Source organism: Centruroides vittatus, unplaced genomic scaffold, assembly GCF_030686945.1.
Source record: "Centruroides vittatus isolate TY-2023 unplaced genomic scaffold, ASM3068694v2 contig_862, whole genome shotgun sequence".
Classification (NCBI taxonomy): Eukaryota; Metazoa; Arthropoda; class Arachnida; order Scorpiones; family Buthidae; genus Centruroides; species Centruroides vittatus.
This window is the reverse complement of record NW_027122562.1, coordinates 589,242-833,034: the sequence shown is the minus strand read 5'-3', so window position 1 is coordinate 833,034 and position 243,793 is coordinate 589,242. Positions and strand designations below refer to the sequence as shown.

General features: G+C 31.7%; 5 protein-coding genes, 2 long non-coding RNA genes and 4 other non-coding genes across 14 annotated transcripts; 7 read left to right on the top strand and 4 right to left on the bottom strand.

The window, feature by feature from the left end:
* Positions 1-826: 826 nt before the first annotated feature.
* On the top strand, positions 827-56,001 carry LOC136982665 (sterile alpha motif domain-containing protein 1-like). The gene is made up of 9 exons (XM_067279228.1): positions 827-1,691; positions 21,717-21,876; positions 22,097-22,207; positions 32,401-32,513; positions 49,622-49,703; positions 49,841-49,951; positions 50,103-50,214; positions 53,817-53,934; positions 54,009-56,001. Exons 1-9 carry the CDS (start codon positions 1,257-1,259, stop codon positions 54,150-54,152), a joined length of 1,386 nt encoding a protein of 461 aa, XP_067135329.1. The 5' UTR covers positions 827-1,256; the 3' UTR covers positions 54,153-56,001.
* Positions 21,668-45,894, bottom strand: LOC136982676 (uncharacterized). Its single transcript, XR_010881919.1, has 2 exons — positions 45,617-45,894; positions 21,668-21,862 (listed from the first exon to the last, which is right to left on the bottom strand). It is a non-coding gene; the product is annotated as an uncharacterized lncRNA (long non-coding RNA).
* Positions 56,002-56,197: 196 nt separating the features above from the next.
* On the bottom strand, positions 56,198-87,570 carry LOC136982666 (HMG box-containing protein 4-like). 2 transcript variants are annotated; one of them, XM_067279229.1, is made up of 8 exons: positions 87,240-87,570; positions 79,737-80,118; positions 75,000-75,184; positions 67,271-67,540; positions 63,895-63,979; positions 58,736-58,800; positions 56,720-56,968; positions 56,198-56,644 (listed from the first exon to the last, which is right to left on the bottom strand). In XM_067279229.1, exons 2-8 carry the CDS (start codon positions 80,095-80,097, stop codon positions 56,477-56,479), a joined length of 1,383 nt encoding a protein of 460 aa, XP_067135330.1. In that variant the 5' UTR covers positions 80,098-80,118; positions 87,240-87,570; the 3' UTR covers positions 56,198-56,476. The 2 variants fall into 2 exon arrangements, with proteins under 2 accessions (XP_067135330.1, XP_067135331.1); XM_067279230.1 differs by lacking the exon at positions 87,240-87,570 and adding an exon at positions 87,031-87,108.
* Positions 87,571-89,015: 1,445 nt separating this feature from the next.
* Positions 89,016-89,097, top strand: TRNAL-UAG (transfer RNA leucine (anticodon UAG)). Its single transcript has one exon. It is a non-coding gene; the product is annotated as a tRNA-Leu (tRNA).
* Positions 89,098-92,199: 3,102 nt separating this feature from the next.
* LOC136982705 (zinc finger MYM-type protein 1-like) lies at positions 92,200-98,875 on the top strand. Its single transcript, XM_067279278.1, has 2 exons — positions 92,200-92,913; positions 98,831-98,875. The coding sequence occupies exons 1-2, from the start codon at positions 92,200-92,202 to the stop codon at positions 98,873-98,875; spliced, it is 759 nt and encodes a 252-aa protein (XP_067135379.1).
* TRNAP-CGG (transfer RNA proline (anticodon CGG)) lies at positions 94,158-94,229 on the top strand. The gene has a single exon. It is a non-coding gene; the product is annotated as a tRNA-Pro (tRNA).
* Positions 98,876-99,049: 174 nt separating the features above from the next.
* Positions 99,050-109,606, top strand: scu (scully). 2 transcript variants are annotated; one of them, XM_067279233.1, is made up of 5 exons: positions 99,050-99,123; positions 102,298-102,462; positions 102,536-102,700; positions 107,451-107,688; positions 109,243-109,606. In XM_067279233.1, exons 1-5 carry the CDS (start codon positions 99,100-99,102, stop codon positions 109,428-109,430), a joined length of 780 nt encoding a protein of 259 aa, XP_067135334.1. In that variant the 5' UTR covers positions 99,050-99,099; the 3' UTR covers positions 109,431-109,606. The 2 variants fall into 2 exon arrangements, with proteins under 2 accessions (XP_067135334.1, XP_067135335.1); XM_067279234.1 differs by lacking the exon at positions 99,050-99,123 and adding an exon at positions 99,894-99,919.
* Positions 109,607-111,027: 1,421 nt separating this feature from the next.
* Positions 111,028-111,109, top strand: TRNAL-AAG (transfer RNA leucine (anticodon AAG)). The gene has a single exon. It is a non-coding gene; the product is annotated as a tRNA-Leu (tRNA).
* A 335-nt stretch (positions 111,110-111,444) lies between these two features.
* Positions 111,445-111,526, bottom strand: TRNAL-AAG (transfer RNA leucine (anticodon AAG)). The gene has a single exon. It is a non-coding gene; the product is annotated as a tRNA-Leu (tRNA).
* Positions 111,527-113,928: 2,402 nt separating this feature from the next.
* On the top strand, positions 113,929-143,826 carry LOC136982672 (transcription factor BTF3 homolog 4-like). 2 transcript variants are annotated; one of them, XM_067279239.1, is made up of 7 exons: positions 113,929-113,947; positions 121,245-121,315; positions 126,462-126,575; positions 134,264-134,372; positions 136,316-136,408; positions 140,574-140,630; positions 143,137-143,826. In XM_067279239.1, exons 2-7 carry the CDS (start codon positions 121,262-121,264, stop codon positions 143,181-143,183), a joined length of 474 nt encoding a protein of 157 aa, XP_067135340.1. In that variant the 5' UTR covers positions 113,929-113,947; positions 121,245-121,261; the 3' UTR covers positions 143,184-143,826. The 2 variants fall into 2 exon arrangements, with proteins under 2 accessions (XP_067135340.1, XP_067135339.1); XM_067279238.1 differs by lacking the exon at positions 113,929-113,947 and adding an exon at positions 115,386-115,522.
* An 18,707-nt stretch (positions 143,827-162,533) lies between these two features.
* Positions 162,534-167,145, bottom strand: LOC136982677 (uncharacterized). Its single transcript, XR_010881920.1, has 3 exons — positions 167,128-167,145; positions 165,769-165,786; positions 162,534-162,711 (listed from the first exon to the last, which is right to left on the bottom strand). It is a non-coding gene; the product is annotated as an uncharacterized lncRNA (long non-coding RNA).
* Between the last annotated feature and the right edge of the window lie 76,648 nt (positions 167,146-243,793).

Sequence of the window (243,793 nt, the reverse complement as noted above, 5' to 3'; positions counted from 1 at the left end):
ATTAGCTCGCTAACGAATAATCTTAAAATCTCGAGAGAAAACGCTGTAACTAATACACATATACGTAGAGCGCAATTAGAGAAAATTTGAATTTCTCAATTCCGATAAAATATGTAAAAATGGCAAAAGTTAAAAAGACATAAAATATGCATAAACGTTTAAATCTTACACGTACGGTAGTAATTATTTTGTTAATAAAATCAATAATAAGCAAATAAATAAACAATGGTAGAATTATTTTGAAATTTAAAATGTCTATCATGTGACGCAATTCCGTTACATGTAAATCTGCCCCTGGTGATAATAGCTCGAACTAAAATGTTGATTGCTTTTAAGTTTACAAAATTGGTTACATTTTTTTGTAATTTTTTATTATAGAAAATTAAAATAAATCTATGAATTTTCTACGTTTGACATTAAAACGGATTAATTGAATCAATTTATAGAGATTAAACTCTATTCGTTTAATTTAATGACTTTTAAATAATAAACGCGCCATTGCTTATTTGGTATTTTAAATTAAGCAGCGCGCTGCCGTTAATAAAACATGAAGCGCTTTAGCGAATCGCTTAAAAAACCTCGCGTTTTAAATCAGTTACTAACGGATGCAACGTCACCGGCGTGTGACGTCACATCCTGCAGCTGTAACATCTTCGACAAAATGCTTGTTCTTTCGGCGTAATACGTGCAAATTGAATCGGTATCGGACGCCGGCGACGACACCTTCCGACGAATTTGTAATTCTCGCTCGGAACAATGGCGATAAAAAGAATAGGGAAGGTGAAACGAGAAGATTACAGTCACCATTAAAGCGATTTTCATCAGCGAATTGCGGCGCTTTTCCACAGAAACGTGTGATCTCTCGTTACCATAGAAACACACCCTCTATAAAAAAAAAGCATAACAGACGAGAGCGCACTTTGTCGGACGGAACTCGCCCGACCGGGATGAAAGCGAACGAAAGGTGGCGCTGCCGTTAACAGATAAGATTTTTAGGTTAAATAGTGTCGGACAAAGCGCGCATCCCTCTACAAATTATCTACAAAGTTAAAAAAATCGAGTATAAACTCGCGGAACGGAGCTCCTTTCCGGGACGACCTTCGTCTTTGTGGTGTGGCCGTCCTCTCCGCCGTTCGTCTCCCTCCCATTAGTACGCATGCTCCGTGGCGAATAGCCTTTGCGAACTGACGAAACTCGGTTGCTGTCGGCCAGCGTTGGTGTTAAGAAGGACCGAAAATAAGCGTTTTCGACTGACTATGGCAGATTCCAAATACAAGACTGCAATATTGGACGCTATCGACCAGTTGAGACAGCGCAAAGCACGTCCTGACCTGGAAAGGATATGTCACATGTTACAGCGTCGCCACGGTCTGAATTCATCAATCGTCCAGACCGAACTGGAAAAGTTAATCGATGCAGATATCGTGATCAAAGTTGACTATAAAGGCAACACTAGTTACAGGAACGCAGCGAAATGGACTAAAGGAAGAAATAAAGAAGCGGCGCTCAAGTCGGAAGCCAAGACTTGTCTTCTTTCCACCAAATACTGCACGTTACCTTATCAACAACAGCAGACGACGGTGTTACTAAAACAGCGCATTCGTGCTGGTCCGGGTCGGCCACCGAGGACGGCAATTTCGTCGTTGAAACAGGCGCAGAGTAAAAGAGGGAGGCCTCCCAGCAAGCGAAAGGTGGGTTGTCTTCTACCCAAATTCGAATTAAAAAAACGTGCGCCACATTGCCCACCCGACGTTTTTTTCCCCTCCATTCACTTGGCGCAGGTTCGCGCGTCGCCTTTTTTTTTTCTTTTTTTTTTGCGTTTGTCGGAACAACGGCACGGTGACGTCGATAACTCTCTCGGCATCCATTTCCGAATCTTAACGCCGCGGAAAAAGCGCGCTCTGCCCTTTTCCGACGATGTTAAGAACCGTCAATGTGACCATCGCCGTTGCCGTTTTCGGATGGATTTATTATTTTTTTTTCTCGTTGCCAACTTTATTAAAGGTCAATGGATGGAACGCGTGCCCAATCTCTCTATCTCGACCAATTGCTTTGATCGAAACAAAGGAAGCGGCCGTGGATTGCGCGTCTAGCTTCCGGTTGTCGATATTTGTCTGGTGGCGCCCCTTAATGAATAGAAAGTGAAACCGAGAATCGGCTTTGCTCCCGACATTTTAAACCGAGAACGGCAAAACACACCATTTCCGCTTCGTCCCGAACCTATGTAGCGTATAATGTACTTCTGGCGTCCTGTACAGGAAACGCTTCTGGGCTCGTAGCGATTATAATAAACTTTGAAACTCCGAAAAAATCTTCCGAAAATAATTGATTAAATGTCAATCCGTATTAAAGATAATCCCTCGACTGTTACATTTAACAGCGTCGGAAAACGAGCGGGACCGTAAAGCGCAGGGCGCCTTCCCTTTTGTGAACTTCTACCGCTCAAGGCCGGTCCAGCCGATGGCTATTCTTCCTCTCGCTTGATTCAAATACTAAAAATAGTACGGAAATATGATTTAAATCCCACTAAACGCTTTTTTTTTCCTCCCGTTTTCTCCTATTGGCCAATCGGGATAAGATGTCGATGCGCTTTTTAAACCGTTTAATTTCTGTAATAGATTACCGCTGTTTACTTTACTGTAATTACATTTCCGATACGAAAAAAAAAAAAAAAAATTCAAATTCAAATACGAGCCGCGTGAAGTCACTATTAAAATCTCGACGATGTAACACATCGTATTAAGCGGCTATCGCATAATTCGTTTCGAAAGAACGACTCGGAAAATAAAATTTAAAAGGATTTTCTGAAGTAAAAATCCGAGAAAAGTTAAAACCGATATATCAGAATAAATCGATCTTATTTAGAATTAAAAATTTCATGGAAATTAGCCGAATTTTTGTTATTTTTGCAATTAATTAAATATCTATAGTATAACTTTTAAGAAACTTGTGTTTATTTTATTATTTTTATCGGAATTTTCATTAAAGACGAATAATTTGCGCTCTGTCGAAAAAATCAATGTTGTATTACGCATTTATACTCCCGCCGCATGACGTCATTGCTATGGAGGGAAAATCGTCTGCGTACGTAATTTAGAAATTTAATTGATCAATCCAGAATTTTCTTAAATTGTTTTTAAGACAAATAATAATAAAAATATTATCGTGATATTTGAGGATTACTAAATACATTCTCGACACGTAAAGGTGCGAGTTTTTGTGATCACGTGACGACTTATTCGAAAATTTAAATTTGTAAGACAATCGTCGCGGACGGACGTTTTAATCGCTAATTAAATTATTTGTATCAGTATGGAAATATTTTAAGCTCAATTAGAGAAGTGGATTTTTTCCGATCAATGATTTTAAGCATAGGCCTATAAGTAATAGTTTATGCCCCGTTTATGTCCAATAATCGATACTGTTTAGTGAAAACGGATTTAGGACCATTTTCTGTTTGTGAACTTTCAGTTTTTCACCTAGTTTTTTCGAATAAAAATTAATAAGTTCGCTTACATATCGAATATGAATAATATTTCTCTTCCGCAATATCAATCTTTTTGATATTCCAATGAAATAAATTAAAATTTTCTAATACAACGTCACAGTTGGATTTCTAAATAGGGTTATGCTAAAACTTAATTTTCAATAAAAATATTGCGAGAAATTCCGTTAAAGTTTTTTTTTAATGTTAAATAGTTCAACATTGTGGGTGCAACCTAACACAAATTTTTCTTGAGAAAAATATTTCTATGCTAGCAATAATTAGTCTTTTTAATCCACAATTTATTGCATTTCTAGAAATCAGTTATAAATTAAACTAATTATTAAAATTTTTTGACATTTGTGTCTCATTGAAAATAAAACCGTTTGACTCCAGGCAATCAAATCTTTAGATGCGGCTTTATTTCGCATCAACTATATGGCATATTTAGAACGATATTTTAATTTTAGTGACCAAAGCTTAATTATTATCAATGATAACCAGTCTTAGAGTTGATATAAGATTTCTCTATTTGCAAATTATTATTATAATTTCTAAAATGCATGCTTTTACGCATCCCGCTCCAGGTATAATGAACTGCTATTTACTTTTTCATTTTCTTTTTAGATATTAAGGCATTTCCAAAGACTGTTTTTGATTTTTCCTTTAATTTTTAATATGTTATAAATTATATTCTCGCCTTATAAAGAATATTCGTTTTTGGTTAATAAGTAACTTTTAAAATTATATACAAAATGTCCTGTAAACCTTAAGTGATGATTTATATTAAATCCTATAATTTAGTTACACTTTTTCATTAAGAAAAATTCAGAAATCTCGATATAAATCATTTTAGATTTATTAATTTTACATCTTATTTATTTCTTCAGAAAAGGATTTAAATTTTTATTTTCTATTTCCCTGTTTTCATTTCTTAATGTATTCAAAGGAAAAAAAAAATTATTTTAATAGGATTATCAATCTTGGTATTTTTGATAGAAAATATAATTCGAAAATGTACGATACAAATCTTACGCAAAATAGTTAGAACGAACTTAAACGTTTTCTATGAATAATAAATGTTTAATGTTCAGGATGAGCTTGTTAATGTAAGCTTGAAGATTTGGCTTTATTATATATTACTTTCTATCCCCATAACTAACTTATAGTGACAATGTTCAGGAATTAAGTTCGTATCCATTTGCAATCCTCTGAAACTCAGAGCAATTATAAAATAGTTGATGAATTTTAATTAAAAAAAAAGTAAGAAAAATGATCGTAAAATAAAATAGGAGCATTTCCAGTAGGTTAATGGATTCTAAATATTTAACGTTTACTTTAAGTGTCACTGTTTCTAGCAAAGAATAATTAGCTTACAGTATTAATATAAAATTCTGGCTTCTCAAAAAATAAACTTATAAGTGTTTGTACAGTTTAAATTCTTATTGTAAAAATGCCTCTTTTTTTGCATCGGTTGCGTCTAAATTATTTAAGCAATATTTATATTTTTTCAGCTAATGTAAATGTAGTTAAACTTCGATATAGAGCCTTCAAAAATAGCACCAATGAATACTTGTAAACAGATTTTTCCCATAAATATTAGAGATTCGTTCAGTATCTGTGAAGTGCTAAATGCATGATTTTTGCATTGCAAACGACATTTTTATTATCGGATAACGCGGCTTTCAAACTCCTAAACTAAACTTGTGTGTCGCTCTTATATAATTCTTATTATTTAATGTACCGGTACTTCTGTTTAGCGCCACAGTCGTTTAGTGCCAGTTTCGGACGCAAACAAATGGTGGCGCTAAATCAAAGTTTGACTGTAGTTTAAAAAAAAATAATAATTTACGTCCGAAATATAAAAAGTTTAAAAGTTTTATATTTTTTTAAATGTATTAATGAATTATTAACATGCTCATTTTTAAATTAAAGCAAATAATATAAATTAATTTGAATTTGAGAAAAGCGATAAATACTAGTTTTCCATTGATTTATGGAGGATGATCTTTCTGCTCTTTCTGATACTGCCATCTATCGGTCGCAAAATAGACTAATTGGATGTTTTTTGAATTTTGTTTACTATATTAAAATTTTTATTTCAAAAAATACTTCGCAATAAAAGAATTAATATTTTAAAGTGGAAAATAAAATAAAATATACAATAAATAGAGAATGTGAAATCCTTTAATAGAATTGATAAAATTTTATTTTAAAGCGTTTGTTTACGGTATAAAGTTTTAAAATAATTTGAATATTTAATTGAATGATACATACACACACAAAAAAACCAGTTTTGCTTAATAAGCGTTACTTGACGTTAAATTATAATCTGTTTATACTAGTGACAGTATTTGATCTTGTAGGAGACAATTTTATATCCCATGGGAAGTCTTCTACATCACCATTCTGTAATTTTATTGAATTCTTTCACATCAGTATAATACTTAGAATAATTTTTCGCCAGTTATCTCGTAATGAATGTTTTAGATAATTAAGTGAAGTCTTATAATTGTGATTTAAAAGTTTTCGGTATAAATTACAAAGATATCGATACAAATATACAATTGTTAGAAATTACAGATACAAAGATACAAACGTTACAAATTAATACTATCTGAATTAGAATTATATAATTTTCTGGCTACTTATTCAATTTTTTAAATTATTTTTACGAAAATAAAAAATAAATCACGTAAATAACAGCTTTAGGTAAATATCCGAGGAATGTAAATTGTAATTTTCACAGTAATAGAATTTAAATGTACCAACAGTATCCATTATAAGTGCCGTTTTATAAACATTTCAAATAAAAACAAGAACTTTGAAGTTCTTATATGAAATTTTTTTTAAGTTGGATTTTCATATAATTTCTATAAAAAAGTTGTAATATCATAACTTTAAGTTAAAATTGACACAGAAGACTAATTTGTATTAAAGAAATCAAATTATATCTACAGTCTTCAATGGCTTTCGCTCATCGTTCATAAAAAGTTGTGAAAATATTTTTTAATATCGTATATTTTGTTGAAATTAAAAGTTCAGTTTAATATTTTGAGGGCTAAACCAATGCTTTTATTAGTGTATTAAGTAATTTTTAAGACAAAAGACCATTGCTGTGTTCCGCGTATCCAACGATTATCGCAGAGATTCGGTGATGGGCATGAGTAGAAATTCTATTAAAATATTCGGATGTGTAACAGTCGCACTATTATATTGTAATGAAATAAAAGATAGAAACGCACATTTTGTGTGGCATTTGCCCATAAATAACGTAAAGTATTACAAAAAAAAAAAAAAAAAAATCATTTTCTGAAAGGAAAAATTAAAATTAGATACTAGAATAAGCTTATCTCACTTAGAGCGCAAGTTTACTGAATGGTAATCATGGTAAAAGTTTAAATAATTAGCTAAACATCATTAATGATTGATGACATTTAGATTACGGATATAATAACAAAACCGTATCCATTATAATTCTTTATCATTTCTGTTTATAAACTTTTATAAACTTCTACATTTGTTTATATTAGAAATCGATCTTGATTAGTGGAAACGAAAAAGATGGTATTTATGAGCTAGGTAGTAAATTTGATAATGGAGAATTTTTTCAAGTTAGTTTTATATATAAACAAACTATCAATTTGTAGTTTTTCTATGAAAAATACAAAATAGATAGAGCATAACTGACTTCACTACAAAAATTATATAACTTAATTACTGAGTCATTGAATATTTGTTTTTGTATCTAACAGTTTCATTCAATGTTATCCAATTATATATCCATGTTATTCACTGCATTGCTATCAGGGCGTGTTTTTTACACAATGACATTAATTGGTGGTGTACTTATTAATAAGTCCCTTATGTTCTCCCATTAACTGCCTATTTTATCGTAACAATACACAATCATGCGGATTTAATCTTTCAGTAGAATGAAGCCAATTCCCCTACTACTGCCGACGAATAGCCGGATGAATGGCATTTTACGTGCCATCGAAGATTTTAGTCCAAATTACGACAATAATTTTTGAAATTATCCACAGAATCATCCAAGATACATTTGTTTCCTGTATTCTATGGTATGATATAAAAGATAAGTTGTAGATTTGATTCTCTTACCACATCTACATTTTAAAAAAGAAAAAGATAAGATCACTTAATTTAGCAGCGTTCTAATCATTATTTTGCTTAAATTGAATTATTTCTATTGTATTGAATTATATAATATTTAAAATATTCGTATTGAGGATTTATAAGAGCATAAAATATTAGATAGTTATATTATGTCCAAAGATTATTTAATTTTAATATAAATAACTTCGTGCATGAATGTCGCTATATTTATTTTATTAACGTTAAAAAATGTAGCGTTTAATTTTTAAGGATAAACTGTTTAAAAGATTTCTTATGTTTGTATTTGTTCACAATGGATAGTGTGGCCGGCTTTTTGTTTGCATTACGACAGAAGAAAAGATAACGAAGCTATGGTCCAAATTATTCGTAAAAAAAAAAAAAAAAAACGAAAGTTTTAATACTAATGCCGGTCGGTTAGATGCAATAAATGATCTTCCTATCATAATAAATGCCATTACGCCCATTCTAATTTTTCACTAATTCTGTGGTTCTATTCAATGAGAAACGTCGTCCCCGTATGTTTTATCTGTTTGCCATTGTTGGTCAGATTTGCTCGTAATAAGCAAAATTGAATTTGTCATACAGCCAATTATGAATTGGAAGTTTTGCATAAAGTCAATCCAATCCACTTCAGTCCAATTGAATAGCTTACGAAGATTAAATGATTACGTTTTTGCGACAATCTAATTTGCTAAAATATAAACAAAGTATAATTATTATAAATTTTTCATTAACTCTTCTTATGAAAAAATCACCAGAAGGAACAAAGGCTGAACGATCCAGACAGGAAATCGAATCCTGGATCATCCATCTGATGGATATACCTGGTAAGTTACTTCTACTTACGTGTAGCACGTAAGACTGTTTCGAATAATTCTTGCACCTGAGGCAAGCCCGAAAACAGCGCTAATATAATTTTATTTCTTATAAACCGCAATGCTTATTTAGTATCCCTTTCAATTTGGCGCCTGAATCGGTTGTCTTTTCCGCCTCATCCATACGTTTGGCCCTGTAGTTTATGTTGTTACAGTGAAAGCGGACAGTAAGCGAATCTCTACTACAGCGTACACAAGATCTCAATTTTCGGCTTGCCCCGAAAATTTATCGCTAAACGATAAATAAAACTTATTTTAATTACGCATGATTTCATCTTCCCATCCTTAAAGGTTGTATATATATCCTTTAAGGCTAAATAACTTAAAAATGTTTTTTTTTTTTTTGGGTCGTCTATTTTGATCTCGATAAATATTCGTTATAAAAGATGCGTTTTTACTTCCAGAGGCGTAACAAGAATATCAGTAAAAAATTATTTTCGTATTAAAGAACTTACGAAATCGACAAAAGAAAATTGCATTGTTTAAAACGTTGAAGTATTTAAGTAGTTATCTTCATAGAAAAGTTGGTTAATGTTACCCCTGGTGCCAATATGGCGGCTCGTCTCTGATTCCAGCAAAGAAACAGTGGAACGCACGTTCTAACCTAACCTAACCTATTCGAATAAATTACCATAATTATTAGCAACCAAATTATTAGAATAGGTTAGAACGTGCGTTCCACTGTTTCTTTGCTGGAATCAGAGACGAGCCGCCATCTTGGCACCAAGGGTAACATTAACCGAAAAGGTTTCATTTTTAAATATGAATCGTGGATTCATTTCTTATCCTTTGTGTTAGCTAACTGTAATGTGGATCATATTCCTTTAATATGAAAAACAGGATTTTTCGTAAAGTCCGTCAAGCGCTATAGTATTTGGCAAAGCAAACCAGTATTGATGCCACAATGGTTAAAATAATAAATTTCGGATTTTAAATAATATAATGTTTGAGTTTAACAAGTATATTATAAATTCGTAATATATGAAAAAAAATAGTGAACATTAGTTTACAGTATTGTAATTACATTAATTAATTGATTTTTATAATAGTGTCATCCTTTACTTCAAATGAGCTATTTTAAAAATCATTTATATGAAATCGTTTATTTTCATTTATAATATTTGCTATGTCTCTTCTGTTCTACCTTGTATTTAAAAATATATATTGCAATGTAAGTAATATAACATTTAAGTGTTTTAATACGAATCAATCTCTCTCAATTTTCAACTTTTAGATATGATGCTGGATATATTAATAAAATCCAAAGTTGAAGTTTTATATGCAAGATAAATTCTTTCTAAAATGGATATGTAGAATTGCACTTGTACATGTGAATGTCTATCTTCTACAAGCAGATTAAATTTCAAAACTCTGTAAATTCCAAATTTTCATCAAGATTTTTTACAGTAATGGCAAATTTAAATGATATACACCATTATGGATACATCAAATATCCTATTGACATGTGCCTATAAAGTGCCTAATTTCATAATGTGAAATAGAAAAAAAACCTGAATTAAATACTTGGCATATGATTTTAGTGTTCAAAAATGGTAGCTTTAGTTAGTATCATTTCAAAAAAATTGCTTTGTTTGGTCCCATATGTGCATCAAATTTTATCTTTCTTTACTACAAGATAAGTCTGAGATTAAATTCCCAAAACCATTTCTGAAAAACAACAATTTCTTAAAATTTTTATAGTCTCAACAATATTGTCGTACAGCTGTTTGTCAAATACATATGGTATTTCTTTTCCAATTCAATTTTCAATCACTTTATTAAAATATAAAATTAATTATTAATGATAACATGTTATTTCATAAATTCCTAATTAAGGTAATGTTTATAATAATATATGATTAAATATAATGTAACTTTTTATAAGAAGTTTTAACTATTAAATAACTTTGTTGCCCAAGTTTCTTCAGATCATAAAAATTGTTTCTATTGAATAATTTGAAGTAAGATACAATAGAGAATTAACACAAACAAGCTTCAATATGTTTTCTTCTGTTTAATAATTATCTGACTCAGCTGATTCCAATTCAGATAAGCATAGAATATAGTGTCAAACAAAGCAGTTGATGATAAAATTTCCATTAAATCAAAATGACAAATATGAAGATGAATGGTTAGAATATTAAGGTAGGTAATGGATAACAATTAAGTTGTGCATTGACAACTGATTAAGAATGAATAGTAGTAAAGATAGTAGAAGTTTTGGAACTTCAATGGATGGGTTGCTTATAAGATGCTGTAGAAGATATGCTTCTACAGATTTTGTAAGCAGCATGTAATTTAGAATAATTAACTAGTAGGAAGGCTGATTGATTGATTGGCTATATTGAAGAAAAGATTTATAAGTACAGCTTGAATACTAGACACTAAATGAAAAGAGAGAGGGGGAAAAACATTGGCAATTAGGCTAATATAGGATTCATTGGATAAGTTGATGTAGGGAAAAAATTTATAGATGATGTATATTCCAAAACTGTCTTTCAGAGTTAAGAGATTTTAAACACAAGAAAAATAAAATAAATTTTTTTCAAGTACTTTTGATACATTAAAATTATCATCTTCAGACATTTACAATAGAAAAATGAAATAAAAACATTTAACATTTAAATATTCTTATTATTTTTAAATATGTTGTACTAATTACATAAAAATTATTAAGAAAGTTAATATTTTTGATTAAAAAAATATCCAGTAAACACCTGAAAATAATAATTGTAATGTTATTAAAAGTACTTAAGAAAAATATACCATTTATTTAATAAATTAATGCCATTTTTCTTTTGTTTATAAACAAAAGACAGTTTAGAAATAATGTCAGTTAATAATTTTGTATGTTTTTATTTTTTAACGAGTACCATATTTTACGGACTATAAGACGCACTTTTTTTCTTCGAAAAATTGCATCCAAAATTCAGGTGCATCTTATAGGTATTTTTTTAAAAAACTGCTTAAAAATTAAGGTGCGTCTTATAGTCCATAGCGTCTTATAGTCCGTAAAATACGGTATATGTTATAATAGTCTTCAAAGTCATTTAGAATAGATATTTTAAATGAATCATTCTACATTGCAAGATGCCAGTGAACCTTTCTGTCAGAATAGTTAAGATTTCCAATGGGAATGGGCTAGGCAGCCTATCAATCCATCTTAAGTTTACATCAAAGACATTGTAATTGATGACAGAAAAAAGAAAGAAGCATAAGATTGAAATAAAAATGTAACAGGACAATGGCAATTGTATAATAATGGAGTATGAATTAATAAAAATCCAGGATGGTAAATATTAAAATCCGTTAATTTAGAAAACCATTCAAATATAAAAGTGTCTTCATATCTCATCCACTTCTACATTCCTCAGAAACTAGAGTTGCCAACTGTCAAAATTTCAATTTTTTAAAGACTGTTTGAAAAATGAAAACTGTTCAGAAATTTCCTGAAAAATGAATCAGGAGCTATGTTTTTTATGTTTTTAGCTTGTCCCTTTTCCTCATGAAAAGTTGATATTCCTTATTGTAATGTGAATTATTCCCAGTAGTTTGCATTTTTTTTTTGTCTCATCTGCTCTATGAACACTAAGAGAGCCTGTTTTCATCATTCCCATTATGAATTCAGCCATGCCCACAATGGGAATGACAGAGTGGTGAAGAATGTGCCTGATGTATCTGAAACAGACAACCCATGAAAAATTCCTGAAGTTGCTTGCCTGGATTTGATCCTGCGTCCCAGAACACTAGGCTGATACTTTAACTGCCTCAGCCATCTGAATGTCTCAACAGCAACATCGTCATCATCATCATCAAGGAAGAAAAAGAATGTTCCCAAGTTTGTTTGTATTGATAGGTTTTCTTTTGAGTTGTCACTTTTGAAGTTGGTTATTTTTGCACTGTGTTCAAAATTTGTTACTCTGAAAGTTGGCAACCCTATCATGTGGCAGAATCATTCTTTATTTTGAAATTCTCCTCTGCCTCAAATCTCGTTAAAAACAGGCTCCTCTAGTGGTTACGTAGTGTGAAAATATATAATTGATAAAAATCCAAGACTATAAATGTTAAAATTCACAAATTGAAATTGAGTATGATTTTAAATATGTATGTATTACAGACAAATTTGGGAAATCTAGCTCAGTAGTTTTTAATGAATGTTCCATGGAATACAGGTGTTCTGCAAACCTGCCTCAAGTGTTCCACAAAAAAACAATTTTAAAGCTTTTATTACACTATTTGGATCAGAAGCAAATTTAATACTTCATCAAAAATTTTATAAATCTTTGATAGTGAAGATTTAGAGCAACTTAAGAAAAGCTGCTTAGAACAAGTGCTACTAATTAAATAAAAATCAGATAGAAAATTTTAAAAAAGAGACTTATTCTGTTTGTGTATGCAATCTGAATGAATCACATACAATATTATTTTCATCATGTGCAATGAGGGTTCATAATTATGCTCTGAGCATTGGAAAGCCCTCTAAAGGAATTAGTGGTTTATATTTTCTTGTCTTTTGCAAAAGACAACAAAATATTGCAGAGGAACATTAACAATCACACAGAAGCCAGAAAAGAGTAGCAGAAAAAAGGGTTAAAATTACTGCAAAAAAACTAAAGCCTGTTGAAGTTAGGGACTTTATTTTATTGAACATTCCAAAAGTTAGACTGTTAGACTGCCAAAATATAATAGGAAAAATTCTTTGACACAAAAAATAGTATTTATTAAATTGCAACAACAAATAGCATAATTAAGACCTGGTTCAATAGAAGTGACTTACAGATTTCTGATATGCAAATTCTTGAAGACACCATAGAAAAATATGTATCTCGAGGTGAAGCTATGACAATAGAATCAAGGTTTGGAGTACCAGGATTTACCAGTTGCAAGTGTATAATGTCAAAAAAAAAGAAAAATTGTCAAACAAAAAGTGAACATGTAAGAAGGTAAACCAACTGTGCATATCAAAATGTCACAGCAATTTATTGTATGCCAGTAGTACACTCAGGATTTTCTTTGGGGGTTAAACAGATAAAAAAAAGTTTTTAATGCAAATTCAATAAAATTGCCACCATATGTGACTGCTAATTCATAAGTAGTATAGAAGTAAAAGACACCGAGAATATATAAAAAATTAAAATGAATTTTAATTAGGAAAAGTGTTTTGGAAAATTTTCTACTGTTTGTTTTCCATTTTCCTTTGGAGGTCGGGGCTCTTGGCCTCCACTGTCATATGCAATAGATAAATGGAACATTTGTGTTTCAAGTGAAAATTTAAGTCAATATTTTTCATTTCTCCTAATTATCATACCATTTTTTTCAACAACTAACTTTGAACAAAAAAAGTCTTCTAGCAATTAATATCATTTTCATAAAAATTCAGTATTATTAATTTTCAAATAATACTATGACTTTATAGCAGGGGTCGTAAACTGGAGGCCTGCAGGCCTGATATGGCCCATTAAGGTTTCCTATCTGGCCCACGGCCTTGGTGATTTCTTTTCTAAAAATCAGTGTTTCTAACATCTTGCAGAAATTAAACAGAAACAAGTCAAACTTGTAACTGTTTACATAAGTTGTGAAGGCCTAACAACAAAAGAACCTTTGTTAGAGCCTTTTTTTTAGTTTATAGTATGTTTTGGTTTACTGAATAATAATAATAAATACAGCTTATGTCTAATATATTTGTATTTGAATGTCCTTTGCTGCATTTGAATCTGAGACACCTGCTCTATAGTATTCATTGCTGTAACACAGTTATGCTACAAATTAATCATTATTTTCTAACTGAAATTATTATTGATTATTAATTTATATTATTCATTTTTGTATCACTGTTATGCTGAATTACATTAATTTTTTTAAGGTTCTTTACAATAATAATCTTTCTTAAAAATGAAAAAATTGTCTCTGAATTATGTCCATAATAATCTTCCTTAGAAATCTGTCATCAGTTTGTCTAATAAGCCTTCCATGTCTTTGGTGTATTACAATAAGTCTGGATGAAATTAGGTGGACTGAGTATACAGAAGAATTTTGTTTTAACAGATTGCTCGGGCCACTGAAAATCATCCATTGTTCTGAGAATCTGTTATATCACAAACAACAGATTCCTGGAAAATATCTATTGTTCAAAAAAATTTCAGTTTTTTTAACCTCTATACAAGAAATACCAGTACCTGAAATTATTCAGTCTCTTTAGATCCTATTCTTTATCCTATAGAAACACTGTCTGTGTGTACAACAAAGCTGATGAAAACTGTATATATGGCGAGCATAAAAGGAGGCAAATTAAATATGCTCATTAGCACTTTGCTTGACTTCACGATTTGTTAAAAAACTCATCCATCTTGGTTTCTTTCTATGCCACTTTTCTATCTATTGAATACAATACAGTGGGTGATTGGTTAATAAACATAATCCGTTCCAAGACTTTGTTCACTATCCGAATTGTTTAACTGATTTTCGATTTACCATAGGTTTTTATGGGAATTTGATTAATTCATTCTGGAGACCACCAAAAGTAAAAAAATATATACTTTCTTACTACATTTATTTATATGTAATAGTAAAAATACATGTACACACAGTCTTGCATTTTTACTAGTCATGTTTTTCCGTTTGTGGGGGTTAAATAATCTGTCCAGTGTCGATTGCTTTTCTCTCTTATTCAGGATTTTTCAGAATTAATTAATAGCATTGTAATTGCAGAGATCCCTAAGCCTATTAACTTCAACCTGGTTTGGATGCCATTCTAAAACGTTGTTCTGACATATTCCCACTTCTTCAAAAGATGTTTAATAGTAGATATTGGCATTAATTCTCTTTTTCAGAAGAAAACATATCTCGTTGAGTTTCTTGGTGTTCTTCATTGAAGAGTTCTTGGTGTTCTTCTGTCATCAGATCAGTTTCAGGTTTAGTTATGAGCTCTTCAATGTTCTTTATTTCTCAGATGTAATTTTTGTTACTTCTTTAGCTGCTTGAATCATCTTGATTATACTATATTTTTCTTAGATAAGATTGAACTGTGGCCTACTGTAAACTTGTTCAAGCCATACTGCCCAGCAACATCAGACATCTTCTGCACACACTATACCTTTGGTATTATATTCTCATCTTTCAGAAATAAAAACCCATGTAATACTTAATGAGCGCCTGCCTGACAGTCTCACGAATACTATAAAAAAAATTGTTTCTGTCAGAAAAATAAAAGGCTGGAATTACAAGGGAGAGTTTCAAAATTTGGAGGAATACTATCTGATCAGTATATACCAAGTTGAGTGTTGATGTTGACATCTCTTGTGCTCCGAAAAGTTTTGATTTGTTGCCTGAAGACAAGGGAAGACCAATCAGTATTCATTATTACATTGCTTCTTCTTGTGTTTGTTCTGTGAGATGTTCATTGTCCAAACATAACAAACACTTTTGAAAAAGATTTTTATCTGATTTGTTCGTTAACCAATCACCCACTGTACCACTTGATATTAGCAGTCATCTGTTTCAGCATAAATGAATAGGCTGTACATTCACTGTACAGCATAAACGAATGCTATACAGTGAATGTACAGCATTTGTTATTCCGAGGATCTGCTATTCCAAGGATCCACTGAAAGGAGGTAAAATTACATTGATTTGGTGGGATCTGGAAAGAAATCTGTTATTTCGAGAAATCCATTGTTTCATGATCTGTTAAAATGAGATTCTACTGTAATTTCTTAATTGCTTAAAACCATATGGGCCAATTGGAAAATGCCTGAGAAATGTCAGGCAGAATACCATATGCACATAATTTTTCAATTTGCCAGATTCATTGTAAAATGACACCACCCTTTATGCAAATGAGCCAGATTTTCTAATTTATCTATGACATATGCATCACAATCCAAGCAGAATCAGAGCACAGATAGAAAAAGTCTTTACTAAATTGTTTAGCTTGTTACAATAATTAAAGGACCAAACAGATAATTTACTGGACTATTTCCTAAAGAAGACTACAAATCATTAGAGTATCTAAAGGGACATTAAAATTATACATTCTCTTGCATCATTTCCTATCAATAATCATGGCATAGAGGGTGAAATAAAATAGGAAAAGTTAAAAATATGAGTTAACAGTGTCATATATCTTGTGATCAATGTTCCCTCTAATTTTTTTTGTAGATGAGCAGAACATACACTTCTCTGAGCAAAAAACATTTTTGCTGAGCAGATTCCAAGCAAAAAGTTTTTCTGAGCATATATATATAAAATCTTTCCTATAAAAATTAAAATAATAATAAAGTAGAGATTAAAATTCATTTTACAACATACTTCCATACAAAATGTTATCTTTTGTCAATGATTTAATGTATTTAATCGAAATATACGTAGCAATAATCATGTTGCAGACAGAGTGAGAAATAAGTAAACAACAGTTCAAATCAGTGTGCATGTTCTCCTGCGCGGCACATAAATTCTCGTGCACGGCAACAATTTGAGCAGTGTGCAGCTGCGCAGCTTAGAGGGAACATTGCTTGTGATGCATATATTTCTTTTCTTTTTTCTTATAGAAATTGTGTGACATTTTATAAGTAGAGTAATTAAAATTAACAAGTAGAAATTAGCATTTAATTATCTGCAAAATCAGCTGTTACAGTTGAGCATCTTTAATCTGGCACAATTGGAATGTGAGATATTTTGAATTAGATTTTTTCTAGACAATTGGTGTTGTGCAATAAACATTTTTTTAATTCAATGATTTAGTAGTATTTTCATCACATTTTAACAACTAATTTTATTACTTTTTATTCAATTATTGATTTATTCTACAAAAGTAAAAGAAATAGTGTTAAATATTACATTAGAAATTTGCAAACAAAATTTGACATAAGCATCACAAATACCAAACTTTAAGTGATATGAACTTATAAAAACACACATAAATTTAATGAATATGAAATAAAATGGAAAAATCCACTTCATTAGTTTGAATCATAAGTTTGTACAAATTTTATAGATTTTTCAAAATTGTAATTTTCACAAATAGTGCTGGAATCAGGTGGTGGGTGAAATGAGTAAATTTGCAAGAGATAAAAGTATGTCCAAAGAGGCATAAATGGATTATGTATAAGAATGTTGTGATTCCTATGATCATGTATGGTAATCAAACTTAGGTATGGCAGAAGAATCACAGGAGTTGCATTACTGCATGTGAGATGAGGTATTTGAGAGGAATGTGTGGCATAACAAGAAGAGAGACTGTGAGAAATGAACAAGTGTTGGAATGTGAAGTAAAAGAGGATGTAGTAGAAAAAGTAGGAAAATAGGCCTTACAATGGTTCAGCCATTGTAAGGCCTATTGAAAGGATAAAAGGGGAATGAAAGGAGAAGAACTGTGGAAGAGATTACATGGGAAAAGTATCCACCTTTCCCAGAGAAGTGCAGTAGGGGAAGGCTGAAAAAGTCTTGATTGGAACAAATGGATGAGTATCTGAAATTACATACAGTGTTGAATCAGAATGTGAGAAAATGTGCTAAAAGAGGCATGAGTGTGTCTGAAGCAAAAGTGATATGTCTGGACAGGAAGGTGTGGAAAGTTGCTGAATGGATAGTTTGTAAGATTGTAGTCTCCTTTTGCCTGCTGCTCACCCTTTTTGGATTGAGTGTGAGGATATACATGTATGTATATACAAATAATGTTGGATTATTGGTGTTCCTAGATTAAAAATGTCTGGACTGTAGATGTTCAACTGTTTTTGTATAAATAAAATCTTTATAATAAATTGCTTTATAACAAAACATAAAATTCACTACGATCTTAAAAATATAAGATTATGCTGTTTAAAGAAAAATAAAATAGAAAAAATAAGGAGAATTGGTGAAATATTGTTATCAATGAGTGATAAACACAGATGGAAAAATATATTACCAGTATCACATAATAGAGGTACAGATGATTAATAACTTACTCAAATAGAAAATATGGAAGTAGAGAATAGTCCCAAAATATAGAATTAAATAAAGAAAAAACTAAGTTTAGGAAATGGCTTGCTTAAATTCTTTGTATTCTAACAGTGTACAATGTTTTTCTGATTTTTCTTTTCACTTTAATAAACTTTCTTTTTAGTTTCTTATTAAAATTCAAGTCACTACAATATGATCTAACTCTATATTCATTTCTATGGGAAAATTATATTATCAACTTATAACAATCACTATGGCAAAAGATTTGGGAACTGCTCTTTGAGCAATAAGAGAATTTAATGACTTGATCCTTAAGCAGGGTAATAAAGCAAAGTTTATACAAAAATGTATCAGATCTGGTTTCTAGATATTGCAGTTATTTGTCACTATTTATATATATTATATATGTTGTCGTAAATGATTGTACTCCGTTGTCCGATATGTTGTCGTAAATGATTGCAAACAAAATTTGACATAAGCATCACAAATACCAAACTTTAAGTGATATGAACTTATAAAAACACACATAAATTTAATGAATATGAAATGAAATGGAAAAATCCACTTCATTAGTTTGAATCATAAGTTTGTACAAATTTTATAGATTTTTCAAAATTGTAATTTTCACAAATAGTGCTGGAATCAGGTGGTGGGTGAAATGAGTAAATTTGCAAGAGATAAAAGTATCGGGTTTTACTGTAAAATTATTTTGCTGATGAGTATCGTATCTTGTAAGGTGTCTGTACCAGTCGGTAATTGGTCTGTTACTGTTCACATGTGATTAGCACGTGGTCTGGGTTGCGGGGTGTATAAACTGTATAAATGTAAGGGACACCACATGAGAGTACCTTTTCTCTTGCCTTTGCCGGCACCTGAGGAAGTCTTGTAGTTTTGCCAATGAAGAATAGGAGAGAAAAAAAAAAGGAACTCCCATTCCGTGTTCTGGAGTGTAGGTAAGGCTTAACGGATTAGACGAAGAAGGGAATCCAACTGCATCGTTATGAGGACAGTATTAAGTGTAACAGTAGTGTTGAATCTGGAAGAGTATTAAGGATTATAATCGGTGGGCATGATCATTTCCCCGGTTGACGTTAGATACATTTATCAAAACCAAATTAAGGGGTACAACCAGAAGGTTCAACAAGGTTATGTGGAAACGAGTTGTGTACCATGTGGTGAAGAGGAAGCCCATAGGAATCAGCTATTGTCAGCCTTGTAATTGATTGTATTAGTCCTAATTAAGTGCATTTTTTTGTGTGTTTTAATTTTTAGTACCAATTGTTACATGGAGGTTGTTTGTAGTCCGTGCAGCTTTTTTTTTGTATTGTGTGAAGGGGCGACGAAATACCCCATCGATCGGATAGCTGTTATAATTGAACCTCAGAATATATATTGTTGTGTTTACCAACCATTATTCTGTGTCCAGATTTATTAGTATACGACCCTTCATCGTCTTGCCCCACATCAATCTATGTACTCCAGTAATACCACAGAGCTACAATATCTTCTTTGCATTGTCAGATTGTTAAGGAATATGCCAATACATTGTTTGATTTCTGTTCATTATGAGTTATGAAAATGACTTGTTAGGTTAAATTTAGATAAAGCATCTCCACTTTGACAATTTAGATTTCAAAGTCTACGCTGACAAACCAATGATATAGTTCTTCAGGAATTCAAAGTTCTCTAAAGAAATTATGAAATTATATTGATTGAGAATGAGAATCATATTACACTAATATAGAATATCATATATTAGCTGGAGCAGAAAAGTAGTTATTGGAAGCAAGATGTTGATCATTAGATTTTTTTGTTCAAGCATAGATGATGATTGTGAACCAGATAGTGATTGTTGAACATTTTCATTGTGATCTTGTAACCATAAATTCAATATTGGAAACATTTTATCCCTAAAAGCACAATTATTTTTATTTATTTATTAGCCATCAGGACACATACTGCCAATTCTCCTGGATTTGCTGGGAGATTTCTGAAATTTGGCAAAAGTTTTTAAATTCTTGGTCTCCTAAATTGAGACCTAGAGTCTTTTGCCTTTGGGCAAAAGACTCTAGGTCTCAATTTGGGAGTACAATATCTCCATAAAAATTGACAAGTTTTCAATTTGATTTTCATCATACTTAATTATTACATTTATAATTATTACAGAACATTTTTCACAATAGATATTGGGCAGTATCAATGAAGGAAACTAATTAGGTATGGTGACATGTTTGCAACTTGATTTTCAATTTTTATGGAGCGAGTTTTTTGTCTTTGGGTGGTACTCTTCTACCCATAGTTACTCAGCATGGTGATCAAATTTTGAGTTATATATTAAAACAGACTAAAAAAAAGGCAACAGATTTTTAATATTGTCAAATCTTCCAGAATCAACTCTTAGGGAGTTAGCACGCTTAGATGGGAAGTTTATACTAATTTTAAATTTGATGACAATTATGCTAATATAATAATCATAGCATTTATTTGTTGGTATCAGTTTGTCTAAAAATATGCTGTACTGTAGGGAGAGAAGCAATTTTTGAGTGAGTAAATTACTATAAGTTAACATGTATACTATAAGCAATTTAAAACAAGTGAAACAAATGCATTTGAGACATAATACGTTATACAACTTACAGAAATAAAAAAAAAAACATAATACAATGGAAAAATTTTGTAACAATATATGAGTTTTTTTTAATTGATCTATCATAATTATTTATAATAATTTTATAAATATTTCAGAATCACTTTAAATATAGAGATAACATATGTATTATAGTCAAGATAATTTTCATAAATAATAATACTGATTTCTAAAATTAAAATTTGGGTACTGTTTACATAATTTTACAAGATTTAAGTAAAATTTAAATCAGATAGTCCAGTCCTTCAATGCAATATAATTCTATATGGATTATGATATATGAATAATTAGTGAATATAAAATTTGATCTTTAATTTAAAATATTTTGGACATTCTTGTTCTTCATTTAATGAAAGAGTTATGAAATAAAATAATTTTCTTTACACAAATCTTAGACATATTAAAATTATATAAAATTGCTGTACAGTTCATAATTTTTGTATAATGCTTTCAAATAGTACAGAAAATGTGATTAAATAATATATTTTAAATGAATTATGTTTTAATAGATGTATCCTGGAATTTTAAAATTTACTTTATAAACAGCTGTAACAAATTGAAATTTCAATGAATTAGAACATTAGAAAAGTTGTAGAAACCAAAATTTATTAAATTTATTTATCTTTAAATACAGCGCATTAAGAAAACTCATGGTCCGGATTTTTTGGAAACATCAAGTCTTCCCTCATCTGATTCAGAGGATCCTCGTTGTGATTATTGTTTCCTCAGTGCTTCCTCTAATCGAAATGGAATGGCTGAAGATCTTCTGTTTTGTAAAGACTGTAATGCAAAAGGTAACTAAATTCAGAAACTTAGTAAATTTTACCAAATCTAGAAAGATTTAGTAAAATTGGTTTGATATTTGATTTTCCAAGATTAAACATAATTTCATGGATATTGAATATTTTTACAAAAAAGTCAATTGTTTTAGAGTTTTATTGTTATGAACATTTATACTAAGGTGTTCCAAAAAACTATTTTCTTTTGTTTCCTTATTTTATTGAATATTTCTAGATATAAAATTTAAAGACAAGACCAACACAGTCCAGTGCAGAGATGGTGATAAAATAAGACAAGTATTGAGGCACAAGAAGCAACGATTGGGGCATGACGGCACAGAAGGAAGTACATATTTTTAATGAAATTTAATGAAAAAAACCTAATGATTATAATCTATATATAAGTAGATATATATATCTAGTTATATGAAATCTAACAATTTATTCTACATTAGATTTGTGAAATAAGTACAAAATATAGTATTTTAATCTCCTAAAAATGTGTTTTCTTTTTTCTGCAGTTTGACAAAATAATCTTTCTTTAAACTAATTTTATTTAGTAATGCTTTCGGTTTTTTTATAAGAACATTCTCAGCTGCAGTCTGAAATGTGAATATATACTGTTTATCAAGTGTATCAGATTGAATACATTTGAGGGAACTTTAATTTGTAATCGTTCAAACTAACAGATATTAATTTCAAATAAGAAATTACCATCACACAGAAAAATATAATAAAGTACAAAATTATATAATACAGCAGTTGCCAAACTTTCTGACCTCACAGACTACTAAACTCACAATTTTGAATCCCACAGACCATTATCATAAATTTTTTTAAATGATACAAACATTTATAGAATAATGATCATAAAGTTTTATTTTACTTTATTAATATGAAATTCAATTGCTTAATTTATAATAAATTAATATGAAGTTTGTTGCTGCTTGTTTGAAATAAATTTATGGATTCTTGGCTCTTTTCCATGAAGGATGACAATCAGACTCACATTATTTATTGATACCAATCATTTCGTGTTTGGTTTTAGATTTGAATAGAAAACCCCAATGAGTGAGAAAAAGAACTAATCATTTTGCATTTCTTTCATAATACCTTGCATAACTTTGAGTTGATCAATGTCAAATTTCTCCACAGACCACCAAAATTTTCTTTCAGACCATCAATAATGGTCCACAGACCATTGGTTGGCAACCACTGATATAATATATTATGATGGTACGTTAAAACTTTATCAGGAAATGCATAATTTTCTTTGATAAGTAACCTTCAAGTAAAATTCTTGCATTCTCAAGTAAAATTCTTGCAATTCTTTAGCTTTTAGACAAACTGGAATGGGCTTTCTAGATAAGAAAGGTAGATTATTTAGACCCTAGATAGGAGAGTCTAAGTCAATTGGAATAGCCCTTTAATGATCAAACATTGGGCAGATAAGTGGTCTGTTAGATTAATCGAGCAGTGCTATTTATTTCTTTGTGCTTGTTTGGAAGATACTGTTGTCAGAGATAAAACAAATTTTATTGAGCTGTTCATAAAGGGAAGTTCATGTGAAAAGAAAGCTCATGGCAAGACTAATCAGAGATAAATGGAGAAACAATCACTGGTTTTGAGCAAAATATACATCTTGCACACTTAGCCTTTGTTAAAGTTGGTGTTCCAATATCCTTTACGAACATCTTTGCACTTGCAAGCTTAGGACGATTAATACCCATGACTCTTTAGTGCTAGACAGCAATAGATGGGCAGCAATTTTGAATTTCTTATTCTTTCTTATCCTTTGTCTAAAAGCAGTCAGAATGTGAGGATTTTACTTCAAAGACAGATACACATTTCTTAAAGCATCATCATAATATGTTGTTATAATTTTGCTTTTTTATTATAATTTGTGTGTGATGGTAATTTCCTTATTGTAATTTGAAATTTTTCAAACCTAGAATAGTTCTCTCTTTTAAATGCACTTGATAATGGTATACTGTATATTCATGTTCCAAAATGCAGCTGAAGTCTTACAAAAAACAAAAACATTACTGAATAAAATTAGTTTGGTATCCTGAATTAAGTATTTATTTCTTCTACTTAAATATGGTGCCAAGTTCAAGTACTGTTTGCCATAATTTATCATTTTTCATTAAATCTAATATATTTTTCTGATGGATATTGTAGTAAGAGATATTCACTCATTTAAGAGTATTCCACATTCACTAACTTTTAAACCAAAATTTCATCATCATCACCATTATTAAACGTTAATATTCATTGTGGCAGCTCACGGACATAGAAGGTGGTGAGACTAGGTTAAAAAAAAATAATTTATGTTAATAACAGAAAATCAGAATTTTATCTTAAATAATAAAACAACAAATATTCCTATTTTTTGCATGGTTTATTTATTTGTTTATATACATTCACAGTATTAATCATCAAAGTTATGAAAAAGACCATGATGATATATTCAAAACATGTAATTACAACAAGCATTAGCATTAATAATTTAACAGTAATGAACAATTATGAAAACTAATGAAAATTTTTCAGATATAATTAAAATTGAAACAAACACAATAAAAAAATTTTCAATAAGTAAAAGTCACATAAACAAATTAATATGTACGGTACCATATTTCTGGGTGTATAACTTATGAGCATGCTCCTATAGAAGGGACAAAATCAGCATTGTATTGCACAATGTATCTAAAAACAACCTCATTATTTTAAAATGATTTTTATAGTATCAGAAGCATTTTTTTTATTTTAGTTTTTTATTTTTAATAATGTATCACAGAGATATTATTGAGTAGTTACTTAGCAGTACATTTACATTTAATTTACATTGACACAGCAGTATAAGCTGAAAGAAGCTGGCACACATAACAGCATGCTCTTATTAAGTGAAGCAGGATATGTGAAAACAAGCAATTTTCACCCAGCTGCTTCATTGTAGGCCTGGCTGAACCCATAATAGACCTGAAAAAAAAGCTGACTTAATGCCCATAGTGCAGAAAGAGTTAATATATATATATATATATATATATATATATTTTAACTTTTCACAGAATCAAAATTAAGTTCACAGAAATAGGAAATATTATATATATGTGGTGCCTGTCCCCCATGCTGACTTGACTTGGTCGAGTCTGATGTCGTGTGCAGGCATCCTGTGCATGCAGGAAAAAAAGATGGCCTGTTAGAGTTAGAAAAAGAAGAAGCAACGATGTAGCACAAATGACGTGTCCGCTTCAAGACGATTAATATGCGTTTAATAATTAGTATCAAGATGATTTGTTTAGTGTTTTTTGTTTTGTAAGGTAGAAAACCTTACAAAATTGTATTGTATTAAAATATATGTCATTATATGTCATAAGAAGCTCTTCATATTCTTTCTTAAACTGTGTTCTGCATACACTTCTTAATGCCCAGCCTAGCCATCTATAGACACCACACACACACACACACACACACACACACACACACACATATATATATATATATATAATTTCATATTTCTGTTAACTTATTGTGCTAAACCTGTCAATGAGGAAGAATGGCTATTTTCTTTGTTTATTAAAAAAAGATTTTTACCATAAAATTATTTTTTATTTGAATCTTCCTCATAATTAAATTAAACAGTTAAATTGTGCTGTAAATTCACACCATAAGCAACTGATTAAAAGTGATTAATATAAGAAAATACAAGAAAAGAATTCCTATACTTTTAAACAATAGTATCAGACTTATGAATTTCTTTTCAACTTTATATAGAAAGAACTGATAACAGAAACACATAGTTGCCAAATTATTGAGCAATGCTACAGTTTCTTTGCTCAAAAAGAAAAACATCTGATTCATCACTTAAGAACATACAGGTTGTATGGTATGATCTTTCTCAAGAAAATAATCATCAACCTTACTATTTTACAAAGATTTGCAATCTTTATAAAATAGTAAGGCTCAGGATGGTTTTATCACACAGCATTGCAGGACCTCCCCTCTGCATTGATATGCAGCAAAAGGAAAAGATATTTGGTATGGTAAGAAAAAGACAGATAGAAAATAAATAACCAGAAAAAATCATTGTCCTTAATAATTGCAGTGAAAGTCAATAAAACTGATCGATAGCAACTGTCATGAGTACATTGCACAATAACCAAAGAAATTACAGTATTAACAAAGCAAAACATTGCACAAAGGCATATAACAGGAAACACTCATCATGCAATATTAAAATTCATGACACATCATCATGGAACACATCATAAATCTAGGTGTAGATTTGTGATATGTCCTGTAAAATATTTGACCTTTTTTAAATTGTGATGTTAGAGAGTATAAAGCTATTGCCATACTCTTGACAGTGTTTATGGCAATAGTTTTATAAGATAGCATATGCAGAGATAACATTAAATTTTGTTTATTAAAGGTATTTAATATAAGCAATCTGCAATATCAGTGTTAATAAAGAATTTCTTTGCTTTTCATGCTATCACTGTTTTTATTCAAAAATCTGCATTTTTCTACCAATGTCCCAACTATTCCTCTTTTTAAAGGTTAGCAAGTACAAAAACATTATTCAGAAATGAAAGTAATATATTATAACAAATGATATAAAATAATAGCAACAAAAATTAAGTAATGAGTATTTATTTATTTATTTTCAAAGGAAAAAAGGCGATATCTCGTAGGCAATAAGTGCCACCCCAGTACGACAATTAGGTAACATACCCAGTAAAATCAAACAAAATTTAAAAAATACAAATGCATAAACAAACATTAAAAGTAAAGTTAGATCATAAAATAAAACTAATCTCTGCACACAAAGCTAGAACTAATTTAAAATCGTAGGCACAAAAAACCTTACACACGCTGTTTCTAGCAATCAAATTAATAAGCACAAACGTTTTCCGCCGTTTTGAAAGGCCTTCTTCAGGTGCACTCTGAAGTGCACCTGAAGAAGGCCTTTCAAAACGGCGGAAAACGTTTGTGCTTATTAATTTGATTGCTAGAAACAGCGTGTGTAAGGTTTTTTGTGCCTACGATAAAATAAAACGTTCATTATAAAGCTCCTGGTCAGAGCAAGATGATAAGCTTTTAGGTTGGATAATGTAAATTGTAAATATTGCTTATAAAAAAATTATAAATGTTTACAAAAATATAAAATATATTGACAAACAATATGCATTTTTTTCCCAGAACAGAATTATGTAGAATCTTAAAATGTCATTAGAAATGACACCATCTTATAAGATTCATAACTGAAAAATTTTTTCAATTTATTTAAACTAAAATAATTAAAAATTTTCTAACATTTCTACTATAATAGCAAATTTTCAGGGATGAATTTTAATTATCTGTATTTATAGTTGCTATTTATTACTTAAATGTTTACCCAGAAATATATCACAAATCATAATTTTTAATGATTTATGTAATAAAAAATACTTCTTCTCAATGACTGGAACTAAATACTAAGCAAAATCAACTAATTCTTTAACTTTCAGTAACAAAAATTTTAATGTCTAATTGACGAATGTTTTCGATCTTAACCAAGATCTGCTTCAGGTCTTCCAAATTGGAATACACAGAACAACTTTTCAAAAAGATTTTTAAATACAGGTATACCTCGAGTTACGTCATTCCCGATTATACGTCATTTGTCAAAAAAAGTATATGGAAAAATAAAAATCAAGTTTAAGTCAATTTATTCGACTTTAAATCTGTCCACCATAAACATTGAAGTCATAATATCACTAGAAAAGTGTTGAAAGCACATAAAATCATATTAAAATATGTACATTTACAGTAAATGTTAATATAATCATCATAAATCCTAGGGAACGAACCATGAAAACATCTGTGTTCCTGTGTTGTCGTCTTATTTAGCGGTCTTTAAGTGCTCATTATTGGCGTTTCCTCCATTATTGGCATTTAGTTACGACGTAAGTCGAAACTACGACTTAAGTCGAATTTACTTGTGTAGTTACGACGTACATCGTTTTTCGACTTATGTCGCCTCTCCTGGAACCAATTACCGACGACGTATGACGAGGTATACCTGTAATTGGAACAAAAGCAATAATCGGTAGTAATTTTAAGAAGTATAAAATTATAACAAATATAAAAATAAGACATAAAATCTTACAAAATAATAATAATTAGTTTATTTTGGTAATTCGTGATTTTCTTAAAAGCATTGCCATGTATATGAGATGCTTTTTCCATCTTTAAAGTTAATACAATTGCCAGTCAAGTCGGCCTTGTATATTTCCAAGGATTCTAGAGCCCTGATGTGGTCAGTTTGAAATAATTGCTTACTTTGAAATCTTTTTAAAAAGTTGTGTTCTGTACATTCGAATTTGCAATATTGTTGGTGACCTGATGCAGATCTTGGTTAAGATTGAAAATGTTTGTCAATTTGACATAAAAATTTCCATTACTGGAAGTTAAAGGTTTAGTTGATTGTTAAATTACATAAATCTAAGCACAAATATTATTTTATTAATTTTTAATTTGACTTTTGAATTTTTTTCTTGTTGGCATTTCATTTTTAAATCTAAGCATTCAAACAGCACTTGATGGTCTAACATTTTGCATTTACCATAAATCTAACTTAATTCCTTCTATCATCCTTGCTACATCCTTTCAGCTGTTAAGCTATATAAATACAGCCATATCTACTCATATATGGTGTTCATACTTGTATCCTACTTCACAGTGCTTAGTACATAAGGAGTTGTGATGTGTTTTTACTTCTGGATATTTGTGTGCAAAATTCTGTCATCTTAATGCCAAAGTGTTGAGATTACTACACTATCTACATTTTATGTCAAAAATACTAGTATTTGCACAACCTTCCATTCCATATTTAGGGCCAGTTTCTTTGTATATTGTTTGCCTTTCCAAAAAATATGGCTTTATCTTAATCATCAAGCCACAATTATCCTTGTACAGAATACTGTGTAAATGATTGAGATTGTTTTTCAAGCTTTGAAAGATCAAGTGTGTATATAGTCCCACTACATCATTCACAAATGAGGTTCTATTTTATGTTACACAACCACCACCAATATAGAACTTGAAAACTATTTAGTGCAATACTAAGATGACAATTTGTATAATAGGTGTTCTACTAAACTTACCAGGAGAATTTTAGAGTGAGGTTATGAACCCTTATGGTTAGAGTTGGAGAGAACCCTTTCTTTACTGTGACAGTATAATGATCAGACAGTCTCGTTTATCTGGAAAACATTACATATTTTACCACAGAAACCTGTAATAAGCCTGCACTTGACCTCCTAGAATTTGATGTCCCTCTTTAACATGCTTAAAAAGTAATATATTACTATATACAGTGGTTTAAAAAGCCCTATTATTAATTTCTGTTTGCTCTGCACATATTTAAAATTTGTTCAAAGAAGTTTGATGCTTTAATGTGTTCTACTGGAGCACACTATAATTTAAATAGTTCTTAAAAAAGAGCATTAAGTTTTGTGTATAATTGAGATTTTATAATAAGTTCTCTTCAAATTGTTTATTCAACAAAATTTTGTAAATTTATATTCCATTTCGAATAATGCCTGAAGAAGATGATCATGTACCATCAGATATGCTTGCTTGCTTTTATATACTTTTGTGGTAAATAAAATGAAATTTTAATGCTGAAAGACAGTTTTACTTCTCAGTATTGTGATTAATGGCATCAAGTGTGATTTTATTTTGTCATGGAAACTACAAATTAGCACTTCACAATTTATCAGGAGAAGAATACATTGGCTTAAAGAATGTCTCCAGCTTGATTTATTATTATGGGCAAAGATTAATATTCAAATGTATCTCTCTCAAATATGGATCTTTTCTGGATGTGTATGACCAATACTGCCCAATGTAAAATGCAAGTTATTGGCAAGGTTCATCAGAGCAAACAGGAATATTTTCACTTTTTCAGAACAAGAACTTTATTTGGCCTATTTAAAATTCACTAAATATTGAATTATTTAATTCTTAAATTAAGAAATGTAGAAATAATAATATTACATTGAATGCTGATATTGTTGTAATAAAGTTAAATATAGAAAAGCATATTGTATGGTAAACCTCCACTAACTTGGACCTCATCAACATGGACTTTACATAATTCAGACAAATTTTCCAAAAATTACACAGTAATTTAAAATTTCTTGAGAATAAAAAAATTATAATTAATGAGTGTTTATGACATCCAGAAGTTTTTATGATACTGTGCATTATATATTACTGTAGTCAATAAGTTACTAAAGACTGTACATTGCTGTACTTTGTACTGTCATGAAATTTTTTGAGCTCATTTCCTGTAATAATAAATTCAGCAGTATAATCTACTAAACTGCAATAAAATCTATATATAAGATGAACATAATGAATTAACGCACTGTATTCACCTTCTTGTTTTCCACACCAAAGAAAAAATCCTGCTAACTCAGATTTTTGTAAACTCAGACAATCTTCACTCATTATTAGTCTGAGTCAGAATGAGTTTACTGTATTATAATAAAAATTCTTAAGTATGTGATAATAACATCGAATAATATGTTGAACTGTGTTGGACAATACTAAATAATTTATAAAATTGCTTTCAAATGAATTTAAAATCATAAGGCACATTTTAATAACTAGGAGAGACCATTTATTATGCAGTTGAAACTTGTGAATGATTCAATCCAGTGCAGTTCCTTATATGCGAGATTGAAAATTTAAATTCCATGTCTTATGCATAAATGCTTACAAATGTTAATTTGTAATAATAATAATATATTTTTAAGAGAAGATACATAATTGTCAGCTGTAATTGTTTTCATTTTAATATTTTAATTTCTTATAACAAATTTCAATATTTTGATAAACTGATTTTAATTTTGAATTTTGAATATTGGATAAAATAAATAATAAAACTCTAAAACAATTGGATTTTTTTGCAGTAATGTTCAGTTTGAATTTCTGCAATATTTATATAAATAGAACATAAAAGAAATTACTCATATAGTTTGAAAATATTTACAATATTCTTGAATGTTATAGAAAAAGAACTCTCAGAAATCTAGTTTTTTTGTTTTTATTCAAATAACTTTTATTCAACAACAATAATAAAAGATTAAACATGATCCTGTAAACAATAATAAAAACAATTATAAATTGTTTAAAAAATAATTTGAGAGAAAAACCTTATTTACATGTAAATTATCATAAAATCAAACACATTACAAAATTAAAACAAAATTATTGTTATTTTTAACATTTAGTATTACAAAGTATCAAATTTAAATATATATATATATAACATAGTAATTGAATATTTGTAAATTAATGAAAATAAATGTAGAAATATTCAACAAAATATTAAATACTAGCTAACTACAGTACCTGGCAAAACTCAGGTTACCTTAAGAAAACATTGAAAAAGTTCATGATTTTGTTAAATATTGGTACGTGTGGTGGTCAGTGACTATACAGTTGTTTCTATCATAGTTTTAAGAATCATTTACTTCAAAAACCAGTTGTATGAAGTGAAAACAAATATACCCAAAACTACTAAAAGAAATAAAAATATTTACTGATAGAGCATTTCTGATGTTCATTATCAGAAACCTGATGATGTTCATTAGAAATAGACAAAAATGTTTGTATGTTTGTTAGATGATGATAATTAGTTTAGTGCTTTTGGATATATTTGTGTGTGTTTTCAGTTTTAGGAATTTCATAATTTTTCTTTTGATTCTCTCTTAATATAATAAATATTGTGTTTATGCATTTTTGTATAGACTCATTCCATCATATTGTTTAGAAATATTTATGAAGGTTAAAATATTTCTCTCAAATGATGAAGAGAGTAAATCTCAGTAGAATAATTGGCAGCAAAACAATTTCAAATAATATATTTTGAAAGACAACAATTATATTTTAAAGAAACATTGAAAGTAGATGGAAAATAATAATAAGAATTTTTAAGTAAATAGTTTTGAAATATTCACTTATGTTTTCAATATCAAATATCGAAAACATCAACACATGATTGATTTTGATTTAAAAATTTGCTAGATCAAATTTTTCTATAAAATATGATGGTTTGTAGGAGAGTATATAAATGAAAAGAAAGATAAATTTCCTAAAAATGTTGAGAGAGAGGACAATGAAATTCAATAACACTACCAGTCCAATCACAAATGTTTCTACAAAGGCCTTGCACAGATAGAATGATGCCACAAACACTAATAAAATTGTATTAGATACATAATGGAAATACCAAATGATATCAATAGAAATATTTATATTCTTTAACTACATATTTTTGAAAAGATTCTTTCATTAATTTTCTATTATACATTTATAATTTTTTAATTTGAAAATTAAAATGTTAGTTATAGCTATATTAATATTTTTGATGCATAAATAAGCAATTCCTTTAATTTATCCTTTTAATAAAAATTTTTAAAACAAAATTTTAGTTGATTATGTTTAATTTCTGAAACTTAATTTTTCTTAATTCCTTAATAGCTCACCCAAGCTGCATGGAATACAGTGCAGAATTGGCTGAACGCTCAAAAATGGGCCCATGGCAGTGCATTGATTGCAAAACTTGTATACTGTGTGATGATTCCAAGGATGGTGTAAGTATAAATTTTATATATTTTTTGTTGATTTACGTAAATAATTTTAAGTTAGCATAAACATTAAACAATGAAAATATGTACGGTACATACAGAAATATTGGACTTCATCATTATATACTTTTTCCATCCATTTGAAATTAGCTTTTTGAATTCACTCCTTTCATTTCGTACGTCATTTCTATTGTAACTGTATTCTCCATGTTTTGCTTTCTGTTTTATGCCAATTATTTTTAGTCTTATTCTTTTCTGGAATTTTCCATCATTTGATTATTTTATTTGTCTTCATTATATTGTTATTATATGTCTAAGTTGTCTGTCTTGCATTTTCTTTTCAATATTGCCCACTTTTAAACACACTGATCTTTACTGATAATTTTCTAAATTTAAAGTAAACAGTTAAACTTTGTGGAAAAAAAGAAAAATTTTTTGATGTTTTTAATTAATTTTTTCTTCAGTATAATGTCCATTACAATACTAAACTTATTATAATAAACTTGAAAGGAAATATTCAAAATAATACCATAACAATTGCTATTAAGTTTACAAATATATTAATAACAAATGTTAGAATATTTAATATAAATTAAAAGATATTCAATATTTTCAGTTCAATTTTTGTGAAATATGATCATTATATTTAAATTGGGTTTAAATATATAGTTTAAAAAATATATGTGTATATACTATGCATACAGATGCATATACAGTCAAACCTGTTTTTATGCGCTCTTTTTATGTGCGATTTTTTTAATGCGAATTTTTAATTTATGCGGTTTTTTTTGTGCAATTTTTTTTATTTGTGCGGTATAGTTGGCGACTAGTCTCGTGCGATTCGTCATGTCTTACGTTGACTTATTATAGCTAAATAAACTTATTATAGCATAAATGCACTTATTATAGTAATATTATTGCATGAATATGCGAAAAATGAAATAATTTACTTTTTAAGTCAACAAAACACCACCTGGACAAAAATATGTAAAACAGACGATAGACCAGACGATGCAGTCAAGTGCTGACATCTGTTGTCAATAAATTCTATTTCGTACGGTTTTGAGTTATTTTCTATGTGAGACTTTTTTTATGCGGTCCCTGTTGACCGCATAAAAAAAATATTTTTTAATTGTGTTGCGAAAACTATTTTTTACAGCCATTCGTAAAGTTTTGTGCGATTTTTTTTTTAATGCGTCTTTTTTAATGCGGTCCCTATCCCCCGCATAAAAACAGGTTTGACTGTATATATTTATATTAGTTTATCTGTTGTGATGAAAAAGTATCTTTTATACAGAGTTTTTAATTTTTAAAGTTCATTGATAATTTATTTCTATTATCTGTTTAGTCTAAACAATTAATAATTTTACTATAAAAACTCTCAAAACATTCAAATATAAAAAAATATATTGTATGAACTGTTGAATTGTGAATATGTTTTATTCAGAAAAACTTCTTATTCTTAATTTCATTACATGTATATAGAATAAATGTGCAAATTTAAAATATCTTTTGTAAGGAAGAGACAATTCAGATTCCTAATTTATTATATAGAAGAATAAAAGCAAACATCCCTCTTAAATCAGCAAATAACAACTTTAAACAAAACATGACAGGTTAAAGTATAGATGTCATTTACTTTTATTTCACTAGTAACATTTTCAAGCCTTTTATTTTGGCATTAACTACATTATAACAATTTGTGTATTTCAGTCTGTTTTGTTTTCAAATGTTTTTTTACATAACTTTTTTATTAGAAAAAAAATAATCATTTACATAATAGATGATATATCTTCATTGGTTTAATTATGCATTATTGTTTAAAATAAATACAGCAATAAATTTTATGTATTCATAAATATACACACAAAAATTACTTACTCCATGTCAACTTATGTATGACTAAAGACTTTCAAATAACAAAATATGTTTTGTGATAAAATTATGCATGCTTTATTTTTTCATATTAGTACTTTGGTTTTAGCAATTTAAATACTTTATTATTAAAAAAATTAACATATAATTGTATATTCTTGTAAAGAAATAAGAAAATTGTACATTATATCTTGTATCAAACAATATAGTTTATATACTTTAAAGTGAAAAAATAAAGACCAACTATTAAATTAATGACAATATATAATTAATTATTTAAATGGACATTTTATTAAAAAACAAACAGTAGGGAAGAAGAATTGTCTTAAATATGTAAATCATCATTGTAATAGATTCAGTTAGAAGGAAAAGCTATAACCTTGTCCAAATTTTTGGCTCAAAAAATAAGTTTTTAGTTTATGTAGGGTCATTCCATGTCAAGTGATTGAATCACTCTCCTGACCATCTCAGATTTTGCTCAAATTTAGTGTGCAGCTTCCTAAACTAACCAAAAGAAATTTTACAAAATCATAAAACTCAATATGCAATGCTTCAGTTGTGGGAGCCCCTTAAGTAGAAGTTGTCAAAATATCTTATAAGCAATTCAAAATGTTTTTTCATTTTTGATATGCTACCATTCAAAAAACTGTCAATCTTAGTTGATAGTTTCTTGAAAATTGCTGCAGCACTTCACAGTTTTGTATGGCTTAACTGCACAAATTTGAAGGGTCAAGCTTGATCACTTTTTTTACTAGTTGTGAGTTTTTTTCCAACTTTGACTACAACAAAAAATTTTCAATTTTTAGAGCTATATTTTCTGATCAAATCATCTCAGAGAAATCTTTTTGTGAGATTGTTGAATTTAGATATTTTAAGGTTAATATGCATCTGAAAAATTTGGTAGTAAATTTTGCTCATTTTTGAAGCCTATTATCTTAAAAGGCCCCAATTTCTTTGCTTTGATCACCACTTGAAAGAGCTCACTTTTCTCCACAAGAACATTATATTTGTTTTTTGGGATCTTTTAGTTCACAATATGTAAAAAGTAAGTATTTGTTCATATGACTCAAAATTTGACTATCTTCAAAGATGCCTCAAATTTCGAGGCATTCCATTTGAGATAATGGGCTGCATAAATGAACAAAATTTACTACCAAATTTTTCAGAAGCATGCTTGAAATATTTCCAAAACTAGATGACTGCAAAACAAAACTTGCAGTCATGTAGATTTATTAACAGCCATCTACTCAACAATGTTACAAAAGAAGACTTTCCTGAGATGATTTGTTCAGAAAATATAGCTCTAAAAATTGAAAACTTTTTGTTGTGAGTTTTCTTTCCAACTTCGACTACAACTGGTAAGAAAAGTGATCAAGCAAGCTTGACCATTCAAATTCGTGCAGTTTAGACCATACAAAGATGTGAAGTGTTGCAGAAATTTCCAAGAAACTACCAACTAAGATTGACAATATTTTGAATGGCAGCATGTCAAAAATAAAAAACGTTTTGAATTACTTTTAAGATATTTTGACCACTCCCATTTAAGGGGTTCTCACAACTGAAGCATTACATATTGAGTCCTATGATTTTGTAGAATTTCCTTAGGTTAGTTTAGGAAGCTGCACACCAAATTTGAGCAAAATCTGAGATGGTCATGCGAGTGATTTGATCACTTGACATGGAATGGCACTATAATAAAAATAATTCTGAGTTAAACAAGTATTGGAAATAACTCTTATTTAACAGTAAAAATAACAGTAATTTATCAACAATAAAATGCAAAAATGAAAACACAAACCTGTTTAGTAATTCAACTTTTTCAATGCTAGAACAAATTAAATATACAAGGTGTTCCATGAGGTAGTGACAATATTTTTACAGCATGTTCTAGAAGTCTAGATGATCCAAAAATGTCCTATAATCATAGCTCTTCAAATGTATTGTTTCAGTGCTAAAAGGGATTAAAGATCAAACTAGCTACCTCTTAAGATGCTGGTCTTCAGCACTTCTAAGCACTGCAGAAAAGTTCCAATCTTGTTGTCCTTCAGTTTTTATGCTATACTAAAGAGCTAAGAAATGTAAGGAAACCTTAAATTTTTGAAAAAATGTAATATTCTGACAGTAAGAAGCTGAAGGGCAGCAAGATTGAGGCTTTTCTGCAATGATTTGCTATGCTACAGACCAGAATCTTAAGTGGTAGCTAGTCTGCACTTTAATCCCTTCTAGTACTGAAACAATTCATTTGAAGGGCTATGTTTACAGAACATTTCTGGATCACCTAGGCCTCTATAATATGCTGTAAAAAAATTGTCACTAACTAGTGGAACACCATATATTTAGTTATACTAATATGTTACATATTGTTTGTTTATTACAGTTTTGTTCTTAGTTTGTTTTCAATTTATGTTTTGTTTTTACTCTGTATTATTTGTTTTATGAAATTAGAAAGTCCAATCTAAAAAGATTTTAAACCCATATTACTCCTTTTTTTCAAATTATTCAAATCTTATGCAATTCTCTCTTTTATAACTAAGATAACTGAAAATGTAATCAAAATAATTGAATCTAAATTGTTTCTTTATATATATTGCATTTACTAACTTTAGAAGATTGTTAGTTTTTGAATTTTAAAAGAGACAATAATTAAACTTCAAAGAAACATCAAAAGTAGATGGCAAATAATATCATTATTAGGATTTTTTAAATACTTTCAAAATATTCATGCATATGTTGGAAGAAAAATAAATTTAATTACCAATATTTGGGTGAAGAGAGACCTATCAAATGGTAACAGCCAATTTTAGCTAGTTGTACATCATTATTTAGATCTTGTGTTCTTAATAATTAAATTGTGTTATTAATTTTCTATTTCCAAAATGGATGTAACTGAATGTGAAATTTAATGTATAATAGTGTTTTTAGTGGTAGATTGGTTTATATATTCTTCAGTGAAATCAGACTTACCAATAACTAGTAAAATTTTCATTATTTACAATTTTTTAAAAAATTCATCCAACTGCAAAAATAAGGTTTTAGTGTTTTGTATTAATTAATTTTATTAAAAAATGATTTTTTATATTATCTCATAACAGATGATACCATACAATTTTAACTTTGAGCCATACTCCTCTCTATAATAATCCATTTTTAAATTTGAAATACTTTTTGAAAAATAGCGAGATTTCTCATAATTCAATGAAATTACTTTTTAAGCTTTTATTATTATTTAAACTGGTTATCAGCAACTTGCAGTCTGCAACTGTCCCCCAGGGTAATTTTATATTCTGTTTTCTGTCTCTTGCCATTATGAAATCCTAATTAAACTGACATTCATGAAGAAGAATATTCAAACTAAATTGGACCAGTGAAAAGATGCAAATGAACTGTTTGATGGGAATAAATATTACTATTTGCATATTGTTATCATATATCATTTTAGTACTAGTGTACCGAAGATTATGGAGTATGTATGGAGTATTCAGAAGGCTTAAAGCTTGCATCTCTGTAAAAAAAAATGTATATGCTCTGCTGGAAGCCTACAAAGTTTCATTGCAGCCTATATCCAGAAAAAGATTGCTCATCACTGATTTAAATTTTATATTGTAGTGTAAATGAAATCTATTGAACTACCTTCCTGGTCCCATTAACCTCCTGCTAGAGTACCAGTTAAGTCATACAAAAGGGAGTCCTTCCCAGGAAGTTTTTTTTATGGGAAACTGGCCCCTGTTTAGGTATTAGACACATGAATAAAACCCAGAAAACTCCATGCAGTCAACCATTTTTCAGGTGTCAACATAGCACCAATTTCCAGTATTCAGTCGTTTTCCACTTGCACTTATAGGTTTAAAATTCTGAGAAGAACTTTATTAAAATTACAATTATTTAAAAGAACCTAACATATACATCAATAATAATGTTAACTGTTACTTATTACTACTTTGTATTTTTTTTATCAAAACAGGAAAATTTTGGATGAATTGTTTTTTGCTTGTTAACTTCTAATTGAATTAAAATCAATCAAGTTAATTTTTTAAGTGGACAAAAATTAGGAAATCAAAATTAAAATGTTAAAAAGAGTTAAAATATCTTTGCTTTATCTAACTTGATTTCTTAATTCAAACAAATAAGTATTAAAAAAATTGGTCTTAAATGGCACACACTATAAATATTACTTCTGATATACATATATAGAGACTAAAAATAGTTTTGTTTTAGGAAAAATGTACCAATAATTAAAAACAATGTTTCATACTATTCATTATTTATTTTTTTTCTTTCTAAATGTACACATTTATATTGTAGCATTTATAGTATTTTCCAAATTTTTTGTTTATCTCTATCTGCACTTTCTTCCCTATTTCTTGTTTTGGATTTAATGTCAATTGCTAAATGGTGTTGTTCTTTTAGTTTCTTGACAAGAATGTAGTGGGGATAGATAATTACCAGACAGTATTGTCTCTCCATCAAAGGATAGCTTCTGAGGGGAGTCCTTGCTTCATTTGCTTTTTATGTCAACTTCAATCAGTTCATGACATTTATTATGGCTGATAGAATGGCCCAGTTAATTATTATTATCACCAGATTTCTCACTTGAATATACAGAATTTGTTTCTTACTGAGCAACTGTCAATACTATATATTAATACTTTTTCTTTTATCTTTGTATATGGTATATAAACTGAAAAAACAGCATTGGTCTTAAATCTATCTAATTGATATTTAGATTAAAATGTTATTTGAAAATATTAAGGAACGTTCACAAAGCACATAACCCAATATTTTGCAAATTTTGATCTCCTCTCCTGTCCTAGTGAATCTTTGTGGTCAGATAAGTGGTCCTATCCTAAAACCACATAGTCTAAAGAAGTCACATCCCAAATACATGTTCTATAAGTTCTGAGACTGATTTCTTTTATGGGTATATTGGTGGCACTATTTAGTCATTTCCATCCAAAGTATGTTCCAGTTATGATGACTCCATTTAAGATAAGGAGAAAAACAAAAATGGTAAAATTACATATGTCAGTTTTTATTGGTAAAACATCTTTCAGGACTTCTGACTTGTTTTGTTGTCTGAAAATGGAAAGATGTTCAAATGTAGTTCTGTTGAGCATTTTGGAATATTAATTCATATTTGAAAACAATGTATTAGATGACAGCTAAAGCCTGTTAGTATCAATATCTCCTTCATTTTCTATTGATGTATTTTTATTTATTCATCTATTTTCCCAATTTCTAAGCTCATTTTTTATAATTAATTATAACTGTTGAATTACATAGATTTGTACTGCTGTTGCATCACCAATTCTCAATCAGTATTGCTGATTTATTATCCTTTCTTCTCAACATTGCTTCTGCTAATAGTTTTCCTGATACTGTGATCCTTCATATTCATGATGTCATGTCTGTAACACTTTTTCAACAGATAATAGACTGTGTTGCAACACTGAACAATTTTTTTTAAAAGAAGCTAGGTTATATGACCACACTCAGACCTTTCTCCCTGTTGTAGTGGCCCATGGTACCACTGACTTACTTCCTTCTTCCCTTCAACTGTGCTATTTGATTTGGGAATGTTTCCTAATGGGAGAGAATTTTCTTATTTTGATTCTAGTTTCAATGATTTATGACATAATTTTCATACTAAGTATTATAAATGAGTTCTAAGTAATTGCCATTTACTACTGTTATATAACAGAATAAAGTTCTAGAAAATTACAATATTTTAGTATAATTGTAATTCTCTAGAACTATATTCTAAACTAGCTCAATAATGGTCCTCATTAGTGCCATCCTCTGTGGTACAGATTGGTAAAAGATGTAGTGAAATATTTCCATATCTATGCAGCATAATTTTCTTTGAGGCAAAAATTGCATAATACTTATTAAAACAAACTATTGCTTAATGTTTACCCAGCAGGTGGTCCCACGGAGGTTGATGCTAATGAGAATCTACTAAGATGTTCTTATGTTTGTATCCTGGAACTCAAATTAAGAGATTAAATAGCATGTCTTTCTTGTGCAGCACATGTAATCATTTGTCCCACTATTTTTACTAAGGGTATTTATATGAATTTAATACAATAGATTCTGATTAATTGGACCATATTGGGAAAAAATCATTTGGCTTAATTAGATAGCTGCTTAATTATGCAGACATTATTCCAATAACCTGAAAAAAACACACTTTCTATGGTAGTCTAATGAACAGGCATTATGTATAAAATAGAGACATTTACTGAAAAATAAAGAATGTTTATTTTTATTACAGTTTTTGAAAAAATTTATCAAGTGAACTCTGATGTCTTTTTATCAACTGCAAATGAAACAAAATCAGAACATATGTCTAAAGGCCTGTCTACAATGTTTATCATCAGTCTTGCATGAACAAGTAAAACTGATATGTAGGACTAATGTAAAACACATTATTCAGGCTTTCACTGAGTCTTTTCCAGAACTACCATGGATGAAAAACTGTTAACAATTATTTCATTGTGTGAGATGAAACTGAAAAAGTTGTCCATCACTCAAGGTGGTCTGAAGAATGGTTACTCAAAAGTGAAAGATTTTTCTCATGAGAATTTGCTATTTGAAATCAGGTTTATGACAGAAATCATAAGACTATCATAATTATTTATATTTGGACATAGGCACATACTGGAAATTATTAACACTAGTAATCTCAGAAAGAGCAAAACAAGACACTCCCATGAGGATTATCACTCCCCATGAAACAATGCAACTTTAACAATGCAACTTTAACAATGCACTGACTTTTTTACTCTAGACAACTCATTATGATAAACTGTTCAAAAAGAGTTGGTATCTTTAGTATCCTTATAGGATCATAAGAATACTTCTCTAATTTTATTAATCAAAGCAGCATGAGCTTGAGTTTTGGTCTATATCACTGTAATCATTTGATTTACTTTCTATAGACAAGCAAAAGTAACTTATATAATTCTGCAAATTTGGTAAAAAAAGTTATGAGACTAATGTCTGAAATCTGAAATCTTCCAGTATTAGGTGGAAAAAAAATACAAGATAGGTATTCATCTGACACTGCCAAGAGGTAAAACAGTACTGAAGGAAAATTAACAGATTACAGAGGAGCATCTATATGCAACAACTTGTCTACTGTCTTGTTTGAAAACAATGTTCTAGCTCATGAATATTTTGAGGTTGTCAAACCTTATTCAGTTCATGCAAGACATCGAACTTACTGTTCATATGCAATGACTTGTCTGATCCATCTGGTAAGATCAATGATCATGCAAGACAGATGATAAAATGTTACATGTTGACTGGCTGTACAGCAGATAAAGGACTATTTTCATTCCCTTCCTACACAAAATATATCTCAACTCAGCAATATGTTTTCTAGCAACTATTATGATCATCACTGTCCCAAATAAATGGTACAAATTTACATTAAATACATTTAATACAAATTTAATTTGTTTCTGTTCTCTGCATTTGGGCTAAAATAAATGGTAGCCCCAATTAAGCAGAATCTACTGTAGTTAATTAATTTATTATTTATATTATTAGAGTAATTCAAATCAAAATGAGCCAAAGGGTGTATTAGTAAATTATTTTTATTGAATCTTAAAAATAATCATTGATGCAGGTGTTAGGCATTTTTTTTCTGCTATAACATAGACACAATTCCTTGTGTGCAGAATTTTCAGGGTTACTGTTGGAACCATTCATGAACAGTATCCTACACATCTTAATCTGAGCAGAATCTGGTACCCTGCAACTGCTTCTTGAGCTCCTGAAAATGTGAAAGTCAGAAGAGGACAAGTCTGGGCTATATGCCAGATGCTGAATGTTTCCCACTTAAATTTGCCAGGACAGTCTTTAACAATATTTGCAGTGTGGGGTGCTCCTTATTGTGGAGAAGAATCACACTGGCTATGAACAACACAGGTTGTTTGACTTGACTGAAGACTTTGACTGAAACTCTGAAATCTCCAAAGATTTCAGAGTTTCCATATACTAGGTACCTTTCTTCCATGATTGCTGTTTGGATGAAAAGCTATCATGATGCCATGACAAAAGGCAGACTGCCACTCTTGGTAAATGAACTCAGTACCACCTGTTTCTGCATAATCACATATCATCAATGTTTCCTGCCAAAAATGTCACAATTTAACAATTCTTCAATTTCCTATGTCCTTCGATTCATTTTCATTTGAATTACCCTAATATTTAGTAAAGCATATTTTATCTAACAAACATTTACCTTTATAAATAATTTTTCCTATAAAAATGTAAACTAAATGTTTGTTTATATATGATTTAAAATCAGCAACCACAGAACAAAAATATGATACTAATCCACAGGGCTGCCCAGGGACCTCAGCAAAATACATATTGGGGACCATACAGCAAATTAAATTATTATATTAAAGTAAAGGAAGTTAACCGTTCTGCAGTGGGTTAGTCAAGTATGGTACTATCCCTATGTAGTGGAGAATAAACATGGGAAATTTTTTCCCACGTGTTTTTTTCTCATTACCGTTTTGGAAAAAGTTTTTGTAAACAGTTATATCTAGTAAAGTAAAGTCTTTTTTTTTATTGTCATATAATTCCTTTTTTTACGTGAATTTTTTTTTCGTGGTAGTTTTTGGCTGTATATGCAAAATTCTTTTGTGGATATAGCCGTCGTTCACAACTGCCACACAATCACCCTTGATGGGTATATCTGTCAGTCACTGCAGAGTGATTAATGAAAAAACAAATATTGTTTAGAAGCTCTATTTCCTCAGGGCCATTTTGTCCCCTCTGGCATCCCTGCTGGTCTCTCAGTTAGTTTGAGAGATATTGTTCTAGACTTTATTATATCACAACTCATTTTTCAATGAATTAAACCATATAAAATGAATTAAACCAACTGTTATAATAAAATGACTGAATTTTTATGATGATAATATGTAGATTTTATTACATAAGTTTTGATTGTAAGTTTTGATTTATTACATATTGTTTTGATTTAAAGAACATTACTTAGGGTATTTAATATATTATTTCACTGATATCTTATCTGGATGACAAAAAAATTTAAAAACTTATCTTGTTAAACTTATCAACATTTTTAATGTTGCATAAACAAAGACCTTAGTTAAAAAGTCGTTTAAAATAATATATTGTCAAAATTATTCATTAATTAATTATAAAAATGCACAATTTTCATATTATAATATTTATGTAAAGTCATGACAAAATATCATCAATAGCAAAATTTCAAAACAAAGAAGCATTTAAGATGTTTCCCAAAGACTAATTTAATAAACAAACCTCTTTCAAATAATAAATATAAATCAAATTATAAATAAATATAATAAATTCATTTATTCATTATGAAGAGAAGCACAATAAAACTGAAAGGAAAAATAGTAGCATGCTTTTTTGCATTGATATAGAATATGAACTAAAAAATTGTTCTGCTGAATTCATTAAAATAAAGAAAAAATTTATGATTTAGCTTTACTCTTATTTCAGTTGCATGGATGATAGCACCTTACTTCAACAGGAGGCTTAGGCAGCCATTATACTGTTTTTTTTTTTTTTTTTTTTTTTTAACAATTCAATGATTATTGTTGTTTAAGTACAGAAAAGAAATGATACAAAAAGAAACAATAAAACTGCATTATTACTACGATTACCATATTGTGAAATCCCAAAATGTGCACATATTCTCGAAACTTTGCTCAGTTATATTTTTAAACAATTATATTTCTTTATGTTATATTGTAACGAAAAAAATTTTATTTTTACTTATATGGTAAGCTGATTGAAGGAAGTAATTGCTTAGATTTGATAAACTGTAGACTGTGGTAAACAGTAAACACACGACAAAAGTTAATACTATATGCCGTCCACACGTAACCGAAAAGCAAGCCAGCTGCTAATAGAAACCGAAAATGCAAAGCGAAAAATGATGCTAAAAATGCAATATTGGAAATGGAAACACTACTCGATTGCCAATGTAAATTGGTGGATTAGCCAGCTTCCCAATTCTAAATTTAACACTACATTGTTACCAATATGGAAAAATCTCTCGGTTTTTTTATGTGGGGAATTGCCAAGGTAAAGAAGAAATTTTCAAAACACACAAGAAGCTCAAAGATTTGTGCCGACAGTAATTTTTACCCACAAGACGTATTCACATAAATAAGAGCACACATAACCTAATTGTTACAATATCTTTGCACAAATTACATATATTTAGCCTACAGTTATTTAATACAATTAATTTGAATATGCAGATTCAAGTAGGCCTACTATATATAATAATTTGTAGGAAGAAAGTTGAAAACTCAGTTATGTTTAAGTTTCCTTTTTTATTATTTAAAAATTTAATGTTTTAGATGTATTTGAAATCATCTATTCTATCTAGATTTTAATATTTAGAACAAAAAAGAATCTTTGTTTTAGTCATATTCAAAAATTGATTAAAAGGATATAAATATTAATTAAGTAAAGATATATGAACATCAATTTTCGAAATAGCTGCTAAATTTCCACCCATTAAGTAGAAAATTTGCTATATCACACAATGTTATTAAACAAAAATATTTACTAATATAGGAAGAATAAGGAAATTAAAATTATAAAATAGAAAGATTAATACATTCATTTTCAAACAATTTTTTTCATCATCAAATGATTAATTTTAAGTTGTTCCAACAATTAAATGTGTTAATTTTGTTTTTGTTTTGTTTTTTTTTTTTTAATTTTGCAACTCAACAAATTCAGTAATTTTTTTTGAAAAAAACTAAAATTTAAATATAAAACTTCTTCTTTAAATAACATCTGTTATCGAATTACATTTCTAAATATAAAATACAATATTTGAGCTTGAAAGGCTTCAAAACTGAAGATGAAATTTTCCTTCTTAACCATCATTCCAATTATAAAATAGATATTAATATTCAAATATATTTAATTACAAAGCAGAATAAATTTAATTCGAACCGAATTATTCAAAAAATAGTTTTTTCCCCCCCAATAAATCACATGTAATTGGAAAAACAATTTGATTTTCATTATGACCTGTGACGTCACCCATAGCAACCATACCCCTAGCGACGGCTTCTAAAAGTAAATAGATGCTTATGCTTACGAAGTTGGCTGTTGAAAACAATGCATTAATATAGAACGGAAACGAAATGCCGAAGAAAAGCAGATGCATGTTTACAAAGTCGAGGAAATTAAGAAAAACTTACTTTAATAAAAAGGTAATTTCGTAATATTATTACAGTTGTTGTTGTTGTTTTTTTCGTCGTGGAATAATACGACGTTGGTGATTGATTATGGAAAAAGTTTTTTGCGAACTTCGTCGAAACTAACGGAACGATTTCACTAATTACAATATCACAAGACCGAAAAATGATTCTTTCAGCGAATTAGTTTAAAATATATTTTATAATTTAAGGCTAAAATAATGAATAACAAACATTTTCAACGATGACATTTAACTGCGTTTGACATTATGGATGTCATCTAGAACTCCTAGTGGCCAAAAATAAAACTATTTCGCTACGATAAAAGTTAACATAAAACGTAATAATTATCTAATGTATGTTTTTTTTAAAAAAATATGATTTTGTATACGTTCAGAATTGTATTTAATAAATTCTTTTGCTATTTTCCACGATGTTTTCGAGTTACATTCGCTAGATTAAAGTAATTACGGCTTTTTACGTCACAGGATGCATATTATGACGTAACGTAATTAATTTCTTTGACAAAAAAAATGGCAAAGAAATTGATTAATTTCAACTTGACCGTGCTGTAAACGTATTAAAGAAGTTCTGAAAATTTCGTTATAATAATTACTTACAAAATAAATATTGAAAAGTCAGAAAGATGCAGATCTCTGCTTATAAATATTAAAAGATGTGTTTGTTTATAGAATTCGTCGTTGTATATTAATTTATAATTCAACAGATACTTCTAAGTAACTGAATTAATATTTTAAAATAATAACTTTCTTTTTGAAAATGTATATTACATACTAAATAAATATGTTCTTTACATTTTGTATTGCTATTGATTAATATTCTTATCTCATATTATTAAATTATATCATGCAAACGTTTTCAATTTGATTAAGATATATTAACCGAATAAATCCTTTTTCTGAATCATATTTATTGTTTTAATCGTATAAAGTTATCACATTCACAATTTAATTTTTTTATGTTGAGAATATTCTATTTAATATATCAAATTCTGATTAATGGTTAAATTTGATATAGAAATTTTTCTTTTCTTGCTTCCTTCTTCGAGTTGTAAAGAAGAATTTTCAATAGTTTATTTGAATATGAGAAAATACAAACATACAATTTGTATTGAATTTTTTCTGAATAAATAAAAAGGTTATTTGATATTCTACAGTATGCTACATTTTAATAATAGAGAAAACAATACTTAAAATTTAATAATAATAAAAAAAACTAATAATACAAAAATGCTTTCTTGTATGGAAAGTACTTTGTTTTAATCCTATTAAATTGCAAGTTCCTATTCAATGTAATTGGTTTTTAGATGATGTTTTTCTCACTTCTGTTGTGATTTATTCATTGCTTTTTGAAACTGATTTTATATAAATGTAAAACACAAAATATTGAGGTGCAGTAGTGTTCGCCAATACGTTAGAGAAATCTATAATTTGGACGGCGTTGCTCGGATTATTGAGTATATTCATTTTTGCTATAGAAAGTAATTTTGTCTGTTTATATAAAGAATATAAATATTAAATGAAACAAAATATAACACTGTAATGAGGAAACATTATTTTCCTTCCTTAATTCATTATTATTTTATTTATTTATTTTATATGTAATATTGTGTTAATAATGTAAATAAGAATTTCAGTTTTTATCATTTAATAATTTATATATAGTATACAGTTTGTATACAGATAATGTAGTTGCACATAATATATATTAAATATGAAATTAAAACTTATTGAATGATAGATTTAATTGAATCTTGTTTTAGTTTCATTAAAGAAGTTTTGAATTATTAAACAGATATTTATATTAATGGCAAAATAATGCTGTTTTTATTCTATAAATATTTTAACGTAATTGATTTATTCAGTAATTTAATTTATTATTGCTATTTTCTTTTCTTTTTATTTTGCTTTTAGAAGGTTGAAATGTTACATAGCAGATTTTTATTTTTTAAATTGTTATTTAATTGAAAATTATGTTTTCATTTCATATGAATTTTTAAAATTTTATTAGGTCATTATAATTAATTTTCAAAATAATCATCTTTGTTATGAAACTATTTGTTTAGTGATTTTTATGAAATGTAATAATTTTGTAATACAGACAATTATTTATAAATAACTTCAAATTTTACAGAAAGAACGAATACAAATTCACATTAAATCGATGTAAATGCATTAGTTGCGAAGATAGAATTGACATTTATTTAGTGCAATCTTTTGAAAGTTTTTTTATCTTTTTCATTTGCATCTAAAATATTATATTGAAATTAATTTATAAATTTATTTGAAAGGAAGAAATTTAAAATTTATAAAGCACTAATTTAAGATGAAAAAATATTTCCTTTGCAAAATTTTTTTTACAAATAATACAAATGTAAGCAAACAAATTAATTTACTTGATCATATCAGATTTTAATAACAAATTGATAACTTAATGTTTACATTTGATAACTTAATGTTTACATTTAAACAGTTTCTTTCAAATATTATTTATACTTGATAAATATGGATGTTATATGTACTTCAATTTAAGCAGTAGATTAACTCAAATAGTTCCGAAAAAGATTTTTTACCGGATTAAATATCATTCCTGCCATGTACAAAAGAATAGGAACGATTCTTTCTCCTCTACTCAAATAATGATAAATTTTATTATTTGTTAATCATATTTATCTTACTTCCATTGCACAAATTCAATTAACTTTTTGAAAATCTGAAATTAAAAAATTATTTTCAAATGTGTTCAGATAATGATAATAATTGTATTTTAAAAATTATTAGGATAAATTCAATAGATTTTAAATAATTTATTTATGAAAATATTAAATTAGGAGTATAAAAATGTTTATTTTTTATTGTTTATTTAATCTGTGTCAGGTGTAAAGATATAAAAAAATTAGAAAATATTGGTTTAATTTCAAAGACAAATTCAATTGTTGTTACAATTGAATTTGTCTTTGAAAATGTTTAGAAATAAAAATGATAATCATTGTAGTGATAGCTTTTATTCATTTTTATTCACAGAGTAATGAATATACATAAAGGGTAGTTATAACTATTTAAATGAGAATCTATAAATCATATTATTAATTTTTATTTTATAATAATTGCAATTTGTATTTATGTTGGCTTAACTTTACCACGCATTTTTATCATTAAAATTTAAAAACAGAAGTAAATCAGAAAACATTAAATTGCATAAATTATTTTTTTGTTTTCAATTTATAGTCTTAAGGCAAATGAAGAAAGATTTTTAAAAAGTCTCAATCTGTTAGTCATCTATTGGTTCTGCCAATGTGATCTTTGGTTCTAGTAATATAATTGAAACTTATAGTATATTTACAATTATCTAATAATAATTGATTTTCAAAGGATTAAATATTTTAAAATCATTTTCCCTGTAATTTATACTTATTTTATTTTGAATTATGTGTGTTTGTGTTTGGGCATTTGTATTATAAAGTTTATACATACCCAGTCATATATAGTATATACACTTCATGTGGATTACAATGTGAAATATGAAATAAGTTATAATAAAAATTAATAAGTTGAAGTAGGAAAAACCTTTTAAATTATAATGATATAGTCCAGTTGATAATTATATTTATTAACTGATTATATATTTATTGATTGATAAAGATGAAGAAATTGCAGTTTTTTACAGTGGGGTTATTATATTCTATTAATAATCAATGAGATCATTAGGGTCAAATTAATTTGCTGTAAATAGAGTATATACAAAATTCAAAATGTAAAATATGTTAACTTAAAATCCTCAGTCACAAAATTCAGAAGTTATCAGTCAGAAATGTATTTGTACAAGGATTAGAACTGTGGTTATATTGCATGTGTAGTTTGGTCTGTGGATCAATATAGTTTACATCTCCCTTTTTTCTAATTGCAAATTTAATAATTGATAAAATATATATAACTTTGTTCATTTATTTTTAAAATAACTTTCTTAATATATAATTTGTATTATTAGGGCTCAATGCTGTTTTGTGATTCGTGTGACAAGGGCTATCATATGAACTGCCATATTCCAAAAATTAGCGAACAGCCAAAAGGTCAGCTTTATATGAGTTTTAATTTAAACAATTTGTTAATAAATTTTTATTTCTATGTTTATTATTCAAAAAAAAATTTGATTTTATCATTAAAAAAAGCATGAAAAAATTCTTAATATAAATAATCATCTTACTAGGGAAATGGGTTTGTCATCAATGCACTAGTGATATCAGAACAGAAGATGCAGACACTGACTCGTCGGGAGTCAGTTCAGAACAGAGAAATGTAATCGTCAGAGGAAGAATAGGCAAGTTTAATGCCATCCGGTTTCATACATTAAAAACAAAAACAAGTTGAAAATTGTACAATGTTTGATTTTGTTTTTACTCTCTTCTTTCAAGGATAACTGTTTAAATATTTCATACAAAAAAATTACAAATTATGTTTTTTATACGCAGGAGGAGTAGATAATACAACAGGATTACCGACTCCCTGTGATTCACCGGTACCAGGAGATATAGCTCAAGGCGATTTCGGTAGTACTTGCGTTGGTACTGCTTGTAATAAAAAGTAAGGAAACTTTCTTTTAATTAATTGGATGAATAAACATTCAAAATTTGATGGCTAATTTATATAAAATATAATGTTTTTAATTTATAAAAAAATATATTAAATATGTAATGAGAAATTATTTATTGTGACATTAAAAATTGTAGCCCAGCATTGTGACAATCATATTTTTAATTTATTTAATTTAAAATATATGCTCTCCACCTCAAATTAGTAGTGACTTGCCCCTGTACACTATACTTTTCCTTTAACAATAGAGTAGTGCCAGTCATCTAACACCTTTCAAGGAAAAATTTTTGAATTGAAATAACACGACTTCCAGTTTGCGTCGGAAGTTTGTATATAGTTCAGTCGGGGTCTCCTGCCCCAAGATTTCCATATCTGGTCTTGTCTTTCATCTAAGTCCAGTCTTGAGATTAAGGAAAGATGGATGGATGGATGGATGGATAGATGGATGACAATGGGAATTTATGGGTCTACAATTTTTTCAAATTGCAGCCCAATAATTTAAGAAAATAAAGATCTTATGTTGTTCTTTTTATAGGACCTTTAAAAAAATATCATGCAACACTTGAATTTCATAGAATTTCTGTATTTTCTTCCAGCCAGGGCCGGATTAACCCACTTTGGGGCCCTAAACATTTTCTTCTTACTGGGCTCCCTCCCTCTCCCACAAGAAGAAACATAACACATTTTCTTTAGATTTTAGAATTCACAAAAACAAATAAAAATATATTGCTTTTTATATGGTTAATTATATACAGTAGTCAAACAAAAACGTAAACTATCTTATTTACAAATATTTTCAAATTAGACAGTTTGACCAGGCCCTAGACATTTGTCTCATTTGTCTGTGCGATGATCCGGCCCTGCTTCCAGCTGATTATTGAACTTTGAAATTGATGATAAATTCTATTATATGTTCTATTGTGTAAATAGTAGAAAAAAAGTAAGAATAATTTTGAATGTAACTCTTCAATGGATGTGTAGATATGCAATTCATTTATAAATCCTGTTTGATTAAAAGATGCTACAATGTGCAAATCCTTCATTAGCTATTCATATTAAAATGCTATTATTATTTCTACAATTTTAAAATGTTCCTTTTTGTTTTGATACTGCTTCAATAATTGAAAATCAAACTGATGAACTGCACCCTATAATCCAGGTGTGGCCAAACTTTTATCCCTTGGGGGCTACTTTTTCGGTAAAATATAGTCTGCGGGCGACTATGAATATGGGAAAACAATTTTAGGATATTTCAAATTTTTCATAGATATTCTAATAAATAATTAATAATGATAAATAAATAATGATAAGTTTTTATTTTTTTTCCAGCCTGTACTTGGTTTATTTATTCTAAAATAATAGGGTTAAATATTAATAACATTTAAAACAATAATTAATAAACTAACATACCTGCTTCTGTTCGCTGTATGAATAAATAAAAAAAATTAAAATTGAAAGTAAATACAAGTGCACAAACAAGGAGTAACAAGTGGATTGAAGCCCGGGGCTGTCATGTTACTGTTTGACACATGATTTTGCACCATTTTATGCGATTGCCATTTATATGCGCATGTGTTGCGACTACAATTAATTTAAAAGTTAACATTCATTTGCATTGTTCATCGGGATAAATACAAACAGTATGGGTACATTGCACAGACAGTCTACGAGGGCTGTTCAGAAAGTTCACGGCCTTGCCTATATGCGGGGCTGTGATCAATTTAATTTTTGGCGGGAATTATTCAGACATCTTTGCTAAAGATACAATACCAATTTCTGCTTGATTTGTCGTAAAGTTTTGCCACGACCGCTTAGCAGATAGTTAGTGTGCAAGTGCTTTGTCAAAAATGGAGAAGACGGAGACTCGTGCGGTCATAAAATACCTGACGAAAAAAGGGTTGACCCCATCTCAAATCAAAGCTGACATGGATGAAGTTTTGGGAGAGTCTGCTCCTTCGTACACCACTGTGAAAAAATGGACAGCCCTTTTTAAATCTGGCAGAGAGAGAGTGGAAGATGACCCTCGCAGCGGACGGCCGTCAACTGCTGTCACTGAAGAAAATATCGACAAAGTTCACGATTTTGTGTTAGCAGATTGCCGTTTGAAAACATGCGAGATAGCTGAGACAACAGGCATCTCTGTCGACCGAGTGCACCACATCTTAACCGAAAATTTGGGTATGACGAAGGTCTCAGCAAGGTTGTTGCCACATCTGCTGACTGCCGAGCAAAATTGTGTTCGCACTTTGATGTCAAAGGAGTGTTTGGACTTCTACCAGAAAAATCCACAGGGTTTCTTGCATTTGTTTGTGACTACTGATGAAATGTGGATCCATTACTACACTCCTGAAACAAAAGAACAGTCGAAGCAGTGGAAACACCACAGTTTGCCACCACCAAAGAAGGCAAAGACAGTTCCATCAGCAGGGAAAGTGATAGCTTCGGTCTTTTGGGATGCTAAAGGCATCATCTTTATTGACTACCTAGAAAGAGGAAAGACCATCAATGCTGTCTATTACTGTGAACTTTTGGAAAAACTGAAGAAAGAAATCAAAGAAAAGAGGCAACACTTGAAGAAGAAAAAAGGATTCCGTTCCACCACGATAATGCACCTGCATATTCTGCCAGAATCTCCGAACAAAAGATAAACGAACTTCGCTTCCAATTAGTTCCACATCCACCGTACTCACCTGATTTGGCCCCCAGTGACTTCCACCTTTTTCCAAACCTAAAAAAATTTTTGGCTGGAAAGAGATTCCACTCAAATGATGAAGTCATCTCTGAAGTGAATGAGTATTTTGCACACCTTGACAAATCGACCTATTGTGATGGCATAAAAAAGCTAGAACATTGCTGGAATAAGTGCATTGCTAATAAAGGAAACTATATTGAAAAATAAAAAAAGTTTTAACATTATTTTGTTTGTTGTTCTATTTGAGGCCGTGAACTTTCTGAACATCCCTCGTATTATTGTAAGAATAAATTATTGAATTAAGATTTTTAAACATTAATTTAAGTGAAAGCAAATTGTTCAACTTTAGCTTCACGGGCTACTTTCTAAACTTTTGTGGTTGACCATCCCTGCTATAATCCATAACTTTCTTCTTTCATATTTCGAAAGATCAAAAATTAAATGTCCAATGTTTTGGCTTTTAAGAAATGATGCAAGAGTTACGTTTATTTTGTGCAAAGTTTTTACAGATATTTACAATGTTTTGCCTCATATCAATGAAGTTATATTAATTTCTGCTTTAAGATTTTTTTCATTTCATTGATATTTATTTTATAGTTAATGAGTGTTCATAAGGTATTCTTAGTTTTATTCAAATAAAATACACATAGGCATTAAAATTCCTCATATAGGGATCCTAATTTGAAAATAAAATTGATTTATATATTCACTTATATACAAAACATAATGTGCCTTCTGCAGGATTGAATAATAATAATAATAATGAAATTATCACAGAAAAATTATTAATTGTATTTAAAAAAAAATGATTAGCAATAATGGTTAGTAGTAGTATAAAAATTTTAGGCTATAACCACTATTAAATTGTTGTTTTTAAATTAAATTTGTTGTGATTTTATAGCACCGAACTGCAATATCCAGACGTAATACCAGATGCAAAAAATTGGACGGTCGACGATGTCGAAAAATTTTTAGCGTCAGTCGGATTTTCCGAACAAGCACTTATTTTTAAAGAGCAGGTATTTCGATCTTGCAATTTTTGTCTTTGCAAATGTAAATTTGAGAAAAATAAATTGTTAATATACATTTACAGGAAATTGATGGAAAGTCTCTTCTTTTAATGAAGCGAAGTGACGTGCTGACGGGACTGACCATCAAGCTTGGTCCCGCACTCAAAATATATAATCACATAAAGAGGCTTCAAACTGGTCTTCCAGATGGGCACACCATTAAATGATGTGCTGTTAACTGTAAATTATTTGCCAAAATTACTTGTAGTCAATTTGTATGTACAGAATCTATTTATTTTTAATCAGTTATTTTTATTAGTGCCGTTCTCTCGCATAAATTTACTTAATCTTTAAGAAATTAGAGTAGGCCATCACACATTTTCTGTAGTCCAAAATATTAAATAATTAACCTCTTAAGTTAATTATATTTAAAGCTTTTAGTTTCACAAAATGCACTTGTATTTCAATTGTAAGTGTCACTATCATTTCAGTTTCTCAATGTAATATAATTAGCTTGAACGTGTTTTAAAAATATTTTATAAAATGGGCAGATCTGTAAAATAAAGAAAACAAATTCTTTTTACAGAAATTTCGTAGAAAGAATGTGTAATAATTATATGTTTGTAAAATTACTTAAGAGGTTAACTATTTCAAAGTTCTTTTTTTGATTTAAAATATTTTAATGTATTGATAAAAAACTTATGCAAGAACTTATCACAAATAATCATAAAAACTTTGCGTCTGTCAATTTTTTATAAAACTTCAATCAAATTGAATCAAATTTCAAAATTAGATATTTATTGCAATAATTTTAAAGAAATTGCATTTGTAATACTGTTTATATTAATACTTCTGATAAGGCATATTTTGCTTTTAAGAAGTTTACATTCCAAATAGAAACATATCTCAAATTAGCAAAACGAGGAGAGGACGACATAAGACCGAAACAATGCTTAAATTTGAAAGAACGGCTTTTGTAAATGCAACTGTCAAAACGGTCCTTCTTTAGATTGCTAGAATTACTTTTAATATTGAGTGTTGAAGCGGGCTAACATAAATGCATAGCACCATGATGTTTCTCTGAAATAATTTATTTTGTTTTGATATATTTGTAGAATAAGCATGCTGCACCTTAAGAAAACACTACGAAAAAATTTTGATATGAAAGAAAAATCTGTCATCAGTTTTTATTGCATGTATAAATACTATTGTATTTATTATGGATGTTTATTAAGCGATAAACATTTTAGAGAAAATATTTTTATTCTCATAGGCGGACAAAGTATGTAATTTTGCATGAAAATAATCTCTCAAAAGTAACTGAAAATGTTAAATAAATGCACAATTATTTTGAAGCATATAAAAGCGCGTTTATATTATCCCATTACTTTTGTTTAGTGTTTTCTTAAGGTAAATTTGACCACAGTTTACCTGTAGTAAAAATGTTGAATTTGACAAATTTAAAAAAATTGTTCTTTTAAATTAGCATATTGTGAGACATTTTCATATTGCATATATTGTAAACTCCCCTGAAAAACCAGTTCACGCACGGTGGACCTCGATTTGCTATTCGAGAGTCGTCGGAGGAGTAGACATATTTATTCATGCCAAAACAGTATTCATCTTACGATCCCAGTCAGTTTTAACACGTAATAAGTTTCAAACAAGAAGTGTATGTAAATATATATATTAAAGTCTGTATATTAGATGTCAGAGGTGCTCAAATTGAAGAGGTGCTGTTTTTTTGAATTTTCCTTTGAGTGTAATAACTGTTTAAAAGAATTTTGTGAATACTTTGATATTTATCTCCCTTTTATTTATTTGACGACTTGTATATGTTAAAATGTTTGTTGCAGAATTGTATAGTTAAGTTCTATTTTCGTAAAAGTTATCTATGGTAAAATCATTATGTTATGTAAATAAAATCATCATCAAGAGAAAATTGGATAAACTGTATCAATTTCCATTTGTAAATTCAACAACACTTTTTATTGTTTTAGTTTAAATGCTCTTTTTGATTTATTGTACAAACTAATTTACAAAACATGATGGAATTAAAATCTGTTAATGAAATGATTCCGTATATACATTTATGAGTTCGGCCATTCCATAAAAGATATCTATTTAAAAAGAATTTATACAAACAAAATATTTGAGGGGGAAACTGATGCAAAGTCTATTTGTTACAAAAGCAATTATACAATATGATGCATGATTTAACAAGTATTTTGAAAGAGAAACATTTTGATATCAAATTTTTTTCCCCTCATTCGTTCTTAAATGAAGCATAGAATTATCTGAAATTAATGCTTCAAGTTTTCTTATATTTTACAACTGATTTTAAAATCTTGTTTTAATTTTGCTAACTTGAAGTTATTCACTCTTTTTACCTATTTGATTACATAAACATAATTGCAAACTTTATGCCAAAAACTTTTATACAGTTAACAAAGCTCCTAAAATAATTTATATTGTCATTTGAGCAATTTTTGAGATAAAAACATGAAATTCAAATGTGATTTTGTGTAATAAAATGTACAGTTAATGTAAATCACAAACCAGGCATGATATAAGCAATATTATCCAAAATGTGACAGAGGGTTTCTTGAGAACAGCCATTCAGTTCTGGCATCTGGGATGTCAGACACAGTAAGGGTCCAAGGGCACACAGAGTGGAATCTAATAAAACTGAAAGACTGCCTGATACGGCTATTTGACCCTGAAAAATATTTTGTAAATAATTAATGTTAAATTATCCCATTTTTTCTATAAGAAATTATGTTTATTTACTTACTTCATGTTCAGTCAGCCGTTGACCGATGATACTTAATGATTCCCCTAAAAGTTTGAGATGTGCCGCCACATCTAGAGAGGAAGTTCCCACGGGCCTGAATCCTTCATGATTCGGGCTTCTGACTTCGTCCAACTTATTATTATTGGTTGTATGAGTCTTAGATAAAAACTTTGGATGCGAATGATTTGGCCTTCCGGTGCTTATCATTGATCCTTTATGAGCAGCTTTCTTTGCTTTCCTTTTCCAAGCCTGAAATTTAACAAATGATGAAATATTCTTTTTTAATTTTATATGAATACTTGCTTTTGACTTATGACATGAACGGAAAAATCTTATTAATGCAAAAGTAAAAATATACTGAAACTGAACTTTTGTATCATCATCATCTAAAATTTATAAATAATTCTGTTGTACCAATTTATAAGGAAAAGTACTCCAAGTCAATTTAAGGAATATAAAATAAGTACATAAAGGAAACAAAAAAATAACTGAAAACTAATTCTCTTAAATAACAATAATTGCAATTTTTGTCCTGTAATGATCACAAAAATACAGTTTAAAGAAAAATAAATGTGAATTTATATATAAATTGCTAAATTTATTCCCAGAGTGAAGTATGCTTCACTTCAGATCATCTGTGAGAAAATAGAGTTTAATAACTTATACCGGAAAAAGTAACTCCACTCCCAATAAGGAATTAAAAATTTTTGTTTGTATAACTGATATTGAATAATTGAAAACAATTTCTTTGAAAGAACATTTGATTAAAAATAGCTAAATAGACTAATTTATAAATTAATAAACATTTTAATTTTTTAAATAACTTTGTGTGTACAACACAAAAAAAATCATTAAGATAGCTTGTTTATATCAAATGACAATAAGTGAATTAATGGAGTAAGTTTTTTTGTGCCAGAACAGTTGTGCTGAAACATACTAGACTGAAAAACTTCTGCCAAATTAAATAGGGTGGGCAAGACCCACTCAGGATAAATGAGGTCAAGTAGCATACATAGTACAATAGTTGCATATCACCTGGGAACATTTCCAGTGGTTTTTGGAATTTTCTACTTTTGTCACATCATGTCAGCATTCAGAATTTCAGATAAAGGATTCTTAATCTGTACTCAATAACCAAAGTATTAGATTTACAGTAGAGAATCGATTATCCGACTCAATTGGGAACTGGGGTTGGTCGGATAACTGAAAAAACGGATAACCGAAAAGTATGAAAAATACATTATTAGTATATCCCATGTAATCAGTATATTAGTATATAGCTATTAACCTACTTTGCGTTGAATTTTCATCGATGTTAAGCCTAACAAAAATTTTTTTAAAATAATAATCATCGCTATTGTATCGTTAAAAATTATTTCTTCATTTTGCACAAAATAAATACAGTACTGTACATTGAAAAATATAAAACAAAGAAAAAATATTCTGGTTACATATTTTACATAAAGTAGGCCTATACATTAGAAATAGAAGTCCAAAATTTTTTTTGCTTCACAATTGACACGTTTTTTCGCCACTAAATCTTGCATACGTTTTAAAAACAGCAATTCAATAGCATCGTTAAATAAGATTAAGCCTCGTTTAAATACTGGCCTCCCTTTCATGGTCGAGTCAGTGTTGCCAGCTAAAACATGTAAAAATTTAACAAAAATAATATTAAAGTAGCCAAGACATAGCCAAATATTGTAGCGCCACATCACTAGCAGACATTTGAATTTGCCGACTAGAATGCAGTCGGTTAACCGATGTGACGGTTGATCGGGGTCGGATAATCGATGCTCTACTGTAATTACTACATTCCTATATCTAATTTTGCTATTTAAACTTATTTCCTTCTAAATCCATTATCTGATAGATATCAATAATTATAACAACATCCAATATAGTATATCAAATTAAATGAACTTTTTCAAACTTATAAAAATTTACCAAATGACAAAATTTATATTAAACCATGCACAAATCAGAAGTCTTTTTGAAATTAAATATTTATCTTACCATTTTCTCTTTCTCTGGCATTAATTTCCAAATTTCTCCCATTTTTTTACTGATTTGAGCAAAATCTAAATAAAAATTGATAATTTTATTTTAAAGACTAAATTGATCAAATAAAAAATATACAAATATATTGATAAAAATATTTTTATTTTTAAACTTTGTTTGCTACAAAATATAATTTTTTTTTCTGAGTTTCTCTATATAAAATAATTATTTAAAATTAAAAACAAACAAACAAAAAAAAAAATATACAAAAATATGTAAAATTAAAAATATCAGCTGAAATGTAGTTATTGTTATAATAAGTTATATTGGTATTACATGAAAGTTTGAATTACAAATTTAATTTCTTTAATAAAATTTATATTTGGAGTCAGAATTTATGAATGTATTATCTTGAAGATAAATTATTCATCTCCCAGACAAATTTTTTGCAAAAGTGTTCGTTAACCTATCATCCACTGTATTTATAGTCATTGAAAAGAATTTGAAATGTTTTGAAAAGTAGTAATGTTAATATTCTTTTCTAAAATATGGTTAAAAAGAACTGAAAAAGAATGATCACCCAGCTGTAGATTAGTCATAAGTATTAGAAAGGTCTATGATGAATCTGAATTTTCAAGTGAAATACAAAATAACTCTAATTTGATAGTGATTTGATCTTAAAAATCATTTTGATTTTTAAGATAAAATCACACATGTAACAAAATTACAATGACAATGAGCAACAACAGTTGGCCTAAGAATATATTTCTTATAATCTCAGATATTAATAAATATGACTGGCTATATATTACAGAATTTGATATAATTATACAAACTGGTTCCATTCTTTAATCTAATATTGTCACTAAAATGTATATAGATTCAGCTAAAATTATATACTTTACCTGTGGCGGTAAATATACATTCATCCCATTGGCAGTTGTCATAAACAATATGAAAAGTAGATTATTAGTTAGTAAAAAGCAGAAACTTTTTACTAAACAAAGTACTCTAAGCTACAGTCTACAACAAACATCAGTACATAGTATTTTTTAGCCATGCAGTGGAAATTCATTCAAGTAGCATTCATGTCATGGCATCTCTACTTTAATTTATTTAATATTTTATAATCATTTGAAAGTTTTTGTTTGTAACATTTTTGCACTACTAATCAGTACACTGTAACAAACATCTTCATGTATGCCTGGAAACATCATTAGCTCAAAACACAGAGGCAGTAAATATACACACATCTTGTACTCATGGTTATTACTTGGCTGGATGAACAAATTTTATGCCAGCAATTATGAAGACAAAAGGTAGTATAAAAACTGGTGCTATTTCTGTATTGTTCAGAATTCAAAGTGATGGCAGAAAGAGGTCAGAACTGATGATATGAGCAAATTCAGAAACAACAGAATGCTGCCCATCTGCATTGTTATAAGCGTGTGTTAGAAGGGACGGATAGTTAGGATGGGAATAGAAATATTGAGTAACGTTACCAAAACTATCTTTTCTACCCGACAATCTAGAATTGGCATCGTAATAATATTGTACATCGTAACGACCCGATCTGGTCGCTCTTATCAGTTGCCCTCTGGTATTATAAAGCAAAACTTCTTCACCCCTCTGAACGACAAATCCTCTGGTGTCCAACAAATAAGGAGTTTCACCAAAGCTGACGATCCTATCACCCAAATCGTGCACGATATCTATCTGATTACCCATGTATTGCATAGTGACCATATTACCATTTTCGTCGTACGTAAACTTCCACTGATCTCTTCCCATCATCTCTACTAACTGCCCATCCTGAACATTTCAACATTTCAACCTGACAAAACATTTCACTTTACAGAGATTAAGTATAAAAAACAGGAGCACCAGCTGACAGGTACAATATTGTTTCATAAAGTAACTTTCTCAAGGGAGTAGTAATATTTCCTTTCACTTGTGTTCCCCATAAACAAATGGCATAGCTTCATGGTAAATTTTTCAGGAATTGTATTGATGTGTGAACAAATCTAATATCATCAAAACATTTCTCCGATACTACAAGAAGACTGGTTCCATCATGCTTGGACACTGCAATGATGGACTGCAACAACTACCAGGAAAGATTGAATTTGGTATCACCTTATTGTGAAATATTGGCCTAGTACATTTGTGGAGGCAGCAGAATTGTGGAATGGACATAGATTATCCCATATTTCATCTTTAGTGACAGACTACATGACCTGGGTTAAGGTTTGTATAAAAGCAAGCAGAAGTCCATGTTAATATCAATTCAGTGTTGGAAGGATTACTTATACTGAATGTAAACTCAATGACAGAGGCTGATTTATTTGGCAAGTCACCTTTCCCAGTTCTATTTGGAAATATTGAGCAGTGTGTCATCAGATATCTCAATGAAAAACTTGATTTCTTGCTTCATACAGTTTTGGTCAAATTTCCAGCTGTGGTGCACTGTGGGAATGCTTTCTGGCATTGATGATTTGGTTTCATATGATGGTATGTCAACATATACAGTCGAATCGCGAGAAGTCAACACCCGGATAACTCGACACCCTTGGTTAAGTAGTCAGTTTTCTGCAGTCCCAGCCGACTTACATAGGCATTAATGTTAAAAAACTCCAGTTTACTCAACATCGTTTAAGTCGACATACTTTTGCTGTCCCACACTCCAATAAGTCGACACCCCCTGAAAAAATGAATTCACTCCGCATGTGTGGTGCAAACTCATTTTTTTCAGGAGGGGGAGTCGATTTATTTATTAATATATAATTAATATATTTAATAATATAATAATACATTATTATTATTAATATATATACATATTAATAAAAATGCCTTAACATTTTATGTATTTTTATGTATAAAATAATAACAGATAAACAAAAAGAAAATGTACAATCTACATTAACGTCACACCAGAATCCAATTTTGCATTTTCTCATGCCAGAGACATTAAGAATCCTTAGACGTTACTACCAACAAGTGACAATTGCAAAGATGATGTTTTCAAGGCATTCATGTTTGTTGAAAATGAAAGTCGAGATAGTTAAGTGCTCAAAACAAACAACACTAAACGAATTTTTCAGTTTATCATCTACTGAATAATTGTAAATGGAGAACACAATGTTTTGTAAGTCTAGGTTACTGTATAAGGCACTACTGTATTTTATTAATTGTAGTTTTCTGGGTTTTTTTCCAACTTTGCTTTAGTCGACACATCTGATAACTCGACACATTTCCACTTCCCCTTGGGGTGTTGACTTATGCGGAGTCGACTGTAATGCTATCAGGCAATTTTGCACCAGCATTCCCTTCTGTGGTCCACTTATATCCACTGATCTTCCATCTTGTCAAGCCACATATTGCATGCTCCATCACTGCTTGGCTTCACCACAATTGGATCCAAATCGTGGAGTGTAACCCAAATTTCCTTGATCTGATCTGTGGTTTGTTTTCCAGGAAGAGATGCTAAAACTCTACAGTACTGCTTCAAGTACCTGAGAAGGTAGTACTTGGAGCAACACTGGCCAACATTCCATAAAACTTACATTACAATGGTGCATCATTAAATTATCAATATGCATGCTGCAGAAGGAGAATTCACATAGTAATGATTTTATGTAAGTACGTGGTGCATGTAAATTTATTTCCTTCATGTTTTGTGTATAATGATGTTTCCAAGTATGCAGTACATTGATATGTCTGTTACATATATGTGCTAATTTTTATTATAGAGATTAGATCAAATGCAGTGCTTTGTTTAGTGAAAAGTTTCTTTAAAAATTGCAAACAATTCTGTTTTTTTCTTGTTGTTTATGACAACTGTACATGGGGTGTGTACATTTACCCACATGGATAAGATATATTCTTGTACTGTTCTTATTATAATCATTTTGACTTTTAAGATCAAATCACAAATGTAACAAAATTACAATGACAATGAGCAACAACAGTTGACCTAAAGATATATTTCTTATGATCTCAGATATCAATAAATATGACTGGCAATCAGTTTTTGTTGTCCATCATTGTTATAATTTTTTTGTCTACATAAAATTTACCTTTACATTTCAAAATCCTTCAAATTTTATTCTGATACCAAATCCAATCAAACCTTGGGTTTTCAAACTTAATTTGTTTGTAAAAATTGCTCAAAAAGCAATTTGTTCTATATATATATATATATATATATATATATAAAGAAGCATATATTCTGTCACTGCCAACTGAAACTAACACTTTAGAAAGAAATGCTTTGAATAGAGCTTGTATGAAATATAACCAAACTCTGCTTGTATGAAATATAACCAAATTAATCAAGATGGACAACAAGAACTTTATCCACATTTTTTAAATTACAGTTTCAGTTTTGGTGTAAAGGCCAGAGTTTTAATTATTATTTTTAGTTTTAATTAACTGGTTACCTATTATTAATATTATAATATTTAATGTTATAATAATAAATTTTTGTTATTTAATTTAACTTAAACATATTTAAATATAAATTCTTGAATGCCATTTACATTATGTGAATGTCAATTATCATGGTTTTTATTAATTAATTTGATTTTGACTCAATTGTGTCATGTACCAAAAAACAGAAATAATATCTTTCCTGCATGTGCATTGAAATCTAATTTAAAATAGCAATGCCATTGATGATTCATGTCATAATATCTATGACATGAGACAAATCTCAGCATCACTAACTTCTGAATTGATAGACTTGTTGTTGATTGGTCAGACTGTTGACTTTCTTTAAAATATGAAGTATAGGAAATTGACCATCTGTAGCTGGCTCTTGCCGAGAAGCTCATTTGGCAACTGAGTTATCATATTGCAACTGAAAGCAAATATGGGTTCAAAATTTTGTTTGTGAACCAAACTGTTTGAAAATGAAGGTTTGACCGTATGAATATTTTAAATTTTCTCTATACATTTAAAAATATAGAATGTAATTAAGATTCAGATATGATGAATACCTGAACATAAATAAAACTGACCAAAAACAATAATTGTAAATTTGTTTAATAATTTACCAATAAATTTTCTGTTATAAAAAGATAATCAAGTAGTTAGTGACAAGCTAATACTTGAAAATAAATCCAATAAAAGTATTAAAAATTGTTCAAGTAACTATATTAATTTAAAAAGCTTACCCATATCTGAATGCTGTGCAACAATTTTCCTCCTGTTTTCACTACACCATAACATATAAGCAGTCATTGGACGATTAGGTTTTGACTAAAAGAAAAACTCAAAATTTTAATGTTTATTCAAAAGCTTTATTATTGAAAATTGTAAAAAAAAACTTATTTAAATGATGATGATATTGATAGAAATGCAATAACAAAGATCAACTTAATTTTTATTTAAATATTCACAATAAAATTCAGTGATTTTTTGACAAACAGCTTTAATCTATACAATACAAAATAATATATCATAAACATTCTAAGTATTAAAATATTCAAAACTTCAAATTTGTATTTAGCTTAACTAGGTACTGTATACTAAAACATGTCTGAATACATTTCATTCGATTTAAACAATCTTCAAGTACTGAGAAATAACTTTAATGAAAATATAAAACAGAGGTGGGCAAGCAAGAGTTCAGTGGGAGCTGAAATGTAGGTTTTGCAAAATGCATGGGAGCCACAGTTCTGTACTGTCATGGCGGATAGTATGGTAAGGCAGGAAAGGATAGGGTGTCTCCCATCTGGGTCAAAAACTTGTTTTCAGAGAATAGATTTGAAATGTCAATTTAATTTATTGCACCAACTCGAAAATAAATTACTAAATATTACATATATATAATTGCATATTTTCACAAAATTGTGGAAATAAAATTGTAAAAATAATAACAAAAAGCAGAAATTAACACTATCAGCAAGAGCTGCATGTAACTCAAAAAGAGCTGCATTTGCCCATGTCTGATATATAATGTCAAATATCTGTCTGATGGATTTAAGTTGTAAATAAACTGAATAATACAAGGTATCATAGTGTTCTGATTCATTTTTTGTTAGATATTGTCACCATATGTAATGGTATTTAATCTGAAAATACAGCAGTCCAATCTTCATTAACTGAATAACTATCTTGACAGAAAAGATCAGATTGTCAATGACAGATATCCTATAAATATATTGTCTATATAAATAAACTATATAAAATTCCAGGTAATTGCAGTTAAATTATGAATTATTTTAGATTTTTGACTAAAATAAAAATCCAGATTATTAGTATTTATTCAAAAACTTTATTGATGAAAACTAGATTTTTCAACATAAAAACAAATCATTACTTTTTATCTAAATTTCTTAATAAAATTAAACCCAAAAATATTTTATTAAAAAAAAATTGAAACAAAATAAAAAAATCTCTCTATTGGTTTCTAACTTTTTGACAAGTTGCACTAACAACTTACAACAACAATTTTTGCTTGAATGCCATTTGACAGTTTTCCTGAAGAATAAATTAAAAAGCTTGAAAATAATAAGAAAATTTTGCTTTTATTCAATTTATTTTCTCAAATTATATTTTCTATCAAATTTTAATTGTGTATTATGCTTTTTACATATTGAAATGGATAAACTATTAAAGAATATTTTGGAAAAGGTCTTTTCAATGAAGAATTATTATTATTTTAATATACAGCAGTTTTTCTAAAACTTTTGAAAACAAATTATTACTATGTTCTCACTTACAAAGATATAAGCAAATTACATATAAAATTCATTTATCAGAAAATATAAAAAAGAAAAAAAAGATGAATTATCTGAATCATTTATAAAATGTGTTCATACATTATAAAATTATGACTTATTAATTCAGATTGAGCAATGATATAAACAGAACAAAGATATCTTATGTAAGGACAACAAAGGTTTAATTACTGTATTTTTATGCATATAACCTATGGGTTATCTCTGTTTAAAAGACAGTTTGAAAAGTGTGAATTACAAGATAGGATGGGTTATATGCTAATTTTACACGTATATTGAAATTAACTGTTTATACTTACAGAGTAATGGTTGCTCTTATAGGTATAGGAGTTTATGAGGGTGAGGATTATGCACAATGGAATGGTTTATTTTCATTCTAGCAAATTTCGAGCAAATAACTATTCAATTGAATGCATGTTTTAATGTTAATAATAAATGTAGTACTGTTTTTGTGTCATGCAATTAAAATAGAATAATCACTAGCATTTGCTATTCTATTCTGAACAATCTTTCATGTATCATCGTGACAACTCAGGAAATCTTTAAAAAACAATTGCTATTGCATTTTAAAACATCGAAGATGATATATGAAACATACTTTAATTTCAGCTTTTAGACATTGATAGCCATCAAATATTTGGGCCACAATTTTCAAATTGCAGACCTATAAATATCTACTGTCATCTGTCTGTTCTTCATTAATCTTTAGAACAGAGTTAGAGAGATGAAAAGATTAGATGTGGAAAGCTATGAAATGGAAGCCCCAATTAATTTTTAAATTAAAAATATGATTAAAAATTCTAGCCTGGCACTGAGATGATGATAATAAATAATTAAGATTTTTCAATTTAAAAAACTGATGCATTCACACATTTTTTACACATTGTATTTTATAAATTAAATATTTCTTCAATGATAATTTAAATTTGTCAATGAGTGAAATCTTGAAATTTGATCTATCATACACTTAAAATTTTTGATTTTAAGAGATAAAACTGTTTTAAGAACAAAAATTTTGACATTGAGTTTGCTCATTCTAGAACTTGGTGGTTATTTAATTTTGATGTAAATTTTTTATAATTTATTTTCAATTGTTTGAATATATTTAATATTAACATAATTTAATAATTTATTATTACATTATTTATTGAATAAATTCATCAGTTATTAATATAAATAAAATTATTTTTATTTATATTAATAACTGATGTTAACAATGTTATTTGATATCAACTAATTAGTTTATATGTTTATATTGTAATTTATTTATATGATATTAAAAGTGAAAAAATCCAGAAAATATTTTAGATTAACAGAATTTAGATTTCTGCTTAAAATCATCTGTTAAAAGATTAATGAGAAATGATATAATATATTGTTTAGATAAAATATTTTCTTATCATAATAGATCAGTGGTTCCCAACCGGTGTTCTGCGGAACACTGGTGTTCTGTAAGCATCTCCCAAGTGTTCCGCAGATTTAGTCGCAAATCGGAAAGTGTACAATCGTATTCGAGCCGCCGAATATCAAAAAATTAAAATCATAAAATTTTCATAAACTTAAATATATATGTACGACTCGTACTTATGGAGTGTACTACTGTTTCGAATAATACTGTTAATAATATGAGTACAGATTTTGAATTATAACCGCTCAATTCTAATAAAATAACTGATGACAAGCTTATGTATTTCATATTAACTTAAGTAAGTGTTCCGCTAAAGAAAATTGCTCACAAAAGTGTTCCGCATCCTAGAAAAGGTTGGGAACCACTGTAATAGATCATAAACTTGCAATGTGAAAATACCTCATTTTTTTTCTTTGTTTCTTTCTTTTTTGGTTTCTTCTCTATTTTCTTTAAAGATGTAGCATCAATTAAATCTTCTGTTTCTGAAATTTTGGATTTTTTAGCATTTTTAGCTTTCTCTTTATTATCTCTTTTTCCTTTACTGATAAATTTTTTTTTTTTAGAAACAGGAGTTTCAGCAATGATTAATGAATGTTCATTTGTATCATCCTCACTTTCATCTAAACTGGCTGTGAATTCACTGCTACCTTCATTACCAGAAAAAGTATTCTGCAACAAAACAATTTATTATAAATATAAAGTGAAATCTACTGTTTATAAATTCTCATATATTACTTGTTAATGTATTAAATCTTTTTAAAATTCTGTATATTTAAATAAAAATTATATTATTTAAAATATATCAATTACAGCTGACCCTTGATAATCCGACACTTTTGTAATCCCACATACTCAGTAGTCCGACACACCTCCCGTCAAGGTCACCGTAGTCCCCGTCCTGTTACGTGTCTGCTTGCACAGAAGGATGTCGCGACATGAATCTCCCCACCCAATTCTTACACGATGACACACATTTCTTGTTTTCCGTGAGCAGTTCTGTACGTACTGTATTAGTTATGGCTATACATACTGTATGTACTGTACATTTATTGGCTTCCATATTTCTTTTAACAAACATGTTTTAGTTAACCGAAATGGGTGTTTCATTTCCATATTAACCTAGGCAGCATTTTACTCATAAAATGTAAGAATGTTGTAGGCTACTGCTAGCAAAACAATGCCAAATATGTAATCACTTTTAGTAATCCGGACACTTTTGGTAATCCGACACCCTTTTGGTCCCATACCTGTCGGATTATCAAGGGTCAGCTGTATTATTTTATTTTCAACATCACAGTTTCTAACAAAAAAATCAGAACTAAATATCAAACTCAGCATTTTTTAAAACATTTAATGAAACATTAAACACCTTCCATCGCTGAGAAATGTTTATTTAATAAAACACTAAAGTTTTCAGCCTCATGGAATGAAATCAGAATTGGTAGAAACTGATTCTCTATAGATGTGAAGATTTATATGTCACATTTTACTGAACACATTAACTTTACATTTCAGCAATTTTTAAGTAATATAAAATACAACCTTTACCATTTTTGCATAAAATAAACAACATATACAAAAACTAAGTTTTACGTAATAAAATAATGAAACTTCTTTCATATTGTGAATATACCATATCTTTTAGTTTTAATTCATTGGAAATTTAAAAGTAATTTACAAATGTCTATAAGAACAAGTTTCACATAAAAATTAATAAAAAGTACATGGCTGGCATTATTTACATTTAATAAATATATAAAAATATAAATATGACTATACAAAGATAAGACTTTGCTTTGTCTTTCCTTCTCACCATTCGCACCATTAGCAGTCCTTAGATGATTCACAAAATCTCGGAGACCTTTCTTTTGAGGCTACTGTCTCCGCAGAAAAAATGTAAAATCAGGTAAAAGCGTCTTATCTTTGTATAGTTGTATTTATATATTTATTAAGTTTCACATAATTTCAAAAATCAATTAAAGAGGATTTTAAAAAGAATCTGTTAAAGATTTCCATCTTAAACATATTTTAAATTTTCTCTAAAGAATTCAGATAGAAAACACATCAAATGTTTCTCTTTACAAAATGCTTCGATTTAATATTTTATCTTAAAGCAAAGATTTATTTTAAGCACAGATCAAGATGCTTGACTTAACAAAAAAGTGAAAATTGAATGATAATTATATAGTTCAGAGTCCAGAGTACTCATTCTGTTTAAAAATGTTTTTTTGTTGTTGCTGCAAAAAAAATGGTGCTTGATATATTTTTTCACATACAATATTTCACACACATGATAATCCTGCTTAGTTTACTGATAATCTAGGCTAAAGCAGGAAGCCTTTTTGAGACCCTTAAAGCTCAACATGATGACCCTGCATACAAGTAGGAGTTTACAGCAAGCCATGGATGGTTGGAATGCTTCAAAAGGCCTGTTTTCATAATGTAAAGAAAGATCAGTGGTGAAGTTGCAAGCATGATAAGGAAGGTGCCAGATTGTTTAAGGGCAAGATACATCACATAAATGTTGAAAAATATTTGACTGAACAAATATTTAATGTATATGAAACCAGTTTATTCTTAAAATGTATACCTGAGCATACATACATTCTAGTCCAAGATAATGCCAGGTTTCAAAGCATTCAAAGTTTATGACATGCTACTTTGTAATGTAGCAGATTTTAAGTTGAAGCCTGTTTTCATTTACCACTCTGAGAATCCTCAAGATTTCAAAAATGTTAGAAAACATATGCTTTCTACGCATTATCAGCATAATAAGAAGGTTTCATGACATTGCAGCTGTTTGAGGATTGGTTTTTAAACTGTTTCATTCCAGCAGCAAAAGAATGCTACAGGAAAAAATATTCTGTTCAAAATTCTTTTGATTTTATATAATGCTCAAAAATATCCCCACATCATATCAGCAACAAGCATCCAGATGTCAAAATAATTTACTTACCACCAAATACAACTGCATCAATACAGCCAATGGATCAAAGTGTGCTCAAAGCATACTATTTATGCTGTACATTTGCCCAAACAGTTGAAGGAACTGAATCAGCCAAACATTATGAAAGTTTTGGAAAGGCCACAATATCCTAGATTGTATCATGGATATTGCTGTGTGTAGGAAAGTAGTAACTGAGCAATGCATGAATGGTATTTGGAAGAAAATTCTGAAAACATATGTTTGCACCTCCAAAGAATATGATAAAGATTCTGCAGTTGGATGATATTGTCTACAACAAAAATTTAATTCTCAACAAGCAGCTTAATCTCAACATTGAGGCAGAGGACATTCATGGGCCTGTTACTGCTGAAGAGCTTACTAATAACGAGCTCATTGAATTGAAAGAGGAGAAGAAAAAAGCAGCTGTAAAGAGAAAAAAGTTATTGAAAGGGGTAAAATCAATGGGTTCGGTAATATGTCTAAAAAAATCTTTTGTAAACTCTAAAAATAAAAATTATTTTCAGATTAAAATTCAAGTAAAACTACTCTTTTATATCTGATTTTGAGTGATTTAACTAGCGTGCAAATAATTAATGAAAAGATACCATACGTCAAGAAAATAGAAAGATTGATTATAAAATCAGCAATCAAAATAAAAGGTAAAAAAATATTTTTACTACGTAAAAAATTAAAGCAAATGAAGAGATCTATTGGAAATAATGTAACTACAAATAATAATTTAGATTCTTATTTGATAAATAAAAATATTAAATTAAAAAATTAATTTGAATACCCTACTGAACTAGAAAAGCAAGAATGGTTAAATAGATTGATAATTAACCTTACTACCATAGAGATACCATGTGATTTTGTAAGATTGTTGTCTTGGGGACATAACATGAATCTCCCAATGTGTGCTAAATCCTACCCGATAGTGGCTGAAATTGAAAACGCTATCCAAAAAATATCTGGATCTAATAAAAACAAAGCAAAGCTACAATCCAACTTAAGTAAAGACTTAGAGAAGTATACAGGTAAAAATGGTTACATAATGGATTAAAAAAGCAAATAAAATAATTGAGAAATTAAAAAGATTAATAAAATGTTTTGAGAAAAATAAACTTTTCATAGTTAAGGAAGAAAAGTTGCACCAATTAATCATACTGACAAAAGAGGAATTACAGTTAAAGAAAAATGAAATAGTTATGTTTGAAGAATATGAACAGTTAACAACAGATCCGTTAACGGAAATACAGAAAAGCCTTACAAAATTAATAAAGAAATATAAAAAGGAACTTTCAAGTCAACAGGTAAAAAATATATTAGACTTTAATAATGTAATGTAAGACAACCAAAATTAAATTTAAGAATTAAGACTCATAAACCAGGTAATATATGTAGGCCCTTAGTGGATTTTAAAAAGTCAGTTTTATATAATCTTGAATGCTATTTGAAAACTTATTTGCAGATAATTGATAAATCACCCTACAGTATAAAGAATACAGATGAATTAATTAATGGATTACTGAAAGGTAAAATTAAACAAAGTCATTGTGTTATGAGCCTTGATGCTAAATCTATGTATCCGTCTATAACATTAGAAATGACAAAAGAAACTATTAATAAATATACTATACCTGAGCATATATTAAGTTTTATTGAATTTATATTTAAAAATAATTATTTTAAAATTTATACAGACTTTTATTGTAAAAAAATGGAATTTCTATGGGATCGGTCGTTGGACCAAAATTGGCTGACATCTGTATGACACCAGTTGATGAAAACATATCATAAGCTCCAGGTATAGAGTATTATGCACGTTATGTATATGATATATTAATTATGTTTGACTCACGAATAACTACATCCCAAGATATTGAAGGTTATGCAAACAAATTGAGTAATAATTTGAAGTTTACTTGTGAAGAAGAACAAAATCAAGAATTAATTATTTGGACATCACTATAAAACGAGAGGAAACATGATTAGTGTTTCATAAATATGAAAAATTGTATATGAGAAAGACAGTTAATTATAAATCATATTGTCCCGCAGAAACTAAGAAAAATGTTTTTATTATGGAACTGAGAAAAATATTGAACAGAACATCTCCACAAGAAGACATAGACAAAGAAACAAAACATCTGTTTAAAAAATATTTATTAAATGATTATCCAAAGAACAAATTATGTAAGTGGTATGATTACTTTATAAATTATAGATATAATGTAAGAAATCATATAATTGGTAATTTATATGTAAAATTTCCTTATGTAAACAAACTTTACAAATGATATAAATCAATCTTTAAGAAGTGCTCTATATGTATAGTGGCAAAGCAAAAAAATGAATTGTCAAATATAGCTAATGTTATAAACAATGAAGATAAAAATATGTTAAAAAACAAACTTGATGTTGCAGGTGTAGTTTATAAATTGTCATGTACTGTACTTGTCCACAAACGAAGTTGTGGACAAGTACAGTACATGACAATGTCTTATGTTAGACAGTGGCGTAGCGAACATAACTGGTGCCCGGGGCATAACTGGCGCCTGACACTTTATTGGTGCCCCTCTCCCCCTCCAGAAACACATATACTTTGTCTTGGAGACCATTTGGGCACCCCTATGCAAGTGGCGCCCGGTGCATGATACACCCCTTTGCACCCCCTCGCTACGCCACTGACGTTGGAGAAATGGGAAGGAAGCTGGAGATACGTTTGAAAGAACACAAAACTGCGATACGACTAAAAAGACAAGAGTCGCCTTGGTCTACATTGTGATAATTATCATTGTAAAACAGACAGAAATAATGTAAAAATACTTTATATGGAAGAAAACTGTTTGGAGAGAAGAATAATAGAACATTTTTGTATGATCGAATATGTAAATTTGATAAATCAGAATGATGGTATGCATGTGGATGCATACTGGGAAAAAGTTACCTGGTATAAAGTGAACAGGAATTGTCGATGTCCAATTGTCCACTGATGAGGCTTTGTAAGCGAAATGCATTTGGGAGTTAAGAATTTAATAAATAAGAAGTTTTTGGTTAAAGTATAGTATCTTTTCATTAATTATTTGCAAGCTAGTTAAATCACTCAAAATCAGATATAAAAGAGTAGTTTTATTTGAATTTTAATCTGAAAATAATTTTTATTTTTAGAGTTTACAAAAGATTTTTTTACCAAAAACGTTTATAGCAAAGAAATTGGCTGAGGCATTTTCAACAATTGGTAACAGACTACAAATGTTAGAAGAGATGGATTTCAATTATGAATGATTTTTCAAGGGTTGACAAATTTAAGATGCCCTTGTTTGTCATAAAGAAATTTATACTGAAAAGAAGAAACAAACAGTCCTGTCTAACATTGATATCTTTATGAAAAAGTTAACCCAAGAGATGAACCAGTGCCTTTTACCAGTTATTCTTGTGTTTCAGGAGAGGATATCAATAGTCCTGCTGACAGAGCATCTCCTTCATCCAGCAGTTGTTGGATGAAGGAGATGCTCTGTTTAATATTATATATATTAAACAGATATTATCCTTATTTTATATATTATATTATATATTATATAATATTTTCAGCTTATAATGTGTTTTTCAGAATGTAATTTCATTGTATTTCAAAGAGAGACTGTATCTATATTATTATTGATAGAATACAAGGTTTTTAAAGAGAAATTTTGATGGAATATGTTATATACTTTATTATTAAATAATCAAATTTGTATATATATTAAAATCAAAATGTTCTGTCTCCACCAAAACTGAAACCAATACTTTACAAAGAAGCTGTGTGTAAGTAGGTCACACCAGGTCACAAGTGGAGTCTACAATTTGTTACTCAAAAAGACCACCTGTTAACTTCCTCTGTGGACTTGGCATGAATTTGTGGAAAGGGTTAACAAAGGGGAAGATATGTTTTTCTTTAGCAATAGGTGACACAAAGCCTTCACTTTTCACTTAGACTTGAAGCTGAAGAGAGAACTATTTGTTTGCTCCTGTAGCAAACTATTCTTTAAGTTTGATTTTTGAATAATAACCTTTGGTTATATATAAAATACAGATATACATATTTAGTTTTACTTTTTGCATTGCTTTTAATAATTAAATCTATTTCACACCTTTAATGTGTCCAGCATACTGTTAAATTTTCATAAAAACGTTTTCAATCACTTTTAGAGATCTTCATCAGTTACAGATTACAAAGAACGAACAAAAATTCGAATTTAAAAAGATCGAATGTTTCGGTGAAAAATATAACTCCGTTCATAATGACGTCACCACTAACGTGAAAAATTAAACAACCCAAATAATTCTAGTCCCAGTGTTACGTTTTTCACCGAAACATTCGATCTTTTTAAATTCGAATTTTTGTTCGTTTTTTGTAATCTGTAACTGATGAAGATCTCTAAAAGTGATTGAAAACGTTTTTATGAAAATTTAACAGTATGCTGGACACATTAAAGGTGTGAAATAGATTTAATTTCGAATTTAGTTCCAGTAAGCATTTCTTATTATAGCTTTTAATAATTATTTAATTTTGCATTAATTTCTCCTGCATTTTTTGAACCCTTAATTACAATTTTTTAAAGTAATTGCAACAATTTTTCTTTTGCAACATAACTAAACAAATGTTTTAGTATTGTTTCACACAAAAGGTAATAAAATATTTTTTATATTTTTTAGTGATTTCATTAAATTTTGTTTTATAAATTTGCCTGATTTTAAAAAATTTAGAACTTTAATTTTAAGCATGTTAACATTAAATGAACTATCAGACTACATAGTTTAGAATAAAAGTAGATTACTACAAATTTAAAATAAAAACAGTAGATTATTATTAATGTAAAGCAGTGAAAACTAGAGTTGTGAATTATTATTAACTTTATAATATGTACAAAAGAGATGGTAGCTTTAACATAAAATTCATATGAACAACATTAAAAGGAGAAGTAATCAACTGCTTTTTAATTACATTAGGTTAATTTTCAAGTATATCTCAACTGATAATTTCTTGGTTAAAATATCTGATAATACAAAGTTTTCATATAATAAAAGAGAGAAATATTTTCAAACAAAACTTTGTTAATAAGGTAATACCTTTAATTACTACAATCACAGCATTAACTATAATTATTTTAACAAATATTTTAGAAAAGTGTAAAAACTCACCAGCTTTACTTCAACTTTTTTTGCAGGCATTTGTTTGGATATATTCTGACCAGTAGACATTTTTTTCTTTATCATATCATGTGATTGCAAATTTACTGGAAGAATAGGAGATCGAGGGAAAGCATTATCTGAATCAGATTCATCAGAACTGGAATCACTTGTTTCAGAACTTGTAGATGAAAGAACTAAAAAATATAAACAATTTTAAAATTTTTCAAAATACATGAAATAAGACAAATTAACTGGATTGATTAATTTATATTATCTGTAGTTATAATATAAGTCCAAAAAAATCATATTAGAATTTCAAAAGTATATATCAGTTTTTACAGAAATACTGTATATGTAAATGAATATACATAAAAATTCATAAATTTATTATACAACCTAATTTATTCCAGATCATTATGTGAACAAGTTAATTTGATATCTAACTCTATTTCCATTTTGTGCACATAACACATATACATTGTTATATTGGTTAATAATTTATAAATTTGATATTACTAGAGGTGTCAAATTCACAATTGCTGTTAATAAGTTCAAGAAAATGAAAGATTTAGAAATATTTGTTTTCTAGAAATAAATAGCATTTGTATGTTTCAAATAGTAAAATTTTCTGCATTTAATTTATTAGCTGTCACATATACATTGGCAATACATTACTGTTCAACTGGAAAGTCATATGGTCTGCAGAATATATAATTTATTTATTCTCATAAATGGGAGATGAATGGTTATCCACAATTATAAATATCTATGGTACTTGAAACTATATATAAATCTTCAGCTTTACATGAAAATTACTGTGTATGTGTATTTTTCAGTGAAAGTAATTTTCTGTAGGGGCATTTTTTCCATATAAGTAATTTCTATGTTTGCATATATGACAGTAGGTTTTTCTGTGCACAATTTTTTATGGACTTTTTCAAATGCATTTCTTCAAAGAACCGATTTTGTAAGTAGAGTAATTCATCAATACTAGCAATGTGCCAATAACCGATATATCAAACTGAAATCATATATGTTTATTATATTGATATTGTAAATTTTAGCATATTGATATATTAAAGTCATCTTGATATCAAGCCCAATATCAATATCAAAATTTTGGTATAGCTCAACCCTAATCAATACTCTTATTGACTCATTTGAATAACGGATAATTTTTTGTTAAATAAAACTAAAACTATTTATCTGTTTTATTTATGTAAGTTTGAATGATAAAATTATTTACTCAGAGTGAACATTTTTAGAGTTCAATATCTCAGTTTAAGCTTTATTTTGGTTTATATTTAAATTCAAAATAAAAATTTGATATTGAAATGTTGAATTCTAAAGACATTTATCTTGAATAAATATTTTTATCATAAAGGCTTCTAAAAGTAATTAAAGAATTTTTATTAATCTATGTTATTAATTTTAATATTTCTGAAGATCAAATTTCATTTCTTAAATAATTTTTTTCCTGGATTCTTTACATTTTTTTCAAAAATAAAAATCTAATCTTTAATTTTGACTTTTTAATACTATAAATACTAATATAATAATACTATATACACATAAAAAAAACACTCTGTATGTATGTATGTATGTATGTATCTTGAGACAATGAAATAACTTACTTGGATCTCATTAATTTGAGAAAAAGGTATCTAGAAAAGTTGTAGGGTTTCGAAGGCCCAATCAATTGGTGACCTTGGATGTGACCTTGACCATGACCTACAAGGTCATTTGAGGGTCAAGTCTGTTTTTTTTTTTCAATGAGAACACATTTTTGACCCCGGCAATGGAAAGAGCAAAAAATTTCACAACCAGATATACCTTTCCCCTTATGGTCTAGGTCAAAGGTCAAGATTATTTTAAGGTTTAAATTATAAGCTGTTTCTAATGGGAAACCATACTTTTTATTACCGGAATGGGCAGAGAGGTAAAAGTTACATTTTTTCATGACCTTATTATTTTGACCTTTAAAAGCATTCACTACTTTTAGCACTATCCAGGAGTAACAATGTGGAAGTAGTAGTTTTCTGCTCCCTTTGAGGTGCTTATTTTCAGTGAGTCCCTTTGCCTCTCACTATCGTGGTGCTTGTTTTTTGTGAGTCACCTTACTTCTTGCCATTGCTTGAAATGTTGGTTTCGGGAAAAATTTTATAACAAATGTTCAAAATAATGCCTTTCCACTTCAATGCATTTGTTGAGCCACACTTAAAATTATCATGCTTGAGATGACCTTCAGAGGTCAAATTTGGGGTGCTCAAGGTCATGGCTGATTGTGAAATTTTCCACTCTTTCCATGTAAATGTAACTTTTACCTCCCTGCCTATTCTAGTAATAAAAAGTATGGTTTCCCATTAGAAAAAGCTTATAATTTAAACCTTAAAATAACTGTGACCTTTGACCTAGACCATAAGGTCAAAGATATATCTGGTTGTGAAATTTCTTACTCTTTCCATTGCTGTGGTCAAAAATGTGTGTTCCCATTGAAAAAAAACAGACTTGACCCTCAAATGACCTTGAAGGTCAAGGTCAAATTCAAGGTCACCAATTGATTGGGCCTTCAAAATCCTACAACTTTTCTAGATACTTGAATCTCATTATTTTGAGAAAAAGGTAAGTTAATTCATTGTCTCAAGATAAAAAAAACACCCTGTATATACAGTAGAGCATTGTTTATCTGAAAGCCAGTCAACCGAAAGCTTTCCAGTTGAACTGTGTCATGCTGAATCGAATGTTTTTGATACTAGATTAACTTCTAAAGTATAATTTTTTTGTTTTAATATTTTTCAACATATTTATTTTGTTTGTACAAAATAAAGAAATAATTTTTAATGATACAATAGTCTCGATTATTATTATAAAAATTTTCGTTAGGCTTAAAATTGACGATAATTCAACACGAAGCAACATGCAACGGAGAAAAATTTCAACAACGGATAGGTTAATAAATTTTTTTGTACATAATCAGTTATCCAAACAACCCCAGTCCCCAAATGATTCAAATAAACGATGCTCTACTGTATATATATATATATATATTTATATATATATATTATATTTAAACTTAAACTTAAAAATCATCATTAGAGTATATGACTCTGAAAATAAATAATTTTATTTTTAAACATGTGTATAATACTTTTGTCAAGAAAAACTTTTAGATGGTTGACCAGCAATATTAGCTGGTTGCTATTGCAAATTCATGTTCATGTCTTAACTCTGACAGAACCGAAAGTATTATTTATAATTTTAAAAACTCTTCCAATAATTATACTAAACAAATTTTATAGACTTATACATAAACAGAATCTTTTTTAATAATGCATGGTTATAACAAAAAGAAAACAAAAACCAGGATACTGATAAGTTTCTTATCCTGCAATAATTAAATATTTGTAAAAAGTCTTTAAAATCATTGTGTGATTGCAAGAAATTTGCTTATCTTAAAGAAATTTAGCAGGATTGGATTATCTTTCCTAAAAGAATATAAAAAATGCAATTAAAAGATTATTTACAATGGTTAAAAATAACTTTTTAATAGGAAAATTTATTATGATCATCTTATTTATTATATTAAATATCTACAGAGATTATACTAAAAGTAAAATTTTCAAAATTTTTTCTCTAACATAGTTAAGATCACAAATATATGAATCATAAATTATCAATAAATAAGAAGTGTTTTAAAATAAAGATACAGTAAGACCCTGCTTAATGCTGCCTCGATTAATGCTGATTCGATATAACATGGTCTGCTTGAGCCCTAAAAAAAAACTCAAAATTTACATCAATTTAGATTATCGTGGCATTTCATTAATTTGTATATAATACGATTATTTATGAACACGAACCAATCAGCAAAAAGTGTCAATTCGTCGTAGCACTGTACAGTACTTCCCTTAAATCTATGTTTGTTTGGTGCAATATTGGAAAAAAATATATCATCATGGATGCCACATGGAAATAACAACTTCACTTGGCAAGAATTAGCTGATAAATGCATAAATGAAGTGTGGAAGATATTACGACTGAAGGTACAGTACCCAAGAATTCTCAACGAGAAGAGCCCATTGCTGTGTCGTTAAGTTGACCATATTGTCAACCTAATCGATACAGCAGGACTAGGAGATGTACATGAGCAGGATATTGAGGAATTACTGCAGGTTTCTGGTGAGCGCCAACCTTCAAGAACTGGCAGAACAAGGAATTCATGTAGAACTGTGAAATAGTGATTCTGAAAACGAAGAACCCAAAGATTTTCTCTACAGATTTACTTAGTAAAAGTTTGGTAATGATAACCGAAATCGTTGATCAAATTGTAGTGAATGATCCAGATTTTGAAAGTAGTGCAAAAGCAAAACAAGGTGTTTTGGATATGATTTCTTGCTACCTACATTTGCTTAAGGAAAAAAAAAGCAACAATTGAAACTACATGACTTTATAGCAAAAAACAAGAATTTCAGAAAAGACCTTTGTCACAAAAAATGGACTTTACATTTCTGTGTGCATATTTTTGTGTTATTTAACATATATTATTATGCAAATTAATATAAAAATAACTTAAAATTATAGTAAAATTTGTTTATTTTTGGTTGCATGTTCCCCTTTCTCTATTTACTCTATGTTAAAATGACTTTGTTTAACGCTGTTTCATTTAGTGCTTTGTTGTCTAGGAACGCATGCCCGGCATTAAATGGGGTCTTACTGTACTGAATTAAAATTTAATTAAATTCTAACCTTGCATTTTTGGTGTCAAAACTGTAGACATAGATGGAATATTCATTCCATAAGAAGTACTACTTTTTACTTCAACTGGTGTACCATCTCTTGATATTATTTTCATAGGTAGAATTTTATTCATTGTTAAATTATCAGATTTCTTTTTTTGAGGTGACATCAAAGTAAATGGGGGTTTAGGTATTCTTATTGGAGCTACCTTACGTTCACTGTCTTGGTCAGAATCATCAAATGATTTTGATTTTTTGCGAGGCTTGTTGTAATTTTCTCCATCACCGGAATCCCAGTCTTCCATTTCAATTAATTTTGCTGATTTCTTTCTAACACGACCTGATCTTGAAATTCCAGCATTTGCTATCATTTTGAATTAAGCTAATTCTATCTGAAAATATCAAAACATTTTATTAATTTCTTTTGCATAAAGCAAAGAATAAGATAAATTTATTTCACATTTATATTTTCAACAGGAGAAACAGAAAAAATACTTTATAATAATAAATTTAACATATAACTTTTTCTATTTAAATTCATATTAGGAATTCCTCAAATTTTTTATATTAAATTTTATTTTTTATTTTTAAAGTCTATAATTTCAAAATGAAAAACTAAATAGTAATAGATTCAGACAGATGGATAATATCAAGCTATTTCATGTTACCAAGTTATTATAAGTACAGTATGTCTCTATTATATTAAGCTATATAAATTTATCATGACATTACTGCAACTTTATATTGAATATATTAATAGCCCCAATAATTATAAAAATAAATTTTATGAATATTCAACAATAACATCACACAGTAACCTGCAGAACAATTTCAAGATAATCACACTGAAAATTCAGAAAGTTTTAGGATTTCATAAATTTCAAAACTGCATATGTAGTGTAAAAGCAGAATCCTAAAGCTGTCTTGAAAAGTCTTAAAAGCCAGTAATTACAAACCTCAGATAGAAAAAACATCAAATAAACAACAACAACAGATTTCCCATTAAATAAAATATTTGTTTCCATTATACTCACATTATTATTTTCTTGTACACTTATATAGAGTTTATTGTTATTTTCTGATATAGATAAAAAGTTAAAAGTAAAATTTGCAAGCATTTTTTTATTACTAAAATTGAATATTTGACATGCAATTTGGAGTTTGAAGCAAATTTCAAATTCAATTTTGACTCACCTTCAGAAAAATTTTGCCATCATTAACATAAATTTTTTTTCTAATTTAAAAAATGGCTAAATCTACAAAATGATTATTGGTAAATTATCATAATTAAATTATAAAATTTATAAAAAAATTTCAGTAGATGGTTTGCTATGTTCTACACAAAATAAAAAATAAAAAAATATCAAACATTAAAACCATACTCAGTATTTTTATTAATTTCCTTATTCAATCTTCTATTGACTACAATCTTTTTGCTTGATCAAGATCAATAGAATTTCATTGTATTAATCAATAAGACATTATCTAGATTTCTAAAACTAATTTTTAAGTTTGTCAATATTATTGATACTTATAAAAAAAAAATGAAATACATTTCCTACAAAAGATCCCTAACATTAACAATTTATATCTTATATTTTGATCAATTATATATAATATAAAATTTACAAAGTTGATATATAAACATTTAATTTTATATATTCAATTGAACTGAAAAACAGTACAGATGATTCACTTAGGTTTAAATTATTTGTATTAAAAATTTGGACATTTTCTATTAATCACAATATAGCTGGTCAGAAATTTGTTCAATTTAATTAAAAAAAAGAAAAACAACTAAAATTTTTATTTTTGATTACTGTTTGTAATGAAATAAAATTAATTCAGAATAGGAAAACAAAAACAAATAATGTAATACCAGAATAATAATTTGGATTTAACATTGAAGTTTAAATGTATAAATATTAATCTGTCATTTTATGAATAAATAGTTTAGTGATATTAAATTTGTAATATACATAATAGTTTTGATAATCAAGATGAATACTGAGTGCATAGAAGATTGATTCTCCCGTTCTGCAGTCTCCAGAATACTTATTAATGCCCATCTACTGGGTGAGAACAGACCTCCCGCCTCGACAACACGTGGAAGCATTTGAATGCTTTATCTATCGAACACACCGCTTCACCTAACTGCAAAACGGAGCACATCAGAGAGAAGGCGATCCGGCCAGAATCTCCATATTAATGACCAAAAGAAAGAAAGAAAAGAAAAATGTCTGTTAGAAATGTTTCTAATTGGAGTACTAAAACATTCTGAAAATGTTTTTATAAATTTATTTGAAATTATTTTACATTTAAAATTTATTATAAAATAATGAAAGTTATTAATGCTATTATGTTTTTTTTCTATTAAATACTGGAGCTTATTTTCACAATTTATAAATGTGAACCTTCTACTCTCCATTCAAATATATATAGAAAAAAAATTCATGCCAAAAATCTACTCCATTGGTGAATATTTACTGGTAGCTCAATGTCACTGAAGTTTAGTTCTAAATAGTAATATGCCAATCACAAGTTTGAACCACAATGTATCCATTTTAGTACAACAGTTTGTAGAACTGCAGTTGGTCATCTGAATAAATAAACCATTAAATTAATCACACATTAGTTACACAAAATTAATTTCTCGTGATCATTATTTTGCTAACATCATCAAGTCTTGCTGCAAATGTTTTTCCCTGTTTCTGGTTGAGGCTGACTCAGTGACTCATACTGCTTACATCAGCACCTATTGGCTATTTGGCTTGTATGGTCTTTTGATACCAGCTCCAACACTAGCCAGATTGCTGGCACCTGTGTCTTCCTAGAACAGAAGCTAGGTAAGGAGTTGCTATCACTAATATGCAGGCATCATGTAATGGAGTTGATCATTGGTGCAATGTTTGAAGTCTGTCTGGGATCCATATCAACATCAGAAGTTCCACTCTAAGTGATTTCAACATCATTGGCAGTTAATTGATCAACAGAAATATGAAACAGGATTTATAAATAACACAGCATCAAGAACACTGCAAGACATCCAGATAGCTGTTTGCAAACTCAACAAACAGCTATCTGGAAAACAGTCAGCCAAGAGATGACTACAGAGAATTCAGTGAATTTGTTATTACCTTTCTTGGTTTGATCCCACAGAGAGGGGTTCAATTTATGACATCTAGAGCCATGCATCATGCAAACTGGCTCTCAAAGGTAATTTACAGTTTGAAGGTGTGGATGTTTAGCGGCCAGTTCTACTTAACAAAAAAAAAGAAGAGAAGGGACTATGGGATGTGTGTGTCTTTGCTGCACGTGTGTACTTGAAAGCCTGGATTTCAGCTCCATTGGCAGCCAGTGGACCTTAAAAATGACCTTCAACTTCTGAAATTGCTTCTTGAATACTCTGCAATCGACACGACAATATCCAAGGCAGCATCTCTCAAATTTTCTAAACACTTATGAAATTTGTTACCAGATCTGGTTGCTTTAGCTTTTCTTGCTTTTTTCGACAACCATGTAAATTCTGTAACAAAGAGGCTAATGATTACAGCAATGCAAAAAGATAATGACAACGAACAGGATCACACTAAGCAAATCAGTGTTGATTTGGACACATTCATAAAAAAAAATCTTGAGTGTTTTATATCTGCAAAGCCACAGACTTTATTTGAATTAATGGAACTTCCAGATACATTTTTCACTGTAGATCCTGACCTGTGGAAAGATAGAGAGGACTACCAGAAGGTTGTAGAGTCAGAACATGCCGTTAAAGTTGTTAATGACCATGCGTTCTGCATGGTTGCACTCATCCAGAATTCAGTGGCCTAAAGACTCATGATGAATTACAATTTCAGTATTCTCTCTTCAAAGTTCTTTTCAACTTTCCCTCACGGTACTTGTTTGCTATCGGTCTCACGGCCGTATTTAGTCTTAGGTGGAGTTTACCACCTGCTTAGGGCTGCACTCCCAAACAACCCGACTCTTGAGAGGTCGAATCCCAAAGCGACCGCAGCAGCTAAGGGCCTTGCACCCGCTCTGGGTGTCGTGCCTCGGTGGAGTGACACGTCCGGGGCGGACAGATATAACACTGGCTTTCCTCTCCTTGGAGGGATCGCTGGTGTTATATCTGTCCACCCCGGACGTGTCGCTCCACCGAGGCACGACGCCCAGAGCGAGTGCAAGGCCCTTAGCTGCCGCAGTCGCTTCGGGATTCGACCTCTCAAGAGTCGGGTTGTTTGGGAGTGCAGCCCTAAGCAGGTGGTAAACTCCACCTAAGACTAAATATGACCATGAGACCGATAGCAAACTTCAGTATTTGCTGCAAACTGTTCAACAGCACCATCAGGCTTATCCAGACAACAAGAAAGAAAATTCTCTGCCTCTACCAAAATAAACTGATAAAGTTGCATTGAACATTGTACTGAAAATTTCAATTTTGTGAATTGTGACATTTAAAAATTTTTTTGTTGCATTTCTGGTTTGTAATCCATCAAGTTTTTGAATATTGTAGTGTCTACATGACTATTTAATTAGTCTGTAATTGTCTAAAAAAGTGAAACAAGTCTGGTTTACCAAAACAGGTCTTGTATGTTTTCATTTGTCATAAATCTTTTTATAAACTTTGTGGTCATTGAGCTACCTCTAAATATTAATATATCAAGCTCAAATTTCTTCTGTAGTAATTTGAGACCAGTTGGAATAGTTCTGGAGGGTGGGACCATGAAAAGCAAGCAATTTATTTTTTCCCTATTTTAAGCACTATTAAATACTTAATATTTTCATGTTAATTTTTTAAATAATTGATAATCTTTCCAATACAAATTCAATAATTTCATACTATAAGCTAATATCACGTTGAAATTTGGTCAATAACATGCAAATGCTAATAGTACTAAATAACACTAAACTTTGAAATGATATTACAGATCATATTTGACTTTATAAATTCAATTAATTTAAAAAAAAATAAAATCAACTTAAATTTTTAGTCAAACAGAACTTATATTAACCTTAAACATTTTCAAAACCTCATATACTCCTTCATCATATAGCTTTTTATAATATAAAGATATAATGATAACAACTGTAATATGCAACAAAAATAAAATTAAAATTAAGTTCACAAATTTTACACTTAATCCACAATTAACAAAATGAATTTTTTAAAGTCTTTGAAACTTTTTATTTAGAAAAGAAACTTGAATTGGATTTTACATTTCAGAAAATTCCTTAACTAAAACTGATAGGTTAAACTAAAAAAAAGAAAAAAAATTGTATCTGAGTAAAAAAGCAAAAGTTTTCTTGGAAATTTTAGAAATGTGCTGTCTAACTTCAATAAATATTTATTTTTAAAAAACAATACTTTTCCTATATATAAACTGAAACTTCATTCTCTTAGTAGAAGTGCTTTTTTTTATTTATCAATCTCCAGTAGGATCCTCATTTTCTGTAAAGTTTTGTTTACTAGTTAAAGATCTAACATTATGTTTTCTCTTATAATACTTTCTTTTTGCTTCTCTTTTTCCATTTTTACTCTAAAGAAAGTCACTGAAAGGCTAAAAATCAAACTATGTGCATCTTGGTCTGGGCTATCTATAATTAGCTATAATTTTTTGTCCCCTAAACAAAATAATTTGCCACTTTTGCTCTTCCACATTTGATGGCTCATTTCAATTGCTCTTGTGGTTATTTTTTGACATTGTATTGATTTCTCTCACATACAGAAAAAAGTTTCATCAAGAAACAAAGAACTCTTGATAACTTTATTAAAACTTTAGAATTAGAAAATTCTATGACTACTTAAACAAAATTCTTTTTAGGTGAATGGAATAAAAAATATTTTTCTTTTATCTAACTGTATATTTTGCTATAGATCAGGATATGATAAGCCTACTAGCCTACTATTTAGATTTAGATAATTGATAAACTATTGAACTAACAAGTATAATGCTTATTTGTACATTACATTCCTTATTTTCCATAAGAAAATATTTGACTTGAAATGCTCAGCTAGTGCAATATAGTTATCTATCTATGAAGACTACAAATTCAAATCCCACTGTAGTCATCCTGTTCTAGATTTTTCTCAATATATTTAATTTTCAATATCAATAATTAAATAATATAGTTATATAATATCAAATTATTCAAAGTAAGTTTTTACTCACATTAAATTATTTTGGTGCATGCCTTAATGTATTGCATCAAATTATCATAGTATTGAATAAATTTTTAATAGCAATCAATAATAATTCAAGTTTGGTTGGAGGCAAATTCATGCATCTAGAAACCCCAAGTTCCAATTATTTTTGTAGTCCTTTAAATGTTTTCTTATAATATTTGCAAATTAAATTTAATATATTATTTTATTTGCTTAAGCAAGTGCTTGAAGCATCTAAGCTAGAATAATCCATCATTGAACATAATGTAATATAATTTTCTGAAAGATATAAAAACAATACATTATTTTTATAACTAATCATACTATTTAAAACAGCACGATAAATTAGTCAGTATGTAATTGAAACTTATTTAATCTTATTTCTTAATTTTTAATATACCCTTTATTTAGAAAGAAACTGAAGCTAGATGCCATTTCTCTATATACCTCTTGAATGACATACAACTTGATTTAGTGAAATATTTTTGAAAGAAAAACACAAAAATGTAAAGAATAAAGCACATTGTTCATCTAAAATTTCAAGGGAATTGAACAATCAGAGCCAGATTTATGGGCAGGCATTCTGGACATGTGCCAGGAGACTCCACAAAGAGAAAATAATAAACAAGAAAATAAAAAAAAAAAGGACAAAATAAGAAAAAATTCTGGAAACAAAATACAGCAAGGTACATTTATAACTAGCATATGAATTTAAAGTAGAAAACACTATAGAATTTTCAGGAATGTTAGTTGCTAGAGGGGCCTCCAAAGCTACCACTGCATAAATAAATCTGTACTCATAAACAATAACAAGTTTGGTATTTCAATTAGAAACTTTCAAAGTCAAACAAAAACAAGTTTAAAATAAAAACAAGATGTACCAAAGTAGAGAAATGAGAAATATTTTGGACATCCAAATCCAAAAACATTTCTCATACAATAAATTTATCACTTGTCAAGTCTGTTTTGGGTACCCTGTTTCGTTTTAATAATATAAAATGTTAATTCTCTAATTCTAGAACTTTTATGTTCTAGAATTACAATCTCTTAATTTCTAATTCTAGAACTACGTTCTAGAATTACAATCTCTTAATTTCTAATTCTAGAACTGATCAATAATCGGTATAAATAAATTTCTTACGAGATGATTTTACATTAAAATTAACCGCCATTTTTCTGTTTGTTTACGTCGAGGAATCTAAATGTAGACAGGCGACACGGATGGTGACATTTCGGGAAGAAAACGCGCTTTATCGTATTCAAGCCGAATTTTTATATTAATAATTAAGTATTTAAAAAAAATTTAATTACTTTATACGTTAAAATAAACATTTTAAACTCATCATTTACCTGATTGTCAAAATCAAATGTAACAAAAAGAGAAACAGGCTCTTCCTTCGATGCACAGCGAAGCATTTCAATCTTTTACAGTGTTACTGAGTTACTTAAATGAGATATTTAAAATCAAATTTGAATTTTATTCTTTTTTTTTTTTGCTTTTTCTGTTCTTATCAATTCAAGATGGCGGATCGATCTTCCCGAAAGTTAATTGGTTATCGAGATTATAATTTATTCCGACGATTTCGATTCTTTAATTTATTTTCTAAATATGAATTATTTTTATAAAATTATATTTAATAAAAACGTAATTAATAAACGTTAGCGCTTCATATTCCCTTCTTTGTTATTATTTAAAAGAAAATGATAAAAATCGAGAATTAATAATACGACGGCGGGATAAACCCGCATATTTATACGCTATAATTATTGTGAATTATAGTGAATAGAAAATTACATGTTTATTCTTAATAAATATTTTATAAATATTTTGCAAGTCTTAAATAATAAAAGTTTAATTCAATTTTTATTGTATTTTATTAAAAATATAAAAATAATTCTCAAAATTAATAAAATTCGCAAATGGCAAGAAAAATATTGGGAAAAATGAAACGGAAAAAGTATTTCATATCGATTTTAAAAAATTATAAGAAATTGGAGTGTGTATGTATGTATATGTATATAATGTATACAGTATATGTACACTGTATATGTATGTACAGTACAGGCAGGCTCTCATAGGACGGCAGGATCAAGCGGCCGGATGGCCGAGCGGTCAAGTTGGCAGCCTACGCTTTGGGGAACCCGGGATCGAATCCGAACGAGTCGAAAAATCCCCAGGAATTTTTCGGGGGTTGGTCCATTCGGATATGTCGAGCCCCGTCCCTCACCACCCGATTGCCCCATTGTGGGCCTGGTCGAACCCATAATGGGCCTACTAAAAGAGGCCCTCTTAGTGCCCACAGGGCGAAAAGAATTAAAAAAAAAGGACGGCAGGATCAATTACAAGAACCCCAAAAACATTTGATATAAATTATTGATTCTGCATTTCATGTGAATTAAGAAAACTAAATACATAATTTTTTATTTTTATTTTTTTGTCAAGGTTTATTATTTAAAAAGTACAATGCGATGTTTTTAAATAAAAGTGTCATTTTCATAACACGCATGGTTCTTATTACATATTTGCTTGAAGAAAGCAATAATAAGAAATGTAATGATCCAATCAATGATTCAAGTTTGAGTATTGTTTTATTTGTCCGTCTCGAATTTGATTTAAAACTATTAATAATTAATTTTCTTACAAATCATAATTATTTGTTATCTTTAATAATCTTTCCTACAAAATAAAAAAAAGTCTACGACAGACTTTACACTATTTTCACATCGTGATAGTTTTAATCTAGTAGCCTAGTATATGAGTATCTTATTTATTTTCGAAAATCTGGTTATTTATGGAGAAATGGTAATATCTGATAGTACACCAATTCTTATACCAGTACATGCATCTGTATATTGCATGTTTAACAATCATACATGTATTATACTGAATATGCATTATGCAATATAGCATTGAAAAATTAGTGACAAAATAATTTAAACAAAATTTTCACAATATTCAGTCGATCCGATAATGACTCGTCGTATTTATTAATTAAGATGGTCAGTACAGTTTGATTTGCAGTGATATCGTTTATCAATCGAGATTGCCAACAAAAGTAATAAGATATTAAGCTCACTCCTATATTTATATCCTTAATTAGTGTAATAGAAAGTCCTTTGGTATGTGGTAGGGTGGCCGAGCGGTCTAAGGCGCTGGTTTTAGGCACCAGTCTCTTTGGAGGCGTGGGTTCGAATCCCACCCCTGCCACGTTTTTTCTGCTATTTTTTGAGATGTGAAACTTTTTATATTCTCTTACATTTAATGTGAACTTCAAGCTTTCCAGTTTTAAAGGGGGATATGCTAGTTGCTAACTTACGACGTAACAAATAAATTCAGTTTTAGTTGTAAAATTTTGAGTCAGCAAGTTTAATTTCATATTTATGACGATACTCATGTTGAACAGTCGTAACCAATTTAGTTTTAGCAGACTCAATAACAAAGAACTCTTGTTGTGCGGTCGCCATTTTGACGCGAACTGAAAACCCACACTCGTAGCGTAATTAAGAGCGTTCGTAGTGACATTTCTTTATAGAAGAACTGAAACTTCAGAACGTTTCCTACACAATGATTTGTGGAATTACGCTATGATTTGCTACACAATGATTTGTGAAATTTGACAATGGCGTTTGGAATGTCGAGCATGATTCCACTGACTTTCCAAACACCATTGTCAAATTTCTAGGTTTACAGGAAAGCGGCGCTGAATGTCCGACGTACACGTTTTCGCGTTTAAAACTTCGGTCTCAATCTCGCTATTACGGATCTGCCATAATACGATGTTAGCTAATACGCAGTGGCGTGCCGTCATTGGAAGCGATGGAAGCGCCGATTCCACCTTCCAATGACTTTCCCTTGAATTTTATAAAATATAAATTTTCATAATTTAACGTACTTTGAATTAATTAAAATTAATATTTTATTATAACTGCATTACGTATCTTTTACAAATTTCTATACTACATGTGAAAAAAAACGATAAGATTGCTATTGTATATTCGAATAATTCGGTGGCGGAAGGAATGTCGAAACCGGGTCAGTCTCCAATCAGCCAGATTATATAGGCATTAGCACATGCGGTTTACAGTGCACCAACCTCACCCGGTTTAGCTCACCCGGCTAAACCGGGTAAGCGACACACTCGTAAAGAGTACAGCTTTATATCCCGGAGCGGTTGTGGGCTGTTAGCCACCTGCCTGTCAACTTCCAAGCAGCCAGATTATAGGCATTGGCGCATGCGCTTTACAGAGCACCAACGTCACCCGGTTTAGCTGGTGGATGCTTCACACATAAAGCTTCTAACTTTATATCCCGGACCGGTTGTGGGCTGTTTAGCCGCCTGCCTGCTAGATATTCGGCCGCTCTCGCCCGATTACGTGAATCACGAGTAGACTAGATCAACGGCGGGCAACCCCGGCCCGCGGGCCAGCTACGGCTCGCGAAAAGTTTCTATCCGGCCCGCGAGATCTTTAATAGATTATTAAATTGGAAAAATAACTAATTAATAGTTAATTTTCCAATTCTTTGTAATTTTCGAAAACGATAAGAGAAATAAATGTAGTATAAACTTTTTATTTATTTATTTCATATTTGCAGACTAAAAAAATTACGAGTCACAAAAAGGCGTCAATTAACTACTACGGCCCGCGGAAAAACGTAAAATTTATTCTGGCCCGTGTTATAAAAAAGGTTGCCCACCCTAGACTAGATTTATAACTTAACCCAACCGATAGGAGTTTACTGGCATGTTTTTATGATAGTTCTGTATAGTTGACGGGAGTTTAAAAAAATCCATTAAAATATTTGATATATTTATTCCGCTCTCCCATCTTATATTACTTACGGGTTTCAATGTTAAACCGGTGATATTACGATTATAGTATGTCCCATCTGTAAGGGAATGCAGAAAAAACGTGTACAATTCTTGTATAATGTTAAAAAATTAACTGTTACTTTGGCATCATCATTTACAACCAAATTTAATGAATGAGACGTACAATGGTACAAAAAAAGCTCTAGAATTTATTTTCCTTAAATGTACGATCTAAGTATCGGTTGTCATAAAAATTTCTTTCCACTTTTTTCCCAAGACTACAGATATTCGAGTACAAAGTAACTGGTTTCGAGTTATTTCTACTAAGAAGTAGTTAAATAATTAAGAGATTAGGGAATGGTGACATAAGTAAAACCCTGCTGACTTAAACAAAAGCTTAACCGAAGCAATTACTAGCTCAGTACAGTGGGGAACTGATTTCCGTGTACACCTGGTACTAAAACGAATTGCAGTAGTTAGAAAACAAATGACTATTAAGTTTAACATATTTACATCTATGGTGAGAAACGTTTAAAATTTACAACGGCCCTGTCGCGTCCTTTGAGATATACTAGTGATGCGACAAAAGAGGCATTTGACATTGACCGGTATCGGCACCCTCGGGATTTGTCATGCATGCATTCACTGTACACCTACCAAAATCGTCTCTGTTTCCATTCGTGAGCCACTCGCAGGGAGCAATTTTAACTCAGTGGATTGTTTAAATATTTAAAAATAAACAATATTTTATGTTATTTTTATATACGTTTCTTCGCAAAAGTATATTCATACAATTGAATATTTTGTACCAGGTATGTATAATTGTATATCCATCACAAATTTTATTTTACCAAGTAAGTTTTAATAATTTTATTTTTAATTTTAGCCCTTATATCATGGCTAGCGATTTAAACTGTAATTGTGATATTGAAAATTTACTTAAAAAAAGTTTTGGCTCAAGACAATATAATGAAAAAGAAGCCATTATTAAAAGAGAAAGACCAACGCCTAAATTAAATATAAGTACTTCGACAAAAAAATTTGTTCGACATTTTCACGATAAAATTTATCAAGACGTAAAATGGCTTTGTGGATGCATAAAAATGCAAAAATTGTTTTGTTGGCCTTGCCTATTATTTTCAAATGAAATTAGTGTGTGGAATAAGAATGGCTTTGACGATTTAAATAATTTGAGTAAAGCTAGAAAAAGACACGAAAATCGTAAATGTCACATCGATTCTTTCGTAAAATTGAAGCAATTTGGAAATCAAAATAGAATAGAATTTAACATTAGTAAACAATATAAAATTAATATTGAAAATTATAACAAGATAGTTACGGCTAATAGATATATTGTATCTAAATTAATAGATATTACATGCTTTTTAGCAAAGCAAGAATTGGCATTTAGAGGGCATAGGGAATGTATTGAATCTAATAACAGAGGTAATTATATTGAACTCGTTTCTTTATTAAGTACGTCAGATAATCAATTAAAAATGCATTTAGAGAAGTCTACAGTTTTTACTGGCTTATCGAACAAAATTCAAAATGAGCTCGTTAATTCGTTAGGAAACGTTTTATTGCAAGAAATTAAAAAAGAAATTGAAAACGCAAAATTTGTTGCTATAATTGTAGATGAAACAACGGACATTAGCCACAGAGCCCAGATGTCGACTGTATTTCGTTACGTGAAAGAAAACGGTAACGTCGAAGAAAGATTTGTGGGCTTTACTGATGTGAGTGAGAACAGAGACGCAAATTCGTTATTCACTCACATTAAGAGTTACTTAGACGAATTTCAATGCACTAAAAAATTAGTGGCACAAACATACGACGGTGCTGCCGTAATGGCCGGACAACATAATGGTGTCCGAGCTAAAATTAAAGAAATATCCAAACATGCTATTTTCGTACACTGTTATGCTCACAGATTGAACCTAGTTTTCTCTCAATCTGTTGGATATATAAAAGAATGTAAAATATTTTTTCAAACTATGACAGGATTTTCTTCATTTTTTTCTAAATCTTCTAAAAGATCTCACGCCTTAGACCTAGAAGTCAATAAGCGTTTTCCTTCAGCCACACCTATTAGATGGAATTACAATAGCAGGATTGTAAACTGCGTTATGGAGTATAAAGAAGAATTAAAACTTTTGTTGTTGAATATGGTTGAAAGTCCAGAACAATGGGATTCTGATACTACAATTGCCGCAAGAGGATTATACCATTATTTAATAGATTTTGATTTTCACTTTTTATTACTAGTTTTTCATCAAATATTTGCACATTCAGATATCCTTTTTGATATATTACAAAAAAAAATTTTAATATAGCATATTGTATTACTAGAATAAATCACTTTATTGATTTTTTACGACAGAAAAGAAATGATTTTGATTTGATTTGGGACGCTTTGAAAAAAGATGAAACTTTTTTAGAAATTCAACCAAAAAGAGGAATGAGACATACTGATATTGAGTCTAAAAAGGATTTATATAGACGTCTGTTTTATGAAATAATGGATACATTGATACAAAATTGTATTGACAGATTTGCCGACATAAAATCTCTAGAATTTTTATCACTTTTAGATTTTAATAATTTTAAATATTATGAAAAACAATTTCCCGAAGAGAGTTTTAATGCTTTACGTAAATTTTATGGAGAATTTTTTAATTTATGTAAATTACGTAGTGAATTGCAATATTTATATTCGTGTCCGGACTATATTGGCAAGTCACTCTTAGACATAAAAAATATTATAATTAATGATGACCTAAACAAAGACGTACTAATAGAATTATATGGTTTAATATCATTAATTTTTACAATACCATCTACCAGTGCGTCTGTTGAGCGTAGTTTTTCAACAATGAAGCGAATTCATACATTCGCCAGGAACACTCAGTCGGAGGAAAGATTAGTCGTCACTAGCGTTGCTTCCATAACTATTAAAAGTTTTCATAGAAGCTTTCTATAGAAAGACTTTTAAATACGTTGATGGAATCAACGACGAGTGACTTTTATGATAAAGTAATTAACGACTTTGCGGGAAAACATCGCCGAATAGAGTTAATTTATAGAAAATAAAAAAAGAAACAAGTTTTTCTATAATTGTATTATGTATGTATTATTTGTATTTTAGAATTAAAGTACATAAATTGTTTATTTTTGTCATTCGCACGTACGAATGGACCCTAGACCATCACTGACGCGCAATTAACTGATTGCCCCTGAAAGTCGGCTTCTTACAGAAACACAGCTTCCCAATCATCAAATGTCACGGCACGCCACTGCTAATACGAATGTTTTTTGTGTGCCATTAGCTAAATGTGTTAGAATGAAAGTAGGAGAGAAACTGAGAAATCGACGAACGATTACTCGTAAATTAAGTGCAAGCACAAGAAGAAATCGCACGATATGTGAGTCGCGAATAATGGGGTTAGAAACAGGTGGCTCGTTGGTCTAGTGGTATGATTCTCGCTTCGGGTGCGAGAGGTCCTGGGTTCAATTCCCGGACGAGCCCATTGCTTTTTGACGTTTGTAACGCAGAGAATTCTTTGTTTTTTAACTTAGGGATTTTACCTGTTTTCACTACAGTGAAGTGTTATATTGCTGCCAAGTATTCTTTAACTGTGTTTTCAGTTTTACTTTTCCTTTGTCGTATATATTTTTTCCGGTATTTAACACAAAAAAATGAAATATAATTCCTTACACAAATTCTTCTGAAAGTTATCAATGTTTTCCTTACACATATTTTTTTATTTTTATATTTTTATATTTCATATATCGCTGTACTACATTTATCTTTCATTACTTGAACCAACGTAAAATTTAGCACACTTTTGAAATATTGGTACTTCCGGTTAGCGGGACGCCAGTCAACAGATCCACGTTCTAACCTAATCTAACATATTCTAATAAATTACTAAAATTCTTTCTTCATGTAATGAATTTTTTGAGTTATTTTACATCTTTCTTACATCAGTAATTCTGGTAATTTATTAGAATAGGTTAGGTTAGAACGTGCGTCCTGCCGCCATGACGGTGTATGTAGGTAAAGAAACACTCATTGTTTCTGTCGCTACTGGGAAAGAAGTTTTTCCAAATTAAGATTAATAAAACACTACTTAAGAAGTTTAATAAGCCAAACAAAACTTAGAAATTTATCATTAATTTCTATTGAATCTACATTGGCTGTCACTCTAGATCTTACACATCCCTAATATAGGGGAAAAAAGTGAAATCTACTCCGCACGCGGCGCTAGTATCGACGAGGTTGTAAACAGACTAAGCGATACGTTGTCGGTTCTAAAGTACGATTTGTTAATTCTTTAAACGAAAATCCAATAATTATTTTAAGACTGGGTAATGGCTGATAGAGGTTTTAACATTCAGGAATAACTAATTACTAAAGATGTTGTGGTAAATATACCCACTTTTATGAGAGGAAAAGCACAGCTGAGCAGCAGTTTGTCATCTCGAGACAGAAAAATATCTAGTAAAAGAATACATATTGAACGTATTATAGGAATGGCTCGTACTGTACATATAAAATTTTGAGGCAACACATGCATCCGGCAGTAACCAAACTTGGCAGTGAAATTATATTTATATGTTTTATGTTATGCAATTTTAGACCATGCATTGTTGGCAGAGATTCTTAATTTGTTTCACTGTTAGTCTAGCTCTCTATTAATACCGTATATAATTTTTTTTTCCATTCTAGACCCTAGCCTAATTTAAGTTTTCCATCTATAGTATTTTTAAATTTTTGTCTGTTTATAAATTCTAAGATTAAGAATGTATACTATCATACACAGTAAGGTCTTCATTGTGGAACTTCAATTCAAAGTAATATAGTGGTTTTAAAATTTGTACTATAGTTGAATAAATACTTGTAAGCTAATAAAAGAATTTTAATCTTTAAAACAAAATCTCTTTTTATTATTTAAAAAAATTCACACTATACACCATCTAGAAAAATTTTACATAAACTCAAATTGTAAAATAACAATTAGCTCAATTATTTTATAAACTTAATGTTTATAAAACATTTTTTTTAAAAAAAGAACTGGCTTAATATGCTCATGGAAAAACATAATTAGTGTTTCAATCATGTCTGCAATGAATTTATTATCTCTTGGAATGATACAAACTTTGAAGTCACTTTTTGTGTAAATAAACAGATGAGCAACTTGTCTATTTGTCACTGCTAATTGTCCTTGGATTTGATGAAAATAATCATGATTCCGTTTTAAAGTAATTTTGTCATCAGTACATTCCAAATATGGTATCTTTAGCACATTCACAGGAAGTTTAAAACTGGAGTAAGGACATTTAACTTCTAATATTTTATCATCATCCACTAGCCCATCTGGACTTGCAGCTAAGAATGGGTATTTTGAATGAAGAAACATGCCACATTCTTTCACAGGAGTATTTACAAAAGAATATGTTTCAATTGCTTCTTTTTCATACCTTAAGCCGTGAGAAATTGCCTTACTTTTTATTGGCCTACTTGACAGTAATGAGCCACACAATTTTACTCTGTCTGTTGATTTTAATTTACAAACTTTTCCAAAGTTTGAAGATGTCAAATGCAACAAATGTTCCTTCTTCCAAACTGCACTTTTTCATTGTAATCTGGTCTCTTTTTCCAAATGTTTTATGTACTCCCTACTTGCTTCAGTTACATGTAAAGCACTTAAAAAACATTTCAGACATTGTGCTTTTGCAATAATCATGATCTGATTCTAAAGCCCTCATGTTTGCTGGTTGCCTTAATTGCAATATCGGTATTGCACAACCACTTTGCATGTTCATTGCCAAATTAATAACAAAGTTTGTATAATCAGGGATTGTACTGCCAGATGGTCTGGGGTCAAATTTTATGTCTTCCAATAATTTTCTTTTCATTCCTCTCTTCTTAAATAAATGAAATGGAAGCTCACTAGCCTTAACTGGGGAACCTTTATGTTGGCGGGTAGGCTGATGGAATGTTTGCAGAACCTGTGTGCATGTTTTGTGACACTTATATGTGCCTGTTCTTCCATATTCTTCTATTGCCAATAGTGTTACACATACATGTTTGCAATACGCTTTAGGCCCTTTACCTGCTGTACATTCACATATTACATTTTCTATAACCCCATCATCTGTAATTACTAAATCTGTGTAAATCTGTTCCCCTTGATTAATTCAGATTTTACATTACCTTTAAAATATAAAAAAATGTTTCTCTTTTGTTCCTCTTATTATTAATAAGAATTCATTAAAATACATCTGCACAGCAGACAGTGGCATTCTTTGATCTGACATCTCCATGTAGGCATCAATTGTCTCTATAGTCAAAACTGGTATTTGTAAACTTGGAGAGAGATCCTTATATTCAGATGAATCAGGAAGTTTGAGTTCAGGAGAGCTATCACAGGATATAGAAAAATTATGAGTTTCCTGATTCCTCTCATATGCCAGTAACCTGAAAATTATTGTAAACAAGTTTAATAACTAGTTAAGATATGATCACCAATATTTTATTTAGTTTTTTCTGTCTCATTGACAGGAAAGGCAAAAATTATTATTATATATTATATTCTTACCTTAATATATTACATATAATATAAAAATAAACAGTATAAGGTAACTGAACAGTATTGACAAGCACCTAAATATGGCATATATATAGTGTATGCCAGATTTAGTAAAAGAAAATGGGCAAAAATTCACTTGTACAAAAAGTTTATTGGTGAAGAAATTAGTCTTATTGCATTAAATTATTGAAACAAGATGACTTGTGACCAATAAAAAAGACATTTTGATTATATTTATTTTAAATACTCCAAATATTGTTTTCTCTTGGTAAAAGATTAAGATATATATCTCTTATATTGTCTTAGAACTTCATAGAAAGTAGTTTTGTTTGTATTGATTGTTGTTCTAAATTACAGTGATAACCTATTGGTACAGTTAACATTTCAGATACTGATATAAATTGGTTATAATATATCAGGCTCAGTACATGACCATATTCCAAAGGAAAAAAAATTTATTTTAATTAAAGTTTTGACCTTATGTATTGGTTAGACAAATGTGAAAGGAATCAATGAGAACTTTACTGATCTTTAAATGTTTTTATCGACGAAAAATGTGCATTTTGTGAAATCTTATTCTTAAAACTTTCATCTACTGGTAAGTTACCTTATCATGTAATAGTTATAATGACTTGAAATTATAAATGTAATAATTAACGATAAAAATATAGATGTAGATTATTTTAACTTACCTTTCTATTAAATCGGCTTTTCTACCAGCTAACTTGGCATTGTACTTTTTTAATTCTTCCTTTAATTGTACCGTTGTTAACCTTCCTAAAAAATATTTTCGTTCTTCCATTATTATAAAGTAAGCTATCCTTCGAACGGAACAGCTTGTTTACAACCGTATCGATATGCGCGACACCTATGTCACGTGATCACTTTTTTCCCTATTAACGAATTTGCTAAAGTTAAAGTTAGAAGGGTAAAACTGTAGTAGATTGTTGTAGATGATATTTGATATCATTATTTTAAAGTAATTTATATTTTCAAAATAAAAATAGTATTCGAACACAAGTTGTGTTAATAACAATCACTTGGCTTTTCTCACCTTTATTTAGTCAACTAAATAAAGGTGGGAAAAGCCAAGTGATTGTTATTAACACAACACAATCTTGTGTTCAATATTTCTAAGGCAATACAACACGGTTTCACAACAAATCAAATTAAAAATAGTATTCGTACAACTTGTGCAGTTTTCTTAAAATCACAATCGAAGGTTATTTTAAAGAAAAACATTTAAGGGGCGGTATTTCGAAGACTCGCATCACATTGAGAAAATCTACGGCACGGCCCTGGACATTTCGACAGTCTGACGGATATCCACGTTTTGATAAATTCGAAGCTGGTACGTCGTTCGTAAGTATGTCACTAAAGCAAAAGTATTCAAATAGCACGTTAAGGCCGAGAGGTTGAGGTGACAGCCTACCATTCTGGGGACACCAGATCAAATTTGGGTCCTTTTCAATCTCGATTCCTCCGCTCCATATTAACAATACAATGATAATACTAATTATTTCGTCTATATTAGCAATACACCGATGATAATACTAAGACTAAAAACAAAAGCAGTTAAATATACGAGCAAAATGACGTCACGAGCAGTGTTGGCCAATTAGAAACCAGTTTCAGTGTGTTCACTGTAAAGCGCTTCTCGAGCGCTGTATAAAGAAACGCGGCCGATCTAGTGAATTTGCCCCCAAAATTCAGATTTTCGAACGCCATCTCGCGGAATTTTTCGGAAAAGATTTAGCAACCACGTGCCCGATTGAGAGTGCAGAAGCTAAACGTTGAGTAATAATGAGTACAATTCGTTCGGTTAAGGTAAACACATTCTCAAGAAAATAATTCATTTTCGTTATAATTAGTTTAAATATAATACTGATTTAATAGAGAAGTCCTTCTAGTATTGGTAATGCATTATATATAGTTGATTAATCATATTAAAGTAATATTAATTAAATAGTAGTATTTTCATTTAATATTACTAAACGTTTATCGTTAGAATCTTAGTATTTTGTCTCTATTTTCTATATATAAAATCCAGACAAAACATAAATTATTTGAAAGAAATTGATCACGTTTTATCTACAGAACTAAGTTCAATCGATATGAATTTCTCATATATAATGTGGTTTTGATAACCTGAAATTTTGATATATATTTTAATTATAATTTATAATAATATTTATATTGTGAATAATTATATTAATTTTTTATGCTTATGTATTATTATTATATAATATTATAATTGAAATTGAATCTTTATAAAGAAAGTAGGCAACCATGGCTATAATTGTGGTAACTGCTGCTGTTTTTGGTTGCCACTTTTTCCCCTTCCTAGGGTGCATATGCTTTTGGAATCAAACTGATCCAAGATTACTCTGATTGTTCAAATTGTGTTTACAAATGAACCATAGTGATCTGATCAATCTGTATACAAATGCCATCTAGGATCGACTGGATCGTGATCAAACTAATCTGAGTGGAGGGTGGGATTGTTTGGATTGGATAAAAAAGATTAAAGATGGTGACCTCTGTGGTTAAAGTCAAGATTATAGTTGAGAGGAAAAAAAGATGCTTAACTGTCGAAATGAAAAGTATTTAAAACTTATAAATGGTAAGTAAAAACATTGTTATTAAAATATCTGAAAACTGAGATGAAAAAATAAATATTAAGAGACAATTTTGCAAGATTGTATGGCAAAAATGCATGGCATGCACTCTCCCATTTTGCCGTTTTGTGAGCAATTTTGTTTGTAGAATAAATCTAATTCAATCCTACTTGTATACAGTGGAACCTCGCTTAAAGAGCATAATTCATTCCAGAGTCTTGTAATGCAAAACACTCGTTAAGTGAAACAATTTTTCCCATAGAAATTAATGTAAAATACGATAATGCGTTCCACGTCAAAAAAATGCCCAAATGTTTTATGTATAACGTTTATTCAAAAAAAAAAAATTGTACAATATACACTGTTAAGGAGCGTGAATCATCATCATTTTTTTTTCTAGTGCAGAATGAACCATCCTGGAATGAGAATTCGATTTGCAGAAACAAAAATAAAAAAAAATTACAGCTAATATGTTTGATAAACACTCCAAACGATATGCCAAATTCTTGGGTTAGGTAAATGCTATAATTGAATATTAAAATTAATTAATTTGATTAGAGGTAGGCAGTTCTTTTTCCATCTCTTGTTAAATTTAATAATTACAAATAGTTAATTTTTAATTCAGACATTACTAAAATTTAATTTGGAATCGATCATTAACTTTAATGACCTAAGAATTTGGCATATCATTTGGCGTGTTTATTATATAACAGGCTGTAGTTGTTGATGTTTATAAGTAATATGTGTGAACACAAGTTTGGAAAAATATGTGATCACAAGTGACACTAAGATGCTAGCGGAACGAGTGCTAAACACAGACTGATGGAGCATGCTGCATGCGCACAATTTGGGACTCCCCCTCTCCTCATCACTTGTTATGCAAAATATTGCTTGTTAAGCGAGGCAAATTTTTACAATTTGTATTGCTTGTTGTGCGAGGTGCTCGTTAAGTGAGGTTCCACTGTACTTTCTGTCAGCTAAAACATATGACAAAAATGATCTGTATCACGTGACAAAGACTGATCAGATTTTGCAGATCAATCCACCTGAGACAAAAAGTATATGCACCCCTTGTGACTTCTTGTTAATAGCAAAATTGTAAATAAAAAGAGATGAAAAGAGATGTTTATATATATATATATATATATATAGAAGCAATTGATGTAGAATTGCAGAAGAATTCAATGATATGATATGATAATGAAGATCAACTTGAACAACTAGAAGATTCGGGAAGAAAATCCAAAAGTGGAATTTATTGGAAAATGGTTCAGAAATAGATGCACAATAGTAAGCTACAAAGATTTAAAAAAAAAGTCAGTAATCTCGTTAAGCACAATACTTCAAGATGCAATTTTTGAACTGGACAAGAAAAAGAAATCTGAAATTATATTATTTTATAATTAAACCAAAGAACGTGTTAACACTATGGATGAAATGACAAACAGCAAAAACAGTATACATACAAAAGACAAACAAAATGTTGGCCTATGGTTATATTCTACAATATTCTTGGCATTGTGGCCCTCAATGCATATGTATTGTACATATTGGTGAATCAAACAATGCAAACTGATGTGACAAAAGACAGCTGTTCTCAAAAGATTTATGCAAGGAGTTGATACAAATAAATGTGAGAAGAAAATATTCTACAATCAGAAATCTCTGCAAGTCAACAGTAGAAGCAATGATATTGTACTAGATGTCAATTGCAGTGAATAAAAAACTGTAGTAAAAACAAAAAAACTGAAAAGATGGTTCATCTTTCCTTAAAACAAAGATAGGAAAATAGAAAAATTTATAAATAAAATTTATAATAACTACATAAATAAATAAAATTTTGTAACTTAAATGCAAATTAAAAAGTTTGAATATATAATTGAAACCAGTAATGTGTCCAAAATTGTATCCAAAAATCAGTATTCTGTTCATTAAACTGTCTCAAATTGATGATAAAAAAAAATTAAGATAAATTTAATTTTTGGTAAAAAGAGCACAATTAGCATAGAAATTACATTAGGACTAGAAGGCCTAGCTTATGAAAATTTGCAAACTTACATGTGCATGCTAGGGCTAAAAACAATTTATAAAACTTATATTGAAAAAACTGGATGTAAGTACAATGAATAATATCAAAAAACCAGTAATTTAACAAAAAGATAAAAATTTTTTACTGATGTATAAAACTTAAATTTATAACTTAGTTAATTTATAAAATTTAAAAAATACAAAAGGCTAGACTTTCAGATTTTTAGAAATAATTACTTCATTTGATTATAAATTTAACAAATAAAATTTTAAAATAATTCTTAATGACAGTTTTCTCTCGTGTGTATATTTTTTTAAAATTTCATTTATTTCATACATATTTTTTTAATTCTAGAATCTTGTAGTTCTTATTACGGGAGGTGGTTCTGGACTCGGAAAAGCAACTGCTGAGAGATTGGTTAAACAAGGAGCAAAAGTAGTTATTTGTGATTTGCCAACTTCAAAAGGAAATGATGTTGCAAAAGATTTAGGAACAAATTGTGTTTTTGCACCAACAAATGTACTTTTAATTAACAGTTGATGATTAAATTTCACTTATAATTTTTATTGATTATATTAATTTAATTTATTAGGTGACATCAGAAACAGATGTGAAGAATGCCTTGAATACAACAGAAGAAAAATTTGGTAAATTGGATGCTGCTATAAACTGTGCTGGCATTGGAGTGGCTCTTAAAACTTATGATTATAAACGAGACATTCCACACAGTTTAGAAGATTTCTCTAAAGTAATTCAGGTAAAGAAAATATCCAAAGAACAATAATTTGGTAATTGTTAAGTTTATAGTTAAATAATTAAATTTTTTGAATTTGTGAAGTAATGAAAACTTGTACAATAAATATATCTATCTACTGCTTAAAGTTACAATACATGACATTTAAGTAAAATATAGACTATTTATTTTCTATGTAATTATAAACATTACAAAAATCTTTGGCTTATGCAAGATTAATTATGCTGACATACTATTAGTGAAAATGATGTGTACATTACACGTCATTTTCACTAATATTTATCAGCTAGCATTACAACGAGAAGAGTGGTTAAAAGTGCATTTAAAAACAAATGATCTAGAAAATATAGATATAGTTCTTTTTAATGATACTAATAATAAAGAAAAGGGAAAATAAAAGAAACAGTCAAAACTATATACATAACTAAAATCACAATGTTAATTTATTCAAATTATTGTGAGAAATTCCAAATTTTTGTTAGGAAGATTAATTATTAAATACAACAGTTGTTATTAGAATTTGATTTGTATTTTGGAGATATTTCACTGCCAGATATATCAAAGTCAATTTTTCTTGTGTTATAAAATATTAGAGCACAGTCATGACTTTAATATAGGCTTTCTCATTTCCTGGTCTTTTGCTTGTCTCGAGATTTCAGGAAAAAAGTGAACTGTTTCCCGGGATCTCGAGAAATTCTGGGATATAATTACAGTAGAGAGTCGTTTATCTAAACACCGGTTATCAGAATGCTTTCCAGTCGGACTGTGTTGTGCTGAATCAAACTTTTTTGATACTAGATTTACTTTTAAAGTATAATTTTTGTTTTTATATTTTTCAATATATTTATTTTGTTTGTACAAAAATTTCAACATCGGACAGGTTAATATATTTTTTCGTACATAATCGGTTATCTGAACAACCCCAATCCCCAATTGATTCGGTTAAATGACTCTCTACTGTAATTATTTTTAAAATATAAAAAATATCTTGAAATTGAATATATAATTATTTTTCATTTTTAAAAGTAATTTAATACATTCTGCAACCTCCAAAATCAAAATATTAATAATGTTGTGTAAAATATATATTAAAATTACGTTTGAATTACGTAGAAATTTTCACAAATAGAAAACATTTATTAGTTTGTTGAAAACTGCTTACCAAAAAAAAAAAAAATGCCTTTGAATTGAGTTGAAAATTTAAAGAAAAAATGAACTTAGATCAAAGTTCTAACTTAGCAGGTAATTTTTGATTTTTAAATAAAATGTAATACAAAATATTATTGTAAATTTTTATAAGATTTTGAAAACCAAAGATGGTCAATACTTCGATCACTCAATCTGGTTATTATTTTAGTAATGAAAAGTCATGCTATCAAGAATGCCCTTTCCAATTCAATTGATGTGAGTGAGATTGTGTTTAATGCATTTAAGGGAAGGGAGATGTTGCGTTTTTTCACCTGTAGCCTGGAAGATTTCTAGTTCGTTTTTGAGATTGTAGTACTTTTGCTTTCTAGTATTCTTGATTTGTCTTCCTTGGCTGCAACTGCTTTAATAGCGGTATTGGAGCTTATATCCTGATAATTTGGCAATTTGTTTGGCTTTAATAATCAGGTTTATGAAGAAAAACTTCATACCTTCATACTTCGTACTTGTTTGTATCCTTGCCTAATTTGCACAATCTGGCATTATGCAGTTCTTGAAGCTACTGAGCATGGTTAAAAATTAAGACAGCGTAAGCACAATTATTCCATATATTACAGGTTCTGACAAGTAAAGAATTTTCAGAGTCCTGTCACAAATAGGCTACATATTGATTATTGACAATCTGTGACATGCCATAATGAGGAAAAATTAAAAAAACTAATAAGTACGTTTAAAATTAATAAATACAAATGTATTCTGACAGTTTGTGAGTTAATTATACTTTCTATCTGCAAAATTTCTTCAACCTTAACACAAAATAAGAAAAAAATGAATTTTTAAGAAATTTGTGGGATTTCCCAGGTTAAAAATGGGATCCTGGTTGTTTTAACTGGGATCCCATTTGAGAAACCCTACTTTAGTATGAATGAGACTAATTTTAGTTGAACAGCTATCATCCTAAGAGAAACTTTGGAAAAAATACTTACTAGATAGTTTATTTAATGTTTTGTTCCTATACCAAAGTTCTGACAAATCTCCTGTCAATCTCCAATTTGCCTGTCAGAATCACTGCAGACCCCACCAGAGTTTGCTTTGGTTCCTTCTTCAAATACTGAAGTTGAGTTTCCCTCACAGTAATATTAGTGATTCTCAGTCTAAATAAATAAACTGGATAGAAACTTAAAAACCGAAAATTAAAATTAATAGGAATTTCCAAATTATAAGAAACAATTTTTACAAATGAATAGAAAATATACTCCAATGTTAACTCCATTGAATATAATCATAGATATTGATTATTTAAGGCCAACTGATATGCCAGATTATATTGGGAAATAATATGGCTATTATTTAATAATTAAATATTAAGTAATTTTTCTACATAATGGCACATTATAATCCAACAGATTGTTTGGCCTTAATCAAAAATCAGGTTAATGGATGTTTATATTTGTATTGATTAATTATAAGCTTTTGTCATCGTGTCAGAACCAGGATCAGATAACCTCTGGATAGTGTCATTACTGGAGAAATACTACCCATCCAGGAATAATTTTAGGAATCCGAAAGGATGATGATTACTAGGAGTCAGATTTGGATTGAAGCAAGGATATGGGAGTGTCTTCCAATCCAGTTCTTGGATGTTGCAGGTGGTTGAATGGCTCATAAAATACATGTACTATCCTGCAAACACAAGATTCCTGATCAGATTAGATTGTTTTTTTCACAGTGTGTTCAGTTTGTCTTTAGAACCTGATGATGGTAAGCACTAGTCATGTCAAAATGATTGGTAAAGAATTCTGATAAATGGTACAATAGCCATATCCTTGCTTGAAAATGCCACTGACCAGAAGTTTTTGCCAGAGTATGTCCACATGCTTCTATTGTTTGAATGTTTGGTTTGTTTCTGGAATATAGTATGTGTCTAGATTTCATCACAGGTATGATATAGTACAAGAAAGTTATCCCTCAAAATCAAAATGTTCCTTTGGTTCATAGCAAATTCACTTTCTCTTGAAGGTGATTTGCTTTGGTATTCATTGTATGCTAACCATTCAGAACTATAAATGATTATGAATGATGGTGTCAAGAGTTCTCAGACAGATCCATCTCCACTGCAAGTTTGTGGCAGGTTATCTATTGATTATCTAGGATTAGGTGCTCTACATGCCCAATATTTACAAGTATGACTGTAAATGTTGGAGCAGTTTGGTACAGTTTTTGACCAAAATCATCATTCTTGATGTCTGTCTCTCCTTGAAACATTTACACTGTTGTGTTATTGTGGCTGAGTGTCTCTCCACCATATTGGCTTGAAGTCATTAGTGAAGTTTTGCTGATTTAACATTTTCTCTAACAAGAAATTTCATGACAATGGACTATTCCAACTGAGTGCTTACACTCATTCTAGGTATTCTGCTTCCTTGTCATTTGGTAGGTACTGTACATGCACACTCAAAATTTGTGGACAACTGTTATTGCCAGCAGAGATTCAGCAACTACATATTTTCTTTGTCTCTGGATCTAAAAGATTTGGATCAATTTGAATGACCTTTATATATACAGTAAAACCCTGCTTAATGCAGTGGATGCGTTCCTAGACGACAAAGTGCTAAACGAAACAGCATTAAACGAGATTATTTTTATATTAATTTGCATAATAATATATGTTAAATAACACAAAGATCTACACACAGAAATGTAAAGTTTATTTTTTGTGATGAATGTCCTGGCTTTTCTGAAATTCTTATTTTTTGTGATAAAAAGTCATGTTGTTGCAAATGAAACAACATGCAATTGTAGCAGAAGATCTCATCCAAACACCTCATTTTGCTTTTGCACTCTGTTCAAAATCTGGATCATTTGCTCCAGTTTGATCAACAATTTCAGTTATTGTTACCAAACTTTTACTAAGGAGATCTGTAGAAAAATTTTTTGGGTTCTTCATTTTCAGAATCTTTATTTTCTAGTTCTGTCTGAATTCCTTGTTCTGTCAGTTCTTGAAAGTCGTTGTTGGTAAAGCTCTCACCAGAAACCTGCAGTAACTCCTCTGTCTTGCTTGTCTACATCTCCTAGTCTTGCTGTATTGATTAGGTTGACAATTTGGTCAACTTAATGATACAGCGATAGGCTCTTCTTGTTGAGAATTCTTGAGTACCTTTGGCCATAACTTCTTTCACACTTCATTCGTTCACTTATCAGTTAATTCTTGCCAAGCAAAGTCGATATTGCTTATGGCATTCATGATGATATATTTTTTCTAAAATTGCACAAAACAAACATAGATTTAAGGGAAGTACAGCGCTACAACGAATTGACACCTTTTGCTGATAGGTTTGTGTTCATAAATAGTCATATATGAATCAATGAAATGCCGCAATAATTTGAATTTGCTTAAATTTTGAGCTTTTTTTAAGGCTTTGAGCAGACTGCGTTATATCAAATCAGCATTAATCAAGGCAGCATTAAGTGGGGTCTTACTGTATTTCATTAATATTTTGATAGTGTTAATAGTATTTAATCCTTTTAAATCATTTTTATTTCACTGATTTTAGAAATATATTTTTAACTGAATAATTTAAGTTGAACTTTCTTATATTTTATTTAGGTCAATGCTGTTGGTACATTTAATGTTATAAGACTAGCAGTTGGTCTCATAGGAAAAAATACTCCTGATGCTGATGGTCAAAGAGGAGTTATTATAAATACTGCTAGTGTTGCAGCTTTTGAGGGGCAAAAAGGACAAGTGGCATATTCAGCAAGTAAAGGTGCCATTGTTGGAATGACATTACCAATTGCTAGAGACCTTTCTACTCAAGGAATTCGTTGCTGTGCAATTGCACCAGGTAAAAAAAAAAGTTTTTTTATAAATAACAAATCTTTCAATATTTTAAAAAACATACCTTTTTGATTTTTTTTTAAATTTTTGTGAAATTTCCAAATTTTTAGATGATAATATGTGAAATTTCCAAATTTTTAGATGATAATACATTTAACAGTATTTGAACTACAACCTCTGGTGAAAAATACTTAAACATAATGTAAGAAAATAAAATCATTTACTCTGAGCTCATTTTATAAGAAAATAAAAATGTAATGATCAAAACAAAAAACATTTTATTCATTGGGTTATAAATGTTAATCACTTTAATTTCATATGAGTAAACCAAACCATTTTTGCAAAATAAATGTTTAACTGAAGCAATATTGGAAAACAGTTTTTGAACAACAACAATAGTAAAAGGATCACATGAAAAATAATACAACTTAATACAGGAAATCCTCATTAATTTGAATTCAGATAGTTTGAAATCTTGTTAGTTTGTAACTGTGCTATTTGTCTCAACGAGGATGTAGAGATTTACATGTTAAGGAATTTGGTTAGTTTGAAATATGGCTGATTCAAAATTCAAAGTGAAAATTCTGTCTGAACTGTGATGTGTGTATTTTAACTTGCTCATTTAGATCGAAGTGTCTCTATACTGTAAGTTAACAATAGACCAAGAACAACTCTAATATGGTTGTCATTACTTTGCATTTACAACAATGTATTTTCTGGTGTCACCTTGTCCACAGAATACTCTTTTTTCTCTTATCTCATAAAATATGGCTGGGTTTCTGGATTGCAAGTATGGACTACAAGTAGCAGATAAATTTAGAACAGTGTTAAAATAATTTTTTCCAACTTTTTGCTTACTTTTCATACATACATAGAGTTGTTAAAGGAAAAGTGTGGTCATCTATCTAACACCTTTCAGGAGAAGATGTTTCAATTGGAATAAAGTGACTTCCAGTGCAAACCGGAAGTTCATATATAGTTAATTGGGGCTTCCTGCCCCTAAGGTTTCCGTATCTGGTCTCATCTTTCATCTATCTAATTCTATTCTCGAGATTAAGGAAAGACAGACGGATGGACGACAGTGGGAATGTATAGGTCTACAATTTTTTCAAATTGCAGCCCAGCATTGTAATGATGTCACTATAAATAATTGCTCATTTTAGGATACATTGTAAGGTCCAATATAAGATTTCTACTAGACATAGAATTATTAGCATTGAAGAAAAACAGCTGGTTTTTAATTAGAGTTTATTATTTATCATATAAGAAATAGTTATTGTGAATGAAAATTGTTGAATAAAATTCATTTTCTTTCTAAGTAGATAAGTTTACTTTTAAAATTAAATCTTAGTCTATAAAATTAAAAAAAAGTTTTAAAATATTTTCTTTTCACAGTTTTTTGTAGTAATAATAATAATGATGATGATTTTATATATTTTAATTAAAAAAATTGAATATAGAAAGTCTAAATGAATTTTGTATTTTTGTTAGAATTTCTGAATAAATTTCATAATGAAAGTATAATTTCTTTATTATTTATATTATTAATTTTTTTTAATAGGTTTGTTTGATACTCCTTTACTTCGTGGTCTTCCTGATAAAGTAAGAACATATTTAGCAGAAACTATACCATTTCCTCGTCGTCTTGGAAATCCTGAAGAATATGCACATCTTGCACAATTTATTATTGAAAATCCAGTTATTAATGGAGAAGTTATAAGATTAGATGGGGCACTTCGAATGAATTAAAATCTTCATTTAGTTCACACAAATTTGATTTTGTATTGAGAAGACCTGATGATAGCTTGAATATGATAGCTTGGAGAAAACTTTTAGTTAGAATATTAAAATTTTAAAATGTGTGAAGTAAATGTAAAATTTATATAGAAAATCATTTTCTCAAAATAAATATTTTTGTTAAATAATATGAGTATTATTGAAAATATAATTACTGTTCAATTTATATAGTATGGCAGAGTCTCATACAATGCAAGCGATATGTTTCTAGTTATAGGAAATCACTTTATCGAGACATTCATTATTTGAAAATTTTATGCAAGTTTAAACCTAGGCTAGAAGTTGAAGAAGAAAACTTATATTTATGGAAGACAAAATTAGAATTTTGTATGAGTATTAGTTGCAGTTTTTTCATTGTGTTATACAAATTCATGTTGCAGTAGTTCCCTGTATTTGATTTACATATTAAGGTTTAACAGACTAAAATGTTAGTTTTTAAATGTTGATATTATACAGAATTTTTAAAATAAGTTTATATAATTTATCATTTTAAATTAAAAATTTACAACAAACATGCTATAGAAACAAAAATTGTACTATTTACTTATTTTCCTGATGCATTACATTACTAATATATTATAAATGACAGTTATCATTAAACAATGCAAGTTTTAATACAGAATGTGAAAAATTGCCATTGCCAGTTCCAGTTTTTGCTAATTATTTTGCAATGACTGAATATAAAATTAGATGCCACTAAAAACTTAATTATAAAAATTCATGAATGGAATAATGCTCTTAATATAAAGAACGTTTAGGCTAATTTAATTATTTATTGAGATATTGTATACAATATTTTTGGCCTAATTGCTTATTAAGCAATACTAAATAAAATATTTTCAAGTATGCTATTCCTCTTTGCAGTAGTTATTTCTCTCCTTTTTCCTTCTGCATCCATATATACAATACTCTAGGATGTAATGTATGAAAACGCAAAATAAGTTGAATTTAATGTGTTGGAATTTGTTAAATTATTAACTAGTGCACCCGAGTTTCCTAATACATTTATACAGTATATGTATTCTTATATTGGATAATCAACCGCATCGGGAGAAAGGGGTTTGTCACGTGACCAATATACAACGACCATATTGTCTAATCTGTGACCACGGCTATACGTTCACATGATCACGTAATGCGAGTTATGGTTACGTGACCAAATAGTTCAGGTTTACGGAGGTTCAGTAGCGGTTATCCTAAATTTAACTCTAATTTAACCAGACTTTATTCTACACTAAAAAGTAAATTAGTTTATTTTTTACTTCTAAATGATTCGATTATTTAAAGATAAAACTTTTTAATACTTTTTATACAATACAATATTTCATACAATACTTTTCTAAACTTATAAAAAAAACCCCAACTTTTGGGATACTCAGTCTTTGGATTCGTTTTCCTACGTGTGCGAATTGATAGTCCATCAGTGATTGTAAGTGACTGGCTAAGAATGTTACAATAAATTAAAAAAAAAACAGTATAAGTAGGTTAAGGCTACAAATAAATATCAAAACTTGAAATAATTACAGCTTTAATCATTGAGATACTATGTGGTAGGTTGGCCGAGCGGTCTAAGGCGCTGGTTTAAGGCACCAGTCTCTTCGGAGGCGTGGGTTCGAATCCCACATCTGCCAGTGTTTTTTACTTTATTTGTCCGTTCGCAATTTTTTGTTATTGAATTACTCTATTTACATACAAAAATTTTACATTATTATTCTACATACCAATATTAAGAAATAAGTTTGTTTTTCCTATCGAATTACGCTAAACCGAACTCTATCATTTATTATTATATTAGTAATAATTAATTATGAAAAAGTACTGAATTTATAGAAATAATATATAAAAATATTACTATACTAGATTGTAATATGTAGACAATCTAACAACGCAAAATAACATGCAACATAAAAAAAATCTGTCTTTGTAATAAAAAGTTCTCAAATTGACGAATGAAAGTAAAATGCAATGGCAGGGGTGGGATTCGAACCCACGCCTCCGAAGAGACTGGTGCCTTAAACCAGCGCCTTAGACCGCTCGGCCACCCTACCATATAATATTAAGTTTAATAAAGTTGTAATTATTTCAACTTTTTATATTTGTTGCTCTGACCTACTTACACTATGGTTTTTTTTTTTGTTTGTTTTTTAATTGACTGTGACATTTTTAACAGCATAATTATGATATACTACTTATAATTTTGATGATTTAAATTTAACCAAACATTGCAAGGATTTTAGTGAAAAATTCATTTATATACAGGTTTCTTCTGAAACATCTCCCCAGGCAAAAGATGTCTTTTTAGCATTGCACAAGTGTATTCATGTGGTGCATTTTGTTCCAGTGCTAAAACGATCGATACTTAAATATCCAAGGACAATATTAATTCATTTAAAAATACTACGATTACAACAAATTAGTACATTAAATTAATAGCAGAATTAATACCATTAGAACAATTAATAGCAAAATAAATCATTCAACAAAAGGAATGTGACAATCGCAGTATCTAAGTTTTCAAACATCAGATAAAGGTCCATTTACACACAACAGTGATCGTTTGGTGACAGTGACATCGAGCACGGCACAGCGATGAGTACTGTATTTACACACGATAGTGACGTGACCGTGCTGTCGGTGAGGGGTCATGGACTTTTCTGAAGAATGAATTGGCTATAATATCTATATCTTTGGATGAAGAAGAAAAAGAAATGCAATCAAAAAAGCGTACATCAAGCATGGGCAAAAAATATCAACAGAATGGGAATTTCATACTCTTTATAAAAAATTGAGATGACGAATCTATATTCTATATTTTTTTGAATATTTTCGAACGTCCCAATACTCATTTCATATTTTATTAAACAAAACAGAGAAATATTGATTTTGTACCCAACGTCTACGTACTTCGAATGAGATAAATCTAATAAAACAGGGTGTTGATGCACGATTTCATTTAAATGCTCATCATCCATTTGAAAACAAAATTTACCATCAATGAAAATATCGTTTCCGTCAAATGTACTTTCACGGTACAGTCACGCCACTGCCACTGCACAGCACTGTGACGGACGAGTCTGGACAGGGTGGTTTAAAACTAGGTCGACGATTTCCCACAGGCAAATATTCACTGCACTGTGCCGGCACGTTACTGTTGCGTGTAAATGGACCTTAAAGATTTAAAATCACGAAAGTGATCTTGATAAATCATATTGTTATACACGATTCAAATGTCTCTTTAAGGACCAACTTGATGCAGTTTGTTAGTGATAGAGTACAGTGGCAATCCCTTATACTCACGAATAATATTGTGTAATGGTTATTTCATACAGGGAAACGAGACGAAACACATGAGAAACATTTCACGAGATTTTTTAGCTGCATCAAGACTAACACATAAGATGATTCTCAATGCTATTCGCCAGATGAAGTAGACCGATAGCGCAGTTAATTGTCGCAGACCATCTGGTCTTGCTTGTGGATCTGCACTTAATAACGTGAACATGGCCTACTTCCATGCATATCAGCATTCAAGAATTCGTGAAGCAACTGGTCTATGTGGACTGAAGCAGACACAAATACACTGGATATTACATTGCCCTGACGTGTTCTCTTTCTGATGTTATCTTCAATCAGCTTAATATGAAGAGGATGCCATATAGTAATCTGAGTGGTTCAGCATGATATTAAATGGTGATCCCGTATTCATTAACGACACTGTGAACAGTAAGTAATCAATATCTGAATATTTTAAATACGACAAAGGACGAATGGCTTGATGACTTGGCATTGGAGCAACTTCATCAGGTTTGGTACCAGATGGTATGCCACTTTATTTCCGAACATACGTGCGTCAGTAGCTCGCAGGGAGGTTTGTTAATCGTTGTATAGAACTACATGGGCCTATTTCATGGTCACCACATTCCTCAGAGTTGACTCCTTTGGATTTTTTGTGTGGAATCATCTAAAAGCATCGGCATACGGGTCACCTAAACGCATGAAAATTAGTAAATCGTTTCGGACTCGAACTCGGACTTCCACAACCGATATACTTTTACCATTTTGAATACTTCAACCATCCTTCCATTATCCGATAATAGCTAGGAAGTTTATTTTGTACGAATATAAATTTAGAAACGATGAATTTAGCGATTAAAAATATAGTTATCTCTTTCTTCAATATGTTAGAACTTCCGAAAACAATCCACTCCCTTCCGGGATATGATCCGTAAATTAAATAAGACTGCGATGAAAATAATAGCTTGTGCGAAGTGTTGTGAAACATAACGTCAATTTATCAAGAGTTGGTTTCAAAAATTACAACGTAGTTCAAAATTTATTCAGAACTCAATGTCTTTTAGCAGTTTATATTGGGATGAAAAAAAATTAATGATTTAATTCTTTTCTACGGATCATAGTAAAATATTTTCTTAAAGTAATTGATGGAATTCAGCTGAACAAAATTGTATTCGGTAAGTATTGGAAAATGGTTTTTATGGTTTTTATTTTTCATCTCTGGTAAATTGAAGTGTAATCTTTATAAACAGACACAAAAATTTAGCAACTGTTTTGAAAATGTTTACTAAGTTTTCGCGTATAATAAATTTCGAATTTTGAAGATGGAAAAACACAAAATGAAATTTAAAAAGTTCATAATTATAGTAAAAAGGAATTTAATCCTTAAATATTCAGTTAAGTGAAATTCTAGGCGGAAAAGACGACAATCTGCTGTTCTGAGAAATCCAGGGTGAGGTATTCACATCGGATCTTTAGAACTTTCTGGGATATTGGATTTCATTTGTACTGTATGTCATGTATGACTCTCATCACCTGCCCATCTCATTATAAGCCTGGTCTAATTCAGAATGGGTATGAAAACGGCTTTCTTATTGTTACCAAGGAGAGTTCGGAAATACTTTTTTTTTAAAAATACTTTTAACTCTTTTTACCCTGTCAGAACTAAGAGAGTTTTTAAACAAGCTCATCATGGACTCGGACATTCCAACAATTGGACTACCTGTTGGTGAAAGATAAGGCTCGACATATCCGGTACGGACTACTCCCTGAAAACTTCTTGGAATTTTCTGACCAGTCCGAATTCATTTAAAAAGCTTTCCAGAGTGGAAGGGTAACACTTTAACTGCTTTAATGATCAGGCTACTTCTCAGAAAAACACCCCCAAAAATTCTAGCAAATAAGTTTATGAAATATAATTTACAAATCATCATACAAATAAACAGATTTTTTTTAAAGTTTGTTGTTTTTTGGTCGAATCTTCAAGTGCATATAAATTTGTCATCCTGCAACAAATAACACTTTTTTCCTCTAAATACTGTAACTCATTTTGTACAGGAGACAGAGACATATCTTTAAATAGACATATCAAAACTCGAGATGTAATTCATAAACATTTCAATAATATTCAACTAAATTTCAGTTTTTTCATCTGTTTTTCATCTTTTTTGCTTAATAAAACATAATTCAACCCACAGAAAAAAAGATTTACTTCGAACTCGAAATTTCTGAAAATTTCATGGATTGAACCGCCCATGAAAATTTGAGGATTAGATTCGAATTTGAACCCCAGTCGACCGGATGGGTACCGCTCTGGAGAACCGGGATCGAATTCGTAAGGGTCGAAAAACACCAGGAATTTTTGGGGACGATCCGTCAGGATGTGTCGGGTTCCGTCTCTTACAGCCGGCCGCCACACCGTGGGGCCTAACCGAACCCATAATGGACTTGCTAGAAAAAGCCGATAGCAAGAAAATAATTTTTAAAATATTTTGCAATAAATGAGTATTTGTTAATAAAACTTTAATTACCGGTAAATATCGTAATAATAAATATTAAAAAAAATTTTTTTGAATCTAGCATTTATTTTTTGGCGATATTCGTCTATAATACATAGCCAAGACTAACGACAGTGGGGAAAGTAATCCGGCAACCCAATTCTCGTAGCGAGTATTTTGTATTCGCTTTGAATCTGTTAATGATAGAAATTTCCAAAATGGAGTGAAGATATCGAATAAAATTGTCGTTTTAAGGTAATATGTACGCAGCATTCAGTTATGTTATTATCAATGAAAGTTATAATTGTGGTAAACAAGGAAACAAACTTTAAGTTGTTCTTTTTATATCGATTCAACTTAAATGATCCAATTGATAAATTCTAACAATAGACACTGTCCTAAAAGTGACTTCCACTGTTGTAAAACTTATAACATTATCACGCAAATGTTAAGCTCTGATATTGATGTGGCTTTATGCTGACAATTATAAACTACATACATCATACCTGTATTATACAAATAGGAAAGTAAATAACTAACTTTATCTACTTTCCTATTTGTATAAGAATATTTTCTCTAACCACATAGGATATGCTTTTCAACAAAACCCTACATTTTCAGTCTGTTCCTATTTCTGTGTAAGGCCGGTCTCCGTCGTCTTGGATGACCTCTTTCTCTTCTTCACGTAGATAATTATAGTTCAGTATCAGTTTTGGTAATCTGTTATTCATTCTTTCTTTCTAGTTTTAACCATTTTCTTTGGTATTACATTTTGTGTACTGTTTTTTATTTTCAAAAGCACAGTTTTAAATATGCTTTCGGTATAATAAAACTATCTCCTTAAGAATTACTGTAGATAATCAAATGAAACAAAAGGCAATATATAAAAGCCAACCTGACCGGCAGGTGTATTAATTTTAAAGACTGCAATACAATATTGCGTGTGTGGAGGTACAGTACCTTTATGAAAAATTTGGGCAAAGTTAGCCTATATTAGTTCATTCTGTATGTCTTAAAAATGTATGTGTGTGATGGGGTCGTACGTTTGTGAGTTTTAGTCGTTCTACCATTTGAATTTGATTTACGTTAAGGGTTGTTCAAAATTTAAAATTGTTTTTTTCTAATAATATTTTAACGTTGCAATCTGGATTTTGTTAATAAACCTGATGTGGGCCTTGGTGGAGGCTGAAAACATTTGAAATTTTTGTTAATAGCCTATTTGTTACTGGTAGTTAAAGGTTTTGTTTTATTTGGTTTTCAGTATAAAAAACTATATATTAAATGGCAGTTGTTTTATTTCAGCAGGTAACCAAAATAAATAAATCGAAAATTTATTAGTGGAAATGGATAACAAATAATTCTAAGGTTATATAGGGTAGATGTACCAGTTTTAGCCAGTGTAGTACTAGTTCTGGCCAGAAAACAAATTTAACTTAAAAAATATAATCACAAATGAAACAAACTTTTATTGTTAACTGTTCACATAGTTAACAATAAAAGTTTGTTTCATTGGACAGATTTGAATATGTGGTGATTATATTTTTAAGTTAAATTTGTTTTCTGGCCAAAACTGGTACATCTATCTTAATAAGATATTATGATAATTGTGTAATTTATTGAAATTTGTTAAGCCATATGCTTTTGAAGACCAGAGGGTGTTAAGAAAGGAAGAAAAGAAAAAAGTGGGAAGAGAGTTTTTGTCTGAAATAAAGAACCTATTAAATGTTAAATCTGTTTTTTAAAACTAAACCGGTGTTATTTTGTATAGTCTACAAGAATCCCACAGATATAGTATATAATATATGAAAATTTTGGCATCAGTACAAATGACAACAGGTTTCCAGAATTGACATATTTTTGTTGTTTCAGTGCTTAATAGTAATAATAATATAATATGCCTAATAATAATATGTTTTTGTGTTCTAACATTGTCTAACCTTTTATAAATAACCAACCTTTAAAGTGATGACATATATCTCTAGTTCTTCCAAGGACTTTGTGTGATGAATGCTGTAGACAGTCCTGGCTTCTTTCAGGTTCACCTCTACAGATTGTTTCAGAATGTAAGCAGCCAACACCGTGATGGTTTATCCCAGGGATGTCCAACCTGCGGCCCACTGCACCCTAAATTTTTAAAGTACATTTTAATTTATTTTTGTAAAGTAAGTCATAAAAATTATTCTCGTTTCACTGGATTCACTTTGATATTGTAATGATGTAATTGGTGCTAGAAAACTGTACTACCCCACATGCATAACATACTGTTGTGAACAATTCTTTTTGTTCATGAAAACCATTGAAACTGCTGAAAGAAATAGGTTGAGTGATTCCCATTTAACTAACATTCTTAGAATTAAAACTAGTACCATAAAAGCAGATATTTATAATAAAAAAGGAAAGCAATGTCAAAAATCATATTAAATTTATTTTTATTTTGTGTGAATATAATTTCTTTTTTACTGTCAATAATACAGTATTTTTTGTAATTATTTATATTTGATATTCAAATTTTGAACTTTTTAAAAGCATATGTTAATATAAAGTACCTTTGTGGTGTGCTGAACATACCTAAATTTCTAATTTGGTCCATTACGAATAAAGGTTGGACAACCCTAGTTTATTCTTTCCTTATCTAAGATTCATGCTTTAATGTTAGAGAGCAAGAAGTGGCTCTAAAGAATAGATGGCCATTAAAGGATGGCAGAAAATGTTTTTGTTGAATAAACTTAAATCCAAACAAAAATATCTGAGGTGTAAAAAAAATTGTGACAAGTTAAAGACAGTCAAATTTTTTTTTAAGGTAAAGATAAGCTTGGCACTTTAAAGCAAAATGTAAAAAACCATAGAGGTAAAAATCTTGTGGGTAAAGCTTCAAAATGCCAAGCTTATCTTTACAAAAGAAAAACTCCTAAGAAAAAAAATTTGACTGTCATCCAACTTGTCATAGTTGTTTACATCTCAGATGTTTTTGTTTAGATATAAATTGTCTTTTGATTAATGATTGTGTGATTATGTCAAGATTAAGATGATGACATACAGTACAGTTTGGTCAGTGATTGGCAATCCACTGACCAAACACTTTTGAAACACTTTAGTAAAATGTTATAAAAAGTTTTAATTTGCATAAATTTTTGTTTTTGTTACTCTGGATAACATTTTGAAGAAAATCATTTGTTTTCATGAAATTTTATCCTAACAAGTGTAAAATTAAGCAATAAAAGTAAAATAGTTGTATGACGAACCCTGTGAACTCTGAGTTATCAACCTGGAAGTTTCACAAGCACCTTACTGATAACAAGAAAGGCTTAAGTTTAAAATTTGAGCTTTCTATACCCAGTAGATTTTTTTTTCTCTGGGAACATCTTCAGTGCTGGATGAAGAAAAGAAGAAAATAATACATCTTTTTGGTGATTTTTTGCACTTTTCAATAGCTTATATTTTGGCTACCCCTTCATAGAAAAAACTTGAAATTTTGCACACTAAGAAAACAAATATCTTTTGAACAAGGTATTCAGATTTACTATAGACGTTTGGTGTTGGAGTAATCAACTGAGAAAATCAGCAACTATATATATTGTCGGTGACTTTTTCACTTGACAGAGTCACTACTGTGACTCTATATTTGCCAGATTTAAAGGTTTATTGTGATTGTATTAACACAGGTCGGCATCCTATGGCATGCGGGATGATTTTCCGTGGCACTCTGATTGAATAGAAATATAGTAAAAATTAAATTTTAATTATTAATTTTTGAATTCCTTTATAACTGGACCAATTTTGATACTACATATTAAAAAATTGGTGCAATCATGTTGGCACCTGAAAGAACACTATAACTTAGGTTTGGCACAGCACTGCTTAAAGGTTGCCGACCCCTGTATGAACGCATTAAGTGCTATTCATTGAAATCTGTGCTATGTTGGAAAGAAGTCACACTTAATCGATGTTAAAAACATATATTAAAAATTGTGAGTACTTTTGAAGACATACAGCTTTCATCATCAGGCAAAAATTGAACACAGACGTTAAAACATAAGAATAGAACATAAACGCAACATATCTTTTTTAAATTCAGTTAAGGCAAGAGATTGAAATATTAAATATTTAATAAAAATGCGATGCACATGGAAATATCAACAAAATAAAACTCCCAAGTGAAGATCTTTAGAGTGTGTACAAAGTGAAATGCTTAAATAATTTTATCCGTAAATACAGAATATGGTAGGGGTATTAGAGTGAAAGTGATGTGATATAAAGATTTTTCCATAAGAATAGCATTCTTTTTTCACCGAACTATCTCAGTAATTTAGTGTTAGACCAGATGGGCATGTGGCCATGCTCTAATACTCTCTGAAAGCTCAGTTGTACAATGTTTTGACCAAGGAGTTCCTCTTAGCAGAATGATGTTACAAAGGAAAGCTGGGAGATTTTGCCAAGAGAATTGGCCATAGTGAATTTAAAGCCAGCAGTGGGTGGTTTGAGAGCTTTAAAATTACACACAACATTGTCTTCAGGAAATTGCAGCAAAAGTGTGTCTGTTCCTCAAAGCATTTGTCAGAGTGGATCAAGGAGCTCCCTTCTTTTGTTCAAGGCTATGAGCCAGTGGATGTCTTCAGTATTGATGAAACAAGCCTTTTTTCCAATGTTTACCCTACAGAACAGTGATATTCAAGGGACAAGAGTTTCTGAGGTGTGAAACACTAAAGTACACATGACTGTACTCTTAGCAGTTAATCAAATTACAAGTGTAAAACTTTTGCCACTGATGATTGAATGTTTTGCAAAGCCCAGATGTTTCTCAAAAATGAAATTGTTTCCTATAACATACAAAGCAAACCAAAAACCTTCCTACTGTAAGCTTTTTGCTTTCAAATACCACATCTAAGCTACAATTCCTCAATCAAGGGATCATTTGAAGTTTCAAAGTGGGATAGAGAAGATAACTCATTTGGAACTTCTAGATGCCATCGATGATGGCAATACCCTTCCCATTATCAATGTTTTGATGCTATTCTTGGAGGAATGTTACAGAAAAGATAATCCGGAATGCTTGACTGATTCCTCTTGTAGATATAGAAACAATGTATTCTCAATACTAGCCATTATGACTAATTGGTCTTTTTAGATAAATGTGTAACTTGTTAATTATTAAAACTTTTGTCAAAATGTTTTAGGCATTCATTCTAGGTTAAAATACCCAAAATTATGTGTAAGGAAGAGTTAAAATTTGAATATGTTATAAAATCATTTTCAAGATCAAATTAACTAGTAAGAGGTTTCTAATGTTAATAAAATAACTATTTACAGTTAATAGTTATGAGCAATATTATTGTGTTTGTAGGATTACTTTTGTGAAAATGAGTTTAATGTTAAACAACATAAAGAAATTTTTCATTTAATTAATAAGTCAATTCATTATAAAATACACTGTTGTAATTTGTAGATAATGTAGCTTTATTGGATAAACAAATATACCACATTATTTGTTTTCATCTTTTAATATCACATGGATACTGTCATATTGAATGTCTGAAAACAGCAAGAGACTAATCTGCTATTTCAGCACCTGTCTGTTGAGATTCAACCTGCACTATAGATGATTACATACATAATTCACATAATCTAATGAGAACATTCCTTTTCTATTGTTTTAATGACCATTAGCTATTTCTGTACCTCTATTCGGCTGTAACCATTATCATCTATAATACAAAAGAAGTGAATATTTTCAGTAGATCCAGTATATGTTTATATATAACTAATAGTATTTTCTGAATTTTTTTTCATAATTCATTCAGAATATTTATTGTAATATACTTGTGTATTTTTCAAATTATGATATTCTTTTATTATGAAACTTTATTTTTTAAAATTAAAACTGGGTTATTCTTCATTGCAAGATATGTTATTTAATTATGAAATGTTGTAACTGTTAACATTGTATGTATAATTTTTGTAATATATAATTTTTTTCTAGTTTAAGATTTAAGAAACATGAATGTTGAAAAGCTGAATAAGTTGCAAGCCCAGGTTCGAATTGGTGGTAAGGTAAGTGTGGTCAATATATGTTTTTTATAAAAGTAATCTAAAGAGATTTTAATTTAAAATAGAAAGTATATAGAATTAAAATGCAGATTTATATTTTGTTGTAGTATTAGTGAAGAAAATGAACATAATGTAAATAAAATATTGTATTGAAATAATCTGGAAGTTTCTTGGATAGAAAAATGTATTATATGATAATTTCTGAATATGTCACAATGTGGTGAATTTCAAAGGAATAATGTACATTTTGTACATTATTCCTTTGAAAAGATATATATAAACAATAGATATATTTTTGTAATTGTTTATATAAAAGTACTATGATTGGGGTTAATAGTGAGGTTGCAGCCGATGTTTTCAATGCGAAAATGTGTATGTCACACGTTCAGCGTCACCATCCTGTAAGCCTAGAAGTTTGACAATGGCATTTGGAACGTCAGTGGAATCATGCTCGACATTCCAAGTGCCATTGTCAACAAACTTCTAGGCTTACAGGATGGTGGCACTGAATGTCTGACCTACACGTTTTCGTATTGAAAACTTCGGCTGCAACCTTGCTAAAAATAATAAAAAACACTGTTCAAATAACAAATACAGTAAAATTGTGAGGTTGAATCTCTCTAAGGAAGAAACTTGCAAAAAGCTGGAAAATTACAGGATTTTGGCCTTATACTCAAATCTGTTTTTGTGTGGTCTTTTTTTGTGCAATTTTTTATTTGTGCAATTTGTTTTGTGCTGTATACCAATTTGATTAAAATTCATATACCGCACAAAAAAAATTGCACAAAACAAATCGCACAAAAAAAGACCGCGCAAAAACAGGTTTGAGTATAATGTCAAATTTTTCCCACAAAATATCCTGTCTAAGATGGAACCTGTGAGATATGAATGGAAAGCTGTTATTCTTTGCATTACTTACAACCTATCAAAGGTTGTAAGTAATGCAAAGAAAGTTATGAAGTTGGAATTTTCTTTAGATCTTTTGTTTATGTAGAATTAATAAAGACAATTAAGATTCTTGTGTAATGACAATTTGCTTCGCAGTCTAGTTATAGGAACAGAACTCTGTTGATAAGTGACGAGCGAGCACATTAGAAAGGATTTAATTGGAAAATGGAATTAATGAAAGTGAAAATTTAATTCAAAACTTATAAATTTATTAAGCAGAAATGTTTTCTGCTCAAAAGTACCCAATTTGATTTTGTTATAAAAATTAATGGTTAACGATATAAGTTTATCAAAGATTTTCAGAGAAAACTCACCAAATTTTATTGAAAAAATCACATCTCTATGTGCACTCCAGCAGTCACAGTAACCTCATCAAGGCAGTAGGCAATTTCCTGCTGTGTATGCTGCAGCATGTCCTGTCTTAGGGCTGATGGCTGTGATGATGCGCTTCCAAAAATCTCTGATCAAAGTTGCATAAACTTTATCCTTCATCAAATTCGAAGTTTAGACTATTTACAAAAATATACATTTTCGAGTCTATCTTTTAACACCATCACAGAAGTAACAGTTACAATGGTTTTTGAAGAAAAACTTTATTAAAAAAGAACATTCATTCGGTAAAAAATTCACAAAGTTAAAAACGTTCAAACGTCAGCCTTTTATTCGAGGATCTGAGGTTTTTCTACTTACCACTTGAGGGCCAGAACCAGTTATATATTGGCTGAGGACTTTATAATTGGTGAGCAGATTTACTTGCTTGTTTTTAATGTAAAAACATCAGGTCCTCGAATAAAAGGCTGACGTTTGATTGTTTTTAACTTTGTGAATTTTTTACTGAATTAATGTTCTTTTTAAATTCCTACTACAGTAGAGCATCGATTATCCGACTCATTTGGGGACTGGGGTTGGTCGGATAACTGAAAAGTCGGATAACCGAAAAGTATGAAAAAATACATTATTAGTATAGTGTATTAGGCCTGGTTTAACTACTAGCCTCCCCTTCATGGTTGAGCCAGTGCTGCCAGCTAAAACATGCAAAAATTTAACAAAAATAATATTAAAGTAGCCAAGACATAACCAAATATTGTAGTGCCACATCACTAGCGGACATTTGAATTTGCCAACTAGAACGCGGTCGGTTAACCGATAAGTCAGTTAATCGGGGGTCGGATAATCGATGCTCTACCGTATTAGTTCACACTCTCCCTATATATATATATATATATATATATATATCTTGTTCAAATTTTCAATCGTTAATAAAATACTTTTTATTCATTCACTCAAGTTCAAATACATTTTTTTTAAACTTGTAGTGGATGACACTTGATGTTAGGCCGCGACTCCACTAGCCGTAGAAGGGCTGTAAAACCCCTCACCGTAAAAGCTTTTAATCACGTGACCATGATATTTTATGCCTGAGCAGGTCGTAAAATATCATGGTCACGTGATTAAAAGCTTTTACGGTGAGGGGTTTTACAGCCCTTCTACGGCTAGTGGAGTCGCGGCCTTAATACAGTTTTTTCAAATATTAATTCATTAATTAAATTTAATTATTGGTTAATATTACCTGTGGTATTGAAGATGGTGACGGAGAATTTTTTTCCTAGATACTAGACGGCGACAGGGAAATTTTTTTTCCCTACGTTCGAGATGGCCGCGTTTCTGGTAATCTTGAATCAGATTATCAAGTGATAATCTGGAAGCAGATTAACAATGGATAATTTCGAAGTAGAATACCGAGTAATCTAAACATTAGGGGGTATACCCATACTATCTGTCGCATTATGCAAATTAATAAATTTCCCTGTCGCCATCTAGTATCTAGGAAAAAAATTTCCCTGTCACTATCTTCGATACCACGGGTAACATTAACCTAATTATTAATACTTTAAATGGAGCTTTAGCAGTTTGTAATGAAAATTGAAATTAACAGGCAGTAACTCAATTGGTAAAATGCAAGGATTTCAGTATTTTTCATGTGAAGGTGAAGAATGCGAGTTCAATTCTTGCGAAAATCAATAAATTTTTGAAAATTTTTGCTTTAAGTAGACGTTTTATCCAAATGATTTTCAAGAGTGAGTTAGCAGTTGTGGCTTAGTGGTTAGAATGAAGGATTTTTCTCAAAAAATAAAATTGAAGAAATTTTATGCTTTGGGTTCAATTCTGATTTCTCTTTCTATTTTGTCACCAATATTGTGATTCTGTTATATGTATATACATATTTATATTAATTGTAATTATTTAATAAAAAGTAACTGAAATAAAATTTTTCATTTTTGACCTAAGTAGGAATTGACTTTAAAAAAAATTTTTTTATATTACTTGTTTAATGAAGTTTTTTCTCAAAAACCATTGTAATTGTTACTTCTGTGATGGTGTTAAAGGATTAAAAGATAGACTCGAAAATGTATATTTTTGTAAATAGTCTAAACTTCGAATTTGAAGAAAAAATATCCTGAGTCATTAAGAAAATTTATCTTTCATGTAACCCCATAGAAAGAAATCTAAGGGGATCGTATCAGGAGATCTTGGCGGCCAAGCTATCATGCAAAACAGGCCATGATCTGTGCTTTCTTGTGGCAAAGCCATGACTGGACAGGTATGCTTGCAATTTGACTTCTCCACCATCTTCTAGTATGAATAAAATCTTTATAAAACTTGATGAATTTTCTTACTAGATGCCACTTGTTGCTTTTATATGTCTTAAACCATTTATTTTTATGGCAAATTAAAATATGGTACTTTTGAGCAGAACACACTGTATATTTTTAAGATCTAAATATTTTTGGATATTTTTTTATTTTTAATACAATTAATAAAATAATAATTTCAAAGTTTTCACAATTGATTTATTCCATCTTTATACAATATATCTAGTTTAAACTGAAGGATGCTTTAAACATTTAATTGAAGATTATTACTTAAAAAATATTGTTTGAAATAAAAATAATTTTGTTTCTTAAAGAAAGCCTGGAAATTAGTTATCAAAAAATTTATATATTATTAATATTTTTCAATGTACCGTAGCCCTTGTTATATCGTGCTTGTTGGGAGACAAAGAAAAAGCACAATATATCTGGCAGCTTAATATAGCCAAGTACTAAAAATTCTGGGCTTTTACTAAGCAGATTATACATGTTATGGAATCTCTTTCCTCTATTCTTTCATCAGCAAGTGTTTCTGATATAAAATAAGCTTAGTTTTTCAATATTGAATTTTATTTGTGGTTATATTGTATTAATTGGTATTTACTTAAACAGCAATATCATGAATGCCCATTTAACATTATTGTTTCTTTAATGATGACATTTAAAGACAAACACTGTCAATATAAAAACAAACTATCGGTTGCAAATTTTTTTTATACAGTACTATATTTCATAATAAATCACTTATTAAAACTGCATGTATTTTATATTTTTCAATAAAAATTATAAATACAGTAATTGAAAGTTTACAAAAAAAAACTATTGAGCATATAATAGAACATCAAAACTTGTAAAATTAGAGTAGAAATTCTTTAAAAAGAAAAATAAAGTTACTACTGGGTAAAAGTTTTAGAACTTTCCTTTCAGAAATAAGGAAATTTTTTTCCTTTCACATTATGCAAGTGAATTTGAAATTTCACACCTTAATGTAAATTGATGCAATACCATTAATTCACATAAAGATTTTGTTTGTTTAGATGAAAAAGTCATTGTTTCTCCTGCAGTGGTAATTTCAAGGACAATGATAGGAATAAAATACCATATTTCATTACAAAAAGAAATTTAATAGCAATTGATAATTTAAAATTTATTGACTGAAATGCTTTTAAAATTTGGTCAACCAAAAAAACGTGCAATATATCTGAATTTGAAGGACTACTGTATTTCTATTATTTTTAATAGATTATAAAATAATCTTAGTGTATAACATTAAATTTAGTTCATGTTTGAAATTGTATAACTTCTTGAAGTGTGTGTGTGTATATATGTATATACACATATATATAAATAAATTGGTCATTTATAAATATAAAATTCCTGAAACTTGATGTATTGATTCTAAGCCAAACAATCACCATAATTAATCGGGCTATTAATATGCTATAATTAATAGCCCGATTAATTATGGTGATTGTTTGGCTTAGTATTTGGCTGTTTGTTATTTATGTATATATTTGAATGGATTTTAAGTTATTGTTTTAATCAATTAGGGAACAGCCAGAAGGAAGAAGAAAGTTGTACACAGAACTGCTACTACTGATGACAAGAAATTGCAAAGTTCTTTAAAAAAGTTGGCTGTTAACAACATTCCTGGTATTGAGGAGGTAATGGAACTTTTTTATGTTAAAACAAATTCTTACTATTTAATATATTACAGATACTGTTATATACAAAAATTTTCATTTTTTACAAAAATGTAGATGATGTATAAATAGCCTAATTTAATTCTTAAAGTTATTGCTGGATAGAATTATATTTGGATAACCAGGCTACTTTTTATTAATTATTTGAATTTAATTAAATTGAAAAATATTTGTAAAATTTTAAATTATGCTGCATGATAGAATTAAGGTTTTTGAATCTTGTTGTTATAGCTTGGCTGCACAACTCAAACTTCATTTCCAATCTGATTACAGCAGAACCTTGCTTAACGAGCACCTCTCATAATAAGTAATTTGCATAACCAGCAAAGTGAGTTGTAAAAAAATGACTTGCTTAATAAGTGATGTTTCACATAACAAGTGACAAGGAGAGGAAAGTCCTGGATTGTGTGCAGGCTACATCAGCCTGTGTTTAGCACTTGTTCTGCTAGCATCTTAGTGTCGCTTGTGATCACACATTTTTCCAAATGGTGTTCAGACATATTACATATAAACATCAACAACCATAGCCCATTTTATAATAAACGTGCCAAACAATATGCCAAACTTTTGGGCTATGTAAAGACTATAATTATATATTAGAAATTACTGTATTTTGATTACTTTTGTTTTCTGCAAGTCGAATCCACATTCCAGGTTGGTTCATTCTGCACTAGAAGAAAGGATGATGATGATTCATGCTCCTTAACAAGGTATATTGTATAATTTTCTTTGATAAAACATTATACATAAAATATTTGAGTATTTTTATCGGCATGGAACACATTATTGTATTTTACATTAATTTATATGGGAAAATTGTTTTGCTTAATAAGTGTTTTGCTTTATGAGTAACATTCTGGAATGAATTATGCTTGTTAAGTGAGGTTCCACTGTATGTATCAACTATATCCTTATTTTTAAAATTGAATTTATAAATTTAATTTAATTTCACTTACTAATATTTTTTTAAGTTTGAAAATTGTAAGATTTTACTATTAAATTCCTGGTAATTAAGGTTTAAATTCATTATAAATATAAAGAAACTTTTAGTACTGGAATTCATAATTTAGGGTTTGTAGACTTTCACAGTCTTTGGGTAGATTTCAGAGGTTCTAAGAATAGAGGGGAAAATTACATCTTTATTTTCATTAATTTCTAACTGAAATTTAGTATTTCCTTTAATTATGAATATAGGCAACAAACCACAATGATATTAGTAGCATCTGTGAGTGTTTTGCTAATAGAAAATCAGATATTTTCATGTTTTAAAACAGTATTTTGAGAAAAGATTCATAGGCTTTACCAGACTTAAGAATTCTTGTTATACAGGGTGTCTAAATTATTATTGAATCTGGCAATTCTTTAAAAATTTTGACACTAATGAAGACATTGCAACAAAATATGAAGCAGGCTTACCTCATTTGTCAGAAACATGGTGACATAATGTGCTGGAAGTGGCTACCATTTACATCTATACAACATTGAATCTGGCACAACACATTTCATAACATCAACATTCTTCCCTGTAGGTCTACTGTCACTACCTCAATTGCTATGTTGATATTTGCATTCAAGACATGTACAGTTAATGGTTTGTTCGTGTAAACTCTCCCTTTCAGATATCCCCATATAAGTAATCAGGCAGCATCAGATTGGGCTAGTGTGGTGGTTAAATTCCCTTCAAAATGACAGTTGCTAAAAATGACTGAATTTCAGTCCTGCTAGTATATGATGTGTGGCATGTCACTTCATTCTTCTGGAAATATCCAATGGAGAGTTCCTCATTGTCCAATTGATTTACAAAGGTTTGAAGATTTCTATATATATGCAGCTATTATGATGGCTGTATCAAAGAAAATGGGACTGATGTGTGCTGCTGGGACATCTCACACCAAACACCAATCTTCTTGGAATGAAGGGGTTCTTCATGTATTGCATTGGTATTTTCACATGTTTAAATATGGAAATTTTAAAAATTAACATATTTCAACAGATGAAACCATGCTTTATCTAAGAACAAAGTGTAATCTAAAATGCACAGATTTTCTTGAAGTATCTGAAACCATCGGCAATATGCTATTTTTTTGGTCATGCTCTTTTAATTCATGGACCATGGAGATATGAGTGAAGCTTCTTTTTTTTTTTGCAGCATAATGACAACCATGCTTTCTTTGAAAGTTGTGACTTTTGGGAGACACCAGTAGTTGGTCCTTCACATTCTGTATCATTTCCCCTGGCATTTTTGGACAATCTCTTACAGGCTTGTCCAGTAAAGTTTCATTGGTTTCAATTTACTTTGAAAAGGTCCACATGCTGGACTGACTTGATGGTTTTCTGTCTCCAAATTTCTCCATGCTGTTCACATGTCTTTATCAATCCTGTTTTTTGATAAGTACAAACAGTAAATATTTTCTGCTCAAGAGTATACCAATACATTTTTCAACTATCTTGTGTGCACATACACTGACAAAAAGACAAACAAAATGAGACTAGCAGAGGCAATTCAGGATGTCTAGACATGAAGGCACCACACTAAAATGTTTTAAACTTATTAAACTGTTTATTAGCACTCTCTAATAGTTTTATAATTATAATTATTTCCTAATTTTGCAATTGAATTTACTTACAGTACAGCCTCATGAAATGACAGAGTTCTATTCCTATGACTAGGTCATTAAACAAGGAATTTAATTATTTATTCTAGATAAAAGTCTAAAGGAAACTCCAACTTGATAACTTTGTTTTAATTTCCAATTCTTACACATTATAGAACAAAAATATAATTAGAAAGATTTATAAAAAATGATGTATTGAAAAATTAAAGTTCATTCATAATAAAAGGACATTATATCTGAGTGGCCTTAATAACCTACCTGTTTAATAACATGTAGGTTATTAAGTGAGGAGTGGCTGTATGTGAAATTACAGTAGAAGCCTGATTATTCAAGCCTTGATTATCTGAGGTTTTGTGCTTCAAAGGCAATGCAAGTGAAATGTACTGTACCACTATTTTTATACTGTAAATCAATGGTTCCCAAAGTGGTTCCCAAAGTGCTACTACTCCCTTGTGGATAGTGAGTAAATCTCGGGTGGATGAAAAGAAGCAAGTGGGTGGAAGGGATGATGGAGGCAGGGCACTGAACAGAACCATAGGTAAGGGTTGGAGTCACTGATAGCATTTCCCTTTCCTCTGTTAAACTGGGTAAGAAGAAACATTGCTTTTAATGATTTCCAGATATGGAGAAAAATATTTAGTAAGTGTGAAGTTCATAGAAAAGTTTTTCTAAGAATATTTTCAACCTTTCTCACACAAGGGAAGATGGGATAAGGGACATTGGGTATAAGTTTATGGAACCAAGGGGCTCAAAAAACTTTGTGAATTACTGCTGTAAATTATAAAAGACAGGTTAAAATATGTATTACTAAATGATTTGTTTTCTATTACTTTTTATTATTTAACTTCAATATGAGACGAACCATTTATATTAAATTGTAGCTAAAATAATACCAATTTTTATTCTTAACACTAGTAGTGTCGAGACAGAAATATTAACACTAGTGCTCATATATTAGCTGTATAACAATTGATGTAAAAATTGTTATAATATATGATTAAATTCACTAATTGTCCACATTTTTGGTTATTTGAGGTAACTTTGGTCCACATTACTTTGGATAATCAGGTTTTACTGTATATTAAAACATTAAATGCAAACAGGTTAAATAATAACCTTGTTATACAGAATATTATACAAGGACAATCCAATTCCATTATGTAGAAGAAATGGCAGATGAGTTTAGTTGAGAGAACATTAAATGCTTAAATTATAGTTTGATCTTCATATTTCAATATGGCAGTATGATATGGTTGGTTTTGTTTTTGGTGTCATTCTAAATGTGTTCATTTTGTGTCGTCATATCCATTAACTGAAATTATAACAATATGAAACAAACTGACAGACAACGGACATGCATGCATATATACACAGAATCTTTTTATTAAAAAAAATTCTGTTGAAATTCAATGGGTACATGTGCTACTTTACAAATAATTTGTTCTATCAGTTAGAAAGTTTTCATGATGACTCAGGATATCTTCTATATTGAAGTTAAGACCATTTACAAAACTATACAATATTTTTGAGTGTTTTCTTTATCCATTAACACAACCACAGAAGTAACAGTTACATTGGCTTGAAGAAAAACTTCATTAAAAAGACAAATAATAATAGATAAAAATTCACAAAGTTAAAAACGTTATCAAATGTCAGCCTTTTATTGGAGGATCTGATGTTTTACATTAAAAATGGATACATTTTCTCACCCCTACCAAGTCTTTAGCCTATTTATAACTGGTTCTAGCCTTCTAGTGGTAGTTTTGAGTTTCTCACTTCATTTGCATATGATTACATTTTCATGATGACTCACTTTTTTTTTATCTACTATTATTTGTCTTTTTAAAGAAGTTTTTCTTGAAGCCAATGTAACTTACTTCTGTTGTTGTTTTAATTGATAAAGGAAACATTCAAAAATGTTGTATATTTTTGTAAATGGTCTTAACTTCAATAATAAATTGAATATTATGTACAAGTTTTAGATCTTTGGTTGAAATATAATTTTTCAAAAGAGATTTCAGTTTTTGAAAAAGTAATATTGAGTTCCTGGTGAATTGCATGCACAAGCAATACAATAAATTCTGCAGTGATTGTTCAGAAGTTATGGCAAAATATTCAATTAAAGAACTGAACTATTTCTTTATTCCTTTATTTTACTCATGCAGACTATTTGTTTACAAAATCAAATTTATTCTAAAAGGAAGTCAGTTTTGAGGACAGTGATATTAAATGAAACTTGACAAAAATTTATATGAATTTTTAAAATGTTTCAACAGCCTGTAACTAGCAATTGCCAACTGATTTGCCAAACACATTTTTAATTTGCCAAAATAGAAGTTAATCACCAGGTTATTTTTTCTCTTACTGCAACTTTTTGTACCAATCTGAAATGAAAGGAGAACCAACAATATAAGAAAAAATCCAGCAACTAGCTGCATTTTTAATATTGTTGGTTGTGGCTATTATGAGATATAAAAAATAATATAAATATGATTTATATTACAGTAGAGTGCCGAAAAGTGGAACCAATTGGGGACTGGGGTCCTTCCAGTTAATGATTTGTTCCAGTTTCTGACTTTGTACGAAAAAATACATTAACCTGTCCGATGTTCAAATTTTTCTCCGTTGCGTATCGCTTCCTGTTGAATTTTTCTCCGTTGCGTGTCGCTTCGTGTTGAATTTTCGTCGATTTTAAGCCTAACGAAAATTTTTATAATAATCATCGAGGCTATCGTATCGTTAAAAATTATTTCTGCATTTTGTACAAACAAAATAAATATATTAAAGAATATAAAAAACATGAAAATTATACTTTAGAAGTAAATTTAGTATCAAAAACATTCGATTCAGCACGACACAGTCTGACTGAAAATCATTCCACTTTCCGGCCATTCCACTTACCGACGTTCCACTTATTGACGCTCTACTGTATATGTAAATTTTATTTATTAATCATAATAAATAAACTTATATTTGGTCCATGTGTTATAAGATTTTATTATAAAATGTTTTTTTATATTGATTATTATAAATGGCAAAAAGCTTAATTTTTGAGGGTAGAGATGAGTTTTATAAAAAAACTGTTAATGCTAACAAGTAAGATCGTCATTAAGTCTGATTTCTCTTCAGATATGGCACAACACCCCTCTATCTCTCCACCACCTTGACTTTTAACCAGCAAATTTTATTAGCATCCATGCCCAGAAGCTACCATGCCAAATTTCATTTCTTAATGAATATACCATCCTGAGATATAAATAAATTAAATACCAACACTCACTCACATCCAAGGAATTTTTTCCTATTTTTTCTGACTTTTTTTGTTCAGGAGTTCTCAAAATGTGGAGATTTGCAAAAGACATGGAGGATCAAATTTATGAGGGCCGGACCAAACGGAAATGTAAAGAAACTTTTCATTTTTTCCTCTATCACAATTTTTGCCAGTCTTATGACTGGAGGATGATTACATTTCCTTCCCCGATGTTGTTTCCTTTCTCAAGGGAACTCATCAAATGTGTCATAAGGAACTAAGTACTAAATTTCATGATTGGCATAAAAAGATAACGTGATTCAAGGGATAAAAGGGGAGAGACTCAAGGACCAGGGAGTTGAGTATCCGAGCAACAAGCAACGGTGTGTTGGCCAAGAAAAAAAGCCCATTGAATCCCAAGCAACTCTCCGAGATGACCCTCCAGGAACCAGGGCCATTCCACCCGATCATCCGATGATTTTAGAAGAGTCTCTCCCTTTTTGAGATCCACCACTCCGTCCAAGGAATCGAAGAGGTATGATAAAGAATTAATGTAAACTCTCTCTAGGATCTCCCTACAGGTATTAGAAAGCTAGGGAACCAAGTCGGAACAATTCTTGATGTTAGAATTTGTAATCATCGCTTATGTTAATGAATAAATCTCTGCTTTAGTATTAAATGGTGTCATTTACTCGTATATTGCTGTTGACCTCACCCACCTCCTCCGCTTGACCAGACAAATTTAATCCCGACTCCTCGGGACCATTAAACATAAATGTAAACCAGCCATCCTCTGGTTAGTGGGCAGGTTTCACTGATCTGTTTGCCGACAGCAAGAGGTAGGACAAAGTCGTACCTCCTGGGTTACCCACAAATTTGATACGATTCCAATACTTTTCCTTGTGTACATAACTGCCAGGAAAGTAAAATGCAGCGTTTTTATGACTGAGTTTCTTAAGCAATCTTATTTTTGTTTATTAAAAGTAAATTTGTATCAGACCAAGACTGATTTATGTTGTGATACTCTTTCACAAAGTGACTGTTTTTTTTAATATTTTTTAAATTATTTTGGACTCTTTATCATCTGGCTATTGGGAGTGGGATTCACCACTCCAATAGCTAGATGATAAAAGCAATTGCCAGATGAATATAATTTTTGCAAACCACAAATTTTGTGACAGCATGACTCTTGCATAGCCTCCTGAAGAGATTATTCTGAATAATAATGTAAACATTTTTCATTCTAACATGTAGTTTTCTTCAAATTCACATATAGAATTTAGTGTATATATTTTTATTCTTTTTAAAACTTAGTTTTATTAATTTATAAATATACATACACTGTCAATTAAATTTACCAAATTATCTTTTGAAAATACCAGTATTTTCTTTTAGTTTTTTTTATTTCCATAAATTTTATTTGAAAACTGATATACATTCTTAATTATATTGTAATTATTTTAGATAATATTTTCCACAACCATATTTTCCATAGTATAATTATTTTCCTGAAATGAAGCAAATATTCTTCTGGTGACTTCAGTGTTGTATAAATTAACGAAGTCATTATTTAATGTTAGATAATACATTCTATGCATATTTAAATCAAATCTTCTGTGAAATATAATTATATAAGAATATTGCATTATTAATTAAATTAAAAATTTAAATAGAAATATATATTAGAATTTTTAATGAATCTTATAATTATAAAATTGTTTTTTGTATTAATTTTAGAAGCATAATTAATATAAAATAAAAAGAAAACTTATTTTATTTTATAGGTAAATATGATAAAAGAAGATGGATCTGTAATCCATTTCAATAATCCAAAAGTACAGGCCTCCTTGGCTCATAATACTTTTGCCATCACCGGTCATGCAGAAAATAAACGTAAAAAAATATTTTATTTTAGAATTTAAAATAATAGTATTAAGAATGTTAACCTGAAACAGTTTTTAAATAATTTTTAAAATTATTATTAAATGAGGTTTTGCAGTTTGGTATGTGAAAAGTCAAGGCTCAATTGATCATCCTATGCAAACCTCAACATATTATGTTGTGCCTTTTTAATGATCTATGTCATGTAGGTCCTGATAGTGTGGTCACAAATGCTTAAATTTCTGAAAATATTTATTTATACCATGGTAGAAAGCGTACAAGGTAACTTGTTAGTCATGCAAGAGAGAGAGAGAGAGCATTTACATAATACCATGTAAACCCAAAGATATGACATGGATCAAAACTTTGAAGGTAGATTGTCTTAGTCTTTCTTTCAACAATAGTCAGGAGATGATTGAGCAGAAGATGGATGTCAGTTAAGAAGTTGAAATGGCAATTAGCAGCAATGAATGGTCAAAAGATGGAAGTCTCATACAGCTTGGTTTCACCACTGTGCTTGGGCTGACTTTCACTTGCATTTTTGTTTTTTTGTTTTTACATGAAACTTTTGTCTGATCTTTGTTCAAAACTGTCCAAATCAGGAAGATGTTTTTCTCTTCTGATTGCAAATCAATTTTGATTTATACTTATGACATGTGTCATCAGTTGTCAATGAGCCAGTATATGCAGAAATATTATATTAAACTAAGATCTTAGTTTAATATAATATTTCTTCATATAAAAAACTTAGTTTGATGAATTTAAAGTCAAACATAAATTATATAATAGACATATTTTAAGATTATGTAATAAGGCAATGTTTGTTTAAATTAAACATGTAGGGCAGTGGTTCCTAACCAGTGTTCTGCAAACCTACCTCAAGTGTTCCACAAAAGAAAATATTTTAAAGTTTTTATTCAAATTTATTCGCATTGCTATATTCATAGATAATTCCATGTTTCTATTTTATTCAATATATTAAAGTTTATTAGTTTATTGCTTCCTGAGAATAGTAAACATGGAATTGCTTATCAATTTATGAATGTATTGATGCTAATGCTCTGTGTAATAAAAAGTATACAAATGGTGTTCCGTGGCTTCAGAAAAGTTGAGAACCACTGATGTAGGGGGATCCATCTCAGAATATTGGGCTCCGTACCTTTCTACCTGGTTGCCCTTCTTGTGGGTCTTGCCAAATCTTTGATGAATAAAGTTGAAAAGGTCCTCATAAGGCCGTTTGTAAAAAATGAAAACTATGGAGATGGACAAATACTATCAAATATTTCCAATATTGTGGAAAGTTTATATATATAAACACTTCTCCAGCACCTCTCATTTAATTTGGGACAAGAAAACAGTAGTCTAGATCCTGAACATGATAAAAAATACATGAAAAAAAGCTATTTTAAACTCATTCAAAATAAGTTTAAGTTACATTTCCTAGCATTCAGTAAAATTATTATTTTTTTAACTTTATTAATTTGTTAGCAAACTGAATTATCTTATATAAGTATTCAGGGTATTTGAATATTTGAGATTTGGTTAATATTTGAATTGAAGAGAATGTTATTTGCATCTTTAGAAAACTATTACTAATTTATTAGCACTACTAAACCAAACTAGTAGAAAATTGAATTTTTCATAAATGCTGAAGAAATTCATTACACTGGGATTGTTAGATTTGCACATTGCAACATATAGTAAAGAACACCATTATTAATTCTAGCATATGTTTGTATACTGGAGTATACTTCATGATATGTTAGGATAGTTTTTTTGTTTGCCTTGTTTCATTATTTTTACTTCATATAAATTGAATTAATCAAATAATTTATTAGTGATATATGTACATTTTCCCCAAAGAATTACTTTTTTTTATTCTTAAAAAATATCTATTAATAATTGTTGATTCATCTTATAACAAATTAATTCTGGTTTTTAATGTTTTAAAATAGAAATTACTGAAATGCTTCCTGGAATTCTGAATCAACTTGGAGCAGAAAGTTTGACACATTTAAAACGATTAGCAGGTATCCAGAATGTAGGAGGTATATTTTTTTGACTTTTTTAATAAGCAATGTAACGTATATAATATATGTTTATTATTATCTTTAACATATTATATATCAGGGTTTAAGTTGGGAAAAATTTTTTTGTAGCAATTTAGCTAATTCTACTAAAAAGTTGTAGCAAAATTGTAGAACCAATAGTTAACATTTTTCATCTGTGAGGCTGCCCAGAACAATACAATGTATTGTGATACATTATTGTTTAAACATTTGTTTATTCTCATAGATACTGTACAGTATTACAGTGTACTGCACTACCAATATAACCATAAATCTATTGTTACAACCCACAAGTATCATGATTATTGAACAATTCTTCTTGGTTTTGATTCACACCAGGCAACAATACTGAATGAAAATCAAATTGCCATCTTGGGGGCCATTTATGGAGATGTTTAACAAATTGCTGACATTTTTTACATCAAAACAGTGTTTCCAATTGGAGTTTTTGTTAATATCATCTCAGCTAAACCTTTCACATTCAACCGTGTGAAAAAACAAATTCAATAACTGTTGATATATGAGGGTAATCTGAGAAGGTCATTTACAACTATTATTTTATTAACTTTAGCTAATGACATATCCTTAAAGCTGACAGCAACAAATCTTTTAAACAAATCCCACTCCATCAGAAATTGTTTTAAAATTACATTTAACGATTAAGTATTAGTTTATTGCAAACTTTCGTGACATCCCATAAATGAGGTGACTTCTGTCAAGATGGACTTTTCTTTTGTGTAGTCGGAGCGATGAGAGATTGCAATTGTTGATACTAACTGTCTTATTTTAGGAGAGATAAGATGAAGATAGGATTGTCTTGGGTCGGTTTGGCTGGCAATTTTAAATTGAGGCTGACAGTTGACAAAAATATTTAAATTTTGAAAAAACAGTTTAAAATATAAACAAAATTATATTTTAATTGTAAAAATATTAGATAAAATTATTTTTAATATTTGTATGTTAATATTTGTATATTATTATAAGTGTGTTTACTTATAATAATAAAATGCTTGAACAACACTTTAAATACTTTTTCGGCAACAGTTTAATTTGTTTAAATGAGTGTTTTTGACTCTTTTCACAGGTCTGAATCTGGTTTAACAAGACAGTTCAAATGTTTTTGTTAAACCTGAAGCAGATCTGTGAAGAGGTCAAAAATGTTCTTTTGTAGAAATTAAAGTGTTGCTGAAAAGTATTTAAGGTTGTTGTTCAAGCTAAATTAGTTTCAGCCTATACAGAAGTGTTTCTTCTGTATAGGCTGAAACTAATTTAGCTTGACCAACGACCTTAAATACTTCTTAATGATAAAACGACTTTCCCATTATAACTAACTATTAAATTTTTTGTTATGATTCACAAATGGTGCTATAATACAGGGGGCTATAATACATGATGCTATAATACAATATAATAATAATTTTACCTCCCTGTCCATTCCAGTAATAAAAAGTGTGGTTTCTCATTAGAAAAAGCTTTTAATTTTAACCTTAAAATAATCTTGACCTTTGACCTAGACCTTAAGGTCAAGGATATATTCAATTGTGAAATTTCTTGCTCTTTCCATTGCCAGAGACAAAAATATGCATTCCCATTGAAAAAACAGACTTTACCTTCAAATGACCTTGAAGGTCAAAATCATATTCAAGGTAACCAATTGATTGCCCCTTCAAAACCCTACAACTTTTGTCTAAACCTTTTTCTAAAATAATGAGATCCAATTAAGTTATTTCATTGTCTCAAGATGATAAATCCTGTACATTAAATTTTTGAATGTGATTCTAAGTAAAAATAATTGTTTGTGCTAAAATTTACTGCCTTTTTGAGTTTTAAAAAATTGATTTTTTAAGATGAATCAATCTAGGCATTCACTTGATTCTTCTTTTCCTCAAATAAGTACATGCATTGTGCATTTAGGAAAAATGGCTCCAGTGTATGAATTCTAAAATTTGTTAACTCATGATGATGATAGTTGTTCAGCTAGTTGCATCATTTGCCAAATCCCATTTTATGTTAAATATGATGGAATTACAGCATTTATGAGGCATGCTGATTGTGAGAAGCATTAAAAAAGAGTGCATCTTTTCATTACTTCCCTCCTCCCTTGGTTGGTGTCGTCCAATGAAACAGTTTTCAAAGATGGTGACCTTAGATGACACAATGGGATATATTTATTATTATTACTTTTTTGAGTAAAAGGGATTAGCTATAATTTGTTTGGGGGTAGTGTTGCAATATTAACTTTATCTGCAATAAGATTACAAATTTATTTTCTACTACACAATAAAAGCATGCGTATCTGCATATAAATGGAGAATATTAGGGTTTCTTTCAAAAGATTGATTCTAGATTTTCCAATTGTTTTCCATTTTTAAGCTTGATGTTTATTAATTAATGATTGTACAGTAGAGTGTCATTTATCCGAAAGTCGATCAACTGAAACGTCAGTTAACCAAAAACATTACAGTTGGCAAATTTAAATTTCCACTAGTGCTGTGGCACTGCAATCTTTGGCTATGTCTTGGGCTACTCCAATATTTTTTTGTTTGTGTATGTGTGTTTTAGATGGCAGCACTGGCCCTTTTGTGTGGTGTTTTTCTGAGGACTGTGCATCGGGACATGTGTCGTGCTGAATCGAAATCTGTTTCCATTGGGGACATTAATTTTGGATCTGTGAATTTTATACTTGTAACAGATTGTGCTGTAGTTGTACCGTTTGCAATGGTGACTAAACGTAAACACGTTGTTCCCAGTGTTTCCAATAAACTTAAAATAATAGATCAGTTGAAATGTGGTGCTAGTAGATCAAGTTCAGCTCGGAAATATGGAGTTGGAAATGCCACAATATTGGACATTAAAAAGAACAGTGATGCCATTAAAAAGTTTACATTAGGCTTAACATTGACGAAAATTCAACACGAAGCGACATGCAACAGAGAAAAATTTCAACATGGGATAGGTTAATACACTCAAACCTGTTTTTGTGCGGTCTTTTTTCTGCGATTTTTTATACGTGCAATGTGTTTTGTACAATTATTTTTGTGCAGTATACCAATTTGATTGAAATTCATATACCGCACACAAAACAAATCGCACAAATAAAAATTCGCACAAAAATAGACCGCACAAAAACAGGTTTGAGTGCATATATTTTTTGTAGTAATCGGTTATCCGAAAAATAAGTTATCCGAACAATCCCAGTCCCCAATTGATTCGGATAAATGATGTTCTACTGTATCATGCTCATCACGTAAATTGTTAACATTTCTAAACTAAAACAAACTTTAGAAAGTATTCAAAAGAATTAGAATCAGTTTTCAGCAGAATTGAAATCGGGAGAAATTTTGGTATCATCCCATCACTAGGTAAAACATTTTTAATGTTTTTAAGATGTTCTAATTAGTGGAAGGATAATACCAAAACTTAACAACTTAAAATTTACCAAGCTTTAACCACTTGGACAAACTTTCAGTTTTTTAGTATTTTACTAAATATCCCAAGAAAATTGTCACTAAATCTAAATTCTTGTAGCATTTTAGTGAAAAAAAAATGTGACAGCTTGAATCTGTATGTGTGTGTATTATTATTATATATATATACATATATATATATTTAATATATTAATAAATTATATTATAAATAAATTATAAATATATAAATATATATATATTTAAATTTTAACTAATTGAAGATAATTATAAATCTGATTATCAGAAAATCTGAATAAATTTTTGAAAAGTTTAAAATGATTTTTAAAAGTTTTAAAGTTTTTTTTTTTATAAAATTGTATAAAATATTTCTTTTAAGAGTTCTAAAATTTCCATGCAACAAAAATTTTATATTTTGAAGACAAACAAAATAATAACATTGTAAATAAACACTAGTAAATGCTAAAACTCTAAAGCACCACATGATTGACTATGATCAGATTAAACCTGGATAATACCTAACGAAGCGGTGTCATGTAAAATTTGGGTTCAACCAAGTGCCAGGCCTGGACTTGGATCATGGTAAGAGTAATTCACATGACTCTTAAAAAAAAAAAAAGAGAGAAAAAATCAAGAGAGACAAGTATTCAATTAAACTAACAATAAATTGTTTGTTCTAGTAAAAATTGTTTGTTATAAATGCATTTTACTTGTAATAGGTGGCATTGGCAAAACAAGTATGGGATTAGATGACGACGACGATGATGAAGTTCCAGGTATATTTAATTTTAATTTAAAAATTTTTATAAATAGTTAAACATACCATAAACAGAATTCAGTTTATATTTTGAAATTTAGTTGGTTAATAATAATTATTTATCTGTAATGCTTGAAATTTTACTATATGTTCTGAGTTGTCTTTTGCATACTCTTAAGTATAATGCAAATTTATGTATATATCTTGTAATTATATATCTATCAATATATAACTACTGGATATATATATATATAAATTTGCATTATAGTGAGTCTAATATAATTTATAAGTATGCACATACACTGGTGGAATATGAAATCCCAACACCAAGAAAAATTTAGTTTAGAGCAGTGATTCTCAACCTTTATAGCTCAGTGACCCCCCCAAATAGTTAATATAGGGCCTAAATAATATTTTGCTCCCCCCGAAAGGAATAATAACAGTAAGCCTTACTATTACTAATTGAATTTTGACTGTAATTATAAATGTAAATTTTTTAAAATATTATATAATCACAATGCGCTAATTTTGTACATTAAGAAAATAGATCCATGTATCGAGAAAATTTTAAATGAAAAACAAATGCAACCATCACATTAATTTCTTTTCTTTACATGTGTACTTATTGTAAGTAAAATGTTTATAAATTTATAATAAATGATTTCTCATAAAATGATTTCATTATTGTTTTGCGACCCCCCCCCTTTAATATCACCGCAACCCCAGGGTTGAGAAATGCTGGTTTAGAGGAATGAAATTTAGGCAAAACATTTGTCTATGTAACATATTTATTTGATTGAATTTTTAAGGTCACAGGCTAAAGTATGTGCGAGAAGATCCATTTCAAATGTGAAATGGTGGTACATTAATAACCACTGTAGTCACCACAATTTTGAATGCAAGCATGCAAACATGCATGCAGTGTGTCGTACAGGTGCTGTATGTCATTTTGTGAGATGGAGTTCCATGCCTATTGCACTTGGTCAGTCAAATCAGCAACAGTTAATGCTGGTTGTGGGTGACATTGAATTTGTCGTTCAGTCATGTCCCATACCTGCTCGATGGGAGAAAGATCTGGTGATCTCGCAGGCCAAGGCAACATGTCGACACTCTGTAGAGCACGTTGGGTGACAGCAGCGGTATGAGTATGAGCGTTATCCTGTTGGAAAAACATTCCCTTGAATATTGCTCATGAATGGCAGTACGACCAGTTCAATTGCTAGTTTGATGTACAAATTTGCTGTCAAGGTGCTTGGGATAACGATGAGAGTGCTCCTGCTGTCATAGGAAATTGCTCCCCAGACCATAACTCCTGGTGTAGGTCCAGTGTGTCTATGCTGCAGACAGCTTGATTCCAATTGCTTACCTCTCCTCCTCCTAACCAACATATGGCCATCACTGGCACCAAGACAGAAACGGCTCTCATCTGAGAACACAACAGATCTCCACTCCACCCTCTAATGAGCTCTTGCTTGACACCACTGAAGTTGCAGATGGCAGTGATTTGGAGTTAGTGGAATGAATGCCCACAAGGCTCAGAACTGTCCCTCAAGTAATCAATTTGTTACAGTTTGCTGTGTCACTCTGGTGCCAACAGAAGTTCTAATTTCTATTGCAGATGTAGTACGATGCGCCACAGCCATGCGGTGAATATGGCAGTTTTCCCTGTCAGTCACAGCTGCCAACAATCATGCACAGTGGATACATCCCTGCCAAGTCTTTCTGCAATAGCGTTGAAAGAAAATCCACCATCTCGTAACCCTATTACATGGCCTCGTTCAAACTCAGTAAGCTGCTGATACTGCCTTCTTCGTCTCCTTAAAGGCACTCATGACTTAAACCTTAACTCACAACGTTCAATCCGGACGATAAATAACACTCAAGTTTACATCATATATTTACAGTAAACTTGATTTGCATGTTCATAGTGGCACTACTACTAGCACCAATCTTATTCGTCTAGTGTGAAATTTGAATAGACATCATCTTTCACATATGAAAACATGCCTACCAAGTTTTGTTTATCTAGTACAACTCTTACTTGGTGTTGGGATTTTATTTTCTGCCAGTGTAGTTTTATAACAACACACTGTTTTAAATCGGTATATGTAAATTTTATAATCATTCATCAGTGGAGTTGATGACTTCTGGAAATAGACCTACAGATATAGGTGTTTTTTCAGAAATGGCCAACTTATCTAGTGTCTTACTATGACAATCACTTGGCTAAGGCAGCAGAAGTATCAGTTTGCCTCTGTTGAGAAATCCAGGTTTGAATATGGATTAGATCCTGAAATTTTTATGAGTGGTTTAACATGATTCATGTCAGACTCATTTCTCACTACATAGCTATTTAATTTTGGGCCTGGTCAAATTGTGATGGACATGGAGAAATCTTTGTTAGTATTTGTAGAGTGAAAAGAATTATTAATAAAATTATGTTTGGTTTAATTATATTCTTTAATTAAAAAATTTTAATAATATATTGAATATTTAAATATAGTAATTTGTTTTTTGTTTTTTAGATTTGGTGGAAAATTTTGATGAACCATCTAAAACTGAGGGATTATAAGTTATCAATGCAAAGTTGTGGCAGTTTAATGTGAAGTGCTGCTTTTGTTCTTGACGATTTAAAATTATTAATATTGTTAAAGCTTTGACTTAAATAACTTTTTTAAGATTTGAAGTGATGTATGAGATATTTTTATTAATTTTCTTGTTACTGCAGTAACTATTTTGTTTACATTTAGTTAATGTAAGAAAAAAGAGTTACAATCAGTGTTGATTTCCACATTAATGCTATTGGACTTTATAGAAATGTTTTATATTTGAGGACTAAAAATAAATCTTCTGACTAGTCTTATAAAAGAATTACAGTACTTTTGACAAGTTGTCTTATTTTTGAAGCTAGTTTCTATTTCTTAAAAATAAATATAAATTTGATAATCTTTTTGATAAATTATTTTAATGTTTTTCATCTTTACTGCAATTATATTTTCATGATTGAAATTGATTTTACTGTAATTTGTTAGAATAACAATGAAATTCATACATGTATATATACTTCATGCAGTTTGCAGAATATATAAAAAAAATCATTCAGAATTTAATACTGTAATGTTTGACAAAAATTCAGAATTAATAAAATAATTAACATTTCAAGAATTGTTTTTTGTGATGGAGATCAAAATAAAACTATTTTTTCTTTGTATTTATTTGATGAATTATCTGAATAATTACAATGTAATTATATAGAATAGTTTATATCTCCAAACGATATTACTTTAAGCTGACCAGATTCTCATAGAATAGAATTTTTATTCTACAGAACTCATTTTTAATTCTCCTTAAGCCAGCTAAATCTTTACTTGATCAGTCTGTGTGTAAAATGCACTCTTTGAATCGACCAGTTTCATCATCCTATATGAGATAATAAAATTGAAAAACTATGTGGCATGTTACACTGTTGCATTAATGTAAAAGTTAGTCTTAATCTTCTCCCCCCCATCTTTGGTGTCTGAATGTTTTCCTCTTTAGTGGTATTGTGGAGAATATACATAATTTGCTGTTAATTAATATTTTCAATTCTCAAAAGTTAGCCTATACTTTACTCTTCTTAGATAAGAAGAAATAGAACATTGAATTCATTGACTTTTGTTATATTATCTTTCCACCAATAGGGATAGACAAAATTGATAATCAAGACTGACAAATTTGATTGGTTTTTGGAATCTGGTCAAATAGAAAAATGAAAGTATTATCATATCAGAGTTAAAACAGAGAAAGCAAATATGTTTTTCAGATTACTATAAATCAAACATTTAAAAATCAGATACATTACATTTTCATGTACAGTACACAGAATTTGATGATTTACTAATTAATAAATTTTCTTGTCATATAGCAGGCATGGGCAAATGGGGCTCTTTTTGAGTTACATGCAGCTCTTGCTGAAAGTGTTAATTTTTGTTTGTTGTTGTTATTACTACAATTTTATTTTTATAATTTTGTGAAAATATGTTTATTAAAAAAATTCAATATTTCTTTTATATTATATTTATATTATATAATAAGATCGCGCGCCTTACCATACTATTTGCCACGACAGTACAGAACTGTGGCTCCCATGCATTTTGCAAAACCTACATTTCGGCTCCCACTGAACTCTTGCTTGCCCACCCGTCATATAGCGTTAATCAATATTTAGCATATTTTAAATGAACGGTAGATTGACACCTTACGCCAGGTACTCACATGAGGAAAGTACCCTAAAATTGAAACGTGCACCATCTGCTAGCCATAATGTAAGCAGCTACTAGAATAGGTAGGCCACGTGCCAGTAGTCGAAAATGGCGCCTACTGGATTGCTTTGTTATATCAATTAAACTTTGCCTACTGCAGATAAAAAACGCTCAAAAACGAAGAAATTGGATAGGAAAAATATCCTAAATCATTGAAAGATAGGAATATGGAATACTAACCGAATTAAGATTACGCCATTCTGAATAATTTACGCAGTAAGTACTGGTACGTCTGTTTGACATTAATATCTAAATCGGATAGTAATATAGCATATTAGTGTATAAATAAGCTTTTGAGTCTTGCTGGCTGCCATAGCTAAAATGCTATTGTCCCACGTGATCTTTATGACAACATGGCTAAACGGCTTTCTATTGGTCTAATTTTTTCCGTTGTGCTTTCCCTGGACTGCAAAAGTTTAAAATTTTTAGCTACGTTTTCGGTCGGCTTCGACGGCAAAATGACGTCACTTTTGTTTTGACGTTCTGTCGTCCGTTTCTGCCTGTGAGTGCCAGGCTTTAACCACCTTGACAATCCAGACGTCTGTTATATATGTTAAAATACTTTTTCTATGACTAATAACAATATCGTGATATGAAAATGAAGAGTTTGGAAATTTCTTATTTGAACGACCAGATGGCCGGGATCGAATCCGAACATGTGAAGAATCTCAAGAATTTTTCACGGATAGTGTTTCCGCGGTATGTTTGGCCTCATCCTTTGTCATTTGGTTGTCCTATTATTGAACTACTTGAATCCTTGATGGTCATGTAAAAAATCGTCTTGCACTGTTCACAATTGAGGATAGAGTTTTGAGTTAGAAGTTAACCAACCACCATTGAGTTTACTTTTAGTATGTAAATGCTTATTAGTTAAATTCAAATTCTAACTCGATCCATGGTTGTGAATACTGACATTAGAAACCAGGGGCTACTAGGGCAAATGATTCTCTAAATCCCTTTTAACGGCAACAAATCGGCGAGATCAGACGGCCGGATGGCCGAGCGGTCAAGGTGGCAGCCTACCGCTCTGGGGGACCTGGGATCGAATCGAACGGGTCGAATAATTCCCAGGAATTTTTCGGGGGGTGGTCCGTTCGAAAATGTCGGGCCCCGTCCCTCACCACCCGGTCGCCCCATTGTGGGCCTGGCCGAACCCATAATGGGCCTTCTATAAGAGGCCCTCTTAGTGCCGATAGGGCGGAAAGAGTTAAAAAAAAAGTCGGCGAGATCCTCTTGGTTGTTGGATGGTTGTAGAGCACGGCAATCGAAAGATTTTGGTCTCCAGTCAGGAATGACACCAGTTAGGATAGTCTAAGATCGCGTCCTAACTCGCAAGTGTTCTGATCTATTCGGTTCACAGAGCTTACGTAACGGAGGGCTATAATTCGAGTGGGGCGTGCAATTAGCAAATCGATAGGGTTCCGTTGTTCCGAGTAACGACAGATAGACAGGTTATTATGAAATATAACAAACGTTTAATACTGTATCTATCTAAATCTAATGTTACAAAATAACTGAAATACTACGTGTAAACACGTCTCTCGCGAGGTGCGTCTCGGTTTATCTACGTTTACGGGAGAGTTTACAAATACAGTAGAACCTCGCTTAACGAGCATAATTCGTTCCAGAATCTTACTCGTAATGCGAAACACTCGATAAGCGAAACAGTTTTCCCATAGAAATTAATGTAAAATACGATAATGCGTTCCACGCCGAAAAAATATTCAAATATTTTATATATAACGCTTATTCAAAGAAAATTACAATATACATTGTTAAGAAGCGTGAATCATCATCATTTCTTGTAGCACGGAATGAACCAACCTAGAATGCGAATTCGATTTGCAGAAAACAAAAAAATCACAGATAATATGTCCGATGAGGATTCCAAACAATATGCCAAATTCTTGGGGTTATTAATTAATTTCTAATATTTAATTGTTAGACTAGAGGTAGGCAGTTATGCTGCCATCTCGTATTAAATTTAATAATTATAAATAAATATTTTTTTATTTAGACATTTGTAAAATTTAATTTGAAATTGGTCATTATATTTAATATTAGATGGCGTGTTTATTATATAGCGGGCTATGATTGTCTGTTTATACGTAATATGTGTGAACAAAAATTTGGAAAAATGTGTGATCACAAGTGACACTAAGATGCTAGCGGAACCTGTGCTAAACACAGATTGATGGAGCATGCACACAAACCGGGATTTCCCCTCTCCTTGTTACTCGTTATGCGAAACATCGCTCGTTAAGCGAATCAAAGTTTTACAATTTGTTTTGCTTGTTATCCGAAACACTCGTTATGCGAGGTTTTACTATATTCTACTCAAAATACGTCTGAGAGATGCTGTTCTCTGTCGTTGTGGAGGCGTATATGACGTTCGCCTGTAGTACGGAGGTTGAGCGGTGGTCGATGGCTTCCTTTGTCGTATGGCGAGTCTAGTTGTCGTCTTCTATGACTGGGGGTCTCTGTCTGGTAAAGGGCGCTTGGGAAGTCCACCGGTAAAGGTGGCGAGCCTGGATCCTTGGGTGGAGTCCCGCTGGCGTATGAGATGTTCGTTGGGAGATGTACAATACACCTTGACTGGAGTTCCAACCTCCTTTTTTTCTGATCTAGGCCGGGGAAAACCCATCAAGTAATCGGATGTTTAGCGACGAAGTTGCAGGTTTGAGGTTGCTCTCGATGACGTTACGATGTCGTTCAGATGGAGCTGTCATGAGCATATTTGTTTCGAGATTTGTAAGATTCATTCTACAGTAGAACCCCTCTAGTCCGCACTCGGCTAGTCCGTCGTTCCGGTTAATCCGACTGTGGTCAGAGTCGAGAAACTTGTCCTGACTCGTCGGTGACTCACTGCCCGTCGCGTTCTTCTGTGTTCGTTACAGTGTACAGTATGTAGTAAATACATACAGTATTGCTCTTTTTCATTAATAACAACAGCTTTTGTGCGATTCATTGCAATGTTTTTACTGTAGAGAACAATACAGTCATTCTTGAGTTGAAATATTGTTTATTTTACTTTTTTCTGATAATCCGACCTTTTTTGCGTTCCGACCATACCCCCAGTTCCAAAGGGGTAACAGGATGACGGATCAGGGGTTCTACTGTATTCCAAAGGGGTAACAGGGGTGACGGATAACAGGGGTTCTACTGTATTTACATGTTTGACGGTTGACATTCTCCTCTTTTAACAATAAGTTGTTATCATTTAGCGCTAGATTGTTACAACTCTTTCACAGTTGTTAATGAAAAGGGTGATATTCAATTTGTTTTCTTAACGATCGCGATGGACAAACAGGCTTAAAAATTTCCTTAAAATAGCGCAGAATCAGACCTACGATCCTCACATTAGTGTCCTGTACATTAAAATTTCTCATTTATGAAAGAGAATTTTCTCGAAAATGTGTGTAAAAATTATTTAGAGAATTCTTGATAATGAAACAGAAGCATCAAAATTAATAAAGAAAATACAGTATTAACGATATTCGAAGTATATTGCATTTCTAAATACCTACCAGTATTTAAAAATTTTGTTTCATTTCAATATTTACAAAACTTAAAAACTTATACGACAAAATTTGTGCTTATAAATTTTTTCCAGATTGAAGCTGCAATAAACTGTACAGTATTTTTCTTTATTTTAGCAGTGAATAAATTTAAAATAATTTTTTTGAAAGAATTCGAATTTATAAAATCGAAAAAAAAATTCAGAATTAATTTTAACATTTAATTTTATTTTTAAACAAAATTTACAATTAATTTAGAAGTTTATTGATATTACAATTGATACTTCATAAAATTTTCAAATTAACAGGAAAGTTGATGCCACCACCTTATTATTTTCTAAATCAGAAATGTCATAAGCTTTCTTCTTGATATTTCTATTTCTGAAATTAAATAATACAAATTAACATAAATTCTAGGTGATATCATTATGATTAAAACTTAAGATTTTAGAACTTTGCAATAAAATGAATGTTGTGTATTCGAGGTGTTCAGACCCTCCCTTTTACATACGTATGCTTTCAGGTATTTAATACTCCATCACCCCCTTTCAATCAGATAAAAAGGCCCAGATGGCAGGAATTTGGTTCAGTGGCACTCCTGCTTGTTTCAGCCATTTCAGCCCGATTTTCTGATCTTTCTCAGACTTCGTCAGCCGTGTTTAACATTTGAGGTGTGTCATACAGGCATGGGGTTCGAAAACATCCAATGAACAGGTACAATAAAAATTTTGAATACAGTGCAAATTTTCGAGGTTTTTTTTACAGGATACTGGGATAGCGATTGAAGGCTTTCTGGCACCAGTACAGGTGTGGTCTGATTTGCAATCAGATCACAACTGTATTGCTGTAAACATTTCTAACAGGGTTTGAGGTAGGTATTATATACAGCCGGCGAGACGGTCGCCTCATGCATCCCTTTTAAAAGGGCAACGTTTTGAATCATATATTGGAAATTTTTTTATTTACAATGTACAAGTAAGTAAAGAATGTAGTTAGTTAGCTTCTTTGATAATTTTTCAATGTAAATACGTCATTTGGCGTCATGCTAAGATGAAATCGCATTGATATCTTTTATGAAGTCTGATAAACAAATGCAATTTTTTGTGGTTCTTGTAAGTCAGTTGCATTCTGCTGAGTATAAAGCATCGCTATTCTATATTTGAGGGTAATTGTGAAGCTTGGTATGTGTTTATTAATACGTGAAATTGTGAAATTGTAGTTTTTGTACTTTAATTTTATGAATCGGTAAATTTGGCATAAAATGCTTGTCTTCTCAGTATGTATAGGAAATGATATGTGAAAGCAGTTCGGCCAGGTTTTCTACCGGTAAGCGATAAACCTGTCCGAGATGATAAGATTTAAATTTATTTAGAAACTAAAACAACTTCTAATCACTTAACAGAAAGTGAGTACAGCGCATTAACACTATATCATAAAAAGCATGTTAATCTTAGGTGGCCAGGTTTATCCGATGGCCAAGCTTTACATAAAGCATCTTATATGAGAGCTAATATCTGAAGTATTGGAGATACTATAGATTACCACCTATGAATTTCGGGACTTTGAGTATATATCTGAACTGAAGGGACCGAGACAAGTTCAACGATACCCTACTTTTGGACCGGAGACGAAAAATAAGAAAGTTATCAGTTTTTAAGTTATCATACTTTTTTAATGCTTTCATGCAGATGGCACGCAAGGTCTGTATAAGAAGGTCAGGACACGCGTGACCTACTTCTTGAGCCGCCATTTTGAGACTATTTGAGTCGCATGTTTTAAGCAAACTTGTACGAGCAGTCAGTTTTAGACGACATTAATTAAACTAAAATTGCATAAATCCATTGATTTTCAGTCGAAAATATAATAATAATTTCGGATGATTATGCAACCCCAATTTTTTGTAACTTTTCGATCAAATAGTTTAAAAGAAACAATCATTCATATCATTTTCTGTTGTGATTGAAACTAATTATATAGGTGCTAAAACTGATGCAATTACGTGTATAGGCACTTCGTAAAATAATGCAATAACATCAGAGAAAATTTAAAGTATAATAAACAATATACAATGAAGTTATCCAAAATTTTATTTTAAAGCATTTACCAATACAATATTAATGCATTTAAAAAATAAATACTGGACTAACGTTTAATTAATGAACATTTTTGGCTTTACAGAGGCTTATACGTCATATTTTCCTAATTATATGAAATTTAATCAAAAAGGATAATATTAAACACAATTTAATGATATTTTTAACAGAGCTTATCTGAGACATAACTTCTTTCTCTGTAAGCACACAAGATAAAAATAGGATAAAAATATAATAAAACTATTTCTGGAGGTCAGCAGAAGTACGCATAAATGAACTTTTGCTTCCATACAGTTTTTTTACACTTAAAGTACTGTTCATATCTCTGGCAAAAATATGCAGTCTCACTGAAAGAAAAGTTGAGATTAACAAATCCTTGATACTGTGGTGACAAGAATTTTGTATGACATGAGTTACCAACCCTGAAGTGAGTTGTAACAGATTTTCCTTTAAATTGTCTTTGTTTAGGAATGAATTAATATGCTTCCTAAATGTTTTTTCACTTTCCCAAACAATGTTGAATGCAATCTCTGTTGGATGAACCAAATTACCTTTACTTAGAGTAGTGGTCCATTCATGAGGTAATGTTATAGAAGGCTCTACAGTACAAATAGATTGTATGCAATTATTACAACTAATTATTTTTGACTCTCTTACAAGCTTATGAATTACCCATCCTGCTAAATAATAAAGTCCTGCCATCTGCAATTCATTTAAAGACACATTACTAGGACAACAATTAGATTCTAATTCTGAATGTTCCTGTAATGGTTTTGTGTTAGAGAAGAATTCTAAATAGTATTCATCATCATCAACATCGTAAGATGATGAATTAGGCATATGAGTATATTGTGCAATACTGATCATTCTAATAACGTGTCTAAATTTTACAGGTGTAGGATGGCTATCACCCGTTTCACGAATTTGTGAAAATAAATTCTCAACACAATCTGTTGATAATCTGCTTGTAAGCAGATAATCAATTAACTGTCTGGAATGAAGTTCCTCAAAGAGTTCCAGAGCACTTCTAGTTGATAACTGTAAACCAGTCTGGATTGGTTTCCAATGCTTTTTCCCTCTGAAACTTAAGGTTGGGAACCACTTTAAAACTTCCTTCAGATGGTTAATTTTGTCATTGTTTTTTCTACATAAGGAATCATTTTTATTTCTACTTGTCATAACTTCAAACCAATTGTATATCTGATTAATGAACCAACTAGTAGCTATGGCTTCTTCAGGCATGGTTCCAATTGATATACAGAATAGCAATGCAGATGAAACTACATTTGAAAACAAATGCCTCACAAGTGGAACTCTCATTTTTTCAAAGGTGCTAGGTTCAATTACCTTCCTTGATAATTTAGGAGCTATAACAGGCCCACCTCCTTCTTGTTGTTTTATTAAACATTCAATATGCTTCATTGAAACTATTCCTGACTTTAATCTTTGTTCTGATACAACTTCATCAGCTAAAGAAATGTTTTGGGCCAACAAACAATTTCTTATATTTTTTAGTATGTGAGGAACATCTGCTACAAAATATACATTTTCTTCTTGGGTAGAAGGATGCCTAATTTTACAATTAACATGATTTCTAATAGAATGGATTCCAATAACCCCCCACATACCAGTGTTGTTAGAGCCCATGTCACTGGTTACACATTTCACAAGAAGTCCTTGTAAATACAAACTTTCTATTACTTTTTTCACAAAATTCCATAATTTGTGAGAATTAATTGAATTGCCTGTTAACGCATATGCCACAACTTGTTTCCAGTGCAAAGTTAAGCCTCTTGCAATAAAAACAAGAGCATGTGTTGCAACTACAGGTTCATCAGAATCAGTGAAATCTTTACTTACTAACCCAACATATCTCTTTAAGCCTTTATCGTATTCAATATGTGGCCTTAACTGCATTTCATCTAATGACAGTACACAAAGTTTGCCTTGTTCATCAGCTGACCGTAGTTTAACTCCTAACCACTCAATAATGTCGTACTGAATTCCTTGAGAAAATTTGCACGATTCAATCCTTCTATTTAAAGTTCTTGAAGAAGGCAAAGGAAAATTCATGCTTCGAAGGAATTCATAACCTTTGTTGCCCACTGCACATTTAATTTGCACTGCTTGTTTTATTGTTTGATTCGTCCAAGTATATGGGTTCGTTACAGATACTCTCTGCAAATATTGGATCTGATCCGGTTTCAGAAATAAATTTAATTTATTTTCTGTTGCTTCTTGCCTTTGAGTCAGTTTTTGTATCTAAAATTTAAAAAATAGATTATATATATATACTGTATATAGTATCTTTAAAATCTAATACAGCTATATTTAAACATATATAAGATAACAGCAATATTATTTAATGTTTTCTGATTTCTTTATTGTTTTCATTACATAAAAGTATAGTCAGTTTTCTACTCAAATATCAGAATTCTGATTCATAATATAAGATATCACTCCATGTTTCACATTACAAAATAAAAGTTGGTCTAAAATTGTTTTAAATGTAAATAAAACATTTACCTGCAGTTGTAGTCTCCTGTTTTCTAACTGAAGTTTTTCAATTAGTTTATCTGAAGTATTTTCATCACCTTCTTCACTTGTTTTTTCTGTCATGGCAAGGTTCACAGAAGACTCCACTAGAGCTATATAAAAAAATACATTATAAGTCAAAACATGTTAAAATAATTATTTTTTCGTGCTATATAACATTTCTCGCAAAAACAGACAGAATTGAACATACAAGATTTTAGATAACGGCCAATTTATTAAACACCGAGAATACTCATACAAAACAGTCATCTTTATTTCAGATGAAAAAAGAACTAGCTCAGCAATTAAATAATTTTACCATTGGTTTTTCTATCTTCAGGAAGTTTTCTTTCCCTAATAGGCCTCTTTATCGTAATAGATTTAGGAGGATTGGGCACATTGAAAATTGTGGGAACCGCATTCCATTTTAGCAGCTTCCTTCCGTCAGCTCTTTTCAGTTCAAACTGCGATTCTTCGAAATGAAGCTGAACAACAAATAATTTAATGTGAGCTCACGTATACATCTCAAAGACAGTACCTATAGAAAAATACATGATATACACTAACCTCACACAGTTGAGAATGTTGAGTTGGCTGCCACTTAGCACGTCTGCAGTTCTGCACCCATTTCGCTCTCCTCTGCTTATCTGCAGGAAATCGGAACATTCGAACCTTGGAACACATACTTTTACAATTAGGTGCCACACAATACCCCATTGATTAACGTTTTGAATATGTATATACGTAATTATATTCAATTCACGCACGAACCACGTATGATGAGCTCAATCGATTAGTATCAAAATGGCCGCTGCCGCAAAGAATCACGGGAGCGTGTCCTGACCTTCTTATACAGACCTTGCACCGTAGTTGCTAGTGCTGCCATCTCGCGGTAAAGTCTGCAAACAAATTTACAAAAAGCACTCTGAAAGGCAAGAAATTGCACGAACAGTCGAATGCCACTTCCTTTTTTTCCTTTTGTTCAAGCATCGCAACTCTCGATCGCGATAGCGCGGTTGGTTCATAGTACAGTGGTGCCTCGTATAACGTACGCCTCGAATAACGGACGCTGCGAACAACGGACTTTCTGTTTGGCCGTTACGTGACTCGAGCAACGGACTGGCTGCGAATAACGGACTTTCCGGCATAATTGGTGACTGCTCCCATGTTCATTTTTTTATGATACAGCACAGTTATTTTATGCTGCGGAACGAATTAGATGTTTTAACGTGTATTTCTATGGGAAAATGCGTTTCGTATAACGGACGTTTCACTTAACGGACGTGCACCTGGAACGGATTAAGTACGTATAGGGACCACTGTACTAGCCGACCGTGAGCGATAGCGAGACTGAGGAGCCGTAGCTCCCGACGTCGACGAGCGCGAGGGTGTGCAAAAAGCACTTAACTCGAACTGTAGACGATCAGTGTGCTCGTGGGTCAACATGTGCGTCTGTTGAAGGTATGCATGGCCGACTTGCCGGACTGCCTGTTAAACATGCGATAGGCTTAGCGGAGAGAACGACGCGACTCCCGATCATCGCGCGATCGCCGAAAAAAGTACGATAACTTTCTTATTTTTTGCCTCCGGCCCAAAAGTAGGGTACCGTTGAACTCGTCTCGGTCCCCTGAGTTCAAATATATACTCAATGTCCCAAAATTGCATAGATAGTAATCTATAGTACACCCGTAATTTAAATAAAAACAATTTAATAATTGTTATATATATAGAATCTATCATTTAAATCAGTGTTTCTCAAACTTTTTGGACCGCGACCCCCCTTCTGTACTTAAAAATTTTAAAGGACCCCCGAAGAATGAGTATGTGTCGAAAAACATCCCGGACGGTGGGGGTTAGGGTCGTATTTAAATATTTATATTCTTTTTATTATTTATATGTGCAATTTATATTAGTAAAAATTATTTTATATAGTTTTTATTTCTATTATTTCTAAACATGAATCCATAGTAAATTTCTAAAATATTTGAAAAAAATTGATCTAGAATCAATTTTTCAGCGACCCCCCAAATATTTTTCACGACCCACTTGGGGGTCGCGACCACACTTTGAGAATCACTGATTTAAATAATAATAAAAAATATTAAAATTTAAAAATAAATATTTAAACTTACATTATTTGGCCGTAACTAAAAATTAAACATTGTAAATTTTATTTTTATACATTTTGTGATTCATACATACTATACATATAAAGAGCATATAAATTAATTTTATCTAATTAAGTTAATAATACAAAAAATAATTTTAAAAATTTATCTTTTAGTTGCGGGAAATTCTGGAGTGTCATCATATATTTTCACTTTAGTGTGACCATAGGGCCGGTATCTCTTTGATACCACGTCAGGATGACACCACTGTATCCTTAGATTGATACAGAAAATCAATTGCGCGAGCGGTTACGTATGGGTTAGACCCGGAATGAAGCGAGTGGAGAGGATGACGGAAAGAACGCACCCAGAGATTTATATATAAAAATATACCCGTTTATTTTCGCATACATCTAATTAGATACAAACGATTACTTTACAGAAGGTGATAAGATACATGACGCGCGATCCGCGAACATTAATCTACGCGGATTAGAGAGAGAGAGAGCTTACAAATATTCGCGAGTAGGACAAATACCTTAAGATATGTAGTCGGACGTCGATGTACTAATCGATGATATCCTTATAGACGATGATCTTGTAGTAGATCGTCGGTAATGACTCTGTCCACAACAGGTAATAGTTGTTCAGATAGGAAGTGTAACGACGACAGTTCGGCTTGAATATAGATGATGAGGGAGGATCGGCGGCGACAGGTAACTATCCCTTTGAGCGCACAAACACACGGTCAGTAACAACTCCCCCGTCTTACTCATCGTAGTCCCTTTTTATATGGAGAGGGAGTTTGCAGGCCCTTCTTTGATTTCGTCAGAAGAGATGATCTTCTTGGACCAATAAAGTTATTGGTGACGTAGTCGTGTCACCGAAATTTGACTCATCTTAACAAGGAACTCAACTCGTGGGAATCGAGATTAGACCGCTCTTATCAGAAAGTTTTATCAGTTGATTTCCCGTTTAACTAACCCTTTTTGGTCTACTTCGTTCCGTTTTGTATAAAATGTAGAGTTTGCATAAAATATAGTTGAAAGATTATAAAGGTACATATAAATGATAAAGTTCACAATATCCCGATCGTCACATTAGCTTTTTCTTCTCTGTAATGTTGACTAGAGTTTCTATGTATCGTTTGTCAATGCTTTGGCTGGTTAAAGCCTTAATTAATGCGCTGGGATATATGGAGTCGAAAGCATTTTCGAAGTGGCTGAAGGCCAGTGCCTGTGGTATTTAATATCCATTGATTCGGCTTAATAATTCTCTCAGTATCTGTATATGGTCCGTTGTACTGAAACCACTTCTAAAGCCAACCTGTTCCCGCGGTTGTGCAGCATCTAATGTGTTTTGTTATCTGTTGTTGATAAGCTTCGTAAATATTTTGTATATAATTGGGAGTAAGCTTATGGGTCTATAATTTTTAATATCCTCTTTGCTGCCTTTCTTATGGATTAGTATTATATTCGCGCTGTTCCAATGATCTAGTATTTATATCTGTCTTGACCTTACGCATTCTGTTTATATATTCACCAAGATTTCCCATGTCTTTCTGCCAGCATATTTCAACATTTCATTGTTATTCCGTCATTTCCAGCTGCTTTACCATTTTTCATACTTTTGAGCGCTGATTCTATTTTTTCTGTAAGAACTTCCGAGATGTTTTCTTTCATGTTATGTAATTCTTTTTCATGCGTCTCTGGCAGGGCCGGATTATCGAATAGGCAAAGTAGACAAATGTCTAGGGCCCGTAATTCGGAGGGGCCCGGCTTCAGTGCAGAAGATTTCTCTGTTTCAAAACGAGTTATTACCAGTTAAAAATTATTTAAGAAATTAGATAGGACAAAAAAGGCTGTATTTAACAATTCCTACTAAGCTCCGCTCGACTAGCCATTATCTAAAATAAAAAAAAAAAGGTCAACAGCCACCCGTGCGTCAGAAGTAATGTGCGCCACGAGATCTCTCGCACCATCTAGAAATATTCCAAGGGCCGCCTCTCGTGGTAGTACTGATGTATGGTTATGATTTATTTTCTAAATCTAAACTTATACGTCGCGACATCGCATGTTTGATGTAGCGTTCAAGTTGCTCGAGTGCGAAGATATTACAATTTAATAGTGTTTTATAAAAGAGTTAAAAAGGGTGACACTACGGTGTGACTTGGGGTGACACCACGATATCCGCACCGGGTGTCACCCATGCTAGCTACGCTAATGTCACATTATATAAGATTTGTTTAGAAGCAACTTATTTAAATGAGACCCCAATTTAAATTTTGTCTAGGGCCCGCTAGAGGCTTAATCCGGCGCTGGTCTCTGGGGATTTGTACAATTTATGTTAGAACTTGGTTACTTGTATTATTTCGTTTCTGTTTGTGGCCCATGCGCTGGTAAATTTACATTTACCAGCGCGATTATTTGTTACTTCCCCATGATTAGCATTTTTTATATTCCATTGTAGCTTTTTCTAATTTCAATTGCATTTTCAATCAGTTGTTCATTGTATTTCCTATTATCCTCTGTTATCTGTTCCCTCATTGTCTTGAGTAATTCTTTGTATTGTATTCTTTGTGTATTGGTACTTGTTTTTATTTCCTGTCTTCGTTTTAACAGATCTTCAGTTTCGTCGGACAATTTCTTGTTTCAGGAATCAACGGTGTTGACATTGATTCCTAATATTGTTTCTAACACACGACGCAGTGTAATCCAGCGACCACTTGGCTTATTTTCATTTTTATTTCAGTTGATTAAAAAAAAGGGGGGAGTTGGCTCGGCATCGAGGCTGTTGGTGACTTTTTGTTTCAGCTTTGAGGTGTCTTTGAAGTGATTGGGTTTTTTCTTTTCTGAAATTGTGAAAAGCTTCCGGATAATTCAGGTTAAAATGGATATACTGGGTTTTAAATTAATTAGATGTCTTCTATTAATTTCTGGGATTGAACCCAACCCTGGTCCGTTATCAAGATCTCCTCCGGACATCGAGAAGGTGGATATGCAAAAGAGAGGTCGAGGTAGACCTCGTAAGGGGGATTCTAATGAAACTGAAAATCGTAATTTAATTGATGTTGTTGAAGAGAATCTTGTTGTATTAGACGGAACATCTTTGAAACGGAATCCGGGAGGAGTAAGAGATGCAAATATTCAGGACTATTTTACCTTGTCAGCTGTTGCGGAGGCGGATATTGGTGAGGAGCCTCAATACACCATTAAAGCGGTGTATGACCTAATTCAGAAGAATTCTCTCAACTCTCTGTGGATTTGGGTGCAATTAAGGAAGAATTATATATATTGAAGAAGAGACAAGATGACTTAAAGGAAGAATTGAATATTGTGTCTCATAAAGTGGAAAAATTGGAACAGGGTGGTAACTATGACAGTCTGTTGAGAGGTAAGATTGAATTTCAATTAGATAAGTTAATAAATGAAAAAACGAGGAGTAATATTGTTATCTTTAATTTCTCGTTTACAACTGAAGACCCGTCTGCAGAGATTTCTCATTTTATTAGAAATGAATTAGGTGTCGAGGAATTTTGTTTGTCCGGTTTGGTCAGAATTTCTGGAAACGACACCAAGTCTATAGTTAAAATCTCCCTTGCCTCTGTACATGAGAGAAACTTAGTCCTGCGTGCATTCTGGAAGGCAAAGCCTAACTTGTTAAAGAGATATAAGGAAAATATAATAATGACAGCTGACTTATGTAAACGGTCCAGGGTCAGGAAGCAAAAACTAATTGCAAGAATTGCCCAGGAGAGGTCTAATGGCCATAAAATCATAGTTAGAGATGACTATTATATTAAGAACGGCATAATGTTCACATACGATATATATTTAAATGAAATCATCCAATTAGACTGTTTTTTATAAGGAATCAGGGGTCTCGCGATAATCTGCTAGGATTGACGAATAACAATAACCTTTTACTGAGTGGCGTAGGGACTAATAATTCTATGACTCGGCGAAATGCCAACCTAAATTCAATGGTTTTGACTTCTCCGGGGGTGGGTCAATGTGCCAATGCTGGGAATGCTTATATTACTTTTTGGAATATTCAAGGTATGGTTAATAAGATTAGTGACCGATCTATAAAGCATTACCTAATGTCAAATGATGTTGCTGGTATTTCTGAGACTTGGTCGATCAGTTCTAGTTTTGTGGACAACTTGGGTTTACAGGAGGATTTTCGGGTAACCCATAGTACAGCACTCAAGGAACGAAGATTCGGTAGACCTGCAGGAGGTCTTTTGTTATTAATTAAGAGATCGTTTGGTAACTTAAAGGATGTACAAGTTAAACCTTGGTACATTTTTAATTTAATTGATCTTAATCCCAAACTTCATAAATTGTGGAGAACGAGTTTATTGGGAATTATATTAGTATATATTAATCCTACTGTAAATTATAATAATTATATTGAGGAATTGCAAACAGTGATTAATCGTTGGAGTAATATTACAGACTTTTGGATCTTGGGGGGAGACTTTAATGCACGTATTGGCGAAAAGATGGATGTAGTTTTTCAAGGAGATAATCCGGTTGTTAATAACGTTAGGAAATCCAAAGATAGAACTATTAACCCGGCGGGAGGACGCTTCTTGGAATTTTCGCAGGATAATAATTTAACCATACTAAATGGAAGAATTGCTGGGGATGTGCCGGGAGAATATACGTTCCTGAGCCATAGTGGAAAATCTGTCATTGACTATATACTAGTTAGCGAAGATATGCTCTATTTTTGCCGATCAATGTCTGTGGTCGACAATGACCAGTCTGATCATTTCCCAATTCAATTAACCCTAATGAGTCACTTGAGAGAAACAAAATCTTTATATCCTAACGGTCAGAAGCGACTAAGATTTGACAAAACAAGATGCTTAAGATTTAATTTACAAAGGATAACAAGAGAAGTTCCAGAGAGGTTTCATGAAGTGCTAAATCAAGAGGATGAGTCAAGTCCGTTGGCTAATTACGAAAATTTTATCTGTCTGTTAAATTCGTTTCGTGCTAAATTTTGCTTCAAAAGTATGCCGCGCAGGTTTATTCAAAGATGGTACGACAATAAATGCTATTATCATAAGAAGAAAAAACAGCGAAGCCTAAATCAGTTCAGAAAATCTAACAAGGAAAGTGATTGGAAGAAATACATCGATAATAAAAGAATCTATACCAATTTGATTAGAGCAAAACGAAGAAGATATTATGCTGATTTAAACAAATACGTAATAGGAACGAAAGATTCTAAAAAATTTTGGGAAGTGATCAATAGTTTTCGACGACCTGTTGCTCATTCGAAAGGATCTGTTAATATATCGTTAGAAGAATGGAATAAATTTTTCGATAATTTTTCGGTTAGATATAGGGATAAATTGGCGATAACTAGAATGGGAAAATTTAAAGAGATGGAGTCTTTGCCAATGGAAGAGGTCTTTACTATACAAAAACTTCATTCATGTGTCAGGAAGCTAAAAACTAAATCGGCCCCGGGTTTTGACGGGGTTCCTAATATAATATTAAAATTTCTACCAAGTACAATTTTAAATTATATAATCAGGCAATACAATAGATTCTATGTAATGGGTATTATTCCTGAGTCGTGGAATCATGTGATTTTTCGAATGGTATATAAGAAAGGAGATAGAGCCAATCCAGCTAACTATCGCCCGATAGCTTTACTTTCGACATTTCGCAAACTTTTTACTGCTATGTTGGCGTCTAGATTTATTGAATGGACTGAACATGAGAATTTACTAAATCCAACCCAATTTGCCTTCATTTTAAGTGGTGGTACTCAGGTTACTTTGTTTGTTTTGTTGGCCACCATCCAGATCCAGTTATTTAAAAAAAGACACAAAGTTTTTGCCTTGTTTGTTGATCTTGAGAAGGCATATGACTCAGTGAATGTTCGGGCGTTGCAGAATAAAATGTTACATTGTGGAGCGGAGAGTAATATGGTCAAATCGGTCGGGCTATTGTTTGGGCATTATAAGATGATCTGCAGATATAATGGTGATCAGGGATGTCCCCATTCGATTTACCGAGGCCTATTACAGGGAGACCCTTGGTCTCCCTATCTGTTTAACTTTTATATTTATGATATTAATGATATTTTCGATAATGACGACGATGGATTCACGATAGGTAGTACGGTGATCCACTCTATTTCGTATGCCGACGATATTATTATTCTAGCACCGACGGCGGTTGCTCTTAGAAGGAAAATACGACTATTAACTATGTACTTTTCTCAATTGGATTTGACCATTAATCCGAAGAAATCTCACATAATGATATTCAGGAATGGATCAAGACTTCCTAAGAAAAATATGTCTTTCTTTATTGATAATACAGAGATTAAGGTGGTCAACGAAACAAAATTTCTAGGAGTAATTTTTTCACCTTTGCTTTCGTTTGAAAGACAGACCAAAGATATGATGGTCAAAGCCAATCGATTAATCCAGGGTGTGATCAAGCTTTGCGCCAAGACTCGTTTGGGCTCGATCCAAACCCAGTTTAATCTATTTCAGTCCTTGGTTTTTAACTCTGTGAGTTATGCATCTCCTTTGTGGTGTCTCTCCAATGTCCAGAAGCTAGAAGTTATACAGAATAAATTCCTACGTAGATTGTTTTGGTTGGATTACAAAACTCCGGGAAGTGTGTTAAGAGTGGAGACAAGTAGATTTAGTCCTATGGCGCTCATCATGAAAAGATGTTTAAAGTTGATAATTAAGCTAAGAGACAGTGGTGGCATTACATTCAATCTTTTGTATCAATTATATAAGAACTCTATACAGAAACCATCTAAAAATAACTGGGTTTCTCTAATTTCTAAAGTGATAAACTGTTTTGGCTGTGCGTTTGAACCATTTATTTTCCCGTCGGATTTTGAAGAAGAAGTATATCAACAACTTATTTGGAATGTTCTTAATATCTCTCATTCGCGAGACATAGAAGACACTCGTTTAAGAATATCACAAAACAGCTATAGTACGATATTATTATTTCCAAGTAATAATAGTTATCTATTCTCTAATTTGCCGTTTAAAATGAAGAGACTTTTTATTCAACTCCGACTTAATTCTAATTCCCTAATGTTTGATAATTGATTGTATATATACGAGAATACTTCTTGCCCAAGATGTTGTGCGTCCTTTTCCAAATTTCATCTGATTTGTAAATGTGAGAAAAGCCTTGAGTTAAGGCAAAAATACAATCTTATCAGTCTACATGAATGTGATTCGGTAGAAGCTATGTATAAAATATTTCATCGGGCAACATATCGTTTTGTCTGCAATTTATACAATTATGTTTTAAAGTTTTTTGATACTTAATTGTTTTTGTATTATTCGTTGTGTTGCTTGTAAGCTGCACAACTCCCTTTGTAACAGGCTGAGGCCTTGACTAATAAAATTGATTTGATATGATTAAAAAAAAAGATTCCTAATGTTATTGCGATGATACATGATGTTATTTTATGTAAGAATATTAAACTATTAAAAACAAATAAAAATTACAAAAGCATTACCCATGGAATAAGTTTTACGACCTGAAAATAAAATAAAAACAAAATTAACATATAAAGCAACAATTATATGTGTAACTAACTAGTTACTATAGAGCAGGGGTGGCCAACTTTTGTGCACATAAGATCTACTTTTTATCGTAAAAATGTGTCGCGATCGACTTGTTGTCATAGGCATAGCCTAAGTGGGGAGGGGGAAGTGTGAAATACATACTATGTTTATACACTGTTTCAGTACGAAATGCACTCACTGCTTATGAGTCAAGTCATAACTGCATGCATACACTTGCGTTCGGTTACAAATATTATACATTAAGTCAAGACATCGCTAGCGATCGACCAAAGTTGGCTTGGCGATCGACCGGTCGATCGCGATCGACTTGTTGGCCAACCCTGCTATAGAGCACAAACACACTATTTTTCAACAATAAAAAACGGTTTAAAACAGAAAAATTAATTGAATTGTCAATTTTCCTATACTCGGTAAGCTTTGTGAATGATGTAATAATTTGAAAAGATGAATGTCTGCCGTATAGCGTTTTGTAATGTAGAAATATACTAAAGTTGAAATTAATTTTCTTGATTTTATGATAAAAGTAAAACGTCATAAATAATCAAACTAATACCCCGGAGAAAATTTATGTGGGCTCCAAGTAAAATCCCAATTTTCAATCTGTTTTTAAAGTTATAAGGTTGGCCAATTTATTACCTCTTCGAACCTTAATTTTCACCACCGTCTTTCTATACTTAATTAACCCACAAAGAAACAAATTGTGGGATGATATTCGGGCCGGTGTGAATCCTGGCAATAGTAATTTTACTCCATCATCCCGCTTTCTCGTCGGCCCTGTGCTTATGTACAGTACAAACAAAGCAAATGAATAATTTCATTTTCAATTTGTTTCTAGTAACGACAGTATTTGTACAGGTAAAATCTTGCTTGTTTTTAAGTTAAATACACTTATATGACATCTACACTATATATTTCATTTTTTATTTCAAAAATAATGTTGCTCTATCTCGTTCAATGCTCTTCCAAGGACAGGGAAGCATAATTTTACGTCGTTCAGAGGCTACTTGAGATATATGTATTACACATACATTTTATTGCATTATATAGACAAACTGCGGTTTTCGAAAAATTCGCTTCATGAACATAATTTTGAACTCATACATGCGCTAGTTGTTGTACTATAACTCGGTTGTCGAACAAGTTACTCGGCAAGAATGGATCGCAGATTAGAGAAACATAGGCCGTCAACTCCCTATACTCCCTATGTAAAAGAACGTTGACGCCCTGACCAATCAACAACAGGACTATCGATTCAGAAGTTAGTGGCACCGAGATCGCCTCGCGCCATTAGCCATCACGAGACAAATAATCGATGACTTTTCTATTTAAATTATATTTCAATACACATGCGGGAACGTTACTAATTTTGTCGGACAGTTTCTTTTGTTCACTTTTTTGTTGCAGTTTTGCTATATTCTTAGCTCAGTCGAGAATAATTTCCATTAGATGAAAGCTTCGACTTGGTAATGTAGTATTTCGTCGAGTGCCCTTTGGTTTTGATCTGAGTTTTCCATTAGGTTGTTGACGTTGATTCCTGATGTTCTTGGTTTTCTGACTAACTCAAATCTTCCTAGTTTTAAATCTAAGACGATTCTCGATATGACCACTTGTGGTCACTACCTGTTTGGAATTGATTAAGAACTTTTACATTCTTAACTGTGGGTCTTGTTGATAAGAATGTAGTAAATTTCGTTCTTAGTCGCTGCAGTTGGTGCTTTCCATGTCCATTTTTTGTTGGGATTCTTCTTGAAGAAAGTACTCGATATGAACTTGTTCTGGTTACTTGCAAATTGCACCAGTCTTTCTCCTCCTTTGTTTCTTTCGCCATACGTCCCGACGACTTCTTTCTGGTTGTCTTTTTCCCACTTTGGCGTTAAAGTCACCAATTAGATTTGAAATGGCTTCTATTCAGTGTCTCGGCTACATCGTTACAGAATTCTTCTATTTCTTCGTCTGGGTATGAAATTGCTGGAGCGTATACTTGAACAATATGTATAGTGTATTTTTTTGTAAGCTATAAGGTTAAGTTGGCTACTCAATCTGAGATACTATTACGTCGACTATTCTGTATTTCTATTTCTTGTTAATTAGGAATCCTACGTCGCTTGTTCTGCTCGTCAGTGTCCTTCGGTAGTAAAGAGAATTGCCTGTTGTTAGATCTAATAGCTTTTCACCTTTCAGTTTAATTTCACTAATTCCAATGACGTTTTTATTTTATGTTTTCTGCTTCTTTTTCAAACGCTACGAGTTTAGTTTGTTTCGCTAGCGTATGACAGTTGTATGTTGCTATGTAAAGCGTTGCAGTTTTGTGTGGGTAATTATGGTTTAAACTCCGCGTATTTTTATCACCGTCTATCCTCCTGACTGGTACCTGAGGTCTGCCCCTTCCAAGGTCATTCGGGCTTTTGGAGAATGAGAGCTGTAGTTTTTCTTGTACCACAGTATGCAGGGAATTGGTGAGGCGTACCTTACCACGCTGCCTCAGTGCGGGTTGGCAAGGGACAAGTGATGACATCCATTGGTATTTGCCATTTACCGATGAACCTCTGGCTAACTGCAAGGTTTACACCCTGGGCGATAGGGTCGCCACGCCCCTACGCCAAATTGTGCAGTTAATGTTTGTCAGTAATTTGCAGAGGTGATGACACATGACCTCTTTTTTCTTCCCACTCTGTCGACCATTAACCACCAAATCGCATCAATCCACTAACACACAAACCTCTCTCCAAAATTTCAAAAATTTTTGACAAAGAGCACTGGAGTTATTAACTTTAAAGAGGATGAATAAATTTGTGCAAAATTACAGCGAACGCGTTCCATTAAACATAATAAATAAAATAATCTGTTTCCAGATTTTATGTCAACTCTGCAGATAATGTATTGTTGCTAAACTACTTGACTGTATCAAAGAAATTCGAGAGTTTACGCAATAATATCATGTAATATTACGTTATTTTATGTAATAATATTAAACTATTAAAAACAAATAAAAATTAAAAAAGCATTACCCATGGGTATACCACCAACTGAAAATAAAATAAAAACAAAATTAATTGCTGTAGAAATAATAAACACATTATTTTTCAATAACAAAAAACGGTTTAAAACAGAAAAATTAATTGAATCGTCAATTTTCCTACACTCGGTAAGCTTTGTGAATGATGTAATAATTTGAAAAGATGAATGTTTGCCGTGTAGCGTTTGTAATGTAGAAATATACTAAAGTTGAAATTAGTTTTCTTGATTTTATCATAAAAGTAAAACGTCATAAATAATCAAACCAATACCCCGGAGAAAATTTATGTGGGCTCCAAGTAAAATTCCAATTTTCAATCTGTTTTTAAAGTTATAAGGTTGGCCAATTTATTACCTCTTCGAACCCTAATTTTCACCACCGTCTTTCTATACTTAATTAACCCACAAAGAAACAAATTGTGGGATGATATTCGGGCCGGTGTGAATCTTGGGCATAGGAATTTTACTCCATCATCCCGCTTTCTCGTTGGCCCTGTGCTTATGTACAAACAAAGCAAATGAATATTGTTTCATTTTTAATTTGTTTCTAGTAACGACAGTATCTATACAGGTAAGACCTCATGCACTGTTATATGTTATACATCTTGGACCAATCATTGTAACTGTCAATACGTAAATGTCTACTGATTATACTATGTAATTGTATTGTAATAGATTGGCTCTAATAGTGCCGATAAGGCGCCCTGAGGTCCTCACTACTCTTTATCTTTCCTATTCCCTACTTCTCAAACCCTTTATCTCTAGACTACTTTTCTTCTCACTTTCTACTGTGCGCAAAGTTGGCACTAGCCGATAACTTCTCTACCTTTATACTAATGTACAGGTAAGAATTGCTTGTTTTTTGAATTAAATACACTTATATGACATTTACATTATATATTTTATTTTAGATTTTAAAAATAATGATGTTCTATCTCGCTCAAACCTCTTCCAAAGGGTGGGAAGCATAACTTTACTGTCGTTCAGACGCAACTTGAGATGTATGTATCACACATACATTTTATTACATTATATACGTCACGCTTTCGCTGAGTAAATGTATGCAATCTGGCTGAATGGCTACGCTGTGCTGTTGGTATATGGATGTAAATTATGTGTATGTGTTTGATTGTGATGCAATAGCCATACTTTTTTGTTGCGTTTACCACTATTGGCCGTGAGAGATTGTGACAAAATTTTTAATGTTTACATTCTGAAAAACATGAATTTTTAGAAAACACCAAATAGTTGAAAATTATTTCATATCGTTTAATAAAAATTATTGAACATGAAATGTCAAACACTTGTGAAAAAGTTAGTAAATAGAATTATAATAGTTTTAGTTAACTTACCAATTTCGAAATTCCATCGATCTATAAAATTAAAAACATAAATTCAATATTATTTGTAAATTTAAAATTAAAAACAGTTTATAAACAAGAATAAATAATGCATATTTGTGATAATATCTCGAGTTAATTGATAAACCTTGAGAATATAACATTTTCATACATAATTTTATTAAATTAAATAATTTAAAATATTTTTTCAGATATTATTAAGGGAGATATTAGTAGCGAACTCTTGACATCTTCGACGGTCCAACCGGACATTCTGAATTGTGAATCGAATTCTCGAATACTGTAAGAAGAGAATCATGTTATTGTAAGCGGTAACCAGAAATTTCTGGAAACAGTGAGACTGGAGTGAACGTTTTGAAATAGCAAGACCCTACAATGTTCCAGAAATGCCATTATCAAGTGCCCTGCCTTCACTCTACGTCTGCTTTCATGCGCCTTCAGATATTGTACTGATATCTAATTTTGAATGATTAGATTTTGATGAATAAGATATTTGTGATTTCTACAGTAGGTTTTGACTAGTTTTGTGAGGATATGTGTAAGCACGTGTATGTTAAGTTGTATCAAACAGATTGACACGCAATTTCACTGACCCCATTTTAGGGGAAATAAGGTGACACTGTCAAGTCCCAAACTCATAAGCATCTCACTCGCTTCTCTTGCATCATTTTATTAGGTAATTTATAACAGCTTGTGCAGTTAATCATCATCATCGTCGTCGTCGTCATCGTCATCATTTTCAGCTTATTCTATCATTTCCAGCTTATTCTATCATTTCCAATTATTGTGTAGCCTCTCTTACTTAATCGTCTTTTATTCGTTCTGATGTTTGCCTATCATTTGCTTTTCTCCACCATGTTGTGCCTGCTTGTTTTCTTATGTCATAGTACCATCTTAAGTTTGGACGACCTCTGGGTCTCTTGATTCTTCGTGGATACCTCATCGTAATTCTCGTGGAACGTCTTTTGTTAGTCCTCGTTAGATGTCCTGCTCATTGCCATTTGAGAGATTTAATTCTGTGGATTAAATGGCTCCCTACAAGTGACTAATGGATGGAATCAGAGACCATCCTGGTAGGTGCATGCACGCGGACTGCCAAATCCCGAGGGTGCCGATACCGGTCAATGTCAAATGCCTCTTTTGTCGCATCACTCGTATACCTCAAAGGACGCGACAAGGTTGTTGCACATTTTAAATGTTTCTCGCCATAGCTATAAAAATCTAAATATGTTAAACTCAATAGATTGTCCGTCATTTGTTTCCTAACTAATTCGTTTTAGAAATTAGTTAGGAAACAAATTTCCAAAATTTACAACTTTTCGATCACTCTCATTAAACTGAAAAATTTCCGTCTTTATTATCTAATATTATGAAGAAATCAATCCCCACTGTACTCGGCTAGAGATTGGTTCGGTTAAGCTTTTGTTTAAGTAAAATTCCGACTTTTGCAGCGGGGTTTTATTGATGTCCCCAATTCCCTAATTTCTTAATTATTTAATTACTTCTTAAGTAGAAATAAGTTGAAACTGGTTACTTTGTACTTGAATATTTGTAGTCTTGAGAAAAAGTGGAAAGACAAATTTTTATGACAATGGATACATAAATCGTAAATTTAAGGAAAATAAATTCTAGAGCTTTTTTTGTACCTTATGCATCTTTCATTAAATTTAGTTGTAAGTGATGCTGCCAAAGTAGTAGTTAAATTTTTAACATTGTACAAGATTTGTACACGGTTTTTCTACATTTCCTTATAGATGGGACATACGAAATCGTAATATCACTGGTTTAACATTGAAATCTGTAAGTAATATAAGATGAGAGAGCGGAATAAAAATATCAAATATTTTAATGGATTTTTTAAAACTCCTGTCAACAGTGGCGTGCCGTCATTGGAAGCGATGGAAGCGCCGATTCCACCTTCCAATGACCTTCCCTTGTATTTTATAAAATATAAATTTTCATATTTTAACGTACTTTGCATTAATTAAAATTAATATTTTATTATAACTGCATTATGTATCTTTTACAAATTTCTATACTACATGTGAAAAAAATGATAAGATTGCTATTGTATATTCGAATAATTCGGTGGCGGAAGGAGTGTCGAAACCGGGTCAGTTTCCAATCAGCCAGATTATATAGGCATTGGCACATGCGTTACAGAGCACCAACCTCACCCGATTTAACCGGTAGAAGCAACACACGCATAAAGCATCTAATTTTATATCCCGGACCGGTTCTCAGCTGTTAGCCGCCTGCCTGTCAACTTCCAAGCAGCCATATTATAGGCATTGGCGCATGCGCTTTACAGAGCACCAACGTCAAGGTTTAGCTGGTAGAAGCAACACACGCATAAAGCTTCTAATTTTATATCCCGGACCGGTTGCGGGCTGTTAGCCGCCTGCCTGGTAGATATTCGGCCGCCCTCGCCCGATTATGTGAATCACGAGTAGACTAGATCAACGGCGGACAACCCCCGGCCCGCGGGCCAGCTACGGCTGGCGAAAAGTTTCTATCCGACCCGCGAGATCTTTATTTGATTATTAAATTGGAAAAATAACTAATTAATAGTTATTTTTTCAATTCTTTGTAATTTTCGAAAACGATAAGAGAAATAAATGTAGTAATTAACTTTTTATTTATTTATTTCATATTTGCAGACTAAAAAAATTACAAGTCACAAGAAGGCGTCAATCAACTACTACGGCCCGCGGAAAAAACGTAAAATTTATTCTGGCCCATGTTATAAAAAAGGTTGCCCACCCTAGGGTCGGCAACCTTTTGGATTTGAAGTTATAACCTTAAACCAATCGGTTGGATTAAGGTTATAACTTAATCCAACCGATAGGAGTTTACTGGCATGTTTTTATGATAGTTCTGTATAGTTGACAAGAGTTTTAAAAAAAATCCATTAAAATATTTGATATATTTATTCTGCGTTTATTCTGCTCTCCCATCTTATATTACTTACGGATTTCAATGTTAAACCGGTGATATTACGATTTAGTACGTCCCATCTGTAAGGGGATGCAGAAAAAACGTGTACAATTCTAGTACAGTGTTAAAAATTAACTGTTACTTTGGCAGCATCATTTACAATCAAATTTAATGAATGAGACGTACAATGGTACAAAAAAGCTCTAGAATTTATTTTCCTTAAATTTACGATTTATGTATCCGTTGTCATAAAAATTTCTTTCCACTTCTTTCCCAAGACTACAGATATTCAAGTACAAAGTAACCGGTTTCGACTTATTTCTATTTAAGAAGTAGTTAAATAATTAAGCGATTAGGGAATTAGAAACATAAATAAAACCCTGATGAAAGAGCCGAAATTTTACTTAAACAGAAGCTTAACGGAACCAATCTCTTGCCGAGTACAGTGGGGTCTGTTCTCTTCGTAATATTAGATGTAATAAAGACAGAAATTTTTCCAGTTCAATGAGAGTGACCGAAAAGTTGTAAATTTTGGAAATTTCCGTGAACACTTGGTCCTAAAACGAATTAGAAAACGAACGACAGACAATCTGTTAAGTTTAACATATTTAGATTTTTACAGCTATGGCGAGAAACGTTTAAAATCTACAACAACCCTGTCGCGTCTTTTGATATATACTAGTGATGCGACAAAAGAGGCATTTGACATTGACCGGTATCGGCACCCTGGGGATTTGGCACGCACACACCTACCTGGACCGTCTCCGATTCCATTCATTAGCCACTCGTAGGGACTATTTCACTAAGTGGGTTGTTTTAAGATTTAAAAAGTAAAGAATATTTTGTTATTTTTATGTACGTTTCTTCACAAAGTTATATTTAATTATAAGTTTCTTTAAAAGTATATTCATACAATTAAAGAATTTTTTGTACTAGGTATGTATATTCATCACACATTTTGTTTTACCAAGTAAGTTTTTTTTTATAATTTTAATTTTAGCCCTTATACCGTGGCTAATGATTCAAAAATTTATTTTAAAAAAGTTTTGGCTCAAGACCGTATAATGAAAAAGAAAACATTATTAAAAGAGAAAGACCAATGCCTAAATTAAATATAAATACGTCAACAAAAAATTTCGACATTTTGACGATAAAATTTATGACGAATGACTATTCTTTCGTAAAATCGAAGCAATTTGGAAATCAAAGCGGAATAGAATTTAACATTGGTAGACAATATAAAATAAATATTGAAAATTATAACGAGATAATTACGATTAATAGATATATCTAAATTAATAGATGTTATATGTTTTTTCTCAAAGTGAGAATTGGCATTTACAGGGCATTGGGAATTTATTGAATCTAATAACGGAGGTAATTATATTGAACTTTCTTATTTATTAAGTTTGTCGGATAATCTATTAAAAATACATTTAAAGAAGTATACGGTTTTTACTGGCTTATCGAACAAACGAATACGAACGGGCCCTGACGCGCAATTAATTGATTGCCCCTGTAAGTCGGCTTCTTACAGAAACACAGCTTCTCTATCATCAAATGTCACGGCACGCCACTGCCTGTCAACTATACAGAACTATCATAAAAACATTATACTAGTAAATTCTTATCGGTTGGGTTAAGTTATAAATCTACTCATGATTCACATAATCGGGCGAGGACGACCAAATATCTAACAGGCAGGCGGCTAACAGGCTAGGACCGGTCCCGGATAGAATTAAAAGCGTTATATGTGTGTAGCTTGAATCATGGAGGAAGTGTGTGATGACTGACGATTTGGTGGATAAAGTGGATCAATTGGTGAGAGAAAGGCATCAGTTTACGACTTCTGAGCTAAGTGACGAGTTTCTTCAAATTTCAAGGTCCACACTTTATACCGTTGACTTCGTTATACCGCACGTTCTTCGACATGGGTATACAAAAGCTGTTGTCACGATATGATGTCTGCCTGAATTGATAAGGCAATTGTGTAAAAAAAAAAAAATAGGCAAACACCTACAAATAAATGGTTTTGTTTTCCATTCTTGTTTTTTATTCTGGGTCGGTGTATGTTTACAATCTTTTTTATTGTAAGGTTCAATAGCTTTAGATGATTTTTTCATAAACAGATGTGAAAAAAATTAAGTTCGATTCATTGTTTATGATTAAAAGTGAAGTTTACCTTACATGAGTTTAGAATCTTCAAGTGTTATATTCAGAGCATTGAATAAATCGTAAAGAAACGAATAGCATTAATAATAATCCGAAATTAGATAAGTTTGTATATTTGAATGAATTGTCACTTACATATCGGTAATGACTTCTCAAGAAATTGTAATTATTTGAATACTATTTTCTCATTACAAACTGAACTTATACAGAGTAATACTTATTTCTATTGATATAACCTGCTGCTGCTTCAGTTGATGTCTTAATAGCCATATGCTTTCCATCAATAGAGCCTATAATTCCAGGAAAACCATATTGGGTATAAAAGAATTCCATTATTCTTACAGCACTCTTCTGCGATCGCCAAAGATTATTTTTCATTTTTATTTAACACTAAGAGAGAATTATCAACCTTATTTAAAATATTCCACACACTTCGTGTAGACATATTAAAGCGATTGCCAATACCCTTAAAGAAAAGAAAGAAAAAAAGAAAGAAATGTTTTGTATTTAATATCAATTATTTGTTGATTTTAAACTCAGTTTAGTTACACCATAAAAGAGCAACGTCACATCTATTCACTGGGTAAACAATTACATTAAATATGTATTATATATATGTATAATCTGCTGTTTTCTTATATACTGCATCTAATTTCATATATTATTTCGTATAAACAAACTGAATGATTCTTGATTTGCTAATGTTCATAGCCAGCATAAAAGCTGCTTTTGAGGAGACACAGGTCGTCTTCCATAGGAAGTAACTTTTCTGTGCTTATTTTTTAAAGGAGTCTTTCAAGAGATTCTCTTGTAAGTCTAAGGCGATGTTAAAATGGGTTGGATTATAAAAAGGTACACTCTCTTCAATAAAAGTTTCTATCTTTTTTATTTGATCTTACTTTTCTTTTTTCTTCTTTCATTTTTTCCACAATTATATCCACAATAAGATCATCCTCGTCCGATTCCGAATCAAGTAATTCTATCTGTAACGTAACATTCAAAATAGCAGCATTGACAATATTATTTGCAGGAAACCGCCATATTTCTTGTTAGTGTTCGCGTTTATTTTCGAACTGGACATGCAAGCACAAATACACATGCTAATGACGTCACTTCCGGTGTTCAGACGTAGCGCTCAAGGTATATAGAGATAAAATAGCGCAACTCGCTCTAGCAAGAAAAATGCCACTGCGCATGACGTCACCTTCGAGAAACTTGATTCACTACCGTTCTGTATCATGTGCTGTTTAAGTCAGAAACGCAATCATACTAGAGAAACGAATGCACCGCAAATCTCAAACAACGGTTAATAAACATGTACGATTGTTAATATGGTGCTATTCAAAATCAAATTAATTAATTTAATTACGCCTGTAAACTTATTCTACTTAACACGCCGCAATTCACTCGTATGAGAAAACTAATTTGAGAAAAGTATTCTACAAGCAATTAAATCGTTACTTTACCTCATGGTTGCTCCTCGGGCAAATAAACATGAAAAAATAAAAATAAATGTTTTTCCATGATATTTCCCGAGTAAAGAAGAAAATTCTGAACTTTCATGTAAAGATTTTTAGAATTTTTTTTTGGTTATAAATATGCTTCTTATACAAAACTAAAGTTTAAAAAAAATAATACTAATGCTTCACAAGTAACAAAATACATTTTTGCTTTTTTATTCAATACAAAATTAATGTAGGTATTATAATAAATCCAGATATTAAATAACGTGTATATTTATACTGGTTTAAGCAAAACATTGCATCAAGATATATATATATATATATTTATTTATTTATAAATTTTTTAATGTCTGGATGTGCAAGAATATGAAGTTTGCCACTTTCTTGCCTTTTTTTGGTGTTGTTTGGCGGACCTTTGGATTTTGTTTTCAGCATTTATATGACGTATCCTTATAAATAGTCTTGTTCTGATATACAATTTTATTACTTGGGTATGCAAATGTGGAAACTTCTTTGATAAAATTTCGCGGAGGCCGTTAACGACATTGCTCACTTTGGAAATATTGTTTCCAATAAACAGCGAAAATGTTACTTTCATTTGCTTTACAGTGTTCAGCCAGCTATCGGTTGGCATTATCAAGCCACCTCGAGACAACTTTTCTATCCAGTCATTGTTCAATTGAGGTGAAGAGAGTTTCATTTTTTCACTATTATGACCAAGAGAAATATCAATTTGCTTGCAACGATAACAATATAACCAGCTAAGTAGCGCAGTCCCTGTTCAGAACATTCAGCTGTAGGTACTGAGAGACAAGATGGAGAAATTTCTAAATAATAATCTAATACCTTTATCGTTGCCGAGAATTAGATTATTATTTAATATTTTGCTGAGCACGTTCTATATAATGAAATTTCTAAAGTCATTTCTTTCACCTCTGAGCAGTGCCGTAACTAGGGCAGTGCCAGCGGTGCCCGGGCACAGGGTGTAGACCCTGGGTGGGGCGCAGAAATGACCTGGACCAAGTTTTGGGTCATAGTTACAGCGCTGCCTCTGAGTCCTCTTCAATCATCTTAAGTGCTTCTTCCATACTAGAAATTAATCCAGTGAAAAGATGTGATGTAAGGTATTCATCAGCATCTTTGTCAATTGCTACTGGACATGAAGAGCTTAATGCAATGTCAGTAACATTTATACTCATGATCATAAGACGTAAACGATTCTTAAATTCAACAGGGAGGGGGTGGTCATATGTTCTTCCTAATGCACGAATCTGAGAAAAAAAATTTCTAAACAGTCTTGATTAAATCTTGCAGTTAAAATGTACTTAATATTGTAATTTTTTTTATTCACAAACACAAGGTAACGCACCTTGTGTTTGGGAATCAACAGAATTAAACAACACGGTTTCAGAAGAATAAAATTGTAATTTTTACCCAGGTCTGCGTAGCAGCAGAGGAGTGAACATGCAGAGGAGTGAACATAAGGAAGCCTTTCTGAAATGGTAATAAATGTGTTCTTTTTTCCAACCTCGTATTCTTACAAATAGAATAAAATTTGCGAAGTATTTGTTCTTGGCCTTCCGTATGCATTCCAAAGGCACTAGCAATTGGACGATCATCAATTTTAGGGATTCTTGAATTGAGGATGTCGAAAGTATCATTTACAAGTTTTAAAAAATCAGAAATTTCTTGGTCATCAGGTAGAAGGAAAGATATTAGTAAAGTTCAAAAATCACAACGTCCGATGCACACTATTGGCGACCGACCCGGTGCGCCAATAACATCAGATAAAGTTCTGTGAGTCCGGTCGGAAAACATCGTTGCTCAGGTCTGTCGGGAAGACACCTTGCGAATCTCTCGGCACTTGAAGGGTCCACTCGGGTCCGAAACGATCGTAGAGACTTCTCCTCGCCAACCGTCCGAATGGCGTAACGTGGGCGAACTCCTTCCGAATAGCGTAACCTTGGCGACCTGCTGTCCGAATGGTGTAACCTCGGCGAACTGCCCACCACCTGCATCTCTCTCTTCCTTTTCCCACATTCAGAGCGTCAACTCCCCTCTTCCCGCCTCGACCTTTGCCCTCCACACTCGTCGGCTACGGATCGGATGACCACCCGGTGTTTACCCGTCCACATTCCATCAGTCTCTCCCTCCACCGTCTTCTTGTAACGATGATAGTTACCAGACCTACAGGGAAGGGCTGGAATCATGTTTACTCGATTCCACCTCGACAATATTGCTTGAGCTACACGATTAGAAAATAACTGGAAAGCTAGATTAACATTTTGACTTTCTCTTCCACACACATCCACATGAGCGCGTGTCAGTTTTGAACATAGCTTTATTTCGCTATTTTCAGAAAAACATCTTTATTCACATGCTTTCCTCCTGGTAAGATAATGCCTTCATCTAATACATGATTCCTCAAAAGTTTAATCAAATGTGGCACATCTGAATAGACCCATATGTGCTTTCCTGGATGTGTAGAATTTTCAAAGCATGTATTTTCATGGTCAACTTTGAGATAGTTCCATACCTTTGAATTTTTTCCTCCCCGATCACACACAACACCAACAACTATAAAACCTGCACTCTGAACTTTAGTTATTATTTCTTTCAATAATTCACCTGTCATAGTGGTATCAAAGTCATAATAAACAGGCTGTTTCCAATTCCCACACAGAGCACGAGCCATTACTACCTGTACCTGACTGTGAGGTCGAAAATACTTTGTCCATCTCTTGGTCATAACAGAGTCTGGAGTCAACATTCATTTCATCAAAGCTCAGAATGCAGAGAGATTCTATAACTGTGAGACTTTTAGATTTCATCTTCATTATTTGCAGTGCAGTGCACGTTTCCGATTCTCTCGCTGTGTATATCTTATTGTTCTGTCATGCATTTGCTCTACTATCTCTGATGTACATTGAACATCCAAAGATCTAACAGGAGCTAGATTTAAAGATGGCACAGCATCAGGCTTTAAGCGTCTCCTGGAAGGTATATTTAAGAGTTCTGCTTTTAGATCTCTCTCATAGTCGTCTTTAAGGAAGTGTGCACTGCAAACTGTTGCATTTTCATCATTGACTTTGTCCTCTCGTTTGCAGGCATGAATCCACTTACTCCTAAGAGTAGGATGCTTTGGGAAAGAATGATAAAATACATTTCTTCCTTTAGTCTTTCGGTTGTAATTTTCACACACTGCCACGCGACGGTTTGGCATTATTCAACTTGATCAATGAACAATAACTAAAAAATTCACACGTCAACACACTACTATTTAACAAATACTTTGAAAATATTAAATTTCACCTTATACTTGTATTCCGAACACCCATCAAAACTTAATTTCAAATGTAAACGAACAAAGATCACCACGGTATGTCGAAAGCTCATGTGTTTCTCGGAGAGTGTTTCTCGATGGTGACGTCATGTGCACAACGATTAAAAGAAAAACCTACTGCGCACGCAAAATGAGTACCCCTGCGTAGCGATATTAGCTCAGAAGTAAACGCACCCAAAATGGACAAAATCTCGAGCTTTTCAATTTGTTACCAGTTAACAGATCAATGCTTGAGATGCGTATGAAAAGGCCTAAGGACAAGAAACCTGTTGAATCTGCAGAGAGAAAGCAATTAAAACGATGCATTTTCAAGAAAAAACAATCCAGCAACGAGTTGCTTAAATTTCCGGGCAACATTTAAAACTGCGTATAGCGCCATCTGTTATGATATTTTATTTAAAAACTTTTTATATAATTATTATAAAATGGAAAAACCTTAATTTTCAGGTACGGATGAGTTTTATATATACATATATATAAAAGTGTAAGTGCTAGTAACGAGTAAAATCGTCCTTAAGACCAACGATAGGCCTACTCGAGATATGATAACACCGCATCCTCTATCGCCTATCTCGTTGATCTCAAAACACTAACATTTAATAGCATCAATCAATATACTACAGAAAGCTTCCTGCAAAATTTCAGAAATTTTCAACTAAAAGCACTAAAGTTATTAAGCTTCAAATAGGATGAATAAAATCGCGCCTCACACACACTAACATTCATACACAGAAAAACCTTCGAATTTTTATGCGTTTCTCGATGTTTTAGGGACCCCTAAGTCCAAAAATGTAATACTCTTGGGGATCATTTTTTATACCGATTGCCAAACGTTGCCTCTTTTATATATTGACAGAGCAAGGCAAGTTAAAAGGAAACGTTCATCTAACAAAAACTATGAAAGCAGAATTGCTGATAGCAGCATACTTTTCTGAGCACAACGCGAATTTTAGCAATGCACACAATCTGCAATTCGGCTGTCTCAAAGACCTTTCCAGATAGCTAAATTGCAAAATCTATTCAGATGAAACGTACCAAATTGTCATATTTAATACAAGATGGCTATGCTTGTTATAAAAGATAGAAATTGATGACATATTCAGGAAACAAAAATTTTCACTGCTAATTGACGAAAGCATCGATATATTAGTCTCACAAACTTTGGTTATAGCTGTTTGTTTTTTTATCATAAAAAAACAAGGTAAAAGATTTTCTTTTTGACACAGGGTTGATGGAAGAAGGAACAGCTCAGGGTATGCAAAAGGGTATGATTTCATATTTCTGTAGAAAAGTTTTTTGTTGTTAGTACATAAAGTATTTTGTTGTTTTAATACTTACATATTTATATTATTTGTGTGTTTCTGACTTGCTGAAAGTTTACGTTTGATATTATTTTCTTTATTGAACATATTTTTCTGTTAATACATGTGTACTGTTCTGTTTATATTGGTGTGTTTTAATTTTATTCAATATTTTTATAACCATATTCATTGATTCTGATGTTATGCGCTTCTTAATGCAATGTGTCAGCTTACGTAATTATTTTCGAATGCCACTTATTGGTATTTCTAGTCTTACTTGTAAAAGAAAGTTGTGATTTGTTCTTTTAAACCATTTATTTGTTTATTGTCTGTTTGTAGATATATTTTAAGGCCACAATATAGTACCAAAGTGACAGCACTGGAAACTAATGTGAAAATATTGAGGGTCCGAGAATGTCCAATCGGGTTGAATGTATTTTGGTAATATGAGCGTATTTAAATAACATAAAGTTGTTTAATAACTGGTGGAAACTATAACATTTGTCTATATAATTTGTATATAAAGTATTGCAAGACAAAAAGAGATTACTAATTACCTTTATTAATTATATAACTTTTTTGTTATAAATTAAACATATATAGTGTTATCAACTTTAACAGTGATGTTTGAAGCATTGCATGTGACTCTATTTTTTTAATTTTAAAATATTATTTGTATATGTATACATTTTTAAACAGTCCTAAATAACCAATGTTGAATTTTCTTTATTACTATTCCGAATTTGTTATACATATCAGAAAAAGTATGGCTATCGGTCAAAAAATAAACCCCCTAAAATTTTTATAATTTTAGACTCAAGAGACTTTGAAACGTCGAGAAATGCAGAAAAGATTTTTTGTATGTATGAAAGTATTCTGGTAGTATGTTCTGTGTGTATGTGTGACACAATTATGATCATCCTCTTTGAAGCTTAATAATTTGCGGATGACTGAGCGATCAAAGGCGGTAGTCTACCACTCTGGAAACCGGGGATCGAAACCGGTCGATTTTACAAAAAATTCTTGATGTTAAAAAAGTATGCGGTCCTCAGCGGGAGACTTACAAGCACAGTTATCTCGAGCACCAACGTTTATACAAAACTGAAATTTCATCTTGAGGAAACCGTGTTCTATGTTTTCTTTCTTGCGTAGACACAATGCAGTGACAGTTGATTTAAAACACTGGGCAAATTTTCATCCTTTATTCGGTTGGCAACCGAATAAAGGATGAAAATTTGCCCAGTGTTTTAAATCAACTGTCACTGCATTGTGTCTACGCAAGAAAGAAAAAAAAAAAACTGAAATTCTCAACTCAAAGAAACAATCCTGGAGGGAGTTCTGTACGCTGGCCTCCAGGAACCCAAGGGAATATTTAGCAGTGGCAAGCTACGTTCCAATCCCATTCTCACTGCTGTAACCGAAATAACCCTTCTCTATGCTTTTCTGACACTGTTAGGAGGCATCTCGATACCTTCTGCCCCGCAGATCCAGAGGATGATGACTGCAGCTGCTACACCCAGCTTAGGCATGACTGTTCTCTCCAAACATCTGACGTCTCTCCTTTTTCAAGATATGAGGTTAATATGACCTTCCAGGAGCTACAAAAGGGCAAGGCCCCAGGCATGAATATGATTACATCAAAAATTTCACAAAAAATTTTTGGAGTCTAATCCCTGAGCACCTCATCAGTATATGAAAAATAAACTCTTGTTAGAGCATATTTTTCATATACTGATGAGGTGATCAGCCTTACTTTCCCTTACATTCTGAAGTCATTAATGACAATAATTATGTGTGAATTTTTTTCATAAATATATAATTTATAAAATTACAATTACATTTTTATATTTATATTATAATATAATATATACAGGGTAATAAATTAATACAACAAATGAAATAATTTAACAGTAAATAGAGTAAATATTACTATAATGTAAACATTAAGATTTAAGAATGATTTTAAATTCTAAATGGAAAAGTCAAGTACTGTGATGAAATCATTTACCTTAAATCCTTTTTCAGTCTTTAAAATAAAAATAAATTTATTAAAAAAATTGTTTAATTTTTAACATACAATTTAATAAAAAGTTCATTTAAAAAACAAGACAACAATAACAATACATAATAATAGAGAAGAAGTAAGAGTTGGCTATATCAAAAATAAGACGTTTTTTATATGTTTACTTTAGTCAAAATTTGAGTAATAAATATTTTTCTCGTTTAGAATAGAAAAATTTTATAATAATACTGCATATACTAAGTGATAAAATTTTTAAAAATTTACAGATTTTATAGCTTATATTTTTGTTCATTATTAACAGATTTAGAGTAATAAACATTTTAAATAATTCTGAATGTAAAAAATTTCTATCATTGAAAATATCGCTAGAAGATAAGAAAAGACTTGTTTCATTTATTATTTTCATTATCTAATTTCAAGTTTGAAGTTGAGTTTTCTATATTTTCTCATTTATAGGCTAAATCGAAATGGAAAGATAAAAGCAAAATTAATAATAAAAACAAACTTTTGCGTTTTTTCTTTCTTAACAGATTATGTCTTCTCGACAGCCTTGTCTTTTTGTATTTTATAGTTATAGTTTCTGTTTATAGTTATATATTTCATTATATAACTATAAAATACAGAAAGACAGGGCTGTCAAGAAAGAAAGGAGTTAAGAGTTTTTCCCCAGGTCTGGAGCAATCTAATGAACCCATACTAGTTCTTACATCTATAAAATTAATGGCATTTTTATTAACAATAAACAAAATCGTTAAGACTGCTTTTTATCAGTAAAGAGACAGTGTACAGTACGTATTTCATTTGAAAAAAGTAAAGGCCCAAGAAGAGTCAGAGATCTCTGAAATCGGAGATTTGGTGCTCAATGATGGTCGTTTAACAATTAGGAAGATTATTGAACATATTCCGGCAGGGGCGGATCTAGGCTTTTCGCGACCTAGGGCTTATTGAAGTCCAATGAAGCCCGATTTTTACCAAATATAACCTAACCTATTAACTATTTTTTACTATTACGATAAGTGCTCATTGTTAATGAAAAATTTATGATGACACTTCAATTTTTGTGGGCCCAGGGCTTAAGCTCTATTAGTCTCTATGTAGATCCGCCCCTGTGTTCCCGTATCATTTGAATCTTGTCAAACAATTTTACTGTAAAAGATTATTTAGGCTTGCGACGGGTAGCTTCTCGAATCGTCTCGAAAAAGTTTAATTTTTTCCAAAAACAACAACGTTTTCGAGTGGTTGAGGAAATGCTTTCTCAAGGCGAATCATTCTTAAAACGCATTATTAAGGGTGATGAAACATGGATCTACAACCGACTTTGACACCGAAATAGCTCTACAACCGAGTGAATGGCTTTCGAAAGGTAAAGCAAGCCCAAAAAGACCACGTGAAAGTTTCAAAAATTAAGATCGTGTTGACTGTTTACTTCGATTGTCGTGGTATTTTGCATCATGAATTCCTTCCACCTGGCCAAATTGCCAGCAAAAATATTATTTGAGAGTTTTGCGTCGTTTGCGTGAAGCAATTCGTAGACAACGCCCTAATTTGTGGTGGGAAAACTCGTGAATTTTGCTCCACGATAATGCATATTACTCACAATGCTCTTGTTCGTGATGTTTTGACCAAAAATTCAGCAAATACGGTTTTGCAAGCTCCGTATTCACCTGATATGGCACCGTGTCACATTTTCATGCTTCCTCGACTAAAATTTCGAGACATCAATCGACTAAAAACTTCGTGATCACAGTTTTCAATCAATTGATGCCATACAACAAAATTCGCTGCAGACCCTAAAGGGTTTCACGGAGACAACTTTAAAGCATGTTTCGATAATTCGAAAAAACGTTGGAATATGTAAGTAGAAGTGGGAGGGAATCACTTTGAAGGGAATAAAATATAATTTTGATGAATTAATTTAAATTTTGCGTTTTATTAAATCAGAGCAAAGTTTAAAATATATAACTATAGCCTATCTAGGACATATATGTCGACATTACATGTCGCATGTGGCCTGGCCTTCATAAATAAAAGACGTTTCTAAGTAACTCGTAGTTTATAAAGAGTTGAAAGATAAAACAAAAATATGGGATACAAATAAGTTTTTAAACGAATCACTTGTAATCGATCAAATCATGTACAGTACGGTCCTGTGCTTTTTTTATATGTTGTTAATTAAAAACAATGACGTAGTGCTGTTAATTAAATACAACTATAGACACGATTTTCACAAATAGTATTGATTTTTTTTAATGATGTAATCTATCCAATTCTGGTTTCTTACACCTTTAGATGTGGTTCAATTTAAATATTGGGTTTAGATTGTCTATCGTTATATAACGAGTTGCTGAAGTTCTATAACTTCCATTATTCTAGTCTACTAATTTCGTGCAGCTTTCAAACTCATGATAGTTTTTTTCTCAGAGCGATGTTTGTTTTGTACAGCTGTAAAAAATTAGAGGGTATTTTGTTAACTGCCAAACATTATAAGTGTTCAACTAAACTATTTTTATCTCATCAATTTTTTTGTACAAGGGAACATATTCAAAATATTTTTCTATTATATAATGAAATGATTGTGTTTTAATATAGCAATAAATTTTGATTTTCATAACAATATTTAATCGTCTGATAAAAATATGGAATAAAATATGTATTTTCAAAGTAGGTATTATAGATCTGCAGATGGTAAGAGATATTTGAGGAATTAATTATTCAATGTAAATAAGGTAATCTAAAATTTTAAATTAATAAAATTTTGTAAACTAAGAAATTTATAAGTTAACACTTACCGAAGCAGTTTCCCTTGTCGACATAGCTTCTATTTCTAAAATAATAATAATAGGGTGATTATTTTTGTATTTTATTCCAGAATTCTAGATAAGGTATCGAAGATGATTAATTTTTATTAAATAACGGAAATTTCTTAACCAACACTTTATTCATAATATATTAGAATAGCTGCCCTTTCAAGCATACAGTAGATCCTCGCTTAACGAGCAACTCGCATAATGAATGTTTCGCATAACGAGCAAAATAAATTGTGAAAACATGACTCGCTTAACGAGCGACATTTCGCATAACGAGTGGCCAGAAGAGGGGGAAGTCCCGGATTGTGCGCATGCTCCATCAGTCCGTGTGGTAAGATTCACCCTTTGAATGAGGGAGGTGGCGAAAAAAGTGTAGACCCCCCTCTGTGGGAACAAAAAAGTCTAATAAACCATACTTCTATGCGCGATCCTTCACGAGATATAAGCCCCCGAAAATTACCTTACGGGTCACGTGACTACCGTGTTGAGACAATTCAAGGTTCGAACGATGAGATCTGCGATCCCCCCGAATTGTAGACCCCTTGTGCAAACAGAAAACTCAAAGAAACCATATCCATACTTGCGACCCTTTACGAGATATAGCCCTGTAAAGAATAGCTTACGTCATTTCCGGAGATCGCGATCGGGAGTCGCGCTGCTCTCTCCGCTAAGCCTATCACGTGTTCCGGGCAGTCTGGCCATATAATGTAAATACTTTTTTGTTAAATCGTCTGCAGTTGGAGTAAGTTCTTTTGCATACTCCCGCGCTCCTCGATCACAGGGCCTATGGCCCCTCAGCCTCTGACACGCTCACTGTCGCTCGCAGTTGACTAATACTACTTGCCACTTTCGCGGCTTGTCCAACAAACCTAACCTAACCTTTTTTTTTTTTTTTTTTTTTTGTAACTCTTTTCGCCCAGTGGGCACTAAGAGGGCCTCTTATAGCAAGCCCATTATGGGTTCGGCCAGGCCCACAATGGAGCGGCCGGGTGGTGAGGGACGGGGATCGACATATCCGGACGGACCACCCCCCGAAAAAATTCCTGGGGATTTTTCGACCCGTCCGGATTCGATCCCGGGTCCCCCAGGGCGGCAGGCTGCTAACCTTGACCGCTCGGCCATCCAGCCGCTGTACCTAACCTAACCTACCTCTCCAGGGGTGATTGTGGCACGTAAAAGGCCGAAAAAACAGATTGTACGCTCACCTTCACCTTCATTGTACACCTGGCTTCTCCTGTCACTTACCTTTGCTACCTGGCGACTCGTAGCCAGTTAAATTTCAGATGCATATACCTTCATGGCGGCGCTTCTGTAAGATTAGGTTAGATTAGATTAACTATATTTTTTGTAGACGTTTCCTTTTTTTTTCTTTTGTTCAACAACTACCGTGAATAAATAACTAGTGACGTTAAACAATGGGCGGCCTGCCGGCGGCTAGCCTCCGGGAGGTCAGTCGGGAGCACGAACAGTCGGAAGCGCGGCCATAGCGCCGCCATGACAGTGTACACATGACAGTGTTGTGCCTCATGTCTAGTGCAGGTGTATCTCTGCATTTCGACGTAATTCATATTAGCTTTAACATGCTCTTTAGCATCTCAACAGGCCTGTTTAGGTCTCTTCAAAACTTAAAGTGCCTCTTCACTACAGTGCCTCAGCTTACTTCCAAATGTAATTCGTGAGGTATTTGTGTTTAACCTTTTGTTTATTTTGTGTCATGTGGTGGTGTGCCTTGATGGCTTGTGGGCGCAGACATGTTATGGCGTATTCTCTTCTGGTGGTGTCCATGCTGTCCACTGACCTTTATCAGCATGTCTTCCTCTGGCGGAATCTGCTCTGCGTGATGTCTACAGTGTTTGGGGGCAGTGTCTGGGCAGAGTGATGATGCTGGAATTGCTACAGTGACTTCTCTCTGAAGATTCTACAGTGTTCTACACTGAGTAATGCTTCATGGACTCTTCACTATATGCACTACTTAACATCACGTGACATGGACATGTGCCTATAGACATTATAACCTTTCAACAAAGTTGCGCTATTCATGAACGGACTTGTTCTGCAACTTGATGTTCATTCTTTATTTTCTTTTGTTTATTCTGTTTGGTTATATTATTTATTATAATTTACAAAAATGCTATTGTTTGCATACTATTATTATATTCTCTTTTCTTTTCTTTCATATACTTACAAATAATTGTAAACATAATAATTCTATTTACTGTTAATTAATGTCATAATTTTGAAGAATGTAATTCCTGGTAATGCCTAAAGCAGGGCCAGGATATGTACTCTGTACATTAAAAATAAAATGAATGGATAAATGAATGAATGTACACATCTGAAATTCAACCGCCTAGCCCAGGGGTGTCCAAACCGCGGCCCGCGGGCCGCATGCGGCCCAACGCAAGTTGCAATGCGGCCCAATGAACGTGTAAACAAAACTGACAAGTTTATTTTATTTATTTATTTATTTATTTCAACGGCATCAACCACAAAAAAGAAGTCTCACAAAGCCGTAAAACTTTATATAATATACTGTTGAGATGGCTATTTTTGGGCTACTTTTTAGAAAATTTTGCTACTTTTTTTTTGCTCTTTAGCTAACTCCGGCCCATAAATCCATGATTTCGTCCAATGTGGCCCAGAGAATCTGAAAGGTTGGACATCCCTGGCCCAGCCTATTCCTGATGTTGTATAGGTGAGGACAGGGTGAGGCCACTGGTCTCCACCTCGGCTAGGTCTTGGTGGTCGATGACGAACGTGTTGTTGGCGCCCGATGTTGTCTGAAAAAGCACATAATCCAAGTTTCACATCCGCAAAGAAGTATCTTTTGGTAGCGCGCACTATACACAAGCTGCACTACTCACTGGGCGGTCGTCATCCCCCTGCCATTCGTTTATGTCGCCCTCGTGCGCGGGAACATCGATATACGGCTCGTCAGGCGACAAATGTTGATCCACAGGCACATTGATCGTCTGGAGTTGGAGACCCTGGTGACCGGGGCCCGGGTAGACGGCCACGATGTCCCTGAGAAACTGCCGGAATTTCGCCGATTTTCGTTAGCACTAACAAATACTGGGTGCGAGAATACGAAGGTTGGCACAGGTTATATAACCTCGGGAGGCGGTGCCGCGTGTCATGTGACCCGCGGCCGGCACCCTATTGGCCCACAAAGCACGTTGCATCTCTATGGCTGAAGGAAGACCACATGGTTGGGCTGTCATGCGCAGTGCCGTCTTTGGGCTTGCTTGTCTGAAATATGAGTTCCAAAATGATTCTAGCAAGACGACGTCATAGGCTAGTGGGCTGAGAGATGGACTACCATCATCGTGGATTGGGCTTTGCGTCCCGGCAAAGGCAAGATTAATAATTAATAATATATAAATATATTTACAGGCAACAGATGGCGACACAAATGACTTCAGGCGGGTGACGTGCCCCACGAACCGTGTAGAAGGGAGAGAAGGCAGCGGCGGCGAGGGTCGAGCAGGGAAGCGCGCAAGTGGAAACTAAGGAAGGTGTATGCACGCTTCCCTTTTGGGTATGGTGTCACGTGACCGGAAATGACTTAAGCGATTCTTTACAGGGTTATATCTCGTGAAGGGTCGCGCGTAGGAGTATGGTTCCTTTGGCTTTTTTGTTCCCACAGGAGAGGTCTACAATTTGGAGGTCGATACCCCTCATTCAACGGGTGAATTGTGCCGTCTGTGTTTAGCACTCGTTCAGCTAGCATCTTAGTATTGCTTGTGATCACATGTTTTTCCAAACTTGTGTTCACACACATTACGAATTTATGAATAACAGTGGCGTACCGTGACATTTGATGATAAGGAAGCTGTGTTTTTGTAAGAAACCGACTTCCAGGGGCAATCAGTTAATTGCGCGTTAGCGATGGCCTAGGGTCCATACGTCTCTTCCGCCATCACGTGCGTGGTGGCGAAAGAGACGTATCTGACAAAAACCGACAAAAAAGAAACACAAAATAAACATATACTATATACAAAATAGTTTGCTTTAGGACAATCAGCCGTTCGGACATCCTGGGCGTCGATGTTGGTTCTTTGATGGTCAATCGAAGGTGGCCCCGGGACAGTGGCGTTGACAAGTCTGTAGGGCACGGGCAGACTTCCTCTGTTGGCGTCGGGGACACGGTCTAAGTTCGAAGTGGCACGGGTTACAGGTTGGCACAATAGACGAGAAATTGTATTTTTTTTTTTTTTTTTTGCGCGTTGACACACGGCGTTTTGGTTATCAGAACGTTAACCGAGTGCCAGGTGTCCTCGATTGTTGGGGATTTTATCAATCTCCGTTCTTTCTTTCGTCCATTTTGATTGGTCATTCTCCCTCAATCACGCTTCCCGAGTGGTTGGTCCCTGGTTACTAAACGCAACGAAACTCTTACCTGGAGCGGGAGAAAAGTCAAAATCGAAGATAAATTCGATCTTCCACCGATCATAGGACGACTTCCTTCCGCGATTTATGGTTTTTGCCTGGCAGTTTGATATAAACAATGGGTGTCCGACTACAAACGACTTTTACCTATGTTTTTTTTAAACTAATAAATTTTTCTCTAAATTAACCGTTTTTTCGCGTCTTTCGTAACGGGTCAGACCTATCCGGAAAACCTCACATTTCCATAAAAGTTTTAAATCAAATACTGGAAATGACAAAAAGAAACAATTTATGTATTTTAGTTCTAAAATACAAATAATACATATATAATACAAATTAATATGATACAAACAATGATAGAAAAACTTGTTTTTTTAATTTTTTATAAACTAACTCTATTTGGCGATTTTTTCCGCAAAGACGTTAATTACTTTATCATAAAAGTCGCTGGTCATCGACTCCATCAACCTATTTGAAAACTGTTTTTTTTTTTTTTTTTTTTTTTTTTTTTTATCAGTAAATAGCAACGCTTGCGCCCACAATTTTTCCTCCCACGAGTGTTCCTGGCCAATGTATAAATTTGATTCGTGGTCGAAAAACTGCGCTCAGCAGACCCACCGGTAGACGGTACTGTAAATGTTAATGATATTAAATCATATAATTCTTTTAGTACGTCTTTGTTCGGATCGACATTAATTATAATATGTTTTATGTTTAAGAGTTACTTGTCAATATAGTCCGGACACGAATATAAATATTGCGATTCACTACGTGATTTAGATAAATCAAAAAAATTTCCCATAAAATTTACTTAATTTATAGAATTAAAACACGCTTGGAAAAATTGTTTTTCATAATATTAAAATTATTAACATCTAAAAGTGATAAAAATTCTAAAGATTTTATGTCTGAAAATCTGTCAATATGATTACAGTATAATTAAAAAAAAATTATAATAAATATAACTTTGTAAAAAAACGTACATAAAAATAACATTCAATACTCTACTTTTTAAATCTTAAACAATTCACTTTGTCAGACAGCTCCCTACCCAGTGGCTAAGGAATAGAATCGTTGGAGGGTGTGTAGCTTCCACCAGCTAAACCGGCTAAGGTTGGTGCTCTGTAAAGCGCATGCGCAAATACCTATAATCTGGCTGCTTGGAAGCGTTATACGTGTGTAGCTTCACCAGCTAAACGGGGTGAGATTGGTACTCTGTAAAGCGCAGGCGCCAATTCCCTCTGGCTGCTTTACACCATTCAGTTATTCTCGCCGTGGAAGCTTTCTCGCAAGCGCTTCCATTCCGCCACTGATATTCGAATATACAATAGCAATCTTATCGTTTTTTTCACATGTAGTATAGAAATTTGTAATAAGATACATAATGCAGTTATAATAAAATATTAATTTTAATTAATTCAAAGTACGTTAAAATATGAAAATTTACATTTTAGAAATTACAAAGGAAGGTCATAGGAAGGTGGAAGCGGTGGAAACACCGCTTCCAATGACGGCACGCCACTGTGAATAATCTATATTGGAAACAAGTGAGTGCCTGGCGAGTGAGCAAAAAAAATCACGTAACCATGGAATCAAGTGTTTTTCTGTGGGACGTTCAAAGCAATCGTGATTTGCCTGATTCGAAATATAGCCTTATTTTTGTTTGTTTGTTCTGGTATCTGAAGTTCTTGAATCGGAAAGTTCCAATTAATTTGAGTATGGGGGTGCGTTTCGAAGTGGATCTGAACTTAATTTACGTTACAGGCTCCTCATTTGGAATTCTACAATTCTTTTCATTTGTCCTTATATACAGAGATGCATGAAGGTTTACATATGAAACTTTTGTTATGAATAGTATATATTGGGAACAATGGGCGAGCAGAGAACGAACCTCCCTAGTACCTATATATATAATCGAGACGAGTTGATAGTAATAATAGGGCAATGCAGGCTGGAGCACAAGCTCCTGGTAGGGACACCCATGCCAGTAAGGTCTATGGGGAGAAATGAAGCTAAGAGTGACCACACACCCACATTCTGTGGAGATATGTATCATGGTAGTAACCAGATCTAAATGTGATACCGGCTCAAACGTCGCCCGGGTTAACAAGGTCCGCGTTCGTGGGTTAGGCAGAGGCTCACGTTCTAAAAATAGGCCACAGTCTCCCTTGGTTACTGGTGGCGAAAGCAGCACCGGCCCAAGCATGGCTACTGCAATGCCCTCAACAGATGTGAGGAACCAACCTAGCCTTGGTGTTTCTGTGGCAATGCATCCACAGACCACAAAGGCTGGAAAACCACGCCAACGGATGAAATGGACAACGGAAATGAACGAGTTTATCATCTGTACTTATTACACCATCACAAAACTCGAAACAAACATGACAGCATACAGACAACAACTACACCATAGATTCACACAACAGTATCTTCACCTCACTGTTACTGAACAAAGAGTTGTTGATCAAAAAAGAACAATTATACACAACAACCTTATTCCACAAACAACACTTGAACTTATCAAACAACAGGTTGCTGATCAAATACATCAAGAGACAGAAACATTTAACATTAATGAAAATCATGTAACCTGTCAGGATAATCCAGCAACAAGCATTGATAATAACACACATACAACAATTACCACTAATGATACTACAGACACTTCCTCATCCATCACTGATAACATAGACATGGATTTAGTTAATACGCTCTCACTTATATTTCAGGAAACACTCACTAAATATACAGGTACAGATCCCACACAACGACCACGAATACCAAAAATCAACACGTCAAAAGAAGTAGGAAAAACACTAAATTATGTAAACACTCACTTACTACCACACTACATTCATTCAATTTCTACACTCGCAGACATTCATACATTAGTTTATGCTGGGGCAGTCGCAGTAGTGACACACCATGGACTGAAAGTACAATCACAGACAAATACACAGAAAACACAATTCTATCACAAGCCTGCCTGGACAGAGAAGAATAGAAACACAAATAAATGACATTAGACAGCAATTAGGCAGGCTGACACAATACACTAAAAACAACATAACACCCAAATTAAGGAAACAGCTCAAAAACATTTTCAAGAAAATAAAAACACACACAAAACACGAACATCACAACACACGCATTACAGAATACATTGATACACTAAAACAAAAACTTGCTGCCAAAGCACGTAGACTCAAACGATACAAAACATGTACACTGACGAAAACAACAAAATAAATTATTTACAAACAATGAAAAACTCTTTTACAGACAAATTAATAACAAAGCAAACACTGATACACAGCACAGTGGCACACCAACAGAAGAAGAACTCACAACTTATTGGTCTTCTCTTTGGTCCAGTGCTGTCACGCATAATGCTGATGCAGGCTGGATCGAGGAGGAGAACAGAAACTTGCACAACATACCAACTATGCCCTGTGCTGAAATAAACATACATGATTTCCAATACACTGTTAACAGAGCACACAACTGGAAGACACCTGGTGTAGACAACATTCACAATTTCTGGTACAAAAAAGTTTACATCACTGCACCAGGAACTAGCTAAACACCTAACACACATCATCATCAATCCACAAGACATGCCAAATTTTCTTACTCAGGGCATCACCTACATGAAACCTAAAAACAACAATACCACAGACCCCACACAATACAGACCAATTACTTGTCTTCCAACACTCTACAAATTATTGACATCCTGTATTGCAAACAAAATATACAAACATATTGAAGAACACGACATTCTAACGGAACAACAAAAAGGTTGCCGTAGAAATCACAGGGGATGCAAAGAACAGTTACTCATAGATTCAGTCATTCTACGGCAAGCACACAAACAACACAGAAACATACACATGGCATATATAGACTACAGAAAAGCATTCGACAGTGTTCCACACAGTTGGCTGCTACATATCCTACACATGTACAAAATACATCCATCACTCATTGCATTCTTTCAAAAACACTATGCAGCACTGGAGAACAACACTACATCTCAGGGTTAGTAACACTTCCATACAAACAAACCAAATTTTTATTAGGCGAGGAATTTTTCAAGGAGATTCCTTGAGTCCTCTCTGGTTCTGCTTAGCCCTGAACCCATTATCCAACATGTTAAACAACACGCAATATGGTTACAATATCAGACACGAAAAAACAACACAGTATACACTGTCACATCTCATGTACATGGATGACATAAAACTTTATGCATCCACACAAAAACAACTTCATCAACTCCTACAAATCACACATTCATACACCAAGGACATACAAATGGAATTTGGCCTAGATAAATGCAAAACACTTCACATAGAAAAAGGAATCCTAAAGAAAGAAGATTTTGCACTTGGAAATGGAGACGTTATTGAATCCATGGAAGAGGGCGAGTTCTACAAGTATTTAGGATTCCAACAGGCCAAACTAACAGAACATACACAAATAAAGCAAAGATTAATTAAAGAATACCAAAGTAGGTTAAATGCTATTCTCAGAACACAGTTAAATGCAAAACACACAGTTCAAAGCAATAAACACATATGTCATTCCAGTACTCACATATTCTTCTGGAGTTATACATTGGACTCACACAGATCTTGAGCAACTCCAAAAGAAAACAAGAACAACACTTACTAAGCATAAACAACATCATCCTAAATCCGCCACAGAAAGATTAACCCTTCCACGTAAAGATGGCGGACGTGGCCTGATTGACATAGTAAACCTTCACTACAAACAAATACAGTCACTGCGAGAGTTTTTCTACATTAAACAAGAAACATCACAATTACATAAAGCAGTAACTCTAGCAGACTCGAATAACACACCATTAAACTTATACTCACATCATATGAACACAACACAACATATAAAAAGCATAGACACCATTAAGCAATCGTGGGCTCGAAAGGCACTCCATGGCAGGCATCCTTATGATCTGGTCCATGATTTTGTTGACAAAACTGCGTCAAACAGCTGGTTAGCTCGGGGATGCCTCTTTGGGGAGACGGAAGGATTCATGATTGCCATACAGGATCAGGTCATAAATACTAAAAACTACAGAAAACACATACTCAAAGATGCAACACTCACAAATGACACATGCAGAAAATGTCACATCATGCCAGAAACTATACAACACATCACCTCTGGTTGCAAGCTCTTGGCACAGACAGATTATTTACACAGACATAATCAAGTAGCAAATATAATACACCAAGAGCTTGCAAAGAAACACAAATTAGTAGACATCCACGAACCATACTACAAATACATTCCGCAGACAGTATTGGAAAACAACATGCACAAAATGTACTACGACAGAGCCATAATCACAGATAAAACAATTTACCACAACAGACCAGACATCACACTCATTGACAAACACAATAAAATCACATACATTATAGACATATCCATTCCAAACACTCACAATATAAAAAACGCATGCACTGAAAAAATTAGCAAGTACACAGAACTCGCCCAGGAAATAAGGCATCTGTGGAGGATGGATAGGGTGCTTATTGTACCTGTTGTTCTCTCCTCTACAGGTGTCATACCACACACACTACACAAAAGCCTGGGCACATTACAATTGAATAGAAACACATACATCACACTACAGAAGGCCACTATATTGAATACATGTCATATTGTGAGAAAATTCCTGAATACAGACACACACACTGATACACTTCTTTAATTTCTGTTTTGGTTACTATGCCTTGACTTTGGTCCGGCATAGTACACAGCCACCGGTGTTAACCGAGTATATCTCACTTAACCCAAAATAATAATTTATAATCAGCGCAGAGCCCAAACGGTTAGGAGTTGAAAGTTGAAATTTGGTACACAGTTAGGGTAAGTCATGAGGATATGAACAATGAAGAGATTTTCCGCTATTCCTGCCCGCGGGGGGGAAGAAAATTCCTGGACTTCGAACTATTCCAAAAATGTATGGATCAGCATATATACATCGTTATCTATCACCTATGCAAATTTCATGAATTATGTTGCCGCGAAATTGTTTATGACGATTTATTAATTAGATAATTAATTGCGCTATTGTTTTTTATGGCAGTTTTGTTATTAAATTAATTAAATCGATTTAAATTTCTATTTGACTGATTTGACTTCGGTAAAAGTTTTTTAAAACACTATTGTGTGTTTTCTATGACATCAGCAAGTTTTTCTGTTTTTTTACTCAGCAGAATTTTTTCCATGCCTTTTCTCTGCCCCCCGTATTTTAATAGCATAAAAGTCGAAAATTTTGTGTTATATTTGAAACGATGTGGTAAGTTAGCTCTCTTCCTGCTTTAAAGCATTATTACCCCGAGGCATATATGAGAACGACCCGGGAAAGCCAACACCAGCTGTGTTCTAGGTCATCCAGTTTGACAACTGGTGTGTAATTTCTAGTCATGTTAAATGAAAGACTAACAAACGGTGTAGCTATATTTTTCAAATAAAAGTTTATTTTAAATTATTTTAAATTTTTTATATAGTTTTCTGTAAAAACATTTTTTGGGGGTATTTATTTCGCGGCAATATTTTTGGCTGTCAGATTTGCGTTTGAGTAGAAATAATTATTTAGGGGTTTTCCGAGCGAAATTCCGGTTGGGGGGAAGCAAAGAAGTTAAGGATTATTCTGAATTCGGATTTTACTGTACTACTTTAGATGCGGTTTTTTGAGGGAAATCGAACATATTTTTACATCCATCTAAAAATTCCCTAATTACTCTCCGAAGAGGGTGACCCTAATTCTTGCACCTAGTGTAAATGGGTAAGATCGGCTATAATCTAATAATCTTAATCTTAGCCATCGTTACTTTTTGCATTAGCAACGCCAGACTCATCTGCTAGGCTTATTATATCATCAACTAATATTATAAATATAATTGTAAAATAAATTTTAAATTATTAATGCAATTGTTATAATTTCATTACATACCCAAGAATGCAGCAATGATTATTGAAAAAACGAATAATTTCGACGAATTCATTTCGAAATTTTTTTTCTAAAACAACAATTATGCTTCAGCACTGCTGTTGATGAGATTTTTGAATGCAAGTTTTACCTTTCTATTCGCTAGTAGCCGGGTCGCCCCTAGTGGGCGTTTTATCAGCAGCGGTGTCATTCCGTGGTATAAATAATAAATTCATATCAATTATAAATTCATATTACAAATAAATATAATTTATTGTTAATTTAAAATCATCGCTAGGGGTGCTCATAGTGGGCGTTTTAGACATACCGTTATAGATATACAAATACGCGATCAATGGGTTATATTATTAGAATAGTCATAGAGCAAAGGCTTGCGTGTGTCGTTGCATTAAATTAACTATACAGTAGCAATACTTATTTGAACAGCTTGTGCAAAATAAATACTGCGGATTTCTGATTTCGATAATCTGGTGATAATCAAAAGTGAGGCGTTAAACGCCATCTCGTATTAAAATTAATAATTATAATATTTAATTAATTTATTTATTTTAGATTAAACTGGAAGAAAAGAATCGGCATACCACAACTCCCGCTTACTGTGCGGGCGCGTTGCCAGTTACGCTACCAGGACCTTCTGTCCGATCTCCTCTTCCAGTATATATAAGTTTAAGATATAACCGTCGATGGTTATATCTTAAACTTATCTATCTTAAACTAACTTAAATTTAGCGCGATCATTTACGGCAGTTGTGGGTGTATGTAGGAAGTATATTTTTTGACTTTTTTTAATAAGCAATGTAAAATATATATGTTTATTATTTATCTTTAACATATATATATATATATATTATATGTTATATATGATATATATATATATATCATATATAACATATATATACCTGATATATATATATATCAGGGTTTAAGCTGGAAAAAAATTTTCTGTAGCAATTTAGCTAATTTTACTAAAAAGGTGTAGCAAAATTTTAGAAATAGTAGCTAACATTTTTCTCCTCTGTGAGGCTGACCAGAACAATACACAATACATTATTGTTTAAACATTTGTTTATTCTCTTAGATACTGTACATTATTACAGTGTACTGCTCTGCCAATATAACCATAAATCTATTGTTTCAGCCTTCAAGTATCATACATTATTGAACAATTTTTCTCATTTCTCGGTCCTTTGCTTGTCCCGGAATTTCGAGAAAAAAGTGATCTCTTCCCGGAATCCCGGGATATAATTAATTATTTTTAAAATATAAAATAAATATCGAAATTTAATAATATTATTATTTTTCATATTTTAAGTAATTTAATACGTCTTGCAGCATCCAAAATAACGATATTAATAATGATCTCCAAGAAGTGGTTATAGGTATCCGGGAATTGCACACTTTTATAAAGTCGCGACTGAGCGCGGTGACGCTGGAACTCAGGGTCCAGAGCGGTGACGACCTGCAATGGCGGTGGTCCGGCTGATCGTAAGAGACTCCCCGAAGGGGAGGAGAAAGAAACAGCTTTTATAGTTTTAGGCTGGGAAAATCAGTCACGTGATCGATGGTTGATGGCGATTCGGGTCATAGGTGCTCCCGGGATCAAAAATATATGACGAATTCGGACGTTAACTATAAACTTAAGTTGCAAGATGATCTGTATACAGAGTGAGAACAATGGATGGTTGACAGTTATATGGCCAGGGACTCATATTTTCTCGGCTAGGAATTTTTTCTATTGAGGTTGTTTATACTAGGGAAAAATTATTACAATTTTTGAGTTTAATGGAATTCCACATCTCACATTCCACCTGTAGCTTGGAAGATTTCTAGTTCGTTATCGAGATGCGTTACAGTACTTCTTTTGCTGTCTAGTGTTCTTGATTTGTCTACTTCGACTGCTTAATAGCGGTATCTAGGTTATAGCCCAACAATTCGACAGTTCGTTTGGTTTTAATAATCAGGTTTACGAAGAAAAACTTCATACTCGTTTGAATCCTTGACAATTTGCACAACCTGGCATAATGCAGTTATCGAAGCTACTGGGCATGGTTAAAAATTAGGACAGCATCACCGTAATTGTTCAAGATATTACAGGTTCTGACAAGTAAAGAATTTTCGGAGCCCTGCCACAAATAGGCTACATATTGATTATTCGCAATTTATTACATGCCGTAACAAACAGAAATTTAAAAAAAAAATGAGATGTAGGTATGTCGGAGATATAGCCGCGTGTTTTACGTGTATACCTGTACGATAACGAGTAATATTTTCTTTGAGCGTATTATATTGTCGCGGAGACAAACTGCAACCAGTCTTTAGAAACACAAAGGGATGTTTATTCATTCAGAGCAGCTTGCAGTGCTAGATAATAATCACTCTCAACCTGAGAGGTCGCGATTATATACTGTGTGGACATGGTTGAAATTAACCTGTGTTCTCAGAGCAGGAGAACATACACACAAGAAAAAGAACCACATCAAAGAGGTTCGAACCGGAAACCTTCCGTCTAATAGGCAAAGACGCTAACCTCTGCACCATGAATGACATAGTTGAGGAAAAGTGAGCCGCGGCAATATGTATGTCATAATCATTCCTTAACAGTAAGAAGTCCTTCGGATCTCCATGTTTTATTTATGATGGCAACTTTTTTACGTTCCCGGCACCTCTTCACTCTATCATATGGTGTTTTATGGGTATTACTGGATTGCTCTTGAGAAGCTCTTTCCAACTGTATTTCTATATTTCTATATTTTGATTTGGCTTTTCGACAAGTATAAGCCGACATTTTTTTAAGTTTTCTTAATTTTTAACTTTAACACCATATACAGTACATTTACCATAACTATTCCACACTAATGTTTTGTGTACGCAAACGATAAATATTGACAAGAACTGTAAATTGTAACTCAAACGAGCTTCTCCGAGTCAAAATGTACATCGGAAAGTATCTGACGCAGCAAAAGACTTCAAAATGGCGGCGCTTTCCCCTCTGCCGCTCGCGATGCGTCACAGTCCCCACTCAACGTAATGAATTCTTTGATCCTTTAACTATCGAGTGGTGTAATTAAATTTTGAATGTAGATGATACATATGTAGTTGCAATGCCAAACTGTATCCCCCGTTTTTGTTATCATCAGTTTTCTGAATTTCCTCACACTACGGAAGCAAATTTAAAGACGTATTCATGTCAAAAAACTAATAAGCAAGCTTAAAATTAACGAATAAAAATGTATTCTGGCAGTTTATGAGTTAATTATAATTTGTATTTGCAAAATTTCCTCAACCTGAACACAAAAGAAGAAATAGTGACCTTTTAAGAAATTTGCAGGATTTTCCGGGTTAGAAAAGAAATGGAATTTCGTTAGAGAAACCCTAGTCGGTACTAATCGTCCCATTTTAGGAGAGATAGGGTGATGTTAAGGTTTCACCTGGCCAATATTGGGTCGGTTTGGCTGGCAATTGTAAATCGAGGTGGTGGTCGACAAAAATATTTAAGTTTTGGCAAAACGGTTTAAAGTATAAACAAAATTATATTTTAATTAAAAAATATTAGATAAAATTATTTTTAATATTTAGTATGTTTAGTTATAATCATAAAATGCTTGAACAACACTTTGAATACTTTTCAGCAACACTTAATAAACGTTTTTGAAGTTTTTCACAGGTCTATATCTGGTTTAATTAATATCCTCAATTCACAAAAGTTAGCCTATGCTTTATACTCTTGTTAAATTAAATGAGAATAAATAGAACAGGGAATTCATTGACTTTGCTATATTATCTTTCCACCAATAGGGATAGATAAAATGATAATCAAGATTGACGAATCTGGTCGGCCAAATAGAAAAATATTGAAAGTATCATCATATTATCATTAAAACAGAGAAAGCAAACGTGTTTTTCAGATTACTTTAAATCAAACATTTAAAACCAAATCCGTTACATTTTCATGTACTGTACAGTGCACAGAATTTGATGTGATTTACTAATTAATAAATTTTTTTGTGGTATAGTGTAAATCAATACTTAGCATATTTTAAATGAACGGTAGACTGACACATTTAAGCCTGGTACTCACATGAGGAAAGTACCCTAAAATTGAAACGTGCGCCATCTACTAGCCGTAATGTAAGCAGCTACTAGAATAGGTAGGCCACGTGCCAGTAGTCGAAAATGGCGCCTACTGGATTGCTTTGTTATATCAATTAAACTTTGCCTACTGCAGATAAAAAACGCTCAAAAACGAAGAAATTGGATAGGAAAAATATCCTAAATCATTGAAAGATAGGAATATGGAATACTAACCGAATTAAGATTACGCCATTCTGAATAATTTACGCAGTAAGTACTGGTACGTCTGTTTGACATTAATATCTAAATCGGATAGTAATATATCGTATAAATGAAATATGGCGTTATTATGAATTATGAAATATGGCGTATGAATTAGTGTATAAATAAAGCTTTTTAGCCTTGCCGGCCGCCATAGTTCTAATGCTATCGTCCCACGTGATCTTTATGATGGCTAACTGGCCTTCCTATTGGTCTAATTTTTACCGTTCCGCTTTTCGCGATGACAAAAGTTGAAAATTTTCAACTTCGTATTGGGTCGGCTTCGACAGCAAAAGTGACGTCATTTTACCATTCTGTCGTCCGTTTCCGCATGTGAGTATTGGGCTTTAACCACCTTGACAATCCATACATCAGTTGTACATGTTGAAAAACTTTTTATATGCGTAAAAATAATATTGTGATTTGAAAATGAAGAGTTTGGAAAGTTTCTTATTTGAACGACCGGATAGTCGAGACTGTTTTGACATCATCCTAAGTCTGAGGAACCCGGGATCGAATTCAAGCATGTGGAGAATCTCAAGAATTTTTCACAGATAGTGTTTCCGCGGTATGTTTGGCCTCATCCTTTGTCAATTGGTTGCCCTATTATGGAACTACTTGAATCCTTGATGGGAATGTAAAAAATCGTCTTGCAGTGTTCACAATTGAGGATCAAGAGTTTTGAGTTAAAAGTTAACCAACCACCATTGAGTTTACTTTTAGCACGTAAATGCTTATTAGTTAAATTGAAATTTTAACTCGATCCATGGTTGTGAATACTGACATTAGTGTCCTGTTCATTAAAATTTCTCATTTATCAAAGAGAATTTTCTCGAAAATGTTTCTAACAGTTAATTACAGAATTCTTAATAATGAAACAAAAGAATCAAAATTAATAAACAAACAAAAAAAAAAAAAAACAGTATTAATGATATTCGAAGTATATTGCATTTCTAAATACCTATTTAAAAATTTTGTTTCATTTCAATATTTACAAAATTTAAAAACTTATAAGACAAAATTTGTTTTCAGAAATTTTTTTCAGATTGAAGCTGCAATAAACTGTACAGTATTTTTTTTTTATTTTAGCAGTGAATAAATTTAAAATAATTTTTTTGAAAGAATTTCAATTTATAAAATCGAACAAAAAATTCAGAATTAATTTTAACATTTAATTTTATTTTTAAACAAAATTTACAATTAATTTAGAAGTTTATTGATATTACAATTGATACTTCATAAAATTTTCAAATTAACAGGAAAGTTGATGCCACCACCTTATTATTTTCTAAATCAGAAATTTCATAAGCTTTCTTCTTGATATTTCTATTTCTGAAATTAAATAATACAAATTAACATAAATTCTAGGTGATATCATTATGATAAAACCTAAGATTTTAGAACTTTGCAATAAAATGAAAAGTCACAAATAGTATCTGCTGAATGTAACAAACTTATGGCATTGAAAAAAATATTAACTGCTCATAGCATTGCCATTGTTCTCATAGAACTAACATTTTGACTTAATGCAACAAATGGTTAAGAAATTAATATAGATCACCATATATTACAGCAATCTGAAATCTGCCGGCTGGCCGCAGTGGCTTGGCTACGACTACCTGTATTTTCCGTGCGTGCTAGAAATCTACGGGATAAAGCAGCCGCTAGACTCGGAGATGCTAATTAAAAATAGTGTTTTCCGAAAAACAGATTTGAAAAAACAAAATTTTGTTTTCTCCTAATTCGTCGTCTCACCTTTAGAGATGTAGATCAGTTGGTGAATAGTATATGGATGAGCTTTATTAGAACCTACTCTGTTATTTTTGACTAATTACTGGTTAGACTCGTTATTCGAGTTTCTAAAGTATTATATACAAAAAACTGAAGTCGTCCTGAATTTTAACTGAGTATTTTCAAGTCTACAGCAAATATAAACACAGGTAAATAAAACCATCGTGTTTTATTCTATTTACGATTAACTGGTGCTTTTTTTCACGTACAGTACGTTTTCGTTAGCGATATATTGTCAAAGATGTTCACATGACTTCCTCTATCTTCTCCTTGGCTTTTAACCATCAAAATTTATTAGCATCAATCCTCCTAATATACAAACTTCCCTGCAAAATTTCAGAAATTAAAAAAACAGAAAACAAACATGCGCATCTATTAGAGTGACACTGATATTTTGCGAGTTATCATGAACGCTTTTGAATTCTTTGACCACCAAATAATGACCGGTTAGTCACAGCTTCTTGCAGAGATGTTGATATTTCTGGTATTTCATCATTATAATCATTCGACAATTCTTGTATTTCGTAACGATGGAATCAATTTTTAATTATTCCGGATTTTAGCTCCCACTTTGTAAACTCTGTTTCTAAAATCAACACTTTTTCCATAATATTTTTGATACCTAAAAGACCACGATCTATTTGTGGTATATCAAGAAAAATACTTTTCCCACTATAAATTAGGGTACGTTTCTTAGCGGTGTCAATAACCACCTTATCTTCAGCGCGTTTAACTCATTATGCGCTTCCCTTTCATTTTATATAGGCCTATTATGCTCGCTTTTGAATATAAAACAGATCATTTTTGATCCATAACCTTCATCAATCCGCAAATAGCATGATACACGAAATAGTTTAAAATTATTTCATATTGTTTAATAAAATTTATTCAACATGAAAAGTCAAACATTTGAAAAAAGTTAATAGATTTATAATACTTTTAGTTAACTTACCCAGCCATCTTGAGGGTTCTATAAAATTAAAAATACATACAATCAATAATATTTGTAAATTTAAAACTGGAAATAAATTTATTTACAATAAATTATGTATATTTGTGATAATATTTCGAGTTAATTGATAAACCTTGAGAATATTACATAATTTTATCAGATTAAATAATTTAGAATATTTTTTCAAATATTATTAGCGAAGATATTAGTAGCGAACTCTTCACATCTTCAACGGTCCAAAAGGACATTCTGAATCGTTTTACCGTATTCTTGAATACTGTAAGCAGACAATCATCTTATTGTAAGCGGCAACCAGAAGTTTCTGAAAACAGTGAGATTAAAGCAACTGAAATAACAACGCTATGCAATACCTTTGTCAAGTGACCTGCCTTCACTCTACCTCTGCTTTCATGCGCCTTCAGATATTGTACTGATATCTAATTTTGAATGATTAGATTTTGATTAATAAGATAGTTGTGATTTCTACAGTACGTTTTGACTAGTTTTGTGAGGATATATGTAAGCACGTGTATGTTAAGTCGTTCCAAACAGACTGACACGCAATTTCACTGTCTCTATTTTGGGGAGATAGGGTGACACTTTCAAGTTCCAAAGTCATAAGCATCTCACTCGCTTCTCTTGCATCATTTCATTAGGTAATTTATAACAGCTTGTGCAGTTAATCATCATCATCATCATCATCGTCGCCGTCATCATTTTCAGTTTATTCTATCATTTCCAATTATTGTATAGCCTCTGTTACATAATCTTTTATTTGTTCTGATGTTTCCTATCATTTGCTTCTCTCCACCATGTTGTGCCTGCTTGTTTTCTTATGTCATAGTCCCATCTGACCTCTGGGTCTCTTGATTCCTCGTGTATACCACATCGTAATTGTCATCGCCCATCTGTTGTCAGTCCTCCTTGCCAGATGTCCTGCCCATTGCCATTTGAGAAATTTAATTATGTGGCTCACACCAGTTACCTGGGTTTTCTGCCTTATCTACTTTGTTCTTTTGTGATCTGTCTTGGTTATTCCTAGCAAGCATTGCTGCATTGACCTTTGAGTAACTTGGAGCTTCGCTGTTATTTCTTTCTTTAGTGTCAAAGTTTCGCATCCATATGTCATGACAGGTCAAACGCTTTTTTTCTTCAGGTGGATTGGACTTCTAGACTTGAAGATTACAAAATTTCGTCCGAATGTAGACCATGTTAGTTTGATCCTCCTGTTGACTTCTGAAAGTAGTGAACCAGAATTGGGTATTACTTGGGACAAGTAGTTTCAGGTACAGGGTGGTTATAATTAAAGTTAGCCCTACTCAGACCTGTCTAGAGCCCGTCTAGCCCGTATTTTGATGAAACTTGGTATATATGTTATATGGACCATGGGGGAAAAATGCAAAAACAATATTAGTCCGAATTTTTACCACTAAGTGAAAAAATGGTACACGAAGAACAAGAAACACAAAAAGAAAACACGCAAAAGGTTTTTATTCACATTTGTTCAATGTGCAATCCATTTGCGTCAATTACATGTTCAAAACGCCTTAGAATAAAATCCATTTGTATCAGTAACATCTTCAAAACGCCTTTTGGACATCAGGCTTCCTCCATTTCGTCACTGAACCTCTCAATACTCTAGAATCATCGACCGACTGCCCCGGGGCCAACGACTCAACAGTCCAGCGCCTTCAGAATAAGAAACTCTAGACTGTAAGATATAATGTAAATAAACGGGTTTGTTTGTCACTGAAGCTATTTGCCTCACTTTCCTTCACCCCACATACGATTAATCCCGACATTTGGATATCACAAATTCGGCAACCTCGCAGTTGTAAAATGTTTTATTCTTATTTTGTGTTGTCTAATATATTGCACCTAGTATAATTTTATTCACATTACTAAAAAATAGCCAAAAATTTTACACATACAACCAGAAAAAGCAAATTAAAAAATTTTAATTCGCATAAATTTGAGCTTTTGTAATTCTGAGTCACATTTAAAATAAAATTAATTTCATTTTGTGCGATTTTATCTTTATACGCATAAAATTTAGCCGTAGAACTGAATTATCTCTATGGAAAACCCCCATGTACCCATCGACCCGAAAGTTTCGCCATAAATTCACTGATAACGAGAAAAACTTATGTTTAAAATGTGAGCTTTCTAGACCCAGTAATTTTTTGCTTTTTTGGCGATTTTTGCACTTTTCAATTTCTTATATTTCGGGGTTATACTGATATAGTTGTAGAAATAAAGAGAAACAGGCCGAGATGGTTGGGGCATGTTTAGCGAATGTCAGATGATGGAGCTGCAAGAAGATCTATAGAGGAAATCTGGGAAGCAGGAGATGTAGAGGAAGACCAAGGGCGCGATGGCTGGATGACGTGGAGGATGATTAGAGGAAGATGGGGGTCGGAGACTGGAGGAAACGTGCAGAAGATCGTCAAGATTGAGTTGCAATTGTCATAGAGGTCAAGGCCCTACATAGGCTGTAATGCCGAGGAGTAGTATTAATATCTAAGAAAACAATTTTTATTCGAACAAAATGTTCGGAATTATGCAGTTTTTTAGGGCGCAAAGAAATCGACACCCGAAATTCGAAACTCTGATTCCTGTATATGTAGTTAGTCAGTGAGGCGTTTCCTTGGCGGAGAGTCACTGACGTGACTCCTGATAAGTTTTTCGAGCTAACATTAGTAGAAAATACCTTTTCAAATTTTATCGTAATGTTATTTATATTTCAAATTTGCTGTATTATTAAATTATTCTAAATAGTATCGTGCATAAAGTTTTATTTTATTTTAATGCGAGCATATTCTGCCCACCAACTTTTGAGTATTATTTCGAGCAATTCCAATTTTATTCTCCAAGAAATGACTAAGCTGACATTTATACTCTACATGGTAGCTTTTACTTGTTTTTACCGGTAGAAAAAAATCATAATGGGTCAAAATTATAGTCCAATGTTTTTGGGCCAAAATGGGCCCGCTAGTTTAGCCTATATGTATTTTCATCTAGTTTTTTAACTTATAAGGTTGATACTATTCTAAGAATATCAAGATACGTTTTTAAACTTAGGCTAGAAAAATAAGAAATTAAATTTTATTTATTATATAGTAATAGATAATTATTGTATTATTTTAGAGAGCAAATTAATTGTTGGAACGAAATGACGACTTGTTGTCGGAACGAAGTGACGACTAATACTTGACTTTATGCATTCCTTGTCAACATTATAACTCTAGAATGAGTTGTCCGATCTTGATGAAATTTTCTAGAACGACTCACCATCACTCATGTGAGAACTGATTAAAATTTCAACTCTCAAAAATTATTCATTTTTGTAGAACTGGAGATAGGGGTCAAAATGAAGATCGCGTTTTCTTCAGTATGGATCATTTTTGAGAGTTGAAATTTTAATCAGTTCATCCTTGAGTGATGATGAGTCGTCCTAGAAAATTTCATTAAGATCGGACAACTCATTCTAAAGTTATAATGTTGACAAGGAATGCATGAAGTCAAGTGTTAGTCGCTTCCTGCACGCACGTGTAGAAACGTCATCTAGTAGTCAAAAAATATGACAAGCATTAAAACGGTAATTTTGAAAGGTAAATGTTATCGCTAACTAGATACACAACAAATATAAAGAATCTTTATAGAATAATAAGTTTAAACAAGTCTTTTTTTTAAACGTGGAGCAGCAGCGATCAATATTGATGGCTTTACGATCCATTCTCTCCTTCGTCTTCCTATCGTTAGTACGAAATTTCGAACTCTAAATGGAGAAGCTGCGCAGAGATTCCAAATTGAGATGAAGTCGCTCAAATTCATCATCATCGATGAAATGTCAATGATTGATGCAAGAATGCTTTACATGATCGAGAGAAGATTGAGGGAGATAAACCCCCGAGAAAGATCAGCCGTTTGTGGATTCTTTATCTATTTGTTTGGCGATTTTCGTCAGCTTCCTCCTGTTAAAGATACTCCTCTCTACTCGAATGTTTTGTTTTTTTTACAATGTAATGTCCCAACAACCCTACCTTGTGGGGACATTACATTACATTCGCATTTGATTCTTTTGAAAAGTTCATTGAACTTAGTAATTCTCAGACAAAATAGAGCAGATAGTTCCTTCACACATGTCTTACAACATCTAGCTTCGGGTGATTTCTCTGATACAGATCTGAACGTTCTGACGACAAGAAATCGAGCCTATTTATCCAGAGATGAACTTGATCAGTTCCAAACGGCAGTAGAGCTATATCCAACAAACGAGCAATTTAAACACAGCAACGAGGACTACTTGCAGTCAACTGGATGCCCTCTTGCTTATATAGCAGCTGAAAACACTCCAGATATTGCCCTGCCTTCGTCCAAAGATGACTCAGCTCTTGGTCTCTCCAAGTATTTGAATCTCTCAGTTAATGCCAGAATCATGCTGAGAGTCAATTTATGGGTGCAAGGAGGTCTCGTCAATGGTTCACTAGGAACTATACGCTACATTATACATGCTCCTAATGCTCGCCCTACAGCTCTTCCTCTGTTTATTTTAGTGGAATTCGATAGCTATTGGGATCCTTTCATCTATAGTAATCTGTTTCCAATAATCCCCATAACACGCTCTTCGAACGATGACAGTATATTGCGATCTGGTAAACAGTTTTCCCTTACCTTAGCATACTCGATGACTATACATAAATCACAGGAATTAACTCTTCCAAAAATCAAAATAGATATAGGAAAAAAGAGACAGCTATCAGTCTTACCTATGTTACATTGAGTCGAGTGAAAAAAATAACTGACTCAGTATTTTAGAGTTACAATAAAGATCGCTACGAGTGATTCTGTAAGTCCAAGGCCCATAGTGATAGACAGAATTTCGTGAGACGTTGGCATAGCAATTAATTAATGGCTTATTCTGACCTTATATTTGTACCTTTAAATGATCCAATAGAAATCAAATATATTGTTGAGAACGAATGATTCTTTGTCTCTTTTTTCTTTCATAATCTAGAAAATAAAATTGCGAGCAGCTTCGTTCCGACTACACGTTGATACAGCGTTACTTAACTAGTTACGAGAAAAATATCAAATTTAAACATATTTTCCAAAAGTGTATTAAAATAAAGCAAATAGAAAGCACAGAAATTTCTAGTAAAACATTCTTTTATAATTAAATACATAGAAACATCAGTTACGATAGTATTTCTCGTGCAAACCGTCGTAAGGCTATTGTGAAACGAGGGTACCTTTGGCCCTGAGAACTATACATCTTTATACAGGACCATATCATCTATCAAGAAAATTTAAGACCTTCGTGGGACACCTGAAATTAACGTACTAACCCACCATTAGCCCAAGCAACACCTAACAGACAGCTCGCTTTCTGGGCCAACAAGAATCCCCATAAGGGGACTCCTTATTGCTTCTTCTCAGTGCCACCCCTTCTTTTGCTCACTTTTCAAGGTGTCCTACTCCTCAAAGTATTACTCTACGGGCCTACATCTCTGTAAATACAAATTGTTCTGTACGCGTAAACCAACGTATATCCTTGTCATATCCAACAGTCTCCTTTCAGTTCATGTCCTCCCCCTTCCGCTTTAAAACTTCCAACTATCCCACCTTTCCAACTTTACTTCAAATCACTCCCCCTCCTTTCTTCACCCACGTTTCTTATCATTTAAGCCTACACCTTTGAGTACAGCCTTTCTTCTTTCGCATGTCTGTGTGTATAACTGATTTGTTATCATTTATATACTGTATATTCAAGCATTATATACATATATATATAATGCTTGAATATACAGTATATAAATGATAACAAATCAGTTATACACACAGACATGCGAAAGAAGAAAGGCTGTACTCAAAGGTGTACTCAAAGGCTGTACTCAAAGGTGTAATATATATATATATATAATTATTCAATTTCTCAGTTATTTTTAAAGTAATGTGCGAGTATGAATTTTTCTTTATTTTTTATTTTATCTGTGTATATGAAAAGAAAAAATCATTAATGTTGCATTTCGCATATGTATATATAAGAAATGCAACAATAATGGGGATAACATCATACCTCATTCATGCGACAATGGTGTGTCACTGAAAATTGTGAGTAAGCTCAAACATCTTTAAATAGTTGAGAACCACTGACCAATAATGAATTGAACAACAAATAAGTGTTATAATTTACTATCAAAACTACTAATATTAGTTATTATGAAAAGTAAACAAAATCTTAAATCTACCCACTTACTATATGAGGTGAATACACCTGAAAAAATAATACATTACATTTTTATGTACTGTAAAAAATATTGCCGACAACATATGGAATAGATTATCCTACTAATAAACGTTTCAAAGTTTAGATTATCTTAATAATTGCTTATTAGAATAATCTAAACTTTGAAACGTTTCATTTATAATAACTTTATTCTAAATATTTTTAATTATTAAGCATTAAACTGATTGAGGTAAAACCTGGCCACCTAAATGTTTGGCGATCAATATCAAAACGAGTTTAAACCGTCCTCGCGTTCTGCTTGCACATTTCTGTAAGGCATCACTTCCACTTTGAGTCGAAAAAACCCCGAAAAATTCTTGAGATTTTATCGACTCGTCCGGATTCGATCGAAGTCTCCCAGAGTGGTAGGCCTGCAACCGCTCGGCCATCCTTCCTAAGGATTTCAGTTACTCTTATGTGTAGAGTCGGAAGGTATCATGCAGAGAAGTAGAAATTATGTTGTTGCCAGACAGGCAATAGTTACGCTTTGTCATTACTATAATAAAAAGTGTTTTCCTTTCATTTTTTTCTTTGGTTGTTTTTATAATCATTTTTATCTTTCCCCCAATTAACTTCGATTACAAGAACGGTAACATTAAATATTTTTCATAATCAGTAATAAATTTCCGGTTTTCACACCCTAATGTAAACCCAACCAATACTAAATACTCAATTTTTGAAAATATTTTTGAAATTTAAGAGTTGAAAAATGTTCACAATGAAGAGTTCTGTCTCCTGAAGCATTAATTAACCCAAATTATAAAATGACATAGTCCTTACCTCCCATTGAAAGCTTTTCTATCTGATTTTCGGTCTAATGAAATAGATTTTTCATTAGCAAAATCATAGTTTTTATGGGTGGTTTGCCGAACTTTGTGCAAAATCTTTGCATGTAATTTACTGCTGTCCGTTAAAAGAAGCGCTATTAGGAGGGTTGCAGAGACGTTAATAGTGAGTATAACGCATTAAAAGCACATGTCATTATAAAATGCATGGTAACCTTAGGTGTCCAGGTTTATCCGATGGCCAAGTTTTACCTCAAGTACATTATATGAGAGGTAATATCTGCAGGATAAACAATATAAGAACTAAATAACCAGCGATAAGTCCTTATTATCTCACATTAGTAGATTTTTAATTCATTTAATTATACTAAGGGCTAAAAGCAATTTCTTTACTTTAATTAAATAACTCTTGTATATAGGATCTATCATCTAAATAATTAAAAGTTAAAAAATTTCAAAATGAATATTTAAACTTACAGCAGGCGCAGAATACTAAAACCCAAACATTATAAATTGTATTTTTATACAATTTATGATTCATACATACTACGCTAAAGAGCATATACATTAATTTTATCTAATTAAATTAATAATACAGAAAACAATTTTTAAAAATTATTCCATATATGTATTCCTGATATGTTTTACGAATACATTGAAATTCGGAAATTGTATTATTTACTGATTAAAATTTATAAAACAGGATTACATTTTAATATTAATAACAGTGTTATTATTGTTGTCTTTTGCTATTCCATTCAAATTGAAATAGCAAAACAGGTTGTATATTAATTTATTAAATTCGATTAACAGAATAGGTTTATATTTTAATGTTTAAATTGTAAAATATTTATTTATATGATGTAGTATTTTATATAAATATTAACGTAACGTTGTAACATTAATTCAAATACTCAAGAAATACAAGAAATCTCATTGCCTGGAAACTAAAGTCTATATTCTGCATAAGTTATTAGATATATACTTTTTAAGACTACTTGTTCTCATCTTAGAAAATATAAAAAATTAAGAAGATAAGATCCTAAAATGACTGCTTGAAGACCATAAACCTACAAATGTATAAGTTCAATTTGTTAAAAGTTATCTATAAATAACAAATAACATCCAAAATAATAAAAGTTGACATCCACTGAGAAATAAAATTAACAACAAATAAGTGATATATATATATATAACATTTACTATCAGAACTATTAATGTAATTTATTATAAAAATAAACAAAATCTTAAACCTACGCCAGTTTGAAGTGGAATTTGCATCTAAAAAAAATAATATATTAAATTTTTATGTGCAGTATCAGAAAACTAATGCAATACATTATCCTAATAAGCAATTAATTTATGACTACTTTAAACACTAAAACATTTTTCATTAATGTTAACTATATTCTAAATATGCTTATTTATTAAACATGATTTAAGGTGAGTTTACTAAAAACCAAACATTATAAATTGTATTTTTATACATTTTATGATGCATACATACTACGCTAAAGAGCATATAAGTTAATTTTATCTAATTAAATTAATAATACAGAAAATTTTTTAAAATTATGTCATATATGTATTCCTGATATGTTTTATGAATACATTTAAATTAGGAAATTGTATTATTTACTAATGAAAATTTATAACACAGTAGTACTTTACTGTTCCATTCAACTTGCAATAGCAAAACAACTTGTATTTTAACAAATTAAAATGGGATTAACAGAATAAACCTATTTTAATGTTTATATACTAAAACATTTAGTTATCTGATGTAACATTGTATATTATGTTGTTTTCCTGTATTGTTAGAAGTTTGATTCGCATTTTGTGTTGTCTAATACATTGCATTTATTATAATTTTATTCACATTACTAAGAAATAGCCAAAATTTTTACACATAAACCAATAAAAGATAATTAAAAATTTTAATTCGCTTAAAATTAAGCTTTTGTAATTCTGAGAAAGATTTCGAATAGAATTGATTTCTTTCCGTGCAATTTCATCTTTATAAGCATAAAATTAAGCCACAAAACTGAATTAGCTCTATGAAAAACACCTGTGAACGTTGGTCATCTCCGGAACTTTCGCCAGCACCTCATTCATAACAAGAAAGGCGTAAGTTTAAAATTTCAGCTTTCCAGACTCAGTAGTTTTTTTTTTTTCTACGAGCATCTGCAGTGCCGGATGAAAAAAAAGAAGTAAATACAGCTTTTTGGCGATTTTTGCATTTTTCAATTGCTTAAATTTTGGCAACTGCATTACAGAAATTCTTGAAATTTTGCACACTACCTAAGAAAACAATTACGTTTCGAACGAGATGTTCCAAACTAGAGCGAATTTGGGAGCGAAATTTTTTGGGAGCGAAGAAATCGACTCCTGGAAATCGGCAACTCTGATTCCTGTATATATAATCAGTCAGTGATATTTTTACTTGGCAGATAGTCACTGCTGTGAGGCCATGGACACACATGCGTAAAATTGTGTGGCAGAAAACTGAATCAGAAATCAGCTTTCAGTTCAGTTTGTGTTTTACGCTTTTATGCCGGAACACACATACGTAAATATTCTGGCCGAATAGGAACATCACTGCCACCAACAGTGCTAATTTTATTAATTTTTTCCTCTCATATAGGCTATCTCTTTGTACTTTCCATTTTTTCTCCACTTCCTCTGCTATAATATAGAAAATTTAAATTAATAGACTTATATTCCGAATTCAAATAAAGAACCTGTGATCTAAATACTAGGCCTGTATATCGATTCTACTAGACCTACTGGTTATTTGAAATTTTGCACCTATAGCCATCCATAAACGTTGTTTAAATAGTGTCTTTACACATGACACTTATGCGGTCGAACGGATTCAATAAACTCCTCTATTTCATTTATTTTTTGTTTTTTCGAGACCGTCACAATTGTAGGGTTAACCCTCATTTCCGCCATTGTTAGAATAAAAAGCACGTGTCTACTTTGACGTTACAGAAAAGACTCCTCTTTATTGGAGGAATTTTGGCATAAAAATTTTACGGAGTATAAAGTAGAGACAGTCTCTACGCTATTTTCAGTTCTGTTTCAGCCAAAATTTCAGAAAAATTTTTACGTTTTCTGTTTTATGCTAGATTTTACGCTGAATTTTACGCATGTGTGTTCCTGGTCTGACTCTTGATAAGTTTTTCGATCTAACATTAACAGAGAATATTTTTTGAAATTTTATCGTAATGTTATTTATATTTCAAATTTGCTGTATGATTAAATCACAGTGCGTGACCGGTTAATCAACATAATGAGTTCCAAGACTTTGTTCTCTATCCGAATTGTTCGTTAACCGATTATCGATTTACCATAGGTTTTTATGGGAATTTGATTAATTCATTCTGGAGACCCCAAAAAATAAAAAAAAATATATACTTTCTTACTACGTTTATTTATATGTAATAATAAAAATACATATATACACAGTCTTGCATTTTTATTAGTCATGATTTTTCCGTTTGTGGGGGTTAAAGAATCTGTCTAAGGTCGATTGCTTTTCTCTCTTCAGGATTTTTCAGAAGTAATTAATAGCATTGTAATTATAGAGATCCCCAAACCTCAACCTGGTTTGGATGCCATTCTAAGATTGTTGTTCTGACATCCTCCCACTTCTGCAAAAGATGTTTAAGAGCAGATATTGGCATTAATCCTCTTTTTCAGAAGAAAATATATCTCGTCGAGTTCTTTGGTGTTCTTCATTTAAGAGTTTTTGGCGTTCTTCTGTCGTCAGTTCAGTTTCAGGTTACATTATAAGCTCTTCAATGTTCTTTATTTCTCAAATGTGATTTTCGTTACACCTTAAGCTGATCGAGTCTTCTTGATTATACAGTATCTTTCTTAGATAAGATTTAACTGCGGTCTACTGTAGACCTATTTAAGCCATACTGCCCAGCAACATCAGATATCGTCTGCACACTCTATACTTTTGCTATTATACTCTCACCTTTCAAAAGTAAAAACCGACGCAAAACTTCGCGAGACTGTCGGCGGGCACTCGTTAATACTATAAAAGAATTGTTTTTGTCAGAAAAATAAAAGAATGGAATTACAAGGGAGAGTTCAAAGTTCGGAGGAATACTATCCGATCAGTATATACCGGGTTGAGCATCAATGTCGACTTCTCTCGCGCTCCGAAAAGTTTTGAATTGTTACCTGAAGACAAGGGAAGACCAGTCGGTATTCAATATTTACGTTGCTTCTTTTTGAGGTGTTCGTTATCCGAACATGTGTTCATTGTCCGAACATAAAAATCTTTCGTGAAAGTGTTCGTTATCCGATTTGTTCGTTAACCGATTATCCACTGTATATTTGTGATAATATCTTGAATAAATGATAAACGTTAAGAATATATTATAACAGTATGAAAGTTTTGAATTATATTAATTTTATTACATTATACAGTTCAGAATATTGTGTTAGATATTATATTGTTCATTAGCGAACCCTTACCCCCTTCAGTGGCCCATCCGGATGTTTTGAGTCACATTACGGCATTCTCCATCCGAATTGCAGTTTTCTAATAAACATTTTTTTTTTTTTTTTTTTTTTTTTTGTAAATGTTGCCTTAAGATTGTTTGGTAAGATAACTGTGGCAGATTTGGGGAAGGACGATCGTCCCAATTCTTATTACTATTTTTTTTAACTTCGTATAACGGACATCACGAGAAATGTTTACGGTCATCCATCCATCTGGCTACTTTTTATTGAATGAGTACTCGTGTTTAACGAAATGTGGCCTCTGCCTTAAGCATATAAATTCATTTCTCACCTGCAGCCACTCACAGTAGGGAAGAGGTTGTAATGATATCTAATTTTGAATGTTCAGGTTGTGATGGATAAGGACAAACTAGTTTCTATAGCCTAATTCGTTTTCAATAATTAATTTTACGATGATCTCTATTATGCACGTGTGTCTTAAGTTTTATTAAGCAGACTGATACGAAATTTCATATTTAAAGTTTGTTCATTAATCTCGATTTAATTAATGTACAGTAGAGCATCGATTATTTGACTCAATTGGAGACTGGGGTTGATCGAATAATTGAAAAAACGGATAACCGAAAAGTATAAAAAAATACATTTACCTACTTGATTAACCTACTTTGCTACATTGAATTTTCATCGATATGAAGCCTAACAAAATTTTTTAAAAATAATAATCGCCGCTATTGTATCGTTAAAAATTATTTTTTTATTTTGCACAAAATAAATACAAAAATAAAGAAAAAATTGAAAATTAAGCCTGGTTTAAATACTGGCCTCCTTTTCATGGTCGAGCCATGTTTCCAGCTAAAACACCCGAAAATTTAACAAAAATAATATTAAAGTAGCCAAGACATAGCCAAATATTGTAGCGCCACATCACTATCGTACACTTGAATTTGCCGACTAGAACGCGGTCGGTTAACCGATGTGACGGTTGATCAGGGGTCGGATAAACGATGCTCTACTGTATTACTACTAATAGGAAGCTCAATCAAATCGGAAAAATTGGGCATTTTTCGATAATCGGGATCTGAATCGAGGAAATCTCTTAATATTTACCAATTCTTAAAATGATTCTTCTACATTTAATTAATAAAGAAATTAATTATTTGTTTCAGTTAAAGATTAAAAATTTTTAAATTAGGATATTAACAATAAAGTATTAACGGTTAAATGTACAATATAATACATTGTATTGTATTGTATATTTAAGTATTAGTTTATTAGAATTTTTCATGTTGACAAAGCAGAGTACGTAGAGAAGATGATGTTTGTCACTACGGTCCTCTTTCTTTTGTATAGCCGACGCGATGAGAGATTACAGTTGATCTATACTAAATGTCGCCATTTTAGAAGAGTTAAGATGAGATAATTGGATAGTGCTGGAGTATTTAACGCGACCTGTTTTGGGAAAAAAAGTCACCGTCGGGTTTGATCCAATCGTGTAAATATGCAGAGTAATTATAAACGGGAAAAAGGAATGCGTGTGAACAGTTGTGCCTCATAACGGAGTTACCCCAAGTTTACTTTTTCAATATTGAATTTTTAAGTGTTTTTTAACATTTCTTTTTCTTTTTTTTTTTTTTTTTTTTGGCAAATTCTTATATTGTTGAGAAAGTTCGATCATGTCGATTTAATTAGCATTCACGCAACTCTTTGTCAAATCTCGTGTTCAAATTTCAAGGAAGTGTATACAGAACCCGTAATCATCTGAAAAAATAACACATTACATTTTTATGTACTGTACAATATAAGAGATAACATAAGAAATAGACTATCCCAAAAAGCAATTTATTTTGACTAAATCTAAACTTTGAAACATTTATAATAACTATATTCTAAATATATTCAATTATTAAGCATTCAGGTGGCTAGGTTTTACCTCAATCAGGTAAAACCTAGCCACCTAAACGTTTGACGATCAGTATCAAAACGAGTTTAAACTGTCTCACGTCCTGCTTGCACCTTTCTGTAGTGCATCACTTCCACTTTCAATCTGATTCTTGTAAATTTGGCTTGCTTTTTGAACTCTTTCTTTCTCAGTATACTAGAAGTAATATGTGACAGCATTCTGCCAGATTTTTACCTGGTATACAATAAATTTGACCAGGTATAAGATTAAATCTGGACGAGGTGATACGGTACTTTCAGTAGAACGACGTCCTGTTAATCTAAATACTCGATTCTCGTAAATTTTTCAGACTTTAAGAGATCAATACTATTTATTCTGGCTTCTAATGCATTAAGTAACCCAAATCACACAATGACGTACTTCTTATCTTACATTTGGAGCTTTTTAGTTGGTTTTTCGTTTAATGAAAATGGTTTCTCTCTTAGCAAAATCACACTCTTCATGGGTGGTTTTCCAGACTTAGAGCAAAATATTTGCATGCAATTTCTTGGCGTCCGTTAAACGAAGTGCTATTAGTATGGCTACATAGACGTTAACAGAAAGTGAATACAACGCATTAACTGCAGATGTCATTATGAAATTATGTTAACTTTAGTGGCCAGGTGTATGCGATGGCTAAGTTTTAAGTCAATCACCTTATATGACAGCTAATATCCGCAAAAATTAAAATAATGAACAATTAAATAGCTCTTATGTATAGGATCTATCATCTAAACAAAAAAAAATTGAGAAAATTTGAAAATAAATCTATAAACTTAAATCAGATAGATCATAGTAAAACCAAACATTATAAGTTGTATTTTTATACATTTTATGATTCATACATGCTATACTTATAAAGAGCATATAAATTAATTTTATCTAATCAAATTAATAAGACAAAGAAGAATTTTAAAAATTTATCACGTATTTCTATTCCGGATATGTTTTACGAATACATTACTTTTAATTAGAAAACTGTGTACTGATTAAATTTTATAATATAGAATTATATTATAATATATACTATATATTATATAGTATTATTGTTCATGGGGAAAATGTACAAAATTGCTGTGTCGAACTTATTAATATTATTAAAACACATTATTAATAATTTAATATTACTAAAACAAATAAAAATGAAAAAAACATTACCCCTCCAAAAGCGCTTCGCCACTGAAAATAAAATAAAAACAAAATTAACATGTAAAGAAATTATTATATGTGTAACTAAATAATTGCTATAGAAACATAAACATATTTTTTGTCAACAACCAAAAACGAATTGAAACAGGAAAATTAATTCACTCGTCAATTTGTCTATACTCGGTAAACTTTGTAAACAATGTTGAAAAGATGAATGTCTTGCGTGTAGCATTTTGTAATATAGAAATATAGAAAAGTTGAAAATTAATTTTCTTGATTTTATCGTTGAAGTAAAATGTCATAAATACAGTAATTAAACTGATACAGCATTTTTGTTTTATTTCTCAATTTAAATATTAAATTGTAAAATCACGATCGAGTATTTTATGAAGTTAGTGAATGCTTATGCAGATCGTCGAGAGACGTCGCCGACCTCCGAGGGAAAATTTACTTGGGCTCCAAGTAAAATCTGAATTTTCAATGTGTTTTTAAAGTTATAAAGTTGAACAATTTATTGCCGCTTCGAACTGTAATTTTCATCGCCGTCCTTGTATGATTAATTAACGCGTAAAGAAACAAATTGTGGGATGATATTCCGGCCGGTGTGAATCCCTTTTTCTCGTCGGCTCTGTGTTTATGTACAAACAAAGCGAATCAATATTGTTTTATTTTTCAATTTGTTTCTAGTAACAACAGTACTGGTACAGGTAAAAATTGCTTGTTTTTCAATTAAATATTCTTATATGACATTTATATTATATATTTCATTTTAAATTTCAAAAATAATGATGTTCTATCTTGCTCAAATCTCTTCCAAAGGCTGGGAAGCATAATTTTACTGTCGTTCAGAGGCTACTTGAGATATATGTATTACACATACATTTTATTACATTATATAGACAAACTGCGGTTTTCGAACAATTCGCTTCACGAACAAAATTTTGAACTCATACTTGCCCCAGTTGTACTATAACTCGGTTGTCGAACAAGTTACTTGGCAAGAATGGACCACAGATTAGAGAGACATAGGCGGTCAACTCCCTATACTCCCTATGTAAAAGAAAGTCGACGCCCCGACCAATCAACAACAGGACTATCGATTGAGAAGTTAGTGGCACCGAGATAGCCTCGCGTCATTAGCCATCACGAGACAAATCATCGATGACTTTTCTATTTAAATTATATTTCAATACACATGCGGAAACGTTACTAATTTTGTCGGACAGTTTCTTTGTTCATTTTTTGTTGCAGTTCTCTTATGTTCTTAGCTCAGTTGAGAATAATTTCCATTAGCCGAAAGCTTCGACTTGGTAATGTAGTCTTTTGTCGAGTGCCCTTTGGTTTTGATCTGAGTTTTCCATTAGGTTGTTGACGTGGATTCCTGATGTTCTTGGTTTTCTGACTAACTTAAATCTTCCTAGTATTTTTAAATCTAAGACAATTCTCGATATGACCACTTGGTGGTCACTGCCTGTTTGGAATTGATTAAGAACACTTACATCCTTAACTGTGGGTCTTGTTGATAAGAATGTAGTAAATTTTGTTCTTAGTCGCTGCATTTGGTGCTTTCCATGTCCATTTTTTGTTGGGGTTGTTCTTGAAGAATGTCTTCTATATAGACTTGTTCTGGTAACTTGCAAATTGCACCAGTCTTTCTCCTCTTTTGTTCCATTCACCATAGTCACGACGGCTTGTTTTTGGTTGTCTTTTTCCAACTTTGGCGTTAAATTCCCCAATTAGATATTTGAAATGGCTTCTATTCAGTGTCTCGGCTACATCGTTACAGAATTCTTCTATTTCTTTATCTGGGTGTGAAATTGCTGGAGCGTATACTTGTACAATATGTACAGTGTATCTTTTTGTAAGCTATAAGGTTAAGTTGGCTACTCGATCTGAGATACTCGTTACGTCGACTATTCCGTTTTTCCATTTCTTGTTAATTAGGAATCCTACGTCGCTTATTCTGCCCGTCAGTGTCCCTTGTCAGTAAAAATTTGTGTGTTGTTAGATGTAATAGCTTTTCACCATTCTGTCTAATTTTACTAATTCCAATGACGTTTTGATTTTATGTTTTCTGCTTCTTTTTCAAACGCTACGAGTTTAGTTTGATTCACTAGCGCACTACAGTTGTATGTTGCTATGCAAAGAATTGTAGTTTTGTGTGGGTAGTTATGGATTAAATTTCGCGTCTGTCCTCCTAACTGGTTCCTGAGGTCTGTCCCTCCGAAGGCCATTCGGGCTTACGGAGAATGAAAGCTGTAGTTTTTCTTGTGCTACGGCATGCAGGGGATTGGTGAGGAATACCTTACCACGCTGCCTCAGTGCGGGTTGGCAAGGGACAAGTGATGACATCCATTGGTGTTTGCTATTTACCGATGAACCTTTGGCTAACTGCAAGGTTTACACCCTGGGCGGTAGGGCCGCCACGCCCCTAGGCCAAATTGTGCATTTAATGTTGGTCAGTAATTTGCAGAGGTGATGACACATGACCCTCTTTTGTCTTCCACTCCGTCGACCATTAACCACCAAAACTTAATAGCATCAATCCTCTAACACACAAACCTCTCTCCAAAATTTCAAAAATTTTCGACAAAAAGCACTGGAGTTATTACTTCAAACAAGATGAATAAATTCGTGCAAAATTACAACGAACGCAACGCGTTTCATTAAACATGATGAATAAAATAATCTGTTTCCAGATTTTATGTCAACTCTGTACATACTGTATTGTTGCTAAACTTCTCGACCGTTTCAAAGAAATTCGAGATTTCATGCAAAACCATCATGTAATATTACGTTATTTTATGTAATAATATTAAACTATTAAAAACAAATAAAAATTTAAAAACATTACCAATGACATTATCTGAAAATAAATAAAAACAAAATTAACATATAAAGAAACAATTATATGTGTAACTAAATATTTGATATTGAACAAATATATTATTTTTAATAACAAAAAACGGTTTAAACAGAAAAATTAATTAAATCGTCAATTTTCATACATTCGGTAAGCTTTGTGAATGATATAATAATTTGAAAAGATGAATGTTTGGCTCGTAGCATTTTGTAATGCTACTAATATAAGTAATTATGAAAGTAAATGAAATCTTAAACCTACCTCAGGTAGTACAGAATTCGTAAACATTTGAAAAAATAATACATTACATTTTTATGTACTGTACAATATAAGAGATAAGTTAGAAAATTTAGTACCAGGTATAGCCACCACACAAGTAAGCTTTTATAGTTTTATTTTTAATTTTAGCCCTTATATCATGGCTAGCGATTCAGAATGTAATTGTGATATTGAAAATTTATTTTAAAAAAGTTTTGGCTTAAGACTATAAAATGAAAAAGAAAACATTATTAAAAGCGAAAGACCAATGCCTAAATTAAATATAAATATTTCAACAAAAAAATTTATTTGACATTTTTACGATAAAATTTATGAAGACATAAAATGGTGTGTGGATGCATAAAAATGCAAAAATTGTTTTGTTGGCCTTGCTATCTATTTTCAAATAAAATTATTGTGTGGAATAAGAATGGCTTTGACGATTTAAATAATTTGAGTAAAGCTGGCAAAAGACACGAAAATCGGAAATGTCACATCGATTCTTTCGTAAAATTGAAGCAATTTGGAAATCAAAGCAGAAGAGAATTTAACATTAGTAAATAATGTAAAATAACGAGATAGTTATGGCTAATAGATATAACATCTATTAATTTAGATATATGTTTTTTTTATAAAGGCAAGAATTGTTAAGTACGTCAGATAACACAGGTCTGCGATGAAAATATTTCCTGAAAAGTAAGCATTGTTTCTGATGTATTTTTCGACGCTGATTTCAGAAAAAAATAACCAAAAAATTCCATCACGTACAGTTTTTTCACAATATGAAATTTTCGGTTTTCAGTCTTTGTGTTTTTATGAATATACAATTAACATGTAATTTATTTTTGTTCGCCCAAATTCATTAATATATATATATATATTATTTCTAAAAATGTTCGATACATATAAATAAAAAAGGAAAACAATTAATAAAATAGTGTAGACAATGAGATGAAGTTCATTCATTCTGTCACTTCTTCTTAAGACAGACAGCACTTACTTCATGCATTTCCTGGATAATCTGCAGCCAAAGTGAAGGAAGGTGTCTTTGTGGGTCCAGATATTAGAAAACTTATAAAGGATGAAAAATTTGAAGTATGTACGACAAACGTTGAAAAGGAAGCTTGGAGCTCCTTTAAAGAAGTTGTTAATAAATTTCTGGGATATTCCCAACTTCAAACAAATTGTACAAATTATGCTTGAAATTTTCAAAAAATTAGGATGTTCTGTCAGCTTAAAAGTTCATTTCCTGATGTGTCATCTGGACTATTTTCCTGAAAATCTTGGTGCTGTCAGCGAGGAACACGGCGAAAGATTTAAGCAGATGAAATGCAGATACAAAGGTAGATGGAACAAGAACATGATAGTAGATTACTGCTGGTCGCTACATAGAGAAGATCTTACACACAAGTTACACACAGAAGATCTGCTTCCACACGGAGTTTTCAACACAAAAGAAAAAGGTACTACAAAATCTTAGAAACTTGACTTTATGCGCCATTGCTGAATATCCAGAATCATATGTTTTTGTACTAATGACAGTAAACGACTCAGTAATGTAGATTCTAAATATGTATGTGAGTATTAAAGTAATTTATCACGCAAAACTTCTTACTTATTGCTTTGTTTTACTTCCTAGAAATGTATTTACATGGTATATAAAGCATTATTTTTTCTAAATTTTCAAACGCAGTTTTCGGAAAACTGTTACGTGATGGACAAAAACGAATGGCATATTTGAAATTAGCACACCAAAAAACATAAAAGTCAATTGCTACTTTGCAAAAAGTATTTGTTCACGGAAAATTTGCAGACCTGTGTAATCTATTAAAAATACATTTAGAAAAGTCTACGGTTTTTACTGGCTTATCGAACAAACGAATACGAATGGACCCTAGACCATCACTGACATGCAATTAACTGAGTGCCCCTGGAAGTCGGCTTCTCACAGAAACACAGCTTCCCTATCATCAAATGTCACGGCACGCCACTGGTGTCTGTGTTTGATTCTGATGAATAGCCATACTCTTTTGCCAGCGCTGCGTTTGCTACTATTGGCGGTGAGAGATTGTGACAAAATTTTCAATGTTAACATTCTGAAAAAATTTTACGAATTTTTAAAAACAAGAAATAGTTTAAATAATTTGATATTGCTTAATGAAAATGATTGAACATGAAAACTCAAACATTTGTGAAAAAGTTAATAAATAGATTTATAATACTTTTAGTTAACTTTTTCATTGAATTGAATTGCTCTATAAAATTAATAACAGATAAATTCAATATTATTTGTAAATTTAAAATTGAAAACAAGTTTATTTACAATTAATTACGTATATTTGTTATAATATCTCGAGTTAATTGAAAAATTTTGAGAATATAACATTTTCATACATAATTTTATCAGATTAAATAATTTAGAACATTTTATCAAATATTATTAGCGAAGATATCACTAAAGAACTCGACATCTTCAACGGTCCAATCGAACATTCTGAATTGTTTTACCGTATTCTCGAATACTGTAAGCAGAGAATCATCCTATTGTAAGCGGCAACTAGAAGTATCTGGAAACAGTGAGACTCGGGTTAAAGTTTTGAAATAGAAAGACCCTACAATGTTCCAGTAACGCCTTTGTGAAGTGACCTGCATTCACTCTACCTCTGCTTATATGCTCCTTCAGAAATTGTACTGATATCTAATTTTGGATGGTTAGATTTAGATGGATAAGATAGTTGTGATTTCTACAGTACGTTTTGACTAGTTTTGTGAGGATATGTGCAAGCACGTGTATGTTAAGTTGTACCAAACTGATTGACACACAATTTTACTGTTTCTATTTTGGGGAGATAGGGTGACACTTTCAAGTTCCAAACTCGCAAGCATCTCACTCGGTTATCTAGCATCATTAGTACTGGAGTATTTAAGGAGACCTGTTTTGGGGAAGAAGTCACTGTCAGGGCTTGATCCAATCGTATAAATATGCAGAGTAATTATATGCGGGAAAAAGGAATGCGTGTGAACAGTTGTGGCCTCATAACGGAGTTACCCCAAGTTTACTTTTTCAATATTGAAATTTTAAGTGTTTTTTAACATTTTTTTTTGTTAAATTCTTATATTGTTGAGAAAGTTCAATCTTGTCGATTTAATTAGCATTCACGCAACTCTTTGTCAAATCTCATGTTCAAATTTGAAGAAAGTATATTGGTTCCCTTAAAGGAAGTGAAAATACATTTTGACCCTTTTCATCTCTTTTCACGTCTCCATTAAACTTGCTTGGGATTCAAACCTTGCCATCCATAATACCTGATGTACAGTACATTGGGGGTTGGGGCAAGGCAGGAATACGCGTAACAGCGACTGGCCATAGAACCTGAAATGTGCTGGTGCCTTAGGTAACTAACCAGATTAAACCAATCCAGAAAACAGTTTCCCTCGAAGAAGAAATCTGTAGGGGAGAGCGGGGCTACAAGTTCCGTTTTTTAATCAACCTTATATTTTGTTAAGGAAACATAATTCTAGCATAAGTATTAAGAGATTAAAATTTAGTAATATATCTAACTTTGCTATAAATACAGTTTTTGGGGTTGATTTTTTGTAAGTTTTTTTATAATTAATAATACAATACCTAAAGTCGGAAAGTAACAACTTACCCCGGTTCGGGGCTAGTTGTTAACAGGGTGGGGCAAGTTGTTACAAGATCTATGGAAGGTGTAATATGTAAAAAAAACAATAATTTATTTAACTAAGTATGTATTTAAAGACTAATCAATAATATCTTATCAATAATTAGTTGTTTTTCTTAAATTTATTATAAAGAAAACATTTTTACGTTTCAACATTTATAACTTTTACTTAAAGAAAAGGGGAGAAAGGAACATCCTTTCCAAGTTCTTGTATAACACCAGAAGTTGCAGGCAAATTTACAACTCCTGATGACCCTGGCTGATCCAAGATTTGTCTTTCGTCAGTAAAGCTTACATTTAACAAATACTCTGCTAACTTGTTTTCCTGTTCTTCAATAAAGACCAATCTTACTTTTTTGTAGCCAATCGCAGCGTTTTCTACTCCAGATTTCAACTTCTTTACAAATCTATATAACGTCATATGACAAATATCTAATTCTCTGGCAACAGTTTTTATTTTTTAACCATCTTTAATAACTGCATCTGCAGCTCTTTGCATCAACTCCTGAGATACAGAACCCCGTGTTGTTTTTCGAATATAAGTCCGCATACTGCAAAAGGAAAAAAAAACATTATTTTTACTGCATTACCGGTACAGATGAACTGGGGCAAGTTGTTCCAAGGTCACAACATGCCCCCAAAGAAGGGAACATCTAGCCCCGATAACACATGGGTTCAAAACAGCAACTACTAGATTAGGTTACGAGACATATACAGTTTTAGCGTAGTATATCAAGATACTCGATATATTTTTGAATAAAAATACCAAACAACTAATCGCTAATTATTTAAATTCGCCAGATATACCAAAAATATCAAACACGAAAATATTTACTTATGTGGATCAGCGACGTACAGGCTCTCTTTCCAATGTACCGGACGTCACTGGCCTGATTAAGATAGCTGCCGTCGGTGCGCAGAAACGTTCGATTTCATGACATATTTACTAATTATATATATATTTTTTCCTTGTGGAGCTATTTCAATCGGAACAACTTACCCCGGGAACTTTTAGCCCCGCTCTCCCCTACTGTTAAATCAATAGATCATTATCTAGCCCTACCCTACTTTTCCAATTATCACCAGGCTAAAACAGGGTTCATGTTTGTTTCAGTGCATATTCTAACATGCAACGGAACTCAGTGTGGTAGTGGGAATTTTAAATTGTGCCGTAATTAATTGTCTGATTCTGGTAATATTATTGTGAAAATCCGAATTAATTAAAGTAAACCAATTTTAAAATTTTCGATATAATTTTATTCTTCCTTTTAACTTTCGAATTTTTGTTAAAACACGACCGGAGGATGACTGTATTTCCTTTCCCAAAGTTTGTTTCCCCTCCCTGCGGAACTCGGGACTGAGTCAGAAGGAATCAAAATCCTAAATTCTGTAATTGGCAAGAAGGGGCAACGTGATCAAAGGAAATAAAAGGGTTATCGCGGAAGACAAAGGAATCGTTCGTCGTTAATCAGCGGCGAGATCCGAAATCTCACGCAGTGTTAGCTACGTTGCGCCGTCCAAGATCCCGTTACGCCGTCAGAAGTCGTCGCACTCATCACCGAATTCCGAAAACCCAGTTGACCAGCTCGACGAGGTGTGATTATTAACCTTTGTGAGCTCCCCCTCGGATTAAAACCCCCCCTTTTATTAGGACAATCGCTGTTTCTCCGCTCTGAGGATCAATTTGCATTCGTTAATCTTGTTAATTAATAAATTTTGTTTGTTGTTTAAATGGTGTCAATTATTCGAACATCGCCGCCGCTTTATCGTCAGACCCACTCACTCCTCCACTCGCGTAACGCGTAACTCCAGCGAAACCGCCATCTTTGACAGTGGGCAGGAATCACCGACCTGTTAGCCAGTAAAAGGAGGTACGATTACGTCACACCTCCCGGTACGCACATTATCATTTAAAACAGTAATCCACAACCACAATGCACTTATCGTATACAGCCACTCTTCACTTAACGACCGATCGAACTTACGACCAGCGCAGGAAATTTCCTTTCTCTATTTGCGTTTCGGAAATTCTCTTTCGTTGTATTACTTTCGTTTTCACAGATGGTTAATGTTTACTACTCGAAGAGTTCGCATTCTGCAAGACCACATTTTTCGCTTATAAATTTGTACTTTATTGTGCACTCCATAGCACAAGATGTCGGCGAAAAGAAAGAACATGATTTCACCTGGAGAAAGCGCCAAGGATATGGTTTAACGGACCATACGCATTACAATCATTATGCACATATTAATAAAAGGTATTTATTAATTATTGGAATACTTTTAATTTTTGAGTTAGTCTACTCCTTCGTTTGGATCCTTTAGCTCCTTCCTTCTGGATATGTTACTGTGACTATACAAATGGCTCGATATTAGAGATATTTTAGTATTTGAGTTTATCTTTTATCAACGAAATATTCGAAATTTAGAATCTCGTATACTAGAAAGTAGAAATGATTGAATATCATTTATCTCGAATAGACTATCCTAATAAGCAATTTATTTTCACTAATCTAAACTTTGAAACGTTTATAATAACTATATTCTAAATATATTCAATTATTAAGTATTTAGGTGGCTAGGTTTTACCTGATTGAAGTAAAACCTAGCTACCTAAATGTTAGACGATCAATATCAAAACGAGTTTACCCTATGTGCACGTTCTACTTGCACATTTCTGTAGTGCATCACGTCCACTTTCAAACCTTGAATCTTGTAAATTTGGCTTGCTTTTTGAACTCTTGCTTTCTCAGTATACTAGACGTAATATGTGACAGCATTCTGCCAGATTTTTACCTGATATATAATAAATTTTACCAGGTATAAGATTAAATCTGGACGAGGTGATAAGGTTTAAACTTTCAGTAGAACGACGTCCTGTTAATCTAAACAGGACGTCGTAATCTCGTAAGGAGTCAATTCTCGTACAGGACGTCAATTCTCGTAAATTTTTCAGACTTTAAGAGATCAATACTATTTATTCTGGCTTCTAATGCATTAACTAACCCAAATCACACAATGACGTACTTCTTATCTTACATTTGGAGCTTTTTAGTTGGTTTTTCGTTTAATGAAAATGGTTTCTCTCTTAGCAAAATCACATCTCTTCATGGGTGGTTTTCCAGACTTAGAGCAAAATATTTGCATGCAATTTCTTGGCGTCCGTTAAACGAAGTGCTATTAGTATGGCTACATAGACGTTAACAGAAAGTCAATACAACGCATTAACTGCAGATGTCATTATGAAATTATGTTAACTTTAGTGGCCAGGTGTATGCGATGGCTAAGTTTTAAGTCAATCACCTTATATGACAGCTAATATCCGCAAAAATTAAAATAATGAACAATTAAATAGCTCTTATGTATAGGATCTATCATCTAAACAAAAAACAATTGAGAAAATTTGAAAATAAATCTATAAACTTAAATCAGATAGATCATAGTAAAACCAAACATTATAAGTTGTATTTTTATACATTTTATGATTCATACATGCTATACTTATAAAGAGCATATAAATTAATTTTATCTAATCAAATTAATAATACAAAGAAGAATTTTAAAAATTTATTACATATTTCTATTCTGGATATGTTTTACAAATACATTACCTTTAATTAGAAAACTGTGTACTGATTAAATTTTATAATATAGAATTATATTATAATATATAGTATTATTGTTCATGGGAAAAATGTACAAAATTGCTGTGTCGAACTTATCATAAAGGAACACACACACGTGTTTTAATAATAATAAATTATTAAAATAAATAAAAATCAGAAAAAATTACCCATGGTAAAATATTCTCCCACTGAAATTAAAATAAAAACAAAATTAACATATAAAGAAATTATTATATGTGTAACTAAATAATTGCTATAGAAACATAAACATATTATTTTTTAATAACAACAAAAGGTTTAAAACAGAAAAATTAATTCAATCGTCAGTTTTTTACACTCGGTAAGCTTTGTGAATGATGTAATAATTTGAAAAGGTGAATGTCTGGCGTGTAGCATTTTGTAATGTAGAAATATAGGAAAGTTGAAATTAATTTTCTTGATTTTATTGTAAAGAAAAACGTCATGAATAATCAAACTAATACAACATTTTTGTTTTAATTCTCAATTTAAATATTAAATTGTAAAATCACGATCGAGTATTTTATGAAGTTAATAAATGCTTATGTAGAGCTGTCGAAAGACGTCGATGGCTCCGGGGGGGGGATTTACACGAGTCCGAACAAAAACTCTAATTTTCAATGTATTTTTAAAGTTATAAGGTTGGATAATTTATTAGCGCTTGGAATTCTAATTTTCACCACCGTTCTTCTGTAGTTAATTAGCCCCTAAAGAAACAAATTATGGGATGATATTTGGGCCGGTGCGAATCTTGGGACATGAATTTTACTCCATCATCCCCCTTTCTCGTTGGCCCTGTGTTTATGTACAAACGAAGCGAACCAATATTGTTTCATTTTTCAGTTTGTTTCTACTAACGACAGTACTGGTACAGGAAGATTGGCTTGTTTTTGAATTAAATACACTTATATGAAATCTACACTATGATTTCATTTGCAAGTTAAAAACTAATGCTGCTCTATCTCGCTCAAATCTCTTCCAAGGGCTGGGAAGCATAATTTTATAATTTTACTGGCATTCAGAAGCTACTTGAGATGTATGTATTACACATACATTTTATTACATTATATACGTTACGATTTCCTTGAGTAGATGCATGCAATCGGGCTGAATGGCTACACTGTGCTGTTGGTATATAGATGTAAATTATGTGTATGTGTTTAATTGTAATGCAATAGCCATACTTTTTTGCCAGCGCTGCGTTGCAACTATTGGTCGTGAGAGATTGTGACAAAATTTTCAATGTTAACATTCTGAAAAAACTTTTATGAATTAAAAAAATGGTTTAAAATTATTTCATGTTATTTAATAAAAATTATTAAATATGAAAAAATCAAATATTTGTGAAAAAACTTAATAATTAGATTTATAATACTTTTAGTTAGCTTACCCACTGAAATGGCTTGTTCTATAAAATTAAAAACACATAAATTTAATTTTATTTGTTAATTTAAAATTGAAAACAAGTTTATTTAGAATAATTAATGCATATTTGTGATTATATCTCGAGTTAATTGAAAAAGTTTCAGAATATAACACTTTCACACATAATTTTATTCTATTAAATAATTTAAAATATTTTTCAAATATTATTAGCGAAGATATCACTAAAGCTCTTGACGTCTTCAACGGTCCAATCGCACAGTCTGAATCGTTTTACCGTATTCTCGAATACTGTAAGCAGAGAAGAGAATCTTATTGTATGCGGCAACCAGAAATTTCTGGAAACAGTAAGACTCCAGGTAAAGTTTTGAAATAGAAAGACACTACAATGTTCGAGTAACGTCTTTATCATGTGACTTGTTTTCACTCTACCTATGCTTTCATGCTCCTTCAGATATTGTATTGATACCTAATTTTGGATGGTTAGATTTTGATGGATAAGATAGTTGTGATTTCTACAGTACGTTTTGACTATTTTTGTGATGATGTGTGTAAGCACGTGTATGTTAAGTTCTACCAAACAGATTGACACGCAATTGCACAGTCCTTATTTTGGGGTGAGAGGGTGACACTGCCAACTTCCAAACTCATAAGTATCTATCTCACTTGGTTCTCTTGCATCATTTCATTAGGTAATTTATAACAGCGTGTGCAGTTAATATTAGTCAGGAATGACATACTGTATAACCAGTTTTTATATTCCCACTCCGTCGACCTTTAACCACCAAAATTTAATAGCATCAATCCCCTAACACAAATTTCCCTCCAAAATTTCAAAAATTTTTGACAAAAAGCACTGGATTTATTAAATTCAAAGTAGATGAATAAAATCGTGACCCCCACACACAATAAGGGTGCGACTATGCAGACGCGAGCTAGAGAATTTTCCGAGCGAGCGAGACTATGTGGCGAGAAGATGCGAGACGCGATAAATATCAAAACCTGTCAGATATGTGCGAAAACCAGAAACTCGCTCTCGCTTCTCGCTTGTGCATGGTTTTCTTTTGCGAAAACTAAACCGCTCGCAACCTCTCGCTCGCTCTAAACTTGCGTCTGCATAGTCGCACCCTAACACCTATACTTAGAGGGGGAAAAAACATTTTCCCCCCATTTTTCTACGTTTAAAGATCTCTGAATCCAAAAATGTAAAAATCTTGTAGAATCATTTTTTGACCGATTGCCGTATTTTCCCTTTGTTATATATAATACTGCCGAGAAAGTAAAAAGGAAACTTTCAGCTAATAAAAAATTATGAAAACAGAATTGCTGATAACAGCATACTTTGCTAAACATAATGTACCTTTTCGCATTGCAGATCCTATCAACATCTATGAGATGTTGATAGGAAGGCCTTTCCAGATAGGAAAATTGCAAAATTTATTCAGATGAAACGTATCAAATTGTTATATTTAATACAAGTTGGCTATGCTCATTATATAAACTAGGAATTGACGACATATGCAGGAAATAAAAATTTTCACTGACAAAAAGGATTAATATATTAGTCTCACAAACTTTGGTTATAGTCGTTATTTTTTATCATAAAAATAATGTAAAAGTTGTTCTTTTCGATATAGTGTTGGTGGGAGATGGAACAGTTCAGGCTATACAAAACTCTATCAAATTACGAGTAACTTTCTATGAAAGACGAATACCGTTACAGAATACAATTAGGTTTGCGGTGAAAAATGTGCTGCAATGGTCGATATCAAAACTGCGCTCTTTACGTTATTGAAACAAAATTTTCCATCAATTTTTGCTATTGCTGCATTTGCCATTCTTTGCCGTTTGTTGCAGTAATAATGTAAAAACATTTCCTTCATATCTAAAATAATTTCTAAAAATATATTATATTAATTGTTTGCTGCAGCAACAAAAGACAAACCACCAATCAACAAGCAATACCACGCGATTTAAAGACTGCTTAAAATTTCTTGTTGACTTTTGCAAGTGTGAAATCCGCGAATTTAACGCAATTGTCGGAAATTTAATTGTAAACAAATCCGATAGAAATGCTCCTTGTGAGAATCAGACTGGAGGTCACCGTTTGCGATAACAGATGGGAAAGTTGACAGATAGCCGTCAAAAATGCGTCGTCATCGTCAACCTTTGCCGATTCCATGACCCCTTTCTCACGACAAGGAGATAAAAGCGAGAGCTACCGGAAGTTCGAGGCGATCGTTGTAGGAAGTTATAATTGGTGATAGTGTCACCTCGACTCCCGGACTTCCGTACAGTGGACCCGATTTAGCTAAAGGGAGAAGACACCGGTTGGAAGATACCGAAGATCCTACCGCTTCCATGCACGCAGGATTGTCGCATACTTGCCGTTAAAGGTAATTCGGGGCTGAACTTTGTAAACTCTCTCTGATACACAGATAAGACACGCGACATAGTTTAGAGATTAGTCGCCATTTTGTGTAAGTAGTATAGTATAACTGCCTATAACTTTAGGATTTATATAGCCTCCTGTACTCTTGATTTAATTAATCAATAACTGTTTAGTTATTTTATTACACCTGTCTCCTGTCACTCCAACCCACCTGTTGACTTTCTCACCTCCCTTCAACGCAATAAAAAGCTATCCGAAACGACAACGTGGGCGGTCTTTGCAGACTGTTGCCGAGTAAGTGGTCAGTAGGGATTAACCCCTGGCCCACGGTTTCTTACACAAGCAAATCAAGATGAGATTTACGTTGGACCAAAATGGTATTGTTGTAAAGATGCAAGTGCTAGACTCATTAGTAGCACACGACCTAAGCCGATCACAAAGATTACGTGCAACTTTGGAAGTTCATTTTCCAGCATTAATTAAGGAAAATGAACTTTAATTTACCAGTTAATTGATGACTGGCGATCATTTCGTGTGGTGAAAGATTTGGTCATACAATATAATAGTATTTCAAAATATTGATTATCGCTGCTCAATATACAGCATAGTTTGGGAAAATGTAAATACGCTCCCAAATTGAGTAAGTTGCCCCAATTTTACTTTTTCAATATTAAACTGTTTAGGTCTTTTTATGTTTTAATATTTTTACACTTTTATATTGAATTTTTTGTTTTTAATAAAGTTCGATCCTGTCGATTTAATTAGCCCTCAATTTCTGCGTCAAACCTCTGTTCGAATTTCAAGAAAGTTTAATGATGCACTGAAAAAAGGTAAAAATAAGTGATTTCTTTTTCTCCATTAAACTTGCCAGGGGCGAATTCTGACCAAAATTTTTAGGCATGCTGAAAGTTATTATAAGAATAATAGGCCTATCTCTAGCACTAAACAATAGACAGAAACGTTATTTGGTGTGAATAAAAATGTATGGACAATTATATAGCCCATTATACCTACACATGAAATATATAAAATACATTATAATGAAAAAGTATTAAAAATTTATGATGATAATTCAATTTTTGTGGGTCCTTGACACTGAGGATCGAGGGCTTAAGCCCTATTAGTCTCTATGTAGATCCGCTCCTGTACACAATACATGTATGCTGACTGGGTACCGCAAGCATTCGATACAATCTGTCCGTGTTAAATGCTTCGAATGACGTCATGCGCGTGCACTTGTTTGCCGCGGCAAACCTCCACACGAGCAAGCGATCAAGTTCCCGCAAGCATCGCTCTGACTTAAAACGGCTAGCCGCTAGCTGCCAGTGTAAAAACAAATACAAATGATAAAAGAGTTTACACATTAAAATAAATTATTATTGGCATATTTGTTCTCATATAAAAAGTATATTGACAGTTCAAACTTTCTCTTAAGCATGCGACGCATGCTAAGCAAGCCCAGAAAATTCGCCCCTGTGGAGTTCAAACCTTGCCATTCACATTGTCCGATCAGCATTGCGAGTGGGGCAAAGCCGGAATAGGCTTAACAGAGGCAGGCGTAATATGTGCTGGTGCCTCGCTTAACTAATGAAGCCAAACCAATCCAAAAAATAGTCTCCATCAAAGTAAAAATCTGTATGACTGACTTAAATCTATAGATCGTTTCGCCCTCCCCTACTTTTCCAATTATCACCAGTCTAAATAAGTTTATGTAAAGGAAGAAACATTGTGTAACCTGGAAGGTATCTCCAAGTCGAAGATATGCAAGGTAAGACATTTATTTAAATCAATTTGATAGGACAAACTTTACAAGTTGGAAATTTAGAATCAAAAGTCATGGAATGTAAAGGAAAAATACTTACTGAATTATCCTCCTATACACGAAAAGGAAAATTGGAGGAAACTTGATGCTCTGCTAAGGAAATATTATCCTTAGGGAAGGGAACATGCTCCATGAATGATATCCAAGTGTTGTTAATTCTAACATGTACAATAAGTAAAGAAATCTGGGAAATCACTGAATAAGAGATATGAAGGCGACATAAAACGGAGATGTATTGAAGCTAGAAATGAAGTAGCAAGGGTAGAAATGAAAGGAAATGAGACTTAGAAAGAATATCTTTTAAAAGCGGAAAAACAACTTGAAAACGCTAGAATACTGATTGCACAGATAGACGATGACGAATTTGTAAGTGTCCCCATAAAGGGATTACCGAATAAATATATTTTAATAGCTATACAGAATGAAGACAAAGAAAGCATGAGCATGGGTAATATCTACAGGCTCTTCAACACATATGATACGATCAAGACGAATATAAAAATCATCCAGTAACGTACAAAGCAAATAATAAGGAGCAGAAAATAGTTAAGCCAGGTGAAAATACTAACCAAGAAAGGAAAATAATTTATTTCGTTTTTAATAGAGTAGGGCATAAAGCTGCTCAGTGCTGGAATAGTTCCATGAACAATGGTAACTGAAGAATCCAAGGCCGAATGGACACAGAGAAACAAATTTTAAGAAACCTCCAAGAGTAACCGTCGCAAATACCAGGAAAAAAAGGGCACAAAAAAGAACACAACTCTAGCCTAGAAAGCAAGGACTGTTACAGAAACTAATTCAGAAAATGAATAGATCTTGGACAGCGGAGCTACAACTCACATGACAGGACACTTACACACATGATGCAAAAACAAAGAAATGAAACAAAAATAGCCCTAGCTGATGATATTTATATAGTATCCGAAGCCCGAGGTACTGTTCACTAGAGGGTGAAACTAGCTTCAAAGTAGTACTAAAGGATGTGCTCTATGCAGAGCCGTAACTAGGGTATGGGCAATGTGGCCCCCGCCATAGGTGTCGATTTAATAAAGGCGCCAACGAGGTTTCGGAATAATATGTATTCGAAATTAATAACACAAAAAATTTTTTATATTTATATTTATATAGTATTTTGAATGTCATTAGATAATTTTTTTACAATAGCTTTTTTTAGAATAAAATAATTATATTTTTAATAATAAAAATTAAAAAGGCGCCATTTTTATTCTTGGCCATAGGCGTCCAAAACCCTAGTTACGGCTCTGGCTCTATGTACTGTACAGTACCAAAGCTAACAAGTAATTTAATATCAGTAAAAAACTAATAGATGATGATAAAAGTGCGATTTTTAATAAGGATGGTGGTCAAATATTAAATAATAAAAGGGAAATCATAATCTCTGGAAAAATAAAAGACGATTTTTACACGATTACACCTAAAGGTCAGTCTTAAAGGGGAAGGAATCATGCTGGGAAACTGACTTAAAAGATTAGCTCACATAAGCGATCCCTACATGGGCTTTATGATAAAATATATGGTATACAAATTCAACTATCATTTAAGAAACAGGCTAGAAGACTGTGTTACATGCGTTCAGCAAAATATGCAAGGAAACCCTTTAAAGAAATTATCTGAAGACAAAGTAAAAAAGCATTTGAACTCTTACATTTGGATATACTAGGTCCAATCATGATGCCATCCATCGGAGAGTTAGATTTGTCCTAACAACAGTCGATAACTATTCCAGAAAAGTATTTACATCATTCTTAGAAAAAAAAAAATCCGACATGCATGAAACACTGAAAGAATTGATTGAGAAGCTACAAAACAAATTCGGCAAAACGATAAAAGTCCTTACGACTTTTATCGTTTTGTAATGGTTGTAATGACATGAAATTTGTGAATAAAGAAATGAAACAATACTTTACACGAAAAGGTATAGAACATCAATTAATCATATATTATTCACCTGTCTAAAATGGTATTGCAGAAAGACCCAATCAAAGTCTGATTGAGGGAAGGAATAAGAGCCATATTAATAGAGAGAGATCTTCACAAACTTCTGGGCAGAAGCAATTGATACTTTAACCCGCATAAAAAATCGAACACCTTCGAAAATGTTTAATAAGAAGACACCCGAAGAACTATTTAGTGTTAGAAGACCAACGGTCGTACAGTTGGTTGTCAAGTACAACATTGGATTCCTAAACAAAACGGGAAATTTTGTTAAAGTGACTGAGCTAGGAATATTTGTGGGGTATTGGAATAAAAGAAAGAGCATATAGAAACTTTAATCCAATGAATTCAAATATAGTGGAAACTAGAGATGTCATATTCTTTGAACATAAAAAGTAGGAAATAGTCTCCTAACACCCAAGGAACAATGTAACAAAAGAGACTATGCATTAATAGAATTAACACATAATGACTTCACCAACATCAGTGTGATGAAACTGTATATCAAGATGAGGAACAACATGAAAAAAACTCGAATTATGACATCTAAGGATATTCTGGAAGATACAATTTAAGAAGCAACGCCACGACTAAGATATTACTATAAATCTCCACTAAGTAAGGAAGAAAGTGACTTAGACCAGTGTTCGCAATTTTTTTCTACTTGACTCAACACGGCACCGGCACACCAAAATACTGTACCTTCAAAAACATATGATATGATATTATTAATAGAATTACATAAAGCCTATTATTATTATTATTTTCAATATCATTCTTATTATTATTATGTTGGGTTTAGTGGGTTATCCGGTACAGTACAATAAGCACCTTATTCATCCTTCATAGATGCCTTATTTCCTCAACGAGTTCTGTGTACTTGCTCATTTTTTCAGTAAATGTGTTTTCTATATTGTCATTTCTTTATCATGGAATACCTTCGAATTGGAATTTTTTCCAATCGGAAGGTATTCCAATGGGATCCTGCATAGGTCCTAGATTGGCAGAGTCTTAATTGATGATCTTAATTGGTAAAGAAATCAATAAAACCCGAGGTATAATAATTTATCAAAGATATGTAGATGATTGTTTCATCGTCTACGATAAAATAGCATACTAGATATTGACTCTTTCGTTTATGAAATTAATTTAATAAATAAAAGTGTTCAATTCCAATGTGAAAAAGAAGTAGAGAACAGACTGAATTATTTATAACTTACTATAGTTAAATTAAATAGTAAATTATTATTTAAAAAGTATGTTAAAGATTGTGCTACCGGTAAAGTTATACACTTCAAATCTGATATACCTTTATATAAAAAAAAGAACACCTTTCAGATGTATATCAACAAAACTAAAGAGAGGACAACCTTGCAAAATGATCAAGAAATGGAAATACAAAATATAATAAGAATGTTTAGCTTAAATAATTACCTAGAACATTATTGTTTAAGTGGTTAGAAACAAGTAAAAAAAAAAAAAAAAAAAAAAGGAATATGTCACATTAATTAGTCAACCGAAAGTTGTTAAACTCTGTATTTAAAAATAGAATATGTTGTCGATGTTTTTGAAAAATTAAAAAATGCTTTTAAAAAATTAGATATTTTAGTACCAAACCATACAAGAACCATATCAAAAATGATTATCAGTAAATATGAAAACAATGATCATAATGATTTAGAAAAAGAAAATGTAGTTTATTCATTAGATTGCAGTTGCTCACATAAAAATAGATACATTGGTGAAACCGGAAAAAAACTAAAGACACGAATTAAAGAACATATAAATGCCATTAAATACAATTTGACATCATCATCAGTGGCACAACATTGCGATACCGTAGGTTGTAAAATTTTAAAAGATAGTATCAAGAGTATTCTGACAGGAAAAAATCAATTAAAAAGAAGACTACAGGAACACCTTGAAATTCTGAAAATACAGGAAGACTAGAATTAATAACAACGTGGGACTGAAGCTACATGAGGGGTGGATTGACATCTGTCTTACATAACCTTGAAACAGATGCTGAACAGATGTGGGTGTATAGTCACATCACATTGTAAAATAAATTGTAACAAGACAGTTGCCTTCACACAGTCTTACGGATCAGGTGTATTCGTATTTGTCTAATATCTGGAAACCAATTATTTTAATTATAGTAAGTACATTGTTAGTTTCCCTGCCTTTTGATTTGTAATTTACTTAACAATATTTATTATTAATAGTGGAACCGCCTACCAGAATTTGGAAAATGTAGGAGAAAATAAGACAGTTACATGTCATAAATAATTTGTTATACCACATTGTCATTGTATGAAAATTTTATGCTTGATATTTTTAGTTCTGTAGTATATATGGGTTACATTAGAAATTGTAAATACAGTGCACTGTATATATTAGATTTCCCTTTGTATTGGCTATCTATTGATGTTATAATTATTATGTTGGTAGGGTTACCAAACGTCCTACTTTGGGAGGACATGTCCTGCAATTTGACCTTCAGTTCTCCGTCCTTCCTCTTTCGAACAAAAACAGCAAATGTCCTACTTTTGGAGGTGATCCATGTGTCATCACTATACTTTTGTATAACTTCATAAATGACAGAATTAAAATTAAACTTAGTAGTTAAAATCTGAATACTTAATGTAAAATGTTCATTATCATGTTAATTATTGGTTTTTTTTATTTGATTTGTGGCGGTTCGACATATTTCCGTTCGGACTTTCACCTCACCGCACGCTCTGAACGGTCGGTGTAAATGTAACCCTTGTATATATTTCTGTAAAATGAACATGTGACAAGACCGTTGGACTCCTTAGTTGTCCAGTATCATTCCTCCAGCACAACGATGACACTACTCGTGGATGTAATCGGTGACCGACTTAACCGACTATCTCCTCAAGAGGTACAGCTCAGTGGCCTCCTCAGATTCCACTGTGAAACGACGTGTTCAGCTGCAAGTGAAGTGCAGAAGTAAGCTGAAATTTAATTTTTTTATTCCCATCACTCGTTAAAACTTTAATTCGAAATATTTATTATCTTAGAATCAGAATGAGTAGTAAGCGAAAATGTAAATTTACTGAAAAATTTCAAAAAAGCTTTAAAATGTTTAAAGCTACTAACAAGGATGATGAAGCATTTTGTCCAATTTGTAACCTAACTCTGAATATTGCTGATAAAGGGAAGACATCGTTAGAGCAACATTTAGAAACAGATCATCATAAGAAAAATATTACATCGACTGGAAGTAATGTTCGGATTGAGAAATTCATTGCACCACACAATTCCAAATTAGAGGAGAAGGTTGCTGCTACTGAATTAACATTATCTTACCACACAGCCATACATCATTTCAGCTTTAAATCTGTAGATTGCACTAATAAATTGAACTCCAAAATTTTCAATGACTTGATTCTACCATTCGGGTTGCTACCATCAATGACTTGATGGTAGCAACCCGAATGGTAGAATCAAGTCATTGAAATGACTTGATGGTAGCAACCCGAATTTCTTCTGCTAGAACCAAGACAGAAGCTTTGATTAAAGGTGTTTTGGCACCCTATTCATTAGAAAAGACACTAGAAGAGTTAGAAAATATTCCATTCATAGGAATTGCAACTGATGGTAGCAATCACAAAGATGCAAAGATATTTCCAGTTATAATTCATTATTTTAATCACAAAACTATTGGAATTGAACATAAACTTGTCTAGATGACATCAGTCTCAAACGAAAAAGCAGCTATCATTAAGGACTTGTTAACAAAAACACTGAGAAAAATTAATTGTTCACAAAAGTGTTGCTTTTGGGGGAGACGACTGCAACACAAATTTTGGGTAATATGGACATGTCAGAAAAAATAATGTGTTTGCATTGCTAAGACAAGACATTAAGCATTTAGAAGGTAGCGGATGTACAGTGCATATTTTAAATAATTGTATTCAACATGCTGTAGATTCTTTACCCATTGATATTGAGAGCATTTTTGTAAAGATTTTTAAATACTTCTCTATTTATACTGTCCGGGTTGAAAAGTTAAAAGAATTTTGTTCTTTTGTCGAAGTTCAATATAAGGAAATTCTTAGTCATTCCAAGACCCGTTAGTTATCCTTTTATCCAGTAATCGCACGAGTATTGTATGAGCCACTAAAAAGTCATTTCATAACTATTGAGAAGCCTCCAGTTGTGCTTAAATCATTCTTTGAAAACCCATTAAATGAAGCATATCTAATGTTTGTACATTCATTAGCCTAGTTTTCACTAAAGTTTTTTAAAAATGGAAGAAGAATCTAATTGTGTTATAGAAACAATATCTACTTTGAAAGAAGTTTCTGATATTTTAAAAGTTCGGTTAAAAATAAATTTTCTCCTGTTGACAATGAATAAAATTCTGAAGAAAAATGCAGAATTAGAAAACGAATGCCAAAACATAAAAAGAAATTGCTAGATTATGTATCAAACTGGACTGGAATATGCTTAAATCATTGGATTGTTCAATTTTTGCCATTCAAAGTTTTCAATTGGATGTCACTTACAAAAATCCCTGTCTGGGAGGATGTTATGGAAAGTATTGAATATATAAATGAAAAGAATATTGCAGTTGACGAATCAAAGTGCGTAAATCAGTTATAGTTCCTTGAAAAATTATTTTGAAGAAAATTCTAATTTAAATGAAAAATCAGTAAGTGAAAAATGGCTTGGTTTTTTCAGGCAACAGACAATTCAGAATTAAATTCTAAATTGCTTAAAATTTGCCAATATATGTTTTCAATTCCTGGACACAATGCTGCCACTGAAAGAGTATTTAGTCTGTGGAATCTCAGTGGACAGATGAACAAAACAGAATGGCAATTGAAACAGTAAAAAGTCTGGTTATGGTGAAATTCAACTTTAACAATTGTAATTCTTTAGAATTTTATGATAAAATCTTAAGAAACAAACAACTGCTAAACAGAGTCAGCACATCAGAAAAATATGATTGTGTGCAGCAACCTTAATTAAAACAAACAATTAAGTCTCTGTTTTATTGGCATTTGTATTTGTAAAGGTTCCATAAAAATTACCTTTTTTTTTACAAAAATTTTTGTGTCCTCCCGTGTGTCCTACTTTTTGACTTTTTCCTAAAGGAATTGTCCTCCTTTCACATCTGGTTATTTGGTAACCCTATTATATTGGTACCATGCGTTTGTAAGCTGATGAGGAGTCCTTGTACCCGAAATACATCCTTACCTGAATTTGAATGTGGTTATTAAAGACTGACCTTTTTCTTTAAAGTTCTAGTCCTTCTTTCTGTCGGCCTTGGTGTTAATAAGCCCTCCAAATTGTTAAGTCCTATTTATTTAGGTTATTTAACTCTATCTAATTTATAGTCGTGGGCTAAAAGCGTTGTTTATTATCATCATTGTAGTGTTTATGTTTCATTAGTTATTGTTATTAAATGACTGTTTGACACTTAGCTCGATCTTGTGTTTTTCTGAGTGAGGATATATTCCTTTCTGCAACTTATCGTTTAATATGTTCAAGTTTGTCATATATAGACCGAATTGCTTTTCTAGCAACTCTTTGTTCTGTAGGTATTCTTGTGTTAATTTCTGATATACATTATTACCTGTTTATTGTCATATTTTTTAAGTTTTATAAAAGTATGGTAAGCAGAGACGATTAATTTATTTTAATCTGTTCATCTGTTCACTTCATCAGTTAAAATGGTTTCATAGCCTTGGTGGTCATTGAAGCACTTTCACTGAATAGGGGTTTGCTATATATCTAAATGGATACACTTTCACTGTGGGTGTGTGTGTGTGCGTGTGTACTGTACATTGTGGGAGTGAGTGACTGTTACTGAGATTGTTATTCAATAGCCTTAACTATGCCAGTGCTGCGTTTGCCACTAGTGGCCAAGGGGCAATGTGGCAGATTGTTCAGTGTTAACATGTTGCGAAAGTTTACAAATTGAACAAATACAAAACTTTTATTATTTCTCATACACAATACAGTGCAACTTAACGATCACTTGGCTTCCTTTCATCTTTATTCTAGTTGATACGCGTATAGGGCGTTTCGGGCTCAATACGCCCCTCCTCAGTCAACTGCATATCACGGATTCTGCAAACAGATTGTGCAAATTGGCCCCGAAACGCGAGATGTATACGCGTATCAACTAGAATAAAGACGAAAGTGTGAGGACCGAATCGAGCCGGTCCGATTTTAAATTTTCATTATTTCAAATCCCCTCGGGAGATAACGATCGAGATCCGCGATAACGATCAAGCTTCGAAGGATGTACAGTCTTCCGCCGTCAAACCCCCTTCCCTCCTTCTCCGGATCCCACCTGAGTCATGGAACTCAAGTCACCACCCTCCATCGCGATTGGTGATCGTTACGGAAGGGACCGGGGGTATATAAAGGGGGAAGATATCTAAGAAAGGAGGTCCGAGGAAAGGGAACGACCCGTTGACCCGAGTCCTGTACGAAGGCCATTCCAAGACGCCGGAGCCTCCGCCTACAAGCCGATCCTGCCGCCCACCGCCAGGAAGGACGCCCGAAGAACCTTCAGCTGAGCCGAAGAACATTCTCGATCGTAGTCGATAACCGAGAGGTATGAATCCCCTAACAATTGTGAGCTCTCTCTCCCGCGATTAGGGACAGAATGCGTCGCTTCGATGTAATCGATTCTATATTCTAATAAATCTTATCTGTGTTGTCCTGTTACTACGGATATTGCCTTTTTCTTATCGACGACCTCACACTTCCTCCACTCGACCTGACAATTAACTAACCGATCCCGACAAGTCGGGATAGTACGATAAATTTAGCCATCCTAGACAGTGGGTTGGGTCTTACCGACCTGAACGCTGAGAAAAAAAGGAGGTACGACTCCGTCCTACCTCCGGCGTTCCCACAAAAGGAAGCCAAGTGATCGTTAAGTTGCAATGTATTGTGTATAAGAAACAATAGAAACAGAACACGACACGGTTTCAAGTTATCAAAATACGAAACTGTTTAAAATTATATCATTTGTTAATAGAAAACATTGAATACGAAAAGTCAAATATTTGTGAAAAAAGTTAATGAATAGATTTATAATACATAGAATGCTCTATAGAATTAAAAATACATATGTCCCAAATGTCCGGGAAAATTCCTCCCCTCCCACCGAGAGCTCAACTAATGGTAGCCACGTTCGTGGGACATCTCCTCTAACCAATTAGCGAAAGATAACCCAGTCCCTCGAGTGAGAGTAGAAAAGGGATCACCTTGCTGAGAGGTCCGAACTACGTATTCACCCCTGTTTCCAAACCGATGACTCATAAAAAGAGCAACAATCATTGTATAACTCCCGACATAGAGCTTAACCTCCCAACCCTTCCATCCGGTCGTGAAGAACTAGAAACTTCGATTCGGGACAGTTGATATCAACAAGTCTTAGTCATATGTGCACACATCATCTGATGTGTTAGTCACCATTCGTTCAGTCAGATATAAAAAGAGGTCCGTCCGATCACGACCTCCGGGCGGACACTCAGAAGCGGCCATAAGGAGACGACTGCGGGCAGTAGTGTATCGACGCGCCGATTGTTCAGTTGGATTGGACTTACGCGCGCTTTATATCTTTGTATAGTATCTAGTTTAAGACGTATATTCCTGTGTAGCCATCCTTGTATACTCCTATATTATCGTAGTATTAAATGTTTGGTATGTTACCCCCTGTCTCTTTCCTGAGTAGGGACCCCAGGACACTACTTCCGGCTTCCTCACTTTGCCTTCACTCGCAATTTCGCCATCCAGTGACGTCGTGACGGATTTCTCCGATCCGTGCCGATTAGTGGGGCCAAAAGCACGCAGCTTTTACCCCCCGGTTCTCACATTTATATTTCAAATTTATGTATGATTAAATGATTCTAAATAGTATCGTGCGTAAAGTTTTATTTTATTTTATAGCGAGCACATTCTGCCCACTAATTTTCGAGTATTATTTTGAGCCATTCCAATTTTATTCCCTAAGAAATGAGAAAGCTGACATTTAGGCTCTACATGGCAGTTTTTACTTGTTTTTTACCGGTATAAAAAAATTAGAATTGGATAAAATTATATATATTGTCATCTAGTTTATTAACTTATAAGGTTAATATTAATCTAAGAATATCAAGATATGTTTTTGAACTTACATGATGTCTCACAGGCTAAAAAAATAAGAAATTAAATTTTATTTATTATATAGTAACAGATAAGTAGTATATTATTTTGGACACTAAATTATTTACAAGAAAAAAGTGAAATTTCAACATTTTTTCTAAAAGTATTTTAAAATAAAACAAATAGATAAGCACAGAAATTTCTAGTAAAACATTTTTTTATAATTAAATACATAGAAACATCAGTTATTATTGTATTTCCCAGAATAAAAATGGGGCCGATTTGCTGAATCTTGAATGTGGATCATTTAGCCGCCGATCTTAGTATATTCGAAAATTGAAATATAGTGTGAACAAAGAGGCCATTGTTGCTGTTAGCACTTGTGTAATGATTAAACGATAATCTCTCCTGGTTGTGTATTCGAGGTGTTCAGACTCTCCCTTCTACATACATATGCTTTCGCGTATTTAATACCCCAACACCTCCTTACAATCAGATAAAAAGGTCCAAATGGCGGGAATTTGGTACAGTGGTCCTTCTGCTTGTTTTAGCTCAATTTTGCAATCTTTCTCAAACTTCGTCAGTTATGTTTGACAACTCGGATGTGCCATGCAGGCATGCCTGTGGTTAGGGAATTTTCAATGAACAGGTACACTAAAAATTACGAATACAATGCAAGTTTGCGGTCTTTTTTACATAGCGATTGCAGGCTTTCTGGCAGCATTACCTAATTTGCAATCAGACCACAACTATAATCGTTTATATACAGGGTCAGCGGATATGTTGAGCGGCGAGGCGGTCGTGTCATGTCCCCACCTCGACGCCTCAACCTACCCGAATTATCCTCAAAATAGTAGCCGATAGTAAGACTAACCTCCATGGATAACGTAGGATTACTATATTCTGTTTGCTTTTTAACTGAAATCATTCTAGAAATTTTATTGATTTAATAATTATTGGTCGTTGGACCGTTTTCATTTTAACAGTAACTATGTATATTGTAAAAACTGAAAATTCTTTCATCATTAAATTTGTTTATTTATGGATTTTTCTTTCACATTGTAGTAAAAATGTAATTTTTGCTTTAAAATGAGCGACATAAAAAGAAAAAGTTATCTGGAAGTGTATATAATAAAAACAGGTTAGCAAAAGAAGCGAAACAAAAAAAAACAGAAAAATTTTGACTTTTTCGACGGCTATATGAAACGCTCAAACAGAATTAGGAATGGAAGACGTACCCTATTTACCAGTACATCGATACCAATGACAATTGATGTAACAGAAGTAAAGGAGAATAAACTAGAAAATGATATCGAAGAAGGCACGAAAATTGCAGTAGATAAAAAGAACTAACTGGTGTAGAAGTTACTCAAGT

Excerpts from the sequence above, each read along its gene's own strand:
- LOC136982665 (XM_067279228.1), top strand. The coding sequence starts at position 1,257 with ATGGCAGATTCCAAATACAAGACTGCAATATTGGACGCTATCGACCAG. Across the intron at positions 22,208-32,400 it reads GCATGACGGCACAGAAGGAA|CTCACCCAAGCTGCATGGAA; the intron begins GTACATATTTTT and ends ATTCCTTAATAG. Across the intron at positions 32,514-49,621 it reads GTGATGATTCCAAGGATGGT|GGCTCAATGCTGTTTTGTGA; the intron begins GTAAGTATAAAT and ends TTGTATTATTAG.
- LOC136982666 (XM_067279229.1), bottom strand. The coding sequence starts at position 80,097 with ATGATAGCAAATGCTGGAATTTCAAGATCAGGTCGTGTTAGAAAGAAA. Across the intron at positions 63,980-67,270 it reads AAACAAAGAAAAAAAATGAG|TCAAAACCTAATCGTCCAAT; the intron begins GTATTTTCACAT and ends TTTTTCTTTTAG. Across the intron at positions 58,801-63,894 it reads TGCACAGCATTCAGATATGG|ATTTTGCTCAAATCAGTAAA; the intron begins GTAAGCTTTTTA and ends ATTTTTATTTAG.
- LOC136982705 (XM_067279278.1), top strand. The coding sequence starts at position 92,200 with ATGCATTTAGAGAAGTCTACAGTTTTTACTGGCTTATCGAACAAAATT. Across the intron at positions 92,914-98,830 it reads ATTCTGATACTACAATTGCC|CAATACACCGATGATAATAC; the intron begins GCAAGAGGATTA and ends CGTCTATATTAG.
- scu (XM_067279233.1), top strand. The coding sequence starts at position 99,100 with ATGAGTACAATTCGTTCGGTTAAG. Across the intron at positions 99,124-102,297 it reads GTACAATTCGTTCGGTTAAG|AATCTTGTAGTTCTTATTAC; the intron begins GTAAACACATTC and ends TTTTAATTCTAG. Across the intron at positions 107,689-109,242 it reads TTGCTGTGCAATTGCACCAG|GTTTGTTTGATACTCCTTTA; the intron begins GTAAAAAAAAAA and ends TTTTTTTAATAG.
- LOC136982672 (XM_067279239.1), top strand. The coding sequence starts at position 121,262 with ATGAATGTTGAAAAGCTGAATAAGTTGCAAGCCCAGGTTCGAATTGGT. Across the intron at positions 126,576-134,263 it reads ACATTCCTGGTATTGAGGAG|GTAAATATGATAAAAGAAGA; the intron begins GTAATGGAACTT and ends TTTATTTTATAG. Across the intron at positions 136,409-140,573 it reads AGGTATCCAGAATGTAGGAG|GTGGCATTGGCAAAACAAGT; the intron begins GTATATTTTTTT and ends TACTTGTAATAG.